The following is a 288358-nucleotide window of genomic DNA, read 5'->3' on the forward strand; positions in this document are numbered from 1 at the left end:
TGCTGTATTTACGGTACTGTAACTCACCTTTTAATCATGGTGTAGATGGTCCAGGAACTCCAATACGTCAGTGGTTGAATAGTTTGGTATGTTGTCCCTGCGTCGTGGCAGTATTTTTCCCATGTTTGCTCTTGGTGACTGTTCGCAGGGATGCCAACATGGTGGTAATGGTTCATTTGGATAATCCCAGCCCCTGGTAAGGTCTATTCAAAACCTACACCCAGGAGTTTGATGTTTTATGGCATGGGTGGCTTATGCCTGAGACTGGGTTGAGTCAGCAACCATGGTCCACTAGGGAAATCCATAGGTGACTCGCCCACCATGTCGTGATGAACTGGGAACCATGGCTATGTAGGCCGGTCGGGCACGTTCAATATCTCGGAGACAGATTCCATCTGTATTGCGAAGTGCCCGACTGATGAGGCAGAAGGGAGGAAGGCAAAGCAGAAATTCCCCCTTCCAGCGTGTAGGCATCTATCGCTGCTGCCTCTGATCTGGTTCCTAAGTCACATACATAGGTTACTGGTGATTCCGTCTTGTGCAACCAAATTGATATCTGGCGTTCAAACTGCTTAATACCTTTAGCAGATGTTTTGGGTTTGACATCTATTCAATGTTATCATAAATGTTTCCCCGTGACGTGGTGTCTGCCACTGTTCTAGCTTCCTAGGAAATAGGCAGCTGATAGTTAAAATGTCTTTTGACACACCATTGCCAGATCTGTTTGACCAATTTGTTGCACGATAATGATTTTATGCTCCCCATATGGTTGATATAAGCCACCACCATAGTATTATCAATCCGTAACCGCATATGTACGTGCTGCATTTGAAATGCATATGCTTTTTAACCCAATAGGCGATCACCAATCCCAAATAGTTGATGCCCGGTGTGTGTAGTAACGATGATTCTGAATTGGTCCATCTTTTACCTGTGCTGGATATGGAGTTAGTTGCTCCCCAGCCTAAAGTACTGGCATCGGTTTTTAATAACCAAGTTAGGATTGGTGATAATAATAGGGCTGAAAACTATGCCAAACATTGTCTGCCCACCACTGTAATTGCGATATAGCTTCAGTGGGTACATTCATGATTTGAATATAGTGACCCAAGCACCTTGGCAAAGTAACAGTCATATGGATAGAATTGATATTGAAGCCCAGATAATCCATGGTAGTTAACGGCTTCAATTCTGGTTTATCTGGGTGTGGGATGAACCTCAGTGCTTTAGGGAGCTGTTTCGTAGCTAGAACTGCTGCCACAGCTAATTCCTTTGTTTCCCCTAATATGAGGATATCATCCAATATATGCCATGATTATGCTTGTTTTCTTAATATTTTCATGGCTATTTTTAATATTTTAGTAATAGTTTAGGGCTGAGGTTAGACCATTGGGAATGCTCTATTCTCCCATAGTTGCCCTAACCGGGATGTCCATTATCCAGGTAAATTTTTAGGTATCTACAATGATCCTAGTGTATGGGTATAAGATAGTATGCATCTTCCATATCAATGCTTGCCATAAGGTATCCTTTGGAGATCAGATGTCTGGCAGTGACAAAAAACGTCTCCATCTTAAAGTGTATATACTCAACAGATTTATTTAGTGATATTAGGTCAATGATGATGCTACATTCACCATCTTTTGTAGTTTTGGTGAATGTATTTGATACAAATTCCAATGGTTCATGTTTACTCCCATGATCCGTTTTGTAATGAGCCTTTCTAGTTCAGCTTGACCTTCTCACTTCTCTTTTCTTAGAGGGAGAAAATGGCCTTTGGGCGCATTGCTGAACTGGCGGTAATATGCCCAATTTGAATTCAAGTTTTTATCCACTACTACTGTTGAGTATATATTAGTTATTTGTGACAGCACCCCACGCTTTTATCAACAAGTGTAAATGCCCCCCCCGCAGTTAGTAGAGCACCCTTATTTTGTGTAAACTGGGAGGAACCAGACTACCTACCTCCATGTTCATTGTTTTTTCATAAAGGTTTAGTTTTGCTGGTATGCTGGTGCTGTCGGTGGGGCGGCGTATTTTCCCACGGCTCCGCTCTGGGCCCCTGTCTAAAAAGAACTTTGGGGGTAATGTGAAGCGGTCGCCAGGCTTTCACCAGTCCTTGTTGGATATTTGCTGGTGGATGCCGAGGGTGCTGCCAGCTGGGTGTTGGATGCGATGTCCTGCTCGTTCCATGGCCTGCCCTCATGAGGCGCACAGGTTTAGCTGCCTCTCTTCCCGCAGCAGCGGTTTGCATAGCCCCATATATTTGGGGTTGAGGGCAGGTCTTATATGCACAAATGTCAGTTGAGTATCCCAAATTTGGGAGCATCTTAGGCTTCAGCACACTCGTAGTGCAACGGGATAACCTCATCCTGGGAGAACCACCTTGGTGATCATGGCGTCTCGCCTGCCAGGTGAGTATGATCCGTGGAAACGAGCAAAGGCGGTGACATCTTGACCCTTCTGTTAGGAGCTTCAGAATTCGCTGCTTTTAGCTCTTGTCTGCGAGTCTGCTGACCCAGCTGCCTGCAGATTTACCTCTAGAAAGGCCTACTCCTGCAGGGCTTTGTTTGGGAAGATGGTCGCGTGGAGGAGCCATGTAGTGGCCCACGACACCCAGCAGCTCTTCCTGATCCTGCTCCCCTGGCATACTCCTGTTCTCGTCCGCCTGCCCAGCGTTTAAGCCAGCCCAGCCCTGGCCTCCTTAGCTAGCCTCAAAAGAGGGAGCAAAAGGGTGTGCTATAAATTGGAGGAGGCATAGCTCAAACTCCGTTGTCGCATCAATCCCTCGACAAGGGAGATGGCTAGTGCTATAGCACTGGGGTAGGAGTGTCAGCTCCCTTGGCATTCAGCCAGTGACTCCTCGTTTTCCTGGAGGTTTTGTAACTCCATGACCTCCTCTGGCTTGGGGAGACAGACATACTTGTTTTTGCTGTCTCCAGCCTGTTCCAGTGTTGGAGGAAGTTGGTTCCTGTAGAACCTATATTTGTGGTAAGGTTTTTGTCTTACCTGTAGTTAGAGGCTGCCTGCCGTTTTTTTAGGCGGCATTGTAGCGGTTCCCGGACGGCGATTCTCCTTGTCAGGAGTCTGCAGGGCTGCCGGTCGGGTTTTTAAATTTCCCTCCGGTCCGCTGCTGTTAACCAAACAGCTGTTCAGCGGACCGGCATCAGCGCAGCTCCCTGTCAGCGGTCCGCAGCGTGTGCGGTCCCGTTTGCGCCTATCCCCCTCCACTGTCAGCTCCTTCGCTGGAGTCGAACGGGGGCCGCTTCCTCTGCTGCTTTGCTTCCGCTGGAGCAAAAAACCACAAGGCCCGATTAAGGTAGGTACTTACCTCACGTTCCTTGGTTTGCGGGAGCGCCCGACTCCCGCTGGCCGCGTGTGAACAGCTGTGCGATAATGCCGCAACAGCGCACTGGGCGGGTTCTTCACGAAATCACTCACGTGACTCCGAAGTAAAATTTTTCGACTAACTTAACTTTTTATTTGCTTTTATTATAAACAGAGCTCAAATATATTTAGGCAGCTGGTTGGACGAAGACCAGAGATGAAATGGCAAAGGTGGTGGATCCTGGCAAACCATGCGGCAGAAAGATCCCGGCGAGCCTCGGCCATACCGGACAGCAGGCCTGGCTCGTCCGCCGCGGGACCGGGATCCCACCGGAAAAACCCGACGGGCTCAGGCAAACCCGGTGGACCGCGCGGCAGGACGCAGAAAGACCTGGCGGGTTGCGGCCTGCAGGGGTGAAGCCACTGAACCTGGCCCCTGCTCATCCCTGAAGGCCAGAGAACTGAAGAGGAGGAAGCGGTGACGATGGTTGAGAGGAGCAAGACTGATAGGAAAATTAACTGGGTTCATGCCTTCCGCATGCTCAAGGTCAGGGCACAACGGTGGCCTGGTGAAGAGAGGTACGTTGGCTTGTTGAACGATCCAGGCAAAGGCAATGACTGGCAACCCTGCAGAAAGTTGAAGCTCGCCTGGATTGAGCACAACTCCTTAAGACCTTTTTTGTGGACCAGAAGGAGGAAGATGACTGAACTTTATTCCCCTCCTTCACAATGAGGAATGTTGATAAATGTTGAATGTAACTATAATTTCACTGTGCCATCATTGGTATATGTGACAATTACATTGAATCTTAAGAATTTGGAACTTTGGAAATGACACCAAATCTGGTGACTGAAGAAAAGAATCTCACTGTGTATTACACGTGTGCCAATAAAGCACCACTGAGATAAGGATCAAAGAAGTGCAAATTATGTAGCCCAAGCCAGGAATTTAGGTGGAAGGAGAAGGGAGAAATGAATACAAGTGGAACACAGGGAAAAGAGCGTGGGGAACAGAAAAAGGGGGGAGAAGAGAAAAGGGGAGAGAGTTTGGTTAGTAAGCTTAGATTGGTGAATTTAATGTTCAAAGGTTGCTCTCTTCCTTAACATCATTCTGTATCCTCGGATATGTTGTACCTTGCCTTCCTGTACCCTTCCCTACATACAGTAGAGTCGGCTTTGATCGGTGCTGATTAAAAGACTCTGGGTATCTTTACCAGACTAGTATTTCAAGGATGACAAGGAGAGCCAATTAGTTTTAAATGCATGATTTCCATAGACTGGAAGCAAGAGCAAATGTGGGCCGAAGGGCCAGCTCCTCAGCTGGTCTCTTCTATGATCTATGAACAGAGGAAATCCTTGCTGATGTATTGAAACATTGTGCAGAAGCACTGCTGACGTACATCCATGCTGTAATTTTTTCTCTCCCGGAACGATGAAAGCATGACAGAAGATCTCAAAGACCTTGTAATTGTTACCGACTTTGAGGATGTAAATGAGTTATTGCAGCAATGTAGCTCTCCTTACCACAGGATAGGTCATCCTCCTCAATGATCCACACAGTGTTCAATGATCCCATCCCGGTTCCACAATGCTGCCCTCAACCTTCAAGAAACCTAATGGACATGACTTTCACCCATCCAGGAAAAATGTGGGGAAGAAAAACAACTGGTGCATATGGCTTTCTCTAACCTCGTCCAAATCTTTAGCTCCATTAATGGTTGCTGTTACTGAAGGGCCTGTTAAATTTCCTCCACCTCCAACAGGATCCTACCACTAACCACATTTTCCCACCTCCACCCCTTTCCACCTTCCGCAGAGACCATTCCCTCCGCAACTCCCTGATTAACTCATCCCTTCCCACCCAAACCACCCCCTTGCCAGGTACCTTCCCCTGCAACAACAGAAGATGCAACACCTGTCCCTATACCTCCTCCCTCGACTCTGGCCAGGGACCCAGACAGTCCTTTCAGGTTAGGCAGAGGTTCACTTGCACCTCCTCCAATCTCATCTACTGTATCCGTTGTTCAAGATGTGGACTCTTATACATCGGCGATACCAAACGCAGACTTTGCGATCGTTTCGTTCAACACCTTCGCTCAGCCCGCCTGAAGCAACCTGATCTCCCGGTTGCTCGACACTTTTATGCACCTGTCCCACTTAGGAATCCTGAACGGAAACCTCTGGAGAATTTGCGCCCCACCCAATGTTTCCGTTCGGTTCCCGGAGGTTTTTGTTAGTCTCCCTACCTGCTTCCACTACCTGCATCTCCGGCAAACACCTGCAGCCTGCTTTCCATTCTCTCCTTTCCATTCCTACACAAACCTTTCTGTCCTTGGTCTCCTCCATTGTCAGAGTGAGGCTAAACACAAATTGGAGGAAGAGCATCCCATATTTTGCTTGGGCAGCTTACACCCCAGTGGTAATGCCCAGCCCTGAGAAAATCATTTTTTACACAGAGAGTGGTGAATCTGTGGTATTCTCTGCCACCGAAGGTAGTTGAGGCCAGTTCATTGGCTATATTTAAGAGGGAGTTAGATGTGGCCCTTGTGGCTAAAGGGATCAGGGGGTATGGAGAGAAGGCAGGGCTGGGATACTGGGTTGGATGATCAGCCATGATCATATTGAATGGCGGTGCAGGCTCGAAGGGCCGAATGGCCTACTCTTGTACCTATTTTCTATGTTTCTATGGTATGAATATTGATTTCTCTCACTTCAGGTAGCCCCAGCATTCCCTCTCTCTCTATCCCTCCCCCACCCAAGTCACACTAGCTTCTCATTTTCACCCTACAAACAATGGCCTGTTTCCTTTATCATCATTGCTTTTTTTACATATCTTTCATTCATTGTTCTTTATCTCTCCACATCGTCGTCCATATCTCTCGTTTCCCTTATCCCTAACCAGTCTGAAGAAGTGTATCGATCTGAAACATCACCCATTCCTTCTCTCCAGAGATGCTGCCTGTCCCGCTGAGCTACTCCAGCTTTTGTGTCTTTCTGCTGTTCTGTACTGTTCTATATTCTACTAGACTAAGTGGGACCCGGGTCACACCCAACCCAACCCATTCCCTGATACAATATTCTACCACTCACCTGCTCCCCCAAGGCAATCCGTTCCCCCAACGCAATATTCCACCACTCACCCCCTAACTGTGTAGGCGTGGCTCATTTCCCCTCATCCCCGAGCACTCCCTCCCCCTCCCCCTCCCCCTCCTCTTCATATGTGGGAGGGGAGGGGGGAAAGGAAGTGGGGTGGGTGGCGGGGAAGGGGTGTAGGGTTGGAGGGGAGGAGGGGTGTGTGTGGACGAGGAGGTGTAGGGGGGGGGGGGAGAGAGTGGTGTGGGGCATGTTTTGAGAGGTGGGGGACAATCCCCCATGTTTTGTAATCTGGATTTTGAACCTCAGTGAAAAAAAAGCGATTAAAATCTCCACTTTCCACGACAGTGGGGGTGTCACTGTTAAGCGCTTGTTAAATGTCTTCATTAACATCGTATTAACACAATGTGTCACCAATTGTGCTCAGATTACTGAAGGTATTCACGGAGAATTTCTTAAAGCTCTGATGCGGGAACAATTACCATTTGAACTAATTGGATGTATTGGTAGACAGCTGCGGCGAGGCGATCGAGGCTTCTGATGTTGAAGCCCCCGCCGGCCGATTTTAAGCCATGCCAGGCGATGAAAGGCCCCGCGAACGGGCCAATTCAAGCCCCACGAATTTGGGCAGACAAAGCTGCTGTTGCTGGAGTTCTGAATCGGTCACCAACTTAGTCAGCTCCCGATGTTAGTATCCACAGGGCCCATGGCCGAAGTCTTCGAAACCTCGCTCGTGTGTGTGTGCATGCGCGTGCGCACAGCCACCAAGAATTTGTGTCCCCAAATTGTGTACCCACCCATGTTTTTACAGCGATTTCCGCCCCTGGTGTGGGGGGGGGGGGGGGGGGGGGGAGGGGAGGTGTGGGGGTGGGGGGTTTGTGGTGGGGTGAGGTGTGTATGTGGGCAGGAGGCATGTGGGAGGGGGGGGGAGGAGGGATGTGGGAGAGGGAGGGAGTATGTGGGGGAGGATGTGTGGGGGAGTGTGTGTGTGGGGGGGGGGTGTGTGTGGGGCGGCTGTGTGTGTGGGTGTGGGATGGGGGGGTGAGGGGTATGTTGGCGGGGGGAGAGATGTGTGGGGCAGGGGGAGGGGTGGGTGGGGGGTGGAGGGGTTGTGGGGGGGTTGTGGGGGGTTGTGGGAGCGGGGGGGGTTGTGGGGGGCAGGGGGATTGTGTGGGCATGGGTGAGGATTGTGGGAGCTTGGTGTGGGGTTTGGGGGGGTTTGTGGGGGGGGGGGGGGATTGTGGGAGCGGGTTGGGGGGATTGTGGGGGTTGTGGGGACGGGGGGTGTGGATCGAGGGGGGTGTGTGTGGGCGGGATGTGTGTGTGGGGGGGAAGGGTGGGGTGGGTGGGGAGATTGTGTGGGGGGAGGGGGGGTGTTGGCAGGGGGAGGAGGGGGGAGTGATCTCAGAGTAAAGACGGGGAAGAGCCAAGCGGGAGAGGAGGGCATCATGGGGGGAGGGGGATGGGGAGGAGCCAGCGAGGGGGACCAGAGGGGTAGTGGCCGGGCTGGGCTGGGTCTCCGACGCTGGGCTGGGCTGGGTCGGGTCTCCGATGCTGGGCTGCTTGGGGCAGGGCTGCTTGGGCTGGGCTGCTTCTGGTTGCTTTGGGTCCCTCCGAAAATTGTGTTTGTGTTGGAAACCTCCGCCAGCCATCCTCAGCTATAGTAAAGACGCGATGGCGGAGGAAGGGGCGGACCATCCTGGGGAGTGACGGGGAAGAGACTAATCAGCACGGCACAGTCTGGCAGGACAGCGATTGATCTGCGCATGAGCGGTTTTTAAGATTTTTAAACCTCACTAACATTTACGACATTCAACCGATCGGAACGAAACTTGGAACACTCGCAGCACAGGAGAACGGCGAGTGAACTAGTGAAAAATTGTAGTGCTATCGAGAACTGTTTTTGCACAAATAGAAAGACCGCCAAACCGGAAGATAACAAGATCAGAGTTTTAGTTATGTACTGGACCAAGTGCAGACCTGTTGGGTCTGCTCCCCCAATGGTGTGATCCCCCAACCCAATATTCCACCATGCACCTGTCTCCTCCAACGGAACTGAACCTGTTCCCAAATGTAAGATTCCAGCACTCCCCTGCCTCCCTCAGCAGTGGATTAAAAAAAAATTCCATTTGCACCTCCCCTGGCTGCTGCAGCAGTGAAAAGTTCAGAGTGTTCCCGACTTGCAACTTTGTATTGAAGTGTGTTGGAAGCTGATAGGAAGGAGCAGCCGTCAACGAATCAAAAGGCAGAAAGGCAGCTGCACGGCAGCCGGTCGGATGGCACGAGAGTTTAATATATTAACTAGACCAATGGGGTGCTCCCCCAACGCAGCGTTCCCTACCCGTAGCCCCCACGGGAGACGTGGTCCTCCAACACAAGCGGCTCAGGAATGAGCAGTGCGGCTGGTTTTAAATGGCGTCTTTGAGGCGAGATGTGGGCGCCAGCAGCCGTTATGGTCGCTGGCCAGCAGGAGGCGACAAAATGAGTGAGTTGGGGGGGGGAGAAGGATTTAATGAAAAATGTGGACATAAACATAACGAAATCTAATGAGGAGTGGATAGTTGGAATGAAAAGTAAAATGTCTACCCAAATGGCTGCTTCTATGGGTGAGAAGCCAGTTTATTTTTGAAATATTGGGGGGTGGGGAGAAGGATTTGATTAAAAATGTGTACTTAAACACGATGAAATGTAATGAGGAGCGGATACTTAGAAAGAAAAGTGAAATCTCTACCGAAATGGAAAAGATCTCGGCGATTGTGCGTCTGAATTCTTTTTGTTTTTTTGTTTATTTTGTTATGTTAAAAGTGTATTTTTTTGTGTTTTTATGTGGGGGAAGAGGGCACGGTGCGGGGGATACCGTCCTTCAGCCGCTTCCTGGTGAGGACGCGACTATTATTCGAGTCGCGTCCTCCCGCCCCCCCCCCCCCCCCCACAGCGGCCTACCTACCTGGATTGGCGCGGCCTTTCCTGCCGGGATCGACCGGAGCTCCAGCAGCGGCGGGACAGCGCTGGAACATCGCGGGGCTGGCGATGCCTTACCAGGGGTCGCCGTCTGGAGCCCGGAGTGCTGGACCTGCTGCACCAACATCAAGGAGCTGCGGTTTGCAGAGCTCCCAACGCGGGCGGCGCTGATGGACAGCGCGGGGTCCTGCGACTCTGCCCAGCTCGACCTGCGGACTCAGGAGCGGCAGACTCCGGCAGCGGGAGGCGGCTGATCGGGAGGTCCGGGCCGCTGAGGAGGAGGATGCTCACCGTCGGGGCTCGGCGTCAGCGTTCCACCAGCCCGGCGTGAGGGCCTGAACATCGGGCCACCCGGGGCGGCGACTGCAGGTGCTCGGAAGGCCCCGACTACGGATGGACACGGAGGGGAGGCTGGCTGGACTATGGTGCCGTCCTCACCTGGGTGCCATTTATGCCATGTTGTGTTGTGGACTTTTTGTGTTTGTGCTTTTGTTAAATTTTTAATTCAATTTCAATTTTATTTTTTTAATATGTTTTATTATTTATTATTTATTTTTATTATTTTTCTTGTGATTTTTTTTTAACGATACTGCTGTACGGGAAATTCATTTCGTTGTCTCAAAGTGAGGCAACGACAATAAAATTTGAATACAAGAATACAAGAATGAATTCGGCGTGGCAAAGAATCAAAGGAAGAAATGCAGCCAGCAGCCGTACATGTAAATGGATCCATTCCGATTGGATATCTGCGAGCATCGGCCATTCCGATTGGACATCTGCGAGCATTGGGCATTGTGATATCACACGATGGAACGAATCAAAAGGCAGAAAGGCAGCGGACGGCAGCCGGTCGGATGGCACGAGAGTTTTATATAATGATAGATAGATAGATAGATAGATAGATAGATAGATAGATAGATAGATAGATAGATAGATAGATAGATAGATGTAATAACATGGTGCACGGGTTCACTCAGGAAAGAAAACATGCTCTGCATCTATTCAATTCTTTAATGACTTGCTCCAACTTAGTCGACAAAAATACTTTCAAATACTCATTCAAACATTGCTTATGAAAATTCCACATTATGTTAATGTAAATCAGCTGGCAAATGCTTCCTGCTGATTTTAATATATATTTTCCCTATGTAGGTATAGATTATATATTGAATAATTGTATCAATTCTTTATTCTGTCTGCTGTGGAACCTTGTGTGTGTACAATACCATAGCTGTATGTGTCGATGTGCGCACATGCATGCTCAGATATACACAAACCTATTATCAAAGCAATTAGTTTGAAGGAACTGCAAATGCTCGTTTAAACCGAAAATAGACACAAAAAGCTGGAGTAGGCAACATCACTGGAGAGAAGCAATGGGTGATGTTTCGGGTCGACACCCTTCTTCAGACTGGTTAGGGATAAGGGAAATGAGAGATATAGACGGCAATGGTTAGAGGTGGGATTCCGTTGGAGGTGGAGGAAATTTTGGAGGATTATGTGTTGTATGCGATGGCTGATGTGATGGAAGATAAGGATTAGGGGGCTCTATCTCTGTTGCGACCAGGGGGAGAGGGAGGCAAGGGTGGAGCTGCGAGTTACCGAGCAGACACGAGTGAGGGTCTCATCTATGATGGAAGAGGGGAAACCCCAGTTCCCGAACGAATGAGGACATCTCGGATATCCTGGTATGGACACCTCATCTTGGGCGCAGATGCGGTGTAAATGGAGAAATTGGGAGTAGGGAATAGAGTCTTTGCAGGAAGCAGGGTGGGAAGAAGTGGAGGCAAGATAGTTGTGGGAGTCAGTGGGTTTGTGATAGACATCAGTCAATAGTCGGGAGGTGTCGGAGATGGCCCAAGTAATTATATCATTATAGAGCATGGAACCACCATTCAATTCAACTCGTCGGTGTCGACCAAGATGCCCCAACTGTTAAACCTATTTGCATGCATATGTCCGTATCCCTCTAAACCTTTCCTATCCATTTACCTTCCAAATGTCTGATGAATATTGTTACTGCATGTGTGTAAACCACTTTCTATGGCAAATACTCACTGCCCCCTGTGTGTAAAAAAAAAGTTGTCCCTCGGGTTCTTATTAAATCTTTCCCATTTCACCTTACAACTATGATCTATGGTTCTTGATTGGGTAAAAGAAGATGCATTCTCACTACCCTTCCCCCCACCCCTCATAATTTTACACCGCTATAAAATCACCCTTCATCCTACTGTGCTCTAAGGAATAAAGTCCTAGCCTGCACAATCTGTTCCTATAATTCAAGCCTTCAAGTCCTGGCCACATACTCCTGAACCTTCTCTGCATCCTTTCCAGCACTATCTTGGGAGAGCGTTTCTCATACTTTAATAGCAATGGGCAGCAACATATGATTTCTGTGTTGTAATTGATATTAATTGTACTTCTTCACAAAAACAAATTTAAGCAAAGTTGAGTACTTCTTAAATGGCCCTTGATGGAGCTTAGTTCTATGCTGAGAATGTGATTTAAGATTTTGACATTTTGGAATTGTTTATCTAATGGTTCTTGCCTTTGTGTTCAGAGAACATTTTCAGAGAGTGCTGTGAAATAGCAACGTTTATGCATTTTCAAGTGCCACTTCAAATCATAAAAACATATTCAAAGACGTATTGAGAGAATGTAAAAGCATTAAAATGGTTGAGAGAACTTAAGAGGGCAGTAAGAAGGTGTAGGGCTGACTCAAGATGAAAAGGAAATTGTGTGGGTCATAAAGGAAATGGCAGAGGTGTTAAATTGCCTGCATTCACAGGTAATTATGGATGTGGAAATCAAAGAGCCCAAAAAGATTATTCTTTTACATGTAAATCAGTGTATGAATAAGTAAATAATGGAGATAATAGCATGGTTGATTTCTGAAGGATTAGTTCTATATATAATGGGCTGGTTTTGATCCTGCTGGTACCAGCACTCTGCAGAAAGATTAACTATGATCATCACATGATGGTTTGGAGGGGAGGAGAGTAGGAGTGGAAGTTAAGGCATTTGTAGTAATGGTTAAAAACAAATGAGAGATGGCAGAGAATAGACTAATAGCTAGCCAGTACAAGTAAAAGAAAAACTAAAACGTAAACCTGCGATTATTTTTGCAGAAATTCTTCTTCTTATTATTATTATTATTATTTTATTTTAATAATATTTTTATTAGAAGTAGTGTACAGTAGTATAAAACGCAGCATATGACAAAATACATTTATTGTACATCTTCCATTTTAATTTTGACAAAAATGAAGTCGAAAAAGAGAAAAAGAGCAAGAAAGAGAGAAAGTGAAAGAGCTAGTGAATGTGTAAACCCTTCAGATTCAGATTCAGATTATTTAATGACCACACAGTCAAGCTGGTGGAATTCATATTCAGTACAGGATGTTACACAATAGGCTGATTCCCGTCAAACATAACATGAAACACAAACAACATACAGTATACAGTACATGCACGAGGTGGATTTGTGATATAGAAACATAGAAACATAGAAATTAGGTGCAGGAGTAGGCCATTCGGCCCTTCGAGCCTGCACCGCCATTCAATATGATCATGGCTGATCATCCAACTCATTATCCCGTACCTGCCTTCTCTCCATACCCTCTGATCCCCTTAGCCACAAGGGCCACATCTAACTTCCTCTTAAATATAGCCAATGAACTGGCCTCGACTACCCTCTGTGGCAGTGAGTTCCAGAGATTCACCACTCTCTGTGTGAAAAAAGTTCTTCTCATCTCAGTTTTAAAGGATTTCCCCCTTATCCTTAAGCTGTGACCCCCTGTCCTGGAATATTATCAGAGTGTTCAGAGTTCGAATTGCATATGGGTAGAAACTGTTTTTGAATCATGATGTTTTGGCAGGCAGTGAGCTATAGCGCCTCCCTGAGGGCAGCATGTGGAAGATGTGGTGAGCTGGGTGGGAGAGATCAGAAATGATTTTCTTCACCCTTGACACGGACTGTTTGAGGTTGAGTGATTCTATTGATGGGAGGGGGGTGCTTATGATTTTGGATGCTTTGTTGACAATGCGCTGTAGGACAATTACGGGAATGAGTGTCCAAACTGCTGTACCAAACTGTTATTGATGAAGTGAGCATGCTTTGGATGATGGCTGGGTAAAATCGGATTAGGAGATGTTTCCTCACTCTGAACTTCTTGAGCTGACGGAGAAAGAAGAGTCTTTGGTTGGCTTTTTTATAAATGTGATCTGAATTGGTTTTCCATTTGAGGTTATTGCTTATGTGAGTGCCAAGAAATTTGAATGAATCAGTGGTGGATATGGGTCCGCCGGAGATGAGTAGGGGGTTCTTGGGTTGTGCCTTTCGTCTAAGATCGATGATAAGTTCATGGGTTTTTGATGTGTTGAGTAGGAGGTTATTGTCTGTGCACCAAGTGACTGCTTTGTGTGTTTGAGTGCGGTATTCTATTTCGTTGTTGTTAGAGATGAGACCTATGATGGTTGTGTCATCTGCGTATTTATATATTTTGACTGAACTATACTGGGAAGTGAGTTAATTTGTATAGAGTGAGAATAACCAGGGTGACAAGACGCAGCCCTGAGGGGCTCCTACACTGAGGTGCAGAGGGTGAGATGTGGTGTTGTGTATCTTCACCCTCTGTTGTCTGTTCCAAATGAAGCTATAGATGACAGATGCAGGGGTCGATGTTCATGTCCGTCAATTTATGGAAGCTACTAAAGAGTGTAGTCACATAGTGAATAAGTAAAAACTTAAAAAAAAATAAAAAGACAAAAACTTAAAATAATATTTAAAAAAAAGGAAAGACCAAAACGTGTTGATATACCTGCTTCATTTCTCACCACACCCATCACCCTGTCCGTAAATTGGTTTAATTCCGAAGTTGTGTTGCACCATACTATGCTTGTAATGAATCAATGAAAGGAGACCATATCTTTAAAAATTGCTCTGATTTTCATTTAGTTTTTGCTGAAATTATGAGGAAATTATTCAAGCAAATGACCTGGTAAAAGGTGTATGTTCAGAAAAAAGTGTTGTTTATAACATTGTACATAAGAAATATTGAATGAATGGCAAGCATGTTCAGAGGGGGGACGTGAAGTGGAGCCATAATATATCAAAGACTAGGAGAAAATAAACCAGGAAACTTGGTGAAAGTGATGAAAGTTGGGGGAAAGCTTAGATGATTAGGATGATGTTATGTCAACATTGAGGTCGTAAGGTCATAAATGATAAGAGCAGAATTAGGCCATTGCTGTTCCACCATCATCCCTGCAGTCCCTTTCCAGTCAACTTTGGCCAGCTCCTCCCTCATGTCTCTGTAGTCCCCTTTGCTCAGCTGTAATACCGACACACCTGATTTCATCTTCTCCCTTTCAAATTGCAGGTTGAATCTTATCATGTTGCGGTCACTAGCTTTTAGTGCTCCTTTACCTTGAGTTTGCTTATCAAATCCAGTTCATTACAAAATGCTAAATCCAGAATTGCCTTTTCCCCGATAGGCTCCACTACAAGCTATCCTAAAAAATCATCTTGGTGGTACCAAGCTGATTTTCCCAGTCCACCTGCATATTGAAATCTCCCATGACCACCGTAACATTAACTTTCTTACATGCTGATTGTATCTCCTGATGTAACTTGTACCCGATATCCTGGCTTTTGTTTGGAGGCGTGTAAATAATAATAATACTATTAATAATAATAATAATAATAATAATACTAATAATAATAATAATAATAATAATAATAATAATAATAATAATAATAATAATTTAATTTCGGACTCAAGGTCCAGACAAGGGACAACATTACATTGAAAAACATTGCATATTAAAAACATAATACAATCCATATAAAATCTTAGTATAAAAGCATCATAAATTATATATTAAAAAAAAAGCACTTAAAAGCACAGATTTAAAATCCAGAATAAAAAAGAATGATCAATGTCCTACAACGAGACAACGGGACCAGTGTCTCCACAACTGGGATTCGTAGCGTGTAGTGCTAACCCTTATGTTTGACGGCCACAATAATTACATTTTTAGAGTCATTTATCCCGCAGATGAATTTATACATATGATTTCTTAGGATAACTTCTAAAGTACTGACTCCTGCAGCCACAAACATGTTACTAGCACTACACAATCTAGGTTTTCTTAGCAGTGTTCTCATGGCATCATAAAATGACACCTATAGTCTCTGCAAACTTGTCTTTCCATAGTTCGACCACAGGTGCGCAGTATAGAGTGGTGTGCAATATGCTCTAAACAGCGACATCTTCACCACATCTTACGCAAGAGGATATTTGCCTGTACATACAGCATGTGTCGTTGCCTATAAATATCCTCATCATCTGTCATTTGTTCTGTAATAAAATGCCCTAGATATTTTACCTTCTTACAGACACTAAGATTATTGTCAGACAATTTAAAATCAGGAAATTTTAGACATTTATCCTCTTTGGTTCTACAGATCATGACAGCACTCTTACAAGCATTATATTTAATATCATGTTCCACACCATACATCGAACATATAGTAAGGACATGCTGTAGACCAGTGCTAGATGGACTAAAGACCATAAGACCATCTGCATACATAATATGGCTCACAAAAATATTACCAATCATGCACCCAGTATTACAGGCTTTCAATTGTTTGGACAGATCATCAATATAAAGATTAAAAAGGACTGGGAACAAAATCCCCTCTTGTCTAACACCATTGCTAACCCCCAAATGGGGCTGAGACCCTATTGCCACATTTGATTTGCATAGTCTGGTGGGCATACCAGTAAGCCAGAATTCTCACAATGTATTTAGGTACCCCTCTTTGACTCATTTTAACAAACAGCTTTCTGTGATTAACACGATCAAACGCTTTTGAAGCATCAATAAAGCACATAAAAAGGATTTTTTTGCCTCTATATTTGTTTACAATCTCCATTAGGGGATATATGCATAAATCAGTGCCATGTTTAGCTTTAAAATCCAACTAGTTATCTGTGGAGTTAACAAACTCATTTACTCTATCCAGCAAAACTCTTTCTAAGACGTTTGACAATATGCTGGCTAATGCTATGGGCCTGTAATTTTACTTCGGAGTCACGTGAGTGACTACGTGAAGAACCCGCCTCAGCACGCATGCGCGGCATTACGTTTCAGCAGGCAACAGCGGCAGGCGGGAGTTAGGCTGGGAAAAACCAGCATCTGCAGTTCCTTCCCAGCCCTCCCGCTACAACCCTGAAAGGAAGCTAGGTAAGTCTTACCTTCAGGTCAACAGCGACTCGCGTCTGTTTGTTGCTCCAGGAGGAGCAAAGCAGCAGAAGAAGCGGCCCCCGTTGGACTCCGGGGAAGGAGTGTTCCGTTCCATGGAAGGGGGAGAGACGCCACCAGGACCGCACACGCTGCGGTCCATGGACAGGGAGCTGCGCCGGTACCAGTCCAGGCGTAAGCGGCCCCCGTTGACTCCAGGTAAGGAGTATTTTCCGTTAGGAGCATTTTCCATTTTACGGAAGGGGGAGAGCGCCACCAGGACCGCACACGCTGCGGACCACGGACAGGGAGCTGGACCAGTGCCAGTCCGGATGCAAGCGACTCCCGTTGGACTCCGGGGAAGGAGTGTTCCGTTCGTGGAAGGGGGGAAAGATGCCACCAGGACCGCACACGCTGCGGTCCACAGACAGGGAGCTGTGCCGGGTTCCAGTCTAGAAAACACGGGAGTCAGGCGCTCCCGCTAAAGAATGGACCATCAGGTAAGTCTACTCTGAGGTCAGTTTTAACTGGCAAAGGAGAGTTCTTTGCTTGTTCCAACAGCCAAGAAGAAAGAACAGAACAAGACTCTCCAAGAAACCTGTCCCCTGCTCGACTCCAGCAGACAGGCGTCTCATCACAGGGGGACAGAGGGCGGTAGGTCCGCCAACCCGGCGCTCCGCCATCCGCGACACCGAGCCGAGTCCAGTTCCACTAGCGCCTGAGCAGCGGACTGGATGTCAACAATCCGGCCGGTGGTTCCGATTCGTTGGACGGGGACGTCTCACCGTCCGTTTAGGGCAGAGACAGCTGCCTGAGCCACATGGAACGGCTCGTGGAGCATAAGCTCCAGCGAGACTTGCTTTATGGGGAGTAGTTTCGCAGAGGGAGTTCAGGCACTCCCTCCACAGTGCCTCATGCACTGGCCATTGCTTCTTCCTCATATAAAGACAGCTTTGGCGACCAGAGCTGGGCTGGTCAAGAAGAGGGGCCCTGGCTGAACAACATCGGGAGTACGCATGAGGTACAGGAACAGGAAGAGCTGCTGGGTGTGGCCGCTATGTGGTTTCACCACGAGCGAAATGGCTTCAGTTTCAACTGATGGCCAGCCTACTACCTGTCTTTTCCAAAAAACCTCTCCAAGACAGGTAGCCATGAGGCGTTGGATTTAACACGCCACCCCTAAATTGCATTTACTCAAAGTGCCCGCCATTATTGGGGGATACATTGAGCAGTGCATTTAACCTAAATGTTTTTAAAAAAATGCATTTGATACCTGACGTCGGCTATCATGACCACCTGCTCATTCCAGAAGGGCAGGGTAGTATGGCAAAACACCTGACCCAAATGTTCAACGGTATACCCCATAACTTCTCTAGTGAAGTCACAAACCTCATCATCATTGATAAACCACTTGAGTATTCACCAGGTTTACCCATTCATGGGATTTGTAACTACTACCATGGGACCAAGATACTTTATGGTAGACATCAACCTTGAAGATGCATACTATTCAGTACCTTCTCATATAAGTTTTGGATACCGCAATTACCTGGATGGAGTAACCATGATGAGCATTGCGGCATTTAAGTCTAAGCTATCCTGTATCAACCAGCCCTGACACTTAAGAAACATCCGTCATGGCATGTCTATATATTAACGACACACTATCCTGTGATACAGCGTTAGCTGCATTAGATACTGACTTATTTAGCAGGCATTGCCATACATCCAGATATTAAGTGACCATCCACAACTTTGTCATCTGGTATTCATTAAGACTATCAGTTATGGTAACATTAACCACCAATCAACTACGTGGCAAAGTATTGGGATAGTAGCAGCATTACCAGCTACTGAACATTGTACCTTTCCTATGAGCTGAGATACTAAAACTATATCCATACCTGTGATATGGGGGCATATGGATTAATCTGGAGTGTTATCATGGAATTATCGGCAGGAAGGATTATGGTTGTACTCTTCCACCTGTTTTGAGTAACATCTTATGTGTCCTGATGTGTTACTGAGCTTGTAATACTTAGTGCCTATGCAAATTGACTTAAACATGTTATATATTAACTTACTTAATTCTAGTAAAGCATTTGCTCAGTAATCCACCAAATTTGCATGTTCATTTATAAGTTAACAACATCACAGTGCTAGCATATACCAAACCACTTGGGCAGGGAACATCGATATTAGGTGACAATTTATTAACAATTGGTAACCGTATGTCATCAAACATATTTGACCATCAGTAACTTCACCTATCAGGTGAGCTAAATACTGTAAACATACATTTAAACCAAAAATATTTGCTGAAATTACTAAGCAATATGGACACCAGATATCGATTCCTTATATCCAATCAAATCACCACGTATTAACTTACGTCACATGAAACCAATTTCAAGGCAGCGGCTATGGAGACATTCCCAAGTATTGAAGGGTGGGGGAAATCTAATCTCTAAATTCTCCTTTCCTTCTACCTCTTCAATAGGTACTACGGCTTCATCAGTCGGGTACTACGCAAATTACAGTGGACCAAGTCCACAGGCATGCTTCCCAGTGATCCTCAATATGGTCATTAAAAGAATTGCAAAATTGTGAAGACCACTGCTGTGTTTGGATCAGCAGCACTATCAACCTGATGACAGCATTCCGTCGCATATCCTAGGGAACATACCTGAGGAGCATCAAGAAATGGGACACTGCTTTTCCAAAACAAGAATTACACATTCAACTACAACAAAACTGTACTGGAGCTCCTGGCAGGTCTTCACCACAATGAAGGAAATGTTCTGTCAGCCTACTCAACTTGGGTACCGCTCACTGGTGATCAGATACAGGAGAGGTATATTCAGTCCATTCCCCAGAAATAGGTACACCCAAATTGGGATGTCAGTGAAACCCTGACGTACCTTAGGGGATGATCACCAGCCAGGTCACTCACCCTGGAACAGCCTACCCTGAAGATGGACATGCTGGTGGCCTTACATCAACACAAAGAGCCAGTTCTCCCATCTACTGCGATGGGAAACATGGTTATGACACCAGATAGTGTCACATTCCCATTCAAGGGTTGGCCAAACAGAACAGACCAGGAACATCAGATCCAGTCATGAAATCCGGGCATACCCACCTGAACCACGTTTTATGTGTCATGACCCACTCAGAGATCTACATCGACACAATAAGGAATACCGAGGGAGAGGAAAAAGCCTTATGGGTCAGCCACAATAAACCTCTTGGTCGGGTGACGAGCTAAACTATCTCTAGTGGCTCAAGCAGGTACTGGGAGTTGCTGGAGAAAATACTGACGTGTATAAGTCTTATTCCACCAGGACGGCTCCCACGTCAGTGACTACGAGAATGGAAGATCCTATGGACCTTATCCTGGCTACAGCAGGTTGGTCCAGGGAATTTACGTTCCAAACGTTTTTTAACAAACCACTGACAGAACCTGTATCGTTTGCAGAAAAATTATCTGCAAAAAATATATAATTTAAGCCCGGGGGAGCAATTGATCTTGTTGTTGTTAATAACACCATTATTGTTTTACAAACAGATTCGCGGTTGATTACGATAACATACTTCCTCCCTCGAATGACTTCGGCAGCGAGTGAAGTATGAACTGTTACACGGTTTGAAATCACAGAGCTTTGAGGTCTTCACGTAGTCACTCACGTGACTCCGAAGTAAAATAGTAAGATTAAACGAGAACTTACCAGTTCGAGGTTTGATCTGTATTTTATGAGGAGTTACGATGAGGGATTACGTGCCCTCCGCTCCCACCCTCATTATATAGATCAAACTAGCAAACTGATGTCTCCTTGTCTTTACTATGTTTACTTCAAATAACTGTGTCTATCTGTGATTCCACACCGCTGCTTTGAAGTATGCCGCGCATGCGTGCTGAGGCGGGTTCTTCACGTAATCCCTCATCGTAACTCCTCATAAAATACAGATCAAACTTCGAACTGGTAAGTTCTCGTTTAATCTTACTATTATTTAGGCTCCCTACTTTACCAGGTTTGTCCTTAATGACTGGCACCAGCAGAACAGAAAACATTGAGTCTGGTAACACGCCATGAATCATAAAGCCAGTAAAACGAATAGCAAGGAGAGGAGCTATCTTAAGATGTTCGCATACTTAAGATGTTCAGGAGAAATATGATCCAAGCCACTTGCTTTGTTGTTGGACAGCTTGTTCATGGCATGATACACCTCATGTGACATAATCACCATTGAATCATTACTCTCAATATTGTCCACCCTATGCAAGTCCTATTAGACCCAAATAACTCCTATTAGGGTATTTTTACTCTCTGCTCTACCCACAATAACTTTACAGCTACTGATCCTTTGTCACCCCTTCCCGAATTTCATTCCTTACAAGCAGAGCTGCCCCACCCCCTCTGACCACCTGTCTGTCTTTCCGATAGGACATATAACCTTGAATGTTCAGCTCCCAGCTCCGATCCTCTTGCAGCCACATCTCTATAATTCCTACAACATCATAGCTACCAATTTCTTACTGTTCTACAAGCTGCAGCCCTAAGATTTTTTCCTCCATCACAGTGAGGAGGTGCTTGGTGAACTCACTGTGGTGGATGTTAATTTGTGTTTACTGTTGTTTATTATTGTATGTATGACTGCAGGCACGAAATTTCATTCAGTCCGAAAGGTCTGAATGACAATAAAGGAAATTCAATTCAATTCAATCCACTTTATTTATTACACTCCATGCATTCAAATACAACACCTTTAATTTGGTATTCACCTTCCTTCCTCTCACACCGGTCCTGATTTTACCCGACTTTACTCTCTTATCCCTTCTTAAACTTTCTGTCCTATTACTTCTGGAGACTTCTGTAACTTTTTCTGCACTTTCTTTCCCTGTAACTCTACCCTTACATTTCCAAATTGTAGACCCCACCCCCTCACTATTTAGTTTAAAGCTCTATCTATGGCCCTTGTTATGCGGTTTGCTAGGAGTCTGGTCCGAGCTAGGTTCAAATAGAGTCCGTTCCATCGGAACAGTTCCCTCCTTCCCCAATACTGGTGCCAATGTCCCACAAGTTCAAACACACTTCTTCCACACCAATCTTTGAGCCATGCGTTCAACTCTCTTATCTTCTCAACCCTATGCCAATTTGCTCGTGGTTCAGGTAGCAATCCAGAGATTATTACCTTGGTTCTGCTTTTTAATTTGGTGCCTAGCTGTAGAAATTCCCACAGCAGAACCTATTTCCTCATTCTATCCACATCATTGGTACCCACATGGACCATGATGACCGGATCTTTCCCCTCCCACTCCAAGTTCCTCTGCAGGTCAGACGAGATATCCCGAATCCGAGTACCTGGCAGGTGACAGCTTTCGGGACTCCTGATCCTCATGACAGAGGATAGTGGCAATGCCCCTAACTATGTATACTATTCCCAATGACAATAACAAATGAGCCAATATAATAAGGGTGAAGAAGGATGTGGGAACTTTGGGTAAAGTTAAGAAATAGGCAAGTATTTTAAGGCTGCTGGTGCATTGTATACAGATCATAATGCAGCACCTGGGAAGTGTTTGAATTGATAGAATGGGTTTGAGGAACTAGACAGCCCGCTGCTGTTTCTTTTGTTCCTTGAAATTAACTTTGGCAAGAAAAGATTTGAAAAATTTTACTCCAGAAGCACGTTTGAAAGTGAGCTAAATGGAAAAGGCTGTGATAGAGTTGTAAAGCCAAACAGCATGGAAACAGGCCCTTCGGCCCATCATACATGCCAACCTAGTTAGCATTCTGGGCTAATCCCATTTGCCTGCATTGCCCACATCCATCTGAACCCTTCCAATATATCTGTCTAAATGTATTTTGAAAGTCATAATTTTATCCACAGCTATAGCTTCCTCTGGCAGTTTATTCCAATTACAGACTTTCCTCTGAATGTAAACGTTGAGATATGTTATTATTCATCAAGCTATTTTAATCTCGACTCTAAATGTTGCTTGTCCATACCCTCTCCAAGTCAAGTCATGTCACTTTTATTTATATAGCACATTTAAAAAACAACTCTCGTTGGCCAAAGTGCTTTACATTGGTGAAGGTACTGCGTCATACAACAGTGGTTCATGGATTAAATACAAACATCACAACATACATATAGTCCTCGCTCAGAGGACGTTAAGAAAAGCTTGGGAGTTGAGATGAGTTTTAAGTCTCGACTTAAAGGAGTCGATGGAGGGGGCAGTTCTGATGGGAAGAGGGATGCTATTCCACAGTTTAGGAGCTGCAACCGCAAAGGCGCGGTCACCCCTGAGCTTATGCCTAGACCGGGGCCTTCTATGGTGTCTTCCTCACCTTGGTGCCATTGTGTTGTGTTGTGTCGTGGACTTTCTGTGTTTGTGCTTTTTTTTAAATTTCTATTTTATTTTTTTTAATATGTTTTAATATTTATTATTTATTTATTTTTATGATACTGACTGTAAAGGGAAATTCATTTCGTTGTCTCTAATTGAGACAATGACAATAAATTTGAATACAATATTTGAATACAATACAATGTTCATTAACCCCAAGTCGGCTGATCTGAGGGACCTGGAGGTGGTGTGGTGGGTAAGCACCAGATGCTACATGATGCCCTGGGTTTAGGGCGGTATGGTGGCACTGTGGTAGAGTTGCTGCGTTACAATGCCAGAGACCATGGTTTGATCCTGACTACGCGGAGTTTGTATGTTAAAAGAAAATGCACAAAGTGTTGGTAACTTAACAGGTCAGGCAGTATCTCTGGAGAACATGGATAGGTGACTTCTTCAGATCAAAGAAGGGTCCCGATCCTGAAACGTGGCCTATCCATGTTCTCTAGAGATGATTCCTGACCCGCTGAGTTACTCCAGCACTTTGTGTCTTTTTTTTGTAAACCAGCATCTGTAGTTCTTTGCATCTGTCTCCTCACCTGTGTTAACCTGTTGCTTGTTATCTTTCCCCCCATCCCCCACCTCGTTGTACTGGGTAATTCCCCACTTGTTTTTCAGAACAAATGAAGGTTCTTGGCCTGAAGTATCGGTTGCCCATTTCCCTCCACAGAGGGAAATTAATTACCTGATGAGTTCCTCCTGTATCTATCCTCTTTTTTTTTGTTCCATATTTAGGGCTCTAATGATTTTAGATCTCTCTTTGTTACCATTTCACTGGTAAAGTATCAATGTATCAGTGTCTTTGACAAATGTTCTAATGACACTCATGGCACCTGATTTTAGGATGATCATTTAAAAAAAAAAATCAACAATTGAATCTTGAGCTTCCATTGCAAATAATTGTTCAAGATTTAGAACTTTGAATCAAGTTTAAAAATGCATAACTGAAAAGGTGTTGATGATAAAAGTACCTGCGGTTATTGAAGTCATGAATTTCTTTTTAGGAAGGAAGAGTACCATTCTTACTGACTTATTTGTTTATTTGTGACAGCAGTCATATAATAGCCCAGTTGGTTTTTAGCTAATATAAACCACTGAATTGTATTGATCACAAGGGTTGATAAATCAAGAGACAAAAGCAAGTCAATGTTGGAGACATCGTTGCGTGGTATTGCTCATGGTGTTTAGTGTCAGGACACAACATGCAATAAAAAAATATGTAGAGTTATAGAGTCATACAGCATGAAAACAGGCCCTTTGGCCCACGATACCCCATCTACACTAGCACCCTCTGCTTGCATTTGGCCCATATCCCTTTAAACTTTTCCTATCCATGTACCTGTCCAAATGTCCTTTAAATTTTGTTACAATACCTGCCTCAACTACCTACTCTGGCAGCTTGTTCTTATACCCACCAACCTCTATTATTGTTAATTTCAAGGTGATTGTTCAAAATTGTGGGTAGCGGGTGGTGTATATTTTGTATATATTAGCCATCGTATGATTGCATATATGGTAATAGATGGATGGGAATTAATTAGAAATTAATTATTGCAAATGAAAGATTTTATGTGACCCCCAGAGAATGAAACTGAAATTAAAACAGCTCATAAACAAGATATTATGTAACAATAAACACAGAGGGTTATTAATATATGAAGCAGCTTTAATTCGCAAACATAATGGAGCTATTTCTTTGGGTCACCAAATTGTACAGTTAATTTTGAACCAGTTCTGCTGAAATCAACAACTTGCAATGTCTACGTGTATGTTCACTTTGATACTTCTGTTTGTTTCATTTATAGTATTGATTATAACAAATCTACATGGGCTCTAACCCTTACTGTGCTTGCTGATCTTCATTCACGTTGGATCTAGTATTATCTTATTTAAAATTGCCAGACTCTTCCATACCCCTGCCCTTTTCATCCACATACTGTAATCCACCCTTGTCCTTGCAATGTTGGAGATATCTGCTTTAATTAGTTCTGGCCTTCCTCCTGCTCTCTAGATGAATTTCTTTCCACCACTGTCTGTCTTGCCTTGGCCTGATGAAGGGTCTCTGGATGGTCACGATATTAGAGTCATAGCATCATTTAGCATGGAAAAAGGCTCATACGGTTCATTCAACCAAGATGCCCCATTTAGTTAGTCTCATTTGATCTACATTTCTCTAAACCTTTCCTGTCCAAGTATCTTGTAAATGCTGTTATTGTACCTACCTCAACTATTTCCTCTGGCAGTTTTTTTCCATATCCCCACCACATTTTGAGTAAAAACTTTGCCTCCCAGTTTCCTATTAAATCTTTCCTATCTCATCTTAAACCTATTTCCTCTCTTTCTCGATTTCTCTAGCCTGGGTAAAATACTTTGTGCATTTACGCTATCAACTCCACTCATATTGCAGCTGCTTTATAAATGCATGGTGTTATTGTGCTGCTGTTGTAGGAAAACGATTAGTTATAATATATTGGTTCATGAATCAAATATATCTTGCCATATTGCTTTCTGAAGAATTTTACTTTTTGTTCCAGTCAGGGAAAAGATAAGAGCGATTGTTGATTTTAGAAAGAATAATAACAGCTGTTCAGTTTGCAAAGAAATAGTCAGCCACACACAAAGATGATGGATTCATTGAACTGCAGACAATCACTCAATAGATATCCAACTGATAAATCTAAGTGAATAGTTATGAAGTATTGAATTGTATTTATAGCTCAGAAGCAGGCTATTCTGCCCAGTAGGTCCTTGGTGCAGTTTGTACATCACCCAAGAGTCTTGCTATTCCTCCACTAACCCCATTATTATGTATGTTTATTCTTTGTTCCTTGGCTTTTATTTGTTCAGATTCTGCTTAAACACATTTATGGTAAATGCCTCAACTAACCTTCTTGCAGTGGGGGACATCACATGGTGCCAGGTAAATAGGTTATCACGTTGCACACTTTAAACTTATTATAGAGCTCATCGCCTGAAATTTCTGCAGAAGATTCCATTTGGGACTGTCAACATTTGTCTATGTTCTTGTGTGATGGTTGGGAATTAATGCTCAAACGAGCATCCCGGATCACTGTAGTATCCACACGTAGGCTCCAGTGTGGGGCTCCTCATTGTTGGACCCCTCATAGGGGTGGTATTGCTCTTGATGTTATGTGGCGCAACACAAACCTCTGTAGTTTTCCTTTGCTACTGCTGGGAAAGCTGCCCACAGAATCTATGACAAATTGCATCTTCTGCAGGAACAGCCAGAATGTTAATTTCAATGAAGCCAAAGAACGCAAAGAGAAGGTACAGGGACAAGATGGAGTTACAGATGGAGCAGCAGGACACCAGAAGCCTGTGGCAGGGGCTACGGATTGTAACCAACTACCGAAGCACCCCTTCCTCATCCACAAGTGCCAGCACCTCCCTAGCTGATGACCTGAACTCCTTTTACGCTCGTTTTGAGAGGGGCAACACCACTCCAGGTCTGCCGACTATCGACAATACCGCCAGCGGGCTGGCTACTGAAGCTGAAGGGAGGAGTGTGCACACATTCTCGCTGTCCGAGCACGACGTGAGGAGGGCACAGACACGGGTGAACACGAGAAAAGCTGCAGGCCTACCGGGAGGAGGTGGCTGATCTAGCACTCTGGTGCCAGGATAACAGCCTCCTCTTGAACATCAAAAAAACGAAGGAGCTGATCATGGACTTTAGGAGGGCACATCATCCGAGGACGTACACTCCATTGAGTATAAATGGGGATCCTGTGGATAGGGTGAACTGTTTTAAATATCTGGGAGTCCACATCTCTGAGGATATGACATGGGCATCACATGCACTCGTGAGGAAGGCAAGGCAGCGCCTTTACCACCTCAGGCAATTGAGGAAATTCAGAGTGTCTCCGAGGATCCTCCAGTGCTTCTATGCAGCGGCGGTGGAAAGCATCTTGTCCGGTAACATTACCATCTGGTTTGGGAATTGCTCTGCCAAGGACAAGAAGGCTCTGCTGAGAGTAGTGCGTTCGGCCGAACGCACTATGGGAACTTCACTCACCCTCCTGCAGGAACTATACAACAGGAGGTGTAACTCCAGAGCAAACAAAATCATGAGAGACCCCTTCCACCCCTGCAACGGACTGTTCCAGCTGCTACGGTCAGGCAAACGCCTCCGTTGCCATGCGGTGAGAACGGAGAGGTTGAGAAGGAGTTTCTTCCCAGAGGCAATTCGGACTGTAAACGCCTATCTCACCAGGGACTAACTCTACAGAACGTTTTTCCTTCTATTATTTATTATGTAAAAGAATATGTGTGTTATGATTGTGTTTATAATTTGTTTGGTTGTTTTGTTGTTTGTCTTTTGCACAAAAAATCCGCGAGCATTGCCACTTTCATTTCACTGCACATCTCGTATGTGTATGTGACAAATAAACTTGACTTGACTTGACTTGACTTGAGAAGGAGATACATTGCATTATTTTGATTTAATCAGGTTTGACAAATCCATTGAAGTTCTGTGAGTTCTCGTCTAGGAGAATTGCAGAACAGGAATTAATCGTGATGGTGAATTTTAGTTTTTAAAGAAGCTTTAGTTTATAGAATAAAGTTAGAGCCTGTGGAATTGAACTATTATAAATCAATAGTCGGCCAAGGGAGCCGTATATGTTTCCAACTTTGCTGATGGCACAAACGTAAGAAGGATTGGGAATAATAGTTAGAGTCAAACAACTACACTGCTTGGAAACAGGCCCTTCGGCCCACCTTGTCCCGTTACATTGACGACTGCTTTGGGGCCACCTCCTGCACCCACACACAACTGACTGACTTCATCCACTTCACCACTAACTTCCATCCGGCACTCCAATACACCTGGACCATTTCCGACACTTCCCTACCATTCCTTGACCTCACCATCTCCATCGCAGGGGACAGACGTCTGACCGACATACACTACAAACCAACTGACTCCCATGGCTATCTGGACTACACGTCTTCCCACCCTGCCCCCTGTAAAGACTCCATCCCCTACTCCCAATTCCTCCGCCTACGCCACATCTGTTCCCAGGATGAGACATTCCACACCAGGGCATCGGAAATGTCCTTGTTCTTCAGGGAACGGGGATTCCCCTCCGCCACCATAGATGAGGCTCGCACCAGGGTCTCATCCATACCCCGCAACACTGCTCTCTCTCCCCATCCCCGCACTCGCAACAAGGGCAGAGTCCCCCTAGTCCTCACCTTTCACCCCACCAGCCGGCAAATACAACAAATAATCCTCCGCCATTTCCGCCACCTCCAACGTGACCCCACCACTCGCCACACCTTCCCATCTCCCCCTATGTCTGCCTTCTGCAAAGACCGCTCCCTCCGCAACTCCCTTGTCAATTCTTCCCTTCCCTCCCGTACCACCCCTTCCCCGGGCACTTTCCGTTGCAACCGCAAGAAATGCAACACCTGTCCCTTCACCTCCCCCCTCGACTCCATTCAAGGACCGAAGCAGTCGTTCCAGGTGTGACAAAGGTTCACCTGTATCTCCTCCAACCTCATCTACTGCATCCGCTGCTCTAGATGTCAGCTGATTTACATCGGGGAGACCAAGCAGAGGATGGGCGATTGTTTCGCCGAACACCTCCGCTCAGTCCGCAATAACCTACCTGAACTCTCGGTGGCTCAGCACTTCAACTCCCCCTCCCATTCCTAATCCGACCTCTCTGTCCTGGGTCTCCTCCATTGCCAGAGTGAGCAACACCGGAAATTGGAGGAACAGCACCTCATATTCCGCCTGGGTTGCTTGCGTCCTGATGGCATGAACGTTGAATTCTCCCAGTTTTGCTAGCCCTTGCTGTCTCCTTCCCTTCCTTAATCCTCGAGCTGTCTCCTCCCATCCCCCCACCCTCGGGCTCCTCCTCCTCCCTTTTTCCTTCCTTATCCCCCCTACCCCACATCAGTCTGAAGAAGGTTTTGGCCCGAAACATCGCCTATTTCCTTCGCTCCATAGATGCTGCTGCACCCGCTGAGTTTCTCCAGCATTTTTGTGTACCTTCGATCTTCCAGCATCTGCAGTTCCTTCTTGAACAAGTTGACATACTGGGATGGTTCCATTTGGCCTGGAGCGTTCTAAACCCTTCCTGTCAATATATCTAACCAGATGTCTATTAAAAGTCATAATTGTATCCGCGTCTATAGCTTACTCCAGTAGCTCATTCCTGATCCGAACTATCCTTTGCATGAAAAACTGCCCCTGGGGTCCCTTGTAAATCTCTCCACTTTCACATTAAGCTTATGCCCTCTGCCTTTAGAATCCTCTACCTTGAACAAATATTGTAGTTGTTCACTTTATCCAAGCCCCTCATGCTCTTGTATTCCTCAAAAAGTGCAGCCCTCAGCTTCCTACACACCAAAGGAAAGAATCCCAACCTGTCCAATTTCTCCCTACAACTCAATTACACAAGGTTGGGTAACATTGTGGTGAATCAGTTCTGCTCCCTTTCCAACAGTGACTACATCCTTCCTTTATCAACAAGAACTGCATACCGTACTCCAAGTGGGACGTCACCAAGAACTTGTACAGATGCATCATGATATGGCAAATTTTTTACTCAATTTTAAACACACTCAGCTCTGTGTTTTATCTTCAGTCTGAAGAAGGGTCTCGACCCAAAACGCCACCCATTCATTCACTCCAGAGATGCTGCCTGTCCCGATGAGTTACTCAAGCATTTGTGTCTACCTTCTGTGTTATATATGTTGGTTTTTGAGCCATACAGCATGGAAACAGGCCCTTCGGCCCAACTTGCCCACACCGGCCAACTTGTCCCGGCTACACTAGTCCCGCCTGCCCGCGTTTGGCCCATATCACTCCAAACCTGTCCCGTCCATGTACCTGACTAACTGTTTCTTAAACATTGGGTTACTCCCTGCCTCGCCTACCTCCTCTAGCAGCTTGTCCATACACCCACCACCCTTTGTGTCAAAAGGTTACCCCTCAGATTCCTATTAAATCATTTCCCCTTCATCCTTAAACATATATCCTCTGGTCTTTGATTCACCTACTCTGGGCAAGGGACTGTGCATCCAGAATTTATGATGCAATCTTTTTTATTATCAAAAGATATCAACGTAATCTGACAAAGTCAACAGTTTTGTGAAAGGAAATTATTTTTGACAAATTTATTGGATGTCTTTGAAGAAGTTGAGCATGCAGCAGTTACATGGGACCCAGTGGACCTTCTGTACTTAGATTTCCAGAAGCTATTTGATAGGATGCCACATCAAAGGTTAGTGCGAACAGTAAAACCCATGGTGTAGGAGGTAACATGTTGGCAAGGATATAAGATTGGCTGTGTAGCAGGAAACAGAGCCAGGTATAACTCTGTCTTTTTCGGCTTGGCAAGATCTAGTGTGTGGTGTGCCAGAGGAATCAGTGCTGGGCAGCAACTTTTCACCATGTTTGTAAATGATTTGGATGAAGGCAATGGTCTTCAATTTGATGATAACACAAAAATGTGCGGGAATGTAAATTGTGAAGCTGACATAAGGAGGCAACACATGGAAATGGAAAAAAAGGTTAAGTGAGTGAGCAATGATTTGGCAAATGAAGTGTAAATTGAGAAAATGTGACATTATCCACTTTAGCATAACAAAAAAAAGCAGAGTGTATAAATTGTGAAATATTGCAGAGTTTTAAGTTGCAGAGGGATGTGGGATTTTGGGAATGGGATGTGGGAGTCCTAAAGCATGATTTGTAGAAATCTGTTTGGACGTACAGCAAGTGAAAAGGAAAGCTATCAGAACAGGCAATTGAATTACAAGGGTGGGCATGTTTTGCTTCAGTTACATAAGCCATTGTCAAGCCCCCCGATGTTGGGGGAGTCCAGAACCAGGTGCCACAGTTTAAAACTAAGGGGTAAGCCATTTAGAATGGAGATGAGAAAAACTTTTTCACACAGAGGGTTCTGAATTTGTGGAATTCTCTGCCTCAGAAGGCAATGGAGGCCAATTCTCTGTATGCTTTCAAGAGTGAGTTGGATAGAGCTCTTAAAGATAACGGAATCAGGGGATATGGGGAAAAGGCAGGAACGGGGTACTGAATGTGGTTGATCAGCCATGATCACAGTGAATGGCAGTGCTGGCTCGAAGGGCCGAATAGCCTACTCCTGCACTTATTGTCTTTTGTCTATTGTCTATTAAATTTGAATTATTATGTACAAACAGTACACACTACTATCTGCTTGTTTAAGGAGGAACGTTCATCCATTGGAAGTAGTTTAGAAAATCTTACAGTGAAATTTAAGCCTGCCCCTCCTTGGTCCACATCACTTACCGACCCTTTCTCACCTGTCCCTGTCTCCTCTTTATACCGAGTGCCTCCCCGCTCCACTCTCAATCCAGATGCAGGATCTTGACTTGAAACATGGATAATTCCACTCCCCCAACAGAGTTCCTCATGCAGTTGTTTTTTGATCCAGATTCTAAAATATCTACTGTATTTTTATATCTTCAGAGAAACTTCATTAGATTAATAAGTTAGAGTGAAATTGGACACTGAACGATTTTCATAAATGGTCGTGGAGAGGATGATTCCTTTATGTGGGAGAATTTTTTCTCCCGTCTCGTCATGTTTTTGGATTTCTTTTTCAAATAGGATAGTGGAAGCAATGGTAGGTAGATGTAGTGCATCGGTAGGCGGCGCGACTCTGGTCAGCAGCGGCCTCTGCAGCCTGTCCGCGTTTTTATTATTTTGTGTCTATGTTTTAATGTAGTTTTTGTTATTTTATGTTGGGGTGTGTGTGGGGGGGGGGGGGTGGGGGTGGGGTGGGAGGGAGGGGGAAACTTTTAAATCTCTCCCTGCACTGGAGACCCGACCTTTTCTCGTCGGGTCTCAGTTGTCGTTGGGGCTGCAACGAGGAGCGGCCTCCAACAGAAGAAGCCGGGGACTCTGGTGCCGACTCACCGTCAACGTCGCGGGGCTGGCCGAGTCCGGAGTGGGTGGAGCGGTGGAGGAGCGCTGCCGCTGCTGCTGCTGCTGCTGCTGCTGCTGCCGCTGCTGCCGCTGATGCGGAGGCTGCTACTGCGGGTCTGCGGACGGCGGCACCGGGAGCCCGCGGGTCCCTGGAGGGAGACCGATTTTCAGGGCTCCTGCAACGGCGACTTCTCCCGCCCGAGTTGTGGGGTCGAAGAGCTCCTGGAGCGGGGCCTGACATCACTGCCCCGCGCGGCTTGGAATGGCCGCGGGACTCTGCGAGCGCACGCCAGGGGCTCCAACACCAAGACCCGGTGTGCGACCTCGCACCACCCGGCGTGGCTTAAATGGCCGTGGGACAATCGCCATCGCCAGCCGGGGGCTTTGACTTTGACTCTGACATCGGGGGGGGGGGGGGGGGGGGGGGGGGTGGGGGGGGGGGGGGGAGTGCAGTGGAGAGATAAGTTTATTTTGGCCTTCAATCACAGCTATGGGATGGATGTTTATGTAAAATGTAAATTATGTTGTGTCTGGGGTCTATTTGTGTGTAATGTATGGCTGCAGAAACGGCATTTCATTTGGACCTCCAGGGGATGAAATCTTGCCATAGGTAAATATGAATGCACAAATGTGGTTATGTAATCTTTTTAAATGCAGGTGGAGGCTTGATGCTGAGTGGACCATTTGTCCTCATAATTCATATGTTCATACTTTTTGGTTGAGATTGTAAGTTTGAGAATTGCAGAAACATTATACCTCATTGACAGTTTTGGACAGTTCAACCTAGGCGTGTGGCTTAACCGGCCATCAGGACACAAATCGCATCTGCTTCCATTCAAAGTCTGAACATCCTCTCTTAAGTATAGTTACAACAAGGAAATGGGGGCTGGCTTCACAGGATGTTCAGACTTTGAATGAAAGCAAATTACCAAGAAGGTGGCTCAAAATTCATTGGAAAATTCAGACCATGATAATTTAAGTACATTTTTGGACTCCCCTGCAAGATGATACTCTCATCTGTGTCTATCTTTTATTTCTTTCATAATCATGAAGATGTGGTGCGTAGGTCTCAAAAGGAAAGAGAGGTCAGGTATTTCGAGAGGCACCTTTATTTGTGTCCCTCCCGGTTGTAGGGAAGTCCACACGAGAGAAAGATGGCACCCAAACCCCTGCCTTTAAACCCTCTGGTTAAGGGCCGCCTCCGGACTGGACCACTCCCGTGCTGAGGGGTTCGACAGTTAGGATGGCACGACCCTTGGGAGCCGCCACAGGACCCCCTCCCCCAGAGCCTGAGGCACGAAACGCACCGGCGGGCGCGCGAACCAGCCGGCCCGCGTGCGGAAGTCAGCCGATCGTGGGGCTAGCGGAGGCAAAGGTGGAGGGATAGGTGGAGGGATAGGTCGAGGGACCGGCGGTAGGACAGGTGGAGTGACAGGCGGAGGGAGCCGTGAAGGGGGGCACCCTCGAGGTCAATCGACACGGCCTCCGGCCGGCCCCCCATGTCCAGCACAAAAGTTATCTGCCCGTGTTCCAGCACCCGGAACGGGCCCTCGTACGGCCTCTGGAGTGACGTCCGGTGGGTATCACGGCGTTGGAAAACGTATGGGCAGTCCCTGAGGGCCATTGGCACGTGTGGGCGAAATGTCCCATGGCGGGACGTCGGGACGGGTGCGAGACTGCCAACTCGCTCGCGAAGGCGCTTTAGGGTGGATGAGGGCATTCCCTGCTGCCCCGGCACCGATGGCATGAACTCCCCGGGCACCATGAGTGGTGACCCGTACACGAGCTCCGCCGATGATGAGGCCAAGTCCTCTTTGGGAGTGGTCCGGATGCCCAGCATGACCCATGGCAACTCGTCCATCCAGTCCGGGCCGGAGAGTCGTGCCTTCAACGCTCCCTTTAGCTGCCGGTGGAACCTCTCCACCAGACCGTTAGTTTGCGGGTGGTAAGCCATGGTGTGGTGTAGCCACACCCCCAGCAAGCGAGCCATGGCTGACCACAGCTCGGAGGTGAACTGTGGCCCCCGGTCTGAGGAGATGTGCGTCGGCACCCCGAAGCGAGCAATCCGGTGCGCGGACAACACACGAGCGCACGTAGCTGTTGAAGTGTCGGCCAGCGGAATGGCCTCAGGCCACCGCTGGCCGCATGAAGCGGTCCACCATCGTGAGAAGGTGGGTGATGCCCCGGGGCGGCGGAAGAGGCCCCACAATGTCCACGTGGAGATGGTCGAATCGCCGGTGAGGTAGACCGAACTCCTGGAGAGGTGCACGGACATGGTGCTGGATCTTCGCCGTCTGGCACGCGAGCCCAGTGGCCAACCTCCTTGTGCAGACCGTGCCACATGAAACGAGCGGCCACTAGTGCCGTTGTCGCCCGGATTGATGGGTGAGACAGTCCGTGGATAACCTCGTAAACCCTCCGGCGCCAGGTGGCTGGGACGATGGGGTGTGGCTGACCGGACGATAAATCGCACAGGATCGTCGCTCCTCCAGGACCGAGAGGGACATCCTCAAGGCAGAGGCCAGAGATGGCAGTCCGGTAGGTGGGCATCTCATCGTCCGTGAGCTGTGCCTCTGCCAGAGCAGAATAGTCAATTCCGGGCGTACACTCAAAAACGGCGTTGATAGCGGGGCAGGACAATGCTTCAGCCACCCGGTTTTCCTTCCCCTCGACATAGCAGATAGAAGTAGTATACTCCGAAATGTAGGCCAAATGCCGCTGCTGTCGTGCAGACCAGGGGTCAGAAACCTTTGCCAGGACGAAAGTGAACGGCTTGTGGTCCGTGTAGTCGGTGAACAGGTGGCCCCCCAGGAAATAGCGGAAGTGGCGCACAGCCAGGTACAGAGCCAGGAGCTCGCGATGGAACGCGCTGTATTTGGTCTGCGCGCGGTTGAGGTGCCGGCTGAAGAAGGCCAGGGGCCGCCAACCTCCATCCGTCAGTTGCTCCAGCACGGCACCAACCGCCGACTCCGAGGATGGCACGAAACGATGGTAAAATGCCACCATGCCGACAAACTCCTGCAGGCCGCGCACCGTGCGTCGGTGGGGAAACCGACGGATGGCGTCTACCATGTCAGGCAGGGAAACCGCGCCTTGCGCAGTCACGCGGTGGCCGAGGAAGTCGATCTCCGTTACCCCAAAACGGCACTTGTTAAGGTTGATAGCCAAACCATGCTCGCTGAGCAGCTGACAGAGCTGCCGGAGGTGGGCGCAGTGCTCCTGCTGCGAGCGGCTGGCCACCTGGATGTCATCTAGGTAAACAAACACAAAATCGAGTTCGCGACACACCCCGTCCATTAGGCGTTGAAAGGCCTGCGCAGCGTTCTTGAGGCCGAATGGCATCCGCGTGAACTCATAAAGTCCGAATGGCGTGATGATCGCCGTCTTGGGTACATCATCCGGGTGGACCGGGATCTGATTATAACCCCGTACCAGATCCACTTTTGAAAAAATTGTAGCCCCAGCCAAATGGGCGGTGAAGTCCTGGATGTGGGGTACGGGGTACCGATCCGCAGTTGTTGCGGCATTCACCCGCCGGTAATCCCCGCAAGGTCGCCAGCCCCCGCTGGCCTTCGGGACCATGTGGAGTGGGGACGCCCATGGGCTGCTTGAAGGGGGGACGATCCCCAAGGCCTCCATCGTGCGGAATTCCTGCCGTGCCAGACGCAGTTTATCCGGCGGCAGTCGGCGTGCTCATGCGTGGATATGTGGGCCGGTAGTTTGTATAAAATGTACCACTCCGTGACTGGGGGTCGATGACCGAAACTGTGGGGTCAGGATATCCGAGAACGCGGCCAAGATCCATGCGAAGCGGGAATCCACGGACGACAGGGGGCATCCCACTGGCTGATCCAAACGTAACGTGATCGGCTCCATCGTAGCGGCGTTGACCAAGCGCTGACGCCTGACATCCACCATGAGGGAATGTGCCCGGAGGAAGTCGGCCCCGAGCAATGGCTGGGAGACATCAGCAATGGAGAACCGCCACGAGAAATGGCAGGAGCCGAACACGATCGGAACCATGCGCGCTCCATACATGCGGATGGGGCTGCCATTCGCCGCGGTGAGGACGGGCCCCCGCTTACCGGAACGAATGTTGGCCAGCGAAGGGGGCAGGACGCTGAGCTCCGCTCCAGTATCAACGAGGAAGCGGGTCCTGGAGCGCCGATCCCAGGCGAAGAGGCGGTGAATTTGGCCAGCCGCCACGGGGACTATTGGCAGCCGGCCCAGGCGTTTCCCGGCAACGTGCACGGCTGGCTGCATTGTCGTGCTGCAGCACCCCACCGCTGATGGTAGTAGCACCAGCGCCTCATGTTGGTGGTACTTGGAGCTTGCTGGCTCCTGTTGGTGGCACTTGCAGCTTGCTGGCACTGGACTGCAGGTGCAGTACCCGACACGGCCGGGGGGTGGGGGCAATTTTACGGGCCGTCGGGCTGGAGCTGTCACTCCTTCCACAGCTCCCCCGCCTCACCGGAGGAAATCGGGAGCTGCCAGGGTGACGTCATCTGTGCTCCTGCCGACGGCCAGTGCATTGACATCATCAGGGCGCGTCGTCCTCAATGCGTCCCCGTGGCTGCTGACGGCCAGCGCGTTGACGTCATCAGGGCGCGCCATCCACGAGGGCCCTGATGTCGGCGAAGTAGACGTCTGTGAGCTGGAGACGGATGTAGGCTGGCAGCAGATGGAGGTAGGTGTACTCGAACATCAGGCACGGCATGTGCCCATCCAGGAGAGCAACAATCTCCTTTAGGAGTTCAAGAAGGAACTGCAGATGCTGGACGATCGAAGGTACACAAAATTGCTGGAGAAACTCAGCGGGTGCAGCAGCATCCATGGAGCGAAGGAAATAGGTGACGTTTCGGGCCATAAGCGACGTTTCTAGATCTCCTTTAGGAGGCTAGATGGCCGTAGGTCACCTAGGCCCTCCATATGAAGGAGCCTAGCAGCAAGCACCATCCTACTGAGTCCATAAATTTGGAGCAGGAGCTCCTTAAGGCCGAGATATTTATCAGTGGCCGGGGGGGCTGCGATGAAGTCCGTGACCTCTTCGACCGTGTCCTGGTCGAGGGCCCCCACCAGGTAATAGAAGCGGATGGCATCGACTGTGATGCCCCGCAGGTTGAACTGGGCCTCCGTCTTGGTCTAGAAGTTGGGCAATTTTACCGAGACCGCATCCAGAGACAGGACCGGGCCGGCCTGTGAGGTGGTAGGGCTTTCTCCTTTATCCATCATGACGACAATGGAGCATCGGGGTCACCAATGTGGTGCGTAGGTCTCGAAAGGAAAGAGAGAAGTCAGGTATTTCGAGAGGCACCTTTATTTGTGTCCCTCCCGGTTGAAAGGAAGTCCACACGAGAGAAAGATGGCACCCAAACCCCTGCCTTTAAACCCTCTGGTTAAGGGCCGCCTCCGGACTGAACCACTCCCGTGCCGAGGGGTTTGACAGTTAGGATGGCACGACCCTTAGGAGCTGCCACAAAGACCTCTATCGGGTTACTCCTCAGTTTCTCCTTTCTGTTTAAAATAGCTCCAGATTTGTTAAGTTTGCAATTTTAAATGCACGAGTAATTCATAAAATTCATGCTAAGATTGGGTTGTTACACAGAGCAATGGAGCTTATCTTTATTCCAATAATTCTGGCAACTTATGCGATTTCCTTCTTAATTTATGGTAAAATCATTTATCGGACTGAACATGAAATCCAGTTGATGTGATAATGACTTAGCCTTCATTTGAATTATTAAAGGAGCTGAATTGCAGTAAGTCCTTCCTGAAATGTGTTTATCAATGCAAATAGAGATTCAGTTCAGTTAATGCAAATGACTTTTGTTATGTAATCAGTTGTAATTGTACTATTAACATGGCAAAAACTTTATCTCCATCAGTTCACATCAATGTTATTTTTTGGTTACAGTTCAGAGGATGATGCTCCAAATAAATGTTAAGCAGCTTTGGAAAATGCTTTGGAGTATGATCCTGAAAATCCTGAAAACTTGCAGTTGATGGCTAGTTATCTTTTCAGCACTGAACAGCAACGGGTATAGATGTTTATTGTGATTTTAATTCCTGTTGATTGAATCACTAATTTGACTTTGGATAGCACTATAGTTTCATATAATAATAGATATCTTTATTGTTATGCGCTATAAAGTCATAGATATACAGCACGGATAAAGGCCCTCCGGCCAGCGTCTTTGCTGAGGAAAATTATACTAATCCAATTTTATTCCCAACATATTCCCATCAACTCTCCCAAACTGTACCATTCATCAGCCAATTAACCACCAAACCTGCAAATGATTTGGGAAATGGGAGGAAAGCAAAACATCTGGGGGAAATCCATGCAATCACAGGGGGAGAGTGCAAGCTCCACGCAGACAGCACTGGAGGCCAGGAATGAACCTGGTCGCTGGAGCTGTGAGGCAGGAACTCTGTTAGCAGTGCCATTGTTCTGCTGGTGCTACATTAATCTAAACCATAAGCAATGTTTCAGTGAATAAACAAGTTATATATATTACATTTATTATTATTATTATTATTATTATTATTACTATTATTATAATCAAGCTTCCTGTCTGCCAACCAGTTCTCTATTCATGTCAATACCCTACCATGTGCTCTAATTTTGCACACTAATCTCTTGTGTGAGACCTTGTCAACGGCTTTTTGAAAGTCCAGATACACCACATCCACTGGCTCTCCCTTATCCATTCTACTTGTTACATCCTCAAAAAATGCCAGAAGATTAGTCCCTTCATGAATCCATGCTGACTTTGACCAATCCTGTTATTGCTTTCCAAATGCGCTGCTATAACATCTTTAATAATCGACTCAAGCATCTTCCCCATTACTGATGTAAGGCTAACTGGTCCATAATTCCCCCTTTTCTCTCTCCCTCCTTTCTTAAATTATACACCAGTTAGCCTTACATCAGTAGTTACATTGGCTACCCTCCAATCCACAGGAACTGATTCAGAGTCGAGAGAACTTTAGAAAATGATCACCATTGCATCCACAATTTCTAGGGCCACCCACTTGAGTGATGCAGACCATCAGGCCCTGGGGATATATCTGCTTTCAGTCCCAACAATTTACTTAACACCATTTCTTATATAACTATATAACCATATAACAATTACTGCACTGAAACAGGCCATCTCGGCCCTACAAGTCCGTGCCGAACAATTATTTTCCCCTAGTCCCATCTGCCTGCACTCAGACCATAACCCTCCATTCCTTTCCCATCCATATACCTATCCAATTTATTTTTAAATGATAAAATCGAACCTGCCTCCACCACTTCCACTGGAAGCTCATTCCACACAGCTACCACTCTCTGAGTAAAGAAGTTCCCCCTCATGTTACCCCTAAACTTGTCCCTTAATTCTGAAGTCATGTCCTCTTGTTTGAATCTTCACTACTCTCAATGGGAAAAGCTTGTCCACGTCAACTCTGTCTATCCCTCTCATCATTTTAAAGACCTCTATCAAGTCCCTATCACTATCTCTATCAGCAGGGGGGGTGTAAAATGAGGGTAGAATAAAGAGGTAGCAAGGTGAAAGGTAAAAGTGGCAGGCAGACAAAACCAGGGCAAAAATCAAAAAGGGCCACTTCTCAACATAATTGTATAAGGGGTAAGAGAGTTGTAAAAACAAGCCTGAAGGCTTTGTGTCTCAATGCAAGGAGTATTCGTAATAAGGTGGATGAGTTGAACGTGCAGATAGCCATTAATGATTATGATATAGTTGGGATCACGGAGACATGGCTCCAGGGTGACCAAGGCTGGGAGCTGAACATCCAGGGATATTCAATATTCAGGAGGGATAGAGAGAAAGGAAAAGGAGGTGGGGTAGCGTTGCTGGTGAGAGAGGAGATTAACGCAATGGAAAGGAAGGACATTAGTTTGGAGGATGTGGAATCGGTATGGGTAGAACTGCGAAACACTAAAGGGCAGAAAACGCTGGTGGGTGTTGTGTACAGGCCACCTAACAGTAGTAGTCAAGTTGGAGATGGTATCAAACAGGAAATTAGAAATGCGTGCGACAAAGGCAAAGCAGTTATAATGGGTGACTTCAATCTACATATAGATTGGGTGAATCAAATTGGTAGGGGTGCTGAGGAAGAGGATTTCTTGGAATGTATGCGGGATACTTATCTAAATCAACATGTAGAGGAACCAACAAGAGAGCTGGCTATTTTAGACTGGATATTGAGTAATGAGGAAGGGTTAGTTAGTAGTCTTGTTGTGCGTGGCCCCTTGGGCAAGAGTGACCATAATATGGTTGAGTTCTTCATTAGGATGGAGAGTGACATTGTTAATTCAGAAACAATGGTTTTGAACTTAAAGAAAAGTAACTTTGAGGGTATGAGACGTGAATTGGCCAAGATTGACTGGCAATTAATTCTAAAAGGGTTGACGGTGGATATGCAATGGAAGACATTTAAAGACTGCATGGATGAACTACAAAAATTGTTCATCCCAGTTTGGCAAAAGAATAAATCAGGGAAGGTAGTGCATCCGTGGATAACAAGGGAAATCAGGGATAGTATCAATGCGAAGGATGATGTGTACAATTTAGCCAGAAAAAGCAGCATACCGGAGGACTGGGAGAAATTCAGAGACCAGCAGATGAGGACGAAGGGCTTAATTAGGAAAGGAAAAATGGATTATGAAAGAAAACTGGCATGGAACATAAAAACTGACTGCAAAAGTTTTTATAGATATGTGAAAAGAAAGAGATTAGTTAAAACAAATGTAGGTCCCATGCAGTCAGAAACAGGTGAGTTGATCATGGGGAACAAGGATATGACGGACCAATTGAATAACTACTTTGGTTCCGTCTTCACAAAGGAAGACATAAATAATCTGCCGGAAATAGCAGGCGCCTGCGGGTCAAAGGAGTTGGAGGAATTGAGTGAAATCCAGGTTAGTCGGGAAGTGGTGTTGGGTAAATTGAATGGATAAAAGGCCGATAAATCCCCAGGGCCAGATAGGCTGCATCCCAGAGTACTTAAAGAAGTAGCTCCAGAAATAGTGGATGCATTAAAACCGAGATGAGGAGAACGTTTTTCACACAGAGAGTGGTGAATCTCTGGAACTCTCTGCCACAGAGGGTAGTTGAGGCCAGTTCATTGGCTATATATAAGAGGGAGTTAGATGTGGCCCTTGTGGCCGAGGGGATCAGAGGGTATGGAGAGAAGGCAGGTACGGGATACCGAGTTGGATGATCAGCCATGATCTTATTGAATGGCGGTGCAGGCTCGAAGGGCCGAATGGCCTACTCCTGCACCTAATTTCTATGTTTCTATGTCCCCCCTTAACCTTCAGCGCTCCAGAGAATAAAGACCTAACTTATTCAACCTTTCTCTGTAACCTATTCCTGAAACCCAGGCAACATTCTAGTAAATCTCCTCTGTACTCTCTCTATTTTGTTGACATCCTTCCTATAATTGAGCGACCAAAATTGTACACCATACTCCAGAATTGGCCTCACCAATGCCTTGTACAGTGGAAGTCCAGGTTGAAGTGGCGGAGTATCTGACCAAGGAGGAGGATGTAGATGATGAAGAGGAGGGGGCCGAGTACGGAGCCTTGGGGAACGCCTTGGGTGACTGTGGCTGTAGCAGAGGTGTGGTTGTGGAGAGAGATGAAGTGGGATCTGTTGGAAAGGTAGGAACGGAGCCAGCTGAGTGCAGAGCTTTCAATGCCGAGGTCTTTGAGTCTGGTGAGCAGGATCTTATGGTTCACTGTATCGAAGGCTGCGCTCAGTTCGAGGAGGATGAGGATGTTGAGGGAACCAGTGTCAGCAGAGGTGAGGAGGTCATTGAGGCCTTTGAGGAGAGCAGTTTCTGTGCTATGGAGGGGGCGAAAGCCAGATTGGAGGGGTTCAAGTAGGTTATACGCAAGTAGGTGGGAATGAAGTTGCGACGCAACGATACGCTCCAGGGTGTTGAAAGAAAGGTGAGGTTTGAGATTGGGCGGTAGTTAATGAGAGAGGATGGATCAAGACTAGGTTTATTTAAGATTTGTGTAACAGCAGCAGTTTTGAAAGCGGAGAGGACAATTCCTTGGGACAATGAGGAGTTGAAGAGATTAGTGAGGTGGGGCAGAGAACGGGGAGGCAGGACTTCAGCAGGGGAATGGGGAGAGGGTCGAGGGAGCAGGTCGTGGGTTTGGAAGAGCTGATGAGTTTGGAGATTTCAATAGGGGTGACCAGGTCAAACTGGGAAAGGAAGCAGTGTGGAGGAGGGGTAAGGAGGTCAGTGGAGATGTTGAAAGGAGGGGCCTTGGTAGGTGGTGGAGTAGATGCTGGGGAGTCAGGTACAGGGGATAAAGATTGATAGATGGTGCTGATTTTATCAGCGAAAAAGTGGAGGAATGAGTTGCAGAGATCCGGAGTAGAGGTAGGGAGAGTGTTGGCTCGAGGCTTGACGAGGTTGCCCACTGTGGAGAAGAGGGTTCTGTGGTTTAGGCAAGGATCGGTGTATATGGAGGAGAGGTAGGCAGATTTTGCAGCAATGAGGGCATCTTTGTAGTCAGTGAGATGGAGTTTGTAAGCTTAAAGGTGGACTGTGAGAGATGATTTATTTGTGAGTCGTTCAAGTCGGCGACCTATCTGTTTCAGTTTACGAAGTGCAGGTGTGTACCAGGGTGAAGATGTGTTGAAAGTTATGGTTCTTGTTTTGAGGGGGGCCATAGTGTTAAGGGAGGTAGACATGGTGGAGTTGAGATGGTTTGTGAGATCATCAGGTGAGATGGGGGTTGAGTCCAGGGGGAGAGTGGTGGAGAGCAGGTCAGAGAGATGGTGGGGATCGATGGATTTTAGATTACAGAAGGTGATTTCTCAGAGGAAGCGGGGGCGAGGTGTCGGAGAAGGGATGGTGAACAGTATAAGCTTATGACCAGAGAGGGGGAAGAGGCAAGGATGGAGGTCGAGTACCGGTTGATTTGTGGAGCAGACCAGGTCAAGGATGTGACCTTTGTCATGGGTGGGAAAGGTGACATGCTGAGTGAGAGAGAAGTTGTCAAGTATAATAACAATCTTTATTGTCATTGTACAAGACAACGACATTTTGTTGGAGCAGTCCTCCAGCTGCACAGGAATATGAGTATAAAAATACATTAAAAAAAGAACTATTAAAAAATTAGACTATAAACATATAGGAGTATGGGCGGGTGTGTGAGAGAGAGGGGGGGAATCAGTGTGGGAAGGGGATAGAGTTCAGTAGTGTCACAGCTGGTGCAGGTGCAGGTGGAGAGAGTATCCAGCGGTGAGCGAGCAGAGAGGTTGTCCAGCAGAGCGGAAGCAGGTAGTCCAGTGTGTCGAGCAGTGAGGTTGTCCAGCAAGAGGTAGACAGTCCAGCAGTGCGGGTGCAGAGAGCAGCAGCGATGCAGAGAGGTTGTCATGCGGGAGGGAGGTTGATAGGTTGTCCAGCAGAGCAGGCTGTCAGAGGTAGTCCAGCGTCGTGTGCAGGCACAGTAGATAGGTTGTCCAGGTAGAGCAGGTAGGTAACAGTAACAGGTAGGTCCAGACGGGGCGGGGGCAGAGAGGGATCAGCGGACGGAGAAGAAGCGGTGAACTCAACGCCAGCGTCCTCTCCGGTGCAGCATGGAGGTGTCCAGCGTCTGAGCAGCTGAAGTAGCAGTATAGGGGCAGGGGGACGATCGTTCAACGGCCGAAAACGGCCAAAAAAACACCACAGACCACCGCAACCGGAGCGACCCTCCAGTGGTCCCACGTCAGGTGGTAAGTCAAGACCTCGTCCAGGATGAAAATAAACCGCAGTCGGCAATTGAAGGAGATGAAGCCGATTCGCGGTAAGGGACCGTTGTTAATTTGAATTTCCCGCCGCCGCCGCCGCCATTTTTTTCCCAAAATAACATTACATCCCAACTTGACTAATGTGGATTCCCTTCAGTTCCTCCCACTAGATCCTCGGTCCCCTAGCATTTCTGGGAGATTGTTTGTGTCTTCCTAAGCTAAGACAGAACCAAAGTACTTGTTTAGCTGTTCTGCCATTTCCTTGTTTCCCATTACAAATTCACCTGTCTCTGATTGTAAGGGACCTACATTTGTCTTCACTAATCTTTTCGTTTTATCATATCTAAATAAGCTTTTATCGTCAGTTTCTATATTCTCCGGAGGCCTTCTTTCATGCTCTTTTTACCCCCTCTTAAATAAACCCTTTGTCCTCTTAGACAATAAACAGTTACACTGTTTACACATTTAAGAAACCCTTTCCCTTTAACTCCATCCTCGACTATCTCATGTGACACCCCACCCCTCTTATTCAGTTTAAAGCCACCCGTGTAGCAGTGGCAAACCTGCCTTCCAGAATGCTGGTCCCCCACCTGTTAAGATGCAATCCGTCCCTTTTGTACAGTTTCCCCTTACTCCAAAACAGATTCCAGTGATCTAAGAATCTAAATCCTTGCCCCGTGCACCAGTTCCTCAGCCACACGTTCAGGTCCCGTATCTCCCTGTTCCTGCTCTCGCCAGCACGAGTAACTGGAAGCAAATCGGAGATAACAACCCTGGAGGTCCTGCTTTTCAGCATTTTTCGAAGCTCTCTATGCTGTCACGCTGCAGAATATTCATCCCCTTCTTTCCGACATTGTTTGTGCCGACATGCACTACCGCTTCCGGATGTTCACCTTCGCTCTTGAGGATTTTCTGCACTCTGTCTGTGACATCCTGGATCTTGGCACCAGGAAGGCAGCACACCATCCTCGAATCCCGTCTGTTGCCGCAGAAACCCCTGTCCATACCTCTCACAATGGAGTCTCCCACTACAATGGCATTGCCTGACGTTGGCCTCTTTGGTTTTAGCTCAACAGCCCTATTTGCTTCGCAAGCCAGTCCGCTGCTCAGTGTAATATCGTCTTCTGTCCCGACAGCTTCAAAGTGGGTGAACCTGTTCACAAGAGGTACACCACCTGGGGACATTTGCATTCCATGTTTCCCTCCCTTTCTCACCATCACCCACCTTTTCTCTTCCAGTACCTTAGGTGTAACAATCTTACTGTAGGACTTGTCGAGGAACGACTCAGTTTCTCGGACGAACCTGAGGTCATCCATTTGCTTCTCCAGTTCCCCAATACAGTCCTTCAGAAGCTGTACCTGGATGCACTTCTCACATTTGTAGCAGCCAGAGGCACCAGCAGTGTCCTTGGCCTCCCACACACTGCAAGCATTGCACTGAATCAGCATGCCTGACATCTCCTTCTTTCGTCTCTCCCTCTCCAGCGTATTGCGTAGTCTCCTCTCCTCAGCTCAGGGGGGAAGGGTTGTAGGAGGTTACTATTGAAACTATGATATAATCATACTTTCTTAGTTAATACATTTCGTGCCCCAGATCATGCTAATCTGACTCGCTGTTTGCTTTCATCTCTTGTGCTAACCCTGGGCTGTCTTTGTTTGCTGCCGGGGGGCATGGAGACCATGCTGGAGGCTCTTTGGAGTGGTCCAGGCCATAAATGGCCTCAGGAGACCAGGCAGCGAAACATGAATCCCGGGCCTCAGCAGTGCCTTTGGCAGCAAACTGCTGTCAAAAGATGTTTCTCACTGTTTTTAGACATGTCTCTGATATGTAAAGGCTTAAGAGCAGGTTAAATGGATTAAAGTAACAATAGAGAAAAATATTAAAAATGTGAAGCATATTATTTATAGCACTAAGTGCTGAAGCAACCCAGCAGGTCAGGCAGCATCTCTGGCTGACATGGATAGATGGTGTTTTGGGTCGTGACCCATCTTCAGAATGAATGCAGGAGGAGGGAGATAGCTGGAAAAGTGCTGTGGGCAGGACGAGGCCTGGCAAGTGATGGGTGGATACAGGGATACGGGTGGGCTGGAGGGGTGGGGTTGGTTGACTGGCCGGTGGGTAGGCAAAGGGTAGAGATGAAAAGGCTGACGAGGAAATATAAAGCCAGTGGGAGGGTTATAGGTGAATGGTGACAGGGGGAAGAAGTTTAGAGAAACAGGCCCTTTGAGCCCACCGGTCCGTGCCGACCAACAATCCCCGCATATTAACATTATTCTATACCCACTAGGGACAGTTTTTTTTACATTTACCAAACCAATTAACCTACATACCTGTACGTCTTTGGAGTGTGGGAGTAAACCGAAGATCTCGGAGAAAACCCATGCAGGTCACGGGGAGAACGTACAAACTCCGTACAGACAGCACCCGTAGTCAGGATCGAACCTGGGTCTCCGGCGCTGCATTCGCTGTAAGGCAGCAACTCTGCGCCACCGTGCCACCCTTATGGGGTATAATGGGTATACACTGGGTGGGGGATTGGGGTGCTGTTTTTCTTTTCTCCAGAGATGTTGCCTGACCCCGTTGAGTTACTCCAGCATTTTGTGTCTATCTTCGGTTTAAACCAGCATCTACACTTTCTTCTTACACCAGCAACAGCACCTGCAGCTTTCTGTAGTTGTGAATCCCAAGGATTCACAACCCCTTGATTTAAAAATAAAACCCTCTTCATCTACGTCTTAAATGGGAATTATTTTCTTCTGACTCTATGACCCCTGGATCTAAATTGCCCCGCGAGGGAATCACCTTTCAGTGTTATATTCTTTCTGTAATAACCTGGTCAAACCACTCAGAATATTCCATATTTCAGTGAGAACAACAAGGAATAGAGCCAAAGTTTTCACAGAATACAGCCCTGTCATCTCAGAAATCAATCTGCAGTGCATACTTTAAATAACGAGAGCAAAAATGCATTTAAGCATCCATGCACGGTTTAAAAAAGTTAAAGTTATAGGATAATTTCACTAACATTTTATTCCATTCCTTTTGCACTAAATATTGAACAGGGTTTTTAACAGAGGACAAAGTAATTCTGCTCCTCCGGGCTATACTGTGATTTTGCAAGTTCATAGCTGGTCTGTATCTCAACTCCATTTATATCATTTAGTAATAAATCTCCATATACAATAATGAACTTGTGTGGCAGAAAGCATACATTCAGTATTAGTACAGGCACATGCCCAGTTGATATCTACAGGATCTTGTATTCTGATTGGGGAATGATTTATTATTGATGTGAGCAAGATCTGTCTGTAATGCCATATTGTTTTAAACTTTATAAAGCAGTTGCTCACTGAACCTTGTGGAGTGACTCTAGTCCTGCACCAACTGCATGCTGTCCAAGCTCAGTACTCTGTTGTCATTGCTTTTGTGCTTGGTAATTGAAAATCTTTGTTTTATACGTTGTCACTGGCATGGAAGAAGCACATTGATTTGTGGTGGGTTCTTTCACCTCAGCTGGTAAATCTGGCTTGGAACCACGTCTTAAAATATATTTTATTATTTACATTTAAATTCTGGGAAAAAATAACGTGCTTCTGCATTTACAGGAAGGGAAAACATACCTGATGAAAAGCATAAAGCAATGGTTACCAAGTTTTCAGAAAGTAGAGTCAGAATTAACACAGGACTTCAATGATCTGGATCCATCGCACGTAATATTATGAATGACTGTTGTCTTCTTCAGTCTACCCATGTTAACAATGGTTGTTATAGAAGCAACGAACTGCAGAAAATAAAAACAACTCCAAAAAATAAACATACAAAGTACTGGAGTAACTCAGTGGGTCAGGCAGCATCCCTGGAGAACATGAATACGTGGATGTTTCGGGTCGAGACACTTCTTCACTGATGAAGGGCCTCTTGTCTTTGATCCTTGTCAATTCTTCATCCCTGTTCTCCAGGGATGCTGCATGACCCACTGAGTCACTCCAGCACCCAGTCTCTTTTATAACAATGGCTATCATTTGAACTACCGCAGATTGTGCAGATATTTTAATACATAACAAAAGATTAGTATTCTCTATTCTGTGGCAAAATATGTTTTATTTGAAGTTGAGCGATTATGCTTGCCTTAATGTAACAGCTGAAACTGGACAGAATTCCCGATTGCTTCTCAAGCCTATTTGCTGTACACGGCCAAACTGTTCCTCTGGCAGCTGTCAAGTAATATGCACTTGACCGATGAAAAGGTGGTATGTAGATTAGCACTCAGCCATTGAGAGCACATTTGGTGCAGAAGAGAAACAAGAAGGCCCTTCATTGAACACTTTACAATACTTGTTACTCGTATTGCCTTCTCAGTTAATCTATATGAAGAATAATACAGATTTACAATAACATTTTGATTATTTGCAAAATTTCAGCATTGACCCCAGTGTCTCCCATTAACAAAAGCGATGAAATCAGAGTTGGGAGAAGTATAGGCACATTGAAAGGTACAAGCTAGTCACATGGATCTGCTGATAGTAATTACTCCACAATGTAAAAAGCAATGACACCTTTTCTTGTGCTTACTGGCTACATGGTGAAGTACCGGTAGTTTTGTGAATAGACGTGAATTGCAGCAATTAAACTCACAGTTTCTGGAAAAAAGATAATCAAGATCGTTAGATTGTGAAGATGGTTGATAAAATTTTCAGCAGGATCTTGATCAATTGGCCAAGTGGGCTGAGGAATGGTTGATGGAATTTAATGCAGAACTGTGCATTTTGGGAAGTCCCAGCCTACTCAACCTCTCCCTATAGCCTAGACCCTGAAGCCCTGGCAACATCCTTGTAAATCATCTTCTCTGTACCCTTTCCAGCATGACAACATCTTTCCTATAACACGGTGCCCAGAACTGAACACGATACTCTAAATGAGGCCTTACCAATATCTTATACAACTGCAACATGACCTTCCAACTTCTATACTCAATACTCTGACTGATGAAGGTCAATGTGTCAAATGCCTTTTTGACCACCCGATCAACCTGCGACTCCACCTTCAGGGAACTATGCACCTGCACTTTAGATCCACCTGCTCTACATACTACCCATAGCCCTACCATTCACTGTGGAGGTCCTGCCATGTTAGACTTCCCAAAATGCTGGAAAAACTCAGCCAGAGAGAAAAAATTGAGTTTAATTTTGAGTCTTTGACAATTTTGATAATTATATAGTCTGAGCTAATAATCCTACTGACATGATTTACCTGCTGATTGCAATATCTGATAAAAATGTTCTTCGGATTAAAATTTGTTTTGCTAGTAGCATGGAAATTGAAATAGTTTGACATGTAAAATTGATGCAATGCCCAAAGGTGACTAGGAGATTAATGTGCAAATAGCAGGCTATTGTGATTAACATCTTCAAAGTAGACAAGGATGTAAAGGATATATGGATTTCTGATGATGAGCAATCGAAGAAAGAAAGCAAACAGAAAACTAGCTTTCTTTAATATCCAGTGGCATAACGGAATAGTTCAAGGATGTCATTGTTATTGTTGGGTGGCACAGCTGGTAGAACTGCTGCCTTGGAACATCATAGACGTGGGTTTAATACTGACCTGGGGCACTGTCTGTGTGGAGTTTACTGTTCTCCCTGTGACCATGTGGGTTTCCTCTGGGTGCTCCAGACTCCTCCCACATCGCAAATACATGCGGGTCAGAAGATTAATTGGCCTCTGTAAATTGCCCCTAATGTGGAGTGAAACTGGGATAACGTAGAACTAGTACGAACAGGTGATCATTGGTCAGCATTGACTCTGTGGGCTGAAGGGACCGTTTCCATGCTGTGTCTTTAAACTAAGAATAAACCTGTCCCAAAGCTATTTCCCATCAAGATTGTCTACCTCTTCTGCTGAGATAACATGAAATAAAAAGAATAATGATTATGCATGCCACCCCAAGTGAAAGTACTTGCAAGGCATGAGATGGTTCTTTAGGTGACATTTTGTTCTCTTTTTGAAGAGGTTTAATCTCAGCTCCCCTTTTGATTAATGAGCAGTCCGCCAACCACCTTGCATTTTATGACATTCTAGGCTCCACAAGCCACTTGCTCTCAGTCTTTGCTAAAATTGTACTTTTCATGTTTGGTACTTGTTTTTTTTTGTTATGATGATCCCAACAAATAGGGGTAATGATGACCAAAAGAAAACAATTGGTCATTGTTTATAGGTTTATAGGTTGGATTGTTTATAGGTTGAATATTTCACTGCTGTCTTGTATGCTGAATAACAACAGTTTTCCAGTTTCTCACCTTTTCCACTGAACCTGGTTATTTTGCTCTTTGCATTTTTTGTTTGTCAGCTTACCCGTTGGTCCACTTTATTGGACGCTTTCTCTGATTGTTTTATCAAATACATGTAGCAATCTCTCAAAATATGTCTGTAAACAGTTTTGGAATTGTGTTATTAATACAGGAGTAGATGTCTGTTGACTTCTCTATAATTCTACCAGAAACCTGGCGACTCTGTGTACTGCCTAAGTAAGGTCTGCTGTATGATTTTATTGGGTTGTATGCAAAACAAAGAATTTCACTGTAACTAAGTACTTGTGACAATAAAGTATAATTGAATCATTTCAAAGTAATGTTTTTAGAAACTAAATTTTGAAGAAAACATTTTTATTTTTTTTATTTTACTTTGACTTAACCCATGTGAATTGAACATAAAATACATTTAAAGGAGACTGACCATATGTGGTTTTTATTAAGATGATGTGAAATCATAGCACTATATTAGTGGATAATATCTCATGTTAATATTGTTAATCATGTTAATATTGAAGGTAAAATGGCACCCAGAACCTTCTTGGTTCCTCTAAAAGGTGACATTGTTATAGAAAATAATTATTTTTGAGTCATTTCATGTTGATGAAGCCTAATTTTTCATCAACATGTAACTCCAGTCTACAGGAAATGGAAGCAATAATTTAAATAAGGTTGCTCTAATTTGATATTACAGAAATAAAGTTAATTTATACATGTGATGTGACATGCTCTTAAAATACACAACATGGCAGCTAATAGCATTTAAACAAATGTTATGCAAGGACATGCACAAAATGTTATATAGCCAAGGCAATTTAATTGCATGTTTAGACATTAGGTTTGATTGAAAAAGAGACATTGATCTTAAATTTTCTTCAAATATCACTGAAATTTTGTTGACAATATGAAGCCATGAGGGGGAATTTTACTCAGCTGTGTGGAATGACTTCCATTAGAGGCAGGTTTGATTTTAAAAATAAATTGGATAGTTACATGGACGGGAAGGGAATGAAGGTCTTAAACTTTTGTTCGGCACGGACTAGAAGGGTCGAGATGGCCTGTTTCCGTGCTGAAATATCAGTGAATGGAAATTAAACCATTTTCAATTTTGCTTTTCTGTATATTGAGGATTGGCAGATGTATTCCAGCGATGCTGGGCTTAGGGGACTTTGAAATATATTTTCTGTGCTCCTGTTCAGTTGAACGTGTTAGAGAAACAATTGTATGCTGAAAAAAGTATTTTAATATTCCTCAATTGTTTTTTAAATATAGTATGCAGTACTATAATTCTTTAAAAAAAAGAAGTATACCTGTCGATTGGTGAAATCTATGTTGTTAAATAGATGTGTTATTAACACCAAGGTTTTGGAGTGTTTAGCTAGATTGTGAATTCGTTTGACGCTATAAATTTTATTGATAGCCACATTAGAATTTTAAAAAAATCGAAAGAAAGAGAATGAAATGACCAAAGAATAGAAAATGACTTCCAAAACAAATGAACGATTTCCTATTTATTTACTTAGCTTTACAAGTCCTATCGAACCTATGCCTGGTTTCTCCATAAATCTATTTTGTTTACATTCTCCATTTTTTAAAATATTTTACTGTTCTCCTCCTGTGAACAATGCGTTTATAAAATAACAGACCAGAGCTAGATGGCAGTGATGAGCTTCTAATGCAAACTGCTGGCAAAAAGTAATACCATGCTTGCATGGAAAAGAATGGAGATGCTTTTTGCATTTAATCGATAGGGATCTGTTAGTTACGACCTGATCCAAAATGGGGAAGTTCTGCTCAGTGGCAAGACTTGCCTGACATATCGGGACCGTGAGTAGGCCTGAATAAGGTTTGCTAACAAAATGATTGAATAAGAAATGGTAAAAATTCTAAATTACCGGATGACCCAATTAATGTAAGAGATTCTGTAGAGCCTGATTTGGCTTGATCCACATGTGGATAATCTCTCCCATTTTCAAACATTTCACATGACAAATGATGTCCTGTAGAAGGCATGCCTTTAATGTGCACAGTTCTCAGTTAATAATGCCATTATGTTAATGCCTTTGGATTTCTTCCATAAAAACAGAAAATGCTTAGCAGATCTGGTGACTTCTGTGGATGGGGAAATTGAGTTAATATTTCAGGTCGGATAACTATTCAGAACTTGTCATTGATCCAAAATATTAATTCTATTACTCTTTACTTTATTTCAATTTTTCAGCATTTGGCTTCTCCATCACTGATGATCAGAAGTTAATAGGTATCTATCCATAACTAAACCTCTGATCTTGTGCTCTTCCGGGGTTTGCGGGGTTTTTCTATTTGCGCAACAACGGTACAGAATAGCGCTATGATTTTTCACCAAGTTACTCACCGTTTTCTTGTGCTGCGAGTGCAACAAGTTTCGTTCAGGTTGGTGGTATATAGGAAAAAGTTTAAAAATCTTAAAAACCACGCATGTGCAGATTCCTTCAGTCAGCGCCACGCAAATTGGTCTCTTCTCCTGTCAGCCAATGCCACGGCCGGGATGACAACACCCCTTCCTGCCCCACCAACCGCGGCCTGTCCCGTCTCACTCACAAACTCCTCTCTCCCCTCCTCACATTAACTTGTCTATCATCTCCCCCGATGGAGGCCCAGTGGTGGCACAGTGGAGGCCCTGGCCCCATATCTCTCTCCCTCATTACTCACCCCTCTACCCGCCCGCCCTATGCGGCAAAGGCAGTTCCGTCTACCCGTCCCTTCGGGTCTGTCTCATCCGCCACCGCCGTTGCGGTAACTCACCATCTTCTTTTTTTTTTTTTTTTAATTTTATTTTTATTAACAGTACAGTAAATCACATTAATACATCGCATATATCTTATTACATTATGTTGTACCACTTCATTTTTTGAGCTTTAAAAAAGATAGAAATAAAAGAAGTAAGGAAAGTAAGCAAGAATCGTGAAGGTGCAGGAAAGTGTTGGGAGAAGAGTACCCCTTAGGGAAGGAATTAGAGAAGGAAGCAAAGAAAAGAAATAAGACCCTAGAAAGAAAAGAAAAAAAAGAAGAAAGGAAAATCAATCGCTCTATTGAAACACAAAACTCCGCAAAAAAGATATACCAACCGTGTTTTTATTAAAAATTTATTTTATACCCCCCGTTTCCAGGTCCTGGTAGCCTTTATGTTTTAACTTATTATTGCACCTTATGCTTGTAATAGTTCCATAAATGCAGACCACGTCTTTTGGAAGTGATCTGCTTTGCCTGCTAGGAGGAGTCTCATCTCTTCCAAGTGTAGTGTTTCGAACATGTTTGAAATCCACATTTTTGTTGTTGGTATTGGAGCATTTTTCCAAAATTTAAGTATAAGCTTTTTTCCGATTATTAGCCCATAATTAAGTAAATTCTTTTGAAACATATTTAATTCTGGGTTACCTTCCGATATTCCAAAAATGATCCATTCTACTTTGGGTAGTAGTTTTGTTTTAAATAATTTTGTGAAGATTTCAAATATTTCGTTCCAGAATTTTTGGATTTTTATACAGAAAACAAAAGAGTGCGCTATGTTAGCTTCTTGTAACTGACATTTATCACAAATGGGTGAGACATTGGGGAAAAGTTTATTTATTTTAGTTTTTGAATAATATAGTCTATGTAATGTTTTATATTGGATTAGAGTATGTCGTACATTGATCGAGCATTTATGCACATATAATAAGTGTTTATCCCAGCTCTCTTTTGAAATTTTTATAGCTAATTCTTGTTCCCAGTCTCTTCTAATATTATCTGTTGTAGGTATTTCTATATTCAATATAATATTATATAAATATGATATTAGATTTGCTGATTCAGCCTTTATCTTCATGGCTTCATCTAATAAGTCTGGGGGCATATTATAATAGTCTTTTGTATATTTTTTCAGATAATCACGGATTTGAAGATATTTAAAATATTGATTATTTTTCAAGTTATATTTCAGTTGTAATTGTTGAAATGGTAATAATTTCCCTAATTCATACAGGTCTCCGAGCGTTTTGATTCCCGTTCTTTCCCATTGTGTAAATGATTTATCTATAATTGAGGGTTTAAACGAAGGGTTATTGGCTATTGGCAGTAACTCACCACCTTCTCGGAGGAGATCTTCTCCACCAGCTCATCGAAACTCGTGGTGCCCACCATGACGAACACCGACTCCATCCCCCCCGCGGCCCGGTCATGGCAGCAAGCAGGCAGGCAGGAGGCAGGTGGGTGGGCAGGGCGAGGGATGGGCCGAGCGGCAGCAGTGGGCAGTCGGACAGGACGGTGATGGGCCGAGCGGCGGCTGAGCTGGAGTGGGGTGAGGGAGGGAGGGAGGGAGGGAGAGTCGGGTTGCAGGATGGCCGAGCAGTTTGCACGGAGTTACACACACACCCACACACACACAATGCAAACTGGTCCAATCGTCAAGTCAACGGGATCTAAACCACAGCTAACAATGAATGATCTGTGGAGGAAGGAACTGCAGATGCTGCTTTTTAGACAAGACAAGAGAGAGACAAGAGACATTTATTGTCACATGCACCATTTGGTACAGTGAAATTTGTAGTCACCATACAGCCATACGAATAAAATAAAGAACACAGAACACGATAGTCTTTAACATAAACATCCCCACACAGCGGAATCAAAGTTTCCCACTGCGTGGGAAGGCACCAAAGTTCAGTCATCCTCCTCTGTTGAATGGAGGGAGGGAGGGAGTGACTGAGGGTAGGAGAAAGGAAAGGGAGGGAGAGGTGAGGGAGGGATTGGGGCGGAGAGGAGGAGAGGGGAAAGATCCTGGGGATGTGAGGAGGGAACGTGGGGGGATTGAGGGAGAGGAAGGTGTAGGGAGGGAGAGAGGGAAAGTGGGGTTGGTGAAGAGAGTGGGGGAGGAAGGGGAATAGAGGGAGGGGAGGGGGGGAGTGGGGGAGGTAGGCAGTGGGGAATAGAGGGAGAGGAGGGCAGTGGGGGAGGTCAGGATGGATAGGGGGGGATAGGGGAGGTGAGGAGTGGGGAATAGAGGGATAGGTGGGGGGTTGGGAGGGGAGAGGAGTTATGAAGGGAGGGAGGGAGTGACTGAAGGTAGGGGAAAGGAGAAGTGAGGGAGGGATGGGGGAGGGGAGGAGGAGAGGAGGGGAAAGAAGAGGGAGGGTGAAGAGGAGGGGGAGGGAGTGCTAGTGGATGAGGGGAAATTAACCATATCTGCGCAATTGGGGGCTATGCGTGAGTGGTGCAATATTGTGTTGGGGGGATGGGTTGCATTGGGGGAGCGGGTGTGTGGTGGAATATTGCATTGGGGAATAGGTTGTGTTAGGGACCAGGCCTCCCATGTGACAGGGACCCAACAGGTCCCACTTAGTCTAATTTTATTTTAAATCTTTCAGAGGCCCAGCTGCCTGTTCCATTTCTGCATTTATTTTCAACCACATCTTAACATTCATGGCTTTGTTCTTTAAGTTAAAGAGAACTTTCTCACTTTCTTGCTTGATTGGCTCCATGACAAATAATATTCCTTTGTTTATTATTTAGGTCACTTATCATGCTGGATCACCCTCTTCTCTCTAGCTATTTTCCCTCTTCCCTCTCAGTCCTGATGTAGGGTTTCAACTCAAAAAACCAATCAATCCTTTCTATCCACAGATGCTGCTTGACCCCATTGAGCTCCTCCAGCAGATGTATTGTCTTTCCTCTGACTGGTTATCACACGACAAAAGCTTTTCACTGTACGTCGGTCCATGTGACAATAATAAATACTCTAGGAATAATAAACTAATTTTATCTATGCCCTACATCTATATTACTAAAAGTCTGATCTTGACCGCTTTTGGCCCACTGTGATGCGATTTCCGAGAGAACGCCGCTACCTACGGCCGTCATTTTTGGCCACCTCGCTCAGAGCCCCCCTCCGCCTTCCGGGACCAGAGGATTTTTCCCATCGATGAAAAATCAGAGAGATATTAATGTTTTTAAAAAAAATCCCCATTCTCTCTGCTGCCACTGTTGGCGGCAGGGGGGAGGGGGAGGGACTATAAAACCCAAAAGTGGCGTGCCTTACTCAGTCTCTGCTAGACCCAGGAAGCAAGAGGGTCATGGCTGTCTGAGCTGTGAATAACACTGAACGCACGCGTACTCCACGGTGAGTCCCCTCGATGTGGCTGCTGCCAAATTGTTTGCCTTTTTATTTAAAGTTTGTGTTCACAAAATAATTTTTTGTTGTCAGGTGGCTGCTGCCCAATTGTTTGCCTCGCCTTTTAAAAAAAGTTTGTGTTCACAAAATGAATTTTGGTTGTCAGGTGGCCACTGCCAAATTGATTGCCTTGGCTTGGCTTTTAAAATCATTGCAACAGTTCGCTGCCAGCCCAAGAATCCATTCGGCCCACAATGTCTATACTAGCCCCCCCCCCCCCCCCCCCTTGGGCCCCCCCCCCCCGGCGAGCAATATTAGAATTGGTGGAGAGGTGGAATGTTGCGTTGGTGACCAGCCCTCCCATGTGATGCTGGGACCCAATGGGTCCCACTTAGTCTAGTGATTTTATAAACCTCATTAAAGTCACCCCACGGCAGTCCCAATTATATTCAGTTTCTCCTTGTTTCTCAAGCCCACGTCTTTGTAATAAACTTGTACGCTCTCTACGTAATAAACTTGTACGATCACATCCTTCTGATATAATGGCAGGTAGAACTGCACGCATTACTCCGAGTGCAATCTCTCTGATGTCTTGTGCAGATAGAACATGACATTTCACCTCATGTCCATTCCCTCCACAGATGCTGCATGACCCGCTTGGTTCTCCCAGCACTTTGTTTTACTTAAGATTTACTTTTCCTCGGCCTCTACTTATTCATGTGTGTATATATTTATATCATGGTATATGGACACAGTTATCTGTTTTGTAGTAAATGCCTACTATTTTCTGTGTGATTAAGCAAAGCAAGAATTTCATTGTCCTATACAGGGACACATGACACTAAACTCACTTGAACTTGAAGATTCTAGCATCTGCAGTTTCTTGTGTCTCCATCTCAACTCTTGCATTCATTACCTGCCAGTGAAGGGAAGCATGCTGCATGTCATCTTCATTACCAGTGTTGCCATTTTCAGGGAGCTATGTATTTGCACCCCTAGGCCTTTCTGTTCTACAACATTTCCTCGGCCCCTATGATTCACTGTATATCTAACCCTGGGCCTATTTTACCAAAAAGCATCACTTCACACTCGTGCAAGTTCAATTCCATCTGCTAATGTTTTGCATACTTTCCCTCCTTTGATCTAGATCCTGTTATAACTTTAGACAACTTTCTTCATTGACCACTATGCCACCAATTTTGGTGTAATCTGCAAACTAACAAATCATGCTATTTTAAACATACAGTATGCCCTCTATTGTTTAAAATATCCCCATGAGATTAAGCCTCTTACTATTTGCCCAGTCTATGCCTCTTATAATTTTATGTACTTCCACCAGATCACCCTCAGTCTCCAATGGTGCAGAAAAATTAATCAACGTTTATCTATTCTCTCCTTGTAGGTAATGCTCTTGAATCCAGCCAACAATATCCTGGTGAACCTCTTCTGCACCATCTCCAAAACCTCCACATCCTTCCTGTAATGCGGTGACCAGAAATGCACACAATACTCCAATATGGTGTAACCAAAGGCAGCATGTCTTCCATCTTTTATGCTCAACATCCCAAGTATGCCTTTGGCCTTCTTTACCACCCTATCCAATAGTGTTGCTACTTTCAGGGATCTATGGACTTGCACCCCTAAGATCCTTCTGTATATCGATGCTACTTATAATTCTTCAATAATTCCCCTTACATTTGACCTCCCAAAGTGCAGCACCTGTCCTGCATGATTGTGAGTCTGTTTTCAGCAGATCTGTCCTCCTCTCTTCTGCTTAGCATAGTGGTAGTGTCATCTTTACACAGGATGTTTGAAAGTTACTCCTGCCAATGTTTTCATTGATGCATGAGGTTGATGAGACATAATTAACATCAGTAACTATCCTTTTAGGCCGTTTACAGCCCAGTGGTATGAATATTAATTTATCTAACTTCAGGTAACCTCGGCATTCCCTCTCTCTCTATCCTTCCCCAACCCAAGTCGCACTAGCTTGTCATTTTCACCCAAGAAACAGCTAACAATGGCCTGTTTTCTTTATCATTGTTACTTTTTTGCATATCTTTCATTCTTTGTTCTTTATCTCTCTACATCATCATCTATATCTCTCATTTCCCTTATCCCTAACTAGTCTGAAGAAGGGTCTCAAACCGAATCGTCACCCATTCCTTCTCTCACAAGATGCTGCCTGTCCCCTTGAATAACTCCAACTTTTTGTGTCTATCTTCGATATTTTAAGTCATCAGGCATCTCCTCAATTGTAATACGGATTGTCCTCAAAGGGTCTCCATTATTCCCCAAATTCTCTTACCTTCATATCTTTCCCCTTGATAAAAATAGCAGAAATATTCATTGAGGATCATGTCTATATTCTGAGGCTCCATACATAGATGATACTTTCTGTTTTGTGGGGCTCTATTCTCTTTCTAGTTAGCCTTTTCCCCCTAACATACTTAACTCTCTTGTACAGAAATGTTTTCAGGTTTTTAAATACACAGTGTACTGTACACATAATAATATAATGGCTACATAATACTAATACAATAATCATCTGTTATGCCCAATGATTCACCTAAAATCTTTTACTTTCCATTCTCATCTCAAGAATATATCCTTGCTCCTCGTATTTCTGATCTGCAAAAATAACCTAGCCACAAGGGTATGTTGGTGGCTGAGTATCTTACTGCGTGACTCTCCTCCAAGGCCTTTCCACTGTTTGCAAAGCACAAGTCAGGAGTGCACTGGAACACTTTCCACTTCCTTGGATGAGTTGAGCGCTGACAATTCTCCTGAATCCAATATATCCAAGACAAAGCAACCCTTTTGGCTGATACCCCATCAACCATTCTAAACAATCATTCCGTTCACCACTGATGCAAGTGGATCATCTGTAAAATACATCCTTGCATTCTCTGACAGAATCTCCTGAACCTGCTACCACCAGGTTGGGGATAACCACCACATCGCTCTGAGTTGGAAATATACAACTGGCTTTAAGTTCTGCAACACTTTTCCCAACAACACTTGAGAATACGATACCTTATTGGAAGCAAAGATCATAGAGCGGTCTATGATCTTTGATTGGAAGGACCTTGGCATTTGAAAATACATCTTTCTGCTATCTTCTTGAAGATAATTAAAGTGGCCAGTTAGTGCTGGCTTTGCCAGAAATGCCTAGATCCTGAGCTGATTGTTTATTTTCTCTGCTGTTGAAATGTATTTAATATTTTCAAGTTAATTTGTTAATCCTGCCCATTTGTGAAACATGTTTTAAACTTGGCTTTCTAAATTCATGCATCACATTAACACTTGTTTTAATTTGAATATGCTAAAATTGCTTTTGTTGGCCAACTCGCAATTCTTCTCCTTTCTTGTTCCATGAACTAATTGTGAGATTTAATTACTTTAACTTAGCCAATACATATTTCTGCTGCTGAAAGAAGAATAATTTAATATACAAATTTTCAATATTTAGAACAAATTATGACTTGGATTTGTTTATCTTTAGATAGATTAAAGCATTTCAATGTATGTTGAAGAGAGAGAAAGTGAACATGAAACCATTGACAGTTTAAATTAAGCTGGTTTTATGAAAGAAAATAATTAATTTGCCTTGGATTCGTGTAATTTTACTTTAATGTATTGTAAACAAGAAATTAAGCAACTGGATTGTTGGTGACCAGTTAATTATATATTTCTCTATCCAAACAATTAATTGAGAAGATAGTAATTTTAAAGGGATGTTTTGAAGATTTTTGTTATACTTTCAGAATTATATTTATTTGTCTGTTTTTAATTTAATTGACATTAATGATATCAAACCAAAGTACGTTTGGGTGAACATATATTTTGCCATTAATTCAAATGCTTTGAGAAGAGTTTACCCTTGTATATTGCAGTGGTACATTGTGTGTTCAAAACTAACTAAAGTATGTTGGTTAAATTTGTTAACATAGAATAGAAAACATGCAAAGGGTTAGCACAGAAACGGAAGCCAGAAGTGTTCAGCAGCTCACAGATCAGTCATTAACAAACTTTAGCTGTTGTGTAAGAAGGAACTGTAGATGCTGGTTTAAACCAAAGAGAGACACAAAAAGCTGGAATAACTCAGTGGGACAGGCAGCGTCTCTGGAGAGAAGGAATGGGTGACGTTGCGGGTCGAGACCCTTCTTTGGATAGGTTAGTTATAAGCAGGGCCGGCCTTAGGAGGTGCAGGGCCCAATTAGGAACTATTTTGATGAGCCCCAGATTCCCAGTAGAATCATAGAAATATAAATCTATATTACTAAAAGTCTGATCATGACCACTTCCTGTTCTGCATATTGATTTTAGAAAAAACGCTGCCACTTACGGCTGTGATTTTTGGCCATCTTACTCAGAGTCCCCCTCCGCTGCGCAGGACAAGAGGATTTTCCCATCTATGAAAAATAAAAGAGTTATTAGTGATTTAAAAATGTTGAGCTTCTCTCTCCTGAAGGCCACGCCCCTTCCGGAGGGACTATAAAACCTGGAAGTGTTGAGTGCCTCAGTCAGTCTCAGCAAGATGTGGGAGCGAGAGGGTCACATCTCTCAGTCTGAGCTGTGAATAACACTGAACACATGTCTACTAAACTGTGAGTGGTTTTACTAACCTGTCAGTGCCTTTTATGTGGTTTGAAAATATAGTTTGGAAATGCGAAAGCTGTGTTGCTTTTATTTTGGAAATGCTAAAGCTGTGTTGCCTTTGGTTTGGAAATGCTAAAGCTGTGTTGCCTTTGGTTTGGAAATGCTAAAGCTGTGTTGCCTTTGGATTGGGAATGCTAAAGCTGTGTTGCCTTTGGTTTGCAAATGCTAAAGCTGTGTTGCCTTTGGTTTTGAAATGCTAAAGTTGCCTTGCCTAATTAAGGTTGCCTTGCCAAATTAATGTTGCCTTACCCAATTAAAGTTGCCTTGCCTAATTAAAGTTGTCTTGCCTTCTTAACGTTGCCTTGCCTTCTATATAATTAAAAGTCTAAACTTGTCCACTTCCTATTTGCGTTTTATATTGATTTTAGAAAAAACACTACCACATCCAGCTGTGATTTCTGGCCATCTTACTCAGAGCCCCCTCCGCTCATCAGGTGCCGAGGATTTTTCCCATCGATGAAGAATAAAAGAGTTATTAGTGTTTCAAAAATGTTGAGATTCTCTCTCCTGTCAATCACGCCATGAAGGCCACGCCCCTTCTGGTGGGAAGGGGAAGAGACTATAAAACCCAGAAGAGTGGACGTGGCTCAGTCTCTGCAAGATGGAGGAGGGAGAGGTTACGACTCGCTGTCTTAAGTGGCCTTGAACCCTGCTTGAAATGGTATGAAGCTGCACTTGAATTTGGTGGCCTTGCACCCTGCTTGAAGAGCTAAGAAACTGCACTTGAATTTGGTGACCTTGCACCCTGCCTGAAATGGGATTTCAAGGAATAGTCGTGAGTCAACTGCCAGCCCACCAGCCGTGAGTGTGTGAGCTCCCAGCACAATGGGCTTGAGTGACTGAGCCGCCAGCCCAAGAATCCATTCGGCCCACAATGTCCATACTAGCCTTCTGGAAACCCGTCCCTTCAGCCCACAACGCCCGTACTAGCATTCCAGAAATCCCCTCCCCCCCTCCCTCAGTGGCCACCAATATTGAAATTTGTGGAAAGGGGGAATATTGCGTTGGAAGATCAGCCCTCTCGTGTGATGCAACGCAATATTCCACCTCTCCACCAATTCCGATATTGCTCGTTAGTGGGGGCTTCCTGTTGCGCTAGTATGGATGTTGCGGGCCGAAGGTACTGGTTTCCAGAGGGCTAGTATAGACATTGTGGGCCGAATGGATTCTTGGGCTGGCAGCCAACTGTTGCAACGATTTTAAAAGCCAAGCCACGGCAAACAATTTGGCTGCAGCCACACGACAACCAAAATTAATTTTGTGAACACAAATTTTTTAAACTTTTTAATTCAATTCAATTCAATTCAATTCAACTTTATTGTCATTGCACAGATACAAGTATGGGTACAATGAAATGCAGTTTAGCGTCAGTCCGTAGTAATAGTGCAATATAGAAGTAAAAAATACATAATAAGCAAACAATGTGGACGGAGAGACGGGAGAAATCTACCCGCGGGACAGCAATGCGGGTTTCCGGGGATTTCCTTCCTGCGGCTCAGGGGCAGCCAGAACCTGCCTCGGCCATATTGGCGAGTCTCCAGGAGAAAGTGAGTGGCCTGGCTCCTGTTCCTACCACACGGCATGGGACAGCCCCAGTGTGTGTGCCGTCGAACCTTAAGAACTGCCTGTTTGTATTCCTCCACAGTGATTCGCACCGGTCTCCGCTGCAGTGGATTTACGAGGGTCCTTTCTGGGTGTTTCGCCCCGACATCGTGACTTTCCTGTTGGATGGTGGGGGCAAGGAGGAGATCGTCTCAATCGCTCGCCTTAAGCCTGCCCACCTGAATGTCGACAGCCCGGTGGTGGTTGCTCAACCCCGGCGTAGGGGCCGTCCGCTGGTTATCCTGGTGGCATCTGTTGTGCCTGACCCCCCTTCACCCTTTGCTCCTGTTTCTCCTGCACCATTTCCGTTCCCCGGCTCGCTCGATTTAATCCTTTATTATCGTTAAAAATAAAGAATTTTACTTTACTCGACCTTCGCGACTCGCTAAAATGTCCTCGTTCTTCAGGGAATGGGGATTCCTATCTCCCATTATAAATGAGGCTCTCACTACGGTCTCTACGATATCCTGCAGCTCCGCTCTTACTCCCCCTCCCCCTATTCGTAAAGGGGCTGTCCCACTTGGGCGACCTAATCCGCGAGTTCTGTCGAGTTTGCCCTCGACTCATACTCGCAGCATGGTCGACACGAGGTCATAGGAGGTCTTTGTAACTCTCCTTCATGCTTGAGAGTGGTCCCCATGTACTCGAGGCCTCAGCTAGGTCGCGCCGTATTTTTCAACATGTTGAAAAATGCCCATGAGTAAAAAAAGGTCGCCATGGAAAAAATCGATACTTTTTTTACTCGTAGGTTTTGTCGTAATAGGTCATAGTAGGTCGGCATGTTAGTCGTAGGTAATCGAGGGTAGTCGAAGGTAGTCAAAGGTAGTCGTAGATAATCTTCATCATAGTCGAAGGGAGGTTGATGGAGATCGAAGGAGGTCGTCGTCACTCTCCACTATTCGGTGTTCAATTTTCTCGAAGTTAGTTGTAGCTGGTCATAGCTAGTCGAAGCTGGTCTTCAATATAGTCGAAGGAGGTCGAAGGAGGTCTTTTACATAGTCGAAGGAGGTTGCAATATAACATTTTTTATCAAACTCTCCTAAACTCTTCTAAACTCGCTAATTAGGTCGCCCAAGTGGGACAGCCCCTTAACAAGGACAGAGTCCCCCTTGTCCTCACCTCCCACCCCATCAGCCGGCGCATACAGCATATAATCGTCCAACATTTTCGCCACCTCCAATGGGATCCCACTACTGGCCATATCTTCCCATCTCTACCCCTTTCTGCTTTCCGCAGAGACCGTTCCCTCCAAAACTCCCTGGTCAACTCGTCCCTTCCCACCCAAACCACCCCCTCCCTGGGTACTTCTCCATGCAACCATAAGAGATGCAACACCTGTCCCTTTACCTCCCCCCTCGACTCCATCCAAGGACCCAAACAGTCTTTCCAGGCGAGTTAGAGGTTCACTTGCACCTCCTCCAACCTCATCTACTGTATCCGCTGTTCCAGGTGTCAACTTCTCTACATCGGCGAGACCAAGCGCAGGCTCGGCGATCGTTTCGATGAACACCTCCGGTCAGTCCGTCTTGACCTTTCCTGATCTCCCAGTGGCTCAGCACTTCAACTCCCCCTTCCATTCCCAATCTGACCTTTCTGTCCTGGGCCTCCTCCATTGTCAGAGTGAGGCCCAGCGCAAATTGAAGGAACAGCACCTCATATTTCACTTGGGTAGCTTACACCCCAGCGGTATGAACATTGACTTCTCTAACTTTCAATAGCCCTTGCTTTCCTTCCCCATCCCCTCCCCCTTCCCAGTTCTCCCACTAGTCTCACTGTCTCCGCCTATATTCTATCTTTGTCCCTCCCTTGACATCAGTCTGAAGAAGGGTCTCGACCCGAAACATTGCCAGTTCCTTCTCTCCATAGATGCTGCCTCACCCGTTGAGTTTCTCCAGCATTTTGTTTCTCCCTTTAGCACATAATGTCTACGCTGAACATAATGCCTAAATAATCTGCTCTGCCTGCACATGATCTATATCTCTTCATTTCCTGCACATCTATGCCCATATCTAAAAGCCTCTTTATTCACACTTTCGTATCTGCTTCCACCACCACCCCTGCCATCTTATTCCAGGCACCCACTACTTTGTGTAAAACATAGTGGCCCTGCACAACTCCTTAAAAGTTGATCATCAATACGTACAACGAATAGCAAGGGTCCCAGCGATACACCACTGATCACAAGGTTCAATCACAAAAGCAACCCACCACCATCACCTTCTGCCATATCATCCACCCAATTTTGATTCCAAATTGCCTTGGATTTCATAGCCTCTTGCTCTTGCACCAGTCTCCCTTGTGAGACATTATCAGTGGCTTTGCTAAAGTCCATGACATCCATTGAACTGTTGGAATCTTGAGCAAAACGCAGTGCTGGAGGAACTCAGCGAGTCAGGCACATCTGTAGAGGTAGAAGCGAGGAACTGCGGATGCTGGTTTACAAAAAAAGACACAAAGTGCTGGAGTAACCCAGCGAGGCTGGCAGCAGCTTTGGAGGCCATGTTCAGATGACATTTTGGGTCGGTACCCTACTTGAGTGTGAAGAAGGGTACAGACGCAAAACATCATCCGTTCATTCACTCCACAGATAATTCCTGACATGCTGAGTTACTCCAGCATTTTGTGTACTGTTACCGTTGTAAGTATATTTGTCATTTTGCTGTGCTGCCTGGAGTTCATGCAAGATTTCCCAGCATAACTTGCATCACTGATCCTACACCAGCTAACACTGGTGACATGCAGATCAAAAAATAAAAAGTGTATTTGTTTTATTTTTAAATTTCAATTAACATTTTAATATACTTTAATGACGTTTCAAAAAACATTTAAACAATATTTTTTCAATGTCTGTACCTGAGATATTACAAGTCATTGCAGTCATTGATAGGAATTGAAGAACTCGCCCAAGTCTTGTTTCATATCATTCACATCAAAGGTAGGGCTTTAGGGGTAAGCCGGCTGTGACCATGTCACACTAGAGCCTTCTAACATTGTGCAACTTGTTTTCAGGATTGGGTGGCTTGTTTCGTTGGATTTGTGCATCCAAACTGGGTGAGCAGTGTTGTGAGGAAAGCTCAGGAGATGCATCCTAAGGCAGGCTGAATTCAGCCCACATTAAAGGAATTTATCACTGACATTCCGCACATAGATGTCTGTGCTCAGTCCACACTTTGAACTCCAATTTCAGAGTATTGCGGATATTCCATTCCTATGGTAATATGCAGATATTCTGTTCCTATGGCAATAAAGCCGTTCCTATATGAAAATGTGCCTGGAATGGTCCTGTTTAAATGTGTTGCAACAGTATAAAGCCAACACAGAAATATTGCATTTGTTTATACAATGAAACAAACTGATGCAAACACTATTTTCCTTCATATTTCATAATTTGTTTCCTCCTTATTAATCCTGAATAACTGCAGCAAAGCTGTTGGTTGAAGACCAAGAATATGAGGTAGGATTGTTTGATTCTATCTTTTATTCTATACCATTTACATGAAATAATTGAAGAAGAATAAGAAGAATAAGAATAAGTTTATTGGCCAAGTATTCACGTACAAGGGTCCAGTGCTGGAATTTAATTTAGCACGGCTGTCACAAACGAAAGTAACACTGGAGGAAAGAAATAGACAACTGCAAATCTATATTCAAATCTACTTAGAATGTGCCTGTTTGTTCATGTTATATAAAAACAATAATTACAAACAAAGAGTTTGCTTCTGTTGTTCATTTATGCTAGTTCTTTCTTTATATATTAAGGAATTTTCAATCACTGTGCTTAAAGACAAAGTAATCCACAACAATATGTACACAAATCTCTTTTGTATGATTGTTTCTCGATTTACTGCCCTCTTTACCAGTCATCCATAATATTTTTCTGTTAACGTAAGAACTTGACTGGCAAGGATTATTGCAAACCTATTGTACTGGAGGCATGCAGCTAAAATGTTTCACTATGTTGTGTTGTATTCCTGCAATGACTAATTTAGGATGTAACTGCATCTGAATGTGAAGGTAACATTCAAGTCTTGGCACAGACTATTATTGTGACAGATTTGAATGACTACTTTGATTAATCCTATCCTTTATACAGGTGTATCTCAAATTTTAAAATGGATTCATAATATGTTTAATACCAAATGGAGTCAAATTGCAAAAAGAGTGAAGCTTTGTTATTGTAATTTTTGATCGCTGGAATAATTTGTGATTTGTCTGTCTGTGATTTCTTATCACTATATGAAATAGTGAATCACTAAATGACATATGGAAGGTGGGAGATGACTTCAAGCATTAAACTCGCTTCATTAAATTCTGGTGATCTTGACCGCAGATCATAAGTACACGATTGACTCTGCTGTTGTCTGCTCTGTGTTTGCTTCCATTCAAAAATGGATACAAAGGCAATAAGATGATGTGGAGCACCTGCCCTGATTTCCCTCCCTTGCTTTCTTCTCAACTTCTCTCCTATTATTCTCACTTTTTCCTCTGGTTATTTTACTCTTATCTTTATTTATCTTTATTTTACTTCTTACAAATCATATTAAGTTGCTTAACTTGCAACATTGTACATATGTTACCTGATATGTGAATTAATTTGTAACATAATTTATAATGGGGTAATGGACAGAAATATGACATTAGAAGTGTGGTGTGTGAGGGGGCAGTGATTATAGGGATGATAGGGTTGGATTGTCGGGTATGATGCATTCAAACAGCAAACATTTTAAATGTGAAGGAGCTGAAAGAAAAAAACATGGCTTAGGCTGAATGTAACTTGATGGAGAATCAAAAATGGGCAACAAGGATTGCAAAGGTTGAAGTGTTTATTGTATGAAACATGGAAAACTGGCTAGAAGAGCTTGGAATTAGTTGAACTGGGACTTTACAAAGACTTCATATTATATAAGTGGGTGGTTTAAGATGAGAGTGGAAAGATTTAATAGACACCAGAGGGGCAACAACACACAAAGGATGATGGGTATATGGAATGAGCTGCCTGGGGAAGTGGTTGAGGCAGGTACTATCACAACATGTAATGGACATTTGGGCAGTAACGTGGATAGGAAAGGTTTTCAAGGATATGAACCAAATGTGAGCTAGTGGGACTAGTGTAGATAGGGCCTTGGTTAGCGAGGTCATGTTGGACCGAAGGGCCAGTTTCCAAGGTATATGACTCTATCATATACACTTTTATTCTAGTTAGTTCCTCTGTGTGAAGCAGAAGTGGGAAAGTGATCTATTCTACATTATGTAAATGTGCCTCCTCTTATGTCAATTAAAGACTGGTTTCATTGGTGTCTTGGGAGATGCCTGGGGTCTATATCATCCAGGACTCTTTACTGATGAGTGAAGTGTGGATATTGCTAATTAGGTTATAGACTTTCCAAACTACATTCACAGAAGGAAAAGAATAAGATATATTCTAAGATAGTATCCAAAGTTTTAAATCACTTTATCTTGACACTGACACCAGAAAAAATAAAATGCAGCAGAGTTAGTGAATAAATTGTCATCATTCAGTCCAAATATTTCTGCTTATAATTTAAGGAATTGTAGTGATATAAACATTTTGATGTTTTTAAAAATTAGTTTCTATACAAGTATAATTATTTTTTCCAACATTTTTATTTTGCTTTAAAAGTTTCAAAAGCTCTTTATATCTGACAGGAAGAAGTTTGCTTCAATTAATTTATTCTGTTTGACAGAAAGCGGCATGGTGGCTCAGCAGTAGAGTTGCTGCCGTACAGCGCAAGGGGTCTGGGTTCAATCCTGACCATGGGTGCTGTCTGTATGGAATGTTTACGTTCTCCCCGTGACCTGTGTGGGTTTTTCTCGGGCGCTCCGTTTTTGTTCCACACTCCAAAGACATACAGGTTTGTAAGTTAATTGGCTTCGGTACAGATTGTAAATCATCCCTAGTGTGTAGGATAGTGTTAGTGGGCGGGGATCGCTGGTTGGCACGTACTCGGTGGGCTGAAGGGCTTGTTTCCACTCTGTATATCTAAACTCAACTAAAGTTGGAAAGCAAAGAAATGCACCTAATTTAAAGGTTAATAACGAGTGATTTGATGAAAATACCTTGGAATTTGTGGGGAAAATGCTACTATTTGCATAGTCATAGAGAGTGATACAGTGTGGAAACAGGTCCATCAGCCCAACTTTCCCACACCGGTCAACATGTCCCAGCTACATTAGTCCCACCTGGCCCATATCCCTCCAAACCTGTCCTATGCATGTACCTGTCTAACTGTTTCTTAAATGTTGGGATAGTCCTCTGCCTCAACTACCTCCTCTGGCAGTTTGTTCCATGCACCCACCACTTTATGTGAAAAAAGTTACCTCTCAGATTCCTATTAAATCTTTTCCCCTTCATTTTAAACCTATGTCCTCTTGTCCTCAATTCACCTACTCTGGGCAAGAGACTCTGGGCATCTACCCAATCTATTCCTCTCAAGGTTTTATACACCTCATCCTCCTGCGCTCCAAGGATAGAGTCCTAGACTCCTCAACCTCTCCCTATATCTCAGACCCTCTCGCCCTGGCAACATCCATGTAAATCTTCTCTGTACCCATTCCAGCATGACAACATATTTCCTATAACACGGTGCCCACAATTGAACATGATACCTAAATAGCGACCTCACCAATGTCTTATACAACTGCAACATGACCTCCCAACTTCTATACTCAATAATCTGGCTGGCCAACGGCCTTTTAGACCACCCTATATACCATGCACCTGCACTCCTAGATCCCTCTGCTCTACAAAACTCCCCATAGCGCTACCATTCACGGTGTAGGTCCTGCCCATGTTAGACTTCCCAAAAGGCAATACCTCACCTCTGTATTAAATTGTATCAACCATTCCCAAGCCCACCTGGCCAATCAATCAAGATCTTGCTGCAATTATTCACAACCATCATCTCTATCTGCAAACCACCCATTTCTGTATCATCAGCAAACTTTCTAATCTTGCCATTGTAGTGGACACAGAGTTGACCGTTAAAGAACGAGGCAGACACGAAGTTTGTCCGAAATACTGGTTCTTTATTCTACACTAACTCTCCTCACTCACCACACTGTGAGCACGCGATTAACCCTTAAATACTCCCCAGGGACACCGTGAAAACCCGATGCTGTCAGGCCGCCGGAACAATAGGCCATGGCTGCCCCATGGAGACGTCACCCAGGACGGTATTGCCAGCGGAACCCAAACGCACGTCCTCGAGCACCAGCCCTGTGATGGCAGTTCGGTACGCCCTCATCTCCTCGTCCGCTAGCTGTGCCGCTGCCAAAGTGGAGTAATCGATTCCTGGGGATGCGTCGAGTATGTCCATAACAGCTGGGCGGGACAAGGCGTCAGCGACCAGGTTATTTTTCCCGGTGATGTGGCGGATGTCCGTCGTGAACTTGGAAATAGCGGTGAGGTGGCGCTGCTGCCGAGCGGACCAAGGGTCGGCCACCTTTGGCAAAGGCGAAAGTGAGGTGCCTATGGTCAGTATACACGACGAAGTTCTGGCCCTCCAGGAAATAATGGATAGGCCTCACCGCCAGGTATAAAGGGAGCAGCTCCCAGTCGAACGTGCTGTATTTTTGCTCCGCCAGGTTGCTTTGGCGGCTAAAAAAGCGAGAGGCTGCAGTGACGGTCTGCAAACTGTTCCAGTACACCACCAACCACAGAGTCCGAGGCATCCACAGTTAGTGCTTTGGGGGCGTCGACCCAGGGATGTACCAAGCCAATGCCTCTTTTGCCCCCTCGTAGGCTGTCATGGCGATGTCAGTCCTCTGCACGTCCTGCCGCTTGACTGACAACAGTTGAAATAGCAGCTGCAGTATTCTCACCGCCGCCGGCACAAATCGGGGTATCATCAAGAACTGTATCATTCCGACAAATTCCTGCAGACCCCACACTGTGGAAGGCCGTGGAAACCGGCGAATGGCATCGACCCTGTCTGGTAGAGGCACCGCCCCGTGCTGCGTCACACGATAGCCCAAAAAGTCGATGGCCCGAAAGCCGAACTGGCACTTATCTGGGTTTAATACCAACCCAAAGTAGCTCAGGCACTGGCATAACAACTGGGGGTGGACACAATGATCCTGCCGTGAATGACTCGCCACCAGGATGTCATCCAGATAAATGAAGGCAAAATCCAGCCCCCATCCCACATTGTCCATCAGGTTGGAATCGTAAGGTCGAAGAGCAGAGGCACAAATTCGAAAAGCCCCAAGTGGGTGATGATAGCCGTTTTGGGCACATGCTCCGGTTGCACGGGGATCTGGTGATCAGGTCGATTTTGGAGAAGAATTTAGTTCCAGCTAGATAGGCTGAGAAGTCTTGAATGTGTGGGATGAGGTACTGCAATCATAGTGTCATTCAACCAGCGGCAGTTACCACAAAGCCTCCAGCCGCTGGAGACCTTGGGCACCATGTGCAAAGGGGAGGCCCATGGGCTGTTTGATCACTGAACAATTCCCATTGCTTCCATCTTTTGGAACTCCGCCTTCGTAAGCCGGAGTTTGTCGGGGGCCAGTCTGCGGGCACGGGCGTGAAGCGACGGCCCCAAAGTCAGAATGTGATGTTGGACCCCATGCTTCGGGTTGATCAAGTCGAACTGAGGGGTCAGGATAGCTGGATGCTGTGCCAAAATTTGTGCATAGATATTGTCCACCGCCGCCACCTGGTTGCGAATTGGCACCGGCGAATACCGGCGGCCGGCCCGAGTTTCCCGGAAACGCAAAGGGTGGGCGGCATTTGTGGGCTGCCGAGCCCCATCTGGAAGCTGTTGCAGGTAGGCATATTCAAAAAGCATGCAATGGTGGTGGCCGTCCATGAGAGAGAGCATCTCGCTCATTAGCGCCAATGGTTTACGGTCACCGAGCCCGCCCATGTTGTAAATACGGGCCACTCGCTCCATCCGACTGAGGCCGAAGGTGTGGAACAGCAACGCCTTCTGGCGCCATATTTATCGGCCGCTGGTGGATTCTGCAGGAAGGGGATGATTCACCTGGCCGTTTCTTAGTTGAGCGCACCAACCACATAATGGTAGCGGGTCTCATCGCTTGTTATCCCGCGGATGAAGAATTGGGATTCAGCCTGCTGGAACCATACCTGCGGCTGGGTGGACCAGAAGGTCGGCATCTTCAGGGTGATGGCGCTGAGTTGGGCCTGGTCGTTGGCGGTGGCGAAGGTTTGGGTTTTTGTGGGGTGCATTTTTTGTCCAGAATATCTATTCTGTACGTCGGGGTCACCAAATGTAGCGGATGCGGAGTTGTCTGTTAAAGAACGAGGCAGACACGAAGTTTGTCCGAAATACTGGTTCATTATTCTACACTAACTCTCCTCACTCGCCACACTGTACACGCGCGATTAACCCTTAAATACTCCCCAGGGGCACCCGTGACCAAACCGTGACCCCTACCTCTCATCACCAGGACACGTGACCCCCCCCCCAAGAGCCGAAGGTTATGTACAGTGCGTGGCCCATCACCCAGTGCCGCCACACCATGTATGCTCTCATCCAAATCATTGATATACTGTAGATGACAAGCAGTAATGAGCCCTGCACCTAACCCTGGAGGCACACCACTAGTCGCAGGCCTCCAGTCAGAGAAGCAACCTTCCACCATCACCCTCTGCTTTCTTCCATGACGCATGCAGAACTTGCACTGATTTCCTACAGAAGTGCTCTTGGTTCAGGATTGCTCAATGGACATGCCTGACCAGCGAAGGACTGAGCTTGCTGACTACTCTTTGCCAGCCGCTTCCGAATTGCTCTGATATTGGAATCCTCATGGTCGAGCAGCAGGGCAAATGGTTGCAGCAGTTTCCTGGCACAAGTTGAGGAAACCTCCAAATCACTCTGAGATTTAATGCATTTACAGCAACTCCATTCATTTCAAAGGAGACAAGCAACTGTAAAGGGATCATTATTTTTTAAATTTACATGGTATAGTTAAATGTTCCTAAACATTTAAAATCGTCTACATGTTTTCCCACATGATTCTACATGCAAAAAACGGACCGGGAAGTTTATTCTACATGAACATTTTTTTGCCTGCAGCAAAATAGTTAATAACCCATAAAAAATCAGTTGGAATTGTTGGATATTTTTTCATGAAGCACTCTTGAATCGAGAGGAGTGTACTAATTGAGTACTTTTAGAACTCACATTGGCATTAGAAATTCCTAGTTTCTTAATTAATTAAAGGTCAAAAACATTCATTCGAAATTAATGTGTGAAATCTGCCTGGCATTTTATTTGATTGGTTAGACTGATTAGGTCCTCAGAGTAATTCATTATTCCCCCACCATTTGAAACCCAATGGATTAGAAAGTTATTTGCATTGGCGCATACTTCATAACATCCAGGATTAATTTTGACTACTCTGCTATGATCTGCTGAGTTGAATTATTTTGTTCAGTCGTGTTTTTTTCTGACTCAGTGGGGGTCTTCTAACTGAAGGTATGCTGGGCAAGTTGTTTGCCTGCTTCTGTGATCTAGCATTAACCCCACTGCCTTTTCTGAAATCACTTTCACTTATTTTCCTGGACAGATTTCAGCAGGCTCTGTTAAAGGCCTGTCCCACTTTCACGACTTAATTCAAAACCTCTGCCGAGTTTAAAGGACCTAAAAAAAAATCAAGATTTTGCTAATCTACGAACTCCTACGACCTTCCACGAATATGCTTACGAACTGGAGTGACAGAGGTCACGTGCTGATGTTGACTTAAGCTTTTTTTTTTCACTCACCTTTTTTTCTCTGTCCAGCTGTCGAGCTACGAGTACCCATGAATATCTACGAGTACCCTCACGGCCTATTATGGTCTGCCCACAAATTAAGAGAAAAAAGTTTTTTCATCCTGATTTTTTTTTACTCGTGGACATTTTTCATTGGGCTGGAAAAAACGTCCCAACTTACCTGATGCCCCGAGTAACTACGGTTAGCATAACGAGTCGCCACGATATATCTATGAACTCCTACGGCCTCCTACGGACTCATTACGAACATTCTGCGAGTTTGAATCGGGAAAACTCGGGAGAATTCGTGAACAGGTCCTTTTCAGAATGGCAGGCAGTGGTGAGTGGAGTGCCGCAAGGCTCAGTGTTGGGGTCGCAACTGTTTACCATATATATTAATGATTCGGGAAGCGGTAGAGACGAGGGACGTAAAGCGGTGGTTCGACCAGTCAGAGGCCATGCTGCAAGATGCACTGAGTGATGTCGACTGGAATATGTTCCAAGAAAGTTCCAGTGACATCAGTGAGTTCGCGGAAGTAGTCACGGACTTCATCGCAACAATAACCGATAACATCGTCCCCACGGTAAGGGTAAGCACCTTTCCGAATCAAAAACCCTGGGTAGACAGGTCCGTTCGCGTTGCCTTGAATGCTCGCACCGCTGCTTACAACTCGGGCCTGGCATCAGGAAACATGGACGTCTACAAGGTAGAGTCCTACCGACTGCGAAGGGCGGTGAAGGACGCAAAAAGGAGGTACAGGGACAAGATGGAGTCACAGATGGAGCAGCAGGACACCAGACGCCTGTGGCAGGGGCTACGGACTGTAACCAACTACCGGACCACCCCACCCTCATCCGCAAGTGCCGGCACCTCCCTAGCTGATGACCTGAACTCCTTTTACGCCTTTTTCGAGATGGGCAACACCACCCCAGGTCTGTCGACTATAGATAATACCGCCAGCGGGCTGGCTAACGAAGCTTAAGGGAGGAATGTGCACACATTCTCGCTGTCCGAGCACGATGTGAGGAGGGCTCTGACACGGGTGAACACAAGAAAAGCTGCAGGCCCCGATGGCATCTCAGGGCGAGTACTTAAGTCTCTAGCTCCGGTGCTCACCACAATATTCAAACTCTCCCTGGACAAGTCTGTGGTCCCTGCCTGCTTCAAAAAATCCATCATTGTACCGGTACCTGAAAATGCCTCCCCAGCCTGTCTGAATGACTACCGTCCGGTGGCCCTCTCCTCGGTAGTCATGAAATGCCTTGAGAGGCTGGTCAAGAAACACATCTGCGCCTTCCTCCCTCGCAACATGGACCCGCTACAATTCGCATACCGTCTGAACAGATCCACCGACGATGCAGTCTCCCAGGTTTTGCACACTGCTCCCTCTCATCTTGACATCCAGAAGGGGGGCTACGTGAGGATGCTGTTCATAGACTTCAGTTCAGCCTTCAACACGATAGTCCCCACCAGACTGGCCGAGAAGCTACTGGAATTAGGGCTCAACACCCCCCTGTGTGCCTGGGCCCTGGACTTTCTCACCGCCAGGCCCCAGGTAATCAAGATGGGAGGGAATACATCAAAGTCCCTCACCCTGAGCACAGGATCGCCCCAGGGTTGCGTCCTCAGCCCCCTATTGTACTCCCTGTACACACATGACTGTGTGGCTAGGTTCAGCTCCAATTCAATAATCAAGTTTGCTGATGACACTGTGGTGGTGGGCCTGATCTCAGACAACGATGAGAAGGCCTACCGGGAGGAGGTGGCTGATCTAGCACTCTGGTGTCAGGACAACAGCCTCCTCTTGAACATCAAAAAAACTAAGGAGCTGATCGTGGACTTTAGGAGGGCACATCATCCGAGGACGTACACATCATTGATGATAAATGGGGATACTGTGGATAGGGTGAGCTGTTTTAAATACCTGGGAGTCCACATCTCTGAGGATATGACATGGACATCACACGCTGCAGCACTCGTGAGTAAGGCAAGGCAGCATCTTTACCACCTAGGGCAATTGAGGAAATTCAGAGTGTCTCCGAGGATACTCCAGTGCTTCTACTCAGCGGCTGTGAAAAGCATCTTGTCCGGAAATATTTTAATCTGGTTTAGGAATTGCTCTGCCCAGGACAAGAAGGCTCTGCAGAGAGTAGGGCGTTCGGCCGAACGCACTATGGGAACTTCACTCGCCCCTCTGCAGGATTTATACATCAGGAGGTGCAACTCCAGAGCCAATAAGATCATGGGAGACCCCTTCCACCCCTGCATGGATTGTTCCAGCTGCTACGTTCAGGCAAACGCCTCCGTTGCCATGCTGTGAGAACGGAGAGGTTGAGAAGGAATTTCTTCCCAGAGGCCATTAGGACTGTAAACTCCCATCTCACCAGGGACTAACTTTACTGTACCACTATTGCTTTTTAAAAAATTGCTGTTTTCTTTTCCCTTTTTCCTTCCGCCCACAATATTTAATATGTAAAAGAATATGTGATTCTGTTCCATTCTGTTTGTAGTTTGTTTGGTTGTTTGTTTTTTGTTTTTTTGCACAAAGTCCGCGAGCATTGCCACTTTTCATTTCACTGCACATCTCGTATGTGTATGTGACGAATAAACTTGACTTGACTTGACTTGATTTGGAAGAGGGAATTTGGAGCAACACAAGCAAGTCTGCGGATGACAGAAAGCTGGGTGGCAGTGTGAACTGTGAAGAGGATGTTAGGAGGTTGCAGGGTGTCCTGGACAGGTTGAGTGAGGGGGCAGATTATTATCTCAATGGGGTTAGGTTAGGTAAGGGGGAGGTACTGCGAAAATTGAGTGTCCATGTAAGTTCAAAGTTGGCGTGCAGGTACAACAGGCAGTAAAGAAAACTAATGGAATGTTGGCCTTCATAACAAAAGGATTTCAGAATAAGAGTAGAGAAGTTCTTCTGCAGTTGTATAGGGCTCTGGTTAGACCACATCTGGAGTAATGCGTGAACAGGTCCTTTTCAGAATGGCAGGCAGTGGTGAGTGGAGTGCCGCAAGGCTCGGTGTTGGGGCCGCAACTGTTTAATTAATGATTTGGAAGAGGGAATTAGGAGCAACACTAGCAAGTTTGTAGATGACACAAAGCTGGGTGGCAGTGTGAACTGTGAAGAGGATGTTAGGAGGTTGCAGGGTGACCTGGACAGGTTGAGTGAGTGGGCAGATGCGTGGCAGATGCAGTATAATATAGATAAATGTGAGGTTATACACTTTGGCGGCAAAAACAAAGGGGCAGATTATTATCTCAATGGGGTTAGGTTAAGTAAGGGGGAGGTACACCGAGACCTGGGTGTCCTTGTACACCAGTCACTGAAAGTTGGCGTGCAGGTACAGCAGGCAGTGAAGAAAGCTAATGGAATGTTGGCCTTCATAACAAGAGGATTTCAGTATAGGAGTAAAGAGGTTCTTCTGCAGTTGTATAGGGCTCTGGTGAGACCACATCTGGAGTATTGTGTACAGTTTTGGTCTCCTAATTTGAGGAAGGACATCCTTGTGATTGAGGCAGTGCAGCGTAGGTTCATGAGATTGATCCCTGGGATGACGGGACTGTCATATGAGGAAAGATTGAAAATACTAGGCTTGTATTAATTGGAGTTTAGATGGATGAGGGGGATCTTATAGAAACATAAAATTATAAAAGGGCTGGACAAGCTAGATGCATGAAAAATGTTCCCAATGTTGGGCGAGTCCAGAACCAGGGGCCACAGTCTTAGAATAAAGGAGAGGACATTTAAGACTGAGTTGAGAAAAAACTTTTTCATCCAGAGAGTTGTGAATTTGTGAAATCCCTGCCACAGAGGGCAGTGGAGGCCAAATCACTGGATGGATTTAAGAGAGAGTTAGATAGAGCTCTAGGGGCTAGTGGAATCAAGGGATATGGGGAGAAGGCAGGCACAGGTTATTGATTGGGGACGATCAGTAATGATCGCAATGAATGGCGATGCTGGCTCGAACGGCTGAATGGCCTCCTCCTGCACCTATTTTCTATGTTTCTAAATTGTGGAATGGTGGGATCAGTGATGAAAATGGGTTTTAGGTGCTAGGGGTATGCTAAGGTCCGTGAGGCACAGGTTGGGAAGGAGGGGGGGGGGGGGGGGGGGGGGGGGGGGGGGGGGGTAGATGCTATAAGCCTCCCCATGATACATTTTTTGTAATATGGTAACTTTCAGGGCCATTTTGAGCCTATATGACCTGGGTATGATGATCACATTGCCGGTCCGCGGATAACTTCTACCGCGGGCCCGGCATGGACTTACCATCACCCCTGGAGGGGAGCTTCGACCGCCGGCCCTGCAGTCTACGGTGCTTCTGGCTGCGGCGGGGACTTTAAATCTCAACCGCCGGCCTGCGGCCTACACAATCTTGAAGCCGCGGTCTCCGGTGAGGAAAGACCGATCCTGGACTGGACTCTGGACTCTGGTCTTGTCCACGGGGGGGGGGGGGGAGAAATGGAGGAGGACGGCCAAAATATTTTGTGCCTTCCACCACAGTGATGAATGCTGTGGTGGATGTTTATGTTACATGTTGTGTCCTGTTTATGCATTTTATTATTTTGTTAACCCATCTTTATGCTTTGTATGGAACTGATTTTTAAATTTTGTAAAGCACTTTGGGGTCAATGAAAATTGACTATAAATGTGCTATATAAATAAATTTATTATTATTATTATTATTATTACATACACATTGGGGGACTGTCCTAGTGGCAGCATGGTGTAAGGTTGTTCCTTTGTTTGCTCCCTTAACTTTTAACTTCTTGTTTACCACTCTTTCAATGTTACTTGTTATTACTTGTTATTACAGACCAGTTAGTCTAACATCGGTAGTGGGGAAACTGCTAGAGTCATTTATTAAAGATGGGATAGCAGCACATTTGGAAAGTGGTGAAATCATTGGACAAAGTCAGCATGGATTTACGAAAGGTAAATCATGTCTGACGAATCTTATAGAATTTTTCAAGGATGTAACTAGTAGCGTGGATAGGGGAGAACCAGTGGATGTGGTGTATCTGGACTTCCAAAAGGCTTTCGACAAGGTCCCACATAAGAGATTAGTATACAAACTTAAAGCACACGGCATTGGGGGTTCAGTATTGATGTGGATAGAGAACTGGCTGGCAAACAGGAAGCAAAGAGTAGGAGTAAACGGGTCCTTTTCACAACAGCGGGCAGTGACTAGTGGGGTACCGCAAGGCTCAGTGCTGGGACCCCAGCTATTTACAATATATATTAATGATCTGGATGAGGGAATTGAGGGCAATATCTCCAAGTTTGCAGATGACACTAAGCTGGGGGGCAGTGTTAGCTGTGAGGAGGATGCTAGGAGACTGCAAGGTGACTTGGATTGCTTGGGTGAGTGGGCAAATGTTTGGCAGATGCAGTATAATGTGGATAAATGCGAGGTTATCCATTTCGGTGGCAAAAACAGGAAAGCAGACTATTATCTAAATGGTGGCCGATTAGGAAAAGTGGAGATGCAGCGAGACCTGGGTGTCATGGTACACCAGTCATTGAAAGTAGGCATGCAGGTGCAGCAGGCAGTGAAGAAAGCGAATGGTATGTTAGCTTTCATAGCAAAAGGATTTGAGTATAGGAGCAGGGAGGTTCTACTGCAGTTGTACAGGGTCTTGGTGAGACCACACCTGGAGTATTGCGCACAGTTGTGGTCTCCAAATCTGAGGAAGGACATTATTGCCATAGAGGGAGTGCAGAGAAGGTTCACCAGACTGATTCCTGGGATGTCAGGACTGTCTTATGAAGAAAGACTGGATAGACTTGGTTTATACTCTCTAGAATTTAGGAGATTGAGAGGGAATCTTCTAGAAACTTACAAAATTCTTAAGGGGTTGGACAGGCTAGATGCAGGAAGATTGTTCCCGATGTTGGGGAAGTCCAGGACAAGGGGTCACAGCTTAAGGATAAGGGGGAAATCCTTTAAAACTGAGATGAGAAAAACTTTTTTCACACAGAGAGTGGTGAATCTCTGGAACTCTCTGCCACAGAGGGTAGTTGAGGCCCGTTCATTGGCTATATTTAATAGGGAGTTAGATGTGGCCCTTGTGGCTAAGGGGATCAGAGGGTATGGAGAGAAGGCAGGTATGGGATACTGAGTTGGATGATCAGCCATGATCATATTGAATGGCGGTGCAGGCTCGAAGGGCCGAATGGCCTACTCCTGCACCTAATTTCTATGTTTCTATGTTTCTACTTGATTTCAAGACATAGTCTAACCTTTTTTAAAGTGTTGATAACACTTTTATACGCTTCAATCGTGTAAAGAATGGAGACAAGCGCAAAAAAAGTTTCTCCAAGGAAGGAGCGTGGGAAAGGTGCAGCTTCTGATTCTAGTATCTTAGAAGCAATATCGAAAATGAACGGAGAAATGAACACAAGATTCTGCAGTTTGGAAGAAATGATGAAAGGAATTTCGAGCAAATTGAAGGAAGTTCAAGACAAGCTGATTATGTTACAAGATGAATCTCGTGAACAGAAGGAAACATAGAAACATAGAAAATACATGTAGGTGCAGGATTAGGCCATTCGGCCCTTCGAGCCTGCACCGCCATTCTATATGATCATGGCTGATCATCGAACTCAGTATCCTGTACCTGCCTTCTCTCCATACCCCCTGATCCCTTTAGACACAAGGGACACATCTAACTCCCTCTTAAATATAGCCAATGAACTGGCCTTCTGTGGCAGAGAATTCCAGAGATTCACCACTCTCTGTGTGAAAAATGTTTTTCTCATCTCGGTCCTAAAAGATTTCCCCCTTATCCTTAAACTGTGACCCCTTATTCTGGACTTCCCCAACATCGGGAACAATCTTCCTGCATCTAGCCTGTCCAACCCCTTAAGAATTTTGTAAGTTTCTATAAGATCTCCCCTCAATCAACCAATTGATAACTTACGAACCTTGGGTCAGGAAAGAGATTTGAAGATTGAAAAACTGGAACGGAAAATGAATGAAAGTACTCGGGCACTAGAACAATACAAGACTAAAAATATGGATCTGGAAAACAGAAGCCGTCAACTGAATCTGCGAATTGTTGGTTTGCCTAAGTTACAATTGGAAATTTATTGTTCCTATTTTGACAATATATCATTCTGTAAATGATTAACAATTTAATTGGATGAGTTATTCTCTAATTACTCTTTAGAATTTTAATATGATTGTATCAAACCATAACTTTTACATTCACTAAGATAATGTTAATTTAATGTAATGGTATTATATATTAACTTTTAAGATCTTCATTGTTAGCTCTTCTACTTTTAAAATGTCCGTCGAAGGATTTTTCCCCCTGTCTTTAGACAAAGTGAAGCAGTTCTTGTTTTTCATAGTTTGCTCGTATTTTGACCTTGGATAAACAATATGAAATAGCTCTTGTTTTTCACAGTTAGCATGCACTTTTTAACCATAACATTAATTTGTTTTGGTTATTGAGTGGTAAATATGCCATTTTTACGTTGGGAGCTGTCATTAGGAGAGATGGGGGTAGGGGAGGGATTAGGTAGCGTACTGACTGCCTACTGGTTAGTTTTGGGCTTTGCGTGGGTGGTGGGGGGGGTGTACTTTTGCTTTTAGTTTAGTTTTTTATATCTGGGCAGAATTCGAACTACATAATGTCTGAAATGTCGTCACTTCTGGCTCTGCCTTAGATTCTTCTCCTTCCAGTATCATGAACTGCTATGGCCTACAAAATTAACCCTTTACATTCCACATGATTTTTACAAACAATACGGATAAAGTTATCAACTTCCTTTCATGGAATGTGAATGGTCTGAACCATTCCATTAAGAGAACATTTAAAAAAAAAGTTCTTCGTAGACTAAATGCTCAGATTATCTTTGTTCAGGAAACTCATGTGAGGAAAGACGACAATCATGATTCTTTAAGTTTTGGCAAGGACAGCAGTTTCATTCAAATTCACAGGCAAAGGTGAAAGGAGTCTCTATTTTTATTGACTCCTCAATTTCGTTTGTTCATTATGAAACAATTTCTGATCCATATGGTAGATATTTGATGATCACTGGTGTTCTTCATAACCAAAAGGTTGTTATGGTGAATGTTTATGCACCTAATATTGATCACCCTGAGTTTTTTTAAACAGCATCCTTTCCTAATTTAAATGAACATCTTTTGATAATGGGTGGAGATTTTAACTGTTGTTTGAACCCCTCGATGGACAGATCTGCATCTGATCATGTGCTTACAAATAAATCAGCTAGTTTTATCAATTATTTTTTACTTGACTGGAATGTTAGACGTCTGGAGATTCCTACACCCAAATGACAAAGAATTTTCTTTTTTTTCTCATGTGTATCATAGTTACTCTAGGATTGACTACTTTATAATAGATTCTCGGCTAGTTTCATCGGTCACTGCATGTGAGTATGATGCAATTGCTATTTCTGATCATGCACCATTGAAACTATCAATCAAAGTACTTGATTCCAAGTTTAGGTCTAAACAATGGCGATTTAATACTACTCTGCTTCAAGATCAAAATGTTGTTAATTTTATTAAAGATCAGATTACTTTCTTCTTCTTAACAAACTCTACCGAAGAAATATCCAATGGTGTAGTCTGGGATGCTTTTAAAGCATATATTTGGGGACAAATTATTTCATACTCCGCGGGATTAAAAAAACAAACCAAAAATTAAATACGTATATTGGCTGATGAGATTAAAGAAATTGATAAATTATTGACTCAAAAATTTCTTCATATATATGGCAGATTAAAAATCCCAGACTAAGGAGAAAATACTTACAGAAATCAAAAAAAGACAGTGGTTTGGCACTGCCGAACCTTAGATTTTACTATTGGGCAGTTAATGCTCGCTATTTAGTTTTGGACAAAAGATTTAGAAGATACCCAATGCCCAGGATGGATAAATCTTGAACGTGAATCTATACAAGGGCTATCATTGGCTTCTATTCTGGGGGCCTCATTACCTTTTACAATTACGAGATTGAATAAATATACGACTAACCCAATAATAAGACATACACTCCGAATATGGTTTCAATTTTGTAACTTTTTTGGATTGAATGATTTTATCTTATCGAGTCCCATCTTATCTAATTTTTTCTTCCAACCTTCTAGTACTGATCAAGCCTTTCTGTTATGGAAGAGGAAGGGATTAGCAGCTTTTCGTGATTTGTTTTTGAATGGTTGTTTTATGTCTTTTGAACAACTAAATATAATTTACCTAACCCACATTTCTTTAGATATTTACAAATTAGACATTTTTTGAAGGCTACTCTACCCTTTTTTCCGTTACCACATCAAACTGAAATCTTGGAACATTTTTTACATTTGAACCTTTATATCAGAAAGGTTTAATAACGACTATTTATGAGTTGATTTTGAAATTACAAATAGATACATTTGATAAAATTAAGAATGACTGGGAAAGAGAACTTCAAATTTCTCTACCTATAGAGAAATGGGAGAGGATTCGTCAATTAGTTAATACTTCCTCAATGTGTGCAAGACACGCAAGACAATTCAAGGTGCTTCACAGAGCTCATATGTCAAAAGATAAGTTAGCTCATTTTTATGGAATAAAAATTGAGGAAGTATTGAACATCTGAACATGAGCCTCATGTTGACTTGGACTGGGACAGTTTTGGTATCTCGGCTATGAATGCACTTCTTGGTAGGGGGGCTATTGTCTCTTCCGAGCTCGAGAGGGGAAAGGTTGAGATGATATTGAAGAACCGGGAGGATGTGGCCATAGCGGTGGAGAGGGGGATTTCAGTGGGGGGGGGGGGTCCATGTACAGGTGGACCCATGGGTGTCCAGGGTGAGACCGGTTCTCCTGCGGAGTTGCCCCACATGTATTCCGGATGCGACACTCATTCCACACCTGTCTCAGATTGGGGAGGTGCGGTCTAAGTGCTTTAGGCTCATGCACCCTGGGGGGGACCAGGAGGAAAAAGGGATTATTAGTTTCAAAAGGAGGGTGTTCGTGAAGGTGGGGGAGGGGGAAGGTGATGAGGGGAGTTTCGAGGTGGAGTGTAGGGGTCTCCCCAGAACCGTGCGTTGGAGTTGGGGAAAGGCACGGTGTCATGCGTGTGGTGGTTATGGACATCTCCGAAGGAAATGTCCTAATCAAGGGGTCGCTGCTAGAACTTCTAGCGCAGCGGCCCAGGAATGCACTGCTGGCCCATCAGGGGTTGCTCGTCATGTCTCGGAGGGGCGGGGTGGAATCGCTGACCTGGCAGGGGCTGCCGGCTCTGCCTCGGTGATCCGGGGCAGCGGGGATAGCCCTTCTGGGTCTGACGTTTCAGCCTTGGGGACCCGGGGCAGCAAGGGCCCCCGCCCCCCACATCCTGAACCTGAGGGGGTGGCTGAAGGTGAGACACAGGGTGAGGGGGGAGGGAAATGGGAGCTGAAGAAGAAGAAGAAGAATAAGCAGAAAAAGATCACCCAAGCGAGTCAAAAGCAGGCGGGTGTGCTACTGCCGAGTGCGGAGATCACCCAAGGGGCGCCTGTCAGCTCCAGGGGGGTCCAGAGTGAAACTGCCGTGGCCCAGCAAGGAGCTGAGGTGGCTCTGAAGGGGGTAGGGAAGGTAAAACGCGCGGGTGGTAAGGAGGCTGGGGGTAGTGTGGAGGAGGAAGACCCTCTCCTTATGGAGGTTACCACACCGCCGCATGCTAGTGGGACAAAAAGGAGGATTGGGCCTGGTGAGGAAGAGCAGGGACGTGAGTCCAAAGTTAGGGGGGTGGATTTTTCCAGATCTTCCACCACCGATGTGGTTGGAGGTCAGGAAATGACGTCGTCTGGGTTGGAGGTTGAGCCTCCACCTCAGGGATCTCTCGAGGGTACCACAGGGTCAGGTGATGGGGTAGACCCCTCTGGAGTTGTGTCCTCTGGGCGGGGGGATGTCCTTTTGTCTCAGGGGCCCTCCGAGGGGGGTATCTCATCGTGTGTTGATCTTGGCTCCCCTGGGGGTGTGTCTTCTGGGTCGGAGGAGGTCCCCTCGTTTCAGAGGCCTACTGAGGGTGTTAGGGGGGGGTAAGCTCCCCTGGTAGTGCGGACTCCTGAGGACGGGTAGAGTCAGCCCGAGGGGGGGGGGGGGGGGGTCGGGGGAAATGGTGTACCAATCAGTGCTCAATTTGAGAGCCAATGGTGGTTCTGAGGTGTGTATTGTATTGCCGGCTGATTTGGCAGGGGAGGGGAAAAAAACTAGTGGAGAGCCTCTGGGTGGTGCCAGTGGAGGGGGTGCTTTCGGTGCTGTGGAGGTCGGAGTTATTTCAGGCAGCGACCTTCTTTCAGATTCTGGGGGTGCCAGTTTACCACAGACCCTGGGGGTGCATCTTGTTTTCTCTTCCCCAGGCCCAGATATAGAGGGTGAGGACAGAGCGCAGGAGCCCAGCCAGTCAGTGGGCTGCGTGATGCGGATAGGGGCTTCGGGACCTTTCCCCAGCATTGATCCTGGGGGTGGTGTCGTGCCGGAGGAGAGGGAGAGTGATGGGGCCGTTTTGTGTGGAGGGGTTGGCGAAATTCCAGAGAGCTCTGGTTTTTCGAATTCTGAAAATGACCTTGGTGGTGCTGAGCGTGTTGTGTCAGGTGCAAGTAACTTGGACGATAGCCCAGGAACCAAGGGCAAGTCTCATGCAGTTATCTGTGAGGTGCGGGAGTTTCTAAAAACAAGCCGCACCAACAGGACAAGGATCGAGGCTGCTAAGAGACGGTGGGCTGATCTGTCGTCCTTAGTTAAAACTCTCGAGGCTATCCTTGCGACCAAGGATAGTGATCTTCCTGGCTCTGAGCAGTGCCAGTTTAGGGACTTTTTGGAGTTCCTAAAAAGAGAGAGGGCTACAGAGCCCAGGAGGAAAAGTATGAGGATTTCAAATTAATGTACCAGTGCATTCACGTTAGCTACCCTAAACTTAAATGGGAGTAGAGCGAGTTTTCGCAGGTTCCAGCTTTTATCGGTCCTTAGGGAGGGGAAATTTGCAGTGTGTTTTCTGCAGGAGACGCATACCTTTGTGCAGTGATGAACCCACCTGGAGGTTGGAGTGGGAAGGTGAGGTCTATATGAGTCATCTTAGCTCAAATTCGAGTGGGGTGGCCATTCTGTTGGCTCAGAATTTCCTGCCCAATATTATAAGAGTGCAAGAAGTTGTGCCAGGATGTTTGCTCCATCTGGCCGTGAGCCTGGATGGCATACCGTTGCATTTCAATAACGTGTATGCCCCCAGCTCCGGCACGATGCAGGCCGGCCTACTTCAGGAGGTGAATGCTCTGTTGAGCACTATAGATCGGGGAGAGTGTGTCTTCCTTGGGGGGGACTTTAACTGCACACTTGAGGTGCGAGATCGTTCTGGTACTCAGTGTGCTCCTGCTGTAGCAAAGAAGCTGAGAGGGTTGATTGATTCTTTTGAGTTGGTTGATGCGGGCGGGACCCAGATTCCACTGCTTTTTCGCGGAGGTCTGAGGGCGGTGGTTCCCGCATTGATCGAATATATATCTCCCGAGCGTTTGTTTCCCGTGTCTCAGCGGCCTCAATGCAGCTGGTGCCGTGCTCGGACCACTGTCTTGTGCGTGTGGATTTTAATCCAGCGCGCGTTCGGGCTGGGTCTGCGTACTGGCACTTTAATAACCGGCTGCTGGAGGATCGGTGTTTCCGGGAGTCATTCAGTCGGTTTTGGGTGCGGTGGAGAGAGAGGCAGAGATGCTTCTCTTCCCTAAGGCAGTGGTGGGATGTGGGAAAAGCTCACATCCTTATTTTTTGTAAGGAATACACGTGGGGGTCGACCGGCGGCGGGAGTCAGCGGTTGAGAAGCTTGAGAGGGAGCTGATGGACGCAGAGTCTCGCCTGGGTCAGGTTGGAAATGACTCTTGCAAATGGGGTGTATTTCATGAGAAGAAGGAAGCCTTGAGGAACCTGCAACTTGAGCGGTCCCGAGGTGCTTACGTGAGGGCGCGGGTCCAGATGCTGCACGATCTGGATCGAGCTTCGCCTTTCTTTTTCTCTCTGGAGAAAGGGCGGGGAGCCCGCAAGCAGCTCATGGAGCTGCTCGCAGATGATGGCTCCTCTGTCACGGATCCAGAGAGGATTAGTGCCTTGGTCAGGTCCTTTTATGGTTCCCTGTTCTCCGCATGTGGAGTCAGCGGGGAAGCTCAGCAGGACCTGTGGGAGGGTCTACCGACTATAGATAGGGAGGTGGCCGATCTTCTTGATGGCCCTTTATCTTTGGAGGAGTTGACTTGTGCACTGCATCAGCTCAGGAGGGGTAAGTCCCAAGGGCTGGATGGGTTGACGGTAGAGTTTGTAAGAGCCTTCTGGGGTATCCTGGGGGGTGATCACATGCTGGTTCTGGGGGAGAGCCTGGCGACAGGGGAGATGCCCCTCTCGTGGCGTCGAGCAGTGGTTGTCCTGCTGCCCAAGAAGGGGGAACTCCGCCTGTTGAAAAACTGGCGCCCGGTCTCTCTCCTATGCACAGAGTATAAAGTTTTTGCACGGGCGATGGCAAATCGCCTGGGCTCTGTGCTGTTTCAGCTGATTCACCATGACCAGTCCTATACAGTCCCTGGCCGGCCCATTCAGAATAACATCCACCTGGTTAAGGACCTGATTCATCTAGCACAGGGTACTGGTCAGTCAGCTGCTTTTCTGTCTCTTGATCAGGAGAAGGCTTTTGATAGGGTAGAGCATGATTACCTCTTCAGGACGTTGCAAGCGTTTGGATTTGGACCACATTTTGTGGCCCGGGTCCGCCTTTTGTATGCTGCAGCGGAGTGCCTTGTGAAGGTGAATGGTGCGTTGTTGGCTCCCTTTCATTTTGGAAGGGGGGTCGGTCAGGGGTGCCCCATGTCGGGTCAGTTGTACTCGGTCTGTTTGGAGCTGTTCCAGTGTCTTCTTCAGAGGAGGTTGACAGGCCTGGCCCTACCTGGCCCGGGGGCGGAGGTGGTTCTTTCGGCTTATGCCGATGATGTTCTCCTTATGTTCACTGATCCTGGTGACCTGTGGAGGATGCGTGATTGCCAGAAGATTTTCTCGGCTGCATCATCTGCCAGGATTAATTGGAGCAAGTGCTCTGGACTTTTAGTGGGTCAGTGGCAGGTGGACTCCCTGCCAGAGGAGATGGCAATGTTTGCGTGGAGCACCATGCACCTCCTCTATCTGGGAGTGTACCTGTGTCCCACTGAGATGGCACGCTTTGGCCACGTATTTTTTCCTACGCTCTGTCTAAGGGGGGTCTCGCGGCTCCCGGTGGCGGGCATCAGTCGACCCGCCCTAAGGGGCTTGCCTGTTTTCTACCGGGATGTGTTAAGGGTAAGAAATCTGATTGTTTTCAGCCAGCGTGTTGCTCCACGAGGGGAGGGGGATGTTGCGGCTGCGGGAGTGGCCGGTCCTCACCCAGTCATGGCGGGTGTCGAGGAGAGGTGCGCGCCTAGAGTGGTTCTGAATGAGCTTTTACCCGCTCCGTCAGATCTGCTCATCGGGCCTCGGCTCCGGGATATTTCTTGGGCACTGGCTCCACATAACCTGAGCCGCCTTTCGGAGATGATTAGCGTGCCGTTTCGTGACGCAAAGAGACGTTCACTGTATAGAATGTTCCTGCACATTCTGCACCTCCTTGCCTTCGTTTCCCGACCCGACACACCATGGCGGACAGTGTTAACACCGGAAGGTGGGGAAGGCCTCCAGTGGGGGTCCCTCTACAAGGGAGTTGTCTCCCTTTACATTGGGGACCTGGTGGCATGTAACAAAATTTTGAGTCGGTTCATGGGCTCGTCCGCTGATTGTATTTTCTGTATAGAGGAAGAGACCGTGTTCCACGTGTATATGGAGTATGAGAGGCTACTGCCCCTGTACCAATGTCTGAAGGGGTTGTTCCTAAAGTTCTGGTTCCATTTTAGTCCTACGATTCTTGTGTTTGGACACAAGGCAGGATGTGGGTAGAGCCAAGTGGGGGGGTGGGACTTACCTGTCGGTCTACTCCTGGGCCTGGCCAAGATGGCCATACGCGGATCCAGGCAGCAGGCGGTCGATGGTCAGGCTAGAGTCAGCTGCCTGCCCCTCTTTCGGGCCTACGTCCGTGCACGTGTGTCCCAGGAGAGGGAACACGCAGTGTCCACGGGGACTTTGGAGGTCTTCCGTGGGTGCTGGTCACCACGTGGGGTTGAGAGTATTATGAACAATGATTGTAATGTTGTTTTATAATGACACTTGATATAATGTAATTTCTTTTTTTGTTTATGACTTTGATCTGTTGTAATATTGGTTTTGTAGAATAAAGTCTTGGAATTAAAAAAAAAAAAAAAAGAGAGAGAATAATAAAATTACATGGAATAATAAAATAACGTGACTTCACCTGCACACCAGAAGAAGCCCGCGCTCGCGGTCCGGAGCCCTTAATAACAGTGTGTTTTAAGAAATTCTCCCGTGAATTTTATTCAAAGGAACGTGGCGTCATTAATACATGGTCAAAAAACAATTTCATTTACTGAGGAATGTGGATCGATGTATTGATGACACATTGTATAACTACGTGTTAACTACTGGCTGTTAACAAGTGCTAACAGTGGTAGTTAATAAATAATTTTTGTCTCATGGCCGGTGCAGCGGTGACTCATTGTAACGATTATCCATGGTCGTTTTTAAAAAAAATCAGTGTTTAACAACTGACTCCCTTCTTTTACCCCATTTCCATTTCCATCACTGGGTGGGATACAAAACACTACAATTCTTGGTAATCTGAAATAAAGAACACCAGAAATACTCAGCAGTTTGGGCAATTTTTTAAAAAATTTGTACGGTTCCTAGACAGTAGTGTTTGTGATGTGGGCTTGTCTATCCAGAGGAATCAAACACAGATTGAGTGACTGCTTTGCAGAACATCTTCATTCAGTCCACAAAGGAGACACTGACCTTCTATTCTCTATCCCACTCCCAATACATCCCAATTGATTTTGGCGTGTTACGCTGTTGCAAAGAAACCTGAGGAACAGAATTTTATTTCCTGACAATCCTCAACATTGAATTCAACAATGCAAATAACTGGATCTTCAATTTGCAAGAGAATTGGCAAATTTTGTTGAAAGGTTATCAATTTGTAAGATTCATTCAATGCTTTGGTTTGATTTTTTCCTAGTTTTTTTTAACTGTATGTCCTTGGCAATCATTTCATTTTGAACGGAAGTCGGTATTGCAACTGTGCAGGAACAACTTGCTCAGACGAACAACTAGTTCTGGTGTACATTGTCCCATCCCAGAGATGATGGAGTATCCAGTGCTTTCAACTGTTTCTCAATAAGAGTTGGAGGAAATCAAATCGGCTAAAACTGATTTCTGTAACAGAGGGGATGTCGGAAGGAAGCTAGGATGGATGATTCGCTTGGCTTCTGTTTTTCGTTTGCATCAGACTTGTTTTTGTTTTAACACTGACATGTTGATTTAGTGATTTTGCTCAATCTGAAACCAAGGTCTTAAATCAGAACTCTCTCTCTCCATCTCTGTCGGTCTCTGCCTCATGGGGGAGAGGATGATTTCCTTGGAGGAAATAGATGGCAAGTAGCAGATATTTATCCTTCCTCTCTCCCACCAGAGTGCTTGAATAGGTTGTAATCTGTGGCGAACCTATGAACTGGCAGACCTTTGATAAGGTTCCACATAAGCGGTTATTAAACAGAATTAGAGTATGAGTGATTGACGATGAGATAGGTAAGATAGGGACATTAATTGAAGACGAGATAATGGATAAAAACAGACATGCCCGGTGTAATGTATCATTCTCAGTGTATGAAGTTGTGCAACTGTCTGAGTGGTGAAGAAGATGCAGAGGGGATCTAGGAAGGCATACGGACAAAATGAATACCCATTGACATGGCTGATGGAATATAGTGTGGATAGAGGTGTCATCCTTCTTCGTAGACAAAAGTAGAAAAGGAGAGTATTTTTTAAATGAAAAAGGTTGAAACGTGGCACCAAGGTTCACTTGTAAAGAAAATCTCTGAAATCTAAGATTTAAGCAATTAAGAAAAATCAATACAACATGGATATGAGTTCAAGATGAAGGATGTCTTAATAAAATTATAAATTGGCTGCAGAAGCTGCACCTGGAATTTGTGTGCAGGTCTGAACTCCCTTCGTAAGGAAGGAACTCCCTTTTTGCGATAGGCAGATTGCAACAAAGATCTACTAAATTGATTCCTGGGAAGGTGAGGTGAATTTTATGAGGAATGATTAACAAGTATGTGCCTATGCACTCCAAAGTTTGGAGGGATGTGTGGCGTTGTGGATGACATCAAGTTGCCAGTGACCGACATCTGCCGTTGGGTGAACTTGCATGATATGGTTGATTTAAAGTGACAATAAAAACGTCCAGGTCCACATAGGGGAACTGTTCCTTATTGTCAGTGTGCCTGTGAGGGGGTGCTGGTGACCCTGGGCTTGTCCCTGCAGTTCAGCCATGCCCCAAGTGAAGGCGTTGTTGGTCTCAGGTTTATCCTGGCAGCTCAGCCCTGGTCGGAGAAGGCACTGTGACCTCAGCTTGTCCTTGAAGTTCACCCTAGCCACGAGTGGAGGTACTGGTGGTCTCAGGCTTGTCGTGGCAGCTGAGCTTTGGGGCTTAAAGAGGATCTGCCGGCAGTCTCAGGCCTATCCTGGTGGTTCAGTCTCTGCCTGATTGTGGGCGCAGTCCCTTGTTGGCTGATGGCAGGTAAGATGCACTGGCAGTCTCAGGCTTGCCCCAGCCACTCAGCCTTTGCATCAGGTGAGGCTTTGGCTGTCTTAGATAATAGACAATAGGTGCAGGACTAGGCTATTCTGCCCTTCGAGCCAGCACCGCCATTCAATGTGATCATGGCTGACAAGTCTTGGGCTTGTCCTGGTAGCTTAGTCCTGTCAGAAAGAATGGATGGCACCTCCTCCCTTGGATGCTGCTCAGAAACACATCATCGGCAGACAGGCGAAGAGAGAATAATCCTCGGCATCAATGAGCCGAGGCCACAGCCAGATAAGTAACAGTTGTGTCCAAGTTAGGACCCCATTCCAGAGGGTCAGTAGGTAAATATTTTCAACAGCTGTCACAAACTACAATTACCAGTGTGTGATAAAATAATTCATTTTCAGTCAACTTCATTAATTTAAAAGAAAAAGATTTACAATTTTGTGTCAACTAAGCACCCAGGATACTATCTCTGCTGAGTTCACTGGTTTTTGGTAAAGTTGGAGTTGTATAATTTGGCAAAAAGATTCCAGAGTTGGAGAGAAGAAATGTATTTGGGTTCTAATCATGATTGTAGTTTCCAGTCTCTGCCTGTAAACCGCTTGTAGGTGAAAAATATTTCTGAGAATCTAGACAGTGAGTATTGGTTGACAATGGAGCATCATTACTGAAATGATTTTGCAACACATTGACATCAGCTAACTTGGATCAATGTGGTATGCATACCAATGTACATTTATCTTCTGTGACTCCAGGAGAATTCCTAACCTTATAAGGTTGCATGTCTATATTTTAATTTTAAAAATGCTCCATTCAAAGAGTAACTGATTATTAGATTCTTGGTAGACAAAAATGCTGGAGAAACTCAGCGGGTGAGGCAGCATCTATGGAGCGAAAGAAATAGGCGACTTTTCGGGCTGAAACCCTTCTTCAGATTAGTTTCTTGGACCGTTTATAGATCTGTCAATGTATTTAAAATCTGAAAAATATTATTATTCAGAAAATAAATTGAAACTGACAATATCTTTCTCCTTCATATATCTAATTTTCATTCATAAACTTATTATATCGCCTAATTATAGGAAGGATGTCAACAAAATAGAGAGAGTACAGAGGAGATTTACTAGAATGTTGCCTGGGTTTCAGCAACTAAGTTACAGAGAAAGGTTGAATAAGTTAGGTCTTTATTCTTTGGAGCGCAGAAGGTTAAGGGGGGACTTGATAGAGATCTTTAAAATGATGAGAGGGATAGACACAGTTGACGTGGATAAGCTTTTCCCACTGAGAGTAGGGAAGATTCAAACAAGAGGACATGACTTGAGAATTAAGGGACAGAAGTTTAGGGGTAACATGAGGGGGAACTTCTTTACTCAGAGAGTGGTAGCTGTGTGGATTGAGCTTCCAGTGAAGGTGGTGGAGGCAGGTTCGCTTTTATCATTTAAAAATAAATTGGATAGTTATATGGACGGGAAAGGAATGGAGTGAGTGCAGGTAGATGGGACTAGGGGAGAATACATGTTCGGCCCGGACTAGAAGGGCTAGTCCTGGTAGCTTAGTCCGAGATGGCCTGTTTCCGTGCTGTAATTGGTATATGGTTATATATGATTATATGGTTATTGTAATTTTCATTTATAAACTGCCTTATTTCTTGTCTTTTTCTTTGGTCTACGTAGTCTGCGAGGCATTCACAACCAGCTTTCTCCCAGTCCTCCTCCATCAATTATACGTTACATTCAGTCTTTAATCTTTTCACTTTCTTCACCCCCAGCTGCATCTCTGCAGAAACATACGTCTTGGTATTGGAGCTCACTGCAGGTGTTAATTTATCTTGCTGTTTTGCTCTGTATGTTGGATTTCCACTCTCCATTTCCAATGTAAAATATTTAGCCTGAGTAAATTACAGAATGTAAATTGTTTAACTGATATATATCAGGTTTAAAACCTGTCAAAATAACTAAATACTCGGCGAACAAATCCAAATAGAGCAGCGCTGTGTGTGTTTATCACACATCGTGTGGCTTTGGGATTGTCGTCCAGCTGTGATGAGACTTAAGCCCTGCTTCCTGTGTGCAGTTTGTCAGCTCTGAGATCCGCTCACCCAGAGGGAATCAAAATCATAGCTTATATATTCTGCCCAGGATGCCTCCAAGCCTCTTCATGGACGCGTGGAATTACACAAAACAATAATAAGAAATAATAAGAAAATTTAATTATTAAGTAGATTTGTCACAACTATTCGATTTTTTTATTGAGCAATGGGAATTAAACAACATATTGCTGTTGGAAAATGTCAGAGAAATTGTAGAAATGGTAATGTTTTGGTGCACGTCTTTTCTTTAAAACAAAATAGGTGTGTGCATTGAATTGGATCTGAGATCTCTGTAACATTCGGCGCCTGCATTGGGTAGATCATATTAAAGTCTTAGAATGCAATGTAGCACAGGATTTCACAACCATCCCTCACCATACAGTCAATCCCCAGCAGAGAGCAATTCCGGTATCCATTTTGATAGAAACTTCGATTTCTTGATTTATTGGCCACCGAGAATGAGGTGAATAATTAAGGATTACAGCCTCCAATGGAAGTCTTGCAGGACTGACCACAGACAACGTATCAACCACTAGGAAGACGACTTGTGCTGCAGAGCATGCAGAACATGCAGCACAGGTAAAGCAACACAGTGCAGGGAGGGGGAGAGAGGGACGGGGGATGTCTTTGTGTGTCTGGAAAACAAACTATCTAATCCTTTTAAGATTTCTATGCTTGAACTGCAGGAATTGGAATTGCACATGTGCTAATTCTGATCAAAATGTTTGCATTTTGGTTATTTTTGGATTGTGGGATATAAATGGGCAGCATTTACCCCAGCAGTAAGGATTATGTCATAGCTTTCCTTCCACTGGACCTCAAACAAACATGCAGTGACTCTGTTGCATCCACTGAATGCATCGTAATCAGCTATATGTTCATATCCTGGATAAACAATGAAATCATCTGAATGTTAAGGAATGATGGCATAATCTGTTTATTTGGGGCTTATGATGTATCCCACCAATTAGCCCAATGTTCTTGGGAAGACAGAAATTCTCGAGGAACAATGCTATCTACCTTTGCTCCATCAGAACTATATTGGACATTCTCTTGAAGAATGAGGGGGGACCTCATTGAAATGCACAGAATAGTGAAAGGCGGAGAGAGAGGATGTGGAGAGGATGTTTCATGGAGAGGATGTACATAGAAACATAGAAAATAGGTGTAGGAGGAGGCCATTCCCCATAATAAATTCACCTTTTTCGGTCTTCAAGGGTCCAACTTTGGTCTTAACTAATTTTTTTCTCTTCACATACCTAAAGAAGCTTTTACTATCCTCCTTTATATTCTTGGCTAGCTTACCTTCGTACCTAATTTTTTCTCCCCGTATTGCCTTTTTAGTTATCTTCTGTTGCTCTTTAAAGTTTTCCCAATCCTCTGGCTTCCCGCTCATCTTTGCTATGTTATATTTTTTCTCTTTTATTTTTATACTGTCCTTGACTTCATTTGTCAGCCACGGTCGCCCCTTACTCCCTTTGGAATCTTTCTTCCTCTTTGGAATGAACTGATCCTGTACCTTCTGTATTATTCTGTATTAGTCTGAAGAAGGGTTTCAGCCCAAAACGTTGCCTATTTCCTTCGCTCCATAGATGTTGCTGCACCCGCTGAGTTTCTCCAGCATTTTTGTGTACCTTCTGTATTATTCCCAGAAATACCTGCCATTGTTGTTCCACTGTCATCCCTGCTGGGGTATCTTTCCAGTCAACTTTGGCCAGCTCCTCCCTCATGGCTCCATGGTCCCCTTTGTTCAACTGTAATACTGACACTTCCGATATTCCCTTCTCACTCTCAAATTGTAGATTAAAACTTATCATATTATGGCCACTACCTCCTAATGGCTCCTTTACCTCGAGTTCCCTTATCAAATCCGGTTCATTACATAACACTAAATCCAAAATTGCCTTCTCCCTGGAAGTCCCCAGTACAAGCTGCTCTAAGAATCCATCACGGAGGACACTCCACAAACTCCCTTCCTTGGGGCCCAGCACCAATCTGATTTTCCCAGTCTACCTGCATGTTCAAATCTCCCATAACAACTGTAGCATTACCTTTGTGACATGGTCATTTTAATTCTTGATTCAACTTGCACCCTATATCCAGGCTACTGTTAACTCCCATTTTTACCCTTACAATTCCTCAATTCTATCCATACTGACTACATCTCCTGATTCTTTCACCCCTCGCAAGTGATTGAATTTCATTCCTCACCAACAAAGTTACCCCGCCCCCTCTACCCATCTGTCTGTCTTTTCGATAGGACGAATACTCTTGAATAATCAGTTCTCAGCCCTGGTCCTCTTGCAGCCATGTCTCTGTAATTCCCATAACATCATACTTGCCAATTTTTAACCGAGCCTCAAGCTCATCTACTTTATTTCTTCTGATTGACTCTGTAATCTGGATTAGAATGGAAATGGTTTGCCTGCTTCCAAAATGCTCTGCATTGCACATGTGGCAAGTGTTTATATATGATGGTGATTTGGAGAGCAATGCAACCTCAGAAAATTCATAACATTACATTTCTGTAACTTTTTGGTGGGAACATTATGTTGAGCAAATTGAACTGGAGCAGAAGGAACAAAGATTGAGGAGTTGTATCAGTGTTGTTGCTGAGCAGGTAACTCACTTACCAATTTCCTAGTTTTGTCTTCCTCAGATTCATCTCATGGCATTTTGTGAATAGGTAGGACCTTCCACCTTAGTGCATTTCACCTTCTCCTGGTAGGTCTTTGCTTGTTTAAATTTATATCAAGTGGTTTCTTGCGGGTATTTTTTTGGGGAAACTCCAACATAGAGATGAGCTCATTGGAAACAGCGGTACACACGAAAAAAAACAATGATTAGATCGAGACACTTAATAAGAAAAACATAATAAAAATTACATGCTTATTGATGTGAGATCTCAGGATTTACTCAAGCTGTGTCGCAAATGTCACTGAAAAATCTAATCTTTGTTCTCAACTGAAATATCTGAACTGGGCGTTGTGTCATGTAATTTTCTGCCTGAATTAGAAAAGCAGACAAAATGATTCATTTTTAAATGGAATCACATTTATGCTTAATACCAACTGTCAGTTGTACAGTATTTTATTTTATTTTTTCAGATAACACTAGGAACTTTTAATAATTTGCCCCATGTACTAGGGTCATCCACTGGAGTGACTATCTCCTGTTCCTGGAGTCGGTTTTCATTTTACCTTTTGCCATAGGCTTATTCTTCCGCACTAGCCCAAATGTTACTGAATTTATTAAATCTAATTTCACAAGTTGCTGTGATACAATTTGAACTCTGGTCCAGAATATTAGAATAAAGTGGAGGTCATGTGAGACTGAGGTGAGAAAAAACGTTTTCACCCAGAGAGTTGTGAATTTATGGAATTCCCTGCCACAGAGGGCAGTGAAGGCCAAGTCACTGGATGGATTTAAGAGAGAGTTAGATAAAGCTCTAGGGGCTAGTGGAGTCAAGAGATATGGGGAGAAGGCAAGTACGGGTTATTGATAGGGGATGATCAGCCATGATCACAATGGATGGCAGTGCTGGCTGGAAGGGCCAAATGGCCTCCTCCTGCACCCATCTACTATGTTTCTATGTTTCTATGAACACTAAACTATAATCTGCAGAAATTAACAGCTTCATTTAGAAAAATTACATGAATGGGGCATCATTGTATTCTGTAAATCATATACAGTATATTGCATTTCACTGCATACAGTAATCAAATGATGTATGATAGGCAATCTGTGCCTTGGAGAGTTTAGTCTCAGCTACATAGCTGAAGTGAATTTGCAAAACTAAGTAAAGGCAATCTACTACTGTATATGTTGGAAGGAACTGCAGATGCTCTTTTACACCAAAGATAGACACAAAATGCTGGAGCAACTCAGTGGGCCAGGCAGCATCTCCAGAGAAGAAGACGTTTTGGGTGGAGACTGAAATGTTGTCCATTCCTTCTCTCGAGCGATTCTGCCTGTCCCGCTGAGTTGCTCCAGCATTTTGTGTTTATTAAAGACAATCCAGTATCTATTAAAACCAATCTAGTATCCATGTATACCAGATTCAAGTTATTTTGAGAACTGATTCAGAATAAAATAAGAAATATGAGTAGTCATAAGATATTCAATCTCTTTCTTCATGTAATGTGGTTCAAAACGATCAACTAAACTCCAGATTGAAATGTGTTTGATTGTGCGGGAAATCTGAAGGAGCCTTGTTGATTTTGATAATTATTGTATTTGGTAGCTGAATGAGAGCACTGTGAAAGGTTAGCATTCCTTTTTTTTTGAGTAGAAATTATCTGTAGCTCCTTGGGTGGCAATTTTGTAGCGTTTTGATATAAGTTTTCATTTTTGGTTTAAGAAGGTTTGGGGATTATTGTAGGATTATATATTAAACGTCTTTGAAGTTGATGCACTGCAATGCTGAGAATTATATTCTGTACTTTGTACCTTCCCTTTGTTCCATCTGCTCCATCTATTGTACTGATCCACTACTGATTATCTGGCGACTGGTGGCCTGGCACCTCCTTTAATCTGGACAAAATTACGAGAGCATACTTAAAATCCACCCCACCCACCCCTCCCCCCAAGAAGTCCCCACCGATATAATGGGTCCTGTGCTGAGTGAGGCGGCTGACTTTGATATTGAGACTTCTGCAACAGATTGACGGGTTGAATTTATCCCCTGCAGCCAGGGCTCTGGAATTTCAGCCTGGCCGGACGCCAGCAGATACGTTCCCATGGTCGATCTACGTACCCGATCGGAGGGTTGAATTTGCTCCCCGCGGCTGGGGCCCCAGAACTCTGGCCCAAGGGCAACTTCTGACAATGACTTTGCGGACCAACGTCTTGGCACCTTGGTTGCCTAGGAGGAATGTTCCGGTACTGTTGGAATCCTCACGGAGGTCATGACTTCTGTTGGTCCGACAAAATGGATAATACAATAAGGCTCTGGAACTAAAGGTGTCGGGAAATCGGCGGTGGACCTGTACTTGAGTTTGACTTGATTGTATTTATGTACAATATCATCTGATCTGTTTGATAACATTCAAAACCTGTACCTCGCTACTGTGTGCGGATGGGACGCCGAAGGACGAGAAGCCGAAGCCAAGAAGTGGAAGTCAGGAAACTGAACGGACACGAAACCGAAAGGATACAAACCTGAATGGACACGATGCCGAAAGGATACATACCCGAACGGACATCATGCCGAAAGGATATGAAACTGAATGGATATCACGCCGCAAAGACAAGTCACAGAATGGACATGACTTCGAAAAGCCTCCGAACGGACATGGCGTCTCTGGGGACGGGATTTGTCTTAGACCTTGTCAGCGATTGGTCCAGCCCCCCGCGTCCATCACTGGCTAGGGGGAGACGGGAGGGTGGGAGCTTGAGTTTGTAAAAAGGTGGCAGTAACTCCAAGCTACTGCGATTGCCAGAGGCAGTGATGTGATGGATGCCGCGGGGGTCTGCATCAATCGCTGACCTTTGCCAATCCTGTCCCCGGAGACGTACAATGTACTACTAATTAACTATTTCAAAATGTAACAAGGTACAATTCTTACAATTCTTGCAGCAAATATAGATTTTTAAAAGTGTTTCAATGTTTTGTCAGCCACGGTCGTGTTTTATACCTATTTATCATTTCGGCTTCGTGTGCGTTCGGTATCAGATTGTTTTTCGGATTAAAATCTGACGGGGAGCAAACATGACATCAAAAAGCCTCTGTGGCAATCGTAGCAGCTTGGAGTCACTGCCACCATTGTACAAATGCAAACTCAAGCTCCCCCCACTTTCCAGTCTCCTCCCCCCCCCAGCCAATGATGTGATGGACGCGGGGGGTCTGGACCAATGGCGACCTTTGTCGATGACTGACAAGGTGTCGGACCAATCCCGTCTCCGGAGACGTCATGTCCGTTCAGCGGCTTTTCAACATCATGTCCGTTCTGCATCTTGTCTTTGTGGCGTGGAGTCTATTCGGGTTCGTATTCTTTCGGCGTGATGTACTTTCGGCTTTGTGTCCTTTCGGCATGATGTACTTTCGGTATCTTGGCTTTTCAGCGTGATTAACTTTTGGTATCTTGGCTTCCACTTCTTGGCTTCAGCTTCTTGTCCTTGAAAGTCCCGTCCTGGTACCCCTCGGTACACGTGATCTTAATAAACCTAAACATAAACCTAAAACCTTTCAGATCGAGGTACGTTTGTGCAGTATGGTAAAATTGTAGTCAAAGAATGATTGCAGCAAAAGATGCCCTTTGGTTCATTGTATGTGTACTGGTTTTTGGCCAGAACATCATATTTCTTTTACCTCCAGACCCTTCTCCATTGTTGTCCAGTTTCTTTTCCTACCGTTTAGCCAATTTTCTCTTTAAGGCCATCAGATCTGCAGGCAGTGCATTTTCCACAATTTCACTATTAATTATTTTCTCCCTTTCTTCTATACATGTGACATCTGGTCCTTGACCTCGCTACCTCTGGGAACAACATCCTATTATGCATTCCCTCCAATTCCATCATAATTTTATCTACCGCCCTGTCGCCCTGACCCCAATAATAATGAAGTGTTTTGAACGCCTGGTGAAACCCCACATTACTGCCAGCCTCCCCTCATCGTTAGACCCCCTCCAGTTTGCCTATCGCCCCAACCGTTCTACAGAGGATGCCATCTCTACCACGCTGCACACAGTACTCACGCATCTGGAAAACAAAAACACATACGCCAGAATCCTGTACATTGACTTCAGCTCAGCGTTTAACACCATCATCCCACAGAGACTTGTGGAGAAACTAACCCTGCTGGGCCTCAATACCACCCTGTGTCACTGGATCTTGGACTTTCTGACAGAGAGACCCCAGTCAGTCCGTGTTGGCAAGAACACTTCAGGCTCGATCACGCTGAACACCGGCTCCCCTCAAGGCTGTGTGCTCAGCCCGCTGTTGTTCACATTGCTCACACATGACTGTGCTGCCAGATTCAGGGACAATAAGATCATAAAATTCGCGGATGACACTACAGTGGTGGGACTCATCAGTGGAGAGGGACGAATCAATGTACAGGGAGGAAGTAGAACAACTGGTGGACTGGTGCGGCAAAATAATCTAGAATTGAATGTCGACAAAACTAAGGAGATGGTTGTCGACTTCAGGAGGGCGCAGCCAAAGCATACACCCCTCAACATCAGTGGCACTGCAGTGGAGAGAGTGGAGAGCATAAAGTTCCTCGGTGTGCAAATTACGGACAGCCTCACCTGGTCCAGGAACACCACTGGGACCGTCAAACGGGCCCATCAGCGACTGCACTTCCTGAGGAAACTAAAACAGGCCTCACTCCCCACCAACATCCTCAGGACTTTCTACAGGAGTACGGTGGAGTCTGTACTCACGTACTGCATAAATACGTGGTACTGCACCTGCAACTGCTCGGACAGGAAGGCTCTGCAGAGGGTAGTGAGGGGAGCAGAGAGGATCATTGGCGTCTCCCTACCCTCGGTACAAGAACTGTTCCAGAGCCGCTGTCTGAAAAAAGCTCAGAGAATTGCTAAGGACAAACTGCACCCCCTCCACATACACCTGGATCTCCTGCCATCAGGCAAGAGATATCGAAGCATCAAAGCCCGGACTACAAGACTGCGAAACAGCTTCCTACCACAGGCTGTGAGGCTGCTAAACAGTCACTCTGTACTCACAGTCACTTGATTCTGTGGCTGGCATGGACACTTTAATAACTGGCACTGGCCACTCAAATCAGCTGCCCCGGACATTTTTTATGATTGGTTTATTGTATTTTAACATTGTGTTTTTACCTGCTTTTAACTATTTATACTGTTCCATCAGGGACTGGATTGTTTTTAGTGTTATTATGTGTGAAATGTTTTAAATTTCATGTGCGATGCTCCGCTATTCATTGGGAAATGTCTTTTCATTTTGCACTGTACAACTGTTGCTTGCAAGATGACAATAAAGGTTGATTGATTGATCTACGTCTATCAGATTTCACCTCGTCTTTCTCTTGAGAAAATGGTCTCAGCCTCTAGTCTATTCATATAGACTCTCACCCTAGAAACCTTTCACTTATGTATTTGTTCTAAATCCTGTCTAATGCCTTCACTACTTCCTAGAATTGAACACAATATTCATGTTGATGCTGGGATCGGGTTTTATAAAAAGTCAGCAAGGTTTCTGTGCTTATATAATCTAGGATCTATTGATAAAGACTAGAACTCTATAGGGCTTATTGATCATATTCTCAACTTACCCTGTCATTTACATTAGTTTTTGTATCCCTTTAGAATAGTATCCTTTATTGAATATTATCCCTCCTCCTCTTTCCTGCCAAAATACATCACTTCAAACTTCTTACGTTAAACATCATCTGTCACATATCTGCCTGTTATACCAGCCTGTTTATGTCTTGTTGTAGCCTCTCACTATAGTTATAGAGTCATACAGTGTGACTTTTGCCCAATTTGTCCTACACTATTCCCACCTGCCTGCATTTGGCCTATATCCCTCTGAACTTATAGTATCTATTTACCTGCCACAGAAGGTAGTTGAGGCCAGTGCATTGGCTATATTTAAGAGGGAGTTAGATGTGGCCCATGTGGCTAAAGGGATCAGAGAGAAGGCAGGTACAGATTGGCTACAGATAATAAGCCTGTAGTGCGGCACCTTAACAAAAGCCTTGGTGCATGGACACCACATTCAATACGCCTCACTACTGAGCAAATCTGCTCATGATAAAGGCCTCTTTCAGGTTATACAGCAAAATATATTATTTAATATACTCATTGTTTGAGTGACGTTTGACATTCCCTATGCATAACACCATGAATGGTATCTGATGAAGCATTTATTAACACATTTAAATCAGGAGGGAATGACCACAGGGTGGTAAATCAATGATATCCATAATTATTGAACTTTCCACTGATTTAAATGTGCTCAAATTCAACAATCAATCATATTACACTTATTGGAGTGCTTATAAATAATTATGTATGTGATGAGGCAGTTGTGTTTTACCATGATTTTGTAAATGTTATTGCACTCTATTTGTGCTGTTAGGCTGTTCCCAATGGAGATGTTGGGTAGGTTTTGAGGGTGTTTACTTTTTGTCTCAATTTTGTTGAATGATTCATGAATTGTTTGCTAAAGTAAATGAAGATCAGAAGCAGACTTTCTGCTGAGTGTACAGTGGCAAAATCATTTAATTTCAAAGGTACCAGGAGTCTTTGTTCTTGATTAACACTTGTTTGGCTTCTGTGTCAAGTCTGTTAGATTAAATTGACACATTTTATTTGCTTTTGTGGCTTTGACCACAGCCGACCTTCAGCTTGTAGAAATAATCATCTTTCCAATGATTTATTGATTTTACTTTTTCATCTTTTCAAGTGACATTAACTTAGTGTTTTGCCAACCAACTACTTAAATTCTTAGGTGCAAATAGCCATCATCAATAATTTGTATCATCCCTCAGACTGGATGGCTAACAGTTTGGTATGGCACTAAAGTGTTGGCAAAAACAATGTGTTCCTGCCCGAGAACGGAGTTTGTGTTCAGAACTTTCTCATTCATTCTAGAGTGCATCTTTGAGTCAAGATAATATTGCCCTTTTCACAAGAGGTCATATACTGAGGTTCAATCAGTCTTGAAGAAGGGTCCCAACTCAAAATATTGCCTATCCATGTTCTCCAGGGATGCTGCTTAACCCACTGAGTTACCCCAGCACTTTATATATTTTTTGGTAAACCAGCATCTGCAGTTCATTGTTTCTCTATTTCTTATACTGTTTGTTTATGTAATTATCTTTAAGTTATTTCAAAGCAAAATTGGCAGTGGCAACTTTATCAGAGTGGTTCATTTGTAGAAAAAAAAATTGACGCTAACATTCACATAGATTTTTTTAAATTATGCCACAACAATGTTGGAAATTAAATAAATAGATTTAAGAAATAAAAGGAATCCACAAAACAAGAACTCAATTTTTTTTTCTTGCGTGACAGTTTAAAAAAATGTATATTGAGAAAGTTGGTTTCTCAATACCTTCAATGTCTCACCCTTTTCACAATTTGTTTCTGTATATAATGGTCATTTACTATACAGATGATACAAAGTCATGAATTCAAATATTCCCTGGGGAATTTAAAATTAATTTATTTAAAGTAAAAATCTGGAATAAAAGAATGTAATGTCCATAATACTGACCATAAAATTATCAAATTATTGTAAAAACCCCGCCTGGTTCGCAAATGATCCTTAAGGATGGAAAATTATCTTCCTTGCCTGGACTGTCCTGCTTGTGACATCAGCCCATAGCTTTTATGGCTCTTAATTGGTCTCTGGAAAACCTAACAAACCATTCACATTAAAAACTCTAAAGCTCAGGGGTTGAAGATGATCAGCTGTCATCACCTTATAGGCAATTAGAAATGGCTAACAAATGTTAGGTTTGCCATTGACTCCATATGACTGAATAAATTAGTTGTCTCATTTCCTAATCCATTTTGCTTATAAAATAATGACTACACTGGACAAAATGCATTTTGTGTGCAGCATGTGACTACATTTGATAAACATCTATTGCAAGTACAGCATGTTGAAAGCGCTATTTAAATCAAAAATGTTTTTTCCACATTTATAATTGCCGCGGGACTTATTTACCATCGCCCGCCGGGGGCTTTGACTCTGACATCGGGAGGAGAATGAGGAGTGCAGGGGAGAGATAAGACTTTGCCTTCCATCACAGTGAGGAGGAGATTCACTTTGATGGATGTTTGTGTAAATTGTGCTGTGTCTTGGTTCTTCTTCTTGTTCGTATGACTGCAGAAACCAAATTTTGTTTGAACCCCTGGGTTCAAATTACAACAAATAAATTGTATTATATTTCCTTACAAAATAGGCGGCCACATTGGCCCACTGAGTGTATGCACAATTGTTTTTCCTTATTTATTTTCCCTGTAGTCTATCCACCCCAAATTTCTATTGACTCTCCCCAAATTCTATCACCCAGACCAAGACATTTTACAGTAGCCAATTAACCTACTAACCCACATGCCTCAATGATGTTGGATGCAATTGTAGTATACAGAGGCCACCATTAAAACTGGGAATCACAGGTAGAATGTATAAAGTCCACACACAAGACCATATGTGATGGGATCTGAATTAGGCCAGATGGCCCATCGAGTCTACTCTGCCATTCAATCATGGCTGATCTGTTTTTGCTTATCAACCCCATTCTCCTGCCTTCTCCCTGTAACCTTTCACACACTTACTAATCAAGAACCTATCAATTTCCGCTTTAAAAATACTCAATGATTTAGACTTCACTGCCATCGGTGGCAATGAATTCCACAGATTCACCATCCTCAGGCTAAAGAAATTCCTCCTTGTCCTTCATCTCACAGAGACCACTAGAGGTCAGAATTAAACATTGTTGACTGGAGCTGTGAGACAGCAAATCTACGTGTTTAAACCATTTAACGTTCCTTCATGAATTGCATTTACCTCGAGTAAACATTGCTGAGAAACTAATCCTATTCAGTTGTTTGTTAATTTCTTCAGAGAACTGCAACCTTCTGACTGTATTCAGAGTCAAATGTTATATTGAATTTGTTCATCTAAATTACGCATTGCGTGGGTAGACTGGAAAAGATGGGATTGTTTTCCCTCCAAACAGGAGATTATGAGGAAATCTAATAGAAGCAGTTAAGATCATGAAGGATAGGTGCAGAAATTATTCCCACTCACACATGGGATGAGAACTAAGTGACATTAATCTGTTTGGCTAAAGAATCTAAAGAAAAATGAAGGGATTTGTTAGCACCGTGAATGGTTGGAGTTTGGAATGCATGACTATGGTGGTAGTGGAGGCACACTAAATTGTAGGTGTTCCAAAGAGAGTTCACTAAGTATTTGACTTAAGTATTTGTAGACCTGGGGGAAGAGGGCAGTATAAAGGGCCTATCCCACTTACGCTATTTTTTTTCGGCAACTGCCGGTACCCATCATGGTCGCAACAGGTCGCCTGTATGGTCGTGAGTAGTCCCCCAAAGAGTCGTACCTTTTGCTGGTCGCCGCTGGATTTTCAACATCTTTAAAATTTTCGGTGTCCTGCTGCGACTATAACGGGTGCCGGCAGCCACCGAGAAAATCGTGTTAGTGGGACAAACCCTTAATGGGAATAACTACATTGCTTTGTACATGGAGCTAGTACAGATTTGAAAGGCCCGGTGCTCCCTCTGCACTCTAACCTTTCTGTGTTTATAAATGTGTGTGTGTGTGTGTGTGTGTGTGTGTGTGTGTGTGTGTGTGTGTGTGTGTGTGTGTGTGTGTGTGTGTGTGTGTGTGTGTGTGTGTGTGTGACTGTGTGTGTGTCTGTGTGACTGTGTGTGTGTGTGTGTGACTGTGTGTGTGACTGTGTGTGATTGTGTGTGTGTGTGACTGGCTACTGGACAAGTCATACTTTCCATTTGCTGGATTGCTGGATGTTGTCTGGATATTAACAAGCATAGGTGATGATTAGCGTTAGTACATGTGGCTTTCCTAAACCAATGAGTCACAGAGCAGCCATGCATTACATTCTCTTCATCCCTGTTGCCTTTCTAATACTGTTCCAATTGTTGGTAGAAAACCAGCAGCCACAATCTGGATTATTTTTTGTGTTTCAGGTGCCTGACCAAATAGTTAATTTATAGCATGCTCCTTGCCCTGGAGTCAACTTCATTAACCTTGAATACATTTTGAATTAAATTGAATATATTTTATTAGCCAAATATGTATACAGACAATGAATTAGCCTTGGTGCTTTGCTCGCAAGTAACAACACGATATCCAGTAAACTATTAAGAATAAAACATTATCGTTTAAACATGTGAAGAATGAAATAAAATCCCAGAGCAAAAGGAGGCTACAGACTTTTGGTCGTTGAGTAGAGCTACTGCTCGTGGGGAAAAAAATGTTTTTATGTCTGGCTGTGGTGGCTTTGACATTCCGAAGTTACCTTCCAGAGGGAAGTGCTTCAAAGAGTTTGTGGCCACGGTGAGAGGGGTCAGAGAAGATCTTACCCACTTGCTGCCTGGCTCTTGCAGTGTACAGTTCATCAATGGGGGCCAACAACCTTCTCGGCTGATCGAACAATGCGCTGCAGCGAATGTCATGCTTGGTGGCTGAGCCAAACCAGACCATGATGGAGAAGGTGCGGACAGACTCTTTGATGGCAGTATAGAATTGGACCATCATTGCCTGTGGCAGATTGGGTTTTCTCAGCTGCCGCAGGAAGTTGATCCTCTGGTGGGCATTTTTGATTATGGAGATGTCACTGTGGTGTTATTGATGGTGAGTCGGGGGAGGGGAGCTCTCTTAAACTCTACAATCAATTCCACCATCTTAAGAACATTGAGCTCTAGGTTGTTGCAATAGCACCAGGATGCCAGATTCCTCCCCATCCTGAATCAGTCCAATCAGGGTTGTGTCATCTGCAAACTTGAGAAGCTTGACAGAGGAGTCTGTGGAGGTGCAGTCGTTGGTGTAGAGAGAGTAGAGGAGAGGGGAGAGTACGCAGCCTTGCGGTGCTCCTATGCTGTGGGTCAGCGGATCTGAGATGTGCTTTCCCAGCCTCGCATGCTGCTTCCTGTCTGTCAGGAAGCTGGTGATCCACCGACAGAGAGGTTCAGGCACAGTCAACTGGGAGAGTTTGGAGTGTAGTAGCTCTGGCACAATGGTGTTGAATGCAGAGCTAAAATCAACAAACAAAATCCTTGCATAGGTCCCCTGGTGGTCTAGGTGCTGGTGGATGAATTGCTGGCCTAGGTGGACTGCGTCATCCACTGATCTATTGACCTGGTATGCAAACTGCAGGGGGTCCAGCAGGGGGTTTGTGATATTTTTCAGGTGGGCCAGCACAAATCTTTCAGGGGTCTTCATGATTACAGTGCAACAGTCCTGTAGTCGTTAAAACCAGTAATCCTTGGCTTTTTGGGTGCAGGATCAGCAGTGGAAACTTTGAAGCAGACAGGGACAGTGCAGGTTTGCAGGGACAGGTTGAAAATGTTTGTGTAGACTGGTGCCCGTGAGAACTTGAGGGTAGATGGGAAAACATTGTCCGGTCCTGAAGATTTCCGGCTTTCCTGTCTCTTGAATCGCTTCTCCACCTCCTCAATTTCTATTGTTAATGATGGAGAAGTGGCCAGACTGATGTTGGGCAGCAAGGAGGGGGTGGGAAGTATCTTCTGTGCGTCCTTGAAATATACATAGTTGTACTGCTTCCTTTCCTATTACAATATTCCAATGTTTTGAACATTGAATTTAACTGTATACGCTGGTCTTCACCGCATCTCTACATTCATTCACAGATTTTATTTTTTTCCTTGCCTGTAGTCAGAGCGTAGCTGGCTGATTGTTAACTTTTATAGCTCTTGACCCATAGCCTTCCACAAATCTGTTTCCATGGAGATTATGAATTTCACAACATATGAAGCAAAGTAGGACGTGGCTATAGGTGTTTCCAAATGTTATATTTGATTTAAAATGCTAGCTGCTCGATCTAAAGACAAAAATGCATTATTTTTGACAAAGTCAATTTAATATGCCTTAGTTATAATCGTTACATTCAACTATACTGGTTACCACCAGTTAAATCGGCACAGATCGGGAGTTCCCATGTTAACCACTTAATCAAGGAGTTTGATTGATCTTGCAAAGTAAATGTAATTTAATTTTCCACCATTTAAATCTGGAAGCTTCAGCCACATTTTAGGTTAACTCAGTTGTGTAAAGAAATCCTAAACCTAATATTTTTGTCAAGTTGTGTTTACCTGAGAGATGTGGTAGTGTGGGTACTTGACTGTGGTCAGATGACTATGGCTGGCATTAACTCAATTCAAATAAACAGCATGCCACTGGCATTAAAATCCACACCTTATGTAACCTGTTTTGTTATGTAAGAGTTTAGAATTTGTTAATTATGGTATGAGAAATCTGACAAAAATATCCTTTTGCAGCTATTTGCCATCCATTGCGTCAAATCTAAATGTCAGAAAAAATGATTGGCTTGAAAGTTCACATAATAACCCAATTTTCATTTCAGATATTTAATTGGAAATGCCCTGGGTCCTGTTCTCTAAACAAAATGTATGTAATTTCCTCTATTGCCAGATAGCTTGGAAATTGAAATTAAAAAAAATAATTCCACTTGAAATATGAATCATTAAGGAAGTGAACTAATATATCCCTATCCCAACATGGAATTGATTGCCAATGCAGAAGCACACCGTTGTTAAGGGGAGGATGAACAGCTAGACTGCTGTTACCAGTGTTTCTTGTAATATCACTGCCTGAGAGTTTTGATAAGAGTTGAAGCAGCCTTCTGAACCATACTTCAATGTCTGCATTGATTGTTGAATCAGAAGTAAGCCCGGTTGTGATTTGGACATTCATCACTTCAGAGCACACTATTGCACTCGATATTGTGCTGTGATTGGTGTGAGATACTGACTTCTCAGATAAGGAAACCTTGTCAGCTGAAGCTGGAAACCAGGGATTTATGTTTCTCGGCTTTTCTGTATCGGCACAGGCACATTATGTTGGATTTGAGTGGAGGACATATAACCATATAACCATATAACCATATAACAATTACAGCACAATAACAGACATAAGATTACATTGTCTACACTAATGTTGGTGCATTAAAGATTTTCTAAATTGATCACAGTGCAACAGTAATACTAATAAGCAAGTTAATGCCAGGGGAATGAGATTTATTCAACATAAAAATATTGTAAATGTTAAATTTGAGCTTTAATGTCATCTAGCCAAATACTGTACAAGAGCAAGTTTAACTATTGGTGTAGAATTGGTTCAGGAATAACATCCAATGTCTTGTAGCAGAATGAAATTACTTTTTTTTCTGATATACTGAAGAACTATTGAATAGCATGATTCAATTTGTTACCAATAGCTTTTCGGTAATGGAAGTTATAGGAGCTTGGGACCTCCAGGTTTAAGAACTCACGACCAACCACCAGGCTCTTGAACCACCCTGCACAACCCAAAACACAGTACCTCAACAACGATTTACTGAGGTTGCTCCACTTGCTTTGGTTTGCACTGCTACCTAGATGTTATCTGGTTGCCTGGTATTACAGATAATTTATTGTATTATTGTTTATTGTACATTAATTTGTGGTGTTGTGTTTCATATGCTTGTAAAGTTGCAGCAAATAACAGTTTTACTGTTCTGTTCCTGGTGCATGTGATAATTAAACACTCTTGATTCCCTTCACTCTTGGGGGATACGGTGAGCTGTGAAGAGGATGCAAAGAGGCTCCAATGTTATTTAGTACAATTAGTATCCAAATGTATAACACATCAGCATATTGGTTTGAGGTGAGAGGGAGGAGGTTTAATGGGAACCAGAGGGGAAACTTTGCTCACACACTGTATCTTCCCTGAGATGCCAGCAGGGGTGGTGAAGGCAGGAATGGAACAACATTTAAGAGGTGTAAAATGGCATAAAAAGATATGGAATTATTGCAGCTGTGAGTTTAGTTTAGATAGACATGGTAATTGCCATAGACAAGGTGGGCAGAAGGGTCTGTTTTTATGTTGTAGAACACCATGACTCTATGGATAAATATGAAGTTTAATGCTGAAAACTAAAAGCAGATTATGATCTGAATGGAGATAGATTGGAAAAAAGAGGAGAATATGGGGAGAAAGTAGGAACAGGACAATGAAGGCGATAATCAACCATGATCATGTTGAATGGCCGTAGCAGGTAAATGGACTGAATGGTCTATTGCTCCTATTTTCTAAGTTCACAAATGGTTCAGTTTTAATATTAGAACATTGCTAATGTGCAGAATAAGATGATTTTGATTTATGCATCAGTACCAACCTCCTAATTTCCTCTTGCCATCTTGCTCCCTACATTAGAAATTGGTGACAAAAGGATTTCAATGTAGAATACTGTCCAGCAACAAATATACTGCATTGGTCTTGCCCAGAAATTAAGCTGGCTCTTTATGAAGGATTTGCTTTGATATCTACAAGGACCGGGGATGACAATTTTGCAACACTTAAAATAACTAACTTACTTTTCAAGGATATGTTAACGTGAAAATCAGCTTTGGATTTTTTTTATCTCTGAGCATTTTACGGAGTAATTAATGATGTTTAAATTATAAGGTCTCTCAATGTTCATATGAATGGAAGTCACTAGTTTAGAAAATGTATGAAATACCAATGTGAGCCTTCCTCTTTGCTCATTCTCCTTGTACACTTCATTCTCCTTAATTCCTTGCACTCTTTGAAAATACATTTTACCTGTTACAGAAAGTGTCTCTGTTTGCAACATGTATGAAATACCAGGTGTTATTTTTTAATTAAAGCTCTCATTCTCAATCTGAGTGTTGATGTTGAAATGTGTCTCCATGTTTAAGTTATATTAACCAGTAAGAGTAGAGACATTATTGGTCTATAAATCATTATCTGGCACATCAGTAATATTAGGGCTCTACAGAGCATCTGCATCATTTTGTTACATGGGTCATACTGAAAAGGCTTAACTTTGTGTTACCAGGGTGATATACAGAGAGTATATATAAATATATATACATATATTGCGGACATTGAACTTCTTCCCTGGAACTATTACGCTACAATACAGAGAACCATATTCTGCATCTTTCTCTTTGCTCTACCTATTGTGCTTGAGTTTGGCTTGACTGTACAGGTACTCGTGTATGGTATTTATGTATAGTATTATTTGATTTGATTGGATACCATTCAAAAAAAGCTTTTCACTGTTGCTCGGTACATGCGACAATAACAAAGCTAAACCTATATTTAATAGAAAATTTGAATTCCTGGGTGGTGTTATTTGATCAAATTTACTGATCTTGATAATTCTGTTTCTTTTTTTTACACTAAACACTTTTATTTACCCGTTCGAATAAGCTTATAGCTGCAAAACTTGGTGTAATAGTCCCAGTTGTTTTAGCACAACATATGAGTTGGTTCCTATTTGGTATGTGCATGTTTCAGAACAAGTCATGGAAAGAACACTAATGCACACAGTACACTCTCACAATAGAAGCTTTTTGAATGTCTGGTATGTGATATCTGTGAGCGTATAACACACTGGATACCAATGACTGTTGCCCATACAAATGTGTTGCTGCGTATACAAATTTGTTATTGTTTCTGAATGCAATCAAATGGGATTGGCTTAATTGTTGAAAAGAGAGATGCTCAGGAGAATAGGACCCGTCTGCTTTTCAATTAAAAGGAATATGGTCACAGATATGCAGGGATTGGGCAGATATGGATTATGTGCAGACATCGTGTGTGGCACAGACGTTGTGGGCCCAAGGGCCTGTTCCTCTGCTGAACTGTTCTATGTAATTGGATCTGAATTTTATATTTAATGCTATATGAATGCTATATTTAAGAGGGAATTAGATGTGGCCCTTGTGGCTAAAGGGATCAGGGGGTATGGAGAGAAGGCAGGAACGAGATACTGAGTTGGATGATCAGCCATGATCATATTGAATGGCGGTGCAGGCTCGAAGGGCCGAATGGCCTACTCCTGCACCTATTTTCTATGTTTCTATGAATTCAAAGTTCCTGTAGATTCAGATCTTATCTTTCCTCTGTTTATGATCATCACAGGCGAACAAAGGCAACAAATCAACATCTGATTATAACCTAAACTATTCAAGCATCAACGATCCCATCATCACCTTTCTACATCGTCTCATTCCCTTTTGTCTCTGTCTGTGCTAATGTTTCTCCGTGGTGATTCACAATTGCTGTAGCACAGATGGCAGAAGGATGATACAAACCTTGAGAACCTCTGGTTATGGAAATGTGTGGTTCAGGAAATAGGTAGCAGTCCTCTGTACTGGTTCCCCGATGAACAACAGAAAGGGAGGAATGGATTTCAGCAAGATGATGATAGCACTGAGCTGATACTCTGTTTGAGCAGCAGCTTCGACCACATTCAAATGTTCTGCAGCAGAACCGTGTGGACCCAAACTTCTAGGGAGATAAACATAGAAACAGAGAAACATAGAAATTAGGTGCAGGAGTAGGCCATTTGGCTCTTCGAGCCTGCACCGCCATTCAATATGATCATGGCTGATCATCCAACTCAGTATCCCATACCTGTCTTCTCTCCATACCCCCTGATCCCCTTGGCCACAAGGGCCACATCTAACTCCCTCTTAAATATAGCCAATGAACTGGCCTCAACTACCCTCTGTGGCAGAGAGTTCCAGCGATTCACCACTCTCTGTGTGAAAAAAGTTTTTCTCATCTCGGTTTTAAAGGATTTCCCCCTTATCCTTAAGCTGTGACCCCTTGTCCTGGACTTCCCCAACATCGGGAACAATCTTCCTGCATCTAGCCTGTCCAACCCCTTAAGAATTCTGTAAGTTTCTATAAGATCCCTCCTCAATCTTCTAAATTCTAGCGAGTACAAGCCGAGTCTATCCAGTCTTTCTTCATATGAAAGTCCTGACAACCCAGGAATCAGTCTGGTGAACCTTCTCTGCACTCCCTCTATGGCAATAATGTCCTTCCTCAACGCATGGCTTTCCACTTCCTCCTGCATTGGTTAAGTTCTTCTTCTTATCGAGTCCACACGCAAGATTAGAAGTTGTTCAGCCAGAGCTGAACACATCTTTTCGGCATCTGCACAATGGTGTCTGTCTTGCGCTTCTTGCGCTTCTTGTGCTTCTTGCGCGTGGTGGTCGAAAGATTGGTGGAAACAGGGACGTGACATGAACGCTCTTTCCTTGACCCCATTGGTTAAGTGATACATGCCCATTGCCATTCACTTTTCCAACCTAACACTGTATCATGCAAAGTCTTTTGACCGTGAGCTGTTGGTTAAGGGAAATAGATATAAAAAGCTGGAGTAACTCAGCAAGACAGGCAGCATCTGTGGAGAGAAGGAATGGGTGACGTTTTAGGTTGACACCCTTCGTCAGTCTCCACCCGAAACTTCACTAATTTCTTATCTCCAGAAATGCTGTCTGTCCCATTGAGTTACTCCAGCTTTTTGTGTCTATCTTCGGTTTAAACCAACATTTGCAGTTCCTTCCTACACTGTTGATTACGGGTGTTGGTTTGAATGTTACTATGTCGTTATCATTGTTTTCTTGCTATTGCAGTAGTTGTGGATATATCCAAACTCCCCACCATGGACTCCATCAACACTTCATGATGCCTCTGAAAAGCCGTCAACTTAATCAAACACTTGACCTACCACGGCCATTCCTTCTTCTCCGTACTCCCATTGGACAGAAGATACAAAAACATGAAACCACGCACCACCAGGGATGCCGGGGAGATGGCAGCCCTGCTGGCAGTCTGTTCGTTTTTTCTTTATTTTCGTTATTTTTTAGTGCGTTAAAAGTTTGTTTTAATGTTCTTCGGTTTGTTTTATGTGGGGGGCGGGGGGGGGAGGGGATCGGGGAAAACTTTTTTTCAAGTTCCTAGCTTCCCTGAGATGTGATAAATTTTTGGATTACATTCTCCGGACTCTTCGGCCTACCATCGCTGGAGCTGGAAGCCTCCTTGGACTGTCGTGAGCCCCACTGCGGGGCGTGGACTTAACATCAGAGTGGATCACTTGCCTGGGATCGCTCCCACCATGATCGCCGTGGACATACCATCAAGGGCTCGCAGTCTCGAGTGAGGCCGAGTCCGGAACTCCAACATCGCGGAAGGCTCGACCAGCCCCGACGCGAGGTTCAATCGCCCGGCGCGGGGGAGCTTACATTCCCCTGGTGCAGGAGCTGAATGACTCGATGCGGAGGGCCCGAACGCCGCTGGCTACGGGAGTCAAGATCATCCAACGGAGGGCTCGAGGCCCCCGACTGAGGAAGAACAAAACGACGGACTTGGACTTTATTTCGCCTTCCATCACAGTGAGGAATGTGTAGGAGTCAGTGAGGTCACATTTAGAACAATGTGTTCAGTTCTGGGCACCGTGTTATAGGAAAGATGCTGTCAATCTGGAAAAAGTGCAGAACAGATTTACGAGGATGTTGTCAGGACTCAAGGGCCTGAGCTATAAGAAGAGGTTAGTACACTATTCCATAGAGTGCAGGCGGATGAGGGGGTGATCTTATAGAGGTATACAAAATCATGAGGAAGGTACACAATCAATGGAAGGTACACAAAAAAAAGCTGGAGAAACTCAGCGGGCGCAGCAGCATCTATGGAGCGAGGGAAATGGGCAACGTTTCGGGCCAAAATCCTTCTTCAGACTGGTAGGGGGTGGCGGGGAGAAGGAAGGAAAAAGGAGGAGGAGGAGCCCGAGGGCTGGGAATGGGAGGAGACAGCCCGAAGGGCTAACAACATTTTTTCCTTCCTACTCCCCGCCACCCCCTATCAGTCTGAAGAAGGGTTTTGGCCCGAAATGTTGCCTATTTCCTTCGCTCCATAGATCCTGCTGCACCCGCTGAGTTTCTCCAGCTTTTTTTTGTTTGGTTTTTTTGTGTACCTTCGATTTTCCAGCATCTGCAGTTCCATCTTGAACACATGAGAGGAATAGATTGGGTGGACACGAAGGGTCTCTTGACCAGAGTAGGGGAATTGAGAACCTGAGTTTAAAATGTGGGGGGAAAGATTTAATAGGAACCTGAGGGGTAACTTTTTCGCACAAATGGTGGTGGGTTTATGGAACGAGCTGCCTGAGGAAGTAGTTGAGGCAGGTATTATCGCAACATTTAAGAAACATTTAGATAGGTCATGGTTAGGACAAGTTTGGAGGGATGAGGGCCAAATGCAGGCCGGTGGGAATAGTGTAGATGGGACATGTTGGTCTGTGTGGGCAATTTGGACCAAAGGGCCTGTTATCATGCTGTATGACTCTGGGACTCAATAACTATGTGAACTAGTTTGCTGCTGACATCTATTCTCTGCCACCTTTACTTGCTTGGGAAAGTAAAATATGTTAATGAGTGTCATTCAATGAATTGGATTGCATGCTGTCGTGTCATGGCTGAACACCTAACAGTTTGTTTAAGCTGTCAAAGATGAGTGTGAAGCTTGGAATACAAACTGATAGTTGGACACACAAAGACATGTTGACTCCCAATCATAAATGATACACATTTTTGTTATGTGAGTGATAGTTGAATGTTGTATTCAGCAGTGTGAACGCCTTCTCGGTGGTGCAGATGATGGGTAATAGCATTTCAAGATGCATTCACTGGCTTTGACCATGTATGCTGGCTCATTGAACATCCTTCAGCATTACTGAAACCTTGCTCTGGGTTCTTTCTTTATGGGACTCAGCTATATGAGTTTTCCTTCACCACTATCCAATCTCATGACCTCCATACATTTAGTGCTCATTCAGGATCTACAGTCACACCGACTTCTTCACCTTTCATGGGATGCTTTGAGCCCTAGGCTGTTAGAAGGTTTTAAAAAATATATATTCTATCCTTATTTTCAACTTTTTTTCAAGTTCTTGCCTTTTTTCTAATTATAGCCTTTTTCAATTATCAGATATAATCTCTGATAGATTTTATGAATCATTCTATATGCACTCATATTTTTCCTTTAGCTCTATCTATTTGTGTGTGATGGTTGTATTTATGTACTGTATTATCTGATCTGATTGGGTAGCATGCAAAACAAAAACCTTTAGCTGTACCTCAATACACGTAACAATAACAAACCTAAACATTGGTGCAATATTTCCATTTCAGTCACTGGGCAATAGGGGCCTCACAAAAATGGAACCATTGTGTGCCTGTAAACATATTTTTCTCTTCAATAAAACAGGAATTAGATATTTGTTGAGTCGGACAACACATAGGCAACACCTTTGCATTGTTCTGCACAACCAAGCTATGGATATAATTTAATCTGAATATATAATTTTAATTTTCATAGCTTTTATTTCCTATTTGTTTTAAATTGAATTTTTCACTATTGCATTGCATTTCAGAACACATTTCAAAATATGTGCCGCCCTTCCTTCCTGTGCGGGGCGTTGAAATCTGCGCAGCACTGGGGGCGGCTCGGTGTCGGGGTGAGCGGCGAGCGTTGAAAGGCCTCTACGGCGGCGAGAGGCTGACCGATCCCGCTATGGAACCGTCCGGTTTTATTTTGCAGTGAATCATAAGGCACTAAAAAATGCCTGTGAAGAGAGGGACCTTGGAAAAAAAGTTAATTGTTTCCTGAAAGTGGCAACATATGGTCAAGATGGTCAAGATGATCATGAAGGCATGTGCCATACTTGCATTCATAGGTCAGGGCAGAGAATGTAAAAATTAAAACAGTACATTGCAAATTTACAAGACTCAGGTAGACCACACAAAGTATTATATGCAGTCTGGTCACCACACAATCAGAGGGATGTGGTTGTGCTGGAGTGTGTGCACAGGAAATTAATAATGGTGGACTGATACAAGCATAGAAAATCATAAAAGACGTAGTTAAGGTTGATTGGTCAGAATTGTTTTCCATTATAAAAATATCAAAACCCCGAGGGCACGGTTGAAGGTGAAAAGGTGTTTTATAGGGAATCTGAGAGGAATGTTTTTTTACGCAACGAATGGATAAGATCTGGAATTTGCTGCCAGTAGAGGCGCTGGAATTAGATAGCCAATTAAATAGGCAAGGCTTAGGAGAATACAAACCCAGTGCAGACAAAGTGCACCCAGTACAGAGGCAAAAAGGGAGGATGGGCACGTTGGTCTGAAGGGTCTATTTCAGCGTTGTGCCACTCTTACTCTATTTTGATAAATTATTAATGATAAAATTGAAAAGCTTTAAATGGCTCTCATTTAAAAAGGACAATGTTCTTTTGCCCTTTCAGTGTTGGTGACAGAAGTTTAGGGGTAACATGAGGGGAACTTCTTTACTCAGAGAGTGGTAGCGGTGTGGAATGAGCTTCCAGTGGAAGTGGTGGAAGCAGGTTCGTTGGTATCATTTAAAAATAAATTGGATAGGCATATGGATGAGAAGGGAATGGAGGGTTATGGTATGAGTGCAGGCAGGTGGGACTAAGGGAAAAAAAGTTGTGTCGGCACGGACTTGTAGGGCCGAGATGGCCTGTTTCCGTGCTGTAATTGTTATATGGTTGTTATATGGTTAACTACTTAATGAGCATTCGATCACCTTGGAAAATCTGTTGATTCTGGTTTGAAATGGGCAGCAAGGTAGCTCAGCAGATTAAATTCAGCATTGGTAAATTGTATTTCTGTTTGGAAAAGATTTGTTGAACTTCTGCTATCATTTGTGTGCACTGATAAAAAATAAATAGGCTGCCCTTCTGGTGTTAGCATAGTCTTTGGAAGATTGACAGTAATATCTCAACAAAGCTGGTTTTGAATGTGATGTTCATTGAAAATCTGCATTATGTTTAAATTGTGAACTGAAAGACATGAAGCATGTTCGAGAATTGCACTGATAATGTAAGCCTTTAAGAAAATGTATGTGTTAACTTAGGAAAAAAATATTTTTAAGAAGTGTAAATCTTCATCCTTAAGTGAAAAATAAATGCAGTACAGTCTTCTATTTAATCATCTTTCATGACAATTATTTCCTCAGTTGATTTATGAATCTTTATCTCATTTGTCCAAGTTGGTATATGCATAGGTATAGAATGATTTTTACTTTGCAATTATGACGAATAATTCTCTTTTATAGTATAATTTCCTGTGAATTATCAGTAAATTTATAGCCCTCCACATTGAGCTTTTTGCTGCAGAGGTTTGGTATCATTTGTTTAGCTTAAAGCTAAATCTCTTTAATCAGCAATAAACATTTTATGCCACTCCAGGCAACATGCTGCGCTCTCCGAGATAACAAATTAGATGCCAGCAATTTATAATACATTTGGGTTATTACACAGATTGAAGCAGTATTTAATATAGCCGGCTGCATTCATTTTTTTCTCTCCTGCACTGTGCCAAACCTATGTATGAAATATCCTTTTGTTTATCTAGCAGTAGCTTATATGGTCCAAAATTAACATGCAAAATGAAGGGAAATTTAGTATATTTCCTACAATATAATACCCCCCTCCCCCACACACAATACTTTCTGTTCCCATAGGGTGTTTGGAAGGGGTTGGATTTCGGGGAAGATTTGTGGGGTGTTAAGGTATGAGCTGTCATTGCTTCATGTACGTCAGTGAAAATAAGAATATGTTTGCTATTGAATTAGCCTTACTGATTGGGAAAATGTGACAGCAGTACTCGGAGAGGACATACTGGAAGGTACGTCTACGGAGGCATTATGATGGGTTGAGTTAAAAAACATGAATAGAGCAATTACAAACAAAAATAGTATATAGAATTATGAGCAAGCATAGATAGGGTCGACTGTTAGAACCTTCTTCTAAGTGTGGAAATGCCCAACACTAGAGGGTATAGCTATAAGATGAGAGGGGGGAGGTTAAATGGAGATGCGCGGGCAAGTTTTTTTACACAGAGTAGTGGGGGCCTGGAACACACTGCCAGATGTGGGTGTGGAGGCAGATACACAAGATACTTTTACATAGGCACAGGGAAGTGCAGGGAATAGAGGGACATGGATCATGTACAAGTAGATGAGATCTGTTTAAATAGCACAAACATCGTGGTCCCGTTTCCCTGTTGTACTATTCTATGTTCTAATTCTGAAATTAATTCTTCAGGGTTAGATGATAGGAACAACTTAGCAATGTAAGAAATTGGAACATGAGTAACATTTGAATGCTTGAGCCTGTTCCACCATTCAACAAGATCATAGCTAATCTTCTCCCTCAACAACATTTTCCCTCCATTTCCCTTGGGTTCCTCTAATATTCAGAAATTTACAAATCTGATTTTGATAATCTGATAATTAATGACACAACATTTACAACCTTCCAAGGAGAGAATTCCAAAGACTCGCCACCTTCCGAGTGGTGAGTAATTTCCATATTTCTGTCCTGAAAGGCTTTCTTCTTATTTTGAAACTGTGATCTGTCCTACCAGGATCCTCAGCCAGGCCAACACTCTTATCTGATCTACCCTGTCAAGATGAAAAATCTTGTATGTCACCTACCATTTTTCAAAACTTCCAAATTAGAGACCAGATGTACTCAATCTGTTTTCATACAACAAACTTGCCATCCCTAGAATCAGTCTAATGAATCTTCACTGCACTCCCTCCATAGAAAATATATTCTTAGTTTCAGGTGAGAAGACCTTTGGGCGGCATGGCGGCACAGCTGTAGAGTTGCCGCCTTACAGCGCCAGAGACCCGGTATTGATTCTGACTATGGTTGCTGTCTGTACATAGTTTGTAAGTTCTCCCTGTAACCATATGGGTTTTCTCCAGGTTCTCTGGTTTTCTCCCACATTCCAAAGATTTGTAGATTACTTTGCTTCCGTAAGTTGGCTCTGGTGTGTAGGATAGAACTAGTGTACAGGTGATTGGCACGGACTTAGTGAACCAAAGGGACTGTTTACATGCAGTATCTCTAAACTAAACTAAACAATACAATACAATACAATACAATACCATTTATTGTCATTTGAACCTCAAATGAAGTTCAAACTAAGACTGAACACCTCCAATGGGATCCCACTACTGGTCACATCTTCCTATCTCCTCCCCTTTCTGCTTTCCGCAGAGACCGTTCCCTCCGTAACACCCTGGTCAATTTGTCCCTTCCCACCCAAACGACCCCCGCCGGTACTTTCCCCTGCAAACGCAGAAAATGTAACACTTATCCCGTTACATCCCCCCTCGACTCCATCCACGGACCCAATCAGTATTTCCAGGTGAGGCAGAGGTTCACCTGCTCCTCCTCCAACCTCATCTACTGCATCCGCTGTTCCAGGTGTCAACTTCTCTACATCGGTGAGACCAAGCGCAGGCTCGGCGATCGCTTTGCTGAACACCTCCGCTCAGTCCGTCTTAACCAACCTGATCACCTGGTTGCTCAGCACTCCCTCTCCCATTCCCAATCTGACCTTTCTGCCCTGGGCCTCCTCCATTGCCAGAGTGAGGCCCAGCACAAATTGGAGGAACAGCACCTCATATTTCGCTTGCATAGTTTATACTCCAGCGGTATGACCATTGCCTTCTCTAATATTAGATAGCCCTTGCTTTCTCCCTCCTTCCCCTCCCCTTCCCAGGTCTCCCACGTCCTACTCTTGGCCTACTTCCTTTCCCCCCCCCCCCCCCCCCCTCGCCCCCCCTGACATCAGCATGAAGAAGGGTCTCGACCTGAAACGTCACCAATTCCATCTCCCCATAGATGCTGCCTCACACGCTGAGTTTCTCCAGCATTTTTTGTCTACCTTCGATATTTCCAGCATCTGCAGTTCTTTCTTAAAATTGAACAGTTTTGGCTCCACCATTGTTATGCATGCTTGAGGTAAGGCCATCTCTACTCTTGCATTCAGATCAGTCAGCAGTAAAGACCAACATTCTTTTGTCTTCCTAATTATCTACTGCCCATCAATGTTACCTTTCAGTGACTTCTGAACAAGCATATGCCAGGTTCCTTTGAATGTAAATATTTACCAACATCTTCTCATTTACAGCATTGCTATTTTTATTTAGTTCAAGTGGATGTCTTCAGATTTTTCCACAACAGAACCCACAGTATGTAGCATAGCACAGTATGTAGATATATGTAGTATAGATCACAGGCAAAGTGAATTAAGTGAAAGACTTGATGGGGATCTACCTTTTTCCATTCCATTTTTGTTTTGATCCATCCTTTAATGGCAGGGATTAATAAATGGTGAGCTATTCCCTTAAGTGATTGCTCTTCTTCTCATGCAATTTCATGGGGTTGTGGATGACTTGCTTCAAATTTTGTTTTGTGGGGTTTAAGGTGGTTTAATAGGGCAAATGTTGGACATCCCTGCACTGCTGGTTGTCAGGCTAGAGGGAATGAATCGGGTATCTGGATAAAAAGGAAGTTGGTCCTCTCCTTCTGTAGTTTTCCCTGGGATTCTTTGTGGTCTCAAAAAAGATTCATTGAGGTACTCAGTGCTTTTGTGATGCTCCTGTTACCTTTTTGATCTGTCATGGATCAACGATTTCTACCGGTGTGGACATTCCACCTTTGTCAAAGTGGCTTTGAGCTCAAGTTTAAGCATTACCTCCTCCTGCTGGGAATCTCTTGCAGTTACAATACCTACCTTGGTGTAGAATATATTTTTTTGGGGGAGTCAGATGTTGGGCATGTGAACTGTATGGCCTATGAATTATGCTTCCTGCTAATGGCAGTCCATGCCTTTGAAGTGTACAAAAGGTTGGGAAACATTTGCTACTTAATGGCCAGCAGTAGTTCTGACCCATTTAATTCTTTGTCCGATTTCATCATTAATTTCTGCCTCTTGCGGAGAGGCTACTCCCAAGAAAAGGCAAGTGATCCACATTTTCTAGGATATTATTATTGACGTACATTGTCAGGTTCTAGTGTTGTGCAATGTGGGAAGTTGGTGGAAGACATTTGTTTTGCAGATCATTAATTCTCTTGTACAGTTCTGCTGATAAGTTCTCTATTTTTGGTTCTCAGTAGGGTGGATTCTCGAGTGATAGATGTGGATGATCTTGACAGTACTGAAAATGTACATGCTGGGATCTCCTTCTCTCTTTCCACTCATGGGAGCTGGTTGCCAGGCATATAAATGCAAGAAATGATTGTTTGGAAAAAAAAGATGGAATGGTTATGGAAAAACTATGATAATTGTCCAGTTGAATACATTTCCCATTTTCCTGCTGTCAACTGAAAATCCTAGCTTACACCTTTGCACAGTACATCTCATGATTTAAAAGTCATACTTCTGTGAACGCTTCAGAACTTTAATAACCAACCTCTAGTATTAAATATTTAAAAACCTGTCAGTTTAATGTGCAATATTTAAAAATTTGCTAATAATTTTTATCTCTCAGAAAATTCAGACATAACTATTTGAGTAGTGAAAATGTTGTGTTCATTTAAATGTACTTTTAACCAGTTGAAATTATTTTATTCAAGTACTGCTGCTATTCCTTAATTTGAAACAATGCCCTACATTTATCTTATTTCTTGAGTGTAATATTTAATGTGATTTGTGTTAACCATCTTGAAAAAAACATCTTCATTACAGGTTCCTGAACTGGATTTATCCTGCACTCATGCAGAACCAAAGTCTGGTAGATCACCTCTTAAAGAAGGTTACATGTTTCAAAGTTTTAATACACTCTGGACCCTTGCCATGTTGCTGCCTTGGCAATGATGTACACCAATAATCACTTAACATTGAGGCAGAAATTAAAAGAAAAATAATTGTCATAATGTTCATATTTCTTCTCAAATCTTGCATTTATTCCTTAATCTATTTAATTGCTCCCTGAATCCCCTGCAGATAGCAACATCTTGTGTTCACTGAGAAAATGTGAAATGCTTTTTGAAACATTTTGTGTGATTTTTAGTGCAGGTGGAATTATTTAAACATTGCCACCGTCTCACTTTGTTGGAATAAATGCAAAAATACCAAATGGGCAAATTCTGAAATGAGTTGGCTTTTCAATGTAATTAGATATTGGAACTGATTTAACCTTTAACAAACACACACATGCACATATACACAGCATTTTTGTTGGTTCCATTATTCTTGATCTAGTTTATTGTTTTTGTGCAGAAAAAAATCAGTGCTGAGCCAAAATGTTAAAAGCGCAGTTGAGTAATTAAAAAAATATACTAAAATATGTAGAGATTAGATTTCTGCATTTTGTCTGAACAAAGCCCGGATACAAAGATTTGTTGTCTTTACGTGAGGGAAAGGGAGGGATTGGAACTCTGGTACAACATTGTCCAGAAGAGGCCAATATGACTGCACCTAGAAAGAGTAAGTCACCTGATAGCTGTTTTTAATAACCTTTTTTTAGTATGCTTCAATTTATTATACAATCTGGTTTTACAAGGAACTAACAAATCTATACATTTCAAAAATGTGTACAGCTATATGACATTGAATATGAATATTTGGAGTTAAGGATTGGTCGAAAAGCAATCAAAATGCATAAATCTATATTCTATGTCTATCTATTATATCTATATAATACTAAAACTGTTCCCTTTGATCTCAACATTCTAAATTTCTGTGTGTATGCAGGGTTATGTTGGCTTTCTTTTAATCTCTTTAATTTGTATCTTCTTCCAAAATGCTTGGTCACAGCCTTTCCATTTTCACACATGCTACTCACATCTTTTCCCTCGAAGGGATTAACATCTTCACGTCGCATTCCAACCTGTATTTCTGAAGTTTTTAAAGTTTTAATCGTTTATTTTTTTAAAAAGCTGCTTTTCAGTGGGAGACTCTTGCAGCACTTTCCATTGATGACGTCACAGTGCCATCTCACTGACGTCCAATCACAATGGATCTCATTTACATATGACATCACAATGGGACGGGGTGGGAGATTGCAACCATCACGTGCTTCCACGAATGCAATCAACCTGGCGTGCACATTCAAATAAGATTAAATGGAGTGAGTTGACCTTTTCTCCCACTCTACCCCCCCCCCCTATCTACCCCTCCCTCTCTACCCCCTCCCTCTCTACCCTCCCTCTCTACCCCCCCCTCCCCCTCACTCTCTGCCCCCTCCTCTCTGCCACTCTAGCCACTCCCTCCTGCCCCCCCCCCCCCCCCCCCCCTCTCTGCTTGACTGAGGTGTCTGTGGTGGTGCAGTCATTGGGTGTGAAGTGGTGATTGGAGTGGAGTGGTGATTGGAGTGGGGTGGGTGTAGAAGTGCCCAGTCTTTGCAGACTGAGGTCAGCCTGTGAGTGGGTGTAAATTGGTTGGGTGGGGTGGGAAAGGTTCCACTCTTTCCATACTGGAGTCTTGCCTCAAGTCGGTGTGAAGTGGTGAATGGGAAGGAGAGGGTGCAGGGTCCATTCTTTGCAGACTGGGGTCTGGCTGTGTTTGTTGGGGAGGGGGTTTCAGGGTTACGTTTCTGATTTTCAAGCCTGCAGTAATACCCATTCAGGTTGTTCGTCAGCTGACGATTGCCCAAAGAGCGGGGGGCTTTCCTCTTATAGCTGGTGATTTCTTGCTTGCCCTTCCAAACTGAAGAAGAAGCACTAGCTGAGAACTTGTTCCTCAACTTCTCAGAGTATCTTTCCTTGGCAGCTCTGATTCCTCTTCGCAGCGCTTTATTGGTTAGGCTATCTTTTAACTCTTTAACGATTAGGCTATCGGCTTGACGCATATTTGTCCCCAGCACCTCCCCCCCCCTCCCCCCGATCTCAAAATGGAAATGTTACATCTGTATATAATGATCCCATTAAAATGTGTATTTATGTCACAAACTATGGAATTCATATTTTTCAGTATTATTTTTTGTTTTTTTTTAATATTTTATTTTATTAGAAGTAAGTACAATCATATAGCACCAAAGTGCCTAATATATATTTGCATAATACATTTTATGTACAGCTTCTTATTTTTTTTTGTTATATTAAAGAAAGATTAGAATAAGAAAAAAGAAATTAGGTAGTAAAGGATATAAAAGCGTGAGATATAGTGTGTGAAGAAAAAGAAGCGAATGAGTGAAGAAAGTTGAGGAAAAGAAAATGGAAAAAAGAGAATAAGACATAAAGAAAGAACAAAAAAAAGGAGATCATTGTTTATAATCTTGACCAACCCTCGTCCAGTCCTGAAACAGTTAGTTTTTACAATTGTGTTGCACCATATGATTCCAAGAAGACGACAAATGGAGACCAACTCGTTATGAATTGGTCTGATTTACCCATTAGGAGGAATCACATTTCCTCAAGATGTGCGGTGTCCAACATATTTGCAATCCACATTTTAAGCGTTGGTATTGATGTATTTTTCCAAAATTTAAGTATTAATTTTTTTGCTATTATTAAACCATAGTTAAAAAATAAATTTTGAGATGTGTTCAATTTATTCCCATCTTCCATTACTCCAAATATAATCATTTCAGTATTAGGTTCCATTCTTATCTTGAATAATTTTGTAAATATTTCGAAAATATCACTCCAAAATCTATAAAGTTTTGTGCAGGAGACTAAGGAGTGTGTTATAGTTGCGTTTTGGGATAGACATTTATCACAAATAGGGGATATATTTGGATAAAATTTGTTCAATCTTGTTTTTGAATAATATAATCTATGTAAAATTTTACATTGAATTAGATTCTGTCTTACATTAATCGAACATTTGTGAATATATATCAAATACTTTTCCCATGTAACCTTCGTAATTTTTATCATTAGTTCCCGTTCCCACTCTTCTCTAAGTACCTCTGTCGATGGTAGGTCTATATTTAGAATACTATTATATAAATATGCTATTAATTTTTGTGAGTCAGCTTCAATATTCATTGCTTCTTCCAATAATTCAGGAATTATTTTTTGATATCCTTGTATATATTTTTTCATGAAATCGCAAATCTGAAGATATTTAAAATATTGGTTGTTTTTCAGTTTAAATTTTAATTGTAATTGTTGGAATGATAGTAGGTTTCCCATTTCGTCCATATCCCCGATCCTTCTAATTCCGAGACTTTCCCATTGGTTATATGTTTTATCAATAAGAGATGGTTTAAATAAAGGGTTATTCGCTATTGGCATTAACAATGATAAATTTCTTAATTTTAAAGATAATTTTATTTGTTTCCAAATTCTTATTGTACCATATATAATTGGGTTCTTCTTATATATTGTGTTATTCAGTTTTTTCGGGGAGAAGAGGATAGTTCCTATATTACAAGGATGACCCTCCCTCTCTGCCCCCCTTTCACGCTCCCTCTCACTTCCCCCCCTGTATCCCCCCCCTCTCTGTGTCTCTGTGCCCCTCTGTCTCCCTCCCTCTCTGTGCCTCTGTGCCCCTGTCTGTGTCCCTCTCTGTATCCCTGTATCCCTCTCTGTGTCCTGTCCCTCAATGTGCCTCTGTGTCCCTCTCTGTGTCCCTGTGTCCCTCTCTGTCCCTCTCTGTGCCCTCTCTGTGTAGCTCTCGGTGCTGTGTGTCCTCTCTGTGCCTCTGTGTCCTCTCTCTGTGTCGTGCCCTCTCTGTGCCTCTGTGGCCCGCTCTGTGTCCTCTCTGTGCCTCTCTGACCCTCTCTGTGCCTCTGTGTGTGCCTGTGTGTCCTCTCTCTCTGTGCCTCTGTATTCCTCTCTGTGCCTCTGTATTCCTCTCTGTGTCTCTGTCCCTCAATGTGCCTCTGTGTCCCTCTCTGTGTCCCTCTCCATGTGCCTCTGTGTGCCTCTCTGTGCCTCTGTGGCCCGCTCTGTGTCCCTCTCTGTGTCTCTGTGCCCGTCTCTGTGTCCCTCTCTGTGCCCCTGTGCCCCTCTCTGTGCCTCTGTATCCTTCACTGTGCCCCTCTCTATGCCACTGTGTCCCTCTCTTTGCCTGTGTTCCTCTCTGTGTCCCTCTCTGTTCCTCCCTCTCTACCCTCCCCCCCCCCCCCCCCCCCCTCCTGCTCTAGCTGTGCCTGCGAGTTGGGGGCTATACGTGAGTGGATAGGGCGGGGGATGGGGTAAAAGGAGTGAATGAATAATATTCATATAATATCAATGGGGGTGTTTAGTGTGTGTGTGGGATGGTTAATGTGTGTGTGTGTGTGTGTGTGTGTGTGTGAGGGGCTGGTTAGTGTGTGTGTGTGATGCCGCAGGCCGCCACCTCCCCCCGCAACCACGCATTGGTTTAGTAATTATTAAAACACAGTGTGTGTGTGTGTGTGTGTGTGTGTGTGTGTGTGTGTGTGTGTGTGTGTGTGTGTGTGTGTGTGTGTGTGTGTGTGTGTGTGTGTGTGTGTGTGTGTGTGATCACATCTGCTGGAATAAATGACGACCTAACTGTACCATTTTTGCATATCCCTGTAGGCGCTGATGGTTGCTGCTCCTCCGGGTATGGAGAGGAGCAGCAATCCCGAGATCCTGTGGAAGTGAGGAGGGAGAGTGGGGGGATTGAGGGAGAGAAGGTGTAGGGAGAGAGAGGGCAGGGAAAGTGGGGGAGGTGAGGAGGGAGACTGGGGGAGGAGGGGGATAGAGGGAGAGGAGGGGGGAGGGAGGGGAGAGGAGTTATGGAGAGAGGGAGTGACTGAGGGTAGAGTTAAGGAGAGGGAGGGTGGGGTAGCGATAAGGAGAGAGATCGAGAGGTGAGGGAGGGGTTGGGGAGGGGAGGAGGAAAGGGGAAAGAAGAGGGAGGAGGTGAGGAGGGAGTATAGGGGAGGATGGGGAATAGACAGAGAGAAGGGGTGACATAGGGAGTGGGGAATAGAGGAAGAGGAGGGCAGTGGGGGAGGCAAGGAGTTGATAGGATGGGGGTAGGGAATGGAGAGGAGGTATGGAGAGAGGGAGTGACTGAGGGTAGGGGAAAAGAGATGGAGGGAGAGGGGAGGGAGGGATGCTGCCTAACCTGCAAGTAAATTACACCGCAAGCAATGGTGTTTGAATAATGACAGAAATATAATTTGCATATGTAAATACTGGAATCAGCATGTTAATTTATTAGCATAATAAAAGTCTGATTGCTTTCTTGATTATCGGGGTCATTGAATTTGTTATTTAAGCTGTCCACGTTTCACTGCCACAACTTTATTGTCAGCTCGTGCTTATTGAGCTCAGTAGTTGCAGAGTTAAAATAAAACATGGTCTATACTGCTATGTATCTTTTTGATTAGTTCATGATTCTTAATTAACATAAAGGAACTGCTTCACTTTATTAAATTCCATTCCTTAGTTTGCTACTTTGTGGAACACAATTTATGATGTATTGTATCTGGCTATAAAAAATGGTGAAAATGCAAAAATTAAGGTTATATTTTCATGAGGAGGCCTTGCTGTGTGAAATAAATTAGAACAGCATGTAAACCCTTTTTTTGTCTGCTTAAATCTGAATTATGCAAAATCACTTAAATACCAGGTTAGAATATGTGAACTTTGTTGCAGTAACTTCGGAGAAATTCATTAAATTGTGATGTTGGGCAGAAAACAAGGCAATTTCACATTATATGCCCCGTTGTAAAAGAGCTTGACATTATGTATGTTGATTCTGTGTGCATAATATTCATTGCCTGCAATCATGTATTTCCCTTTAACAACCCCAGAGTAAAATGTGTTAACCTGACGGCCTCTTGTTATTATTACTTTTCATCTCACACAGTTGATTTATATTCTAAATTCTGATTCATAAATGTTGTACTAAAACTTGCTGCCAACTGTAAGCCATCCAGTTTAGTGTTTACCTACATGAATGAATCAGCTTGCCTTTTTGGATTCATTGTTGTGCATTTGCTTTCCAAAACTCTTCTGATCCTCAGTTGAGATTTTCACAGTGGTGTGATGTGAAGCCATTATGCAAGAGGGTCAGAACAATCCTGCCCTCAGAATAGCTGAAATCAGTGGGAGTGCAGTTGGATAATCCCTGGTTGAGAGTGTCCAGCCAATTTGGGGCTTCTTGATCTCTATGGGGATCAAAACCTGATGAAAACAACTTGAAGAAAGCATCTGAAGAAGGGTTTCGGCCCGAAACGTCGCCTATTTCCTTCGCTCCATAGATGCTGCTGCACCCGCTGAGTTTCTCCAGCAATTTTGTGTACCTTTGAAGAAATCCTGTTTAGTTCTATGTGGAGCTGCTGGCATTTCCTGGAATGTCTTGGCTAAGTAAGTTTGATGTTACCATTGATCATTTTACTGGATCTTGAGAATATGAAATCAGACGTAATGTGTTTTAATGGTTAATTAAAGGAAGAAGAACAACTGTTTGCAAATAAACTTTACATTATTACCATATAGTACACGCAAGTTCCGTAGACGATGGTCTTACTTTGACAGCACGGACACGGGCTCTTCAGCCCACCATGTTCATGCCGACCTTCTTGCCTATCTGCACAAATCCAATTTACCTATATTACTTCAGTAAGCTTCTATGCCTTCCCTATATAAATGCCTGTCTAAGTATCTTAAAAATATATTGATTAGGCCTTATTCCACAACCTCTATTGGCAGCAAGTTCTGGATATCAGTGTAAAAGCAGACTTTCCTCTTACATCGCCTTTAAATTTCTTTATTTTCAGCTTAAATCTGTGCCTTTTTTTTCTAATATCCCTACCATGAGAAAACAATTCTGTCTATCTACCCTGTCTATGCCTCTTTTATAATTATACATCCCTCTATCATGTTGCCTCTCCACTCCAGGGCAAACAAGCCTGCACATTTGTTACTTAAAACTTAATTGCTCCAATGCAGCCCGTGTTCTACTTTTATATTTTGTGACAGAAAAATGTGCCTTGTGTGCCATAATTATCAACAATTGTCTTCATCAATCACGTGCTTGCTGACCTATTGTAGCCACCTGGCTAAGCAATATGCCAATATTTAATATTTCAAGAATAGTTTACAAATTTCCCCAAGGCCATGACTTTCCTAAATTTGGACACAAGAAACTGTAGATGCTGGAATCTTAAATAGGTCTTCTTCTTCTTGCGAATGAAACATAAACCAAAGGAATAATTAGATCTCAAGTAGGTGAGAGAGCATCTCTGGAGGACATGGATAGGTGACATTTCGCGTTGGGACCCTTCTTCACATAGTTCTTCCCATATTTATTATCTCTCACCCTGTAATAATCCAAGATATGTGCTTTATTCCAATTCTAGCCTCCCACCTTTAATTGCTACTCTTTAAATACACTTACTTGAAATTGCTGGGCCCATAAGTTCTATTAAAAAAGTTATGGCCATTTTCATACTCAGAAATTAGCTCCACCAAATTCATCTTTTATGGCCATTTTCATACTCAGAAATTAGCATCTTGTTCCCTATTGCTTTTCCACTGACTTAACACAAAAGCTGTGATCGAGGACAGTCAAAAGCCCATAACTTTCTTAAAAATCAAGAGCTGAATGAAATTTTCAGTTATTATAGATTGAAGCATTCTGAAACAAATATAAACATCTTACTTGGATGACCTGAAATTAAAGCATATAATTAGTTAATTACCTAATTGTAGTTAATTACAAAATTGACTGTTGTGATAGAAATAGTAATAAACACCCAGACTGCCTTGAAAATTCAAAAATGTGATATTCTCAGGATCAGAACTTTAATATTATTGTATTATATACTGTGTCAGTAACATACAGGTAACTAAATTACAATTTCTAGCAATAGACCAAGTCTTTATGGAGAAGATCAGTTGCTCGCTGGTACATTGGCATATCATAATCAGCAGCATCATTATACTCCTCAGATTGTAACCAATAAGCAACTCTGTACACCTTGTTTTTCCTCAACTTTTCAATTTTGGCATTGTAAACTACAAGTTTTTGTTCTTCAAATCACACATGACATACCTTTCTGCCCACTCCCATTAAGAAAGTCCTGTAGATTCAATTTCTTAAGAAAAGGTTATATTTTTTAAATAGCCTAAGTATCCAAATAACAAACTAATCTGATTCACACAAAAATTACCAATAGAACATGATTTTTAAATCTCACTGTCATGAATTTATATGCCAGATGGAAGGAATTTAATGTTTAATTCCAATAAATTAATCTAGAAACATCTATTCAATATAATTTTAAAAAAAAATTTCGCACAATACATTGGACTAAAACTGATATTTAGTATAAAAATATTGACTATGGATAGACAATAACACAAAATATAGACGATTTAGATGCTCTTATGACATGATTGTCCAAAAAAAAGAGCATTAAAATCATCTTGCGAGTTAGTTTTTATGGAACGCAATCGATTGGAACTTTGCATTTGCGGTGAATTTGAACCCCATAACGGCAGGAAAAACACTGATGGTTTGTATGGGGCCAAAATCACATTTTCACAAAGGAAAATTAGATTAAAGCCATCCCGAAAAACAAGTTTATATGTAAAATAAACGACTCACATTATGTTTTGTCTCCTTCATGCGATCCGTCCCGTTGTAGTCTTTGAGGGCGTTAGAATTTGCGTTTTAGTTTAATGTCATTATTAAATTGTCTCGCGATTAAATAAATTAAAAAATCGGGAACGAAAGATCGATCGATTGTTCTTCAGCAGTTTAGCAGCCCGAGGAATGCTGCCTCCGATAAGCAGGAGAAAACGGCATGTTAATCCCCCTCTCCCCCCCCTTCAAAGGCGCCAAAGTCGAGCACACGGCCAGTGGCAGAACAGCAGCGCCGCTGAAGGTAAGTTTTGTAACATTGCTATTTAAAACCTAGTTCTGATGAAGCTATTGGTCATCAATTCCTCCACGAATGCTGCCTGACCCATAGGGTTCCTCCTGCATCTTGTGTGTTGATCAGGATTCCAGAATCGGCAGTTCCTTGTGTCTCCTAGTTTGTTATTTCCATTGCATGTATCTCAGGTAGAACAGTTATTATTTTTATAATCCATCTCCAATCATATTTTATTACATAGAAACATAGAAAATAGGTGCAGGAGTAAGCCTTTCAGCCCTTCGTACCTGCACCGCCATTCAATATGATCATGGCTGATCATCCAACTCAGTATCCTGTACCTGCCTTCTCTCCATACCCCCTGATCCCTTTAGCCACAAGGGTTTCATCTAACTTCCTCTTAAAAACAGCCAATGAACTGGCCTCAACTATCTTCTGTGACAGAGAGATCCAGAGATTCACCACTCTCTGTGTGAAAAGTGTTTTTCTCATCTTGGTCCTAAAGGATCTCCCTTCTATCCTTAAGCTGTGACCCCTTGTCCTGGACTTCCCCAACATCGGGAACAATCTTCCTGCATGTAGCCTGTCCAACCCCTTAAGAATTTTATAAGTTTCTGTAAGATCCCTCCTCAATCTCCTAAATTCTAGTGTGTACAAGCCGAGTCTATCCAGTCTTTCTTCATATGAAAGTCCTGACATCCCAGGAATCAGTCTGGTGAACCTTCTCTGCACTCCCTCTATGGCAATAATGTCCTTCCACAGATTTGGAGACCAAAACTGTACACAATACTCCACGTACGGTCTCATCAAGACCCTGTACAACTGCAGTAGAACCTCCCTGCTCCTATACTCAAATCCTTTTGCTATAAATGCTAACATACCATTCGCTTTCTTCACTGCCTGCTGCACCTGCATGCCTACATTCAATGACTGGTGTACCATGACACCCAGGTCTCGTTGCATCTCCCCTTTTCCTAATCGGCCACCATTTAGATAACAGTCTGCTTTCCTGTTTTTGCCACCAAAGTGAATAACCTCACATTTATCCACATTATACTGCATCTGCCATGCATTTGTTCACTCACCCAGCCTATCCAAGTCACCTTGCAGCCTCCTAGCATCCTCCTCACAGCTAACACTGCCCCCCAGTGTCATCCGCAAACTTGGAGATGTTGCATTCAATTCCCTCGTCCAAATTACTAATGTATATTGTAAATAGCTGAGGTCCCAGCACTGAGCCTTGCGGTACCCCACTATTCACTGCCTGCCATTCTGAAAAGGACCCGTTTACTCCTACTCTTTGCTTCCAGTTTGCCAGCCAGTTCTCTATCCACATCAATACTTAAACCCCAATACCATGTGCTTTAAGTTTGTATACTAATCTCTTATGTGGGACCTTGTCGAAAGCCTTCTGAAAGTCCAGATATAACACATCCACTGGTTCTCCTCTATCCACTCTACTAGTTACATCCTCGAAAAATTCTATAAGATTCGTCAGACCTGATTTACCTTTCGTATTAGCCCTATGTATCTCTATTTTCCAGCACACAGCTCAGATGATTAATTGCTGTGAGTGCAAATAGAACCAGTGGAATTCAGTGAAGCAAATATAATCTGCAATTTTATCAAAAATCCTTTTGCTTACAGAATTAACAAATTGATCCAACATTATCACACAAAATGCTACTGCTTGAGCAATCAGTAAAAGAGTAAACAAGCACAAGTAAACAACTTAATTCCCAGATTGAGTATCTGACCTGTTTCCGGGAAATATTTTTTCACTCATTGCTTATAGAAAGACATTTTGAAATTAATGAGATAGTTCCACTGGCTTCATATTTATTATGATTGCTGGGAGTGCCCTAATTACAACATTCAATGCTTAAATACAACATTGTTGCAAAGAAAAATAAGTGCTAATTAGGGTTGGCATAAATATACCATGGTTTTGCCAAGTTAAATTGCTCTTCTTTCAAATTGTTTTCATTTTTAGGCTCGTGATCCTTTTGATAGAATTGTGATTCTTTGAAATGTTTGGTTCCGTCTGATACATCTTCACTATCAATTTTGAAATCAAAGATGTAGCATGGATGGTGCTGCTATGTCCATGGAGCACACCTGAGTGCAGGTGAATGGCTGTGCAAGCCTTTATTTGAATTTTACAACTGAAGACCTTAACAGTTTTAAAAACAAAAAACGCTGGAAAGAGTCACAGGGTTAGGCAGCAACTAGAGTTAACGTTTCCAGGTGAACACCCTTGGTCAGTTCCGGCAAGGTTTGTGCAACGTTAAATATTAGGTTTCTCTTCTCGCACATTCTGCCTGACCTGCTAGGTGCTCTCACCATTTTCTGTTTTTATCTCGAATTTTCAGCATCTGCCAGTTTTGCCTTAATTCTCATTTTCTCATGGCAGATTTACTGATTCCTATGTGTGGAGCAATAGAAATGTACACATAGTCATAGAGGTATACCACACAGATACGGGCCCTTTCCCCAACTTGTTCATTCCGATTAAGTGTCCTCAAGAGGTATTTCCACATGCTTGTGCTTCAACTGCTTCAATGGTTTCAATAAGTCGCAGAAACAAAGGAAATAGGTGCAGGAGTAGGCCATTTGGCCCTTCAAGCCAGCACCGCCATTCATTGTGATCATGGCTGATCATCCACAATCAGTAACCCGTGCCTGCCTTTTCCACAAATCCCTCGATTCCGCTAGCCCCTAGAGCTCTACCCAACTCTTAAATTCATCCAGTGAATTGGCCTCCACTGCCCTCTGTGGCAGAGAATTCCACTAATTCATAACTCTCTGGGTGAAAACGTTTTTCCTCATCTCAGTTTTAAATGGCATCCCCTTTATTCTTAGACTGTGGCCCCCTAGTTCTGGACTCCCCCAACATTGGGACCATTTTTCCTGCATCTAACCTGTCCATAATTGTATAAGTTCTATAAGATACCCTCTCATCCTTCTAAATTCCAGTGAATACAAGCCCAGTCTCTCCAATCTTTCCTCATATGACAGTCCCGCCATCCCGGGGATTAACCTCATGAACCTACGCTACACTGCCGCAATAGCAAGGATGTCCATGCTCAAATTAGGAGAACAAAACTGCACACAAATTGGGAGATCTGGGCCCTTTAAAACTGCAGATGGACCTCTTTACTCTTATACTCAAATCCTCTCATTATGAAGGCCAACATGCTATTAGCTTTCTTCATTGCCTGCTGTACCAGCATGTTTACTTTCAGTGACTGGTATACAAGAACACCCAGCTCTCGTTGCACTTCCCTTTTTCCTAATCTGACACCATTGAGATTATAATCTGCCTCCTTGTTCTTGCCGCTGAAGTGGATAACCTCATATTTATCTACATTATACTGCATCTGCCCACTCACTCAACCTGTCCAAGTCACCCTGCAACCTCCTAACATCCTCTTCTCAGTTCACACTGCTACCCAGCTTTGTGTCATCTGCAAATTTGCTTGAGTTACTTTTAATTCCATCATCTAACTCATTAATAATAGTTGTTGCCTCAGCACCAAGCCTTGTGGTGCTTCACTCGCCACTGCCTGCCATTCTGACAGGGATCCGTTTACTCCTACTCTTTGTTTCCTGTCTGACACCCAATTTTCTATCCATGTCAATACCTTACCCCCCAATACCATGTGCTATCATTTTCCCCACTAATCTCCTGTGTGGGACCTTATCAAAGGCTTTCTGAAAGTCCAGATACACTACATCCACTGGCTCTCCTTCATCCATTTTACTTGTCACATCCTCAAAAATAACCAGAAGATTAGTCAAGCAGGATTTCCCTTTCATAAATCCATGCTCACTGCCCCCTCTCCTCCACTGACATCCCGCACCTCAAGATGCTGCCCTCCGCCTGGCTATAGGATGCACCCCGTACTGAAGCCACCCTCATCCCCTGCATGAGCCCCTCCCCCCTTCTCATCAGCTCACGAGAACCCCCACCTGAAGCTGTGCCCCTCCCTTGGCTGCACAATGTTTACCACCCCCCACCCCACCCTGACAGCCCCCACCTCAAAAAAATATTTTGCACAAAATCTTCAGTGTTCATTAACAACTGAAATTGTCTTTGGGCTGCTTTTTCAACATCATGTCAGGAAATGTTAGAGGTGATGTGGCTATTGCTGTAGTATCCTCTGGGATAGCAGCTACATTTCTGCCTGGTGGAAGAACTACACATTCTCGATTCAAGATACCCATCCAAGTGGCCGAGGATACAATGTGCAACATCGAGCAGAACTCTAAGACGGCACATTTCACGAGGCAAGTGAAAGTCATTGTTTGGGATGAATGTCAAATGATTAGGAGAGAATGCTTTGAAGTTGTGGACAGAACTCTTCCAGATGCCTTCAGCAACACCAAGCATTTTGGTGCCCCTCTGCCAGTACAGGCCTCAGTGACTGAGTTGCCAGCCCTCAGTGACTGAGCTGCCAGCCCAAAAATACATTCCGCCCACAAACTCCTTACTAGCCCTCTGGAAACCAGTACCTTTGGCCCAACATACTAGCTCAACAGAAATATGAAGGGAAATGTCAAAGGTTTATGAAGGATGGAACATCGCCCAAGAATGTTGTCATTAATAGCGTGCTTCGTTGAATGAAGACTTCTGAGATAAATTCTCAGATTTTCCTTCTTAAAATTTGACCGCTGACTTTCTGTATATTAAAATTGTGTCTTTTTATCAACAAGAAATAGTCATCAGGAGGCAGTGAGCAGAAGAACAAAACAAGACACAACAAGTAAAAACTTAATAAATTACATCTTTAAAATTTAAATTGTTCTTATATTTTAAGAGTAATTCACATTTTAAACTTTAATAAAACCTTTTTGCACTTTTAATGCTGTGTGTTCTTCCTCACAATAGAACCTAATAGGCAGGAACGGCTGCTCTGTGGGAGAGCCACTAAGAGTGCATGGGGGGGTAGGTTGTTTGGAGACGCACTGAATGTGTGGGTGGGAGGGGAATGGCAAGGAGCAGAGTGGGGGGGGGGGGGAAGGAGGGTGAAGGTAGGTGGGATGACTGAGTGAACTGCCAGCGTACCAGGCGTGAGTGACTGCACTGCCAGCCCACGAGCCGTGAGTTAGTGAACTGCCAGCCCAATAATCCATTAAGTCCACACTCTCCCCCTTCTCTCTCTTACGTGTTTTGGGCATAATTTCTGGCAGTTTCTCAGCCGCCAGCCTGCCAGGTGCTAAGCATTTTGGTGCCCCTCTGCCAGTACAGGCCTCAGTGACTGAGCTGCCAGCCCAAAAATCCATTCGACCCACAAACTCCATACTAGCCCTCTGGAAATCAGTACCTTCGGCCCACAACACTCATACTAGCGCAACAGAAAGCCAGCAATATTGGAATTGCTGCAGAGGTGAAATATTGTGTTGGGTGTCCAGCCCTCCCGTGTGATGCTGGGACCCAACGGGTCCCACTTATTCTAGTAATCAGATAAAATTTAGATGAATTGCAAATTAAAGATTTCAACTGAATGGGATCCTTTTCTCTTCATATTAAATATGATTGCATGGTAGAAATGTTATAAAACTTGTAACGCTGCTGTACAATATACTTGTGAGTTACTTTAAAGTAGTTGAATTGTAAAAAGGCATTATGAATTTAGACTCTTTATGGCCTCATGCAGGCAGCTCTGAATGACAACATTGACTTTGTTCAGCGGACTAAACAAATACGTCTGTTATTTTGGACAAAGCGACAGCAGATGCTGGTATTTGGAGCAAAACAAAGATTGAGTCAAGCAGCATTTGTGGATGCAAAAGTATAGTTGGTGTTTTGGGTTGAAATCCAGGATCAGGACTGAGAGTATTGAGCAAAGATCGCCAGTATATAGAAGTGAAGGAGAGGAATCGGATAGAGGCTGGTAGGTGAGAGGTGGAACCAGATAAGGGAAGAATGACGGGGAGATGCCACCAGAATGGGGAAGGGACAGGAGAGGTGAATCAAGGGAGAAAGGATTCAGGCAGATAGGTATGTGAGTGATGGAACTAGGAAGGTTGATTAGTTAATGTGGGTGGAGGGATGGGGATGGATGGAAAAGATGAACAAAGGGAAAGAGACCCTGGGTGGACTGGTGGATGTGGGAGCGGGAAAGAAACGCAAAGGTAATGGAATAGAACAAAGACTTTAGATTGTCTTTGCAAAGCATTTTCACTTGATTTGAATATTTTGATTTTCGTTTAAGTTCTCAAATAAAAATAAAATGATTATTTTGCATAACATGGAAAAAATGAAGTGCTAAAGTGGGAGTAGAATATTTTATCTATTACAATTTTAACAAAGTGAAGTAAATACATTTAAATAACAATGTAACTGAATACATAAAATTAAACAAGATAAACATACCGAAATTCTGAAGAAAACACTTTAAGTTTAGTTTAGAGATACAGCGTAGAATCAGGCCCTTCAGCCCACCAATTCTGCGCCGACCAGCAATCCCCCAGCTGATTGAAAGCTTTGGGGTGGGGGTTGGAACATTACAGATGCTGCAAATCCAAAATGAAGGCAGAACATGTTGAGAACATTCAGCAGGTTATGCAACCTGCGGAGCAAGAAAGTGTTAACAAATGAATGACCTCAATAAAACTAGTAGTGACCAGTTGATCAATTCTGGTGAAAAATCATTGAGTTGAAATGTTAACTGTTTCACTCTTCATAGATACCACCTCACCTGACCTCCAGCATTTGTTATCTCCATTATTATTATTGTCAAGTGTACCGAGATATAATGAAAAACTATGTGCGCGTGCTAACCAGTGAAATCATACCATACAGGTGTACCGTCGAGGAATGCTTGTCCCTGAACTTTTATTATAAGCAAAAAAACAATTTGTGTTCAATTTGGTACAGTCTAGCCAAACAATCAAGGAAAAATGTTGAATAACTCAACATAGTTGTCCTGAGGCTTAACTAAATTAGTTCAGTTTTTGTCATACGATACGATAGAAATTTATTTATCCCTGGAAGGAAATTAGTCTGCCAACAGTCATCAAACACAACAAGGTACATGAAACATGAATTTAAAATGACGAGTGGAAAGTCCAGGATTGGGGGATGTGCAAAGATTGGGGAGGGGGAGGGGGGAGGGAGTAGGAGGGGGAAGGGGAGTCAGTCAACCGTATGTCAGAAGAGACGGGACTTGTACATTTTGACAGCCACAGGGAAAATGATATTAGCTTTGGTTGTTGCACATCTTAGTCCAAATGATATACTATGAACACAACAGATAAAAGTACAAAATATTTGAAACAATCTGCCTGTCCCTATTTGAAAATGTGTGCACAAGTTGGAACTTGCTACTCATTTTGGCAAAGTTGAGCAGTTACTGGGCAATGCCAAGTTGGTAAGAAAAGACGGCAGGTAGGTCATTGCATATAGTTGGAACCCTTCTCAATAACAGAGCAGGCACTGGATATATAACAACTGTTGCTTCATTACTTCACACCTGGAACCACTTTACCAAACCTTTTCTGTATTCTTTCCAAAGCCTTCATGTACTTTCAAAAATAGTTGCTCGGAAGTGGTCAGTCTTCTATCTGGGGCGGAACTCATTCCCTTATTTTAGATTCAATTAATTTCCTGTTTTTTGTACTCTGTCTTTATTTGAAAAAACCCAGTATCCTTTCTACTTTATTGTTATGTCCATCTTGTGCTTCCAATATTAAATGAGAACATAAGGAAATAATAAAAAATAATCTAGTCATAGTTATTGAATCTTCTACATTGGGCGTAGTTTCTCTCCATGCATCGTCCTCTGCACTATGCATGCATCCTTCATGATTTTTTCTAGCTTTTCCATTCTTCCACATAATTGAAGCTCCTTAACCCTGACTAATTTTTTTTAATTCATTCAACGCAGTAATCGATAGTCCTATAGCCCATCTCATCGACCATGATGCCAAACTACATTGATCCTGTTTGAATACACTAGGCATTTATCCTTTTACATCTTTTCTAACCAAGTACTTCTCCAAATTCCTATTAAATGTTGTATCTGTCATTTATCTGCCTCTATTGCCAGAGTCTAACAAAGAGTCGGGAGTCAAGAGTTTTTAATTGTCAAGTGTACTGAAAACTGAATAGTAAAATTCTTACTTGCAGTAGCATAACACACACAGTACTCATGGATAACATCATAATAAAAATAAGTTCAATAAATTAAAAAAATAATACAATATTAGTGTGTTAAAAAAAACCCAATGTCCTAGTGCAATCAGGACAGTTCATTGTTCATAAATTACTTGTTGTTTACTAAAAGTAAACTAAATTAAATACCCCTAGAGCCTGCGAGAGCGGGGGCGCAAGATGGCTCACCGATTGATAACACGGTTACAGACCCAGGAACGGAAACGACTACGGGCAAGGAGAGCATGGCACATGAGACATCCACAACAGCTGCGGGACACAAACTTCAGGTGTGCATTTGTGGTTGGGAGAAAATAACATCAGTGAACGGCTTGAAGATCCACCAAGGGAAGAAAAAATGTTTGAGAGAGCAGAGACATGGGCCTCGCATTGACCAGTACTTCTTACGAAGCAACCAGTCAAATCAGTCGAGTGAAGCACAGCGACGGGATTCATACCAAAGTTCGCAGAGCATCAGCACCCATGTCACTGAGGAGGGTGATACAAGGTGGAGGAGCCCACGCAACAACTACAAAGACCTCCATTGGAGGGAAAGGTCAAAGGGCACAAACCTGGAGTGAAATGGCCCAAAGCTGGTGAAAAGAAAGAGTGGGAGACGGTCAACAGTGACCTTATACATATCTTGGAGCAACAAGTGGGCACAGCAGTGGAAAAGCTTGAAAGGATGGGCAACACAATCTACAGCTACGGAGAAGAACGGTTTGGGGTGAGTAAAGGGAGAGGTGGAAAGAAATTACCACCACCAATCAAGTCCAGGAGACAGCAGGAGATCGAGAGGCTAATCAGAGAGAGGAGACAGTTGAAAAAGCAATGGAAAAAAGCAACTGACGCAGAGAGAGAAGGTCTCATGCTACTCCAAGAGGACATCAAGAGCCGATTGGCAACCTTGCGAAAAGCAGAGAACTTGAGGAAACTTCGCAAGAAGAAAGAACACACAAGAACACGGTTCTACAAAGACCCTTTCAAGTTCATCAAAGACCTCTTCGCAAAGGAAAAAAGTGGAACTTTGAAAACATCAAAACGGGAATTGGAGGAACACCTGTAAAAGGCCCACCAAGACATGAAAAGGCATGAGCAGTTAGTCATCCCACATGACATCCCGCCTATTCAACCACCTGAATTCAACCTGGACACCAGCCCTCCGAGATGGAAAGAGGTAGAGAACACTGTCCGGCGAGCAAGAGCAGCATCAGCTCCGGGGCCAAACGGAGTACCATACAAGCTCTACACGAACGCACCGGATGTGTTACGCTTTCTATGGAAGCTCATGAGGGTGGTGTGGAAGAAGCAAACAATACCTAAGGCGTGGCGAAGGGCCGGGGGTGTGCTAATACCTAAAGAAAAGGATGCGTCAGACATCAGCCAATTCCAGCCAATATGTCTCCTCAACGTCGAGGGAAAAATCTTTTTCAGCATTGTATCACAAAGGCTGTCCACCTATCTGGTAACAAACACATTGATACATCTGTACAGAAAGCAGGAATTCCAGGATTTCCGGGCTGCTTGGAGCATACAAGCATGATCTGGCACCAGATCCAAGCAGCTAAGAAGGACAAGAGAGACCTACATGTGATCTCCCTCGATCTGGCCAATGCATTTGGTTCAGTTCCCCATGAACTCCTTTGGGAATCTTTTGTCTTTTTCCATGTACCAGAGCTCATCACCACACTGGTCAAGAGCTATTTCCAAGACCTGCAGCTGTGCTTCACAACAGCTGACTTCAGTACAACATGGCAGTGCTTGGAAGTAGGCATTATGGCAGGCTGCACACTCACCCTTGGCCTTTACAATGGCCATGGAAGTCATCATCAGGGCCTCAAATTGGGTGGTGGGCAGTGAACGACCCAGGGCTGGGCTCCGTCTGCCACCCATCAGGGCATACATGGACGACATGACAACACTAACCACTACTGCAGCATGCACCAAGCGGCTACTTGGAAAGCTGCAGGAGAACATCAAGTGGGCCCGAATGAAAATCAAACCAAGTAAATCTCGAAGCATCTCCATAGTCAAGGGGGTGCTTAGAGACACAAGGTTCTGTATCGGTGACGACCCAATACCAACAGTGTCTGAGCAGCCAGTTAAAAGCCTGGGCAGATGGTACAACGCAAGTCTCAAGGACAAAGAGCAGGTGCAACAACTAAGGCAAGAAATTGTCAACGGCCTGGAGAACATCAATCAGACCCTACTGCCTGGGAAACTGAAGCTCTGGTGCCTACAGTTTGGACTCCTTCCTCGGACGATGTGGCCACTGACCGTTTATGAAGCCCCAATAACAACTGTGGAGAAGATGGAGCGAACCATAACTTCATACGCGAAGAAATGGCTCGGGGTCCCACGATGTCTAACTAACATCGACCTCTATGGCAAAGGGGTCCCGGAACTACCTCTCACTAGTCTAACAGAGGAATACAAGTGTTCTAAACTGTAAGACTCCAGATGACACTGAGGGACTCTAGAGACAAGACCACCAGTGCTGTTGCGCCGCCCCTAGTAACTGGCCGGAAGTGGACACCATCTGATGCAGTACAGCAAGCTTCATCAGCCCTGAGGCACAAAGACATCGTGGGGCAAGTCCAGCAGGGAAGAGGAGGCTTTGGCCTTACGACAAGTAAACCAACTTGGCGAAAGGCCACAACATCAGAGCGGAGGACATTGGTGGTCGAGGAGGTGCGGCGACAGGAGGAGGCCGCAAGAAGTGCAAAGGCGGTCTCTCTTGCCAAACAGGGGCAATGGATGCAGTGGGAAGGTGTGGAGCGGAGGAAGATCAGCTGGAAAGAACTATGGGAAATGGAAGCAAGCAAGATCAGCTTCATCATCAGAGCGACTTATGACGAGCTTCCATCACCAAAGAACCTCCATCAGTGGTACGGCGAGGATCCAACCTGTGCCCTCTGCCCAACTCCAGCAACCCTCAAACACATCATGGTCGGCTGCAAGACCAGCCTCACGCAAGGGAGTTACACGTGGCGGCATAATCAGGTACTAAAAAGCCTGGCATCAGCCCTTGAGAACAGGCGGTGTGTGACCAACTCCTTGCCTCCGAGAGTAAGCAACCCCCCCCAAGGGCAACAACCTTTGTCCGAGAAGGACAGAAAACATCTAAACATCCTTCCACCAGATCAGAAGAAGGAAACCTATGCAGGGCCCATGACTGGAAGATGCTGGTGGACATCGGCCGACAACTATTTTTCCACCTGAAATTGCTTCCACCAACCTCAGGCCAGACTTGGTGTTCTGGTCCCCTTCACAGAAGACTGCTTACATCATAGAGCTCACAGTTCCATGGGAGAACTGTGTTGAGGAGGCCTATGAGCGTAAGAAGCTGCGCTACGCAGAGCTTGCAGCAGAGGCAACGCAGCGTGGCTGGAACACCAAAGTCTATCCAGTTGAAGTGGGATGCAGAGGATTTGTTGTGTCATCTACCATCAGACTGCTGAAGGAGCTTGGAATCCACGGTCAGGCTCTGCGGAAGACCATAAGATCACTCTCAGAGGCGGCTGAAAGAAGCAGCTGGTGGATTTGGCTCAAGCGGAAAGACCCATGTTGGGCCCCAAGTACGTCAGGGTGAATCTTTGGGATGGTTTGACACCGATGTTGAGCGTCTACCACTTTCAACAATCAACGAATGTCGTGAAATGCTCCCCACCTATTGGCACAAGGGACTTCTTAACATCTTGTCCCGTGTGTTTGATTCTACAGAAGTATTAAAAATGCTGGAGAAACTCAGCGGGTGAGGCAACATCTATGGAACGAAGGAATAGGTGACATTTTGGGTCGAGACCCTTCTTCAGACTGATGTGGGGGTGGGGGGGGGAGGGGGTGGAAGAAGAAAGGAAGAGGTGGAGACAGTAGGCTGTGGGAGAGCTGGGAAGGGGAGGGGAAGGAGGGAGAAAGCAAGGACTGCCTGAAATTGGAGAAGTCTATGTTCATACCGCTGGGTAAACTACCCAAGCAAAATATGAGGTGTTGCTCCTCCAATTTGCAGTGGTATATATTATATTGTTCACGAGCCTGAGTTGTTCGGAAGAAACTGTTTTTGAACCTGGAGGTCACGATTTTCAGACTCTTTCTTACCGACGGCTGGAGTGAAATGAGAGTGTGGCCAAGATGTTGTGGGCCATTGATGATTCTAGCTGCCTTCTTAAAAAGCCTCTAAAGATCTTTATATATTTCACATTTCACACCTTAAAGCTGTGTCCTGTAATTCAAAACTTCCCAACCATGATGCAAAGACAAACTATCCATTTTATCAATGCCCCTCATAATTTTGTAAACCTCTATAATGTTATAGAAGTTAGAATACACCAAACCTATTCAATCGTTCCTTGTAACAACTATTTCAGCAAACATTTTGATGGCTCTCTTCTGCATTCTCTCTGTTACTATCCTTCCTGCATTGTGGAGGCCAGAATTGTGCACAATACTTTAAATATGGCCAAACCAAAGTATTATAAAACTGCAGTATGACTTGCCAACTGTTATACATGCTGCCTCATCCTGTGAAGACAAGAATATCAAACACTTTCTTTACTATGTAGATAGACACAAAATGCTGGAGTAATTCAGCAGTTCAAACAGCGTCTCTAGAGAAAATGAATAGGTGATGTTTTGGGTCGGACCCCTTTTTACAGACTGAATGATAGAGGTTGGGGGGAAGGGGGGACTGGAGGCTAGACAAGGCTGGCAACAGAGGACCTCGATAAGAAATGTGGAGTCCACAATGGACCATTGTTACTACAGTTTGCATCTGTTGCCGGCCCTGATTTGGTAATAATGGGCCATTATGGACCACCTTTCTTGAGCTCATCTGTTGCTGGCATTGGTTTATTTTGGCCTTTCCTCGCCTCCTGTCCCCCCCACACCCTCCCACCTCTACCTTTTAGTCTGAAGTAGCTCTGAAGAAGATGGATAAGCTCTCAGATCATCCATCTGCCCCGTGAAGCTCCTGGATGTACAAAAGTGGATGTAGTAAAACCTAATCGTCCTCTATTGCTTCCTCACCTGTTCTGTCACTCCCACTGGCTTTATTGACTGTAACTCATTCTCTATGGCTTTGTCTTATAATCTCTTCTCTACCTGATCCAAATCTTTCATATCTTGTAGCATCCAGGACTGAACACGAGGCTTCATTTGTGGCTGAAGTAGTGTTTCATTAAGGTTCGTTGTGATTCTTTCGCTTGTATTCTATGGCACTAATCACAAATTCCAAGGTCACTTTTCCTCAACCTGTACTTTCATTTACAGTGGACAGTTTACATTTATCTTGAGATTGTTTTTTTTTCTCAGACCCTTACAGAATTGTGCCCTCTATGTTATTTTGCTATTTTTGCAAACCAAAATGTAGAACTTCATATTTGTCAGCATTAAATTTCATCAGCCACGTTCCACCAGCCCGTCCATATCTCCCTGAAAAGTATTATTATTCTCCTCACAGTCCACTAAGTTTTGTGTTGTCTGCAAAATTGGGGATTGTGACCTCTGTGCCTAAGTCCAAACTATTAATATCTGTTAGGAAAAGCAATGGCCCCATTACTGATCCCGAGGAAATTCCCCTGTATACTTCTCTCCTGTCCAAGAAACAGCCTTTCACTTCCACTCTGTCATTCAGCCAATTTACTGTCAGCAGCAGTCATTTTTCTGCAATAGCCCTCAATCATGAGGACAGGCCTATAATGTGTCCCCTGATCAAATGCCATTTGAAATTCATGTGTGACCTCAACGTCCTCGTCCTCCTTGTTACTATATTTAAAAAACATCAAATCAAATTATGTAAGAAAGAACTGCAGATGTTGGTTTAAATCGAAGGTAGACACAAATTGCTGGAGTAACTCAGCGGGTGAGGCAGCATCTCTAGAGAGAAGGAATGGGCAACGTTTCAGGTCAAGACCCTTCTTCAGACTGATGTCAGGGGAGGGTGCGAGGACGGGACAAAGATAGAATGTAGTCAGAGACAGTAAATCTGAGGTGCAAAATATGAGGTGCTGTTCCTCCAATTTGCGCTGGGCCTCACTCTGACAATGGAGGAGGCCCAGGACAGAAATGTAATTTTGAGAATGGGACGGGGAGTTGAAGTGCTGAGCCACCGGGAGATCAGGTAGGTTAAGACGGACTGGGCGGTGTTCAGTGAAACGATCGCCGAGCCTGCTCTTCATCACACCGATGTAGGGAAGTTGACACCTGGAACAGTGGATACAGTAGATGAGGTTGAGGAGGTGCAAGTGAACCTCTGCCTCACCTGGAAAGACAGTTTGGGTCCTTGGATGGAGTCGAGGGGGAGGCAAAGGAGCAGGTGTTGTATCTGCTGGGGAAAGTACCCGGGGAGGGGGTGGTTTGGGAGGGAAGGGACGTTGACCAGGGAGTTGGAGGGAATGGTCTCTGCGGAAAGCAGAAAGTGGTGGAGATGGGAAGATGTGGCCAGTAGTGGGATCCCGTTGGAGGTGGCAAAAATGTTGGAGGATTATATGCCGTATGCGATGGCTAATGGAGTGGAAGGTGAGGACAAGGGGGACTCTATCATTGTTACAAATGGGGGAGGGGGAGTAAGAGCGGACTTGCAGGATATCGAGGAGACCCCAGTGAGAGCCTCATTTATAATGGAAGTGGGGAACCCCCGTTTCCTAAAGAATTAGGACATTTCCGACGTAAATCAAATTAGTTTGGTGTGATTCGCTTTAAAAAAATATATATTCATGCTGATTTTCTTTGAAGAGTCTACACATATTCAGATGCTTGTTAAATCGGTCCTGGGTCATTTTTAGAATAACTTTACCCCCCTCCCCCTTCCCCAAAATCCACATTCTACATTGAGGTAACGAGACTGATTAGTCTGTGTTTCATCCCTGTGGATTGTCACCTTGTCGTGGTGGAGAAGCTTGTGTGGTCCTGAGATCCTGAGAGTGATGCTGTCTGGAGCTATGCTCCTGGTAGGGCCACCCATGGCGATAAGGTCGAGGGGGAGGTCACTGACAAAGAGCAATCCAACCAAGACCTCAACGGTGGAACAGGCAGAGGACGATGGCTGACCTTAGTGGAGCGTCACAACAGCTGGGAAGGCGGATGAAGGCTGCAGCAGAAAAGGGTCTCCGGTCGTCTTGGACTCTATGTCACTGGATCCTGACCCAGATCTGACAAGGACCGTGGGATGGCTGTCTGTGCAGCAGTCTCCCCACGTTAAACAAAATCACGCACATGCGTCCTCCGCACAGGGAATAGCACCCTGGAGCCACCCATGGTCAGCCATGACTGAAGGGGGACTAAGTAATTAGAGTAAATAAAACTCTGTGTTTACAAGGTTAGTTTGAACGTGAGTGTAACCTTTGCACTTTTCCACTGTTCAAGCCCCAGATCCAAAGTTGATTGGAAGATTATGGGGTACTTTCATGCAGTGTTAAACTGGATAGCAAAATATCTGGATAGCAGGACAGCTCTGATTGTAAGATTAAAAAAATAGTCTGAAAGAACACAGCAATTTGGGGGGGGGGGGGGGGGGGGGGCTAGAAAGCTGGTAAAGAGAGGTAAGCATGGGGCAAAGCCTCCCGAGGGTGATAGGTGCGTACAAGTGAGGAGGGGTGATTTTCAAATGGCTGGATTAAGCGACAACTCCTAGAGGTAAGATGGAGACAAAAGGCTATCAGATAAGGGAGGCAGAGGAAGAGTGAAATGTGATGCCAGAGGGAGGGGGGATATTGTGGAGAGGTTAAAGAAGGGGAGAATAAAAGGAAAGTGGGGCACTTGGAGTGCGAGATGAGCAGAAGGAGGAGAGGAAAGGAACAAAGTGACAGTGTTGGCTGCAATGAAAAGGAGGATTTAGGTGTTTGTTTGAAATTAGCAAATTCAATGTTTGTGCCATTGGGTTATAGGCCATCCAAGTGCTGTTCTGATAATAAGATTCTGCTGTTGAAATTTTAACTGCACATTCAGTGTAAGTAGCTGCTTGATGGAGATCTGATAAGATTGATGGCTCTCACGGTTATTGTTATGTTACTACAAAATCTGGGTCAGTGTTGTAGTTCTGATCATGTCCTTCTAGTTATGTCCGTGGGCTGCCTTGCATTGCTGATGAAGGTGTTGATTGGCTGATGAATTTCAGTTTCAAAAATAAAAATCAGTGAGATATGAATAGTTATTGCCAGTAAATTAGGATCTGTCTTATCCTAACTAGTATCTGGGGCAGTGAACTTAACTGTTGTTTAATGCTTGTGAAATGACTTTCAATTTGTTGTTTACTGTAATCATCCAATGAATAAAAGTTGCTGAAGCATGTGAGTTGCCATAAGAAATTTACAACTGGTCATCTGGCACCCAAACGCTGTAAATCTTCTTATGCACTATCAATCACAAGGTTTAGTTTCATGAAGGATTTTGTAATTCCTTAGAAATGATCAAGGAGTTTTCATGTGTATCTTTTATGGGATTTACTTACTGTTGAGAATTCTTACCAATGTTTGATTAAAAAGAATCTGTTCAGCTGTGGTAAAAGGTTGCACTCATATGACTGGACATTCTGGGTACCAAGACATCGCACCTTGTTGAATCAGGAAATAATGATGAAATGGATTTAATGTTGGAATTTGTTAAAATCAAATTAGATTTGCAATAAGCTGCTCACAAACCCAATTTAGGTTTGATTGCATTAACTTGAGATTTATTACTGTTATTGATCAAACAGAACATTGAATATGTTTTGTTTTCAACACTCACATTGAACAATATTTAATGAAATTAATATATGTATTGTGAGGTCTTGTTGTGAATTGGAGATTCTTACTTTTAACTGATAAACATATAACCATATAACAATTACAGCATGGAAACAGGCCATCTCGACCCTTCTAGTCCGTGCCGAACACGTATTCTCCCCTAGTCCCATATACCTGCGCTCAGACCATAACCCTCCAGTCCTTTCCCGTCCATATAACTATCCAATTTATTTTTAAATGATAAAAACGAACCTGCCTCCACCACCTTCACTGGAAGCTCATTCCACACAGCCACCATTCTCTGAGTAAAGAGGTTCCCCCTCATGTTACCCCTAAACTTATGTCCCTTAATTCTCAAGTCATGTCCCCTTGTTTGAATCTTCCCTAATCTCAGTGGGAAAAGCTTATCCACGTCACCTCTGTCGATCACTCTCATCATTTTAAAGTCCTCTATCAAGTCCCCCCTTAACCTTCTGCGCTCCAAAGAATAAAGCCCTAACTTGTTCAACCTTTCTCTGTAACTTAGTTGTTGAAACCCAGGCAACATTCTAGTAAATCTCCTCTGTACGCTCTCTATTTTCTTGACATCCTTCCTGTAATTAGGCGACCAAAATTGTACACCATACTCCAGAATTGGCCTCACCACTGCCTTGTACAATTTTAACATTACATCCCAAATTCTATACTCAATGCTCTGATTTATAAAGGCCAGCACACCAAAAGCTTTCTTTACCACCCTATCTACATGAGATTCCACTTTCAGGGAACTGTGCACAGTTATTCCCAGATCCCTCTGTTCACCTACATTCTTCAATTCCCTACCATTTACCATGTACGTCCTATTTTGATTTGTCCTGCCAAGATGTAGCACCTCACACTTATCAGCATTAAACTCCATATGCAATCTTTCAGCCCACTATTCCAACTGGCATAAATCTCTCTTTAGACTTTGAAAATCTACTTCATTATCCACAACCCCACCTATCTTAGTATCATCTGCATACTTACTAATCCAATTTATCACACCATCATCCAGATCATTGATGTACATGACAAACAACAGTGGACCCAACACAGATCCCTGTGGCACCCCACTCGTCACTGGCCTCCAACCTGACAAACAGCCATCCACCATTACTCTGTGGCATCTCCCATTCAGCCACTGTTGAATCCATCTTGCTACTCCACCATTAAAACCCAACAATTGAACCTTCTTAACCAACCTTCCGTGAGGAACCTTGTCAAAGGCCTTACTGAAGTCCATATATACAACATCCACTGCTTTACCCTCATCAATTTCCCGAGTAACCTCTTCAAAAAATTCAAGAAGATTAGTCTAACATGACCTTCCAGGCACAAATCCATGTTGACTGTTCCTAATCAGACCCTGTTTATCCAGATGCTTATATATGTTATCTCTAAGTATCCTTTCCATTAATTTGCCCACCACTGACGTCAAACTAATAGGTCTATAATTGCTAGGTTTACTCTTAGAACCCCTTTTTAAACAATGGAACAACATGCGCAGTACGCCAATCCGGCACTATTCCCGTTTCTAATGACATTTGAAATATTTCTGTCATAGCCCCTGCTATTTCTACACTAACTTCCCTCAATGTCCCACTTTTATATTTCTCAAAAGTGTCAGTACTTCCTCTTCTTTGAATCTCATAGTTCCCATAGCTACTTTACTTGTTTCCCTTACCTCACATAATTCAATATCCTTCTCCTTGGTGAATACCGAAGAAAATAAATTGTTCAATATCTCCCCCATCTCTTTCGGCTCTGCAGATAGCTGTCCACTCTAATGGACCAATTTGTATCCCTCATTATCCTTTTGCTATTAATATAGCTGTAGAAACCCTTTGGATTTACTTTCACCTTACTTGCCAAAGCAACCTCATATCTTCTTTTAACTTTTCTAATTTCTTTCTTAAGATTTTTTTTACATACTTTATACTCCTCAAGTACCTCATTTACTCCATGCTGCCTATAATTATTGTAGATCTCTCTCTTTTTCTGAACCATGTCCAATTTCCCTTGAAAACCATGGCTCTTTCCAATTTTTACTATTTCCTTTCAACCGAACAGGGACATAAAGATTCTGTACTCTTAAAATTTCACCTTTAAATGTCTTCCATTTCTCTTCCACATCTTTCCCATAAAACAAACTGTCCCAATTTACTACTTTTTAAATCCTTTCGCATCTCCTCAGCATTAGCCTTTCTCCAATCAAAAATCTCAGCCCTAGGTCCAGTTCTGACCCTCTCCATAATTATATTGAAACTAATGGTATTGTGATCACTGGTCCCGAACTGTTCCCCAACGCATACCTCTGCCACCTGACCCGTCTCATTTCCTAACAGGATGTCCAGCAGCGCCCCCTTCTCTGTTAGGTACTTCTATGTATTGCTGAAAAAAACTATACTGCACACATTTTACAAACTCCAACCCATCCAGCCCATTTACAGAATGTGTTTCCCAGTCTATGTATGGAAAATTGAAATCTCCCACAATCACTACCTTGTGCTTACTACTAATATCTGCAATCTCCTTACATATTTTCTCTTCCAATTCTCGCTCCCCATTTGGCGGTCTATAATACACCCCTATAAGTGTTGCTACCCCTTTCCCATTTCTCAGTTCCACCCAAATAGCCTCCCTAGGCGAGCCCTCTAATCTATCCTGCCAAAATACTGCTGTAAAAAACACCTCCACCTCTTGCCCCTCCAATTCTATCACACCTGAAGCAACAAAATCCGGGAATATTTAGTTTCCAATCACAGCCCTCCTGCAACCATGTTTCACTGATCGCCACAGCATCATACTTCCAGGTGTCAATCCAGTCTCTAAGTTCATCCACCTTTCTTACAATGCTCCTAGCATTAAAATATACACATTTAAGAAACCCACACTCTCTTATTCTCTGTTTATTGTCTTTTTCTTCTCTCTCCCCTACATTTTGGGTCAGAGTGCTACCATTCTCTGCCTCCTGCCTCACACACTGACTGCTAGCTTTCCCAATTTGAGTCCCTCCCCCCAACCATACTAGTTTAAAGCCTCGCCAGTAGCCTTTGCAAATCTCCCCGCCAGGATATTGATCCCCCTCGAATTCAAGTGCAACCCGTCCTTTCTGTACAGGTCGCACTTTCCCCAAAAGAGGTCCCAATGATCCAGAAACTTGAATCCATACTGACTGCACCAGTCCCTCATCCACTCATTTATCCTCCACCTCGCTCCATTCCTAATCTCACTGCCGCGTGGCACAGGCAGTAATCCTGAGATTGTTAACTTTGCAGTCCTTCTCCTTGACTCTCTACCTAACTCCCTAAATTCTTCTTTCAGGACCTCTTCTCTTTTTTTACCTATGTCGTTGGTACCTATATGTGCCACAACCTCAGGCTCCTCTCCCTCCCATTTCAGGATTTCTTGGACACGTTCAGGCACATCCCTGACCCTGGCACCAGGGAGGCAAACTACCATCCGGGTCTCCTGTTTGCGTCCACAGAATTGCCTATCCGACCCCCTGACTATAGAGTCCCCCATTACAATTGCCCTCCTCTTCTTTTCCTTACCCTTCTGAGCAACAGGACCGGTAGCTGTGAGGAGGATGCTAGGAGACTGCAAGGTGACTTGGATAGGCTGGGTGAGTGGGCAAATGTTTGGCAGATGCAGTATAATGTGGATAAATGTGAGGTTATCCATTTTGGTGGCAAAAACAGGAAAGCAGACTATTATCTAAATGGCGGCCGACTAGGAAAAGGGGAGTTGCAGCGAGACCTGGGTGTCATGGTACACCAGTCATTGAAAGTAGGCATAGATAGATATAGATAGATAGATATGCCATTTATTGTCACTATACATGTACAGTGAAATTGAAAGCTGCTCGTACTCAGTGCATACATATAATTTAGTACAAAAAACAAGAAACAGAAAAAAAAAAACAGAAGGGAGAAGGGGGGGGGGGGGGGGGGGGGGATAGGTGCACAATTCTGCGGCGCTATATACATACATACAGATGGAAGTCCGGGTGTTGGGCTGTGAAGTCAGTGCATGTGTGAATTTGAATCAAGAGTAGTTATAATTTTCGGAAAGCAACTATTTCTGAGTCTATTTGTCCTGGATTTGATGCACCTATAGCGCCTTCCAGAGGGCAGCAGGTCGAACAGTCCAAATGCAGGATGGGAGCTGTCTTTGATGATATTCTTTGCCCTGCTAAGGCAGCGGGAGGTGTAGATATCCATCAGGGAGGGGAGAGGGCAACCAATGATCTTCTGCGCTGTCCTAGTTACCCTCTGAAGCCTCTCCCTGTCTGCCATGGTGCAGCTGCCATACCATGCTGTAATGCAGTATGTCAGCAGGCTCTCGATGGACGAGCGGTAGAAGGTCAGCAGCAGGTTAGAGTCCAGGTTGTGCTTCCTGAGGACCCTCAGGAAGTGCAGCCGCTGCTGAGCCTTCTTGATGACCGCTGTCGTGTTGTCTGTCCAGGAGATATCAGCAGCGATATGGACGCCGAGAAACCGGAAGGTGTTGACCCTCTCCACACACTCGCCGTTGATGTGTAGGGGGACTAAGTCGGTGCTGTGCCTCGGTGCTGTGCCTCCTGAAGTCGACAATGAGCTCTTTTGTTTTCCTGGTGTTCAGAGCCAGATTGTTTTCTGGGCACCAGGTTGGCAACTTCAGGACTTCCTCTCTGTAGGCTGCCTCGGAGGCCCCCTCCCCTGCTCCCCGTCCATAGTCCTGTCCCCGCGGAGCAGAAAGCGTCCTGCTAGCTGCATGCTAGCATCAGGTATCCCCGGGTGAAGCCAGGTTTCGGTGATAATCATAACACAGCAGTCGCGGACATATCGATTTCCAGCGAGTTGTAATTCCAGGTCATCCATTTTGTGAACCAGGGATCTGGCGTTGGAGAGATACAGGCTCGGTAGAGGTGGCTTGTGTGGTCGATTCCTTAGCCTTAGCAAAGCACCGGACCTGCGGCCTCGCTTCTGCTTCCTCTCCCTCCTCCGTCTGCGCCGCCTCCTAGACCCGACAACAATCCACGGGGACCCCGGTGGTCTTGCTATGTCGCCCGGGATGTTATACTTGCGATGGAAGACACCCGAAACCGAAGTCTGACGCTGGTCACCGATATCACCGATATCCACGAGGTTCTGGCGGGTGTAGCGGGTGTAGCGGATGTTCGCAGAACCGACAGCAAAGACGTACACGGACAACACAACGTACACAAACAACAAAAAAGAGCACCGAGACAGAGAGCCGTGAGCCGCTGCGACCGTGCGCGCCGCCATCTTGCAGGTGCAGCAGGCAGTAAAGAAAGCGAATGGTATGTTAGCATTCATAGCGAAAGGATTTGAGTATAGGAGCAGGGAGGTTCTACTGCAGTTGTACAGGGTCTTGGTGAGACCACACCTGGAGTATTGCGTACAGTTTTGGTCTCCAAATCTGAGGAAGGACATTATTGCCATAGAGGGAGTACAGAGAAGGTTCACCAGACTGATTCCTGGGATGTCAGGACTGTCTTATGAAGAAAGACTGGATAGACTCGGTTTGTACTCGCTAGAATTTAGGAGACTGAGAGGGGATCTTATAGAAACTTACAAAATTCTTAAGGGGTTGGACAGGCTAGATGCAGGAAGATTGCTCCCGATGTTGGGGAAGTCCAGGACAAGGGGTCACAGCTTAAGGATAAGGGGGAAATCCTTTAAAACCGAGATGAGAAGAACCTTTTTCACACAGAGAGTGATGAATCTCTGGAACTCTCTGCCGCATAGGGTAGTCGAGGCCACTTCATTGGCTATATTTAAGAGGGAGTTAGATGTGGCCCTTGTGGCTAAGGGGATCAGAGAGTATGGAGAGAAGGCAGGTACGGGATACTGAGTTGGATGATCAGCCATGATCATATTGAATGGCGGTGCAGGCTCGAAGGGCCGAATGGCCTACTCCTGCACCTAATTTCTATGTTCTATTATTTTCCAACGATCAATAGATTTACGATCAGTTCCTGTGGATTGGAGGATAGCTAATGCTATCCCACTTTTCAAGAAAAGAGCGAGAGTGAAAACGGGGAATTACAGACCAGTTAGCCTGACTTTGGTGGTGTGAAAGATGCTGGAGTCAATTATTAAAGATGTAATAATGGCGCATTTTGATAGCAGTAAAAGGATTAGTCCAAGTCAACATGGATTTATGATTTTACAATGCATTTAAGCCTCTCCCATTTTTATGAGATGCATTCGTGGAATATGTAGGAAGTTTATTGTAACCTAGTGCTACATGCCTGAACAATGGATGATATATCACTTAAATGCAATTGTTTTCAGTTGTCTGGAGAGACCTGTATATTGAAAATGCGTTTTCCCTCTAATATGTCAATTTACCTTAAATGTAGAAGAGCTTATTAAAATCTTCTTACAAAGACCATTAAGTATTTTCTTTCTATCCTCTTTTGGACCCAAGGCATAGCAGAGCTGCCAACTCTCACGAAGAGGTAAGGGAGGGAGAGATGGAAGGGAGGGAGAGAGGGAAGGGAGGGAGATCGCGAAGAGAGGGGGAGAGAGAGAGAGAGAGAGATCGAGAGAAGAGAGGGGAGCGAGAGATCGAGAGGAGGGGAGAGAGAGATTGAGAGAAGAGAGGGAGAAGGGGGGAGAGGGAGGGGGGAGAGGTAGAAGGGGGAGAGGGAGAGAAGGGGGAGAGGGAGAGTGGAACGATAGCACATTATAACGCGCAGCCGTCCCATTCCGACCAAAGATTATAGAACAGAGCTCCACTAGTATCTTTGATTGCGGCCGCCGCCACCGAATCCCCCGACCCACCATTGCACCCAAAGATGATAGAGCAGAGTTATATAATATTTGATTGCACCCTTCTTCACGGCGGGCTTGTGATCTTTGCTTGTGATGTCTTGACAATTCGAGGGATATAATGGGTAACAGCCGCCCATTCTCGGACTTGAATCTGAGCTCGAAAAATCTCCTGGTCCCTGGACCTGATGTGTCCGCGGGCCATATTGTGGAGACCAATCCCTTACAAGAACAAAACCAAAAACGTACAGAAGTGTTAAAATTGTCTTTATTATTATGGTAAGTAAAGAACTATTAAAAATAAGTCTAATAACTTTCTAATGTACCGTCAAACCCAGTTTCCCAATGGCCGTTGATGGGAGAACAGAAAATAACACGACAGAATATCGACTGAAAATAATAAAAATATTTTCTCACCTTTCTTTTTTATTGGGGAACTTAAAGAATGACAGGTCGGGTCGTTTAGATTTACGATTAGAATACTTGATAGCAGAGCAGTGAGATGAAATTTAGATAAGGACGCCATGACAGTGTGGGGGAAGCCCAATAAATGCCTCGAAAAATGGCGTCGACGATCACACACGTCCAACAAACACCGCGGCCCGGGGTGGTTGAAGCTGCCGCCCACCAGTCCTGCAGACGCAGCCGCTGGCCCGTGGCCGAACCCCGGACTCAGGCCACCACTGCCAGAACACCGTCCCAGCCACCCTCACGTGAGTACTGCGCCGTCTTCAGCCTCGGGCTGGGCCGCGCAGTATGAAATGCACTTTCATATCATTTCATGCAGGGTGCAAGTAAACCACATTCAAATGCAGTTTCATACCATTTCAAGCAGGGTGAAACCACCATAAAACCACCATAAAACCACACAAAACACCACACTCACAGTTCAGTAGACATTCAGTGTGTTCAGTTGATTCACAGCTCAAACAGAGTCGTGACCTCTCCCTCCCCCATCATGCAGAGACTGAGCCACACCCACACTTCTGGGTTTTATAATCCCTCCCCCCTCCCACCGGAAAAGGTGTGGCCTTCATGGCGTGATTGGCAGGAGAGAGATTCTCAACATTTTTCATTGATGGGAATAATCCTCTGCACCTGATGAGCGGAGGGGGACTGAGTAAGATGGCCAAAAATCACAGCCGCAAGTGGTAGCGTTTTATCTAAAATCAATATACAGTGCAAACAGGAAGTTGTCAAGTTTAGACCACCAACCATTTGCAGTGCTTTTACTTCAACCCAAACCCCCATCAACCATGTGCAGTGCCTTTACTTCAACCCAAACCCCCACCAACCATTTCCAGTGCTTTTACTTCAACCCAAACCCCCGCCAACCATTTGCAGTGCTCCAACCCAAACCATGGCTATAGGGAGAGCTTGAACATGCTATGACTATTCCTTGGAGCTCAGGAGGATGAGGGGTGATGTTATCTAGGTGCACAAAATTATGAGAGGAATGGATCGGGTAAACACTCTGAGTAGGGGAATCAAGAACCAGAGGACATAGGTTTAAGATAAGGGGGAAAAGATTTAATAGGAACCAGAGGGATCACTTTTTTACACAAAGGGTGGTGGGTATATGGAACGAGCTGCTGGGGGAGGTGTTGGGGCAGGTAATATCTCAATGTTTAAGAAACATTTAGACAGGTTCATGGATTGGACAGGTTTAGAGGGATATGGGCCAAATGCAGGCAGGTGGGATTAGTGTAGATGGGACGTTGTCAGTGTGGCCAAGTTGGGCCAAAGGCCCTGTTTCTGCACTGTATCATTCTATGAGTCCTGGTTTCCCTGCTATAGGAAATATGATATTAAGTTGTGAAGGATGAAGAAAAGATTCACCAGGATGTTACCAGGATTCAAGGGATTGAGTATTACGGAGAAGCTGGATAGATTCAAGCTTTTTATCCTGGCGCCTAGGAGGGTGATCTGAAAGAGATACAAATTCATGAAAGACAGAGATCAGGTGAATGGTCACTTTTTTCTCCCAGGGTAGAGTCATCAAGATCTGGAGAACATAGATTTAAAATGAAAGAGGAAAGATTTAAAAGGCACCTGAGGGGTGATTTCATCATGCAGAGAGTGGTGTGTATATGGATCGAGCTGCCAGAAGAAAATGTTGACAATGGCAATACGTAGTCAAGTACATGAATAGGAAAGGTTTAAATGGAAATGGGCAAACGCAGGCAAAGTTTTCTAGCTCAGTTATAAACCTGGTCAGCATAGCCAAGATGGGGCGAATGGCCTATTTCCATGTTGTATGACTACATTTATTCTCAGTTTAAATGATGTTTCCTGCAATGGAAAAAAAATCAGTTTATCGCTTAAATCTTGTTCCAGTAGAAAAAGTAGTTACTTAGCAATATATAGCAATGTTACAAAACTTACCATCAGCGGCGCTGCAGTTCTGCCGCTGACCGTGAGCGCCTTTGAGGGTGGGAGGGATTAAAATGCCATTTTCTCCTGCCTGTCGGAGACGAACTTCCTTGGGCTGCCAGCTGCTGCAGAACAATTGACCGGACTTCCGTTCTCAATATGTTTTTAAAGAAAATCGCAGGAAAATTTAATCGCTGGTTTAAAATAAAAAGCTATTTCTAATGCCGTCAACGCCTACAACGTGACGGATCTCAAGTAGGGGACAAAACACGGGGTAAGTCATATATTTTACGTATAAACTTGCTTCTTGGGATGACTTGAATCAAAATTTCTTTGGCAAAAATGTAATTTTGGCCCCATACGAACCGGCAGTGTTTTTCCTGCCGATATGGGGTTGAACCGCAAACGCAACATTCCAATCGATCGCATTCGATGATTTAAAAATCATGTTATATTGTGAATTCTTGTGTGAATTTTATTTGGGCATTTAGGCTATTTAAAAATGTTAACCTTTTCTTAAGAAATGGATAGATGTTTAGATCTAGTAATTGAATTTTGTAATTAGCTACAATTAGGTAACTGACTAATTATATGCTTTAATTTCAGGTCATCCAATCCAAGTAAGATTATTTCATATTTGTTTCAGAATGTTTCAATCTATAATAACTGAAAATTTCATTCAGTTCTCTTAATCTTTAAGAAAGTTATGGGCTTTTGACTGTCCTCGCAGCTTTTGAGTTAAATCAATGGAAAGGCAATAGGGAACAAGATGCTAATTTCAGAGTATGATAATGGCCATAACCTTTTTAATGCTGAAGATATGAAAGTGAATTAGGTGTCAAATTAAACTTCTTTTTATGCTTTATCTGATGGGATAAATTGCAGACTTGATTTTTAGAATCTCAAAAATTTGTGACATTGCTACTTTATATAAGGAGTTATGCTTTTACTGACAAAACTATCAGCATTAAATATCTGCCAGTTCCTTAAGTACCATATATTTGAAAGTTGCCATGCTCAAACCATTGCTGAAATCTTTATCTATTTATTATTTCAAAATATTGTTCTATGTTCATTTTATGTTGCCACCTACATGGAACAATGTACGTGCAATCGACCAGTGATCCCCATACACTAACACTATCCTACACACAGAGGTCCCCATGCACTAACACACCTACACACAGTGGTCCCCACACACTAACACTATCCTACACACAGTGGTCCCCACACACTAACACACCTACACACAGTGGTCCCCACACACTAACACTATCCTACACACAGTGGTCCCCACACACTAACACTATCCTACACACAGTGGCCCCCACACACTAACACTATCCTACACACAGTGGTCCCCACACACTAACACTATCCTACACACAGTGGCCCCCACACACTAACACTATCCTACACACAGTGGTCCCCACACACTAACACTATCCTACACACAGTGGTCCCCACACACTAACACTATCCTACACACAGTGGTCCCCACACACTAACACACCTACACACAGTGGTCCCCACACACCTACACACCTACACACAGTGGTCCCCACACACTAACACTATCCTACACACAGAGGTCCCCACACACTAACACACCTACACACAGTGATCCCCACACACTAACACACCTACACACAGTGGTCCCCACACACTAACACTATCCTACACACAGTGGCCCCCACACACTAACACTATCCTACACACAGTGGCCCCCACACACTAACACTATCCTACACACAGTGGTCCCCACACACTAACACACCTACACACAATGGTCCCCACACACTAATCACATCCTAAACACAGTGGTCCCCATACACTAACACACCTACACACACTTTGACAATTCGTCAAAGCCTATTAACCTACAAACCTGTACATCTTTGGAGTGTGGGAGGAAACTGGAGCACCTGGAGAAAGCCCACACAGTCACAAGGAGAACATACAAACTTCATACTGACACCTGTAGTCAGGATCAAACCTAGGTCTCTGGCACTGCAAGGCAGCAACTCGATCGCTGCGCCACCGTGCCACCCGACTCAATTATCATATTATGCTTTTACAATAGAATGTCATAAATGATAGTGTGTAGGAACATTATTCCATTTAGCATATGTTTCATATGTTTGTGTTTTCAGAATTTATTTAGACTATTATTTGGAGTGAATTCATAGTGGAAATTCTATCCCTAGCAACTTATTCAGTCATAATTTCTCAGGCCTCCTCTGGACTGGAATGAAAGATAGTTCTATAAAGAACAAATATAGTTGTTAAGAGAGTAATTAAATGTTCGATGAAATATGAGAAATATAAAAGCTTGATAGTACCTATCACCAGATTCAGAAACAGCTTCTACCCTGTGCATATCAGACTGGAGCTCATATATGCTGGGGTAGAGTTCAAATCTCCCAACCCACCTCATTGTGGCCTTTGCATTTTCTTTTCTTTGCATTTTCTCTAGCTGTAACACTTCAGCGCTATATTCTGAACTCAGGTTATACTTGATTGCACTCATGCATGGTATGATTTGACTGGAAAGTACTCGAAACACTTTCTGTACATGTGACAATGAACCAATACCAAGTGCTTCAAATTTAATCAACAATCATAAATCACCTCACTCATTGTTATTTTTGAAAAGCTAATTTAAAACCCGCGCTAGTGATTTAAAGTGGGTCAGCTGAGGATCCTCAAGCTCTTGCCAGTTTTTCTCAACAATGTCACCTAATACACAGTCCTTATATCTCATTAAGATATAATAACTAACCATTATATTTACTGCTTTCAATGCAGAAACAAATCTACTGTAAATGCAAGTAAAGTCAAATCCCATAGCAAAATATAATGTACATGTGGTGAGCAAATGTTTAGTTGAATAGGTGGTCTTTAAGAAAACTTGAAGAAGAGGGGATGGAAAAGCATCAGGGTTTACCGAGGAATGTAAGATGTAGCCAGGGGGCTTGATGCATGGAGAAATGGTATAAGAGATGCACAAAGGAACTGTTGTTAGATAAATTTGATGTTTTGTGTGGAAGATTTTAAATATGGAGACGTTGAAGAAATGAAGAGACTCAAGAAACTGCAGGTGCTGGTTTACAAAATGACGGGGCTAAATGATGGAAGCATGTAAGCACAAAGATCAGAATTTTCTATTTGAGAACACAACAAGAATGCCTTCCAAAGCTGAGTAATGTTTGTGTCGAAAAAAGGTCAGATGAAAACCATCTGCCACTGACCTTCAGCACCACCAATCTCAATAGGACCTTCATCACTGACAAGGTTGCCATATCAACAAAACTGCAAAAGCAGTCAGATTATAATGTAATGATTGGTTGCTGTTTGTGGTATGTGATGCTTAAATCAAGTGTGAATCACCAGATTCTTAAATTAGTGCATCTGCAACAACCTGCAACACAGGTGGCATGGTGGCACAGCGTTAGAGTTGCTGCCTTACAGAGTCAGAGACCCAGGTTCGATTTTGACTACGGGTGCTGTCTGTACAGAGTTTGTGCGTTCTCCCCGTGACCTGCGTGGGTTTTCTCCGGGAGCTCCGATTTCCTCCCACACTCCATAGATGTACAGGTTTGTAGGCTGATTGGCTTGGTATAATTGTAAATTGTCCCTAGTGTATGTAGGATAATGTTAGTGTGCGGGGATCGTTGGTCAGAGCGGCCTCGGTGGGCCAAAGGGTAGTTTCTGCGCTGTGTCTCTAAACTAAGAAAAAAATTGACAGTTGACATACGTGAGACCTGAGACAGGGTGATCATTATTCATATCACTGAATACAACAGGTGCCCGCTGTACATATTATCTAAATGTATGGATCATATCAACATGCTGCCAAATTGCTTGTAAGCTTGACTTAACAAGGCTACTTTGACAATTTTTCTTCTTCTTGCAGCCTGGATCACTAAGAAAAACATTGGCACCAATGTTGTGGGAAAGCAAACTTCCAAGATTTTTTCTGAGTGACCAAAATCGAAACTCTTGATTTTCCTACATGGAATAGTATGCCTATGGGAGCCCCAGTAATAGTATGCAGTAATAGTATTTGCAGTAATAGTATGCCTATGGGAGCCCCAGTAATAGTATGCAGTAATAGTAGTTGCAGTAATAGTATGCCTATGGGAGCCCCAGCAAGGCTTCAGCTAAAGAAGAAGCCTCATTCTCAGGGTTACTAGTGTCAACCACTCAATGTGAGCTTATCTCATCATCCACAAGGGCGGCACAGTAGGCCAACAGTAGAGTTGCCAGAGACCCGGGTTTGATACTGACTATAAACATAGAAACATAGAAACATTGAAACATAGAAAATAGGGACAGGAAGAGGCCATTTGGTCCTTCGTGCCAGCACCGCCAATCATTGTGATCATGGCTGATCATCCCAAATCAATAGCCCGTGCCTGCCTTCTGTCTATAGGTGCTGTCTATACGGAGTTTGTACGTTCTCGCTATGACCACGTGAGTTTTCTCTGAGTGCTCGGGCACCGTTCTTTATGCTACACACCTGCCGGCTTGGGCATCATTCATGTTCATGTAGATTTCTGTCATTAAGACCCATTGTAAATTTAACTGACAGGTATACAAAACTCAGAAGTTGGCGTGTCGACATATTAATGGGTTTAGCGCTCCATCAGCTTAGTGAATACATGTGTCGAGGAAACCATGGCTATTCAGCTGACTGGTGGTTACAGGCAAACTAAAACCCCCGTTGTCTTGGCGGATACTACAAAACTCAGAAGAGAGTAACAGAGATATTTATTTTGAAACTGTAAAGGGACTCAGTCTGACACACTGTAACCTTTACTAGAGTCTTTATTATAGCACATGGCACACACGTCCCAGCACTGGCTGCATCCAGCCTTCAGGCGTACCAGGACAAAATGGGAGGAAGGGGAGGAGATCATAGTTATACTGATATGAGAGGGCGTGTTAATGGTGATGAGGTAGCTACATTATAGGTTGCATGCATAAACCATCTACAGAAACTTTTTTACACAATTTTCTCGTGGATCGGCAATGAAGCCTTGGTCCTTTTGGGCCAGTCCCACTTAGGCGATATTTTAGGTGACTATGCGGTCGCCACATGTTCACGGGTGGCTGGCAGGTAGTCGCCTTCATGGTCGTGAGTAGTCCCGCATTCTCGGAGCATGTTGAAAAATTAGCGGTGACCAGAATGAAGCCGCCATGGAGAGTAGCGAGAATTTTCCTGCCTTAGGTGCAGAGGTAGTGGGTCACCAGGAGGTCGTAGATTGTCGTAGGTTCTCGTAGGTTGTGAATTTCATTGACTCATTGGGAAAAAAACGTAAACTGTAGGTTTCAGACCCAATCATAGCCGACCGGTAATGTTAATGTCCGCCGAGGTTCACAGCCGTGTATCTCTGGCTTCTTAAATGTTGTCTTCACTCCTTCTCCCAACCCCATCTCCCCCTTCTCTCCCCTTCTCCTCCCCCTCCCCCCCCCCCCCCCCCTTTTTCCCTTCTTCCCCCCTCCCCCTCCCCTCTCCCAGCCTCTTTTAAAGGACTTAAGTGACCCATCCCGTACACTGTACTTCCACCATCTTAATTACAGCGCCAACCTTCCTGTTCATCGTGGTTTGTGTCTGTATCACATTAGCTATGCACCGTGTGAATTTCACTCAGACAGCGCTCCCCCCACTTGCCCTGTCACCCGCCTGCATAACTGGCTGGTGAAGGAAGCGATGCATGTATGTGTCTGTGTGTCTGTGTTCCACTCTGACAGTCGCTGTTCCAGTCACCTGGGTTTCAGCGACCTGCTACGACTTGACAGTCGCCGGCAGTCGCCTGAAAAATAGCCTGTGGGACAGGCCCATAAGTCTCTTTGTCTTCCCAATGCCGTCACTTAACTGAATGTGTAATTATTCCAATGGATCACCAACAACAATGCACTTGCCCAGCTCCCACCCACCAGCTCTGTTCAGTTCCTGCATCATGAAGCAGGATCTCGACCCGAAACATCACCCATGCCTTCTCTCCAGAGATGCTGCCTGCCCCGCTGGTTACTCCAGCATTTTGTGTCTATCTTTGGTTTAAACCAGAATCTGCAGTTCCTTTCTACTCACAATGGTAGGAGTTTGGTCTGAACATTGTTCATGAAAACTGGCTGAAAGTAATCCATGTCTCATCCCAATGAGTTAGCCTAATGATTATAAATCTATCCTAACCTTAAAGTATATGCAATAACTGTGTGTATGGAATGAGCTGCCAGATGAGGTAGAATAGGAAGGTACTACTGTGTTTAAAAGGCACCTGGACAGGGACATGGATAGGAAACATTTAGGGGGAAATGGGGCAAAAATTGGGCAAATGGGACATGTTGAGATGGGGCATCTTGGTCGGCATGGATGAGCTGGGCTGAAGGGAGTTTGTTTCCATGCTGTATGACTCTAAATATGCCTCAAGCACCAAAAATTCTCCCCAAATCTCCCTGCTTTTCCCTCTTCATTAATTATTTATATTGTGACATGCTTCTGGTCAGATCCCCGCATATTTTTCATGCCTCCCTACAACACAGAATTAGCCCGTTCCCCTGGTTTTCAGAATATTCAAATTAATTTTATTCCTCCACTTGTAGCTGTTATTTTTGATGACTATTTTGGTGCTTTTGAATGCTCTACTATGTTTTCTCGGGAAGATGGGGCTCGTCAGCCTTGGAAGGCAAACCATCTAGGAGAGGGAAAACTCTGATTTAAAACTTCCACTGCCTTGTGGCCATATCCAGTCATGGAAAAGGCTCCCGGAGTAAATCCGTAGTCGGAGCCCCTAAGGCAGTTTGACGTTGTCCACAACCTCGCTCGTGATGGCGCTGGTGCCAAACTGTAACAGCCCTGCTGTTCCTTTGGATGGATCAGCAATGTGGAGAGGGGGTAAGTGCTGCATGGGCAACAACCTGTCCTCCATATGACATCGCCGAGTCTTGCATCCGACTATGTTCAATAGTTCTATGTTCAAGGAAGCTGAGAAAAAGAAAGACTTTCCTAAAGCCTTGGTTTTAACAGCATTAGGCTGTGTAGAAAGGAACAGCAGATCTTGGTGTATACCAAAGAGAGACACGACCTGCTGGAGTAACTCAGCGGGTCAGGCAGCATCTCTGGAGAAAAAGGATGGGTGATGTTTCAGGTCGGGACCCTTCTACAGACAGCTCCTCTGTTAGGATAGTTTTGGAAGTTAAGTTACTGCATATTGGAGGCTGGTTGGCAGCTTATTTGCAGCTGCTGAATTGTATTCCACAGATGTTCTTCCATCACCGGTCCATCATTTAATTGTCAAAATATCTCTGTTGGACCTGCTGTGTACTGCACTGAAATTTTCATGCTACACTGTGCAGAAGGAAATTAAAAGTATCCCAGCAGAAGCATGCATAAATTTGTGAGTCTGAAAATATGCATGTTTCTTTTTTAATTTTTGATTTACTTGACTCAAACATCAGTGCTATAATGATGAGACAAATGTCTTTCCTTTTAGCAATATTAATATATTGATTGATTGAAAAAAGCAGCCTGTAAACTGATTCTTTGGCCCATCAAGTCCAGGCAACTATTGACTGGTTCATGCTGGTTCTAGGTTTCACATACACTCCGTATACTCCCGGGGAAATTTACAGAGGCCAATTAACCAACAAACCTGCACATCTTTGGAATGTTGGAGGAAACCCATGCAGGCACAGGGAAAACGTGCAAACTCCACACAGATAGGACCTGTGGTCAGGATTGAACCTGTGTCTCTGGCACTGTGAGGCAATGGCTACTCACTGCACCACTATGCTGCTGCCCTTTAATTATATTTCAACTATTGTTAAACTATTTCAAACATCATTTGCCAAGGCTTCTTTACTGCTGTTTGTCAGCATAAAATCAAACTTTAATTGTGAAGTTACAAACGGTCTATTTTAGGTTTAAGCTTGGTAATGCTGTTCAAAGTTTTTCAGTTATTAATGTTTTAAGGCTGCAATAAAATTGATATGAAATTAATATATATGTGTTGCACTGATGACTGTTATGGCTTAAAGCCTTTAAATTTAATGTAGCTCTTGTAATGACATCCCAGAATTCTCATCACAATTATATGGATGGTCTTCTTTATTTCTGATTTTACTTTGGAGTCACATGAGTGACTACGTGAAGAAGGCCGTCAGCCCGCATGCATCATTACGTCTAACGCATGGCGCGCGACTGGCTGGCAGGCGCGCTGCTCCTCCAGCGGTAAGTTTCAAACCTGAAGGTAAACTTCAGACTTAATTTTCAGGTTGTGTTTTTACCTTGCAGCAAACTCTCTACAGAGTTCCTGCTGGATGTCATTCCAGGCAATCCCAACTTCGTGGGGAAACCTGGCTGCGGAGAACGCGGGGTATCCCGGCTCCGCGAAGTAAAACTCGGGGAACCCGGAAGCGGAGACCATGGGAAATCCCGGATCTGCGAGGGGAACCCAGCTCGGGGAAACCTGGAAATGGAGATGGCGGGAAATCTCGGCTCCGTGAGGGGAACCCAGCTCGGGGACAACACGGCTGCGGAGACCGCGGGGTATCCCGGCTCCGCGAAGTAAAACTCGGGTCGGGGGGAGGAAACCCGGCCATGGTGACTGCCGGTTACGGAAGCCATGGGGAATCCCGGATTCGTGGGTAAGACCGACTCAGCAGGCCGGTTAAACTTCAAATCAGTCCAGTCAGGAGGATTCACCTCCTGCAGTGGGAGCGCCTTCTGCCGTTTTCTTTGCCGGATAGAGCATCTCATGGGGAGATGCTCCACCTGATACTCCAAAGAAGGAAGTAATATCAGTGCGGGTCTCGGGGGGCCATGGCAGCGCCTGGTACAGGGCTGCAATATATATCCCTCTCTGTGGAGGGGAGCTAGGCAGTCACAGTTTGGTGGTATGTCGTGAGGGAACTTTCCATGACACGCCAGCTGCGTGGCACCTGCAGCAGCGCCTGGTGCAGGGCTGCATTATGTCTCCTTCTCTGAGGAGAGGAGCGTAGGCAGTCAGTGTATGACTGACTCCAAATTCAGAATTATGTCTGTGAAACATACTGGAGTGCATCTGTGAGGTTAGAATTCTGTCATGACATTAAGAATTGCGATATCCATGCAAACGGAGGAGCCGCTGCAAGGAAAAGTTGGCTTCCAGCCAATGGCAGAAAACCTGGAGCTTGGTAAGCATCTATTTCCTCACGTCACACCATTACAGAGTGCCGGCAGTGAACAGCGCTATCTGGGGAGCGCGAGGCCTTGGAAAGGGCCAGAAGCGCTCCAGTCCTTCCGGTATACTGCATTGGCATCGGAAAGGAGCAAGATTCTTAGTCACTAGCACGTGCAGCCTGTTTGGGGAATGAGCATACCAACAGAGCATCGATTTACACAGCTAGTCCTGGCGGCTGCTGAAGGAAGCAACCTGACAACCCCAACTCAGAGTGTGCCAAGTCTTGGGCATCTATGTCAGACAAGATTGTGACTCGTCGCAGTCAAATAAATCTCCATCTTAAGGCATGTCAGGCAGCAGGTCGTAGTGGTACAGAGAGTGCTAGAGGAGTAGGCACATGTGCCTGAAGCAACGCCTGGTTCAGGGTTGCCATTCCTTCCACTCGGTTGAATGCAGTGATGGAGATGGAGCTAAAATACATGCACACATGCCTGAGGCAGCTCCTGGTTTAGGTTGCATAAGTCCTCCCATCTGGATGTATAAAGGATGAAGATGGAGCCATATATATTATAAGACCATGGGAGATGGTGTCGCAAAACATGCTTGGTACAAGACATGCACAGCCAAATTGAGGTATACGGATGGTGATACCTAGTTCAGGTGCAATTACGCCCACTCTCAAAAGAGTGTCTAAGGTTAGTATGGATTAACTCCAAACAGGAACCCGAATATGACTATGTGCTGGGGTCCCATGCTTAATGCATAATGCACGACAATCGCATGAGGGGAAGTGGTGTGCTTTGCCTCTAAAATTGCTGCTCCGTCAAAGACGGGCTAGCCACTACAAGGAAAGTTGGTCAGCAGCATCAGCGATCTAATGGAAATTACAACATGGACAGAGTCTGCGAATAAATTTTGCTGGAACTCCAGCAAAGGTAAGGAAACCTGGAGTTAGAGACACTGGTAAGTAGGTCTCATTATTCACCTCCATGAAAGTTCACTATGGTGGATGAACAGTATTCAGCATTGCTCCACTAACATTCCTCAGAAAATCTTCAGTTATATTACAAACTGATGTTAGTGCTCAAAGATGGGAAATTACTAATACCATCTCTAGTTACAGAGGTGATGGGATTTGCATGAGTTACCAATTCTTCAGTTATATGGTATCAACTACCTATAGACACTTGGCGCATTCTATGGGTTAAAGGTTTTGTTTGAAAATGCATAATCTGCATGCTCAAGTCCAAGTTGATACACTTGGTAGTGTTAGGCTCCCCCCATGGTGAATGCTATGTACTTACATTTCACTGTTTCTCTCCCGAGTACAGGCCTCATGGCTGTGAGTCTGGAATCAAGGGGTTAAAGGCTCCTGTACCCGATTGGCCAAGCTGCGTCAGGTGACGGGTGACTCGTCTGAAGCTTAAATACCAGAATCTCCCAGGATTCTCACTCTTCTTCGTAGACCCTGACTTGTGAGCAGCCTGCTGGTGTGAGCTGAGGAAGGCCTGGCCACATGGCATAGAACTTTGTGTACTTTCACCATTACTTGTTAACAAATATTAAATTGGGACAGATAAGGGCTGATCTTAGTGTTTTCGGGTATTTTGTTTCAGGGTTATATCTCTTTAGGCAAGTTTTAGAGTCTCCGGTTCGACGGCCCATTACATGGCTGGCTGGAGCACTGTTTAATTGTTTGTTAGTCCATCCATATCTCTGACTGGGTTGTTTGAATCAGGTTTGGGTTTTGTGTTCCATTGAAAAATTAAAACTATTTTTGAACTTGAACCTGGTTTTTGAATTATGTTACGCGGCTCTGAAGTGCCTGCATTCGGGAGTCATAACAGGTAGTGTCATATGTTAATCACATGGGTGCAATCAAGTCAAAGTATTCGGTGATAGTTTACATAACCTCATTTGGCACTGGTGTATCATCACGTAAAATCAATGCCAAAACAGAATGGATGTTGGATCACTAAGTATTAATGACTTGGTGGCTCATGGAACACTAGATCGAGTGTTTGCATCCAGGCTCAATCACCAGTTGCAGTAAGAGAAGGAAATAAATAAATAAATACATAAATAAATACAATATTTGACATGGCAGTGGCGATAGATGCATTCTCGCTACACTGGGGAGGAATGTCTTGCTCCATTTTGCCTCATCAGTCGGGTTGCAAAATATTCAGCAAATCCTGCTTCAGTCATTTTTGCAGTGACTGGCCTATGCAGCCATGATTCCTGCTGATGTTGGGAATGATAATAGAACGTTATATGGCTATTTCTAACATAGAACTGCTGGTTCAGCCCGTGACTTGGGCAACCATCCAATGCATGATAAAATCAATTCATTGACTTACAGACCCTGAAAAGACTGTTCCTGCGGCTCGGATTGTTAGGCCAAACCATTGACGTGCTCACTGCAGATTGCAGGGAAGCTGCGACTAGACAGGATGGTTACATCTGCAGAAAAAATAACAATTTATGTTCATGGCTTAGTCAAGCAGAGCAGATCAGGGGCATCAGGTCTCAAACTAAATTTTGGACATGCTCCATGGACCTTCGGTTTTGTGTGTTCATATCTACTACAATATGTGAAGGTCACTAGACCCTTAGGGGCACTGAGCTAGCAATGTTTGCTAGTTACAAAACCTCATAAAAAGGTATCAGTACAGACCATCCCCAGGTGGTTAAACGAGTTCTGGCTTGTGCAGGAGTGAACACTGACATTTTCAAATCTCACTCCACCAGGGCTGCAACAGTTTTCAGCAGCAGGGTTATGGACGTTCCGCTGTACCACATCCTAGCAACTGCAGGATGACCAAACGAACGATCTTTTCAAACATTTTATAACAAACCCATTGCAAGACCAGGGGTATTTGCCAACTCTGTGTTTTAGTTCTGTTAATAGTTTCCTCCTGGATGAGAGGGGTTACTATTGTCATTTTGTTCATTAAAAAGCATCAGCATGTCTAAATCTATGTCATGTCTGATAGCATTATAACTCATCCTTGGTCAATTGATGCTGTGAGTGATGCATGGACTCGTTACACGGCATGATATCACAGAGCTTCAAAACCTTGAAGTAACGTAGTCACGCACGTTACTCCAAAGTCAAATAGTAAGATTAAATGAGAACTTACCAGTTTGAAGTTTGATCTTTATTTTATGAGGAGTTACATTGAGGAATTACATGCCCTCCACTCCCAACCCTCTCTCATAAAGATGAGCTGGTAGTTCTAGTTTTCTCGAATCTTACTATAGTCAGTTCATCAACTGTTATCTGTGATTTCACACCACTGCTTTGAAGATTGACGTGCATTCGGGCTGACGGCCTTCTTTACGTAATCCCTCAACGTAACTCCTCATAAAATAAAGATCAAACTCCAAATTCGTTTAATTTTACTAATAAAACTCCTTAATACTTAACACACTTTAAAAAAAACTGGCAGTACCTTGCTAAAATAAGTTTAATTGAATGAGAAAAACAGCATAGAAGCTTGTCAGTGATAAGAGTTTAATGCAAGGCACGAACAAGAACATTGAAACTCATTTATGGATCTCTAATCTGTAGTTTTGCTGAGTGATGAAAGCATTGAGATTCGAGAGGACTCGAGCCTCAAGCTAGGTAGATGATGGGAAATGGAAAAAGTGACTTCTGTGCCCTTAATTTGAGATATGTTTTCAAATGGCTATAAACTGCAGACAAGCTCAATAGAGAGAAATTGTTTTATGGAAGTTTAAATAGATTATGGGCAATTGGAGCAGAGGAGAATACTTAGTTTGCATGGATTTTATATGTCACTAGACCATGGGGGAGCAATTTGGGTCCCGTCCCCTCAACACGCGGTTGCGGGGGAGGGGGGGAGGGGAGGGGGCGGCTACACACACACTAACCACACCCGCCCCACAAACACAAGCACATTAATCTCCCCCCCCCCCCACACACACACACGCTAACCACCTTGATATTATATTAATATTATTAATAGGCTCCTTTTACCCCATATCCCGCCCTACCCTCTGAGGCATAGCCCCCACCTCGCAGAGAGGGGGGCCGAGAGAGAGGGGCAGAGACAGAGAGAGAGGGGCAGAGAGAGTGGGGCAGAGAAAGAGAGAGGAGAGGGGGATGGAGAAGAGGGAAAGAAGGGGATGGATGGAAGGGGAAGAGGGGGTGAAGAGGGAGATAAAGAGGGGTTGGAGAGGGGAGAGGAGGGGGGGAGAGGGGGGGAGGAGATGGGAGGGGAGAGGGAGGGGATGGGGAGGGGGAGGGGGGGGGGGGAGGGGATGATGTGAGAGGGGGATGAGGGGGAGGAGGGGGGGAGGGAGGGAGGGGAAAAAAGGGGTAAGGGGGTGGAGGGGAGAGAGGGAGGGAGGAGAGGGGGAGATAGGGCGGAAGGGAGGGAGGGAGGGCAGCTGGGCTACGGGTGGGGCGGGGCGGACAACCAGCTGAGAGTGAGTCAACTGCGAGTCGGGGTGGGGGTGATGTAATTTGCAGCACGTGCAAAACCAGTGCCCAGCAGGCTGCGCATTAAAAACTGTGCAGCGGCTGCGAGGAGCAGAGTAATTGGTCATTAGGTCGTTAGCTTTAAAAATGATTTCAGAATTGTGAACAATTTTAATAAATAACAGGTAATAATTTTCAGATGAGGTGATTTTTGAGCTCATGCGGTAAATTTCTATCAGAATGTGTAAACATTTCACCGTTAGTGCGTTGTGTTTTCGAGGAGATGCGAATCACAGACAAACAAAATAAACACACACAAATCCAAATCCAAGATCAGAGTTTTAGTAGTTACTAGAGCAAGTGCAGACCAGTTGGGTCTGTTCGCCCAACGTGTGGTTGCTGGGGCCGGGGGCGGCATGTGGCATTACACACACTATCTACTCCCCCCGCACACATGCTAACTATCCCCCTTGATATCTATATTACTAAATATCTGTTCTTGACTGCTTTTGGCCTTCTGTGCTGCGATTTCCGAGAGAACACCACCACCTACGGCCGTCATTTTTGGCCACCTGAGCCCCCCTTCCCCACAAAATTCCCCATTCTCTCTGCTGCCCCCGCTGGCGGCAGGGGGGAGGGGAGGGACTATAAAACCAGGAAGTAGTGTGCCTCAATTAATCTCTGCAAGATGGAGCTCTGTCAATTAGTCTCTGTCACTCTGAGCTCTGAATGACACTGAACAAATGTCTACAGAACTGTGAGTACCCTTAATTTGGTTTGAAAATGAAAATATGGTTAGAGGTAAAAAAGCACTGCCTGCAAATGGTTGTTTTGCTCGCAGTCGTCCAATCGCGATGCCCGACGCTCGCTGACGTCCAATTGGAATGGATCCATTTGCATGTACGGCTTCCGGCCGCGTTTCTTCCTTTGATTCTCTGCAACTCTGAAACCGGACGCAGAATCGCCGACATCTTTTCCATTTCGGTAGAGATTTCACTTTTCTTTCAAAGTATCTGCTCCTCATTACATTTCGTCGTGTTTAAGTACACGTTTTTAATCAAATCCTTCACCTCCCCCCCCCCCCACCAAAATATTTCAAAAATAAACTGGCTTCTCACCCATAGAATCAGCACCAGCCCCAGCCCCTGATGAACGTTCCATCGTGTGATGTCACAATGCCCGATGCTCACAGATGTCCAATCGGAATGGATCCATTTACATATGCCTTTGCAGGACCCCAGCCCATGGTGAACGTTCCATCGTGTGATGTCACAATGCCCAATGCTCAAATACATTGTTGCCATAGAGAACGCTCAGCGATTATTCGAATTCTTCACTAACCGTCATTCTGACTTTGCTTGTGAAGAGAAAAGTCCTGAATTGCATTTGTCTGATGCAGGAAGATTGTTCCCGATGTTGGGGAAGTCCAGGACAAGCGGGACACAGTTTAAGGATAAAGGGGAAATTCTTTAGTACTGAGATGAGGAAAACATTTTTCACACAGATAGTGGTGAGTCTCTGGAATTTTCTGCCACAGAAGGTAGTTGAGGCCAGTTCATTGGCTATATTTAAGAGGGAGTTAGATGTGGCCCTTGTGGCTAAAGGGATCAGGGGGTATAGAGAGAAGGCAGGTACAGGATACTGAGCTGGATGATCAGCCATGATCATATTGAATGGTGGTGCAGGCTTGAAGGGCCGAATGGCATACTCCTGCACTTAATTTCTATGTTTCTATGTGTCCCTCTCCTCACCCCTCTCCCTCTGCCACCCATCTCTCTCTCCCCCCCCCCCCTTCCCCTCTACCACCACCCCCCCTCCCTCTCTACCACCACCCTCTTCCCCCTACCCCTCTGTCCCTCTTTCACCACTCCCCCTACGCCATCCCTCCCCACTCATCCACTTCTACCCCCTTACCCCACGCCACCTCTCCCACCCCCACCCCCTCTCTCTTCCCCTCCCTTCTCCTCTCTCTCCCCACCCCTTACCCTACCCCTCTGTCCCTCTTCCACCACTCTCCCCGTCCCTCTTCTACCACTCCCGCTACCCCTCTACCCCTCCCTCCCTCCCCACTCTTCCACTTCTCTCCCACTCTCTCCTCCCCCTCTCCTCACCCCTCTCTCATCCCCACTCCCCCCCCCTCCTCTATCCCTCTGTCCCTCTTCCATCACTCCCCTCACTACCGCTACCCCTCTCCTCCTCCGTCCCCACTCTTTCCCCTCTTTCCCCCCCACCCCTCTCCCCATCCCTCCCTCCTCCCCTCCCTCCCCCATCCATCCCCCTCCCCCCAAAGCTCTCTCCCCATCCCTCAACCCCTACCCCTCTCTCCTTTCCCTCCCAAATCTATCCCGTTTCCTCCTCCTCCCTCCCCTCTTCTCACCCCCCCGCAAACGCCGTTGGGGAAACAGACCCAACGGGTCTGCACTTGGTCTAGTTAATATATAAAACTCTCGTCCCATCCGACCGCCTGCCGTCCGGCGCCCTTCCTGCCTTTCGATTCGTTCCCGCCGTGCGATGTCACAATGCCCGATGCTCGCAGACGTCCAATCGCGATGCCCCACGCTCGCAGACGTCCAATCGGAATGGATCCATTTGCATGTACGGCTTCCGGCCGCATTTCTTCCTTTGATTCCCTGCAACTACGAAACCAGATGCAGAATCGCCGACATCTTTTCCATTTCGGTAGAGATTTCACTTTTCTTTCTAAGTATCCGCTCCTCATTACATTTCATCGTGTTTAAGTACACATTTTTAATCAAATCCTTCACCCCCCCACCTCAATATTTCAAAAATAAACTGGCTTCTCACCCATAGAAGCAGCACCAGCCCCAGCCCATGGTGAACGTTCCATCGTGTGATGTCACAATGCCCAATGCTCAAATACATTGTTGCCATAGAGGGAGTACAGAGAAGGTTCACCAGACTGATTCCTGGAATGTCAGGACTTTCAAATGAAGAAAGACTGGATAGACTCGCCTTGTACTCGCTAGATTTTAGAAGATTGAGGGGGTATCTTATAGAAACGTATAAAATTCTTAAGGGGTTGGACAGGCTAGATGCAGGAAGATTGTTCCGGATGTTGGGGAAGACCAGAACAAGGGGTCACAGTTTAAGAATAAGGGGGAAATCCTTTAGGACAGAGATGAGAAAAACATTTTTCACACAGAGAGTGGTGAATCTCTGGAATTCTCTGCCACAGAAGGTAGTTGAGGTCAGTTCATTGGCTATATTTAAGAGGAAGTTAGATGGGGCCCTTGTGGCTAAAGGGATCAGGGGGTATGGAGAGAAGGCAGGTACAGGATATTGAGTTGAATGATCAGCCATGATCATATTGAATGGTGGCGAAGGGCCGAATGGCCTACTCCAGCACTTAATTTCTATGTTTCCCTCTCCTCACCCCTCTCCCTCTCCCACCCATCCCTCTCTCCCCCCCACACCCCCTCCCTATATACCCCCCCCCCCTTCCCTCTCTCTCCCCCCGCCCCCCATCCACCATACCGCTCTGTCCCTCTTCCACCACTCCCCCTACCCCTCCCTCCCCACTCTACCACTTCTCTCCCCTTACCCCACCCCTCTTCCTCCTCCTCAACCCCTCTCTCTTCCCTTCCCTCCGTTCCCCTCTCTCCCCCCACCCCTTCCCCCCTACCCTCTGTTCCTCTTCCACCACTTCCTTGTCCCTCTTCCACCACACCCGCTACCCCTCTACCCCCCCCCCCCCCCCTCTCCCCACCCCCTCTCCCCCCTCCCCTCCCTCTCCTCCCTCCCCCCCCCCCCCCTTCCCTCTCACACACCCCCCGCCGCCCCTTCCTCCTACCCCCCTCTGTCCCTCTTCCATCACTCCCCCCTACCCCCTCTCCTCCTCCCCCCCCCCCTCTCCCCCCTCCCCCCCCCCCCCCCCGCAAACGCCGTTAGGGAACCAGACCCAACGGGTCTGCACTTGGTCTAGTATACTTTTAAAACTCTCTCTGTGTGTGTGTGTGTGTGTGAGTGTATGGCATTTTGCCTTTGAAACATATCTCCTCGAAAACCAGACGCAAAAACCCAGAGATTTTTTTACCATTTCGGTAGGGATTTAACTTATGAGTTCAGAAATCCACTCCTTGGTCAATTGTTTCCCCAGATATTGAATTATATAAATGAAGCTCACCAGCTGCTGACGTCACAATGCCGACATACCCACCAATCCAGGCCCACTTGCATCCTGCCCCCCCTCCACTGTGGATTAAAGGAAATATCGAGAAAGTTCTGCAGAACAAAGGTTCTACAGCTGCGTCCCGCTCTAGCTTATTTGTTCTACAGATCTCTGGGCAGTGACTCCTCATGCGCGGAACTTCTCCTCATATGTTCCGCTGAACTTTCTCCTCACATCGGGTGCAGCTCGCGAAGCACCGCCCACCTGCATGCCCCTCCCACCCCCTGCGCACTCATTCCAGCTGTGGGTTTCCAGAGAGTAATAAGCCGGTGCTTCTTTGGCTCTCTGACTCCTCCCTGTTCCGTGTTCCTCTCTGTGAACGAGCAAGTTCTGCAGATCCGGAGGACAGGCAAGATCCTGGGGAGGTGAAGAGGGGGAGTGGGGGGATGGAGGGAGAGGAGTAGGGAGTGAGAGAGGGGAATGGGGGAGGTGAGGAGGGAGAGCGTGGGAATAGAGGGAGAGGAGTGGGGTGATAAGGAGTGGGGAATAGATGGACTGCCCCCACCCCTCTACCTCCCCCTCTCCCCCTTCCCCCTTCCTCCCCCCTCTTTCCCTTCTCTCCCCTACCCCTCCTCTCCCCCTCCCTCCCCCCTCTCTCCCCCCCTCTCTTCTCCCAACCCCATCTCCGCCTCCCTCCCCACTCTTCCCCCGCTCTCCACCCTACCCCCCCCTCCCCCTCCCTCCCCTCTCACCTACCCCATCCCTCACTCCCTCCACACTCGTCTCCCTCTCTCCCCCGTACCCTTCTCCCCCTCCTCCACACTGTTCCTACTCTCTACCCTACCCCATCTCCCTTTTCCCCCACCCCCTCCCCTACCCCCTTCCCTCCACCTCTCCCCTTCCCTTCCCCTCCCTCTCCCCCTTCCCTCCCTCTCAGCCCCCCTCTCTCCTTCTCTCATACCCTCTCTCTCCTCCCCATCCCTCTCTCTCTCCTCCCATCTCTCTCACCCCTCCTCCCCCACCCTTTCCCCCCTCACCCACCCTCCCTCTCCTCCTCCCCTCCAACCCCTCTCCCTCTGTCTCTTGCACTGTCTCTGCCCCTTTCTCTCTGTCACTCCCCATTCTCTCTCTGCTCTCACTCTCTACACCCCCTCCCTCTCTAGACGTACCTACGAGTTGGGGACTATGAGTCAGTGGATAGGGCAGTTATGGGGTAATATTAATATTAGGTGGGGCCAGGAGGCAGTTGGGCCAGGTGCAAAGGCATTGTGAGGTGAGCAGCTGGGCTATTTTTTTTAAATGTCAGTTTCGTGATAAATTTTAGTAAATATATCTGGTGATAATCGACCAAATTGATAGAGAATTGGATTTTTGAAATCATAAGGAAATTTTCTACCAGAAGATGGAAAAACTTCACTGTTATTGTAACGTGAGCAGCTGGGCAGCGGTCAGATTTTTAAAAAAGGTCAGATTGGTGAACAATTTTAGTTAAAGTCAGGAAAATAATGTACCAACGGTACAGAGGAGTGGATTTCTAAACTCGCAAGGAAAATCTCTACTGAAATGTGTAAAAATGTTCCCGTTTCGGCATCTGGCTTTCGAGTAGGTACGTTTCACATGCAAAGTGACACACACACACACATACATGCACACACACATGCACACATACATGCACACACACATGCACACGCACATGCACACACACACACACACACGCACACACGCACACACGGACACACGGACTCACACACACACACACACACACACACACACACACACACACACACACACACACACACACACACACACACACACACACACACACACACACACACACACAGTTTTAATAGATACTAGACCAAGTGCAGACCCATTGGGCCTGTTCCCCCAATGTGTGGGGGGTAGCACTGTTTCTACATTCTCCCTGTGACTGCATTTGTTTTCTCAAGAAGCTCTGGTTTCCTCCCACATTCCAAAAATGTGTAGATTTGCAGGTTCTGTAAATGTTCCCTAGTGTGAAGGATAGAACTAATGTTCGGATGATCCACTAGTTAGTGCAGTCGTGGCATGCCGAAAGGCCTGTTTCCACACTTTATTTCTAAACTAGACATAGTAGATTTGGATCTTCTCACACCTGATGGACTTTACCTAATGAATTTGCTTTAATAATTTATTTGTGTCTTTGTGAATTTGTACATATACAACTAAAACCTAAAAACAAAACAATTTAAAAGCACAACACAAAACTGCCATTGGTACATATTGCTCAAAGGTGGCAAGTTTTTGATTTGATTTTAATTGATTGCCCTTGCATCCTTTCTTTGTGTGGGCATTTAGTGCACTGGTAACGTAATGTTAAATTTGAGTTAAACAGCGGAGAGCACCTTTGGAGTTTGCTTGCACACTGACAGATCTGATGTGCTTCAAGTGTCCTCGTTTCATGGAGCTGATATAATCATTTATTGACCAGCTTTCCGAAATTTCATCTAGCATCAACAGAGATAGACTCACACTAACCTTTTCATTTTTGTATTTTGATGTAACATAGTGGGAGACCATTGTCTATGCTGGCTCTCAGAACAATTCGATTAACCCCATTCCCCAGCTGATTTCCCCCTTTAATTTATCCTCCCTCATGTGCACAACAACTCTTCCCCCAATTCCCCTATCACCCACCTATGCTATGGGCAATCACCCACCTGCTATGGACAATTTACAACAGCCACATAATCTACCAGAATATCTTTAAATGTAGGAAGAAAGCCAGGGATTGGACAACTGATGCAGTCATATAGAATACATGCATACTCCTGATTGACAGCGGCGGATGTCAGGATTGAACCTGGGTCACTGGAACCAGGCTACTGGCCATTGATCTGAGAGCTGTACCATTCTGCCTCGCACTCCAAATTATACAGCTTTAGCAGAAAATGAACTATTACATTTTGATTAAAATGAAATGAAAAAAAAGTTAATTGAATCTAGTCGAAATTCAAAACCATTTACTGTATTTAATGTGCAAAAGTTGACAAACTTAGTAATTTTTTTTTCTTCCCCTGGAGAAGTAATAAATTGTGTCAATCTGCATTAAATCTCAGACACACAAGAATAAAACAGATTTATTGTGAAACAGAACTTCCCTTAGAAATCTGCAGAGTGCCCCAGTGTGCAGATAAGCAGGTTTCTGCTACTGGCAATTTTGCTGATTTGCAAAGACCACGGACAGCAGATGAATGAATAACGAGGTAATGTTTTAGATCTTTTAAGTCAAGAACTTCCTGCAGCTCTTGGAACATTTTACAACCACATGGCATTTGAACCATGGGTCCAGCAAGTCGCTAAGATGTTGGCGCTAATGTATCAGTGCAAATCCTGTTTCTGCACCTGTAATCGGACTTATAGCCACAGCTTTGGACTTGGGAATGGAAGTAGCTATTAGTGGAGCCAAGCTCAACCTAAAAAAACAACCATTTGGAAAGTGCTGGAGTAATTCATTGGAGAACATGGAAAGGCAACGTTTCGGCAAGGACCCATATTCAGTCCAATCAGAAACATCACCTATCCATGTAATCGGGAGATGCTTCCTGACCGGTTCAGTTACTCCAGCATTTTTTTTTCTAAACCAGCATCTGTAGTTCCTTGTGTCTCCCTTTTTGCAGTTGTTTCTTCAATGCCACTGAAACAATGTTGCAATATTAATATTGGAATGCTATGTTCTCACTTTATCTTGAATTGAAATCCATTTTAAATGCAACATTTTTCTGTAGTTTTATCTGTGGTGTCACATCCTTTCCTTCATTTTACTATCTACTAAAATAAAAAAAAACAGAAAATGCCGAAACTGATGAAAGATCTTCAATACAAAACATGAACTCTGTTTCTCTTTCCATAGCTGCTGCCTAGTCAACTGAGTATTTCCAGCAGGTTATGGGCCTGTCCCACTTAAAAGTCGCCGCCAGTCGCCTGTAAAACAAGCGACTGGAACGGTGACTATCAGAGTGGATCACACATCACTTCCTTCACCAGCCCGTTATGCAGACAGGGCACGGGTTAAGCGGGGGGAGCACTGTCTGAGTGAAATTCACACGGTGCAAAGCCAATGTGTGACAGGCAGGAAGTTGGCGCTGTAATTAATACGGTGAAAGCACAGTGTATGGGAAGGGTCACGTAAGTCCTTTAAAAGAGGGGGGGAGAAGGGGATAAAAGGGGGTGAAGGAGTGGAGACAACTTTTAAAAAGCCAGAGATACATGGCTGTGAAGCTCGGTGGACATTTAACATTACCGGTCGGTTATCTTGGATTCTGAAAATTGCTGCTTACGTTTTTTTTCCCAATGAGCCAATGAAATTCCCCGGTCAGCACCGGCTACAACCTACAAGAACCTTCGACCTTGGTTATCCACTTTGGTGGCAAAAACAGGAAAGTAGACTATTATCTGAATGGTGGCCGATTAGGAAAAGGGGAGATGCAACGAGACCTGGGTGTCATGATACGCCAGTCATTGAAAGTAGGCATGCAGGTGCAGCAGGCAGTGAAGAAAGCGAATGGTATGTTAGCATTCATAGCAAAAGGATTTGAGTATAGGAGCAGGGAGGTTCTACTGCAGTTGTACAGGGTCTTGGTGAGACCACACCTGGAGTATTGCGTACAGTTTTGGTCTCCTAATCTGAGGAAATACATTCTTGCCATAGTACAGAGAAGGTTCACCAGACTGATTCCTGGGATGTCAGGACTTTCATATGAAGAAAGATTGGATAGACTCGGCTTGTACTCGCTAGAATTTAGAAGACTGAGGAGGGATCTTATAGAAACTTACAAAATTCTTAAGGGGTTGGACAGGCTAGATGCAGGAAGATTGTTCCCGATATTGGGGAAGTCCAGAACAAGGGGTCACAGTTTAAGGATAAGGGGGAAATCTTCTAGGACCGAGATGAGAAAAACATATTTCACACAGAGAGTGATGAATCTCTGGAATTCTCTGCCGCAGAGGGTAGTTGAGGCCAGTTCATTGGCTATATTTAAGAGGGAGTTAGATGTGGCCTTTGTGGCTAAAGGGATCAGGGGGTATGGAGAGAAGGCAGGTACAGGATACTGAGTTGGATGATCAGCCATGATCATATTGAATGGCGGTGCAGGCTCGAAGGACCGAATGGCCTACTCCTGCACCTAATTTCTATGTTTCTATGACCTCCTGACAACCCACTAGGAACTCCTGGCGACCCACCTACGACACGAGAATTTTCGCTACTCTCCATGGCGGCATCATTCTGGTTGCCGTTAATTTGTCAACATGTTGAAAAATTTGTGGTGACCAAACTAAAGCTGCGACTATTTCCCAGAATGTGGGAACTCCCCGTGAAGGCGAGTCCCCGGCAACCACCCGCGAACATGTGGTGACCACGTGGCGACCGCATAGTCTCCTGCATTCGCCTAAAAATTTGCCTAGGTGGGACAGGCCCATTACATTTTTATTTCATATTAGACTAAGTGGGACCCGCTGGGTCCCAGCTTCATACGGGAGGGCTCTCCACCAATTCTAACATTGGGGGGGGGGTTGTGGGCCAAATGGATTCTTGGGCTGCCAGCTCAGTCACTGAGACTACTACTCACTCACTCACTCACTCACTCACTCACTCACTCACTCACTCACTCACTCACTCACTCACTCACTCACTCACTCACTCACTCACTCACTCACTCACTCACTCACTCACTCACTCACTCACTCACTCACTCACACTCACTCACTCACTCACTCACTCACCCCAGCCCTGCTCACACTCACTCACTCACTCTCTCTCTCTCTCTCTCTCTCTCTCTCTCTCTCTCTCTCTCTCTCTCTCTCTCTCTCTCTCTCTCTCTCTCTCTCTCTCACGCACACACACTCACAACAATTTATTGTGTTTAAACTAAACTCATTTGGCAATCCTGGGATTGTCAGTTTTACGATGCATTGATGGGGAATGCTGATAATTTCATTGACATTACAACCATAGAATCAAAGGCTAGAGACGTGACGTGCATTTCATCATGCTCACAGTATGCATTGATCATGGAATGAATGTTCCTGACCCTATGGATATCCTGACAATTATTTTCTGAGCATATCTAATGAACCTTAATTTTTTAATTACACAGACACACACACACACACACACACACAACACACACACACACACACACACACACACACACACACACACACACACACACACACACACACACACACACACACACACACACATTCACAAACACAGACACTCACACAGACACTCACACAGACACAAACACAGACACTCACACACACACACACAGACACTCACACACACACACACACACACACACACACACACACACAGACACACACACACACACACACACACACACACACACACACAAACACAGACACACACACACACACACACACACACACACACACACACACACACACACACACACACACACACACACAAACACAGACACACACACACACACACACACACTCACACATACACACACACACACACACACACACACACACACACACACACACACACACACACACACACACACACACACACACACACACACACCAAACACAGACAAACACAGACAAACACAGACACACGCACCCACAGGCACACACACATATACACACTCACTGACACACATCAAATGTATGGCAGTAAACTATCTTGAATACTCACGCGGCTGAGCGCAACCTCTCCACTTTGGGGCTTCCGCAGTCAGCGGCACTTCCGCAATCAGTGTGACATCTGCACTTACCGGAGATTACGCAATCATCGCGACCTTTGCACTCACCGGAAATTACGCAATCAGCACAACGTGTCTACTAAGCAGAAGTGTCTACTAAGCGGTGATTGACAGGCGAGAGGATCTCAAGGTTTAAAAAAAATACTTTTTTATTTTTTATCGATGGGAAAATCCTTGGGGCCAGCTCAGCGGAAGAGGACTGTGAGTAAGATGGCCAAATATCATAGCGATATATGGTAGTGTTTTTTCTAAAATCAATATAAAGCACAGACAGAAAGTGGTCAAGATGAGACTTTTAATTATATTTCAGCATCAACAGTTTTATTATTGATTTTAGATTCTTTTCTCTTGTATATGTTTATATATTCTTTGGCTCCCTTTTGTTTTGACTTTTAAAATGTTTGCTGCTCTTCCAAAATTTCTCAATATGTTTAAATCCTATACGATTAATTAAGTAGATACATTTCACTTGGAATGAACATTTGATTGAAGATTAACATATGCAACAAGAGTATTAATTTACATCTTTGGCTATGCAATTTGTATCAAAAAATTCAGATGGATGTTACATTCTCCCAGAAGCAGCCAGGTGAACATCCAACAACAAATGTGGGAATGATAAAACAGATGTTATAGAATCTTAGTTCTATAGTTTCTCAATAGTTTGCTAAAATATAAAGCACTTATTGGGCTATAATGGGCTTGAATGAATACTGACAAATGGCCTGTGATAACCTTTGCAGCTAAGAAATTCAGCACTCAGTTCCCATCAATAGGGTGGGAGCTTCAGTCTTGTAGCTCCATTATTAATTAAAGTTGTCATTATTGGTTCATTCCTCAACTGAAATACTGTAAGTGCTGTTTTGTCTGTAAGATGGAAACTGATGTTATTCAATTCTCTGCTGTTGAGTTTTGACCTTGGTGAAATGGCATTGATTCAGTGTGGATACTGTCAAACTCACAGGGGAATCTGTACAAAATGTTTGTAAATGGGGAAGGTCTGAGAATTATTATTGTAAGTTCTATTAGTTCCTTTTAATAACTCATTGTGCTTTAAGGCTGATTGATAATTAGCTACTCACAAATAATTGTGCAATAGATGACTTGGGCGCAATGACTGATAAGTTCCTAAATTACAGGAGCAGAATAAGGCCCTTCGACCCATCAAGTCTACCCTGGCTTGATCTTATCTTTCCTTCTCAACCCCATTTTCCAGTTTTTCTCCCCAAAACCTCTGACACCCTACTAATCAGTAATCTGTCAATCTCCGCCTTAAAAATATCCATTGACTTGGTGTCTTCAGCCTTCTGTGACAATGAATTCCACAGAGTCACCACCCTCTGACTATTCTTCAAATATTTCTCGGGATTATATTCCAGCCAAATTGAACTCCTGTCTACTTTCCAACACTGGTTAGATCAAACCCAGTTTCCTGTGTTGAGTTTGACTGAATGTGTATGATATGGTCTCATGTTAGGATGGAGCCAGCCATTTCCTGGTTCGTATGCATCTGTGGGGCTATGAGTGGGAACTTTATTTTCTTCTGATATTTCAGTTGTGCATTTTGCATTGGACAATTCACTAGATAATGCGTCTATATTTGGACAGAGCAGGAGTATTGAAGGCAACCTGAGTTCACCTGCAACTGACCAGAACTTCAGTAGTTAATTCAGTATGAAATTGCAGTGAGCATGAGCCTATCTATCTATGGTGTTGCTCATTGACTTGCTCATCAGGTAAACTAATAAACTGTGTAACAGAAGTGCACTGATGACATCAATGGATCATAATGTACCTTTGATGTTTGTGAGGTGGTAATTGCAGATTATATTATGAAAGTAGGCTGAGTGGGTTACAGCCATCTTTCAAAATGTGACCTGACCTCAGCTGCAGTTATGTTTCTGAGCATGTAATCTAAAGGCTTGGGCTAATGAACTGCAAACCATCATGACATCCTGGAGAATTTTAAATAGAGTTAATTAAATAAATCTGGCATCTCCCCGCTCGCTACTCCTGCAACGTAAACTCTTTGACTGCCAGTAAGTTCTCTGAGGCTCTCATAGCCGCCCCCGACATCTGCACTATCGAGGCGTCTCCCCTCCCTCTGCCCTTCTGAAGGATGTCATTATAATAGCCGGTCCCCAGCATCCTCGCCATCTTCAACAGTTCTCTGGCCACTGGCACTGTTCCTACTTGCTTCAAGCATGCAGTGGTCCAGCCCCTCCTGAAAAAACCTAACCTCGACCCCACCTTGCCAAGCAACTACAGACCTATTTCAAAACTGCCTTTCCTTTCAAAAGTCCTTGAAAAGGTAATTTTAAGTCAACTTATGCCTTACCTTCACCGAAACTTTCCAATCAGGTTTCAGGGCCGACCTCAGCACAGAGACTGCCTTGTGGAAGATATATAATGACCTACTTCTCACCATTGACTCCAATGACTGTGCAATCCTGCTCCTTCTCAACCTCAGCGCAGCATTTGATACTGTCGACCACACCATCCTAATTGACCGTCTCCAGTACGGGGTTGGTATTGATGGCACTGCCCTGAGCTGGTTCATCTCCTATCTCAAAGGTAGGAGTTTCTCGACTAACATAGGCAACTCTTTCTCCTCCCCAGCTAGCCTCTGCTGCGGGGTTCCACAAGTTTCCATCCTTGGCCCCATTCTCTTCTCCCTGTATATTCTCCTCTTAGGCCAAGTCATTGAAAGGCACGGCATCTCCTTCCATTGCTACGCAGACGATACACAACTCTATCTCCCCCTGAAATGATCAAATCTACTTAACCTTATCTACTGCCTCGAATATATAAAGTGTTGGATGGAACTTCCTCCAACTAAACGAGAGTAAGTCTGAGGTCATCCTTCTCGGCCCCTCGGACTCAATCAAAACGGTAGCAGGCAGCCTTGGAAGCCTTACCCCATTACTCAACTTCACATTGAAAACCTTGGCGTGATATTTGACTCAGCGTTGAAATTTGACAAACAAGTCAATGCCGTGGTAAAAGCTAGCTTCTTCCAGCTTCGGACGATAGCTAAAATAAAACAATTCCTCGAGTTTGGCGACCTCGAAAAGATCATCCACACATTTATCTCCTCCCGCCTCGATTACGGCAACTTCCTTTACACTGGCATCAGCCAATCTTCCCTGTCCCGCCTGCAACTGGTCCAAAACGCACAGCGAGACTCCTGACGAGCACCCGACCACATCACCCCGATTCTGGCCGCTCTCCACTGGCTCCCTGTGCGGTTCCGAATACAGTTCAAGATCCTTCTTTATGTTTACAAAGCCCTTAACGGACTTGCCCCTACCTACATCAAAAGTCTGCTTATCCACCACACCACCTCCAGGTCCCTCAGGTCTGCCGACTTGGGGTTACTGAACATCCCGTGGTCTAGGCATAAGCTCAGGGGAGACCGCGCCTTTGCGGTTGCAGCTCCTAGACTGTGGAACAGCACCCTCTTCCCATCAGAACTGCTCCCTCCATCGACTCCTTTAAGTCGAGACTTAAAACTCATCTTTACTCTCAAGCCTTTCTTGACGTCATCTGAGTGAGGGCTATATGTATGTATTTATGTATGTACTTAATCTATGAACCATTGATGTATAACGTTAGTACCTCCACCAACGTTAGTACCTCCACTTTAAAACACAACACAAAGATTGGGTAAGACAATTAAGACTTTATTCAAGAGCTCCAAATACAGTGATCACTGGGAGCAATCGAGGAGATTGCTCAATGAAAAAAAGATTCATCTTCTATACAGAATTTTCCTTTGATATTTTGTTTATTGCAGAAGGCATTTTAGTTTTCCTTCTTCCAAATGGTCTTATAACAAATATACGTTGTGCACCTGAAAGACACAGTCCAATTCCACACCATTGCAGATAAGCAAATGTCCTGTTATCCTACCACTCGCCACATTTTCCCATCCCCCCCCCCCCCCCCCCCTAAGGGATCTGCCTTCCGCAAAGCCCGCTCTCTCCGTAACTCCCTTGTCATTTCTTCCCTTCCCTCCTGCACCACCGGGCACTTTCCCTTGCAACCGCAAGAGATGCTACACTTGTCGCTTTACCTCCCCCCTCAACTCCATTCAAGGACCCAAGCAGTCGTTCCAGGTGCGACAGAGGTTCACCTGCACCTTCTCCAACCTCATCTATTGCATCCGCTGCTCTGATGTCAGCTGATCTATATCGGTGAGACCAAGCGTAGGCTTGGCGATCGTTTCGCCGAACACCTCCGCTCGGTCCGCATTAACCAACCTGACCTCCCGGTGGCTCAGCACTTCAACTCCCCCTCCCATTCCATATCCGACCTCTCTGACCTGGGCCTCCTCTACGGCCAGAGTGAGCAAAACCGGAAATTGGAGGAACAGTACCTCATATTCCGCTTGGGGAGTCTGCATCCTGGTGGCATGAACATTGAATTCTCACAATTCTGTTAGCCTTTGCTGTCTCCTCCCCTTCCTTCCTCTCCCTCAGCCCTCAGGCTCCTCCTCCTCTTTTTTCCTTTCTTCTCCCCGCCTCCTCCCACCTGCCATCAGTCTGAAGAAGGGTTTTGGCCCGAAAAGTTGCCTATTTCCTTCGCTCCATAGATGCTGCTGCAACCGCTGAGTTTCTCCAGCATTTTTGTGTACCTTCGATTTTCCAGCATCTGCAGTTCCTTCTTAAACACAATGTCCATTTACCCTTTTGACCTTATTTTATTGTTTTATGATTACCATTTGTCCTTTGACAACAGAGAACAGAATCTGTATCAGTGTAAAGTATCAGTGTCAGTTACGCATGTTCAGTTTCAACCTTCTTTAAAGCACATAATTAGTATAATACATGAAGAGGACTTTAGGCATTTTTCAGGCATTTTACCTATCCCTATCCCTTGCTGTCTTCTTGAAGCTTTGCAATTTACCTTTGACAAAGCCCACAGCGGTGCTATTTAATTGTACTAAAATCCCTGCACAAATCAATAATAATGAAATGAGTGAATCACTTGTCACTGACCAAACATTCGGTGTTGCAAAGGCACTTCCAGTCCAGTCAAATCTTAAAAGCTTTCCTGAGCTCTCTGGGGATGTGCCAGAATTGAGAATGGTCTTGCATGCCAACACCCTGGCATTTCATTGTAAGTACAGATCATACCTCTCAACTAACTCTCCTGACTTCTTCATACTCACTCCTGGAAGTTAATGGAATGGTTATTTGCAGATGTTACTGTGAACTAATTATTTGTTTCTCTGATTCTTGGGTACTTCAGAATGAAGAACAGGTATAAATGGGACGTTTAGAAGATAAGGAGAATCTTCTTTGCGGTGAATCTTCAGAATGATCTATTCATGGACATTCAGTAATTGAGTTCATTCAAGACAGGTGGATAGATTTTCGAGTATTAGGGGAATAAATATATTTGGATATAGTGCAGGCACATTGTATTGAGATCTTGTTCTTCTTCTTCTTGCATATGGCGTGCACAGCCTAATGTTACAGGTCAACTTGTTCTATTTGATCTATTGTTTGTGCACGTCGGGTTGATTGCATTAGTCAATACAGGGTGGACCACGTGAAGGTTGCAATCTCCCACCCCTACGTTGAGATGAATAGCAGATATGATTGTAATAAAGCACGGAGCAGGCTTGAAAAGCCATTATTTGCAATCCTTACATTCTTATGTGTAAGAAGGAACTGCAGCATGAAGAAGGGTCTCAACCTGAAATGTCACCCATTCTTTCTATCCAGAGATGCTGCGTGTCCCGCTGAGTTACTTCAGCATTTCGTGGCTATCTTCGGTGTCAGGGAAGAGGGAGATACAGAGATAAGAAAGTTGTAAGGTGTGAAAACGAGACAAAGGGGATGGAGATCAAGGAAAATATCGAATATATAATTGTTAGTTTCGAGAAGGTAACAACAAAGCAAAGAAGAAAAATGTAATTGAGGAAGGTCCGACTGGTTGGAAAACCAGTAAGGGGGGAGGGATGGAGAGAGAGGGAAAGCAAGGGTTACTTGAAGTTAGGGAAGTCAATATTCATACCGCTGGGGTGTAAGCTGTGCAAGCGAAATATGAGGTGTTGTTCCTCCAATTTGCGCTAGGCCTCACTCTGATAATAGAGGATCACCTTACATTCTTATGTTACATGATACACTTCATTATTTAACAGATTCACATTGTCTGAAGGGAAACATTTTATGTAGAATACAGACGTGGGACACATTTCGTTCCAAGATTAAACCCATTAACCTGCTGTTTGTCAGGAAAAAACCTGCAGAAATGATAAAAAAGCACTCAATTGTCAATCAATTTTATTCCACAATGATCAATTATTTCTCACAATTCAAGAGTGTAGATGGCATGAAGAACAACAATATTCATTACACGAGATAATCTAGAATTTCATTTTAATCCAACATTTTTAATTTCACTTTGTGATTATTAAATTTCACTTAGTAATTGTTTTTCATGTGTTTGAATGTACTCAGATAAGTTTAGATTGTAGATCATCTGAGGATAGATTGCATTGAAACCATCATGCTAAACAGTTCAATGATTATAGTGATTTGGGGGACTAGGATATTTGTCTAATTTGCTCATTTTAATGAATAAATATTGGCCTACAAGCAATTGAAGTCAGGGGATACAATTAATGACCATGAAGGCTATTATGTCATAACAGAATGTAATTAAAGGATGCAATGGGACACAGGGGTGAATAATGAATTTATTATTTTTTTCAGATGTGGGTGGTAAAGTACATTGGCCCAGTACGTACATCTGAACACTCTTGTGTAGGAAAGCACTGCAGGTGCTGGTTTAAATTGAAGGCGGATACGAAATGCTGGAGTAACTCAGCGGGACAGGCAGAATCTCTGGAGAGAAGGAATAGGTGACGTTCCGGGTCGAGACCCATCCTCAGATTCTGTACACTCTTCCCTAATTACTCTTGAGAAAATGGTAGTGAGGCATTGCTTTGAACCACAACATTCGTTTTGGCACTTCAGGATTTAGACATAGCAACAATGAAGGAGGAATTTACAGGTCAGGATAGAGTGTGTGGAGAACATTTACTGTGGAGACAGTGTGCCCGTACACCTGCTGTCTTTGTCCTACATGGTGGAAAAAGTAATGGGTTTGGGAGATGCTAAGGCATGTAAGAGTCTCAAGATTGTATAAGAACATGAGAAAAATAGGTAGTGGAAATGCAGAGTCTTTTACCCAGTGTAGGGAAATCAAGAACCAGAGGACATAGGTTTCAGGTGAGGAGGGGGAAATTTAATAGATTAGATTAGATTAGATTAATTTGTTTATTGAAAGAAATTTTGTTTCCCTGCAGTCATACATATAATTAAAAAAATGACAAAAACACACAATCAACACAAATTTAACATCCACCACAGTGAGTTCACCAAACACCTCCTCACTGTGATGGAAGACAAAATCTTAAAGTCTCTGTCTCTTCCCTCTTTATTCTCCCTCTGCGCTGAGGTGACGGTTCAAACTCCGCGGGTGGTCGCTGCCTCCGCCACAGCTCCGAGGCCGAGTCAGGTCTCTGCTGCCGCTGCCTCCGCCACAGCTTCGGGGCCGAGTCGGGTCTCCGCTACCGCTGCTGCTACCGCTGCCGCCGTCACAGCTCCAGGGCCGAGTCGGGTCTCCGCTGCTGCTGCTGCCGCTGCCGCTGCCGCCGCTACAGCTTCGGTGCCGAGTCGGGTCTCCGCTGCTGCTGCCACCGCTACAGCTTCGGGGACGAGTCGGGTCTCCGCTGCCGCTGCCGCCGCCACAGCTCCAGGGCCGAGTCGGGTCTCCGCCGCTGCTGCCGCTGCTACAGCTCTGATGCCGCCATTAGGCCTCGGCGCAGACGGTGACGGGGACGGGGGATACGACCGAAGAAAAAGTCGCATCCCCCGAAGGAAGAGACCAAAGCATGTTTCTCTCACCTCACCCACACACATACGCAACTTAATAAAACAAAATTAACTAAAACATGACAAGGAACAAAAACAAAGAAAAAAACAGACGGACTGCAGGTGGGCCGCAGCTGTTAAGCCAGCGCCGCCATCTTGAATCCTATCTTGAATCCTGAATAATAGGACTTGAGGGTCAATTTTTTTACCCAGAGGGTGGTGGGTATATAGAACAAGCTGCCAGAAGAGGTAGTTGAGGTTGATACTATCACAATGTTTGAAAAACATTTGGACGGGTACATGGATAGGATAGATTTGGAGGGATATGGACCAAATGCAGGCAGGTGGGACTAATGTAGATGGGGCAGGTTGGTTGATGTGAACAAGTTGGGCTGAAGGACCTGTTTCCACGCACAATTAATCTATGACTAGAAGGTCGGCAGAGAATGAATGTTTAGTATGGTGAATGGAATGCAAACAATTATTGCTTTGTCATGGATGGTGTTGAGTTTTTTGAGTTGTTGGTGTTGTGCTCGACTAAGCAAATAGAGAGCATCCTAACACATCCCTGGCTTATGGCTAATACCTTTTAGATGTTGGAATAGCTTTGGGCTGTCAGATAGTAATTAATCACAGCATTATATTTGCTTTTTAATGAGCACATTGACTGAGCTTCCACACATGTGTGGGGCAGATAATTTGAAAGGTTCACCTTCGTTGAGTGAAGAAATTTCTCACTTCAGTCCGAAATGGCCTACCCGTTATTCCAAAGCTGCTGCTCATGTTCTGGACTCTTTAGCCATGGCAAAATCCTTCTACATCTAGCATGTAAAGAGCCCTTAAGAGTTGTATACGTATACTGGCCAAGAAAGCCACTAGGTTGTTAAAAGTCATTGCATTAAACAGAAAAAGAATAAAATGGAAAGATTGAACAGCATTGAATTTAGACTTGGCTCAATATTCCACACACCACCCTGATTGGGAAGCATGTCATCATTCTTGTATCATTGCTTAGTTTAAATTCTGCAATCCCTTGCCAACACCAATGCCAACAGCAATGTGCAAACACTTTCACCAGTGTTTTTGATTAGTACGGGTGTCACAGGTTATGGGGAAAGGCAGGAAAATGGGGTTAGGAGAGAGAGATAGATCAGCCATGATTGAATGGTGGAGTAGACTTGATGGGCAGAATGACTTAATTCTACTCCTATTCCTGTTGACATTATGACCAAAAGGGCCGTGGTGGTTCAGGTAATGGGCTGACCATTACCTTTTCAAAAGCAATGGTCAGATACTGAAAAATTAATACCAAAAAAAGCTGCTGTAATATTCATGGATTATTGACAAAAATTGGCTGTGCTATTCTAAAGTTCTCTTTTAAAAATAGTACATCAAAGTAATCCATTCTAATACTGTGGTCCACTGAAGACAAGATCATAGAATCACCCCAAGAGTCTTTAAATTCAAAATATGTTCAAATGATATTTTGCAGTCATCCTGATAATACTTTATGGTAATTTGACATTTGTACAAGAGCATTGCTAAAAATGGATGAGTATTGGTTTTATGTTTTCATCCAGAACTTCATCACGGCTTGTTCAGCCCTACATTTTTTTTTTGCTAGCTGCAGGAATAGAGGAATGTCAGCCCTTAAATCTGTAGAAGGTAAATGAGATTTCAGAAAGGAAGATCAATATGTCTTAAGGACTGCTGTCAGGGACCATTAGCACATAAACTCAAGCTGTGGCATATGATGTGAATACATGCACCAGCAGATCCCAAGTTGACAGCTGAATAGCAATATTTCTGAAGGAATATGCTTCTTAGCTATGCCACACATATTTCTTTAAAATAGTTTTTAATAATTACAAAATATTTACAACAAAGAAACAGATGACATTTTCTTTTGGAGCCAAGCCAGTGCCTCTAGTTTAATCAGTCTGCCTCTCACCACTCTTCATCTGATCTATTTCCTCTTCTTCAGCCTTTATCTAGCTTCCCCTTAAACAAATCTGTGTTATTTGCTTCAACTTGCACCTTTGATAACGAGCTCAACAATCTAATCACTTTTTGCCGTCAGTAGTTTCTCTTAGATTTTTTGTGACATTCTCATATCAAACATCCCCTAGTTCTGGTCTCACCATCACGTAGAAGAAACTCCTCCACCCTTATCCCTTCAAACATTTTTTTAATATTGTGATCTCTAACAAATCACCCCTAAGTCTTACAATTTCTGGAGAACAAAAAATCCATTAGTTCATTGAATACTTTCAGTTCTACAGTTAATCTAGCAATTTCTATTTTTGTACAGCTTCATCTTGATGTATGATTTGCTGTGGCAGTGTTGTTTTTGAGTTAGGTTTTCAAAGTGACCAGAGAACATGGTTGTTCAGTGAGCATTGCACAACTATTCATATTTAACAATTAAACCAAATCATTTTAACCATTTCTGAACAAACATACTGCCAATGGTTTCAATTTACAGGTGAGTTTATACAGAACAACTTTGTGGGAGGGAGAGTTACATTGGGCATCTTTCAAGGAATTTATTCTTCAATTGTTCTGAGAGAAGAGATGGCATGGTGGCGCAGTGATAGAGTTGCTGCCTTACAGCGCCAGAGACCTGACTACAGATGCAGTCTGTATGGGGTTTGTACGTTCTCCCTGTGAGCACATAGGTTTTCTCTGGGTGCTCCAGTTTCCTCCCACATTCCAAAAATGGACAGGTTCATAGGTTAATTAATGTCTATAAATTATAAATTGTCCCTAGTGTAGGATAGTGATGGTGTTCGGGATGATTGCTGGTAGACCCAAACTGGGTGGGCCGAAGGGCCTGTTTTTATGCTGTTTCTCTAAAGTCTGAAGTCTAAAGATTTTTTAAGTAAATTGCTTCTTTTATTTAATGAAATTCTTTTGACAATGGATCAGTGAAATTTAAATCAAGGATACCATATTTAGAGAAATATGTTGTCAAGCTGCAAAGGGTACAATGAAGATTTACGAGGATGTTGCCAGGAGGAGAGGGTCTGAGCTATAGGGAGATATGAGCAGACTGGGACTCTATTCCTTGGAGCGCAGGAGGATAAGGGTGACCTTATAGAGGTGTATAAAATCACGAGAGGAATAGAATGGGTAGATGCACAGAAATTCTTGCCCAGAGTAGGTGAATCGAGGACCAGAGGACAAAGGTTTAAGGTGAAGGGGAAAAGACTTAATTGGAATCTGAGGTGTAATATTTTTACACAAAGGGTGGTAGGTGTATGGAACGAGCTGCCAGAGGAGGTAGTTGAGGTAGGGACTATACTGACATTTAGGAAACTGTTAGACAGGCACATGGATAGGACAGGTTTGGAGGGATATGGACCAAACCTGGGCAGGTGTGAACAGTGTAGCTGGGATAAGTTGGCCAGTGTGGGCAGATTGTGTCAAATAGCCTGTTTCCACACTATATCACTCTATTTCTATGACTCTATGATACATCTGTACAATCTTTGAATAACCTGTGTGGGTGAGTTGGACACATTGGAAGTGAAACTGGAGGGCAAAAACATTCCCATCAGTTCCCCTATTTGATGTCCATAAAGCAGGCTTTGAACTGTACCATTGCCATTACTCAGGCTATCCTACTGGTGAGAAATATTTTTATCGCAGCAGATCAGTGAGGGCCAATAGAGCTATCAAATATTTTTATGCCAGCAGCATTTAAGATGCTTGTGAGGACTGTTATCCAAAAGTGTTTGGAATTTTTTTATTTAATTTTTTTTAAATATCAATTTTGTAGTTCAAATTCATTTTCATAGAGTTTGGCTTTAGGGATTTGTCATTTAATCCAGAACATTTGTAATCAGCACAGTTAAAGATTTGATCTGGTTACAAAATAACAAAGTGCTGGTTTAACTCAGCGGGCCAGGCAACCTCCCCTCCCTAGTCATCCTACGAGTTGTCCTGCTCACATCCATTTATCTCTTCATTATCACCTCTTCCCCAGCCAACAATGGGCCATTATGGGCTCCACCCTTCCTTGATCATCTATTGTCAGCCCTGCTTTGTTCTGGCAATTTCTGACCTCCAGATCCCTCCCCTCTACTTTTAGCCTGAAGAAAGGTCCAAACCCAAAACGTTACCCATCCCTTTTCTCTAGAGATGCTGCCTGACCCGCTGAGTTATTCCGACACTTTGTGTCTATCTTTGGTAAATACCAGCATCTGCAGTTCCTTTCCACACATCTTGGAGAACATGGATAGGTTACATTTTGGGTCACTTGGATCTTCTGAAACTGGAAAACTGATTGTCCTGACCACAATGCCATTTTCACAGAATTGGTCTTCAAGGACTTTTATCCCAAAATGTTTGGAAACATTTGTGTTTATTATTTTAAATCTCAATTTTTTATTTACAATTTATAGGAAATCAACTACTTTTTAATTAATTTTCTTTCTTAATTGTCCACTTTCTTGAGATTTCATCATTCTGCAATTAAATGCCATTTTTTTTCTATTGATGATAGTTGGAATTGAATTTTAATTGTGTGAGGCTGCTGAAAATCAATTTCTCCTTTCACACCCTGCATTTTGATTCTTCTGCTCTGTGCCACTAATAAAGCAAGGCAGTGGAAAGACAATGAAAATCCCTGGCACATTACACCCTGAAGAGAAGACAAGCTATTTATTTGCAAATGTTGTTCTGCGTAAGTTGACTGCAAAGCTGACTGAATAGACAAATGATTTGCCTGAAAGCAGTATGTTCAGTTGGAGACAGCGGAGAAGTATAAATCAAAGGAAGTAATAAAGAAATAGACTGGGGAACTGAAATTATGAAGAATATTTTTGGTGGATTTTAGGTTTTGATTAAGGGCCCATATTCAGCAATGTGTTGCAGCATTGCTCTGACCTGGAATCATATTAAGTTTCCTGTGTCTCTACCTCCGAAGAAAATTGGAAAAAACAAATAAAACTGCAGATGTCGTAATCTGAAACAGTCTGGTAAGTAGCACGCATGGAAAAGAAACCTGTTAAATTAGCATTTTGCATATGGTGCTTAACTGGCTGAGTTATTCCAGCTTTTCTTTTTTTGAAATTTTGCATAGGTCAAATTCTCAAACCTAACCTTTCCTTAGAATAGTTACAGCCAAACATCTTATAGCGAAGCTTCGCTATAAGATCTTTGGTTACAGCAAATAAACAGGCCACTCGGCCCAACTTAACAGGCTTATGCCCCGTCTACTACGCTAGTCACAACTGCCTGCATTTGGCCCATATCTCTCTAAACCTTTCCCATCCATGTACCTATGCAAATGTCTTTTAGATGGAAAATGGAAAATTTTGATAACAACCTGACCAAATTATTTCATTTCACATAATTGCTCACCACTTTTTTTAGCAAGCTCTATTCCATTTATATTGCACTTAATGGATTCTATCTAATATGTCACCTGTGTACATATAGATGGAGACAGAAAATGTGGTCATGCACAGCATCCTACAAGCAATTGATTTCAGCCAAAAACAAATTTTCCCCACATCATCCATCCAGTTTGCAACATATCAATAATTCAAAAACATTTATTGATGATGTGAGAACATGTTTTATATATTGTTATGTAATAATAATAATAATAATAATAATAATAATAATAATAATAATAATAATAATAATAATAATAGTATATCTAACTTAAATTTTATCTGAATTAACAGGTTACCTTTGAATTCCAGACTCTGACGTTATACAGGAAAATGTAAACATCAAAATTTCATACAGCACAGACAAATGAATAAGGATAAGGGGGAAATATTTTAGCACCGAGATGAGAAAAACATTTTTCACACAGAGAGTGGTGAATCTGTGGAATTATCTGCCACAGAAGGTAGTTGAGGCCAGTTCATTGGATATATTTAACTTAGATGTGGCCCTTGTGGCTAAAGGGATCAGGGGGTATGGAGAGAAGGCAGGTACAGGATACTGAGTTGGACGATCAGCCATGATCATATTGAATGGCGGTGCAGGCTCGAAGGGCCGAATTGCCTACTCCTGCACATATTTTCTATGTTTCTATGTTTCTATGAATACCAGACGAATGAAGGACCGAACCACCTCACTTTTTTACCTGAGCAGACCCAAGCGTCTGTCTGCAGTTTAATATATAATCTTTTGTTTGAATGAATGAATGAATATCTTTATTGTCATTGCACATGGTACAACAAAATTTAAAAGTCAATCCCACGGTGCGATTCACAAGAGCAATTTTAAATATATAAGAAAAGGTAAAAGTATATACATATATTTAAAAAAAAATTACAGATAAATAACAATAGCAGCTGAGGTAGAACCATTCAGTTGAATGTGAGTGTTATTTCTTATTTTGCATTGTTAAGTTCACGTATGGCTATGGGGTAGAAACTGTCTCTGAGTCTGTTTGTGCGAGTTTTGAAAGACCTGTACCGTCTGCCAGAGGGAAGCAGGTGGACCAGGTTGTGTCCAGGGTGGGAAGGGTCCTTCAGGATGTTGGCTGCCCTGCCAAAGCAGCGAGAGCTGAAGATGTCCTTCAGGGAAGGCAGTGGGCAGCCAGTGATTTTTTGTGCGGTGTTGATGACCCTTTGAAGGGCTGTCCTGTCCGCTGCAGAGCAGCTGGCATACCATGTGGTTATACAGTACGCCAGCACACTCTCGATGGAGCAGCGGTAGAAGGACACCAGCAGCTTCTCCTCCAGGTTGTTTTTTCCTGAGGATCCTCAGAAAGTAGAGTCACTGCTGGGCCTTCTTGACTGCTGTGGTGGTGTTTGTAGGCCAGGAGAGATCCTCCGTAATTTGTGTGCCCAGTAATCTGAAGTCTGAGACCCTTTCCACACAGTCCCCATTGATGAATAGGGGTTTGGGGGCTGCACTGTTCTTACGGAAGTCTGTGATAATTTCCTTTGTTTTTGTGGTGTTTAGGATGAGGTTGTTGTCTGAACACCACGCTGCCAGTTTTGGACTTTCTCCCTGTAGGCTGTCTCATCTCCTCCTGAGATACGTCCAACCGCAGTCGTGTCGTCCGCAAACTTGACGATGGTGTTAGATGGCGGGGGCACAATCGTGGGTGTAGAGGGCGTAGAGGAGGGGGCTCAACACACAGCCCTGTGGGGAGCCGGTGCTGAATGTGATGGGGGTGGAGAGGTGATGATCCAGTCTGACGGTCTGGGGGCGGTTAGACAGAAAGTCCTTGATCCAGAGGCAGATGGGTTGGGAGAGTCCTAAATCGATGAGTTTGGTGACCAGTCTGCTGGGGATGATGGTATTGAAGGCGGAGCTAAAGTCAATGAAAAGCATCCTCACATAGCTCCCCTGGTGTTCGAGGTAGGTCAGTGCAGTGTGAAGAGCAGTGGTGATGGCATCCTCAGTGGACCTATTTGCTCTGTAGGCAAACTGGTGTGGATCGAAGGTGGGCGGGAGGCTGGCTTTGATGTGCTGCTGGACCAGCCTCTCGAAACACTTCATGTTTCTGGAGCTTTGGAACTTTAGTCCATTTAAATCTCCAAGATTTTTTGTTCTCCACTTTAGATTATTAGCATGAGGATTAATTTAATTGCCACGGTACATACAGCACAATGCAACATCTTCATGTTAACTTTCTTTGAAAGTTTCAATGGTAAGGTACTGACATGGATAGAAAATTGATTGGCAGACAGGAAACAAAGGAATCTCTCTACAAAAAGATTTATGCCAGTTGGAAGAGTGGGCTGAAAGATGGCAGATGGAGTTTAATGCTGATAAGTGTGAGGTGCTACATCTTGGCAGGACAAATCAAAATAGGACGTACATGGTAAATGGTAGGGAATTGAAGAATGCAGGTGAACAGAGGGATCTGGGAATAACTGTGCACAGTTCCCTGAAAGTGGAATCTCATGTAGATAGGGTTGTAAAGAAAGCTTTTGGTGTGCTGGCCTTTATAAATTAGAGCATTGAGTATAGAAGTTGGGATGTAATGTTAAAATTGTACAAGGCATTGGTGAGACCAATTCTGGAGTATGGTGTACAATTTTGGTCACCTAATTATAGGAAGGATGTCAACGAAATAGAGAGCCTACAGAGGAGATTTACTAGAATGTTGCCTGCGTTTCAGCAACTAAGTTACAGAGAAAGGTTGAACAAGTTAGGGCTTTATTCTCTGGAGCGCAGAAGGTTAAGGGGGGACTTGATAGACGTCTTTAAAATGATGAGAGGGATAGACAGAGTTGACGTGGATAAGCTTTTCCCACTGAGAGTAGGGAAGATTCAAACAAGGGGACATGACTTGAGAATTAAGGGACAGAAGTTTAGGGGTAACATGAGGGGGAACTTCTTTACTGAGAGAGTGGTGGCTATGTGGAATGAGCTTCCAGTGAAGGTGGTGGAGGCAGGTTCGTTTTTATCATTAAAAAATAAATTGGATAGTTATATGGACGGGAAAGGAATGGAGGGTTATGGTCTGAGCGTAGGTATATGGGACTAGGGGAGAATACGTGTTCGGCACGGACTAGAAGGGTCGAGATGGCCTATTTCCGTGCTGTAATTGTTATATGGTTATATATGGTTATATGGTTATAAAGAGTAGGGATTAACGGGTCCCTTTCAGAATGGCAGGCAGAGAATAGTGGGGTACCTCCAGGCTCGATGCTGGGACCGCAGCTATTTACAATATTTATTTATGATTTAGATGAAGGCATTCAAAACAACATTAGCAAATTTGCAGATAACACAAAGCTGGGTGGCAGTGTGAACTGTGAGGAAGATGCTATGAGAATGCAAGTTGATTTGGACAGGTTGGGTGAGTGGGATGATGCATGGCAGGTGCAGTTTAATGTGGATAATTGTAAGGTTATCCACTTTGGTGGCAAAAACAGACAGCAGATTTTTATCAGAATGGTGTCAAATTTGGAAAAAGGGGAAGTACAACGAGATCTGGGGGTCCTTGTTCATCAGTCACTGAAAGTAAGCATGCAGGTACAACAGGCAGTGAAGAAAGCGAATGGCATGTTGGCCTTCATAACAAGAGGAGTTGAGTATAGGAGTAAAGAGATATTTTTGCAGTTGTACAGGGTCCTAGTGAGACCACACCTGGAGTATTGTTTGCAGTTTTGTCTCTAAATTTGAGGAAGGACATACTTACTGACATTTGAGGAAGGATATTTGAGGTTCACGAAGCTAATTCCCGGGGTGGCGGGACTGTCATATACTGAGAGAATGGGACGGCTGGACTTGCACACTCTGGAATTTAGAAGGAAGAGAGGGTATCTTATTGAGACATATAAGATTATTAAGGGTATGGTCACGCTGGACACAGGAAACACATTTTCCATCATAGAGCAGCTGAAGTGAATTCAAATGTAAGGTTAAAATAATGAAAACTTAGTGGCATTCATTAAAACTTTGGAGAATTACAGTGAAATTAATTAAAATATAACAGAAAATGGGGAACGCTGTGTAAAAAGTGTGCAGGTGTCCCAGAGATAGGAAGACGGACAAACTCTGCGGAAGGCAGCAAAGAGAATTGGTAGAAAATATTACAGATCGGTGATGGAACACAATAAATAGCAGTTATTATTTCAAGCGACTGTGCAGCTTGGTCAAACATACTGCCACCGACGCCACTCTCCAGATTCTCTCATCAGTCATCAAAACAGGCTGGCCAGATAAACAATCCAGCACACCCACAGAGGCGCAGCCGTTCTTCCTACTCCGCGATGAACTGGTGGTTCAAGATGGTCTCGTCGTTAAGGGCCACAGGTTAGTGATCCCCTCATCACTACATGACGAATACTTCAAAGAGGCACACAGCGGCCACCCAGGAGCCGATGCCACACTGGCACGCGCTCGGAGTCTGTTCTACTGGCCGGGGATGGCCACATACATTCGGGACTGCACAGCCTCTTGCCCAACCTGCAACAGGCTCACCCCTCACCAACAGCGGCAGCCCCTCCTGCAACAACCTCCTCCTGCCTTCCCCTGGACGTCGGTAGCGGCGGACATTTTCGAATGGTGCAGAAAGCACTACCTCGTTCTAGTCGACTCCTTTTCTAACTGGTTTGAACTGGACCCGCTGACCTTCCTCACGTCGGAGGTGGTCATCCAGAAACTGAAGAGACACTTCTCTACTTTTGGCGAACCCATTCGCCTGCAAACCGACAATGGTAGACATTTCACCAGCCACGTGGTCAAGCTGTTCGCAGACCGATGGAACTTCCAACACATCACAAGCAGCCCCAAGTATCCACAGAGTAATGGACTCACTGAGCTCGCCATCAGAAGCGGCAAGCAATTGTTAGAGAAAGCACGTTTTTCATACTCTGATGTGTATCTGAATCTCCTGAATCTCAGAAATATTGCCTGAGATGGAACCCTGGGGTCGCCAGCCCAGTGAATTATGTCCAGATTGACAAGACCTCCAGTCCCGATCACACAACAACAGCTGGTCCCTCGGGTGCTGAAGCCTGTTACTGTCCAGAAACGTATCCAGGATAAGCATGACATCCAGAAACGATCATACGACAGATATAGCAAACCACTTAGGCCTCTACGGCCGGGCCAGTTCATCCGTTTACAAACCTCAACTGGACATTCCCGTCTGGGCACCATTGTTAACCTGGCTGACGAACCACGATCCTACCTTGTGGACTGTGAGGGAGCGGTATACCCGGAGAAGTCGACAACCTCGTCCATCACCCTATGCTCCACCGCTCCAGTTCCAGCCGCACGCTGCCATGTCTCCTACCCGTCCCCGCATGCCTTACATCCCTCCACGTCCCGCGGTCATGACTAACCATGGGGCCTACCCTCCTGCACGCTCTCCCTTTCGGTCACCACAAGCCTCTCCCACGCCATTCTCGCCTCCGGATTCTCCGCCTCATCTTTCAGGAGAGGGAGGAGAGGGTCTGGTCCGGATGCGCTCGGGCCGTGTCAGTAGACTGGCAGATAGATATGGCGAGTATGTTTAACTCCATGGTATGGGTGCCCTTTCACATTTAGTTTTTAGGGGGAAGGATGTAGATTGACTATGCATGTTAACCAATCACACATAGTTAGCATCATTAACCCCACCCCGCTATAACGTTTATATTAACACTTCTGGCACTACTCAGTTCGAGCAGCAGTTGGCATGTTCTGACATCTAACCATCCTTCATGCTGTTAAAGTTTAAGTGCTGATTAAAGATGATTTTGGATCACATAGCGTGTCTGAAGTTCGTCTACATTTACCATTTGAAGTTTGATCTTTATTTTATGAGAAGTTGAAGTGAAGGATTACGTGAAGAGCCCGCCAGCCCGCATGCGCGTCAATCTTCAGAGCAACTGTATGAAACCACAAACTTAAACTATAGAAAGATTAATAACCGTTGTGTTACCGAATGATCTTTATGAGATTCAGGGTTGGGAGTGGAGGGCACGTAATCCCTCACTTCAACTTCTCATAAAATAAAGACCAAACTTCAAACGGTAAGTTTTCATTTAATCTTTCTATTTTATTTTGAAATCACGTGAGTGACTATGTGAAGCCTTTAAAGCTCTGTGGTTTCATGCAGTAACCCTATCTGTGTGTGAAACACTTAAACAGATAAACCATAAATGGTAGAAAGACATGGGTTATTAACAACATGAAGCTAACTTGCATACATGGCCATTGCCCCTAATCGGAGCACAGACCCAATTGGCTTTGAGTTCGACAATAACTCATGCAACACAGTTCAGAATTTTATCTGCAATCATCCAGGCATATTCAACCAAATGTTATAACTTCTGAAAGCGCACTATGTAAGCCTTCTGCTGTTGCAAGAAGATCAAATGTGAATATCCATTCTATTTACTGCTAATGAGCCACCAGCAATCTCTTGAGAAAACTGTTGAAATACAACAAAGAAACTATCCTTCATCTCATAGGTACTAGCAAGCTCAGTGTATCTGTATACATAATAACACCCACAATCTCCTATCTGGTGGATATGCTGTCAACTACAAATTGTACCCAACCATGCCCGTTTTGCTTTATGAGATCTTTCCCATAACAAACTACCCTCATGTCAGTTATGAGCCAGAGATTGAGACTGTGTTCTTTGTGTTGAAATCAGTTGCTAAAAGCATAATCAACGTAAAGATACTACTCCCATTAGGAATACAGTAGATGAATATCTGCATAATAATTTACTGATATACATTCCACACTACTATGAGTCTAGGCTTTTAGAGCGGTCATATAAAAGACATCTTGCATAACGTTAGTCAACAGCGGGTGAATATCCAATCATTTATTGTCCCACTTATGGTACTATAGAGAATGACAAAGCAGCACAAGCAGTGTTAATTGTGCTATAGCATAATCGCCTCTCAAAGCCCAAACTGAAAGAAAACAAACCTCTGCTATGTCTGTTTAAAGTAGCTCACGTGTCTTCTTCACAAACTTCCCATACAATCATGCAGAGCTAGCTGCACAAGAAATAGGCTGAACTAGCCATCACTCATGACTTCGAGTAAATAGGAGCTTCTTTCAGCCGCCATTACCATGGACACCCTGAATGAGTGGCAAAATTGGCACTATTAAGTTTCATGATGCCTCATCCTTAATATCGTAAGAGGCATCTACTGATAAAAACCCCCGAGTCTTAACAGCTACAGATGTTGCATGTTGTTTATAAACATGACACAATGCCCCTTTGATCTGAGTAGGGCAGCATTAGATTTAGAATCTTTGTAAATTGCCTAGGCCTGAAGCCAACCCCTAGGTAGAGCCTAAACATTCCACCACTGGCTTTGTCATCAAAAACACCAGCTATATCTGTGCCTCTCATGTATATATATGGCAAAGTATCTACAAGATCGATTGATGCCCTAATCCTCTGAATCAGCTAAATTGCTGAAAGACAATTATCCATCTTATACTGAGTAACCAAACACATGATTAGACTAGCCAAATCCTAACCTGATTTGGCCTGTTCCACTTTTCTGCAACCTTGATCTTGGGCAGACTACTCATCCTTTGTGAGACGTTTCTGTTTCCACTTGGATAACCATCGTTTCCTCTATAGACCGTACGGACGGAAATTTTTGGCTTCTCTTGCCGTGGAAGATGCATTTATTTATTTATTTATCTATTCATTTATCTATTTACTTACTTATTTATTTATCTATTTATTTATTTATTTATTTATTTATTTATCTATCTATTGATTTATTTATTGATTTATTTATTTATTTATTTCGCTCATAACATATAATCAGATCCTTATGACAAAAGCTGAAATGCATCATCCACTTGATGTGGGAATACGAGTTTCCTGTCAACTCTTGACTGTCAGAGTCACCAAAAATTCTCAGCCTACTTCCTCAGAGTGGAAAATAGCATAATGCAACCCTGAACCAGGAATTTCTCTGCAGTCCTCTGAGTGAAACCACCTGTCTCAGTCGCCAGTGTGCGCAACACACTCTCTTCGACCAGCCAGTCAATCAGGAATACTGGTATTGAGAGCCTACAGATTATTATATATATTTTCTATTCACAACATGAACCTGCAGTTCAGATAAAAAATGCTACATGCCAGACCGGCGTTCTGCTGGTTGCTACCTATCCCAGAGAGGATGGCAATGATGTTTCCAATGAACTGAACTGGCAACTGAGCTGAAAGAATTAAGCACGTGTTGGGGGAAACCTCAACCTACCTCACTCTACTGAGCAGCTTGATAACCTCAATCACAGATGTTGAGGCAGTACTTACCTGGTCAATATGTTCCATATGGCCAGCCAGTTCCAAGATGGTCTACCCTGAACCAGGGTAGCCAAGCTATTCCTACTTGGAACTTACAGAGTTTGCTATGCAAGGTCTCTGCATCCACCTGATCTACTCCAGAGACAGTGAAAGGTACTAGACAGCCCATGCTGCCAGTAAATACAAACCCGGGGCAACAGACTGCTCCATTTCTGAGTTTTACCGAGGTTAATAAAGAGACCTTACCTACCAGCGTCTCTGAGCCCAGGTCGATCTGCTTGTTGGAGCTTCAACGAAGTTCCATTACACACTATGTCTGACCACATTGTCAGCCCCACGCTTGCCAAACAGCTTGTTTCCTGAGCTCAAAAGCGATATTGCATTGTAAGACACGCCTGCCAGAATTTCTGAGCCCAATGGGACAGACTACTTCTTTGGCCTACAGCCTCTTTAGAGTCCCGCTTTTACTGTGAAGGAATAGTGAACAACGCATTACATTCAACAACCCTGCTTTTACTGTTGTCCTGGCTGAGCCGGCAACGCTATTTTAAAAATCGCCAGCTCCTGCTGAGCCTCCACAGTGTTTGCTGTCCCGGCCTGAGCCGGCAGCTGCTATTTATAGCCGTAAGCTCCTGCTGAACCTCCACGGCATTCATTGCCCCGGCCGCGCCGGCCGTCGCTATTTTTATCCTGCCAGCTCGACGGAGCTCCACGGCGGCAGCTGCACAAGCTGTGCCAGCTTCCCCGGGTCCGCTGCCCCTATTTTCGGAGCAGCGGCCCGTTCCTGAAAGAAACTAGCATGCGGGCTGGTGGGCTCTTCACGTAGTCACTCACGTGACTTCAAAATAAAATCACTTGTCCTTGGAGTTCAGTTAATTATTAAAATCATTTTTGGGTGGAGTTGCTGTTTAAATCAAAAAATATTCAAAAGTTAACATGATGGGATATTTTACTTCTGAACACTCCTCCACTACACTGGCTCAGAAATCCTACACCACTTATTTGTGTGTTTCAGGGGTCCAAATCAAGAAATATAAATTAGAATATTAACTTCAATATCTAGTCATACAGAAAGTGATGTCTCTTGAGAAAATGAAGATGGAAAGGAAAGGGAAAACGTTTTGCATTGTATTTCATTTCTGAAGGAATACTCTGCACCCCTTTAAAAGTAATTTTTCAAATACCAAAGAAGTAGCTTGGCATTGAATACTTAATATGTTGTAAATTATTTACTTTCTCTGAATTTACCAATGCCAATTTTATATGCATGTTAATAGTAAATAGCACAATTTGGTGTAACTTTGTTTTGTAATAACACTCTGCGAGGTATTGATTTAGCACATCTAATGGAGTAGCAGGGCAAATCAAACAGTGTGTTTGAGATTTCAGCATTTAACTAGCCATGTGTGATACCACAGTGCCATACTTGATTTACTCCAAAATAAAGGTGAGCACTCTACATTCATTAATCTTGATAAATACCTGTGACAGTATATGAATTAAAGATGGAATGTCCTGCAGTATAGTAAAGAGTTGACTTTGATGCCTAAGTTTGTGGTTTTGATCAGAGTAGTTGATTGTCTCATTGCATCAATTAGGAAAATACCATTCCAGATGTATCTACTTTCTTTGGAAAGGCTGTGGTAAAATGTACTAACTTTTTGCTAAATCTTTCTTTCTGGTTCTGCATTCAAAACGAATCAAACCACCCCTAATGAATAGTGAAGAGTATCATATTTCAACTATCAGTGGGGTGCACTCAGATAATAAGCGCAAGCATTGTCAGTGTTACACTATGAGATTTCAGCACTGTGGAAACAATTATTGTTAAACATATTAAACTGTCAACGGCCAGCAGTTTTGATCATTTGCAGTTTAGTGCTGTGTTTGTAGCAGTTCATAAGGAAGCATACAGTGATTGGTTAGAAGTGTAAAAAGTTTTAGAGAAATGTGTCACAAAAAAAGGTTGAAAGTATTTCGAATCATTATTCTTGTGAACAGTCTTGGATTTATTTCATAGGATGATTATGACAGGTTCCTCTGCCTTTAAATCACTTCACTCCAGATCTCACCAATCACTCACCTGAAGGTACAGTGAAAAGCTTTTATTGCATGCTAACCTGTCAGCGAAAAGACAATACATGATTACAATCGAGCCATTCACAGTGTACAGATGCATGATAAGGGAATAATATTTAGTGCAAGATAAAGCCAGCAAAGTCCAATCAAAGATAGTCTGAGTGTCGCCAATGAGGTAGATCGTAGTTCAGCACTGCTCTCTGGTTGCAGTAGGAAGGTTAAGTCGCCTGATAACAGCTGGGAAAAAACTGTTCCTGAATCTGAAGGTGTTCGTTATCACACACCTATACCTTTTGCCCGATGGGAGAGGAGAGAAGATGGAGTGGCCAGGGTGCAACTCGTCCTTGATTATGCTGTTGGCCTTGCCGAGGTAGCATGAGGCATAAATGGAGTCAATGGAAGGGAGGTTGGTTTGTGTAGGAAGGAACTGCAGATGTGTAGGAAAGAACTCAAAGGTAGACACAAAATGCTATAGTAACTCAGTGGGACGGCTTGGGTCCCACATTGCAGTGAATTGCAATTCACTGCAATTTCTTGTGGTTTTGTATGGAGCTGTTCCCAAACCGAGCTGTGATGCATCCTGATAAATTGCTTTCTACGGTGCATCTGTAGAAGTTGGTGAGGGTTGGTGGGGAAAAGTTGGGGATAAGCCTTCAGATTCAGATTCAGATTCAGATTCAATTTTAATTGTCATTGTCAGTGTACAGTACAGAGACAACAAAATGCATTTAGCATCTCCCTGGAAGAGCGACATAGCAAACGATTTGAATAAATAATAATAAGTGTCCGGGGGGGGTGGTGATTTGCAGTCACCGAGGTACGTTGTTGAGTAGAGTGACAGCCGCCGGAAAGAAGCTGTTCCTCGACCTGCTGGTTCGGCAACGGAGAGACCTGTAGCGCCTCCCGGATGGTAGGAGGGTAAACAGTCCATGGTTGGGGTGAGAGCAGTCCTTGGCAATGCTGAGCGCCCTCCGCAGACAGCGCTTGCTTTCGATAGACTCAATGGAGGGGAGCGAGGAACCGGTGATGCGTTGGGCTATTTTCACCACCCTCTGCAATGCCTTCCGGTCGGAGACAGAGCAGTTGCCATACCATACTGTGATGCAGTTGGTAAGGATGCTCTCGATGGTGCAGCGGTAGAAGTTCACCAGGATCTGAGGAGACAGATGGACCTTCTTCAGTCTCCTCAGGAAGAAGAGACGCTGATGAGCCTTCTTGATCAGAGTAGAGGTATTGTGGGTCCAAGAGAGGTCATCGGAGATGTTGACTCCCAGGAATCTGAAGCTAGAAAAACGTTCCACCTCCGTCCCGTTAATGTGGATGGGGGTGTGCGTGCCGCCTCTGGACTTCCTGAAGTCTACAATGAGCTCCTTGGTCTTCTTGGAGTTAAGGGCCAGGTTGTTGTCAGTGCACCATGCTGCTAAGTGCTGGACCTCCTCCCTGTAGGCCAGCTCATCGTTGTTGCTGATGAGGCCAATCACCGTTGTATCATCTGCATACTTGATGATGGTGTTAGTACCATGTACAGGTGTGCAGTCATAGGTGAAGAGGGAGTAGAGGAGGAGGCTCAGCACACAGCCCTGTGGAACGCCGGTGTTCAGGGTGAGGGTTGAAGAGGTGTGCTTGTCTAACCTAACAGACTGGGGTCTGTTGGTTCGAAAGTCCAGTATCCAGTTGCAGAGGGAGGGGTCGATGCCCAGGTTACCGAGTTTGGTGATCAGTTTTGATGGTATAATGGTGTTGAATGCTGAGCTGTAATCGATAAACAGCATTCTTACGTAAGTGTCTCTGTTGTCGAGGTGGGAGAGGGCGGAGTGAAGTGCCGTTGAGATGGCATCCGCCGTACTCCTGTTCTTGCGGTAGGCAAACTGATAGGGATCCAGTGTGGGGGGTAGGCAGCTTTTTAGGTGTGCCAGGACCAGCCTCTCGAAGCACTTGGTGATGATGGGGGTAAGTGCAACTGGGCGGAAGTCATTGAGGCTTGCCGCAGTGGAGTGTTTTGGCACTGGCACGATGGAGGTGGTTTTAAGGCAAGTGGGGACAACTGCTTGGGCAAGTGACAGGTTGAAGATGTCAGTCCAGACGTCTGTCAGCTGCGCAGCACAGGCCCTGAGCACGCGCCCGGGGATGCCGTCAGGGCCAGCAGCTTTACGTGCATTAGTCCTACTCAGTGCCACGTATACGTCGTAGGGGGTGAGTGTGAGGGGTTGGTGATCGGCAGGTAGCACAGCCTTGATGGCTGTCTCTAGATTGTCCCTGTCGAAGCGGCCATAGAAGTGATTAAGCTCCTCAAGGAAGGAGGCGTCGCTGGATGTGGGGGTGATGTTGGAGGGTCTGTAGTCCGTGATGGCCTGGATGCCTTGCCACATGCGTCGGGGGTCGGAGTTGTTGTTGAAGTGCTCCTCAATCCTGAGCTTATGGCAGTGCTTGGCCTTCCTGATGCCCCTCTTCAGGTTAGCCCTGGATGAACTGTAGGCTCGAGCATCGCCTGATCTGAAAGCGGTGTCCCGTGCTTTCAGCAGTAGCCTGACCTCGCTGTTCATCCATGGCTTCTGATTCGGGTATATGGTCACCTGTTTGAGGGAGGTGACACTATTGATGGTGGAGTTTATAAAGTCCAGAACAGAGGATGTGTAGGAATCAATGTCCGTGTGGGAGTCAAGGGTGGCCTGGGCTGCAAACGCCTTCCAGTCAGTGTTTCCAAAACACTGCTGAAGTGTGAAGTCCGCTTCCTCTGACCAGACTTTAACTGTCCTCACAGTTGGTTTAACCCGTCTGATGAGTGGGGAGTACTAGGGAGCAGGAACAATGAGACTTATCAGAGCCAGGGGGGAGGGGGATGGCAAAGCTTCAGACGTTGGTGTCACTTTGTCCAGTGTCTGACCACTCTAGTGGGGAAGGATACATGTTGGTGGAATTTGGGGAGTACAGTCTTCAGGTTAGAGTGATTGAAGTCACCCGCAACAATGAAGGCTGCCTCGGGGTTGTGCGTCTGTTGATTGCTAATGGCAATTAACCTTCTAAGGAAGTAGTGGCATTGGTGTGCTTTCTCATGTTCATGTTCATTTATTGTCACATACACCAATTGGTGTAGTGAAATTCACTGTCCAGGTCAGTCATACAATTTCTTGGATGTTGCTTCAAAATGGCAGGTCCAGTAGAAGTTGTTGGTGATATTGACTTCTAAGAATTTGAAGTTTTCAACCACCTAGACCAGCACCGTCAATGCAAACTGTGGTATGTGTACTGCTTCGCTTCCTGAAATTGATCACTATCTCCTTTGTCTTGCTGACATTGAGAGAAAGGTTTAAGAAAGAACTGCAGATACATCAAAAATCAATGATAGACAAAAATGCTGGAGAAAGTCAGTGGTGTGCTTTCTAGGGAGCGAAGGAATAGTCCCGTTTCGGGTCGAGACCCTTCTTCAGACTGCATTGGTGGGGGCGGGGGGGGGAAGGGGGAGAAGAAAGAAGAGGAGAGAAAGGTTGTTGTCTCGACACCAGGACATGAGGTTCTCAATCTCCTTTCTGTACTCTGACTCATCAGTTGCAGAGATGATTGCTGACTCCAAGTCTTGCGTGTTTGGTGATGAGCGTGGATGGTATAATGGTGTTAAATGCAGAGCTGTAGTTTATGAATAGGAGTCTGACGTAGATGTGTCTCTTCTACAGGTGTTCCAGAGATGAGTGTAGGCCCAGGGCGATGACATCCTCCGTGGACCTGTTGTGGTGGTTCGCGAATAAAGAGGGTCACGGCCACTGGGAAGACTGAATTGACTGAATGTGAGAATGCAAAATATGATTCATGTATGATTAGTTTAGTATAGTTTACTGTCACGTGTTCTGAGGTGCAGTGAAAAGTTTTTTTGTTGCGTGCTCTCCAGTCAGCGGAAAGACTCCATATAATTACAATCAAACTATCCACAGTGTACGGATACAGGATGACGATTAGTGCAAGATAAAGTCCAGTAAAATCTGATTAAAGATAGTCTGAGGGTCTCCAATGAGGTGAGAGATGATAGGTGGGGATCACTCTCAAGTCAGCGATAGGATGGTTTAGTTGCCTGATAACAGCTTTGAAGAAACTGTCCCTGAACCTGGAGGTGTGTGTTTTCACACATATATATCTCTTGCCTGATGGGAGTGGGAGTAACTGGGATGAGACTCGTCCTTGATTATGCTGGTGGCAAGTCTCACCCCGGTCAAATTAGGGAAAGGGAAGAATTTCGGTATTTTCAGTATTCAAGGAATGGAGACTCAAGAGACTGCAGATGCTGGAGTCTTCGGCAGAAAGCAAACTGCTACAGGTGCTTAGGGAGTCAGGTTTTCTCCCCTCTACTCCAGTCTTAGAAACATAGAAAATAGGTGCAGGAGTAGGCCATTCGCCCCTTCGAGCCTGCACCGCCATTCAACATGATCACGGCTGATCATCCGAATTTATTACCCCGTTCTGGCTTTTTCCTCATATACCTTGATTCCCTCAGCCCTAAGAGCTAAATCTAACTCTGAAGGGGGTCCCCACTTTGCCCATCCATTTCCCTCCACAGTTGCTGCCTAACCCACTGAGCTTCTCCAGCAGTTTGCTTTTTTCAGATTCAATACTGATTCTCTGACTCAGACTGCCTATAATGATAACTATAGTGAAAATTAAAAATGTCATGTCACTTCAGAGCCCTTTAAGGTGCAGTTATCCTGCAAAATTGTTTCAATTTCATTGCAACGCAAATGTCATAGCACAACTTCAGAACCATTTCCGAATGACTCATGGAGGATGGTTTGCAGAAGTTCTCAAGGGAAACTTCTTCCTTTATGCTTGTGAAGAGCAAAAGGAGCATGAAATTCTTGTCAAGAGGTCAGGAACCTTCAGCATTTTGTCAGCGGAAGAAGATTCTTTTCAATGCTTGAGAATGCAGCTTTGTTTCTTTCGTTTTCTTAATATTTTGGGACTTAATTGCATAGCACTGAAAAACATAGCCAGGCCTATTGTCACGCAGTCATCCCAGGAATTAATCTGTCTTTTGTATAAATTGTTAATAGTTGCGATCTCGGTCGCACATCTCTTGCCATTCAGAACATAGTATATTTACCCATTCTTTCTCTCCAGAGATGCAGACTGTCCCGCTGAGTTACTCCAGCATTTTGTGTCTATCTTCTGTGTAACCCAGCATCTGTAGTGACTTCCTATACATAGTACATTTATATCTCCCTTTGGTTTCCTTTTAGCCAGCTAATCTGCGCAATGGTGCAGCTGGTAGAGCTGCTGTCTCACAGCGCCAGAGACCCGGGTTCAATCCTGATTTCAGGTGCTGCCTGTGTGTGGAGTTGGCAGGTTCCTGGGTGCTCTGGTTTCCTCCCCATTGCAAAGATGTGCGGGTTTGTTTGTCAATTGGCCTCTGTAAGCAAGAGTGGATGCGTAAGTTGGATAAATTAGAACCAGTGATCGCTGGTGGGCATAGACGTTGGGCCAAAGAGCATAGTTCCATGCTGAATGTTTCAATCAATCAATATGTTACTCCCAAACCATGAGTGTTTATTAACCTTTGATGTAGCACATTTTAAAAGTACTTTGTAGAAATCCACTTGTTCTGTTTTATTCATAACAGATATTCACTGCTCAAAGTGATGCTGTCTAACCTGAATATATTAAGCATTTTCTATCTTATTTTCACATGTCTAGCATTTACTTGGTTTTCATTTCCTTCGGGGTTGTTGACTTTTCAGGAGGGATGAGATTGGAAATACATTAGTTATAAAAATAACTGAATTTCCCTCCAATTGCAGGTTTTATGCAAATATTTGTAAACTTGGGAAAACACATTTTATGATGCAGGGTCCACTGTGCTTTGGTGATTTTTTGGCAGAATATAAGAATATTAGGTTGTATTATTCGAGGGAAAATGCATAGGAATTACTTGTTTGTTGTAAATTTGTTTTCTTGGATTGCGTACATTGTTAACAAGTTATTATTTATTAGTCATCTATCCCTTGTGTGGGGTTTGGGGAACATTTGTACATCATCAGCGAACACTGAAAGTCAAGGATAATTGTCCTTCTGCCAGGCCTCTCTATTTTCACATGGCTGAACAGGCTGATGCTGGAGCCACAGTGGTTATGTCCCTCCAGGTGGACGCTTGTGTGAGTCAGAAGTGCTGTAGATTTGGGAGCAACAGCAGGAGGAGATTAGCAAGAGATCAGACTGATTGGCTCTAGCCCGAGTGGGAGGAGAGAAGTGAGTCAGAGGGGTGAAAACAGTTGAAAAGTAGAAGCCAAGCACAGGCAGACTTTACTCAGAACTGCTGTAGATTTGGGAGCAACAGCAGGAGGAGATTAGCAAGAGATCAGACTGATTGGCTCTAGCCCGAGTGGGAGGAGAGAAGTGAGTCAGTGCCGGGAAAACAGTTGAAAACTGAGGAATTTGGTTTGTAAATTGGTAAATCAGGCAATTTATCAGTCAATTTAAGCAAGACTGCTCTTAGGGAGCGGCAGTGAGTGAGCGGCCTTGTGAGGGAAGTGCCCTGTGAGTCTTTGGCGAGGAGAGGAGACCACGCAATACGCTTGAGAGGTAGTGACGAAAGAAGGAGATGTCAGGCAAGCTGATTCAGTGCGATGCTTGCAGTATGTGGGAGGTCAAGGACACCGCTGGTGCCTCTGGCTGCTACAAATGCGAGAAGTGCATCCAGGTAGAGCTCCTGAAGGACCGTGTTGGGGAACTGGAGAAGCAAGTGGATGACCTCCGGTTCGTCTGAGAAACGGAGTCGTTCCTCGACAAGTCCTACAGTACGATTGTTACACCTATGGTACTGGAAGAGAGAAGGTGGGAGACAGTGAGAAAGGGAGGGAAGCATGAAATGCCAACGTCCCCGGGTGGTGTACCTCTTGTGAACAGGTTCACCCGCTTAGAAGCTGTTGGGACAGAAGACGTGTTTACACTGAGCGGCGGACTGGCTAGCGATGCGAATAGGGCTGTAAAATGAGGGTAGAAGCAATAGGTAGCAAGGTGAAAAGTAAAAGTGGCAGGCAGACAAAACCCGGGCAAAAATCAAAAAGGGCCACTTTTCAACATAATTGTATAAGGGGTAAGAGTGTTGTAAAAACAAGCCTGAAGGCTTTGTGTCTCAATGCAAGGAGCATTTGTAATAAGGTTGATGAGTTGAATGTGCAGATAGCTATTAATGACTATGATATAGTTGAGATCACGGAGACATGGCTCCAGGGTGACCAAGGCTGGGAGCTGAACATTCAGGGATATTCAATATTCAGGAGGGATAGACAGAAAGGGAAAGGAGGTGGGGTAGCGTTGCTGGTTAGAGAGCAGATTAACGCAATAGAAAGGAAGGACATTAGCTTTGAGGATGTGGAATCGATATGGGTAGAGCTGCGAAACACTAAGGGGCAGAAAACGCTAGTGGGAGTTGTTTACAGGCCACCTAACAGTAGTAGTGGAGTTGAGGATGGCATCAAAGAGGAAATTAGAAATGCGTGCAACAAAGGTAAAACAGTTATAATGGGTGACTTCAATCTACATATAGATTGGGTGAATCAAATTCACTGTTAATTCAGAAACAAGGGTCCTGAACTTAAAGAAAGGTAACTTTGAGGGTATGAGATGTGAATTGGCCAAGATAGACTGGCGATTGATTCTTAATGGGTAGACGGTGGATATGCAATGGAAGGCATTTAAAGACTGCATGGATGAACTACAACAATTGTTCATCCCAGTTTGGCAAAAAAATAAATCAGGGAAGGTAGTGCATCCGTGGATAACAAGGGAAATCAGGGATAGTATCAAAACAAAAGATGAAGCGTACAAATTAGCCAGAAAAAGTAGCCTACCAGAGGACTGGGAGAAATTCAGAAACCAGCAGAGGACAAAGGGCTTGGGAAAGGGAAAATAGATTATGAAAGAAAACTGGCAGGGAACAGAAAAACTGACTGCAGAAGCTTTTATAGATATGTGAAGAGAAAAAGATTAGTTAAAACAAATGTAGGTCCCTTGCAGTCAGAAACGGGTGAATTGATCATGGGGAACAAGGACATGACAGACCAATTGAATAACTACTTTGTTTCTGTCTTCACTAAGGAAGACATAAAAAATCTGCCAGAAATAGCAGTGGACCGGGGGTCAAATGAGATGGAGGAACTGAGAGAAACCCAGGTTAGTCGGGAAGTGGTGTTAGGTAAATTGAATGGATTAAAGGCCGATAAATCCCCAGGGCCAGATAGGCTGCATCCCAGAGTACTTAAGGAAGTAGCCCCAGAAATAGTGGATGCATTAGTGATAATTTTTCAAAACTCTTTAGATTCTGGAGTAGTTCCTGAGGATTGGAGGGTAGCTAATGTAACACCACTTTTTAAAAAGGGGGGGTAGAGGGAAAACAGGGAATTACAGACCAGTTAGTCTAACGTCGGTAGTGGGGAAACTGCTAGAATCAGTTATTAAAGATGGGATAGCAGCACATTTGGAAAGTGGTGATATCATTGGACAAAGTCAGCATGGATTTATAAAGGGTAAATCATGTCTGACGAATCTTATAGAATTTTTCGAGGATGTAACTAGTAGAGTGGATAAGGGAGAACTGGTGGATGTGTTATATCTGGACTTTCAGAAGGCTTTTGACAAGGTCCCACATAAGAGATTAGTATACAAACTTAAAGCACACGGTATTGGGGGTTCAGTATTGATGTGGATAGAGAACTGGTTGGCAGACAGGAAGCAAAGAGTAGGAGTAAACTGGTCCTTTTCACAATGGCAGGCAGTGACTAGTGGGGTACCGCAAGGCTCAGTGCTGGGACCCCAGCTATTTACGATATATATTAATGATTTTGACGAGGGAATTGAAGGCAACATCTCCAAGTTTGCGGATGACACGAAGCTGGGGGGCAGTGTTAGCTGTGAGGAGGATGCTAGGATGCTGCAAGGTGACTTGGATAGGCTGGGTGAGTGAGCAAATGCATGGCAGATGCAGTATAATGTGGATAAATGTGAGGTTATCCACTTTGGTGGCAAAAACAGGAAAGTAGATTATTATCTGAATGGTGGCCGATTAGGAAAGGGGGAGATGCAACGAGACCTGGGTGTCATGGTACACCAGTCATTAAAAGTCGGCATGCAGGTGCAGCAGGCAGTGAAGAAAGCGAAAGGTATGTTAGCATTCATAGCAAAAGGATTTGAGTATAGGAGCAGGGAGGTTCTACTGCAGTTGTACAGGGTCTTGGTGAGACCACACCTGGAGTATTGCGTACAGTTTTGGTCTCCTAATCTGAGGATAGACATTCTTGCCATAGAGGGAGTACAGAGCAGGTTCACCAGACTGATTCCTGGGATGTCAGGACTTTCATATGAAGAAAGACTGGATAAACTCGGTTTGTACTCGCTAGAATTTAGGAGATTGAGAGGGGATCTTATAGAAACTTACAAAATTCTTAAGGGGTTGGACGGGCTAGATGCAGGAAGATTGTTCCCGATGTTGGGGAAGTCCAGAACAAGGGGTCACAGTTTAAGGATAAGGGGGAAATCTTTTAGGACCGAGATGAGGACAACTTTTTTCACACAGAGAGTGGTGAATCTCTGCAATTCTCTGCCACAGAAAGTAGTTGAGGCCAGTTCATTGGCTATATTTAAGAGGGAGTTAGATGTGGCCCTTGTGGCTAAAGGGATCAGGGGGTATGGAGAGAAGGCAGGTACAGGAAACTGAGTTGGATGATCAGCCATGATCATATTGAATGGCGGTGCAGGCTCGAAGGGCCGAATGGCCTACTCCTGCACCTATTTTCTATGTTTCATGTTTCAACATGGGGTGACTGGTGCATGGGCAGCTACCATACGCTCCTTGACAGAGACTGACTCGGGTCCAGCTGCACATGTTTGGGAGTCTCTCCTTGCTGTAGCCTTCTTCTACATTCTCAGTCGTTGTGGTACTCCAAGTGTTGGCCCTCCCGCCATGGGAGGCCCTGCCAGGGCATAGGACCATTCAGTTTAGCTCTCACGATCTTAGGCAATAGACAATAGACAAAAGGTGCATGAGTAGGCCATTCGGCCCTTCGAGCCAGCACCGCCATTCAATGTGATCATGGCTGATCATCCCCAATCAGTACCCCATTCCCCGGGCACATGCAAGTTTCTCCTCCACAATAAGGTGGCGAACCTCGGTGAAGACAACATGCATTACAGTACAGACCAGATGGTTTCAGAAACTTCTCTTACCAGAGGTCATTGGTGGACATTATTAATCCAATTAGTATATACTCACCACAATGAGAATTTGGTATTTGCATACAAGGTATTTGCTCCAAAAGTTAAACTGCATGTATTAGTAGTGGAAATACCTCAAAGTGTGTCAAAGGTTACGGGAGGCAGGAGAATGTGGTTGAGAGAGAAAAATAGATCAGCCGTGGTCTTATAGTCTTATAATTGGCCATTATTAACCAAAGTCAGAGTGATATAGCATGGAAACAGTTCCTTTGGCCTATATTGACCATGCTCACTAACATGCATCATCTACACTAGTCCCACCGGCCCATATCCTTCTAAACGTATTCTATCCATGTACCTGCCCAAATGCTTTCTAAATGTTGTCATCCTTTGTGTAAAAAAAGATGTACTTTGATTTATTTTCTGGTGTCTTTGTTCAAGATTGGTTTTATAGATTTAGATGGTCTGAAACTTTGTTCATCTGGAAGGAAAGAGTCTGAATTGAATAGAATGCATTCAAAAGTCAAGTCGTCAAGTTTATTTGTCACAAGATGTGCAGTGAAATGAACGTGGCAATGCCTGTGGAATGTGCAAAAAACTACAAAACAGAATAGAACAGAATCAGTATTTACATATTAGAAAAAAACCAGCAATTTTAAAAAGACACAACACAACAGTAAATAGATACTGTAAATTAGTCCCTGGTGAGATAAGAGTTTACAGTCCAAATGGCCTGGGGTGGAAACTCTGTCTCATCCAAGCTGTTTTCATAGCATGACAGCAGAGACGTTTGCCTGACCGTAGCAGCTGGAACAGTCCGTTGCTGAGATGGTAGGGGTCCCCCATAATGTTGCTGGCTCTGGATCTGAACCTACAGTTTCAAAGTGATTTCAGCTTTGAGAAATAGTATGTGATTGTTTGGTAAAAGTAGCACAAATGTGTGCCTTACAATAAATGACACCGTGTTATTTTTTATCAACTGAGATAATGGTAGGATGAATACTTGTCTCTTTGGAGGTGAAGTTGTTCAAAACTTAATTAAATGTTCAAAAGGCTGACAAATGTGAATAGCATTTTAGGATGTTTCTCTCTGGTTGTATATTGATATAGAGAGATATTGACTGGAATCAAACCCTTCAGCATATCATCCACACCACCCTCCCATTTCCACTAATCTTACATTAAAACCTTTCTTTTTAAATTAAATTTACAATGGATAATTAACCTACCAACTTTCACGTGCAAGTGATCTGGGAAGAAACCAGAGGACCTATCGTCAGGATTGAACCTGGGTTTCTACTACAGTGAGGCAACAGCTGTATGGGCTGTGCTACTCTGCTGCCCTCATCAAGCAGCAACTAGAATTAAATTTCTTGAGAAGGGGAGGATTGAGAGGATTTGATGAGCGATCTTTAGGATTTTACTAGAGATAAAAATTTAGTTCTGCAAAAGCTCTCTGTTGGTCCTGGGGTTTGAAGTCTAGAGGTATCAACTTAATGATAATAGTAGCAAGACGGGCTAATTATCCAATTTTAGTAAAGGATTACTAATTGATGGAAAGAAACCGGCTGGTAGATCAAGAAATTGTCGCAGAATTAAATAGATTCCGACTAAGAACAGTAATTTGTTGTGGGAAAGCAGCAATTCTGTAATTTTACAAGGAAGTCACTTTGGACCAATAGATTCTCCTGTTAATATTGCCATGCCACAATATTAAAGCTCTCTGTGCTCCAATTAACTCTGCTACATGATGAACCACAGTCTCTTTGTCATTAAAAATATAAGGCATGAATGACGGATTTCAAAACATTTATGAGAGGCCTTGGGAGTGCCACGATCTATGAAAGGCAGAGGTTTTGTTTCTTCCTGTGGTGCTGTACACTCTAAGCACATAAGTATTTAAAAAAAAAAAACATTTGGAGGAACATTATATAGTGGTGTAAATGGAATCGAGGGGGCAATAAATTATTACATAAAATGGCAAAATGTTGAGTGGACATAAAGTATTAATTATATATATATATATATATATATTGCAAGCCAATATTACAAGTAGAAACCAAAATTAATAAATTAATCTTGTTGACATTAGATAAATTTGACACGGATGATGGATGGAGTTTTTTTTTTAACATATTATCTCTTCAAGCTCATTGTAACCATACATTTTATTTTTTTTTAATTTAATGCAGTTCTGTACATATTGTTTGTTACGTTTGGAACAATGAATACTTTTCAATTGCTTTGGTTATAAATTGCTTGGAGATACCTTGAGAGTGTGAAATGTGCTATATAAATGCAAATTCTTTTTTCCTATCCTGACCTATTAACTTCTGACATGAACATCAATTTATCAGGTGGTTTTATGTTAAATTTAGCCACTAAGCAGTTATAACCCATTCAAGTTAAATACCCTTATGCAGACGGTAGCTGCTTATTAAAATGTGTATAATGCAGCTTTTTTTCAGTATCGTCAATACAGTCTATAACATAAATTTGTATGTCATAAGCCATTCTGTTCTTAATCTTCCAATATACCACCTTATATTTTCCTGTTGCAGCATTTATGCATGTGCAGAGAAAAATTACTGATGTGGCTGGCTGGCAGAAATCATGAGGCAAGCATAAATGGGCCATCTTTTTGGTTAGGATGATGTGTTACAACATAAAACATAGATCAGCACAACACATGAACAGGCCCTTGGCCCCACAGACATAATGCCAAATCAAACTAATCCCTTCTGCCTGCACATGATCCATATCCCTCCATCCTCTGCAAAATCATGCAGCCATCTAAAATCCTCTTAAATGCATCTATTGTATCCTGCTTCCATCACCACCACTGACAGCGCATTCTATGCACCCACCATTATCTATCACGTAGTCCCATCTGTTCATCACCCATACACCTATCTACCTGGGTTTTTTCTCCTTTAGTTTACCCTTCCTATCCTCTCCCTCACCTAGTTTCATCTGCGTAACATCCCCCACCTCACCTTGTATCTGAGGAACTGTCTTAACCTGAAACGTTGCCTATCCATGTTCTCCACAGATGCTGCCTGACCCATTGAGATATTCCACCTTTCACCTACCAGCTTCAGTAGCACACCCCCTCTCACTTTTATGTGCTGGCTACCTTCCTTCTAAACTCTCAGTCTTGATACAGGGTCTTGACGTGAAACATTGTCTTTACATTTGCCTCCACAGATGCTGCTTGATCCGTTATGTTCTTCCAGTGATTTATTTTTTCTGCGAGATATTCCTGGGATTCTGTGAATGCCTCCAATTCATTGCATAGTTTCCAATGTAGTTACCATTTCCACAACTGTCCATGGCAAACATTAAATTCAGATGAGGGTCTCGACCCAAAATATCACCCATTCCTTCTATCCAGAGACGCTGCTTGTCCTGCCGAGTTACTCCAGCATTTTGTGTCTATCTTCGGTGTAAACCAGCATCTGCAGTTCTGTCTTACACATTAAATTCAGATGCTTTGACATTAGCCACTGCCAATGAATGATGCAGGGAAATACTGGAGTTTTAATAATCCTGTCATCAGCATTCATTATCACAAAAGCTGTCAAGGGTTTTCTGGAATCCAATTAAGTATTTTTTTTTATTCCGATGCTGCTGTCCACAGCAATGGCAGCATGCATACTCAAAGAGCCAATTTAAATTTTGTGGAAGGTTAAAGAACCTCTTTCAGGTTGCCGGGAGCAGCCAGTGACTCACAGGATGATATAATTGCTGAAGAAGCTCTGCTGTTTATGCTTGTTAGCTGTCCAGTGATAACCCCATTCAATCACATGTATTAGAGCATAGAACATAGTGCAATACAGCTATTCTGTCCACAATGACTATGACGAACATGATGCCAAAACCAACTCTTATCTTCTGGCACATAATCCTTATTCCTCCATTCCCTGCATACCCATGTGCTGATCCAACATTGTCTTAAATGCTGTGGAATGTAACCTGTCAGTACAGCAGGTAGTGCAGGTTTACACAAAAGAACACAAAGTGCTGGAGTAACTCAGTAGGTCAGGTAGCATCTCTGGAGAACATGGATAGGTAGCGTTTTGTGTTGTGATCCTTCTTCAGACTGATTGTAGGAGCGATGGGAGCAGAAAGCTGGATGAGAAGAGGGGTGGGACAAAGCATGACAGGTAATAGGCAGATGCAGGTGAGGGGAATTTTCATAGGGAAATGGTAGCACAAAGGCTGGAGATAAAAGCTGAAGGTGTGACATAAAAGGATTGAAGAGTTGTGAAATTTGAAGCCAGGGGAACTAATATATGGGGAGGGGAGGAGGGGAGAAATAAATGGTTCCAGCTGGAGGAGAGGGAGGGGAGGGGAGGGGGGGGGGGGGGGGGGGGGGGGGGGGGGGGGGGGGGGGGGGGGGGAAGGGGGGGGGGGGGGGGGGGTTGTGAAAGGTTACCCAAAATTGGAAAATTCCATGTTCATACCGTTGGGTTGTAAGCTGCTCAAGAAGAATATGAGGTACTGTTCTTCCAGTTTTCAAGTGACCTCTCTGGCAATGGAGGAGGCTAAGGGCAGAGAGGTCAGCATGGGAATGGGAAGAGGTGGGCCGCATGCAAGTATTCAGAAAAAACTGTTGCCAAGTTTATGCTTGGTCTTGCAAGCACTTGGTCAGCACTTTGTGTCCTTTTGTCCCTTGTGTAGGCATTTTTTGGGAGAATCAGAGGGGAGTTGCTAGGCATTTGAGAGAGAATAGGTTTCAAGTAAATGAGTGGGAAAATAGGATTGTACTTGACAGTCTGACCAGTCTTCTATAGTGTAGAATCAGAGAATGATAGAGCACGAAATAGGCCTTCAGCCTAATTTGTCCATGCAGACCAGGGTGTGCCGTGCAGGTCTTTAGTATTATTTGATCCCTTAGCTTTTGCTGTACCCAAAGTTCTCATCCTTATCTTGCTATCATAAAGTGATGCTAAATGACCTCAGGCTGGTTTCCCTAACCATGGAGATCATTGGAGGAAGCAAGGATGTATCATTCATTTAGTACTCTGCATGCACTTTGTGGGGAATGCTTCATCTACATATCCAGTACACCCATGCGAGGCTTTACCGAGGTTGAAGATTTGCCTGACGTTGTCCTGCCCCTATCTCTGTTCCAGCTTTATCATCCCTTATACAATCAGTTTGAATAATGGGCCTGAACACTTAGACGACTTTTTAGGTGACTGCAGGAGCATATGTTCACGAAATTGATCCCTGGGATGGCGGGACTGTCATATGAGGAAAGATTGAAAAGACTAGGCTTGTATTCACTTGAATTCAGAAGGATGAGGGGTAGTCTTATAGAAATACATAAAATGACTAGACTGTGGGACCCGTTGGGTCCCAGCATCACACGGGTGGGCTGGTCACCAACGCAATATTCCACCTCTCCACCAATTCCAATATTGCTCGTGGGGGGGGTTCTGTCGCGCTAGTATGGGTGTTGCGGGCCAAAGGTACTGGTTTCCAGAGGGCTAGTATAGACATTGTGGGCCGAATGGATTATTGGGCTGGCAGTCAACTGTTGCAACGATTTTAAAAGCCTAGCCAAGGCAAACAATTTGGCTCCAACCACCCGACAATCAAAATTCATTTTGTGAACACAAACATTTAAAAAAGGAGAGGCAAACAATTGGGCTGCAGCCACCTGACAACCAAAATTCATTTTGTGAACACAAACATTTAAAAAAGGCGAAGCAAATAATTGGGCTGCAGCCACCCGACAACCAAAATTCATTTTGTGAACACAAACTTGTTAAAAAGGCGAGGCAAACAATTGGGCTGCAGCCACCTGACAAACAAAATTATGTTTGTGAACACAAACCTTTTAAAAAAGGCAAGTCAAACAACTGGGATGCAGCCACTTTACAGCCGCATCGAGGGGACTCACCGTTGAGTAGACGTGCGTTCAATGCTATTAGCAGCTCAGAGAGCCATGACCCTCTCGCTTCCTAGGTCTGGCAGAGACTGAGTGAGGCACTACACCTCCGGGTTTTATAGTCCCTCCCCCTGCCGCCAGCGGGGGCAGCAGACAGAATGGGGAATTTTTGAAAAACATTAATATCTCTCTGATTTTTCATCGATGGGAAAATTCCTCTGGTCCCGGAAGGCGGGGAGGGGAGGGGGGGGAGGGGACTCTGTGCGAGGTGGCCAAAAATGACGGCCGTTGGTGGCGGCGTTCTCTCGGAAATCACAGCACAGTGGGCCAAAAGCGATCAAGATCAGACTTTTAGTAATATAGATAAAAGGACTGGACAAGCTAGATGCAGGAAAAATGTTCTCAACATTGGGCGAGTCCAGAACCAGGGGCCACAGTCATAGAATAAAGGGGAGGCCATTTAAGACCGAGGTGGGAAAAAAAACATTTTCATCCAGGGATTTGTGAATGTGTGGAATTCCCTGCCACAGAGGGCAATGGAGGCAAAATCACTGGATGGATTTAAGAGAGAGTTAGATAGAGCTCTCTGGGGCTAGTGGAATCAGGGGATATGGGGAGAAGGCAGGCACGGGTTATTGATTGGGGCAATCAGCTATGATCACAATGAATGGTGGTGCTGGCTTGAAGGGCCGAATGGCCTCCTCCTGCACCTATTTTCTATGTTTCTATGTTTCTATGAGACTATACAGTCGCCACATGGTTGCCACATATTCGCAGGTGGTTGCCGGCGAGTCGCCTTCATGGTCGTGAGGAGTTCCCGCATTCTGGGAACTAGTTGCAGCCTCATTGTGGTCGCCATGTATTTTTCAACTTGTTGAAAAATTAGCGGTGACTAGAATGAAGCCGCCATGAAGAATAGCGAGAATTCTCGTGCCGTAGGTGAGTAGCCAAGAGGTCCTAATAGGTTGCCAGGAGGTCGAAGGTTCCCGTAGGTTGTAGCAGGTGCTGAACGGTGAATTTCATTGGCTCATTGGAGCAAAAAAAGGCAACAGTAGTTTTCAGAACCAAGGATAGCCAACCGGTAATGTTAAATGTCCACCGAGCATCACAGCCGTGTATCTCTGGCTTAAAATGTTGTCGCCACTCCTTCACTCCCCCCTTCTCCCCCCTTCCCCCCCTTCTCTCCCCTTCTCTCTCCCTTCTCTCCCCTTCTCTCGCCCCCTTCTCTCCCCTTCTCTTCCCTTGGCTTCTCTCCCCTTCTTAAACTCTCCCCTTCCTCTCCCCCACCTGCATAACTCTCTCCTTCTCTCCCCTTCTTTCCATTCTGACCCCCTTCTTTCCCCTTCTCTCCCCTTCTCTCCCCTTCTCTCCCCTTCTCTCCCCTTCTCTCCCCTTCTCTCCCCTTCTCTCCTCTTCTCTCCCCTTCTCCCCTTCTCTCCCCTTCACCCCTTCTCTCCCCCCTTCTTTTAAAGGACATACCGTACACTGTGCTTTAGCCGTGTTTTTACAGCGCCAACCTTCCTGTTCATCGCGGTGTGTGTCTGTTTCACCTTGGCTTTGCACTGTGGGAATTTTTAACAGCTCCCCCCACTTGCCTTGTCCCCCACCTGCATAACAGGCTGCTGAAGGAAGCAATGTTATTGTGTGTGTATGTTCCATTCTGACAGTCGCCGTTCCAGTTGCTGGTTTTTCGCGCGTGGTTGCCGGGGAGTCACCTTCACTGTCGTGAGGAGTTCCCGCATTCTGGGAACTAGTCGCTGCCTCATTATGGTCACCATGAATTTTTCAACATGTTGAAAAATTAGCGGCGACTGGAATGAAGCTGCCATGGAGAACTTGGCAGTCGCCGACAGTCCGCTGAAAAATCGCGTAAGTGGGACAGGCCCATTAGGATCCCAACTCGATATGTTGTCTATTCATGTCCTCCAGAGATGCTGCCTGAGCCGCTGAATGACTTCAGCACTTTGCGTCTTTCTCTTGATCATTTGTGATTATATGCAACATTTTAGAAAGAGGACAATTAAATATTTATTGGAAAAATTGGAATTTCATGGATAGATCTGGAGGGGAAAATCCATTGTATAAAATGGCATATTTTCTCGTTTATGCAGTATATTTTATGTACTAATACTGCTGTTGAATCCTTAAGTTGTTTGCAGGGAGACTTGAAAGCAGCATCAGCAACATAAAAAAGAGAATCCACAAGGAAAATAGGAAAAATAATGTTCAGTAATGATCTCAGATGGAAAAATAACAATACTATCTGCAAGCTGGAGACAGCCTGTTTTGAGAGGCTCCAAGTGCTGGAAGGGAGTTGGTTGTACGTACATTTGTAAATTAAATCAAAAGGCTTTTGAATATTCTTGATTTACTTTTTTAAACTTCACATGAAACAATTAGAAACATAGAAATTAGGTGCAGGAGTAGGCCATTCGGCCCTTCGAGCCTGCACCGCCATTCAATATGATCATGGCTGATCATCCAACTCAGTATCCCGTACCTGCCTTCTCTCCATACCCCCTGATCCCCTTAGCCACAAGGGCCACATCTAACTCCCTCTTAAATATAGCCAATGAACTGGCCTCAACTACCCTCTGTGGCAGAGAGTTCCAGAGATTCACCACTCTCTGTGTGAAAAAGTTCTTGAAGTTTGAACACTCTTAAACAACTGTTATTTTGATTATCTGTGATGTGTCATCTGCCCTGCATAAGTTGACTCATACCACTGGGCTGTAAGCTGCCCAAGCAAAATATGAGATGCTGTTCCTCCAATTTGCGTTTAGCCTCACTCTGACAATTACATTACTTCAATGCTGGCAGCAAGACAACTCAAAATGGCTGCACACAGAGAATAAACTATATACAAGACATTTCCCTTTGCCCTGTGCAGCACCATCTGCTGCATGGTAGGAGCAATGGGTCCTCCCACCCCATGCAGTCCACCAAACATCACACATTCCTATTCAGACCTTTCTGTCCTTGGTCTCCTCCATTGTCAGAGTGAGGCTAAACACAAATTGGAGAAACCGCATCTCATATTTCGCTTGGGCATCTTACAGCCCAGTGGTATGAAATTTGATTTCTCTCACTTCAGATAGCCCCGGCATTCCCTCTTTCCCTATCCCTCCCCCACACAAGTCGCACTAGCTTCTCATTTTCACCTGACAAACAGCTTACAATGGCCTGTTTCCTTTATCATCGATACTTTTTTGCATATCTTTCATTTATTGTTCTTTATCGCTCCACAACACCGTCTGTAATCTCTCGTTTCCCTTATCCCGAACCACTGAAGAAGGGTCTTTACCCAAAACATCACCCATTCCTTCTCTCCAGAGATGCTGCCTGTCCCGCTGAGTTACTCCAGATTTTTGTGTCTGTCTAACAAGACTGACTGTTTTCAGTTCATGCCATTCACTGGTGCATCAGCTTGATCAAAATGAAATGAGAATTCCACAGGTTTCATGACAATTAAATTCAATAACCACCTTGCCTGTTTTAAACACTTGAATATATTTATGGAAACCACTTTGGTTTCCTAAGGTAAAAGACATTGCTAAAAGCTAATGAAATATCGCTGTATTGCTGTGGAAACATGCAAAATGGTTCCCCTCTATGATCTTATCTACAAGAACACTGTTAGCCTCTGTTTTAATGTCAAACTATGGAACCTTCAACTTTCAACCACAAAACCAGCTTTGAATTCTCTCTTCATGTCCTTTCTTCTCCTCTTTCTATTTCACTCATATTTATCCATGCTTTTTAAATATTTTCTTGGTTGGTGTTGAGATAATTTTGAAAAATAAGATAATACTTTCAAAAGCTTCATCAAAGTTTAGTTGAGATTAAATTGGTGGCGGCATGGTGGCGCAGCAGTAGCGTTGCTGCCTTCCAGCACTGGAGACCCTGACTATGGGTGCTGTCTGTACGGAGTTTGTACATTCTCCCCATGACCTGCGTGGGTTTTCTTCAGGAGCTTAGGTTTCCTCCCAGACTCCAAAGACGTACAGGTTTGTAGGCTTGGCTAAAATTGTCCCTAACGTGTGTAGGATAGTTTTAGTGTGCAGTGATCATTGGTCAGCATGGACTCAGTTGGCCGAAGGGCCTGTTCCTAGCTGTATTTTAAACTAAACTAAGTGATTACATACAGATAAATGAAAGGGAGAATTCCATCATCATAGTCATAATCATAGTCAGACAGCATGGTAATAGGCCTTTCAGTCCACCTTGCCTGTGTATTGATCTACACCCATTTGCCTGCATTTGGCCAATAGTCCTCTAAATCATTCCTATCCAAAGGAATTTTAAAAGTCGTAAATGTATCCGCTTCAGTAATTTGAATGTGTATCCAAAGTAGGTTTTCTTATGTTTTAGATAAGCTTCAGGAAGTTTATTAAACTATGGCTAGAGGCTATAAATGAAGGTTTCATCTGAATTACAATCTAGCCCGTTTCCAAACTAGTGGTCTACTGCAAGAGGTATATTTGTTAAGCAAGATAGGAATCTATTAAAATGTGAGCAGGGCTGAGGCTACACACCAGCTGAGGCAGGAATAAGGTTTATGCCACTACAGATTGGCAGGAAGAGTTTACATTTGGCATTTTCAGTTTGTGGTGGATGTTTTTAAGGTACAACAAAATAGAATGATAATGAAAGGTATGAGTATAGAAAGAGTTTAGAATATTTTGTAGCGGTGCCTGCTGGCACAAGCAGGTATCGAACCTGGCGTTCGGAAGCCGCGGTCACATGACTCGGGAGGGGCTGCTGCTTTCGCGTGGCAGTTGAGTGCTGACCACCGTTGTGGCCAGACATGTTGTAAGAACCTGTGAGCTAAGAAGCTATTTTCAGAATAAAATAAGTTACAAAACTTAGTTGTCGTTCTTGCGACCACCAAAATATATAATTTTAAAAATAGACACGTACTTATTCTTAAAAATTACAATGATAAAAGAAGAATAATGTCAACATGATTTGTTTTCAAATTTTGCCAGGATTTGTTTTAGGTTATTGGTTGCATGCTTTTCCCTGAGGATGAGTATTCGGGCATCACCAGAACAATTTGGTGATCTAATCTCAGCTGGCTCTTCTGGCACCCTTTTGAATGAGATATTATACTGTTGTCCTCCCTTCCTTCTTGTAGATATAAGCAATCCCTTGGCAGTATCCGGAAGAGAGCAGGGCTGACGGTATATTGAATGTCATTGTCACATTAGGCATTATGTTCCCCTGCAATATAACAAATGTGACACCACAAAGATTCTTAACTGGATGTGCATTGGAATGTCTTCGGCTAATGGAAGTATAAATGCTAGTTCTTTCCTCTTGCTTCCAATTAAGTAGTTATGGTTACCCACCTTTATATTTGCAGCAGACAGCTTTCACGACACTTTGCACCATTAATGCCAATTCCTCAAATGATATTTAAGATAATATTACTGCGCAATTTCTCTATCTCTGGGCCAGAATCATTGTTTTACAATGGGAGCAGGAAATGCTAAGGTGTTGGCCCATTATAAGTGGTATTAATGGCAATAAGAAATTGCACAATTAATCATTGTAAAATGAAGAATAATTCAAACAAAAGAAAAGAGGATCAGCATGGTTGTATAATCTACATTAAAATATTATCCAAAACATATGTGGAAAATGGTGATTCTAATTTTATGGAATGCGTGCATGTTCAATTTTCATACAATATGGTGCAAATCTGCAACTTATTTTCACTCTTCTTTTGAGGCTGCATATAAGTGGTGTATGTTCTACTGGTATTGAAAGTCAATCAAATAATACTGGTAAAGCAATTAATGTAGGAATAATTTATCTTAAGATAAATCATCTTTGACAGAAAGTTTATTCATGTAATTGATTAAAAATATATTTGACATTGAAAGGTCTGTTAACCTTTGTTTTTTTTCAGGAAATAATCTCATTTATGAAAAAAAAAATTAAACAATGAAAAATATGGACATGCTTTGAATATTAGGCAATTCAGGTCAGTAGTGACAAGTGTCAATATTAACATTTTGAAGTTTTTTGCCTTTATATGTTTCCAATTACACTTGGCCAGCTCTATTGGCATCATGTTCGGCACGGGCATTGTGGGTCAAAGGGCCTGTTCCTGTGCTGTACTGTTCTATGTTCTACAGCCTTGTTATTTGCATGCATAACACCGTATTCCCAAGACATAATTTGAAACGCTGTGATGGGAAGATTTTACTAGGCAAATAGAAAAAGAGATTCAAGGATGTGCTCAAAGAATCATTGAAGAAATGTGACATTCCCATTGACCTTTGAAATTTTCAGGTCCATCTCAAAGTGGAAAAAGATAATTCAGGATGGTAATGAGAACCTTAATCCATTAGGATCACGCAGAAGCCTTGCAAGCATAGAAGGATTTAGAGGCTTTGGAGGGGGTGCAAAAGAGGTTCACCAGAATGCTGCCTGGATTAGGTGATATTAGTATAAAGAGCGATCGGATGGACTTGGATTTTTTCCCTCAAGCAGCGTTTCTCAACCGGGGTTCCCCGGAACGCTAGGGTTCCGCGAGAGGTCGCTAGGGGTTTCGAGAGAAATAGTGATAAATAGGCTAATCACATGTAAATACATTTTTGAGTCATTTTTGTGTTTAATTTCATATTCGTAATTTTATTATACGCGTAGGGCATATTTAGCGACGTCTATTTAGCATATTTAGCGACGTCATATTTAGCTATGTCTATATGGCGCCAGTGTGCAAGGGCCTTTAGTGGTCAGTGGACAGGAGCTGTACGTGACGGATTCGTGTACCATCAAGTGACTCACTCGAGTACAGACGCATGCACGGTCTCCATCGGTCCTGTCTGTGCTTCCTGACATGCAGGTACAGTCCCTCATTCACCCACATGATTTATTCATTTTTACCCATCATTTAGTGATGTTATATGAATTTAAAAAATGAAGTATGTTTATGTTTATTTTTGTTAGTTTATCAAAAGTTTATTTATGTATGTTTTTGTTAGTTTATCAAAAGTTTATGTGTGTTGTTTTCTCTCTCTCTCTCTTCAGGCCCGTACGAAGCTTTTCAAAAAGGGGGGTAGCATGACAGGATCACAAAAATTTTTAATGTGAAATAATGTGCGCGCTGCGCACATAACGAGCGCAAAGTGTTAAGTCCCTCGGTGCCGGGGTCCAGGGCACGCTTAAGGGCCCTGGAAGCTCAGGAGTTTTAGATGCTCTCTGATGCATTCTGAGCCTTATTTTTGAGCACTTTTGCACCAAATGTATGACCAATATTTCAAAAATTAACAGGAATCTGAGGTAGCTTTTTCACACAAAGGGTGGTGGAGGAACGGAATGAGCTGCCAGAGGAGGTAGTTAAGGCTAGGACTATCCTAATGTTTAAGAGACATGAACATGGATAGGACAGGTTTAGATGGATATGGGCCAAACGCGTGTGTGGGAATAGTTTAGATGGGACATGTTGGTCAGTGTGGACAAGTTGGGCTGAAGGGCCTGTTTCCACACTGCATCACTCTACGACTAAAAAGTTAAGAAGAAAAATGCATGTAGATAAGTAGAGCAGATTTGAAAGAGGAGTGAAATGTAAAGGCAGAGAGAGGTTTATGGGTGGAAAGGAACATAGGATAGGAGGGGGGAGGGTGGGCTTGGGCAGATGGGTGAAGGGAAAATAGACACAATGCTGGAGTAACTCAGTGGGTCAGGCAGCATCTGCGGAGAATATGAATAGGTGACGTTTCACAGAGTGCTGGAGTAACTCAGCGGGTCAGGCAGCATCTGTGGAGATCATGGATAGGTGACATGTCACTGAGTGCTGGAGTTACTCAGTGAGTCAGGCAGCACCTCTGGAGAAAAGATATAGATTATATTTCGGGTCAAGACTCTTCTTCAGTAATATTTATGATGTGGCATGCATAGACATTCCTGAATGTTACCCAAACCATCGTGAGCTACTTTGTGACGGTGCTTGCCCTCTCCTATAACATATCTGTTGCCTTGGGTGATGCAGGACAGGACACGAGCTTTGGGACATGGTGTGAAACTGTTGCAGTCTGTCTCAGCCTGGTAAAAACCTGGATGGAGTGGATGTGGAGAGGATGCTTCCAATGGTGGGAGACACTCGGACCAGTGGCCACAGCCTCTGAATTAAAAGACATTCCTTTAGGAAGGAGATGAGCAGGAATTTCTTGTCAGAGGATGGTGAACTGTGGAATTAATTGCCACAGACAGCTGTGGAGGCCAAGTCAATGGACATTTTTCAGGAAGAGATTGATAGATTCTTGATTGTCAGAGGTAATGGGGAGAAGGCAGGAGAATGGGTTTGAGAGGGAAAGATAAATAGTCATAGAGTGATACAGTGTGGAAACATGCCATTCGGCCCAGCATGTCCCATCTGCACTAGTCCCACCTGCCCACGTTTGATCCATATCCCTCCAAACCTGTCCTATCCATATACCTATCTTACTGTTTATTAAATGTTGCGATAGTCCCTGCCTCAACTACCTCATCTGGCAGCTTGTTCCATACACCTACCACCCTTTGTGTGAAAAATATACCCCTCAGATTCCTATTAAATCTTTTCCCCTTCACCTTAAACTTATGTCCTCTGCTCCTCGATTCACTTACCCTGGGCAAAAGACTCAACCATATCTATCCAAATCATGATTTTATACACCTCTACTAGATCATCCCTCATCCTCCTGTGCTCCATGAAATAGAATCCCAGCCTACTCAACCTCTCCTATAGCTCTGGCCATCTAGTCCTGGCAACATCCTCATAAATCTTCACTGTACCCTTTCCAGTTTGATGACATCTTTCCTATAACATGCTGCCCAGAACTGAATACAATACTCTGAATGCGGCCTCACCAACTTCTTATGCAGCTGCAACATGACCTCCCAACTTTTATACTCAGTCTGACCTGCTGAGTTACTCCAGCACTCTGTGAAAAGTCACAGAACAGGGCAAGATTAGCAAGTTTGCTGATGATACAGAAGTGAGTGGTTTTGTAGATAGTGAAGATGGTTGTGAAAGATTGCAGCAGGATCTGGATCAATTAGCCAGGTGGGCAGAGGAATGGTTGACGGTTTCATGGTTCCTTGAAGGTCGCGTCGCAGGTACATCAGGTGGTCCAAAAGTATTTTGGCACTTTGGCCTTCATCAGTCAGAGTATTGAGTATAGACGTTGGGAGGTCATGTTGCAGTTGTATAAGACATTGGTGAGACCGCATTTAGAATATTGTATTCAGGTCTGGGCACCATGTTATAGGAAAGATATCAAACTGAAAAAAGTACAGAGATCCCCATCCTGGATTAGTCCAATCAGGGTTGTGTCGTCCGTAAACTTGAGAAGCTTGACAGAGGTGTCTGTGGAGGTACAGTCATTGGTGTAGAGAGAGGAGAGGGGAGAGTACGCAGCCTATGTGTACTCCTATGCTGAACGTTTGCGGGTCCGAGATGTGCTTTCCCAGCCTCATATGCTACTTCCTGCCTGTCAGGAAGCTGGTGATCCATCGACAGAGGGGTTCATGCACAGTCAACTCGGAACGTTTGGAGCGTAGTAGCTCTGGCACAATGGTGTTGAATGCAGAGCTAAAATCAACAAACAAAATCCTCGCATAGGTCCCCTGGTGGTCTAGGTGCTGGAGGATGAAGTGCAGGCCCAGATTGACTGCGTCATCCACAGATCTATTGGCCCAATATGAAAACTGCAGAGGGTCCAGCAGGGGGATTGTGATATTTTTCAGCTTGGCCAGCACAAGCCTTTCAAGGCTCTTCATGACTACAGAGGTCTGTGCAACAGGTCTGTAGTCATTAAGACAAATAATCCTTGCCTTTTTGGGTACAGGGGCAATAGTGGAGACTTTGAAGCAGGCAGGGTCAATACATGTTTGCAGGGACTGGTTAAAAATGTCTGTGAGATTTCCGGCTGCTCTGACTCCTCTTCTCAGCTCTTTATCGATAGGCTATCTTTTAACTCTTTAACGATTAGACTATCAGCTTGACGCATATTTGCCCCCCCCCCCCCCCCCCCCAATCTCGAAATGGAAATGTTACATCTGTATATAATGATCCCATTAACATCTATATTTATGTCACAATCTATGGAATCATATTTTTCAGTATTGTTATCAAGGAAAAGAAAGCCGTTCCAATTGTTTGATATTATTTGATATTGTTTAATATTATTCATATGGAGAAAATATAATAGTACTAAAACCTACCTTAATTTTACAATCTCAGTAAAGATAATCCTTCTTTCCCTCTCCCCTCCACCTCTCTCTCCCTCCCCCATCTCTCTCTCTCTCCTCCCCTCGGAGGGCCCGCGGCGGGGCGAGGGTCCGCGGGGAGGAGAGGCGAGGGACCGCGGTGAGGGGGGGGGGGCGAGCGTCCGTGGCGAGAGAGGGAGAGGTAAGTAAAGTCAGAATTGGTCATTAACAGGCGTTCGTTCACTGGTACTATAACAATAGTCCTATCCAAATTGGCACTATAGGATGCTATTTTGTACATTTTTAAGAAAATAATTTAGTTTTGGCATTTCTTCTGAGGAAAGTAGGTTCAATTTATCTATACACATGTTAACAGTGTGAAAACATCTGTCGCAGAATTCAGGAAACAGTTCTTATCTCTAAGACTGTGTGATGTGCTGCTGGTCTGGCGATTGAATGTCGAATCATTTCAAAATTGGTTAATAGGTGGAGAGAGGAAAGGTGCTTAAAATGATATGTGAGCACAGAAGGCAAAAGATTAGAACAGCTGCTTCTGTAAGCCAAAGCTAGTCACGGACGAGAGGAGGGGGAAAACCTATTGTAATTTCATACAGTTCTGTGAGTCTTGAATGAAGAAAGTCTTCAAGAAGGAACTGCAGATGCTGGAAGATCAAAGGTACAGAAAAATGCTGGAGAAACTCAGTGGGTGCAGCAGCATCTATGGAGCGAAGGAAATGGGCGACGTTTCGGGCCAAAACCCTTCATCAGACAGATGGGGAGTGGGGAGGGGGGGGAGAAGGAAAGAAAAAGGGAGGAGGAGAGGAGCCCGAGGGCGGGGGATGGGAGGAGACAGCTCGAGGGTTAAGGAAGGGGAGGAGGTCACGTTGGAGGTGGCGGAAATGGCGGAGGATTATTTGTTGTATTTGCCAGCTGGTGGGGTGAAAGGTGAGGACTAGGGGGACTCTGCCCTTGTTGCGAGTGCGGGGATGTGGAGAGAGAGCAATGTTGCGGGGTATGGATGAGACCCTGGTGTGAGCCTCATCTATGCTGGCGGAGGGAAATCCCCATTCCCTCCTGTACCACCCCCTCCCCGGGCACTTTCTTTCCGCCGAACACCTCCGCTCAGTCCGCACTAACCTACCTGAACTCCCGGTGGGTCAGCACTTCAACTCCCCCTCCCATTCCCAATCCGACCTCTCTGTCCTGGGTCTCCTCCATTGCCAGAGTGAGCATCACCGGAAATTGGAGCAGCAGCACCTCATATTCTGCCTGGGTTGCTTGCGTCCGGATGGCATGAACGTTGAATTCTCTCAGTTTTGCTAGCCCTTGCTGTCTCCTCCCCTTCCGTAACCCTCGAGCTGTCTCCTCCCATCCCCCCTCTCTCGGGCTCCTCCTCCTCCCTTTTTCCTTCCTTCTCCCCCCCACCACCCACCCATCTGAAGAAGGGTTTCTGCCCGAAACGTCGCCTATTTCCTTCGCTCCATAGATGCTGCTGCACCCGCTGAATTTCTCCAGCATTTTTGTGTACCTATGAAGAAAGTGTTGTTTTGCAACATAAATCTTACCGCAGGAGGAGACAATAAGTGGACTGTAGAGAATGCTAATGTGTTTGCGAAAGATAGAAAGTTTATAACAGTAAAATCATACCTCTACAGAGTACATTGCACCACTGGCCTGTGATAGAATATAATTAGGTTACATGTGTAGAATTTAGAAATGTGTTGGGGTGATATGGGTGGAACTTAGAATCAAAGATAGACACAAACTGCTAGAGCAGACTGAAGAAGGGTCTCGACCCAAAAGATCACCCATTCCTCTCCAGAGATGGACAAAGGACAAAAGGACAAAGGACATTCATTGTCACATACACCAATTGGTGCAGTGAAATTTAAGTTACCATGCAGCACACGAATAAGATAAACACAACACTATAGAATTTAACATAAAACATAAAAATATCCCCCACAGCTGAATCAACATTTCCCACTGTGAGGGAAGGCAATAAAAGTTCAGTCCTCTTCCCCTTGTTCACCCGTGGTCGGGGCCTATTTAGGCCTCCGCATTCGCCGTTACGGACGGCCCGATGTTTCAGGCCCTCTCGCCGGGATGATGGAGCTCCGGTGTCAGAAGAACACTCTCAGCTGCTTGGAGTTCCGAAATGGCCGCTTCCTACTGGAGACCACGGCTCCCAAAGTTCACAGGCCGAGCTGGGCGGAGCTCCAACACTGGCGATCTCGACGAAAAATCCCAGGCCTCTGCGATGTTAAAATCAGCGCCGCCTGTGGCTGAAAGCTCCGCAGACCACAGTTCCACGCCATCAACGTCGGCAGTCCCAGCACTCCGGAGCCTCCAACACAAAGACCCCAACAAGGCATCATCGGCTCCGCGATGGCACCCCAGTACCGCGCCGCCGATCGGGCCTTTTCCTGCACGTTATACTTTTCTATGTTCAATGTTCTATCCCATAATGCAAAGTGCTTGGGCACGGTGGAATTTCTTCAGCGTTTCCAGGAAAGTTTTCCGAAACAATATAGAGAGAGCACAACACTGGACCTCCTATTAAATGGTGAGGCAGGGCAAGGAACTGAAGCATTAGTAGGGAACACTTTGGGAACAGTGACCATAATTCTATTAGTTTTAAAATAGCAATGGAAAAGATAGGACTGGTCTCTCAGTTAAATTCCTAAATTGAACAAGGCCATTTTGAAGGTAATGGACAGGAACGTGCAGAGGTCGGTTGGGAGATGCTGTTTACAAATAAAGGAACATCTAGCAAGTCAGCATGTTCCTCATAGTGAAATACTAGGCTGGCCTTGCCTTCACTATAGATTCAGAAAAGATTCATAAGTATGTTAAGAGGACTCCAGGGCCTGATAGAGGCTAGGCTAGGACACTTTCTCCAGGAGCGGAGGAAGCTAATGGGTGATGTTATAGAGCGATACAAAACCACGAGAGACATAGATGAGGTGAAAAGCCTTTTTCCTGGGGTGGAACAGTATAGAGCTAGAGAGCCTAGGTTTAAGTTGAGAAGGGAAAGATTTAAAAGAGGCTTGAGGGGCAAATTCTTCATGCAAAAAGTTGTGCATATATGAAATGAGCTGGCAGAAGAAGCTATAGAGTTAGGTACAATAGCGATGTTTTAAAGATATTTGGACAGGTGCATGGAAATTAAAGGTTTAGAGGGATATGGGTAGAATGCAGGCAAATAAGATGAGCTGAGGTATAAAACCTAGTTGGCATCGATAAGATGGACCAAAGGGCCGTTTCCGTGATGCATGACCATATAAGTAAATAATGGAGAAATAAGGATCATGACAGAAGCTTCCTCGTGGCGATCTCCGGAAACAAAGACACGATGCACTCTGTGACCAATTCCGACAACATGTTGGACGACGACAGAAGCCAACAGCGAGCTATACGTCATCTGACACACGAGTGAACGATGGAGAAATAGGTCACTTTGCAGTATGTGTGTGAGTTATTTCAAAGTATTCTTTGCACTGCGCTATATCATTTATTCCAAGATATTTGGGAACAATGAAATTGGATAATTTCTAAGTTTTGTTAAGGAGAACATATAGACATACAAACAGATGACCAAACCTGCTTGTTTAGCAAATATAAAGCTAATTCGATAGGCTAGAAAAACAATGTAATAGGTGTGGCATCTACTTCTCAGGATTTGCATTTATATCAGCATCACATTACAGTGAATATAAATTCATTATGTTCATAACAACAACAATTGCTGTAAGTTGTCGGATGTGATGCTTTACAATATTATTAGCAACGTAATGAACGGACGACAGCATCATAGTGGGACAGTTGTTTTGCCCAGAAAACAGTGTGAATTCTAACTAGGCATTTCCCTGCAGTTCAAACACTTGTTTTCAGCCTGACCTCTGGCCCTTTCTCCTGTAAAGAGATGTTTGGGGACTGAAAAAGAGCAAAGCATCAAGAAAGCAATGAAACAAAGCCAGCTCCTTTCTGAGGCTGCCTTGTTTTGCGGGGTCGCTTTGATTAACCATGAACAAGGACCTGTACAACCCCCTTCACATTTTTTTGGAACCAAAAGTTGGATATACTGTATGTTTCATTTTTTCATATTTGCCTGCTGCAACTCACTGCCCTTTCCTGAGCAACACAACTCCATCAGTGAATGAAAGATGAAAGATCACAAATTAATACAGTCTGCAACCAATTGGATCAGTATTTCTTGTTTTGTGACTTTGTTCTTAAACTATTCGCTGTAAAACAACTCCCATTTTAATGAGTCTTTCATGATGGATCATAAGCACTGGAATTTACATTTACCTGTATCTCTTTGCGGTAATTTTTTATGTCATACTAATACAGACTTGATATCGGGGTCGTCAGTTGCAGACCTGACATTTTACCACTGAAGAAAGGTCTCGACCTGAAACGTTGCCTATTTCCTTGCTCCGTAGATGCTGCCTCACCCGCTGAGTTTCTCCAGCATTTTTGTCTACCTTCTGACATTTTAACACAATCACTATTGTACAATAATCACACATTTTATACGTTAAAGGCGACCCTTAGCTAATACATTCTTTAAAACAGAACAACTTTAAAAATCAGTCATGCTCCAAAAATCTGGAATAAATAAGGAGAATCAGTTGAATATGCATAGTAAGCCACATACCTAATTCATATCATTTGTCTGTCATTGAATTTTTAATATTTATTGCTTAAAGTGAGTTTAATATGCAATACAATACAATAATACAATACAATACAATAATACTTTATTAGCCAAGTATGTTTTGCAACATACGAGGAATTTCTGTGCTTTTTCAACATGCCCGTGCTTTTCAGGCAGGTTTGTGCTTAGTGTTATGCATTTCTTAAAAATTGGTTATTCATCGTTCAATCATGTAGATCAGTTGCATCCAGATAGATTCTCTGGTGTTCCTCACAAATCCATCCTTAGCCTCTGATTATCTACGTATTGTCCCCTAAGAGTATCATCTGAAAAGGCAACATCAAGTTTCAGATTACACTGATGATATGGAGCTCAACGTCACTGCCGTTTCCCTTGAGGCTGACACTATATCGAAATTGTCAAAATGTTTGACAATGGATGAGCAGATGTTTTTCAGCTATATATCAGTATGATTATCATTATTGCCTTGGTCTAAATTCTGTAACTGTATTCTTTCTCACTAGCCACTGACGTTGGTTAAGGCTGAAAAAAATGGTTTTGCAACCTTGTTGTCATGTTTGACTGCACCAGCTGAATTTTGGTCCATTTAGCCAGACCCTTAATAGGAATATCTCCCTTTACTCAAACCACCAGGGGCGCCCGGGGAGATGGCCAGCCCTGCCGGCAGTCTTCATTTTTTCACCTTTTTGTTATTTTTAGCATCTGTTTAAAGTTTGTTTTTATGTTCTTTGTTGTTTTATGGGTGGGGAGGGGAGGGGGGGGGGGGGGGGGGGAGATCGGGGGGGGGAACTTTTTTTTCTAGTCTTTACCTTCCCGGAGATGTGATCATTTTTCGTATCACATTCTCCGGGCTCTGCCGCCTACCATCGCTGGAGCTGGGGGCCGCCTCGGACTGTCGTGAGCCCCACCGCGGGGCGCGGGCTTAACATCGGAGTGGATCCCTTGCCTGGGATCGCTCCCACCGCGGCCTGTGGACTTACTATCAAGGGCTTGCAGTCTCGGGAGAGGCTGAGTCAGGAGCGCCAATGCCTCATAAAGTTCGTCCAGCCCCGACGCGAGGTTCGATCGCCCAGCGCTGGGGAGCTGAAATCCCCCCGATGCAGGTGCTGAACGCCTCAACGCGGAGGGCCCGAATGCCGCCGGCTACGGGAGTTAAAACCGTCCCGTCAATGGAGGGCTCGAGCTCCCCGACAAAGGAAGAACAATGGAAGAGAGTTGAACTTTATTTCGCCTTCCATCACAGTGAGTAATGTGTAGGAGTCACTGTGTTGGATGTTCATGTTAAGATGTGTTTTTGAGTCTGTTGCTTTTAATTATATTACTAACCTGGCCAGTGAAATTCCTCGTATATTGCAAAACATACTTGGCAAATAAAATCTCATTCTGATTCTGACACTTGTAATGTTACCTGAATTCTCTCCTGGAAAATCTCATCTTCAGCTGAAACTCACAATTATCCTTTGTAAAGGGGCTGTCCCGCTGTGGCGACTTAACCTGCGAGTTTAGACGAGTTTGCCCTCAACTCAAACTCGCAGCATGGTCGACACGTGGCCCTAGGAGGTCCTATGAGGTCACTGGAACTCTCCTTCATGCTCGAGGGAAGTTTTGCATACTCGCAACCTCAGCCAGGTTGCGGAAAATTTTTCAGCATGTTGAAACATTTTCCGCGAGTAAAATTTGGTCGGCATGGTTCTTTTTAACTCGTAGTGCAGTGGAGTGGGGTCGCTATTTAGTTACAGGCAGTCAAGGGCAGCCGTAGGCAATCTCCTTCACTGACCGGGCATTTTAATTGGCTCATTGGAGTTTTCAGGACTAAGGAAAACCGACCGGTAGGTAAAATGCCCGCTAAACTTTATTATACTTCTTCAAAGGGTCTCCACTCCTTCTCCCCTTCTCTCCCCTTCTCTCCCCTTCTCTCCCCTTCTCTCCCCTTCTCTCCGCTTCTCTCCCCTTCTCTCACCATCTCTTCCCTTTTCTCCCCTTCTCTTCCCTTTTCTCCCCTTCTCTCCCACTCTATCGCCAACCCCAATCTATCACCAATCGCGCTCTCTAAAGGACTTACCGTAGACTGTGGCAGCCGTCTTTTGCCTCGCTAGAATTTAGAAGATTGAGGAGGGATCTATAGAAACTTACAAAATTCTTAAGGGGTTGGACAGGTTAGACGCAGGAAGATTGTTCCCGATGTTGGGGAAGTCCAGGACAAGGGGGTCACAGTTTAAGTATAAAGGGGAAATCCTTTAGGACCAAGATGAGAAAATAAATTTAATTATCTAAAACTTTGAGAGTGGTGAATCTCTGGAACTCTCTGCCTCAGAAGGTAGTTGAGGCCAGTTCATTGGCTATATTTAAGAGGGAGTTAGATGTGGCCCTTGTGGCTAAAGGGATCATGGGGTATGGAGAGAAGGCAGGTAAAGGATACTGAGTTGGATGACCAGCCATGATCATATCGAATGGTGGTGCAGGCTCGAAGGACCGAATGGCCTACTCCTGCACCTATTTTCTATGTTTCTTGAAGGCTTGAAGGTCGAAGATACTCTTCTTAACTCACAGATTAGGTTGCCGCAGTGGGACAGACCCTTTACCACTTGACTGCTCCAGCACACCTCTGGCCAGTTGCTTATGGTTATCCTCGTAAAGAATCTTATCTAAAACTTTGAAAAAGCATCCTGACCCAAAACATCACCTATCCAAGCTCTCCAGAGATGCCGCATGATCAGCTGAGTTAATCCAGGACTTTGTGTCCTTTTTGTGTAAACTAGCATCTGCAGTTCCTTTTATCTTGGTCTAAAACTTTGTTGCTCATGTCCAAAACATCCTTTTCATGTACATCACATCCTTTTCAACCTTCATCACTTTGCTTGCAAGGATAAGAATGTGAGAGAGATTTCACACTCTGATGTTGAACTTCACTCCCTTGTTTTAAACTTCCCATGGTCTCATAAATTGATAGAGTCATGAAGATACACAACTCAACGACAGACCCTTTGGTCCAACTCATCCACGCTGACCAAATTGCTCAACCAAGCTTATCCAACTTGCCAACGCCTGGCTCAAATCCCTCCAAATCTTCCCAATCCATTTTTCTGTCCAAGTGCCTTTTAAATGTAATAATCGTACCTGGCTATCATTTCTTCTGGCACCTAATACCTTGCACATAGAATCCATTATCATGGGGAAGACTACAGCTTTCCCGTATCCAGCCATTATTTAGAACTCAACCCTTCAAAAAAAACCCAAACCTAAAACCACAGCCAATGCTACAAATTGGGTTGAGGAGTTGACTTCCTTAATAAGCACTTTCCAAGATTTTCACGTACTTGTGACAGTTCTTGAGTAAGAACATGAGATAGCGCAGGAAGAGACCATTTTACTTGTTGAGCCTCCTCCATCATTCATTAAGATCATGACATATTCTATGTGCCATTTTTCAGCACTTTCCCATGATCCTATGATATTCCAGGCATCTGTCAATGTAGGTTTAGCATGAATACAATATCTGAGCCTCTACAATCTTCTGTGATATAGAATTCCACAGGTTCTCCATAGAATGGCTACAGCACAGAAGGAGGTCACTCACCCCATTATGTCCACACCAACTCACTAGTTCTTACCCTTTCTCCGCAACCTTGTAAATTTTTCCTCATCATATATTTATCCATTTCCCTCTTGAAAGCCATAATGAAACACACTACTATCACATTTGAAGCCAGTACTTTCCAGATTCCAACCATAAGCTGCATTTTTATGAAAGGTTTTAGTCACATGACGATCTTAAGTCTCTTCCACTTTTATTTTATAGCTTCTATCCCTTGGCACAGCCTCTTCTCTGGGGAATAATTTTCCCTTCATCTCTCCCATGGAGCCCTGCGGGAATTTTGTTCTAGGTGGTGCTCATAGTAGCTGTAGCCAAGTTCACAGATACTTGGTTTTCATTTGATCAGTTAAACTTGTTTCATTAACTGTTGCAGACTGATTTGTTTTTCACTTTTGTGATAGAATTTCATCATCCATGGTTTTCATTTAGTTTAGTTTTAGTTTAGATTTGAGATACAGCACAGAAGCAGGCCCTTCGGCCCACCGAGTCCGTACCGACCAGCGATCCCCGCACACTAACACTATCCTACACACACTCAGGACAATTATACATTTATGCCAAGCCAGTTAACCTACAAACCTGTACTTCTTTAGAATGTGGGAGGAAACCGAAGGTCTCGGAGAAAACCCACGCAGGTCACAGGGAGAACTACATAGAGACAAGCACCCCTAGTCAGGATCGAACCTGAGTCTCTGGCGCTGTGAGGCAGCAGATCTACCACAGAGATGCCGCCCATTTCTGTAATCCAAGTCTAAAATGCTAAATAGTCCAAAGATTTGATTTTAGGCATGTGTAAATATGGTATTTTACTTCGGAGTCACGTGAGTGACTACGTGAAGAACCCCGCCAGGATGCATGCGTGTCATATCGCTACACGCATTGCAACGAGTCACAGCAGGGGGAACGACGTTCCCCTTAGCGGCAGAATTTGAAAGCCGGGAACAGCAGGTAAGGAGACTCTGCGTTCCTTCCACTTACCTTACAGGTGGAGGCATGGACCAGATCCACGAAGACTGCGAAAAAGCAGGCGGGGGAGAACCACGGAGTTGCGGGCAGCCAGCAGCAGCAGCCAACGGCACGCCAATCTCCCGTAATGGGAACAGCTGTGCCCGGCTTTGCTCCCGCACCGGCCACGGCCGGGCGGTAGAGCGAAGCAAAGAACTAACAGTCGTTGACTCCGCGAGCGGCCAGTGCCCGTGAGCATTGGAACCGGTTGGAGTGGCTGGGAGCGGGGAACAAGAGCAACCGCGACGGCCAGTGCCCGTGAGCATTGGAGCCGGTTGGAGCAACTGCAGGAACTGGAGCAGGAGCGGCTTCAGGAGCAGCCGCGACGGCCAGTGCCCGTGAGCATTGGAGCCGGTTGGAGCGGCTGCAGGAACTGGAGCAGCCGCGAGTGGCCAGTGCCCGAGAGCATTGGAGCCAGTTGGAGCGGCTGTTGGAGCAGGTACTCCAAAGTGACAGGCTCCGGGAGATGGAGACTAGTCACAGTGGGCAGCTAGTAAGTCCTACAGCAGTACCTCTTGTAGGGCTGCACAGTGTTTCTCCCTCATCAGAGGGGAGTACAGGGGGTCAATTCTGGGCTGACCCTGAAGAGGGGTGCAGAACATACCCCTAGTGCACATGGGGTGCAAGAAAACCTATTGGATATGGTGTCCCAGTTTATTCAACCCGACCAAACTGGCCAAAACCTGGAACCTAAAATAGCTGCAAGTATCGACTACTTGTCATTCAACCAGCTATAAGGACAGGCATTATTGGACACCACAGCAAGACACTTACCACCAGGGAACTGCAAAACACTGAATGTTCTCAGTGTCAACCAGTGTATTTGAAAACATGTCGGAGCCTCAATCAGAGCCAGGGACTTGAAACTAAAGAAAGTTCTGAAAGTCCTAACAGTGGGAATTACGGTTTTCGCCCGCACAATAAATAAAAAAGACATGACACAAGATCACCAGGATGCACTGGCTTTATTTTGCAACTACCAATACGAGTAAACAGCATTAGGAAGAAGTGCCATCCAATCGGCTTTAGACCATAATTTGCAGGCCTATGCAAACCTGGAACCTCCAAACCACCAATATTACTATTTGGAGGCAACTTATCAAAACAGGTAAAAGAACTTGACGAAGAGGGTAAAACCCTGGGGCTTATTAAAGCAATGTCTAAAAACTACTTCGGCCAGAAAAAGCACCCCTACGCACTACCAGTCAGCCAAGACAAACTGGTGAAAGCTCAAAGGCCAGGAACACTCAACATCGGTCTTTTTAGGCCATGGCCCAGACCGGCCTTCCTGGGGAATGTGCTAACCCTCAACACCGACCCAACTACAGATCCAGACACCGGCGCCTCAACGTCCACGGAGGATGCCGAAAAAGTAACAAACCTACCAATAGTAACCATGGAGGTAGGTGGGTCTGGTTCCTTACGAGGTTGGGGTGGGAGATTACAATTCTATCTGGATGCATGGAATAAATTTACTGCCGACACTTATATTTTCAGAAGTATAGGATTATACCATAGAATTTATACAAAAACATAATCCTCCAGTTCAGCATGTACCGAACCGAATATTCGTGCTTACAGGCAAAGAAAAATCAAAAGCGCATGCTGAACTACAGTGGCCATATAAAAAAGGAGTAATGGAGGAAACCCAACACGAATCACAGGAATTTGTGTCCAAAATCTTTATCATAAACATGGTGGTTGCCGCATCATCATAGATTTGACTAATTTGAATACTTTCGTACTATATATTCATTACTAGATGGGAACCTTTGTTACTGCTAAGCAATTGATTTCCTAGGTTATTTCATGGCAAGCATCGTTTTAAAAGATGCTTACTATACAATACCCATTAGAGGTGACCACAGATGTTATTTAACACAATGTATCATCTGGGGTTCACCCTTAACTCAGTCACATGTCAGTGACTTTGCCAAAAGAAAAGGTTACAGCCTTAATGGAGGCTTGCAGCAAAATCATTGACATCACAAAACCATCCATCAGACTGGTAGCAAGAATAATTGGCATAATAGTGGCTGCGTTTCCAGCCTTTACATTATCAAAAATTACAGAGGGCTAAAATACGAGCACTCAAAAATTATGGTGGTCATTTTGACAGACCAATGAAGCTACCAACAGAGGCCATAATGGAACAGAAATGGTGGAAATATAACATTAGGCATTGTTCCTATCCAAACATTATCAGCAACCCATCTATGGTACTACAAACTGATGCCAGTGCACTTGGATGGGGTGCTACCAATTCCATCTCCAGCTGTGGGGGAGATGGAATGCACAGGAGGCTTCATTATTACAAACACTGGGCATAAACTACCTGGGAATGTTAAGTGCATTCCATGGCCTTAAGTCATATTGTTCTGGGATATATCACCAGCATGTTAGACTACAAATTGACAACACCACCGTGGTAGCATATATCAACCATATGGGTGGAAACAAATCGACATTATGTGACAATCTGGCCAACACAATTTGGCAATAGTGTAGCCAGAGAGAGATATTTGGATATCAGCTACCTACTTACCAGGTAAACTAAATTTAGTGGCAGACAACAGGTCACGCAAATTCAATGAAAACACTGAATGGATGTTGGATAAAAATGTATTTGCTGAAATTACAGCACGGTATGGAACACCAGATATCGACCTATTTGCATCCAGGCTCACACCAGCTATCGAAGTATGTTCATGGGAACCAGAACCTGGGGCAGTGGCAACAGATGCATTTTCGCTGCATTGGGGGATTGTTTATTTATGCATTCCCTCCTTTCTGCCTCATAGTCGGGTATTTAGGAATATACAGCAAGACTCCGCGTCTGGTATTTTGATAGTACCCGATTGGCCTACTCAACCATGGGTCCCGGTGATACTCGACATGGTATTAGAACCGTGCATCACCATCCATGATAGACCTAATTTACTGGTTCATCCCGCAACAAGGGGAAGTTACCCATGTCATAATTATATAAACCTATTAATTTGTAGAGTTTGAAAGCACCTCTACTACACCTGGGACTGATGGACCGAACAGTGGATATTATTTCAGCGACCCACAGACAGTCCACCAAAAAACAGTACTTGGTGTCATCAAGAAATGGGAAGTACTGTCACAACAATAAACATCACCCACAGATCTATGAACATCCCGTCTGTTCTGGAATTCCTGGCAAGCCTCCATTACGATGAGAGGCTCAGTCATAGTGCCATCAACTGTGCCAGAAGTGCTCTGTCAATATACCTGTGGCAAGGAACAGAGCGGCATTCTGTTGGGACACACCCTGGTAACCAAACTCATGAGGGGGCATTTTTAATGTTAATCCCCCAAGAACCAGGTACTCCCAAATATGGGATGTGAGCATTGTAATGACCATGTTAAGAAACTGGTCTCCAGCTACAGCTCTGTCCCTACAGAAACTGACTATGAAAACAGTCATGCTGATGGCCTTGGTCACGGCACAAAGGGTCCAGTCACTACAGAAACAAAGGCTGGACAACATGACTATTTCATCTGGAAATTTAACTTTTCGCATCAATGAATTAGTCAAACAGAACAGACAGGGGTCAGCAGGCCTAAAAACAGAATTCAGGGCCTACCCGACAGATGATCGTCTCTGTATTGTAACACACTTACTATTATATATGGAGCATACTAAGATCATCAGAGGGAAAGAAATGTCACTGTTAATCAGCTACAAACAGCCACTCAAAACAGTGACAGTCCATCTCTAGATGGCTAAAACAGGTCCTAATAAAGGCTGGAGTAGACACTAGCATTTTAAAATCTCACTCCACCAGGGCTACAGCTACATCGGCAGCTATGAAGTTGAATGTTCCTATGGACCAAATCCTCAAGACAGCAGGATGGTCAACGGAGAAAACTTTCCAATGATTTTATAACAAACCAGTCATTGAACCTGGAACATTTGCAGAAACAATTTTAAGTTCTGTGATATAATTTACCCCATAAATAGGGGCTATAATTTGGTGTTAATATATTTATCGTTGGGTTTTCAATATCATATTGATGTCTAATGACGTTAACACTATTCTCCCCATAATCAATGCAGATGTGATGCATGGACTCGTTTTCACGGCATGAAATCACAGAGCTTTAAAATCTTCACGTAGTCACTCACGTGACTCCGAAGTAAAATAGTAAGATTAAACGAGAACTTACCAGTTTGAAGTTTGATCGTTATTTTATGAGGAGTAACGTGGAGGGATTAAGTGCCCTCCGCTCCCACCCTTGATCATATACTCAACTGGTAATTCTTCTCTAATCTTACTATGTTTAGTCATTACAGTTATCTGTGATTTCACACCGCTGCTTTGAAGAATGACACGCATACGTCCTGGCGGGGTTCTTCACGTAATCCCTCAATGTTACTCCTCATAAAATAACGATCAAACTTCAATCTGGTAAGTTCTCGTTTAATCTTATTATTTCAGCCAATAGATGCCAAAAGCAGAACAACAAGATGGTATTTCTGCCCTAGACCTAAATAAAGGATTGCATAGTTTTGCAGGCCAGGGTGTTCCAATGGAGAGACATTTAGAAATTGTAAAAGCATGGCAGGCACATTTTAGCAAGCGAAGAGGGAGCGAGATTGTGACACAAGCAACAGCTTGTAGATTAAGATGGGAAACTGTGGGATTGGAGTGAATAAAAATGGTAGGAGCAGCACAACATACCAAGGTTTGTGAGGCCCATGTGGAGTAGAAAGGTGAAATGAAACAAGAGTCTTAATCAGTGTATCCCATATCTATTTGCATTTAAATCTAAGAATACAATATTGCATTTTTGATCTGCTAGCATTAGTGTAAGAGTTTGCTCTTTGACGAAGTTGAAGTTTTAACATTTTTGAGTCAACTGTCTATTGGCACACTCCAGAGCTCATAAATCATAAGTAATTCCTTGCAGCAGATACAAATGGGAACTGGAAATCTCTTAAGGATGTTCCTTCCTGATGGTGCCGACCACATGAGATTGCTTAGCCTGATTATAATCTGATACGACCAGATGGCAGTGATATTCAATTCTCTTCATGCATAAATATTTCTCCTCTAATGCTACAACTGCAGCGGTTTCTTGGATTGAGACTGCTGCTGAGGCCATAGCCTAGGCTGGGGGGAAATCGTGTAAAAAGTGCCAGATCAAATTGACTTGGGTTGTTCCCTCCTTAATTGGGTTTTTAAACATTTCTCTAAAATTCTGGAAAGCCTGGATGTTTTTTTTCTTCGAGAAATTTGCATACAAACGGGGTTTCACTCAAATTGCAGGAATACTGTCAAAAACCATACTGCTGGAAGAACTCTTGTCTCAGCCTGATCATTCCTTCTTCTTCACACTCCTGTCGGGCAGACGATACAGATGCTTGAAGAGTGCACCAACTGCGAAGGGGAGAGGCTGTTCTCCAGTTTAAATGTGGCAATGAAGGGGGCCCAGGACAGGAAGATCAGTATGGGGATGAGAAAGGGGCCACTTGCAAACTGGAGGAACAGCATCTCATATTCCGCTGGATAGCTTACAACCCTATGGTGAAAACATTGAATTCGTTAACTTTAGATAACCGCAAATAATACCCCCTCCCCCTTTCTCCCCTTTAAATGTATTAAATAATACTCCCACTCCCTTTACTCCCTCCCTCACCCACCATGCCCCCCCCCACCCCCCCCACACCCCAGTGCCTGAACTGGGTTCACGCCTATTTGTCTTCTCTCCTCCCACCCCCCCTCTCCCTCCTGCTTATGTTCATCTATTATCTGCTATGCTTTATCCTGTCTCTCCTCCCTTCAAGCTTTCCCTCCTCTCCCTGCCTGTACTTCCTTCCCTCACATTTGTGATGCGCCATATAGTCTAAAGGAAGTTTCTGTATCATGGTTTCTAAAAAGATAAACAGGACACTACATTTCAGTATCCCAGAAAACTCCCAAGCAAATACCACCATGGACAATCAACAAAAACGAGTGTTCTAATCTTCATCCTGAATGGTAATTAATCTTTCATTGATCAATGTTTTCAATTAATATCAGCCTTTTTAGTCTTGTTGGAATTCAGTTGAAGAATAATTTTCTGGGTTAATAGGATATATAGTTCTTCAAAGGGAAAAGGAGCAGCAGCATGACAAATATATCAGTAATGGGTGAGATTCAATACACCATGATAATACTTACCAGGCTACATCACAAATCCTGTGTGTACCTGGAATTAAAAAGCTTGCATTGGATGATCAGAAGTAAGCAATGAATCGTTATTTAAATTACATTCATCATGTACCAACCATTACAAACCACCAATCAAGACCAGAAATTGTGAATAACATGTAAACTATCATGTTTAAGAAGAAACTGCAGTTGCTGGAAAATCAAAGGTAGACAAAAATGCTGGAGAAACTCAGCGGGTGAGGCAGCATCAATAACCCGAACCTGCTCTACCTAGAGCTCTATCTAACTCTCTCTTAAATCCATCCAGTGACTTGGCCTCCACTGCCCTCTGTGGCAGGGAATTCCACAAATTCACAACTCACTTGGTGAAATTTTTTTTTCTCACCTCAATCTTAAATGGCATCCCCTTTATTCTAAACCTGTGGCCCCTGGTTCTGGACTCGCCCAACATTGGGAACATTTTTCCTGCATCTAGCTTGTCCAGTCCTTTTTATAATTTTATATGTTTCTATAAGATATCCCCTCATCCTTCTAAACTCCAGTGAATACAAGCCTAGCCTTTTCAATCTTTCCTGAAATGACAGTCCCGCCATCCCAGGGATCAATCTTGTGAACCTACGCTGCACTGCCTCAATCACAAGGATGTCCTTCCTATCTACCTATCTATCTACCTACCTATCAATAAAATAAATGAAGGGAACTATGCAAGTCTTTTCAGTCCACTGGAGTTGTTCCCGATCCAGGTAAGCCCCAGATTCCTGCAGGACCTTCCTCCGTTGCCTTCGATTGGATTATCCCACGAACTGACATCCCTCTCCTCGCTCGTTCCATACTTGTGACTCAGGAGGTGCCTCCTGCAACCTACCTTGAAGGTGCTGGAGGCATTAAACAGGTTCATCCTTACTCCTCCCAGTCCTTACTTCTCTTGTCTGATGCCTCCAGTGGCTCCCTTCTGGTACTGTGATCCTCTGATCCCTCGGGTCCTCTGGACTGGTTCCCGGTTCCTTGATCATTCGAGCCTTCACGCAGGTGGTCTCTGGTCTGCCAAGCCTTCGATTTTCCAGGCGGGCACCACAGCCTCGGCACCTCCGTAGAAATGATTGAAACAAATTGAAGTACAAGCGGAAACTGTTACTTGAGATGCAACTGGGATTCAATTGCTCAATGTTGTTTGTTGAGAGTTATGCACGTAAAAGTATTTTTCTGAGTGAAAGATGATAAAGGAATTTCCAGTGAGTTTCACCTCATTCTAGTAATACAACTACATAATTCTGAGTGAGCCAAAATTCAAAGGGAAAATTCAAGTATTCCTGTACCATCTGATCAAATAATGTCAGGAGCCATGTGTCTATTTAACCCATGGTAATAAAAAAGATCTTAGCCGTAAGATCTTAGCATAAAGTCCTAAGTAGAGTGTGCAGTTACAAACAATTTTAATAGTGGCCTTCAATAGCAATTTTTACTTAATATTTGATGAATTCCTGAATTTTTGACTGACATTCTAAATTAATAATCATTATATATTTTTTCTTTAAACAATATTACGTTAAGAGAGAACTTTTCTAAACACAAATTTGCGGAGGAGATACTAATTTTCTTTATACACACCACTTGATATCTTTATTAATACGCTTCCAAACATTTGCATTATGAATGTTATGACCTTTTCCCTAGCTTGTTAGCAGGGGTGCAGGCTTTCTCGTGTGTCAATGTCTCATGTTCAAGCTGCATCAGATGCTCCTCCTGCACATATGTGAAGGGCACACTTTGGCCATTAATATGAAGCTGAATTGTTGGGAGAATGCTTACTGTGGATGAACTGAGTCCTTCCAGCTTGATTTACAATTCCCATAGCAACAGCAGTGCATTATTTGCATACAAATGCTATTGTCATGATGAAATGTTATGATAAGAAGAGATTTTCTTTTCTTGTGGAGAATTCTTTGGAAAGTACATTTTTTCTATTCAGCTTTCATGCTGGGCTAAAACCCTTGCTGATTCTTGCTGTTTTCCACCAAATACATCATCTTCCTCCAGTGTAGAGTTATGCACATCAGACCATATGCTCTGAAAATATGTATTCTATTCTTTATGCTCAACTAATCTCTGTCAGAACACGAATGTCCCTAATTGAGAAGCTTAATTTTCTTCGCACAAAAGAGGCAGTTTTGAATTGAATATTTCAAAACTGTGAATGATAAATGGTCTGTTAAGCAAGGATGCTGGGGAATTTAGGACCTATCCCCGCTGACATGCAGACTCGTTCTCTCACAATTGTTGTCAGACATGTATTTAAGTTCCTTCTCTGCATGCACCTGTTCTTCATTTTTTCATTATCTTTTCCAATGTCTTTGATAAGTTATTTTGTGCTCTGACTCGTGTAACTGCCAAAGTGCTCCATAACAGCCCTTGAGTCATTTGTCCATCAAAATTATCTTTTTTATTTAATGTTAGATTCACCAATGAGCAGGTATTTTGACCTGTTTCAGAAGGAACTGCAGACGCTGTAAAATCGAAGATAGACAAAAATGCTGGAGAAACTCAGCAGGTGAGGCAGCATCTATGGAGTGAAGGAACATAGAACATAGGTGCAGGAGTAGGCCATTTGGCCCTTCGTGCCTGCACCACCAATCAATATGTTCATGGCTGATCATCCAACTCAGTATCCCATACCTGCCTTCTCTCCATACCCCCCGACCCCTTTAGGCACAAGGGCCACATCTAACTCCTTCTTAAATATAGCCAATGTACTGGCCTCAGCTACCTTCTGTGGCAGAGAGTTCCAGAGACTCACTATTCACTGTGTGAAAAATGTTTTTCTCATCTCGGTCCTAAAGGATTTCCCCTTTATCCTTAAACTGTGGCCCCTTGTCCTGGACTTCCCCAACATCGGGAACAATCTTCCTGCATCTCGCCTGTCCAACCCCCTAAGAATTTTGTAAGTTTCTATAAGATCCCCCCTCAATCTTCTAAATTCTAGCGAGTACAAGCCGAGTCTATCCAGTCTTTCTTCATATGAAAGTCCTGACATCCCAGGAATCAGTCTGGTGAACCTTCTCTGTACTCCCTCTAAGGCAAGAATGTCTTTCCTCAGATTTGGAGACCAAAACTGTACACAATACTCCAGGTGTGGTCTCACCAATACCCTGTACAACTGCAGTAGAACCTCCCTGCTCCTATACTCAAATTATTTTGCTATGAATGCTAACATACCATTCGCTTTTTTCACTGCCTGCTGCAACTGCATGCCTACTTGCAATGACACCATGACACCATGACACCCAGGTCTCGTTGCATCTCCCCTTATCCTAATCGGCCACCATTTAGATAATAGTCAACTTTTCTGTTTTTGCCACTAAAGTGGATAACTTCACATTTATCCACATTATACTGCATCTGCCATGCATTTTCCCACTCATCCAGCCTATCCAAGTCACCTTGCAGCCTCCTAGCATTATCCTCACAGCTAACACTGCCCCCCAGCTTCATGTCATCAGCAAACTTGGAGATGTTGCACTCAATTCCCTCATCCAAATCATTAATATATATTGTAAATAGCTGGGGTCCCAGCACTGAGCCTTGCGGTACCCCACTAGACACTCCCTGCCATTCTGAAAATGACCCGTTTACTCCTACTCTTTGCTTCCTGTTTGCTAGCCAGTTCTCTATCCACATCAATACTGAACACCCAAGACTGTGTGCTTTCAGTTTGGATACTAATCTCTTATGTGGGACCTTGTCGAACACCTTCTAAAAGTCCAGATATAGCACATCCACTGGTTCTCCCTTATCCACTCTACTAGTTACACCCTTGAAAAAATTTATAAGGTTCGTCAGACATGATTTACCTTTCGTAAATCCATGCTGACTTTGTCCAATGATTTCACCACTTTCCAAATGTGCTGCTATCCCATCTTTAATAACTGACTCTAGCAGTTTCCCCACTACCGATGTTAGACTAACTGGTCTATAATTCCCCATTTTCTCTCTCCCTCCCTTTTTAAAAAGTTTGGTTACATTAGCTACCCTCCAATCCTCAGGAACTACTCCAGAATCTAAAGAGTTTTGAAAAATTATCACTAATGCATCCACTATTTCTGGGGCTACTTCCTTAAGTACTGTGGGATGCAGCCTATCTGGCCCTGGGGATTTATCAGCCTTTAATCCATTCAATTTACCTAAGTAGTTATTCAATTGGTCTGCCATGTCCTCCTTGTTCCCCATGATCAATTCACCTGTTTCTGACTGCAAGTGACCTACATTTGTTTTAACTAATCTCTTTCTTTTCACATATCTATAAAAACTTTTGCAGTCAGTTTTTATGTTCCCTGCCAGCTTTCTTTCATAATCTATATTCCCTTTCATAATTAAGCCCTTTGTCCTCCTCTGCTGCACTCTGAATTTCTCCCAGTCCTCTGGTAGGCTGCTTTTTCTGGCTAATTTGTACACATCATCCTTCGCTTTGATACTATCCCCAATTTCCCTTGTTATCCACTGATGCACTACCTTCCCTGATTTATTCTTTTGCCAAACTGGGAAGAACAATTGTAGTTCATCCATGCAGTCTTCAAATGCCTTCCATTCCATATCCACCGTCAACCCTTTAAGAATCAATTGCCAGTCAATCTTGGCCAATTCACGTCTCATACCCTCAAAGTTACCTTTCTTTAAGTTCAGAACCCTTGTTTCTGAATTAACAATGTCACTCTCTATCCCAATGAAGAACTCAACCATATTATGGTCACTCTTGCCCAAGGGGCCACGCACAACAGAACTGCTAACTAACCCTTTCTCATTACTCAATACCCAGTCTAGAATAGCCTGGGTATTGAGTAATTGAATATGAAATAGGCAACGTTTCGAGTTGAGACCCTTCTTCTTTGCCACACTTACTCAGCCTACAGCTTTTAATTATTTACTTTAATGACCCCATAGAATATGAACCAATAATTTACTGATAAGCAGCAAGCATGACGTGGTTATCCTTTTCTAAAACCCCATTGTCTTTTCAGCTTCTGACTTACTGCTATAATTTAATTGTTTTTTGTTTTAAATCCCCACCCCAGCCAATTTAAATATTTTTAATTCCTGTGATGTAAGAGTAACAGATGTTTTTAAGCCTTTCCCCAACTTGACAGGAGGGTGCAGTTATTGCATAAATTGTTCAAATTGTATCAGTAGGTCTGATTATTTATTGGGCAAACTTTGTCCCATTAGTCAGTCATGACGTTGCACCATGATAGAATTGGAATACTACACTCTCTAGATAAAACTTACCATCACACAAAAAATCATAGTGTTTTTCACAATCCCGGCACACTTGCTTACAGCAATAACCAGTTAAAATAAGCTCAAAGACACTATAAAATTTACTAGCTACAAGTGGTTTCAGTTTCAGGTTTTCTTATCCATTTATTATTCAATTAACTGCAATTTGAAATGCTTATTCTCTAAATAATTAACTCACCATAAAGTAATTATGATTTTACTTCGGAGTCACGTGAGTGACTACGTGAAGAAGGGCCGTCCGTCTGCGTGCGCATCATGACGTCTGAAAGCAACGCGCGCAACAGACTGGAGAGGCACTGCAACATACCAGCCGTTGGGATTTAAAAAAGGCGGCAGGTAAGAAAAGTTGAACCACTTACCCTGCACTTTCTGTTTGGGCTAAGGAATAATTTGTTTTTCAGAGCCCCAAAAAATGTCGAAGAGACGGTCCGCGGGGAAACTGGCTGCCGAAGACCGCAGCATTCCCTGTAGCGGACGACGGTCATTTTCGCCGACATTGCCGCCGGCATAAGAACCGGCAGCAGCAGACTTGGTGCAGGAGGAAAGCACCGTGGTGGTCCCGGCAGGACGTAAAGCCACCCATAAGTCTGCCAGACCCGTAGACTCGGATGAGTCCGGGGAAGAGGGATACCTTCCCTCATCGGGAAGTGTTCGAGGACGACTCTCCCACATGGAGCAGCTGGTGGAGAAGCTGCTCCACAATGATAAACTCTGGAGAAAGGAGCAATATCAGCTCGAGTCCCTTCTACAGACCGTGCCAGCAGCCTCATACTCTGGGCAGCAATATGTCTTTCCCATGGAAGGGGGAAGTACATACGGGGATTACCCGGATTCAGAGTTTGGAAGCACAAGGGGGAACACTCCCAGGGGAGATTAGAGGAAGTACCTCTACAATCAACTAAATTTGCGATTACCACATCACTGGGTGCTCCCTTGGATGAAGACCTAGCAAGTAACATCAACTACTTGGCGTCTCATCAACTCAAAGATTTTGTCATGGAAGAAACCCTGAACAGGTACCCCCCACCATCTAATTGTGCTTCCCTCAAGGTTTAAGTGGTGAACCGTATAATTTGGGGGCAAATAGGTCCCATCATCAGGAACCAGGAACTGAAGTTCCAAAAAGTATTAAACCTGCTGGGGTCTGGAATTACTTCATTTGCAGGAGGTGTGGAAGGAGGCATCCTCACTGACCGGGAACAGGATACCATGGCACTGCTATGTAATGCCCGCTGTGAAATAAACTGCATTCGGAAAGAGGCAATAAAACCAGCAATAAATTCGAAGTTCGCAGCTCTTTGCAAAGCAAGCGACATCCAGCCCGCAAACTACCTGTTTGGGGAAGACCTGTCAAGACAGGTACGGGACCTGGATGATGAGGCAAAAACTGTGCGCCTCATAACAAGAGGTCAGCCCACACCCAGGGGCCCAGCCACGAGATTCCACCCCTACAGCTCTCGGCGTTTCACACCAAGAGAGCCAGGCACAGGAGGAAGGTTCACACCTGAGTCAAGGTCTTTTTTAGGGGCAGGCCCCAGCAGGCCGACAGCAAGGATGAGGAGAGAGCAACCACCAGCTCTGCTCCCCAAACCTCGCGGACGAAAACCAGCGCCACGCCGCCAGTAACAACAGAGGTAAGTCAAACCAGTTCCTCAGGGAACATACCAGACAAACCTCACTTAAAGGTGGGGGGAAGGTTAAAATACTTCTTAAAAGAATGGTGTTGGGTTAATAAGGATCCATTCATACTGCACAGTATAGAAGAATTCAAAATTGAGTTCAATTTGAATTCATCACCACCACCAACACATTCTAATATTCGCATATATGTATTTTCCCAAAAAGAGACAATGAATATACAAAAAGAAATTGAAACATTATCTGACAATAATGTTATTGAGAGGTCATACACAGAACCGCACCAATTTATATCCAATTTATTTCTAAAAGAGAAAAAAGATGGAGGGATCCGTATTATTTTGGATCTTACGGAACTCAATACATATGTGCAATATAAACACTTTAAAATGGACGATTTTGGAACAGCAACTCAGTTGGTTTCCAAAAATGGCTATATGGCATGCATCGACCTCAACGATGCATACTATTCAGTGTCTATTCACAAAGAGTATTGGAGATATTTGAAGTTTACCTGGATGGGTCAATTATGACAATACAAGGCTCTGCCAAATGGGTTGACATCAGCCCCTAGACTGTTTACCAAATTACTGAAACCAAATCTGGGGCTGCTAAGATCTCAAAATCACATAGTCATGGCATATTTGGATGACATTTTCATCTTTGGAGTCACCAAAGAATTGGCAGAAGCAACAGTCAAGGCAACCAAAACCCTGTTTGAAAAACTTGGGTTCCTAATCCATCCAGTTAAATCAAAATTAACTCCTACCAAGGTAATTGTTACCTAGGATTTACTATCAATACAGTAACCATGTTGGTGACTTTGCCTAAAGGCAAACAACAAGACTTGAGGAAAGCCTGCAATGATCTGATAGAAAAACACAAACCAACTATCAGACAAACAGCAAGTGCAATTGGCAAATTGGTAGCCGCCTTTCCTGCAGTACGCTACGGATCTTTGCATTACCAGCATTTACGGCGGGCAAAGGAACAAGCATTGAAATTGCATGCAGGTCAGTTTGGCAAATCTATGCGGTTACCACCAGAAGCCATTATTGAACTACAATGGTGGATGGCAAACATAAGACTCAGCTCAAGAAAAATCTTACTTGAGAGCCCATCAGTGTTTCTCCAAACCGACGAAAGCGGTTTAGGATGGGGAGCCACAAACACAGTCAGGAGCTGTGGAGGCAGATGGAATGAGCAAGAGTTTACAATACTCCAACTATATGGAATCAATTACCTAGAATTGTTGGGGGCACAATATAGGCTCAAGTCTCTCTGTAACAACATGCAACATGTGCATGTTCAAATTCAGATTGATAACACTACTGCGGTAGCATATATCAATCACATGGGTAGTGTAAAATCTGTATCCTGTGACAGATTATCTAACCTCATTTGGCACTGGTGCATCGAGAGGGATATTTGGGTCACGGCAGTATATCTACCAGGAAGATATAACACGGTGGCAGATGCAAGGTCACGAATGTTTAATGATAATATAGAATGGATGTTGAATCGTACGGTATTCAATGAAATAACTATACGATTTGGCACTCCAGATTTGGATCTGTTTGCATCTAGATTAAACCATCAATTACCCAGATATGTGTCCTGGGAGCCGGACCCAGGAGCAGAGTCAGTGGATGCTTTTTCTCTAAACTGGGGAGGAATGTATATTTATGCTTCCCACCATTCTGCCTCATAAACCGATGCTTGGCTAAAATCAAGCAAGACAAAGCCACAGGCATTTTAGTAGTACCAGATTGGCCTACACAAGCCTGGTTCCTGAAAATATTGGGGATCATAGTCCAGCCATTAATGGTTGTACCTAAGAGGAGAGATCTCCTGGTAAACCCAGTTTCAGGGAGCAACCATCCACTTTCTGACCGGATTAATTTGTTGGTTTGCAGATTCTGAAGAGGCCATTTCAAGACATTGGACTGTCCGAACGAACTGTGGATGTCATCACAAAGGCATGGAGGGACAGTACCAAAAAACAGTACGCCACTCATATTAAGAAGTGGGAAGCTTTCTGCCATGCAAACTATATCACATACAACACAGTTCAGATAACGGATGTCTTGGAGTTCCTATCAGCCCTGTACTATGACTATGAATTAAGTTATAGCACAATCAACAGTGCCAAATGTGCACTATCCTCCTATCTGACACTGGAGGCAGGGCACGGGCCGATAGAAACTCACCCCTTCGTAATAAAATTCATGAAGAGAATTTATAATTCGATACCCCCAAGGCCTAGGTACACGGATACATGGGATGTGAGCATGGTACTGACCTTACTTCGTCAGTGGGGACAGCCAACGGCCTTATCTTTGTCAAAACTAACATTGAAAGTGGTTATGCTGATGGCGCTAATAACAACCCAATGAGTCCAGACACTACAAAAACTACGACTGGACTACATGACCAGCAATACGAATAACATAACATTCATTGTCAAGGACCTGATGAAACAGAGCAGGCCAGGAATGCCAGGGATGAAGATCCAGTTCCTGGCATATCCAGAGGACCAACGATTGTGTGTGGTTGTATTTACACCACTATCTGAGAGTCACGGAGAACCTCAGAGGCTCAGAACAATCGGTCCTCATCAGCCACAAGAAACCACACCGAAAGGTGTCGACACAACATATAACATATAACATATAACAATTACAGCACGGAAACAGGCCATCTCGGCCCTACAAGTCCGTGCCGAACAACTTTTTTCCCTTAGTCCCACCTGCCTGCACTCATACCATAACCCTCCATTCCCTTCTCATCCATATGCCTAACCAATTTATTTTTAAATGATACCAACGAACCTGCCTCCACCACTTCCACTGGAAACTCATTCCACACCGCTACCACTCTCTGAGTAAAGAAGTTCCCCGTCATATTACCCCTAAACTTCTGTCCCTTAATTCTGAAGTCATGTCCTCTTGTTTGAATCTTCCCTATTCTCAAAGGGAAAAAGCTGATCCACATCAACTCTGTCTATCCCTCTCATCATTTTAAAGACCTCTATCAAGTCCCCCCTTAACCTTCTGCGCTCCAGAGAATAAAGACCTAACTTATTCAACCTTTCTCTGTAACTTAGTTGTTGAAACCCAGGCAACATTCTAGTAAATCTCCTCTGTACTCTCTCTATTTTGTTGACATCCTTCCTATAATTGGGCAACCAAAATTGTACACCATACTCCAGATTTGGTCTCACCAATGCCTTGTACAATTTTAACATTACATCCCAGCTTCTATACTCAATGCTCTGATTTATAAAGGCTAGCATACCAAAAGCTTTCGTTACCACCCTATCTATATGAGATTCCACCTTCAAGGAACTATGCACGGTTATGCCCAGATCCCTCTGTTCAACTGTATTCTTCAATTCCCTACCATTTACCATGTACGTCCTATTTTGATTTGTCCTGGCAAGGTGTAGCACCTCACATTGATCAGCATTAAACTCCATCTGCCATCTTTCTGCCCATTCTTCCAAATGGCCTAAATCACTCTGTAAACTTTGGAAATCCTCTTCATTATCCACAACACCCCCTATCTTGGTATCATCTGCATACTTACTAATCCAATTTACCACACCTTCATCCAGATCATTGATGTACATGACAAACAACAAAGGACCCAACACCGATCCCTGAGGCACCCCACTAGTCACCTGCCTCCAACCCGACAAACAACCATCCACCATTACCATCTGGCTTCTCCCATTCAGCTACTCCTGCATTTATACCCAACAGTTGAACCTTCTTAACCAACCTTCCATGAGGAACCTTGTCAAAGGCCTTACTAAAGTCCATATAGACAACATCCACTGCTTTACCCTCGTCAATTTCCCTAGTAACCTCTTCAAAAAATTCAAGAAGATAGTCAAACATGTCCTTCCAGGCACAAATCCATGCTGACTGTTCCTAATCAGACCCTGTTTATCCAGTTGCTTATATATATTATCTCTAAGTATCTTTTCCATTAATTTGCCCACCACTGAAGTCAAACTAACAGGCCTATAATTGCTAGGTTTACTCTTAGAACCCTTTTTAAACAATGGAACAACATGAGCAGTACGCCAATCCTCGGGGACTATTCCCGTTTCTAATGACATTTGAAATATTTCTGTCATAGCCCCGGCTATTTCTACACTAACTTCCCTCAATGTCCTAGGGAATATCCTGTCAGGACCTGGAGACATCCATTTTTATATTTTTCATAAGTGTCAGTACTTCTTTTACTTTGAAACTCATAGTATCCATAGCTACTCTACTAGTTTCCATTACCTCACATAATTCAATATCCTTCTCCTTGGTGAATACCGATAAAAAGAAATTGTTCAATATCTCCCCCATCTCTTTTGGCTCTGCAGATAGCTGTCTACTCTGTCTCTCCAATGGACCAATTTTATCCCTCGTTATCAAAGAAACATAGAAACATAGAAATTAGGTGCAGGAGTAGGCCATTCGGCCCTTCGAGCCTGCACCGCCATTCAATATGATCATGGCTGATCATCCAACTCAGTATCCCATACCTGCCTTCTCTCCATACCCCCTAATCCCCTTAGCCACAAGGGCCACATCTAACTCCCTCTTAAATATAGCCAATGAGCTGGCCTCAACTACCCTCTGTGGCAGAGAGTTCCAGAGATTCACCACTATGTGAAAAAAGTTCTTCTCATCTCGGTTTTAAAAGGATTTCCCCCTTATCCGTATAGAAGGACAGAGACGTTTAAGCTGTGACCCCTTGTCCTGGACTTCCCTAACATCGGGAACAATCTTCCTGCATCTAGCCTGTCCAACCCCTTAAGAATTTTGTAAGTTTCTATAAGATCCCCTCTCAATCTCCTAAATTCTAGAGAGTAATCCTAAACCAAGTCTATCCAGTCTTTCTTCATAAGACAGTCCTGACATCCCAGGAATCAGTCTGGTGAACCATCTCTGCACTCCCTCTATGGCAATAATGTCCTTCCTCAGATTTGGAGACCAAAACTGTACGCAATACTCCAGGTGTGGTCTCACCAAGGCCCTGTACAACTGCAGTAGAACCTCCATGCTCCTATACTCAAATCCTTTTGCAATGAAAGCTAACATACCATTCGCTTTCTTTACTGCCTGCTGCACCTGCATGCCTACCTTCAATGACTGGTGTATCATGACACCCAGGTCTCGCTGCATCTCCCCCTTACCCAATCGGCCACCATTTAGATAATAGTCTGCTTTCCCGTTTTTGCCACCAAAATGGATAACCTCACATTTATCCACATTATACTGCATCTGCCAAACATTTGCCCACTAACCCAGCCTATCCAAGTCACCTTGCAGTCTCCTAGCATCCTCCTCACAGCTAACACTGCCCCCCAGCTTAGTGTCATCTGCAAATTTGGAGATATTGCCTTCAATTCCCTCATCCAGATCATTAATATATATTGTAAATAGCTGGGGTCCCAGCACTGAGCCTTGCGGTACCCAACTAGTCACTGCCAGCCATTGTGAAAAGGACCCGTTTACTCCTACTCTTTGCTTCCTGTTTGCCAGCCAGTCCTCTATCCACATCAATACTGAACCCCCAATGCCGTGTGCTTTAAGTTTGTATACTAATCTCTTATGTGGAACCTTGTCGAAAGCCTTCTGGAAGTCCAGATACACCACATCCACTGGTTCTCCCCTATCCACGCTACCAGTTACATCCTCGAAAAATTCTATAAGATTCGTCAGACATGATTTACCTTTTGTAAATCCATGCTGACTTTGTCCAATGATTTCACCACTTTCCAAATGTGCTGCTATACCATCTTTAATAACTGACTCTTGCAGTTTCCCCACTACCGACGTTAAACTGGTCTGTAATTCCCACGTTTTCTCTCTCCCTCCCTTCTTAAAAAGTGGGGTTACGTTTGCTACCCGCCAATCTTCAGGAACTACTCCAGAATCTAAAGAGTTTTGAAAGATTATTACTAATGCATCCACTATTTCTGGAGCTACTTCCTTAAGTACTCTGGGATGCAGCCTATCTGGCCCTGGGGATTTATCGGCCTTTAATCCATTCAATTTACCCAACACCACTTCCCGGCTAACCTGGATTTCACTCAATTCCTCCAACTCCTTTGACCCACGGTCCCCTGCTAATTCCGGCAAATTATTTATGTCTTCCTTAGTGAAGACGGAACCAAAGTAGTTATTCAATTGGTCCGCCATATCCTTGTTCCCCATGATCAACTCACCTGTTTCTGACTGCAAGGGACCTACATTTGTTTTAACTAATCTCTTTCTTTTCACATATCTATAAAAACTTTTGCAGTCAGTTTTTATGTTCCCTGCCAGTTTTCTTTCATAATCTATTTTTCCTTTCCTAATTAAGCCCTTTGTCCTCCTCTGCTGGTCTTTGAATTTCTCCCAGTCCTCCTGTATGCTGCTTTTTCTGGCTAATTTGTACGCTAATTTATCCTTTTGCTATTAATATAGCTGTAGAAACCCTTTGGATTTACTTTCACCTTACTTGCCAAAGCAACCTCATGTCTTCTTTTAGCTTTTCTAATTTCTTTCTTAAGATTCTTTTTACATTCCTTATACTCCTCAAGCACCTCATTTACTTCATGCTGCCTATAATTATTGTAGATCTCCCTCTTTTTCCAAACAAGATGTCCAATTTCCCTTGAAAACCAGGGCTCTTTCTACTTTTTACTGTTTCCTTTCAAACGAACAGGAACATAAAGATTCTGTACTCTTAAAATTTCCCCTTTAAATGTCCTCCATTTCTCTTCTACATCCTTCCCATAAAACAAAATGTCCCAGTTCACTCCTTTTAAATCATTTCGCATCTCATCAATGTTAGCCTTTCTCCAATCAAAAATCTCAACCCTAGGTCCAGTTCTGACCCTCTCCATAATTATATTGAAACTAATGGTATTGTGATCACTGGACCCGAAGTGTTCCCCAACGCATACCTCTGCCACCTGTCCCGTCTCATTTCCTAACAGGAGGTCCAACACTGCCCCTCCTACAAACTATCTCCAGATGGTTAAAGGAGGTAATGGTGGTAGCGGGAATAAATACTCATATCTTTAAATCTCACTCCACCAGGGCTGCATCTACGTTGGCAGCAAGAATGATGGACGTGCCCCTTGATGACATCCTAGCGGCTGCAGGATGGGTGAACGAAAGAACATTCCAGCGGTTTTATAACAAACCCATTATCGGACCAGGGGTATTTGCTCGTGCCATCTTAAATTCTGTTACCTAGTTTTCCCACAGGTTCGGAGGGGAAGCTAATAAAACATTTAGTTTTCTTTAATTTAAAGCAACAGTGTCTTTACTAACTGCGTTATGTCTGAATGCTTTAATAATACTCTCATCCAAGGTCAATCCATTCAGTGTGTGATGCCTGGATTCGTAACCGCCGTAAAATCACAGAGCTTTGAAATCTTCACGTAGTCACTCACATGACTCCGAAGTAAAATAGTAAGATTAAACGAAAACTTACCAGTTTGAAGTTTGATCTTGATTTTATGAGGAGTTACGATGAGCGAGTACATGCCCACCGCTCCCACCCTCATACTATCAAGGTCATATGGAAGTTCTAGTTTCTTCACATTCTTACTATTCTCAGGTCTTCTTTTTATCTGTGATTTAACACCGCTGCTTTGAAGATTGACGCGCACGCAGACGGACGGCCCTTCTTCACGTAATCGCTCATCGTAACTCCTCATAAAATCAAGATCAAACTTCAAACTGGTAAATTCTCGTTTAATCTTACTATTAAAATGTGCTTCCATTAGTGGGGCAATAGGTTTTGAAATGCAATACAAGGTGAATGAGCTTAATATTCCAGTTTGATTATCTCTGTATCTTGACAAGATGCAAGCAAGTACATTTCTTTGCTCAGTGATTTTTTGAGTAGTTTAATTAATATTCTTGAAATAAATAATCTTAATTCTAAACCTTAAAATAACAAAAAAAAAGCATGAGTGAATTAATTACAGTTAAGTCTGGATAAACTGTAATTTTCATATAATTTGCCAGCTGTTGCTGTGCTCCTTCGCTGGAAGAGCTGATTGGGAATACTGACTCTTTTTGGAAAACTGAGACTGATGCCGCCGCTCCATCAATTGTATGTTGTTTGTAATTTGAGAATAGTTCCACTGAGGTGATAGAAAAATCCAAAGATACAAAAATATTTATTTAAACTGCAGTTAGTTCCAACTAATTCTTATCATTCAACAGAGTAGCTTTGACCCAGGTCCAACAATTAATTACAACAGTCTATCCAAGCTTTAATACCTTACCGCTACATTTGGATTCGGCGTGGCTGGTGGTTTTCCATCCTGAATGAGACTTGAGGCATGAGGCTTGAATGAAATATGAGGCATAATCTTCTGGCCCAGACATCTGATAAAGTGCAGCTAATGACCCCATAGAATATGAACCATTAATTTACTGATAAGCAGCAAGCATGAATTGGTTCTCTGGATGGAGATACCTTACTCGGTCATCTGCAAATTGGACATGAGGGTACAAGCAAAATGCCTTTCAGTATACTCTGGAAATCTTTGGGTAAGTTTGGTCTGAAATTGTGCCATCAGATATCAAGGCTCTTTGGAGCTCTCCCAAAATATCTCATCCCTGTTCCCGGTGTACACCGGCCCTACCCCTGAACTCTACCTCCGCAACATTGACGACTGCATTGGTGCTGCCTCCTGCACCCATGCAGAACTCACTGGCTTCATTAACTTCACCACTAATTTCCAGCCGGCACTCAAATTCACTTGGACCATCTCCGACATCTCCCGACCGTTTCTAGATCTCACCGCCTACAAAACAGGAAACAGACTATTGACCGACATCTACTACTCTACTACAAACATACTGACTCCCACAGCTATCTTGACTACACTTCTTCCCACACTCCTTCCTGTAAAAACTCTATCCCCTACTTCCAATTTCTCCATCTACGCCGCATCTGCGCTCACAATGTGGTGTTCCGTACCAGGAACATTCTTTAGGAAATGAGGGTTCCCCTCTTCCATTATAGATGATCCTTGATATCCTGCAGCTCCGCTCTTACTCCCCCAACCCCCATTCGTAACAAGGACAGAGTCCCCTCGTCCTCACCTTCCACCACATCAGACATTGCATACAGCATATAATCCTCCAACATTTTCGCCACCTCCAATGGAATCCCACCACTGGCCACTTCTTCCCATCTCCACCCTTTTCTGCTTTCCGCAGAGACCATTCCATCCACAACTCCCTGGTCAACTCGTCGCTTCCCACCCAAAAAAAACCCCGGGTACTTTCCCCTGCAACCGCAGGAGATGCAACACCTGTCCCTTTACCTCCTCGACTCCATCCAAGGACCCAAACAAGTGAGCAGAGGTTCACTTGCACCTCCTCCAACCTCATCTGCTGTTCCAGGTGTCAACTTCTCGACATCGGCACGACCAAGCGCAGGCTCGGCGATCATTTCGCTGAACACTTCTGCTCAGTCCGTCTTAACCTATCTGATCTCCCAGTGGCTCAGCACTTCAACTCCCCTCCCATTCCCAATCTGACCTTTCTGTCCTGGGCCTCCTCCATTGTCAGAGTGAGGCCCGGCACAAATTGGAGGAACAGCACCTCATATTTCGCTTGGGTAGTTTACACCCCAGCGGTATGAACATTGACTTCTCTAACTTCAGGTAGCCCTTGCTTTCTCTCTCTCTCTCCATCCCCTCCTCCTTTCTAGTTCTCCCACCACCGCCTACATTCTATCTTTGTCCAGCCCCCTCCCCTGCCATCAGTCTGAAGAAGGGTCTTGACCCGAAATCTCCAGAGATGCTGCCTCACCAGCTGAGTTACTCCAGCATTTTGTGTCTATCTCAGCGTACAAACTATTTTTCACCTCCTTTAGGAAATTTCATAAAACTGATTCCATGATCAGATTTTTGGTTGTCTGCCCCAATATTTCCTTAAAGGTCCTGGCGTTCATTGTTTTTTTTTAAATACTCGTGAAGGCATGGATAGAATAGACAGTCAGCATTTTTTCCAAGGGAGGAAATGTCAAAGATTAGAGATCATAGCTTCAAGGTGAGATGGCCAAAGTTGAAAGGAGATGTGCAGGGCATGTATTCTACACAGAGATTGGTGGGTACCTGATACACACTGCCAGGCCTGGTGATGGGGACAGATACCATATAACCATATAACCATATAACAATTACAGCACGGAAACAGGCCATCTCGGCCCTACAAGTCCATGCCGAACAAATTTTTTTCCCCTTAGTCCCACCTGCCTGCACTCGTACCATAACCCTCCATTCCCTTCTCATCCATATGCCTATCCAATTTATTTTTAAATGATACCAATGAACCTGCCTCCACCACTTCCACTGGGAGCTCATTCCACACCGCCACCACTCTCTGCGTAAAGAAGTTTCCCCTCATATTACCCCTAAACTTCTGTCCCTTAATTCTGAAGTAATGTCCCCTTGTTTGAATCTTCCCTATTCTCAAAGGGAAAAGCTTGTCCACATCAACTCTGTCTATCCCTCTCATCATTTTAAAGACGATAATGGCAGAGGTTTTTGAATAGGCGCATGGATATGCAGGAATGGAGAGATATGGATCACTGTAGTGCTGTGCCTTCCACCCGGCAGCAGGCCTGACTCACCCACCACTACAGAGCCAGGAAACCCATCCCCAAGAAGATAGCTGCCGAACCCAGCTCGTATCGGTGAGGAGGGTGAAGAGAGAGCAGTGGCCGGCGCCAGGTCAAATGTTAAGATTCAAGATGGCGGCAGCGGTGGCAGACAAAAACAAAAGTGCCATTAACTGGATTGGAGTCTTACCTCCCGCACACTCAAAAATGCCCGAGATGCTACGAGGACGGCTGCAGCAGGCCCCCCAGGGGCATAAAGACTGAACAGTGGCTGGATGAGGTGAGGGATGACGGTTTGTGGGTCGATGTACGAATCCAGATTGAGGCGTTAGTGGAGTGGGCCGCTGGAATCCCTGCTGCAGCCTGGTGCTTGATTGGATCGGGTGCTGCTCCAAGAGACCGAATGTGGCCTGCAGTGGCACAGACCGGTGGAGTAGTGATGGAGGACACCAACAACTTTGCTTGGCCAGGCCAACACTGCAACGCCACCAGGACACCGGATTATCATAGGAAAGATAAGAACGGTGTCACAGAGTTAAGAAAGCAGTCACGGTGGGGCAGCGGTATTATTGTTGCCTTACAGCGAATGCAGTGCCGGGACCCGGGTTCGATCCAGTTTACGCTGTTGTCTGTATGGAGTTTGTACATTCTCCCCGTGACCTGCGTGGGTTTTCTCCGAGATCTTCGGTTTCCTCCCACACTCCAAAGACGTACAGGTTTGTAGGTTAATTGGCTTGGTAAATGTAAAAATATTGTCCCTAGCGGGTGTAGGATAGTGTTAATGTGCAAGGATCGCTGCTCAGTGCAGACCCAATGGGCCAAAGCTGTATCTCTAAACTAAACTAAACTCTATATTTATAACAACTGTGACTAGAATCAGAGGAATGGTGCCAAAACATGGTGACTGTCTCATTGTATATACACTTGCATTTAACAAAGATTATGTTTATGTATAGTAACACTTCTGCTGAACTGCATGCAAAAAAATATTTCACGTTTGTATAATGAAGTACCATTGAACAAATTAACATGCAGGCAGAGGAGATTAATTTATCTTTAAAATTGCAACAAACATCATGGGGTAAAGGTCCTGTTCAATGAACTTTGAATTGTCCTTGCTACATTAAGAGTACTTTGTAAATGGAAGCAGTTGCTTCTGAGAGTATTATAGATCTTGTATCTATTGATTAAGGACTGAGTAGGGACATGACATATATATATCATATAAATATTGTTATAATATCTGCCGCAACAACCTCCTCTGGCAGCTCGTTCCATATACCCACCATCCACTATGTGGAAAAGTTGCCCCTTAGGTTCCTATTAAATCTTTTCCCCCCCCTCCACTTTTCAACCTATGTGCTATGCTTCTTGATTCCCTTATTCTGGGTAAAAGACTGCCTTCACCCCTCATGATGTTATGCTATTGGCAGAACACCATCAAACCTCAACCTTAATAGTAAATAAATTTCAATCACAGTATCTGTCACCCTCATTAATATGATGGATATACCATTTACATTGGGTGGAATGCTTGGGCCAGCATTAGTCAGGCAGGTGTTGTTAGAATTTGGGTCAATTTGCAGTGTTTTTGACATGTGGAAAATTGACCTGATGTTAAATCTATTCAGGGACATTGTTAAGAAAAGCCCAGTTGACTAATGGCAGTACCATATATGAATTACTTCAGAGCCACAATTCTGGTTATTAGAGATGAAATGAATAGCTCTCTTATTTGAATTAACAATCCAGCACAAAAGATAATGGCCACCAAGATAAGAGGGCTCAATGGTACATTTTTATGATGTGATCTGCTTTATCATGTAATTTAGTTCTGTTCTTAATCGGAGTTTACATTTCCATTTGTATGCTACACATAAATGTCTAGCATGGTGCATGCAACAGAATTAATTTTGTTTGTTATGTACCAGAAAGTGAGAAGAAGCATCAGTATCATTGTTTATCTTTAAAATTGAAATTTATGATGAGCAGCACAATAATTGACAAGGAAAAGGCTTACTTAATTAATTTCAGTGTTTTACTTTTGTAATGTTTGCTAACGTGTTTTGTGAGCAGCATTAAAATTATGAAAATGCCTATTGTGAGATGCCTATATTTTGCCCCAGTCTGGTTTCAGTGAATGGAAATAAATACTTGTCATATGTATGTAGACACAAGGAAATGCCTTGTGGATTCTGGAATCTTGTGCAGAACACAAAGTGCTGGAGTGAATCAATGGGTCAGACAACATCTCTGGAGGATGTGGATAGGCGACTTTTCGGGTCAGGACCCTTCTTCAGGCTGGCGACGTTTCGGGTTGGGAATATTGGTCGCACAGGGAAATTTCATAATCCCTTTGATTATTGTGGAGAGTTTACCAGTTTACCTCTGACTTTACCAGTGTTTGCAAAGTTTGGTCACTTGGTCCATCTCTTGAGAGAATAAAGCTGGCAAAGTGTGAGGTTTGCCAATGAAGAGACCAAGGAACTCCATCATGGATTTGGCATGGAGGCTAAAGTGGCACAATAATAGCCGGGATTGTAGCTTGATGTGCTGCTAAAAGGAATGAAGAGTGGTGAGTCAGGTGGTGTGTCTCAGCTTTTTGATCCCTCTCAGAAAACTCCTTCTACTTAATTGCTAACTGAAACCTTGCAGTTTAGATACTTTCATATGAGAATGAAAGGCGAGTGCTTTGCATCAATGATTTCAATTACAATATAATAGGTAAATTATAATGGTAAGAATTTCAAGGTTGTGGATAACTTCAGTATTTCGCCTTTGGAGTTGAGTAAACAGTTTGTAAGCCTGGGCACTTCATCACAACAGGCAGGCCCTCTGACCAAGGATGACTTGCTTTCATCAGTTCTCTGCGTTCAGACGTGGCTGATGAGGTCAGTATGCAACAACAGTGTCTGCTACAGGCAGGGCAAGTGGTACCTGATGGGGAGGATGTGGGAACGATATGGGGGGAATATTGCCATCTTTGCTGGGCTGCTGTCTGCTCCCAACAAAGTCTCAAGATTTCAGTTATCTTTCTGGACTCCCCTTCTCAATTTTGTATGGTAACAGTCCGGAAACTCCCTCTTAGTCTCATCCTCTCGACTAAGCCAGGATAGAGGATCTTACATGAGGATCTTATGTATTCTCAAGGAGAATTTCTGAAAACAAGCTTGAATCTTTATCTTAATTTTAATGCTTTGTAATGTCCCAAAACTTGCAAATGTAGAAACTCGTGAGGCCAAAATTATCAGAAGGCACAGATGGACAAGAGAACGATTTTTGTGTGTGGTTTGATTGTATTCATGAATGGCACGATTTCACTGGATAACAAGCAAAACAAAATATTTTGGTACTCGTGTGACAATAATAAACTAATACCAATACAAGAAAAGGGCAGGAACAAAGGGACCTTAATTTTTATAGACCAATCTTTCAGAGTAGGCAGGTTAAGTTGAATTATGCTATTTCTTGGAATAAAGGCAGAGACACATTTGGAGCCATCACCCTTCTGCAGTGCTGCATAATTCTCCTTTTCTTTCAGGACACTGCTCAGATCCCATCCTTGAGACTAAGCCAAGATCCATTTGAGGTTCCAGTTGCTACCCATTTCCCATGCCGATTCCGCAGGTCCTTGCCTTTCACCCCAGCAACCTTTATGTCCGACACATCACTTTGCGACATTTCCGCCACCATCAATGTGGTCCCACCACCAGTCACATCTTTCCATCATCACTCCCAATAGCTTTCTGCAGAGACCACTTTCTCTGCAGCTTCTTGGTTAGCTCATCCCTTTTCACCCAACCCGTCTCTTCCCCGGGCACTTTACCTTGCAACCACAGGAGACGTCATCCCTGCCTCTGCATCTCCTCTCTTATTTCCATCTGCAGACTCCAGAGCCCTTCCAGGTGAGGCAGAAGTTCAGGGCACCTCTTCCAACCTCATCGATTGCACTCAGTGCTCCTATGTGGCCTTCTTTGCATCAGCAAGAGCAAGCATAGACTTGGCAATCTTTTCGTCAAACTCTTGCGCTGGGTGCGCTAAGGCCTGCTGGAGCTCCTGGTAAGCTCTGCTTCCCATTCCCTTGCTGACCTTTCTGTTCTTGGCCTCCTCCACTGCCTGAGTGATGCTAAATGCAAGCTGGAAGAACAGCACCTCGTATTCTGCTTAGATAGTTTGCTACCCAACTGTATGAACACAGAATTCTCCAATTTCCAGTAATATCCCCTACCACACCCACCTTTTTAACCTCCCCTCCTCCGAGCACACACATTTTTCCCACCACCTTGTTATCCTGCCCTTTCTCCTCTTTTGTATGCTCATCTCCCAACCTTCATTACCTCTTCCTTCTCCTTGTTACCCCTTTTCCCTTTTAACCTGTATCCTCCAATCACTCATCAGGATTTGCCATACCCCAGCTATCTTTATCTAGCTTTCTCCTTCCTACTCCATCAGCCCCAACCCGAAACGTTGACGTCCCTTTCCCTCCACAGTTGCTGCCTGACCCACTGAGTTCCTCCAGCACTCCTTTTTATTTCCATTGACCCTTCCTCTTGGTATCTTCCTTTGTCTGGAATTGTTCAATTTATCTTCAGGACTTGGCCCCTTTTGTTTGTTCAAGTTATTTTTAAAATATTGAATGAATTAGCCATGGAATGCCTTGAAGATGCAACTTAGATTTTATGTTAACCCACAGAAAACAGAAAACATCCGTTGCGTTCAATTAAATCTGCCTTTTCTCCCATATAAATGAAATAGGCTGCCCTTGAAAAAAACAGAAAAAAAACATGCATATTGATTTTTATACTCAGAAATAGATGACAACATTAAACAAATATGAATATAATTGGGACAATTTTCCAATGTGAATACCAGGAGTTTTGGAACTTCCATGTTACAATTGTCACCGGCTTGGTTCTATTAACACAGTAAAACATTTACCGACAAGATCCTAACCACTATAACTACAGCCAGTATCTTCCTGAGCATTAACAGTAGGAAGATCAAAAAATACCCTGTCACTTTTTTTTAATAAAAGTGCTTGCCTTATCATATTATTTGTGATGCTGTCTTGAAATGTTTTTTTTTCTGCATGAAAGTCACTTTAAAAATGCAGGTTGTAATTGTAATAGGACATCAATTTTACAATAGTTCCTGTCAAATTCAGAAAGCTAGGATTGCAGATTTATTTATTGATATTCTCAAAGTAAATCGGATACTAGCAAATCCATTCAACCTGTCAACCAAGCGATTGTGAAATAATTGTTATTAATGTGCAACTTAAATGCCACTCTCATGATTCTGTATTTTCTCACTTTCACATTTTAATTCCCGATTTGTGCATTCAATCATTTGCACTCCAATTATAATAATCTGTGAATTTTATTCATAGTTAGTACTTTTTGTTTTATTGCATATTTAATGGCATATAACAATTAAATCTTAAACATCTGCACTCATAGAATTGCTTAACAAATAAAACTTCCTTTGGTGCCAAAGGATGCATTTTAAATATAAATGACAGCCATGAACACTGGCAATATTCCTCGGGTCAACCAGCCTCTGTGAGACAATAAAGAGTTGAGATTTCACTTTGAATGAGAAAAGGTCACTGACAGAACCTTTGGGTCCATTTTTTGCTTTTCAAATGCTGCCTGACTTGCCGAGAATTTCCACTGTTCTCTCTTTTGATTGCAGATTTACAGTAACGGCAGTTTAGAAAAAAAATATATATATATATATATATTAATGGCTTTTTAGATTTAAAGAGCTATATAGCACAGAAACAGCTCTCTGGCCCAACTTGCTAATGCCAACTGAGTCGGCATTCTGGGCTAATTCCATTTTCCTGCATTCGGCCTACATTGAGGGGATCTTATTGAAACATTATTAAGGGTTTGGACCCGCTAGAGGCAGGAAAGTTCCCGATGTTGGTGAAGTCCAGAACCAGAGACCACAGTTTAAGAATAAGGGGTAAGCCATTTAGAACAGAGATGAGGAAAAACGTTTTCACACAGAGGGTTGTGAATCTGTGGAATTCTCTGCCTCAGAAGGCAGTGGAGGCCAATTCTCTGGATGCTTTCAAAAGAGAGTTAGATAGATCTCTTGACGATAGCGGAGTCAGGGGATATGGGGAGAATGCAGGAATGTGGTACTGATTGTGGATGATCTGCCATGATCACAGTGAATGGCGGTGCTGGCTCGAAGGACCGAATGGCCTGCTCCTGCACCTATTGTCTATTGTCTATATCCATATATTTGTCCAAATGCTTTTTGAAATTCATAATTGTATCTGCTTCAATAGCTTTCTCTGGCAGCTCATTCCAGAATTGGATTACCTTCTGATGACAAAGTTGCCCTTGTGGTTATTTGTATATAATCTCACACATCACAATTCATATTCCTCAATTCGTTAGCTTCCATGATCTCAGTAAAAACAGATGAAAAATATTCAATTAATATCTCCTCCATCTCATGTGGATCCTTTCTTCTCACACCTTCTGTTATATTATCTAGCATTTGTCCAACCACCTGCCTATCAAAACCACCACCTTTACCTGTATCCCCCTGCTGTTTAGTCTGCTTACACACGACTGTACTGCTAGACTCAACAACAACTTCATCAACAAGTTCGCTGATGACACAACAGTGGTGGGTCTCATCAGTGACAATGATGAGTCGGCGTACAGGACGGAGGTGGAGCTGCTCACAAGATGGTGCAAATCCCTAAGGAGATGGTGGTTGACTTCAGGAGGGCGGGAAAACAACACCATACACCTCTGCACATCGATGGAGCTGATGTGGAAAGGGTCAGCAGCGTGAAGTTCCTAGGACTCCACCTGTCAGATGACCTGACGTCCACGACCAACACCACAGCACTGGTCAAGAGAGCCCAGCAGCGACTGCACCCTCTCCAAAGACTATGGAAAGCAGGTCTCCCCACTACGCACCTACAAACTTTTTATAGGGGGACAATCGAGAGCACATTAACCTACGGCATCACTTCCTGATTCGGGAGCTGCAAGGCGTACGAACGGCACCAACTAGACAGGATTGTGAAGACCGCCAGCAGGATTATTGGTGCTCCAATCCCTTTCCTGCTGGACATATACAGGAAGAGATATATCAGCAGAGCCATCTCCATCATCAAAGACCCCTACCACCCATTGCATCACATATTCTCCATCCTGCCATCTGGGAAGAGGTACAGGAGCATTAGCTGCAAAACCAGCAGGATGCTCCTCTGCTTCTTCCCGCAGGCTATAAGACTGATAAACGGACTTTGCCCCCGCCAAAGCATCGCGCACCAACCACCAACCTGGACACACTGCAGCAGAGCCACTGTCGTGCCACTGCCGATCGGAATGCCTGTTGATGTTTAGTAGAAAGTAGAGTGTTTAATTTGTTCATGATATATGTATTTTAATTTCTATTTATTTTTTACTGCACACTGAATGGACACAGGTTGAGCAACTTTTTTTTGTTTCCTCTGGGTATGTGACTACTCAGGAAAATGACAATAAAGATATACTATACTATACTATACTTATTACTTGCCAAACTTTGTCCTGCCTCTCTTCACTTCCAGCTTTCTTTCCCCCCCCCACCCCCCCCCAAAATCAGTCTGAAGAATGGTCCTGACCCGAAATGTCACCTATCCATGTTCTCCAGATGTGCTGTCTGACCTGCCAAGTTGCTCCAGCACTTTGTGTCTTTTTTTGTAAACCAGTATCTGCAGTTCTTGCCAGTATATCTAGCCTCCTTAAGTGTACACTTCTTATTCTCGCAGAGGGATTTGGGTGGTCACAACTATATACATTTGACGTTTGGTTCCTTTGTCCTGATCACAGCTCATGTCAACCAAGCTTTCCTAAACCTGCTAGCCTTGCCTTCGCCCTAACAAGGACATACTGCCCTTGTATTCTTGCCATCTCTCATTTGAAAGCCTCCCAATTGCCAGCTGCTCGTTTATTTGCAAACAGACTCACCCAATCGACCTCAGCAAGTTCCTGCCTAATGTCTTCAAAATCAACTTCAAGATGGAAGTGAGGGTAAATGAGGAGGAGGAGTTACTTTGTTGATTAAGGAGAGCATTGCAGCAGTAGTCCACGATGACATTATGATGGATCGTCCACTGACTAATAAAAAATGGATGATCACCATGTTGAGATTCTACTACAGGGCCCCAGGTAGTGACAGGGAATTGGACGAGCAAATATTCAGGGAGGTTGCAGCACGACTAAAAGGGTTGTCATAGTAGGGATGTTATCTTTCCCAATGTAGACTGGATTGTCATAATGCCAAGGGATTAGAAAGGGTGGATTTAGTCAATTGTGGTTGGGAAAGTTTCATCAAGAACTATGTTGGGTGCTTTATTAGGGAGAGGGCTAAATTTGACCTAATCTCAGGGAATTGGGATGGCAAGTGACTGAAGTGTCAGTGGGTGAGCCATTTGATACCAACGACTGCAGGTCTATTCATTTTTAAATAGTTATGCTTAAGCAAAGACCTGGTCCACCAGTTAAAATTCTAAGTGGGCAAGGCAAACTTTGATGGTATTAGTCCATCTGTATCTCGGCACCATTGCTGCTGATTGGGGCATGTACACCATGCATCCTGAAGTCAATAACTAGCTCCTTTATCTTGCTAATATTGAGGGACAGGTGGTTGTCTTGACACCATGTTACTAAAGTTTCTATCTCCTTCCTGTACTCATAATTGTGTCTCATAATTGTTCGAGGTCAGGCCCATTACTGTGATGTTTTCTACAAACTTGTAAAAGGAGTTAAAGCAGAATTTGACAAAACAGTTCTGAGTGCACAGGCAGTATAGTAGCAGCCTGAGAAAACATTCTTGTCTAGGTGGCTATAATCTGGGTGAATTTTTCTGTCTAATGTAGTGGTAGAGCCAGGGACTCCAATAACATTTAGGAAGTGTCTTGAATCGCCAAGGCATAGAGTTAGAAAATGGAACAGCACAGATGGATACTCAATGGTCAGCATGGATATAGTGTTCCGAAAGGCCTGTTTCTGTGCTTAATAACTCTATAGCTCAATTGATTTTAACATTAATCAATAATAAGCAGCAAATTGTCATATTTGTCCTGAAATTGGCTAGATTCTTAAACACATTATGTGCAATAACGAAGAAGAAATTGACCTTTTCTTTGTTAATTCAACCAGTCAACCAGGATTAATTTGTAATTAATAATTTAAATTCTAAATAATACATTTACAATTACAGTTGAAAAATTAAAAGAGTCATATAATTTGTGGCAGTCTATCACAATGCAGTAGTCTCTCACAATGAAGGAAAACGCTCGTATCTATCTGAGGTGTGCACTGAGAATGTACAAGATAATTCACTTTCAGTGTTGAAACTAGGTTTTACATTGCAATGAGTGTAATTAGGCTTAAACACCAAAGATATATAATTTAAGATAGGATTTGATTTCTGTAGTTGCTCTTAAATGAAGTGATGATCCGTGTATGAATTGACATTCTCAAATGAAACAGGATTATACTGATTAGAAGAGGATGGTTCTGCCAAAGTATAAACACATAACTCATTTAGTGCTCAGGAGGTGTTTGCAGGGATGGGATCAGCACTAAAGTGGTGGTTGCAGCTTTATATTCAGGGATAAGAGTGCTGCTGACCACATTGCTGTTGTGGGAAACTAGTGCAAATGTCTACCTTCCCCATCACTGTTTCTGTGGCAGAAACTGGTCATGAATTCCTGCCCTCCGCAGATTCCCCCCAACAACAACTTGACGTGCAAAACGCAGCCCATGATGTCTGCTCTTGAGTGGGTGGACGGGGGCAGTGTGGCTTCGCTGAAGTTTATGTATCGAGGTAGAGTGAAAAGCTTTGTGTTGCATGTTATCCAATCCAATCAAAAAACACTGCACAGGAGTACAATCAAATCAAAATCAAGTACGAAAGTTACTTCGGCCCTATGGGTCTGTGCCAACCACGATTACCCGCATGCTAGTTCTATCCTACACACGAGGGACAATTTACAGACCAAATTAACCTACAAACCTGCACGTCTGTGGAATGTGGGAGGAAACCAAAGCATCCGGTGAAAACGTACATGGTCAAATAGAGAACATGCAAAATCTGTACAGGCAGCATCCCTAGTCAGGAATGAACCCAGTTCTCTGGTGTTGTAAGGTGGCAGCTCTACCGGCATGCCCCTGAGCCGCCAATTTCTCGCAGTCTTGGGCAGAGCTGTTTCCATACCAAGCTGTGATGCAACCCAACATTGTGCTTTATATGGTGCATCTGTAGAAGATTGTAAGAGATATTGGAGATATGCTGAATTTCCTCAGTCTCTCAGAAGTAGAGGTATTGGTGTGTTTTTTAGGCTGTCACTTTAATGTGGTTGGTCTACATCAGTTTGTTAGTAATATTTACACCACACTGAGGCTTCAACCATTTTCACTTCGGCACCATTGATGCTGACTGGGGCATGTACTCCACCATGCATCCTGAAGTCGACAACTAGTTCCTTCATCTTGCTGCCAAGAGGGAGAGGATGTTGGCCTGACAGCAATTTACTAAGCTCTCTGTCTCCTTCCTGTACTCAATCTCATCTGATCATTGTATGTGATCCAGCCCATCACAGTGGTGTCAGCTGCAAACTTGTAGATGAGATAAAAGTTTAATTTGGACACAGAGTCCGTGAGTGTATAGAGACTGCAGGTATGCAGCCTGAGCAGATGTATTTTTTTAAAGTTCTGAGTTATATACCTGTGAGTGTTTCTACTAGATGGCCAAGAGCATCATAACAAATCATTGTTCTGCAGGGTGGCTATGGTGCAAATTTAATTTTTATGTTTTGAGCACTGTTTCATTGAAAGTGATGGTTCAGCTTTTTTGATGGCCTAGTCAGTAACTACATTGCATGGACAAGTTTTATACCATATGGAAAGGAAAAGTCCTGATGAGTGTGATAATTTCATCTAGAAAACCAATCAATGTGCAGCAGTCAGCATTATACCTTCTAGAAAAGAAAGGAATGTTTACCAGAAGTCCTTCTGATGGTAAACCAGTGACTCCTGCCCTTGACTCCATGATTATTGGGAAAAGCTGGTTATAATCATGAAGACTCGTGCTGATCCCAGATGACCTTGTAAAAACTAAGTTAGAGAAGAATCTCGACCATGATATAATAATGTTATCAGTGTTGTTGGCAGTTGTCAAACATTAACCATTACATGAGTCAATAGAGGAGAGAACTGAAAAGTAAAATGCCCACAATTTGTAGCTCTTGTAGTTATTTCATTTTATTTGCAGGAATAATCTCACTAAATATATTTTCAATTGAAATGTGCCACTTATTGTAATCAATATACTTTTGAAAGGGAAAAGGATAATGGAATCAAAACTGGACTCATGGAATAAATGACAGAGTTACTTCCAGTGGGATTTAGATATTGTTGTATGTTCGGTTAGATTCAGCTAAGACCACAGTACATTACCATGAATTTTAGCATGAAATGGTAAAAAATCATGAATAGTCCAAACTCGATGCAGTAAATTCAACTATATGGAGTATGATTGAGTAAAATTGTGGTTTATTTTTCTTATTTTGTACATTAGTAAGCAGAGAAAGAATTGGAGCGCATATGCAGGGACACAATGAAGTTAAAAATATTGTAAGTGGCTATGGTTAGAGAACAACCTTCAAACGTGTACAAACTATATTATCTGACATTAAGATATGCAATGATATAGAACATAGAAAAGTACTTCACAGGAACAAGCTCTTCGGCCTACCATATTTGTGCCAACTGTAAAGCAAATCTCTTCTGCCCCACCTGTTCAAGTGTCTGTCTAACTAAATGCATCTTAAATTTTGCAATAATATCAGATTCCACTATCTCTCCTGCCGGTGCATTGCAGCACCTACCACACTCTGTGTTAAAAACAATCTTGCCTCATACATCTTTCTTAAACTTTATAACTCTCACCTTAAACCTATGCCCTCCAGTATTTGACATTCGCATCCTGGTTATCGAACTAATCAATGCCTTTCATAATTTTACATACTTTCAGCAGCTTCCATAGCTCCAGAAAAACTAATCCAAATTTTAACCCAATGCAGCTTCTCCTTATAGCTAGTGCACTCCAATCCATGCACCCTCTCCATAGCCATCACTGATAATTGCTCGTTTCTAAGCTTCCCCCCAGACTAGTTTCAATAATAACACTGAATCAAGCACTTGAAACAACTACATTTTATTTTACCAAAAGCACGTCACCGATCACACATTGTACCTATCCCACCGTGGGTTCAATCCTCTTGTCTGCCTGTTCAAGCCCTCTAGTCCTCGCTCAGAGAGAGGCACTACAGAAGTTCACGCAGTCCCGAACAATCTTCCAGAAGATTGATGCTGAGCCTCGTGACCGCGGACTTTTATATGTCCCGGGACCTTGAGGGGCTGAACCCCCATATGGGAGTTGTCTCTCAATTATTCAATTACAGATATCGATTAACCCCATGCATAACAGGCATTTCCCTAACCCAATAATTCAACAGTTCAATACATTGTATTCACAACGGACTTCGAGAGGAAGTAAACTTGGAAACATTTACCCTGATTAACAGAAAACCCAGACAGAGCTCAACACTTCATCCAATCAACACTTGGCAAAGTCAAACTGTGCAATATTATTTACAATTATTTACAAGGTGTATGTCTGGTTTGCACCCATCCAATCCATTCTATGCATTTTGCACCAGATTGACAGGGTCTGCAAGGCTTCCCATTCTTTGCTTGCAAATTGTATCTAAGCTCCAGACACTCTGGCACCTCTTCGCAGCCTGTTCCAGCTCTGCAGAGAATAATTCCAATTTGACCAAATCTCCCAGCAATCCTGAAACTTAACCCCATTTTGAAGTCCTAGCTGGTCCAATTTAGCCAGGATTAACATCACACCCTACCCATTGTGTGGCAACCAGAACTGCACATGGTACTCTATATCTGAGATAGACACAAAATGCTGGAGTAACTCAGTCTGAAGAAGGGTCTTGACCCGACACATCACCCATTCTTTCTCTCCAGAGATGCTACCTGTCCCACTGAGTTACTCCAGCATGTTGTGTCTATCTTCGATTTAAACCAGCATTTGCAGTTTCTTCCTGCACACATACTCTATATCTGAACTGACTAAAGTTTTTTTACAGCTGTAACATCACAAGCCAACCTTTATACTCAATGCCCTGAGCAATGAAGCCATCCATGCTGCATTGACTTGCAAACCAAGATCCCTTTGTACATCAGTGCTCCTCATGGTTCTGCATTTACTGTATGCTTTACGTACTGATTTGGAAATGCATCATTTTTACTTCAACATTGCTGGGTCTCTGGATTTCCCTGTCTAACAGAACTGTCAGAATACCTTCACCAGGACTCCAATGGTTTAAAAAGACAGCTGAAAACTAGTTTAAAATGAACAATAAATGTTTGGCTTGTCAGCACTTTGTATATCTCACTAGTCAATGAAAGAAATCTTAGTTGCAGAAAAATTATTACAGACTGCTAATCATATTCCATTTATGAATTATACAAATGTTACTAAATAACATGGGATTTATTGATCTGTCCATGTGATATAATTGACCCTGTCAACACTAACATTTACAGTCAATCACTAATTGACCTTGAGAAGATGATGATTAACATTTTATTAAATTGTTGTTGATCTTGTGGTTAATGCTCTAAGGTAGGAATTTCCAGAATTCCCGAATCAGCAATGTTTTACCAAGGCAGGGTTTTGTTTGATATGGAACAGATTTTTGCATTGAAAGATGCAGCCCATCGGCCCACCAAGACCTCACAGACCATTGATTACCTGTTCACGCTAGTACTACATCATCCCACTTTCTCATCCACTTCATCTATATTACTAAATCTCTGATCTTGACCGCTTTTGGCCCACTGTGCTGCGATTTCCGACAGAACGCCGTCACCTACGGCCGTCATTTTTGGCCACCTTGCTCAGAGCCCCCCTCCGCCTTAAGGGTGTGGAGGATTTTTCCCATCGATGACAAATCAGAGAGATATTAATATTTTTTTTAATATCACCATTCTCTCTGCTGCCCCTGCTGGAGGGAGGGGGAGGCACTATAAAACCAGGAAGTGGTGTGCCTCACTCAGTCTCTGCAAAGTGGATGAAGCCAAGGGTCACGTCTATCTGAGCTCTGAATAACAATGAACAAATGTCTACAAAACTGAGTACCCTTAATGTGGTTTGAAAATGAAAATATGGTTTGTTTGAAGTAAAAAGACACTGACTGCAAATGGTTGATTGGGTGCTTTGGCTTGAAGTTGAAAGGCACTACTTACTGCAAATGGTGGCTTGGGAGCTTTGGCTTGAAGTTGAAAGGCACTGCTTACTGCAAATGGTGACTTGGGTGCTTTGGCTTGAAGTTGAAAGGCACTACTTACTGCAAATGGTGGCATAAAGTTGAAAGGCACTACTTAATGCGAATGGTGGCTTGGGTGCTTTGGCTTGAAGTTGAAAGGCACTACTTCCAGTAAATGGTGGCTTTGGTGCTTTGACTTAAAGTTGAAAGGCACTACTTACAGCAAATGGTGGCTTGGGAATTTTGGCTTGAAGTTGAAAGGCACTACTTACTGCAAATTGGGGCTTGGGTGTTTTGGCTTGAAGTTGAAAGGCACTACTTACTGCACATGGTGGCTTGGGTGCTTTGGCTTGAAGTTGAATGGCAATACTTACTGCAAATGGTGTCTTGGGTGCTTTGCTTGAAGTTGAAAGGCACTACTTACTGCAAATGATGGCGGGTGCTTTGGCTTGAAGTTGAATTGCACTACTTACTGCAAATGGTGGCTTGGGAGTTTTGGTTTAAAGTTGAAAGGCACTACTTACTGCAAATGGTGGCTTGGGAGCTTTGGCTTGAAGTTTAAAGAAATCACCATTCTCTCTGCTGCACCTGCTGGAGGGAGGGGGGACTATAAAACCAGGAAGTGGTGTGCCTCACTCAGTCTCTGCAAGGCGGATGAAGCCAGGAGTCAAGTCTATCTGAGCTCTGAATAACAATGAACAAATGTCTACATAACTGTGAGTACCTTTAATGTGGTTTGAAAATGAAAATATGGTTTGTTCGAAGTAAAAAGGCACTGCCTGCAAGTGGTTGATTGGGTGCTTTGGCTTGAAGTTGAAAGGCACTAGTTCCTGTAAATTGTGGCTTGGGAGCTTTGGTTTAAAGTTGAAAGGCACTACTTACTGCAAATGGTGGCTTGGGAGCTTTGGCTTGAAGTTGAAAGGCACTACTTACTGCAAATGGTGGTGAGTGATTTGCTTGAACCTGAAAGGCACTACTTACTGCTCACGGTGGCTTGGGTGCTTTGGCTTGAAGTTGAAAGGCATTACTTACTGCAAATGGTGGCATGAAGTTGAAAGGCACTACTTACTGCGAATGGTGGCTTGGGTGCTTTGGCTTGAAGTTGAAAGTCACTACTTACTGCAAATGGTGGCGGGTGATTTGGCTTGAAGTTGAATTGCACTATTTACAGCAAATGGTGGCTTGGGAGCTTTGGTTACTACAGTTTTGTCCAAATTTATACAGATGCATCAAAAGATTCAGTAGATAAAGTAGGAGTAGCATTTCTTGTACCAGAATTTCACATCAAAGTAGGGAAGAGGATCAATAATGAGGTCTCAATATACACAGATGAAATGATTGCAATATTGTTAGCAGTACAGTGGGTCGAGGATACCAGGCCTTTAAGGACAGTTATTTGTTCAGATTCAAGTTTAGCAATAAAGAGTTTACAGCACAGTCATTCAGACAATAGACCAAACATTTTGATAGAAACACAACAAACACTATTCAGAATTCAAATGATGGGGCTTACAGTCATATTTTTATGGGTACCAGCACACATTGGCATTAGAGGAAACGAAATGGCAGATAAGGTAGCAAAAGAGGTAACAAAAAGAAGTACGATTGATTTAACTATTAACATAGGTAAAACTGAAATCAAAGACATTATTAAGCAAAGACTGAAGGAAAGATGGCAAAAGCAATGGGAGGAAGAACGGAAAGGACGGTGGTTCTACAGAGTCCAGAGGAAAGTGGGAAAGATGAGATGTGCAGGAAAGAACAGAGAAGAGGAGACAGTGATTTCAAGAATTAGATTTGGACACACTGGTCTGAACAGTACACTTTTTGTAATGGGCAAGCATAATACAGGCAGATGTGAATACTGTGGGCAAGAGGAAACGATAGAGCATGTCATTGTACATTGTGAGGGGTATGAGGAGGAGAGAGAACGGATGAGTGAGCAGTTCAGAAAAGAAGGAGTACAATTTGATTTGGTAGATATTTTGCAAGGGAGTTCAAATAAGTGCTATCAAATCCTGATGCTTTTTCTTAGGGTAACCAATTTGTTCGGAAGGATATAGGTTATTAGAATATGTAATGGTGTTGTTTGATCCACACTCCATGCCAGTTGGTGGCGGTAATGCACTAAAAAAGTTGTTTGCCAACCGCCAAAAAACACTATATAGAAGAAGAAGAAGGGAGCTTTGGTTTAAATTTGAAAGGCACTACTTACTGCAAATGGTGGCTTGGGGGCTTGGGAGCTTAGGCTTGAAGTTTAAAGAAATCACCATTCTCTCTGCTGCACCTGCTGTAGGGAGGGGGAGGGACTATAAAACCAGGATGTGGTGTGCCTCCCTCAGTCTCTGCAAGGTGGTTGAAGCCAAGGGTCATGTCTCTATGAGCTCTGAATAACACTGAACACATGGCTACACAACTGTGAGTACCCTTAATGTGGTTTGAAAATGAAAATATGGTTTGTTTGAAGTAAAAAGGCACTGCCTGCAAATGGTTGTTTGGGTGCTTTGGCTTGAAGTTGAAAGGCACTACTTCCTGTAAATGGTGGCTTGGGTGCTTTGGTTTAAAGTTGAAAGGCACTACTTACTGCAAATGGTGGTTTGGGTGCTTTTGCTTGAAGTTGAAAGGCACTACTTACTGCAAATGGTGGCTTGGGTGCTTTGGCTTGAAGTTGAAAGGCACTGCTTACTGCAAATGGTGGCTTGGGTGTTTTGGCTTGAAGTTGAAAGGCACTACTTACTGCAAATGGTGGCATGAAGTTGAAAGGCACTACTTTCTGCAAATAGAGGCTTGGGCGATTTGGCTTGAAGTTAAAAGGCACTACTGCAAATGCACTTACTTCCTGTTTGCACTGTATATTGATTTTAGATAAAATGCTACCCCTTCCGGCTGTGATTTTTGGCCATCTTACTCCGTTCCCCCTCTGCTGAGCAGGTGCAGAGAATTCTTCCCATCAATTAAAACTAAAAGTGTTATTATTGTTTATAAAATGTTGAGAATCTCTCTCCTGTCAATCACGCCCTCAAAGCCACATCTTTTCCGGGGGGAGGGGTTATAAACCCGGAGTGTGGGTGTGGCTCAGTCTCTGCATGATGGGAGAGGGAGAGGTCATGTCTCTGTCTGAGTTGTGAATCAACTGAAAACACTGAATGTCTACTGAACTGTGAGTTTGGTGTTTTGTGTGGTTTTATGGTGGTTTCACCTGCATGAAATGGTATGAAGCTGCATTTGAATTTGGTGGCCTTGGACCCTGCTTGAAGTGGAATGAAACTGCACTTGAATTTGGCGGCCTTGCATCCTGCTTGAAGTGGTATGAGACTGCAATTGAATTTGGTGGCCTTGCACCCTGCTGAAAGTGGCATGAAACCGCACTTGAATTTGGTGGCCTTGGATCCAGCTTGAAGTGGTATGAAACCGCACTTGAATTCGGTGGCCTTGCACCCTGCTTGAAGTGGTTGGAAACTGCACTTGAATTCGGCGGCCTTGCACCCTGCTTGAAATGGTAGGAACATGGATTTGAATTTGGTGGCCTTGCACCCTGCTTGAAATGGAATTTCAAGGAATGGTCATGAGTCAACTGCCAGCCCACCAGCCATGAGTGAGCTGCCAGCAGATCAGGCTTGAGGGACTGAGCTGCCATCCCAAGCACCCATACCAGCACTCCAGAATGCCTCCCCACTGGCCACCAATATTGGAATTGGTGGGGAGGTGGAATATTGCGTTGGGGGACCAGCCCTCCCGTGTGAACATGGGGCATATTAGAGACCAATTAACCCAAAAACGTGCACATCTTTGGGATATGGGGTGAAACCGGAGCACCCAAGGAAACCCATGCATTCAGATGGAGAACGTCCAAACTCCACACAGACAGCACCCAAGGTCAGGATCGAACTGTGCCACTGTGCCGCACTTGTATTCCCATCTTTTAATGCTGGTTGTGCTCCCAGTTGCTTAATGCTCTTGGTCTCCTAGCACATAGAGGTCAAGGGTTCCAGATGCGGTTTTGAAGAAACCTTTATGAGTGCTGTACTGCATTTGCTGACTCAAGGCTGTTGCACAAGTGAATTCTCCCATACGTGAGGGCATTTGTAAACATTTCCAGAGGGCATTTGTAAACATTTCCAATGAAATGCATACAACCTGAAGAATAAGCAGAAACCATGCAGAAGAATCAAGGAACTGGGTTGAAGCAGAGGAGGAAGGGGAGAAGGTCCCTAAGCAAGAGCTGTATTGTGTACATAGACAATCATTCTTCTACCTGAATAATCTTTTTCCCTTATGTTCAGTTATGAGAATTATCATTTGCATTTTCATAAGATTGCTGTAACTGAAATCTCACACCTGCTGCGGGGCAACAATTTCTGTGCCAATCGTTGTCAAGGTGACCACAGCAATGAACTTTTATGTGTCAGACCTGTTCTTTGCTGTACCTGGAGATATTTTAATGTTTCGCAGTATGCTGTATGGGCATTCCAAGTGTTGTTTATTTAAAATGAATCAATTATATTTCATTCCCTCTTGCCAAAAAGCAGCAGGCAGAGACTTCACTTGGATTGCAAGGTCTGCATTCTGCACAATACTAGTCACTGCTTAACTGTGGCCTTGCAGACACTCTTAACCCTTTCCTTAGACTGGACCCAAACTGAAGTGTTTCTCCTTGTTGGGGACAAATGGAACTGCAGATGTTGGTAAATAAAATAAGACACAAAATGCTGGAATAACTCAGCAGGTCAGGCAGCATCTCTGGAGACCATGAACTGGTGAATTTTCGGCTTGGGACCCTTCTTCAGACTAATTGTGGAAGTTGGGGGGGGGGGGGGGGGAGAGAAAGATGTGTGCCGGAATAAGGCAGGAAGATGAGGAGGCAAAAGGAGGAGAAGTTGGGGGAGAAGCTATGGGGGGGGGGGGGGGGGGGGGGGGGGGAGAGTAGCTAAGATGGTACCTAAGTGGAGTTGCTCATATGCACACTGGAGGAACAGCACCTCATATTCTGCTTGGGTTGCTTACAACCTAATGAGGTATGAACAATGAATTGCCCATTTTCAGGTAGGTAACCTACAAACCTACAAATGGCTTCACAATTCTCACATCTATCCTTATCTCACACTTTTGGTATATTTCATTTTGTCAAACCATCTATCAAAAAAATACCCTGACCTGTAACCATCTATCACTTGAAAGGCTTTGTCCTGCCCAGACATCTCTTCCAGCTCCCCCCCCCCCCCCCCGCAGCAACAATCAGTCTGAAGAAGGGTCCAGACCCAAAACACCACCTATGCATGTTCTCCAGATATACTACTTTGACCTTTGGAGTTACTCCAACAAAAAATGGCTTAAAACACTGGAGTAACTCATCGGATCATGCAGCATCCCTGAAGAACATGGAGAGATGACATTTTGGGTCGGGATCCTCCTTCAGACTGATTACTCCAGCACTTTGTGTTATTTTATTCTTCTACTTGCTTAACCTTCTTCAGTGAAATGAAAGGAAGGAAATCATGCAATTCATTGCCTGGTGTCAAAACAGTCATGCATCCTTCCTTGTGTGGCAGCTTGCTGTATCGACGCATTGCGACAATGTGGCTGAAAGCTGCTGTAGGTTGCATGCACGCGATGGGATCCATGCCATCACAACAAGTACATTAGAAAAGACTTCTGCTGCTTGTGCTTCTAATACTTAGCTGAACAGCTATCAAGATTTGTGAAGAATTTCCCACATGCTGCCCACCTCGAAGGTGTAAACCTGTCATCAAAGTAATTCTGAGGGAGAGGAGGAGGAGGAAGGGGAAATGAGGAGCACAGCTTCCTGCCTCGTCTGCCCGCTAATATCACTCAAATATTAGGCAACTTGTGACTTCTGCAATGGATGCAGTGGCATTGTTCACATGCCACAACTTAATGGTTGGGTCCACAAGTCTGAGAATGAAATTAGCCACCACCCCTATCAAGAACATGAGGTTGAGGAGCAGAAGTCAACCATCAGAAAACAGACACAAAATGCTGGAATAACTCAGTGGGACAGGCAGCATCTCTGGACAGTAGGAGTGGGCGATGTTTCGGGTCGAAGCTCTCCTTCAGGGTGAAAGTCAGGGGAGAGGGAAACAAGAGATATGGAACAGTAAGGTGTGAAAAGTGAGAGGTCAATGGGCCGAAGTTCACGGAAAATGTAGAGTAGATCATTGTTAGCTAGGTGAAGGTGACAACGAGACATACAATGTAAAATGTAATCAGGCGGACAGTCAGACTCGGTCGGAGAACTAGGATGGGGAGGAATGGAGAGAGAGAAAAAGCAAGGTTTACTTGAAATTAGAGAAGACAATATTCATACCGCTGGGCTGTAAATTGCCCAAGCGAAATATGAGGTGCATCAGACACTGCCGTTTGATTGGTGGCTCCATTTCCATTTTCCTGCCAAATCCTTATAACCTTTAATTGTCTCATATTCCAACTATCTACAGTGCATTCAGAAAGTATTCAAATTTGGAAGGATTTTGTCCAAAACGCAGGCAGGTGGGACTAATGTAGATGGAGCATTTTGGTCACGTGAGCAAGTTGGGCCAAAGGGCCTGTTTCCACACTCGATCACTCTCTGATCATATGACTCTTGGGGTACTGAGAGTCCCTTGGAAAGGTGACCCAAAATGTTACCTATCCATGTCCCCCAGAGATGCTGCTTGACCCACTGAGTTACTCCAGCACATTGGGTTTCTTTATATAAGTGTGTATATAATATGAATTTTATCCATGTACTGAGTTATGGAAGTTGTTGCAAGGATAAGGAAATGAGCAATGTCTGAAATTATTGATACAGTTGATGGGTTTCACTTTGTGATCTTTGCCAATAAACCATCAGCCACTTCATACCTTCTGAGCTTCTGGCCCCCTGGAGATACAGGACATCACTCTTCATTTTCACTCTTCCAACAAAGCTCCTAATGCAGCATTGAAAACCGGCAGACATAGAAACATAGAAAATAGGTGCAGGAGTAGGCCATTTGGCCCTTCGAGCCTGCATCACCATTCAATATGATCATGGCTGATCATCCAACTCAGTATCCTGTACCTGCCTTCTCTCCATACCCGCCGCCTTAGGTCTAAATACTGTAACAATCCAATTCTCCATGAAGAGTTTCAAACTGTCTTTAAAAAGTCCTTGACTCTAAAATTAAATGCTCCTCTTGAAGCAAGCAGAAATCTTGTGTGCATTTCTGGCCACCCCATTACAGAAAGGATATGGAGGCTTTGGAGAGGGTGCAGAAGGGATTTACCAGAATGCTCCCCAGATTAGAGGGGATTAGCTACAAGGTGTTGTCGTCCAAATTTGTATTGTTATCGCTGGAGCATTGTAGGTTGAGGAGGAGACCTCTTAGAAGTTTATAAAATTACGTGAGGTGGAGATAGGCTAGACAGCCAGAACCTTTTTCGCAGGGTAAAAATGCCCTTAGAGGGGAAAAGTTTAAAACAGGTGTGTGAGGCGGGTCTTTTTATACAGAGAATAGCGGGTGTCTGGAACACATAGCCAGGGGTGCTATTGGAAGCAAGGTGACTTTTAGACAGGCACATGAAGATGCAGGGATTAGCGGCATATGCAGGGATCACATGCAGGGAGAGGTAATTGGCCACATCTTCAACACAGACATTGTGGACTGAAGGGCCTACTCCTGTGCTGTAAACTCTAAGATTGGAGTAATATAGATGGTGCTTTGATTGATATGAACTATCAAACAAAGATGCCATTCTGTCAGTATTTAACAGAACTGATGGGGGATAGTCATACATTACAACCCCACCTTAATGTTTCTTAGATCAATCCAATTCAGTCATCGTAGATTCTGCTCTGAGTGTATTTATGAACTTTCAAACACAATTGCTACTCTTGCCTTTTCCAATATGAAAATCAGATTGTTGGGGAAAGTGAATAAACTGAAACAACGTTGAGTGATTCCTCATCTGGGCTGAAGTGCAGGTAATTTGGTAAAACTCAGTAAACTTAAAAGGGTTAATTAAAATTAATTGCTCGACACTCTAAAACATAATTACTTGATGAAGAAGCATCCAGATGAAATTAGACACATGCATAGTGGGAGGAAGCTACGTGCCTAGAGAAAGATTATCTTGCATTGTGCGTGCATGCATGAATTTAAACCTCATTTAAAGAATATAACCCTGATAGAACAGAGAGATCAGTGTATAATCTTCAGGTATTAAAACTACTGAAGTTGTGCTAATTTTAATATTAAAGTCCTTTAATTATTTCAAGCTATCAATAGGTAATTTAGTCTTCAGAGGGGATCTTTGCTGGTATTAGGATATATATTAAAAATCAAAATAAATTTGAGAGACAATAGGAATTGCAGTTGCTGGAATCTGGCATAGAACACAAAGTGCTGGAGTAATTCAATGGGTCAGGCATCATCTCTGGAAGACGATTAGGCAACGTTTCGGGTTGGGACCCTTCTTCAGATTGATTGTAGTGGTGGGGGAGAAAGTTGGAAAAGAGGTGGAGACAGGACAAAGCCTGGCGAGTGATAGGTGGATACAGGTGGGTGAACAAAGGCCAGAGATGAAAAGAGGACAAAGGGAGAAGAAAAGATCAGCAGAGCAATGGGTGGCACATAGAGAAAGAAGAGGAAAGAAATGTATGTGAAATGTAAAGCCAGTACGAGGGATAGAGATTGAAGGGAACAGGGGTGGAAATGGGGAGGGAGGGGGATGGTGGGAGTAACTAGGGTGGAGGGGGACCAGGAAAGAGAGGAGAAGGAAAAAAAGAGGGGTGCTACCTAAAGTTGTAGCTGTTCTTTAAGTTTTTATGGTTTCCTCACTCTTTCAATGGAGGGGTCTCAGATCAGAAATAAATTTGAGGATCTGTTATAACACAATTACAAAAATCGTCTCAACCAAGAACAGCTTTTAATAGAAGTGGCAAGAACATTGGTGTGTGTGTGTGTGTGTGTGTGTGTGTGTGTTTGTGTGTGTGTGTGTGTGTGTGTGTGTGTGTGTGTGTGTGTGTGTGTGTGTTTGTGTGTGTGTGTGTGTGTGTGTGTGTGTGTGTGTGTGTGTGTGTGTGTGTGTGTGTGTCTTTGCCTGTGTAATAAAAAAATGAAGGTGTATTAGATATGCTCAGCAAATAATTGTCGGGATATCCATAGGGTCAGGAACATTCATTCTGTGACCAATGCATACTGTGAGCATGATGAAATGCACGTCACGTCTCTAGCCTTTGATTCTATGGTTGTAATGACAATGAAATTATCAGCATT

This window comes from Leucoraja erinacea, chromosome 2 (genome assembly GCF_028641065.1).
Source record: "Leucoraja erinacea ecotype New England chromosome 2, Leri_hhj_1, whole genome shotgun sequence".
Classification (NCBI taxonomy): Eukaryota; Metazoa; Chordata; class Chondrichthyes; order Rajiformes; family Rajidae; genus Leucoraja; species Leucoraja erinaceus.